The following is a 288,358-nucleotide window of genomic DNA, read 5'->3' on the forward strand; positions in this document are numbered from 1 at the left end:
TGAAAGAATGCAGTCAGTGTTTACATTGCCCACTGTGTTCTTGGCAGGACTACAGAGACAGCTGCCAAGCAGGGCTGCAGTGTGTGCTGGGCATCCCACTTTCTGACTGTACATTTGGACAGAGCATGAGGAGTGCAATCAGAGCAGATTTCAGCTCCTCAAAAGTGCCGAGGAAACACGCTACTTGAAGAAATCTTCAAGTAACATCAATTTTGTGGTGTTAGAAAGCCTACAATATTCAGTATTTTATAATTAAACTACTAAATAAATTAGTAACTTTTGCCACTGTTAATACACTACCTCCCAAAGTAGGGCATTTATTTACAGCAAGGCCAATTCTACCAGCAAGGGAACTTTCAGACTCCAGACGCTCCCACTGGTCAGGGCCTCTTTCTCAGGGTCCCAGAAAAGGACTTGGCATCAGCAGGCACAGGACTGCACTGTACTGCTCTGCCTTGTTCAGCCTTTAACAGAAGCCAACCTCATAAACTGCAGGTTCTGTATGGGTACAAAGTTGTCCCAGCAACCTTAATGCTAGAAGTGAATAGAAATTGCTACAGAAAGAAATGTAAAACATAAATTTTATTTTTATATATCTATCTATATAAATACAGCTTTAGCACAGAACATCTACTATAATGAGGTGTATTTATGGGGTATACTAAAGGAAGCAAATCCTTATTAAAGTATCTGGCCTAACCCTCACACCATTTAAATGAACTTTTGATGACTGACTACAATGAGAAATATTCTAGCTACCTAACCTGGAAAAAACAGATTCCTTAAGTCGATTTGGTTTCTGTGGACTCAGTATCACCTTTCTGAGTCTTGCTCAAGTTGATTCTGCAAATAATTAGCTAAACTCAACCAATTGCACATATTTCCCACAGTTAATAGTTTTGTTTTTTTAACTTTTCTATTGCTTTTTTTTTTTTTTTTAAATGGCTTCTTGCTGTTGCTGTATTGGGGCATGCAACACAGGTCAGAGAAGGTTCTCTTCTTGAGAGATTGGCACTTATACCCTCAGCCTGTGTTGCAAGTGCGCACATGAATCCTACGGCACTGTTACCAATGTTACTGCTTCTGATATCCCAGCTTCTTGGCCAACAGAGTGCCCTTTCATTTTAATTCTTCTTAAAGTGTTCCTACCACTGAATTATTATATTCCAACAAGTGCTTCTGTATGTATAATTTACATAGACATTATATCCTAAATTTCTACCCACATACACTTGACTCAGTGAATGTGAAATGTTTCTCTTGAATAAAAAGCATTTACAAGAGTATTAAAACAAATACTGAAAATTACTATTTTACATTTAGACCATAAAAATTTAAAGTTAATGCAGTGACATAAGACCTAAGAGATCAAATACATCATATGATTGTCATATATGCAGGTTGTGTTAATTGGTTATTGTTTTTTCTTTAATCAGAAAATAAAAGAGCTTACCTTTGTGAACTGAGATCACAGCTTACAGTCACTATATCTCAGCCTATCTTATACAAGTGATATGGCTACGGAGGTCCGAGGAGAACGAGAATAAAGTGAGATAAACGTGCTGAAAACTGCTTAAAAGTATTAACCTGAAATACACAGAGGGTCCAACACCAGTTTTAAAAATATATTAACGAGGTATTCCCAGCTCTTCAATTAATTATGGTGACTGATGCATGAATTTCAAACATTCACCCAATTTTTTTTTTTTAAAAGAAAAGGCTAATCCAAGCATGATCAGTATTTCATTCCCAAGGTTAACAATTTGAGATTATTACAAACAACATCAGGAGCTACATAAACCCAACCCCTTACTTCGCCATACTATGCACCAAACCTCATCGGCATGAGGTATGTTGGAAATCTATGGAACCATTATGGGCACAAGAGATGGGGCACTCCTGCAGCCTTAAGGGACACAGGTTGCCAGCCACACCTCTGGTGAAGCGCCGGCCCCCACCAAGAGATATGGCTTAGGGAGGACATCTGTCTCAGATAAATTATAATACTGCTAGCTGGACAGTCAAAAATGTAAGTGCTTGAATTATGTGCTACAAATGACTAAAAAGTGTCAAAGGATAGCATAGTTCACACACAGATTCTTAAGTTCTACATTAATTTGTAAACGCCCTGACCAGAGCTACACCAAAAGGATTACATCTAGATATTGCTACGTTTCCAAAAGGAGAGCTTTAAAACAGACATTGTGGCTTTGGACAAAGTATTGCTCTTCTTTAAAATTCTCAGTCATTGTTTTCAAAAAGGGTTAGAGTGGTGGATCTGAAAGCTGGAAAGCCTCAGGGGTCACATTGCTCTTAAGACCGAGATATAGAAATTGCCATTCAAGCCAGACAACCTGATGGTTCTAGAAGTCAGAGAAGAAATCTTGAGGGCCCAAGTGAATAATAAATGGTGCGACGCTCAGAGGCTGGCAATAGGGGCTGTCAATGAAAAAACCACCTACAGTGGAGAAAAGAGCAGAGAAGCAGAGCTTTATGTTAATTTCACACAATTGGACGAAGCTAAGAGCTTCATTTATATTTCTCTGCTCTTTCAGCTGTAAGTGGAATTTTCATTACAAAATGAAGGGTAGGAAGGGCAAAAGGTGGGAGGACACTTAATTCATTACAGATTTAAACAGCTGAACTTGCATGGTTACCACTTCTAACATAGGGTTGACAGCTCCATTGTTTTAAGTAAAGCAGAGAAATGTAAAAGTTTGCAGCAACTCGGCAGGTTTACAACATGGTTAGTAACTTCCAACAAACAACAAAATTAAGAAGAAAGGGGGAAGACTTGGTAGGAACCATTTGAAATGACGGCCATCATGTTGGAGAACAGCACAGCTCCCTCCTCCATCAGAGAGGGGGTGAGTTATGAAGCAGAGTCAGAGACTGCAAAAGTATTTTCTCAAGAGAAATCTCCAGAGAGATTCCAGCCTAGAGTCCAAATTTGATGATCAATTTCAAATAACAATACAACTGCAACTGCCAATTAATAGTGTTTCAAAAACAGAGGACCACTATAAATATTTAATTAATAAAAACTGGACACTAGCAGCCATGCTTTTTCTTCTCAGTGATGGCTCTGTTTCATCCATAGGTCAGCAAAACAAATCAACGAACATGAGAACTCCCAGCTGAGAGGGCCCTGCTCGATTATGTCTTGCCACTAACACACATGATGAGAAGGACAAGTTCAAGCTATTTCCAGCAAGTGACAAGGTTTTATTAAAGTATCACCCACCACTAGCAGAAACACAGAGTCAACAACAAATGATTGTGCACTATACATCTGAGCAGTGATGCTGCACTTGTGCCTCCATGCCCATCTTCTCCCCTTTGCTACCAAAGGAGCCTGACATGTAAGTTAGTAAAGACCACTTAAAGTGATGGGCACTGCTTGGTTTTGAAAAGGAATTGAACAGAGAAGTAGTTATTTCCTACTGAGTCATTTTTAAGACACGGTGACTTATACATATCTGCAGAGGACTACCTGAATGGGGGTGAATACCTTAATGAAACCATTACCTTCTAGTAACATCATCAGCTTTCCAAACAAGGTGAGAATGCAAGTGAAGACTTGGGTCTGCACCCTTCACAGAACAGCACAATGTTACTGACTCAGTTTCCACCAGTGTAACCAGGTGTCTGAAAAGTAAATGCTGACCCATGGCTGAAACCTGTCACTTTTCACAGCAGCACTCAACAAGAACTGGGACAATCGGAGAGCGAGTTTTTATGGGGATCCTGTTGCTGCTTTAGATTCTGATATCATTGAAGAGGAAAGGAGACCCTTCAAGGAATCCCAGGAAACTGCTAATCGTCTATCTTCATGAAAAAGTCAAGGAGTGAAAGAGTCTTACAGAGTGAAGAAGGCCACAAGAACAAAAGAGGGTGAGTGATTAATTTATTTTTTTTTAACTTGGAAATTCGTAAACTAAAGTAATCACAATCCTCCTTCCCCATCTTTGGGTGCTGCCATCATTTTAAAAAGCAATGCTGGGATAACAGAATGTAACCTTATCATGGGAATGCTCTTGTACAACTGGAGTACAAAGAGCTTACAAAGTAAGTAGACTGAGTCAGGCTAACAATCATCTCTGCTTTGTTTTAGCAGCTTGCTTACAAGTGAATGGGTTTCTAGGGCTAAGTTAATATTAGTTTGCAATTCCTTGAAATCTGATACCAAAACATATCAAAAATAATAAACTAACATTATTCAAACCCATATTTTATTGGCTTTAATTACACACTTCATTATTTACAAAGTTAAGGTTTAAATGAAAAGTTTCTACTGTATTTGGAAAAAAAAATAACTACAGCCCAAATTAAAGAGCCCTGGGGCAAGCACATCAATCAGCTACGACTCAGTGGCTGCATCAGGAACCAGGCAGTACTCTGTGTTACAACAAAGCAGTTTATTTGTGATCAGTGTTGAGACTCTATACATCCTTCACAAATTTAACTTGACATAATCTGATACTCTCTGAGAACGTCAACTTTGAGCTGCTAGACTTACTTCCCTACAACAAAGGGGCTGGTATAAATTATTTCCAGGAATGAGGTACCGTTTCACAGAACTGGTTTCTTTTTGTCTATTTTCAAGTTTTAGAGAACTGAATTTGCATTTGTTAAAATCAAAAAGTAGGAAAGATGTTCTTTACAAATAATTTTGATCAAGTATGTGTTCAAAGAAAGCAGGATAAAAAGGCTTTTTCTCTAACATTCTGCATTGTACTGTACTGTTGTTCAATAGGAATGAGCTTCTGTCATTTGCTAAAAGAATGAGTAGTGGGGAACAGGATATGTTGGGAATTTCATAACGGGTAACAGAACCATTCTCTTGGGCAAACCTACAGAGAAAAGAAACGGAGAGGACTCCAATAAAAATTTCAGGTTAAAAAAGTTCTTACAATAATTATCATTAACCATTTCCAGATTAGTCAGTCCATTTTATAAATACCATTTTGGAAGAGGCCCACAAATCCCTCACAAATCAATTGCTCTTCTATCTTATAAAAATGCCCGTATCACAGAATGACACTCAGAAATGACATCTGAGTGAGCAGGCACAAATTCTAAAGATCAAAATCAATGCTGGTGATTAACACTGTTGTCCTAAAGTGACTCTGGAAATGCATATGGCACATGACATATTAAGGAGAAATATGTCAAGATATAAGGCTTTCTGTGCGGGCCTCAACTTCCAGGAAAGACAGCTCCAACCAGAGCTACTGACCAGCTGTTTATTTTCTCATGGGCTACCACTAATGTTGACATGGCAAATCTGGAAAGATTAATATTGTTTTCTTAATTTGTAATTAATACGTTCTTGTGGCCTCACAAACTCCTGCACACTAAGAAGGATTTGAAATCTGCCCCTGTCTTTATACTGATGTTTAACCTAGGAGAAATCACAAAGCAGCAACAGCAGGTATTCAAGAGCACCAGATGATCAGAGGGAGATAACCCCACATGCAACAGCTTTACAAAGGCCAAAAGACATATTTACCTTACAGCCAAAATAAAGCATTGTTTTAGTAGATTTGCATCACAGTAACATTTAAAAACCAAATCTTTTATGTGAAAAATGGGGCATCAAATTACACCAGCTTTGGAAGTCAGTTATATGGCACATGAAAGAGAGGAGCCCACTGAGGCTCAGAGGCCACAGGGTGAAGAATGTTAAGAATGGACCAGGAAAGAAAAATTAAAAAGACTGAGGAAAAACATGGATGTAACTGAAGAGTCTAAAAATCAATTTTTTTTAAAGAAAAAGTCTTTAGCAACGCTTTACTATAATCATCGTATTATTATGTGACTGACACACAGACTCAGAGCAGAAGCTCACAAAAGGCATAGGCAGAGCGAGTAAGTCAAATGTGCTGTGTCTGGGTTAACGACTGACCCCATTCCGGAAGGATGAGGTGTTCGGGACATTCAAAAGATAGAGAAAGGGTAAACGTCAATGGTCAAACTGAAAACAATCCGACAGTCTGAATTCAGAAAGAACTGTAGGTCAAAACATATTCTTGGACTAGTCCCCAAATCCCATATCTGGGATTGCTGTAGTTCAGTATATGGGGAAGACTGAGCCATATGAATGTACTAGAGGAAACAACCAGGCAAAGTACTTAAGTCTAGGATCTGCACTTTGCCCAAACAAAACTTCCTACATGCGTTTGACCCATGCTAAACTATTCAAACTCTACACTTTGAATGTCTAAGGACCTATAATTGTCATCAAAACAAAAATGGTAAAGCTGATGTGTGAAGAGAAAAGGCACAAGGTGAAGGTCGGAGCTCAAGTAGAGGATTCATGCCATGAATAGCGATGCATGGAGGACCTTTGCTTTCCATGTGCATGCATGCCTGGTTTGGGGCTGTGTGGACACACACACACACACACACACACACACACACACTCACTCACTCACTCACTCATACACACTCTTTTGCTCTCTTCTCTCATTGACAAGCATCCTGTAGATGGTGGCTGATTCTGTAACATACAGCACCTGAGTTACAAAAGATGTCTAAGAGCATATCACTGACTCCAAACCTACTGCCTCCATTGCCACATAAACCTCATTCAAAAGTTATCCAAAGGGCCATTAGGGTTCATTCATATATCTGCTGCTATTTTTTTATTTTGAAAAGGAAAGAAGGGACAAGCCTAGGATTTTCTAGCATCAGCTACTGACTTCTGGAGAAGGAACAGTTAACATTGACAATAAACCCTATCCTCTCTGTGGGACCAATGACACCTATCCATTCCCAAAACAAAATGTATGGCAAAGACTAATGGGTACAAATTTGAAGTGATGGCTTCATTCTCTTGACTCAAATCACCCACATTCATAAAATTCCATACAGAAACTAACAATGTGGCCATGTAACTGGCAGGTGGTCAGGCTAAAAACTGGTGTGGCCCTTCAGTAGCCTTTGAATGGAGTATAGTTTTGCTATAAGAAGAATTACTTCGAATATTTAATTTCCATATGGTCAGAAACAGGCAATAAGAACAAGCAGTTCTCCAATCAGGCAAAGCAGAGAGAAGAGCAACTTCAACCAAACCAAGAACCACAAGGTTGTGGCATTTGAGGAAATTTAAGTTGGGTCACCAGAATGAGTAGATCTGAGATCCTCCGACTTGTTTATGGAAACCCCTGGTCACAAACTATGTTCTGGGTTGCTGTGACAGATGTGCTAAGAAGAGCAATCAGTAAGAAGGTGTACATACCATATGCAGGGGCAGCTGTGCTGTAACCATACGGTGTTCCATAACCTGGTGCAAAGAAGAAGAGAGCCATCAGTCCAGGCCTAACTGGAGCACCCCAGACTCTAGAAGGCCAGCAGCACCCCTACAGAGGAGTCCAGCTACTTCCTAGCTCTGCTCAGATACAGAAGCCTCACACTGTGATCTATAGAGATCTCCTTAACTTACCCTAACATCCTCCTCCTCCTCCTCTCTTGTTCTGTTCATTTCTGTTCTCTCTCCCCTCTCTCCCCTTTCTTTTGTTCCTCCCCTTCTCCTCTCTCCCACTCCCTCCATCTGCACTTCTATACTGTTCTCCAATTTATCTACTTGTCTGTATACTCCACTAAAGTGGCAGAGATCAAATTGTAGCTTTCTATCACCTAAACCTAGCAGAACAACATTTATTAACCAAAATAATACTTAGAACCACCGCAATTACCAATTTCTCAAAGATGGAACAAGGAACTTTCCATAGTTCCTTTCAGAAAAAAAGTGACAGAACATGCTGCAGCCTCAAATGCCACTAAAGAGCATGTTTGGGTCAGGTCATGAGCCCAGTGGCAAGGTCCACAACTTAACAGTATCTGAATGCCAAGCCCCAACTCAAAGTCTCGATGTAAAAGTTGGTAACTTGATACATTAGTGTCTCTTGCCTATGGAAAAAAAAATTGATCGTAGTAAGCAAAAAGTACTACTAAGAACACAACTGTTTCTGAACAAGTTAATTCTGGCATTAACTGCTCGCATATCCTTAAGCAAAGAGCACGTATTTTGCCATACTCCCATCTTTTAAGTGGGAAAATCCAAGCTTCTTTATGGTGTTGCTGTAAGGTTTAGATACACCATTTTAATAAAAACTGTAATTTCTCATCTTTCAGGAAAAAAAAATTCAAAAGCATATAAATAGGCAATGGTTTGGCCAAGTCCCAGGGGACACATTTTAATTGGTCTCTAACTATGACAAAGTCCCATCATGTTTGTGCACACTAGTAATCCCAGCACCACAGATGCTGAGGCAGGTCTAGGATTCATACAGTAAGGTTTCAGGGCATCCTGTCTTTAAATACAAAAAACAAAGCAGGCTGGGCATAGTGGCCCACACCTTTAATCTCAGAGTTGAAAGGCAGAGACAAGTTATAGAACTCTGTAAGTTCAAGTTCTATAACTTCGCAAGTTCCAGGCCAGCCAGGGCTAAAGAGAGACCCTGTCTTAAGGCACAACACAACATGAATGCTATATAAAGCCTTACTCGAATCTAGATTTTTTTTTCTATCATATCATATCAAGTCACAACTGTTCTAGAACTGCTTCTGCTTATGCTTATGCTGCTCAAAATGATTTATCCTTGAGACCAGCATCAAATATCAGCTCCCCAGGACTGATATCCCCTCTACTGTCCAACCCATGATGTTATAGCTTCCCAATATTGCACTATGCTCAATCAAACGTCTATTCCTGCCCCATCTGACCCTGAGTGCTAACTGGAGCAAAAGCCCTTTGCTCAGTTTTTATAAAGCACTAAAGTACATGCAGACAGGTGCCACATCACTCTGCAGTTAAAATAGGAACAGTACAGTCACCATACTCACTAACTGTAAATTTCAAGAGGACACAACACAGCTAAGATAAATATAAGGAAAAGCAAGAGTAGCCAAGGTCAAAATAAAAATAAACGGTTTTAAAAGTTTGTATTTTCATATTTCATAAATGTATTCCAGGAAATGAGTGCTAGCTCCATAAGCTACAATGTCAAAGGTTTTATTGAAAGAGTTGAAACTACAACTAGTTAAGTTGGCCAGTAATCAGGCCACCAGGATTCTAACCCTGACCTTTAACTAGCAAGATGGCTGAGTTACATGAAGACTCTCTGAGCATCCATGCTCCGCATAGCAGCTCAGTGGTCAGGGAAGTTAAAGTACATGTAAAAACACCTATGCCATCCCTGTGGACATAAGACACTCCACAAGTGACAGACACACATCAAGATCCAAGTTAACCTTAACCCTTTCTTGCCCCCACACACAAAAAACAACTGGCTTGTGTTGTTTTTACAAGCTTCAGGAGACAAGCCTTGTATAGAGGTCAAAGCAATGGCTTAAGACAGAAGAGCTGGCAGCCAGGAAACACACGCAGTCCCTCTCAGCATCACTGTACTAAACGCAGCTACATACCCTCGGGTAGGAAGCAAATGACATAAGATCTGGCAATGACAGACATTACCAGACTGAGACCCAAAAGAACATGCCATCAAAAAACAGACTTATCTCAATAAATACCCATTACTGAATAAGGCTAAGACTATTAATTTTCAATAAAGAAAGTGAGGCTCACAGAAAGGTATCTTAATGTTGGACACAAAATGAATCAAAGTACATGTCCGCAGTTCCTTTCACTCCTATTTTCGTAATCTTCATCCCATGAAATAGCACAACTGCTCCCCTAGTTCATCAAGCTAAAAACCTTGGCAGTACTCTCGAAACTTCACAATTCAGTCTAATTTACTCCACCTATGAACAATGTTGCTTCCTGTAGTCTGTTCACATCTTGTCACCCATCTACCCTCCCCGCATCTACTGGTTTCCATAGTCTATTGTACACATCTACAACAGCCTTCAAGCTTGTGCCATTATGCCCATGTCTGTCCTTGCATCCCCTCTTTACCCTACAGAATGAGTAATATTTACAAATAACATATAATTTTGCCCATCTCTCCTTAAAACCCTTGATGACTTTCCACTGTACTTAAGATTCTAAAACAAAATCCAAGCCATGGACTCCAGGACTGGGTAACTCATCAACTTTAACTCACATTTCCGCCCCACCCCAAGCTCTTCCCACTGTTATGGGATATTTGTACACTGTGTGAAAATGTATCACTGTGATTGGTGTAATAAAAAGCAATTTTAGCCTCACTAACCAGTAGTTTAAAGTACCCATTCAGAATTTAAGTCACATAGGAGAAGCCAAAACTGTACAAAACACTTTTTCAAGGCTCTCTGCATTTTAGGAAAATTTCCAGAAACTATGACAGCACACAAACTTCTGCCTGCAAACGAGCCTCACTTCTCTACACAGAAAGCCTACAACAGTATGGAGTTTCTGCACATGGAATTTGCTCTTCCATCCCAGCAGCCTGCTCACTCTCCACACTCCATTCCAGTGTCAATTCTTCAGGGAAGCCTTCGAGGACCCACTAGACTAGATCGAGATACTCTGTTACATTCTCACGACATGATGCCCATATCCTCCCGGACTCATCTGTTTTAAGTTTTGTTACTTGCTGACTTTTGTTACTTTCCTTCCCCACTATAAGCTCAACAACAGTAAAATCTGTGGTGTGTTACAAAGCAAGAGAACTCTGTAAGACATATCCCCTAGGGATGCAACCAGAGTAAACTTGTAATTCCAAAGCCACATCATTCATAAAAATTCCCAAATGGCAACAACATGCACAATAAAGTAATTCTAGGGAATTCTTAGGGACATTCCCTTTAAAAAAAGGGAAGAAAAAGAAAAAAAAGACAGGCCATAATATTCATACAAATTTCATCTTGGTCAACAAATACAAATGGCTTGTCAAGTGAAAATTTTCACTGCTTCATCATCACAAAGAATGTCACTTTAACAAGCCAGCTGGACATGTTAAAACAACATACAGATCTGAACAGAAGGCTGATAGTGGGCAGCTTTCTGGATCTCCCTCAAGCCATGTGGCTAAACTAAAAAGGCCAATAGCTTCGGGAATGTTAACACCTGCATCAAAGTCCTTACTACGCTGCTTGTTCCACCCAGACCTGGTTGCCCTGCCTGGAAACTAACTTCCACCCGAGGAAACACTGAGGAGTAAGAAGTGAAGTAACTTACATGGAAATACCTGCCACACACACACACACACACACACACACACACACACACACACACACACACACTCTCTCTCTCTCTCTCTCTCTCTCTCTCTCTCTCTCTCTCTCTCTCTCTCTCTCTCTCTCTCTCTCTCCTCTCCTCTCCCCACCACCTTGTGTTGTATTTCTTTGACTGTTCTCAAATACTGAACTTCATAAGTGCTAATTTAGCCAGGATACACCCCTATTAAGAAGCCCCATAGCAATTCTGGTAAACCAAGCATGACTGTGGTATCCACCACAGAATACACCCTGTTCTGCTGTCCAAGCACCATAGTTTGTAGAATAGCTTTTAGATTCCTCTATCAAAATATGTTCCTTCATCCAAAGTCATCCACGCTTATCTCTCTTCTCCCTCCAGAAAGGCTCTAGTTACTCAGCACATTCTTTTTTTTTCCTTTGGGGGGGGATACACACACACACACACACACACACACACACACACACACACACTCCTCTTACACATGTACAGTGTTTCCAGAGACCACAAACAACTTTGGAGAATGAGGAAATGCTGTTCTCCAGGCCTGGAATCAAAAAGGTGTTTGATCTTTAGCAAGTGGCACTAACCTGGAGCTATGTAGCCAGGAGCTGCTGTGGCCCCCACGAACGCTCCCCTTGTCAGAGTTCCTCTTCCTCTGCCCCGAACTGCCTGAACTGCTGCAGATACTGCCGTATTCACAACACCCTTTGCCTGTATTAACAACAATAATAATTTCATCATTGAAAGAATTGTCAGCCTCTCATTTGCTATGGAGCTTCAGGTGAGACAGTAAGCCATCTACAGGTAGAACTCCTCGGTGGACTATCTGCAAAACAGAAATGACATCTGTCTTAATGAGCTATTCTGAAGAACATGCTGAACATATGAAAATACTGAGTGACTATGTCTCACTGGGCGGTGGTGGGGGGAGGTTACCCAGGAAAAACCTTCTACACACAAATTTGGGTCAAATTACACCCAAAGTCATTAGAGACACCTGACACATTGGTTTAAAAACACTGAATTTTCCACCCAGAGGTAGAAAATATTCCAGCAATAAACTACCTTGAGTTAGCTGTGAACCTGAGTGGGGTTTAAAAAAAAAAAAAGAGAGAACAGTCTAAGACAGGCAGACCAAAGATGTCCCAGTCCCTTATCACTTCAGGAGGTCCTAGGCTTTCTTTGAGTTTGTTCCTTCTGCTTGTGTTTGCATGTACCAATCATTAAGTAAACACCACCTGAAACCTCCACCTGCTTCAAATGCCATGGAACACTGATGACATCCCATCATCTCTCTCAGGCAATCTCCACCATTAACTGTAAAATGAGGATGAGACCTACTTTGTTTTTCTTACATTAGAAGCAGCAGTGGGTATAAAACAGACATCAACACTAAAAGAAAAAAAATGACGAGACTCCTAAAATATCACCTTTTCCCAAATGAAACATTTCAGAAAAATCAAGCTGTGTCTAGTGTTAAATACTATATGCTTCTTTTTCAGTACAAAAATGCAATAAAAACTCAAACTAGACAGAAGGAGGGCAGGGGTGCACACAAAGTATCAGCTAGAAACTACTGGATCCCTCCTGTGGTAGAAGCCCACAGCAGGTAATGCCAGGGGCTTCCTTCAGAACCACACCTTAGCTCTAAGCAGCCATAAGAAACCTCCCAAATAGAATGGATATGTACACAGACAGCCATTTCTCTTTTGGCTGAAATTAGCCAAGCCATACACAAAACATTGATTCCTGGCTATCAAGCACACTGAACACATTAATTTTATGGTTTCTAAAAATGAATGGGTATTTTTCAAAAAAGACACAGTTGAGCTCAAAGTAATCATATTTGACTGTAGAGTGACTCCACACAGATCTAATTTATGTTACCACTAACTTCATTATCTAACTAATATTTTAACCCAGGCTAAAGATTAATTTTGTGTATGAGAGTGCTTCGTCTTTGCCCGTCTGTGTCTGTGTATACATCACATGCATGACTGGTACCTGTGGCGGTCAAAAGAGGGCAAGTCCCCTGGACCTGGAGCCACCAAGTGGATGCTGGGAACCAAACCCAAGTTGTCCTCAAGAACAAGTGCTCTCTTAACCACTGAGCCATTGCTCCAGACCCTGAATATAGGCTTTGTAAATACTAAAATTTACTGATCAAGGTGGCAATGATCTTTCTACATAATCTAGAAAAATAATTGATCCTGTTTTTACTAAAAGAATTGAGAAAACCTTATTTTGTACATTTATACCTCTATAATTTAAAGATTTTACTTAATATTAATTTTACTTTTGTTTTTTTCTCTGCTTATATTCTGAATCTTTAATTCTAAATAGTGTTTATCATAATTGATAAAACAAATTTAAGTGAATACAAAACAAATGTCCAGATGGATGAAACACGCAACAAAATGTCTCTGGCCTTTTGCCGCAGAAGCCCTGGTTTCAAAGGGCATCTATTCCTGCTCTCTGCTTCCTAACTGTGGGCATAATGAGTCACCCACCTCCTCCTCCTCCTCCTCCTCCTCCTCCTCCTCCTCCTCCTCCTCCTCCTCCTCCTCCTCCTCCTGTCATCATGCTTTCCCCACCCTAATGAAATATACCCCTGAAATTGTGTCAGTGTCACCTGAGAAGCCCTCACCTACCATTTCAGAATGTTTGTGGAGAAGATGCTACGCCTGAATAAAAAAAAGCCACCACTAACAGATGTCCCTCTGGCCCCTGAATTACTCAGCTACTAACTAGACAGCCTCAAATATCAATTCAAGAGACAAGACTCATCTTAACTAACCATGAATTAAAATCCCTTTTGTTTTTACTTTGTACCTATTTACAGACTCATTAGGCCCTAAGTTTCTTAAGACCATCATCAGGATCATTGCTGCATATGCAAGAGAGCACCCTCACCCTCCCTCCCTCAGACATCAGCAGACTGCCCTGGAAAACTTAGGCAGCCAATCCCACTGTATAACAGTTTCAAGTTAGATACCAAACCAAGGATAACACATTTTCTACTACCTGGTAGAATTACCTACTCTTCTTTTTTGAAGCAGGAGACCCCTAAAACTACTTACAACCAAGGAAAGTAGTATGTGCTCTAATGAAAGAACATATAGCATTGCTGAGTATAGAAAAGAAGATGGGGGACAGGGGACGGGGAGGGGGCACTGCTGCAAAGACAGCATAACATGCTCAACTGTTTCTATAGGACTCAGAAACTAAAGAAATCTCACAGGGTTCCCCAAATACTGGGTTAAACTCATCCACAGATGTGTAACACTGTTATCACTGTAAGTCTACATAGTTCAACCAGAAAATGTTTCTTTAAAAACAGGTACCTACCCTATACCATACAGGATGGCTGTGGATTGTGGAAACCATGCCAGCCCTGCTTATCTTATAACTGAGTTAGATGGTGGTGAACTGGGAGGAGCTCTACCACTGGGGAAAGGCCATTTGCCATGTGCCAGCAATCTTACGTAACTACAACTATTGTTAAGGCTGACACCATAGGAAAAAAGAGCTTGATAATGCCCTGTTCCTATCAGCCTGGATGTGCATCTGCTATAATCCTCAGAAAAAGCAAGAGAAAGTTTCTCACTGTCAGTCTCCTTCCACAATCCCTGCATTATCTCACCAGCTGGAAGTAGTTATGAAGGAAATAAACAGTGACATCTAAGAGAGAGTGGAGCTGAGTATGGTGGTGAGTGTCCATCCCAGCACTTATAAGGCTGAGGCAGAACGGTTGTAAATTAAAGACTGGCCTGAACTACAGAGTGACAACTAGTCTCAAAGAATCCAACCACCTACCCACAGCAAAGTTAAATGAAAGAAATAAATACAAGAAAGATTTAACAGTGGGGAACTGAAGGAACATGCAATCACTACCATGATTTTCTCAGTTGTCCTCTCTCTCTCTCTCTGTTTATCTTAAATTTCAGAGTACAGGACTGATAACATCCTGAGAAGCAAATGGAGACTAGTACCTAGGCAGCAATTTTCTCAGCACCAAATGGAGGCAGCCTATGCCCAGAATTAAAGCAGCAGCAGCAACTTCCCCGACACCTGGAACTCTGTTATGCCACAGCCCTCTGGCTTTCCTTCTTGTCTAGATAGCAAGTACAACCTAAGAGTACTGCTGTCCCTTGGAGCACATTTCTTAGATTGATTTTTTTTCCCTATGGATCCACATGGAAATTAAAGTTGTTTTTCCTATTTCATCATTTAAAAGGAAAAGAGGGACAAATTTGGGGTTTGGTTTGTTCGTTTTGAAACTCACTATGTACAACAGGCTGGCCCTGAACTCAAAGAGATCCATCTGCATATGCCTCCCGAGTACTGGGATTAAGGGCTATGGCACTGTGTCATATATATACATAATTACCACTTTTAATTAGCAAACAAAGTACAGTGTATGTACATTTTATACATACTTTGCTTTTCCTTAATCCTCCTCCCCTAACCCCCTTCTTCTCGCAGTGCCTTTGACAGGGAGCTTCATCTATTAATCATGTAACTACCTACAAGTTTCTTAATTTCTTCCTCTGTAAAACGTGATGGTGTTCTACCCTCCTATAATGGATTTACCATATGTAAAAGAATCTAAATATGTTTCACTGAAGTTCAAATTGTCTAAGCTCCTTTCATTAGTCTAAACATTTAACGTATTTGTTTCTATCACGTAATATATACTCAGACATTAGTGTCACCACCAGCACTCACTATGAGAAAGACAATGTATTTTATATTTTACTCACGTTCTCTCTTTTCCCTCAGAATTATGTAATTGACACATAAAATATGTTTTAAAAAAATGTCTTTGTGATACAAAAATGAAAGGATGGAAGAATCTCGTGCTAATACATGTAACCAAGGGGCCATCTTTCCCAAATACCTTATAAAGATCCTAGGCCTCCAGTGGCATTGCCATTCCCAAAGCAGTAGTCTATACAGACAACACAGTCATGTTTTATACTGCCCACAGAGGAGAGTCTCTCTCTGTCTCTCTCTCTCTGTATCTCCCCTCCCCCTCAAACAAATAAACAACAACTACCACCACACATAAGGGCAGGGTGATAACAAAGTGGATGAGTAGCTACAGACTGGGAGAGAGTAAGCTCCAGCAGGCAGGCAGGCAGTGACCTAAACTGGACAAATGTTCTTACCGCAAAGCCCAAATACCTCCATTCCTCACTGTACCAATAATGATTTCACTCTCCATAAAATTATGGGCAGAAACCAAAAAGCCCACTGAACAAAGAAGTAGTGTCTTGATGTGCATTACTTATAACCGATCCCAAAGAGAAAGCTGCCAAGACATTAAGAATAAACAATTTCACAAAGCTTAAGTAACACATAAGCAAATTTGAGGGCAGAAATCACAGGGTCATCTCAATAGATGCAAAAAAGGCTTTTTGACAAAGTTCAACATCTCTTCATGATTAAAAAAATAAAAAATAAAAATTCCACAAGAGGGCCAATGAAATGGCTTAGCAAGTAAGGGTAATTGCCACTGATCCTGATGAACTGAGTTATCCTCAAGCACACATAGTATAGAATAGAACCAATTCCTACAAGTTGTCCTAACTTCACATGCATGCCTTGACATGTATGCCTCCCTCCTGCAACAAATAAATGAACGTTTAAAAAAAGACATAGCTGACACTATACTAAATGTGAAAAAAAAATCATAAATGAGATGGGTGTCAATTTTTTCTATTGTTACTTAATATAGTGCTCAAAGTCCTACTTAGAGCAATCAGATAAGAAGTGGGGGGCAGAAAAGAAGTCAAATTATCCCATTTGCAAATGATAAGATCTTATGCTTAAAAGATCCTAAAGACTTCACACAAGAAAGTTAAATCTAATAAACACTTTCAACAAAGTGGCAGAATATAAAAATTAACTTTGATATATAAAAGTAACCAACTTGCCAAATTCATAACAGCTTCTAATCAAAATAACCAGGAATAAACCTAATGAGAGACCAACGATCTCTATAGTGAACTTTAAGACTGGAAGCATCATAATAGCTCATCTCAAATTACACTACAGAGCCACAGTAACAGCAACTAGCACAAACCAGCACACGGATCAAGGGAGTAAACTAGAAGATCTAGAAATAAGTCCACACAGCTACAGCCACTTATTGTTTGACAAAGGTGTCAAAATACACACTGGGGGCTGGAGAGATGGCTCAGAGGTTAAGAGCACTAGCTGCTCTTCCAGAGGACCTGAGTTCAATTCCCAGCACGCACATGGTGTGCTGTGGGATGTTCTGTATGGCAAATGTGTTGCTCTGATTGGTTAGTAAATAAAACACTGATTGGCCAGTAGTCAGGCAGGAGGAAGTATAGGCGGGATAAGGAGGAGAATAAAGCTGGGAGGTGGAAGGCTGAGTCAGAGACACTGCCAGCCGCTGCCATGACAAACAGCATGTGAAGATGCCGGTAAGCCACAAGCCACGTGGCAAGGTATAGATTTATAGAAATGGATTAATTTAAGATATAAGAACAATTAGCAAGAAGCCTGGTACAGCCATACAGTTTGTAAGCAATATAAGTCTCTGTGTTTACTTGGTTGGGTCTGAGCAGCTGTGGGACTGGCGAGTGAGAGAGATTTGTCCTGATTGTGGGCCAGGCAGGAAAACTCTAGCTACATGGTGGCTTACAACCATCTGTAATGAGATCTGGCTTTCTCTTCTGGCCTGCAGGGATACATGCAAACAGAACACTGTATACATAATAAATAAATAAATCTTTAAAAAATACAAACAAACAAACAAAAAACAAAACAAAACAAAACACCACACATTGGAAAAAAGACCACCTCATCCACAAAGACAAAGGATATCTACATGTAGAAGAAGGAAACTAAGGCCCAGTCTCTCACTCAGACCAAAAAACAAAAGTGCTAAGGGAAAACATATGAAGATCCAGGCACAGGCAAGGGCTTTCTGAAAGAATTCCAAAAGCACTGGAGATAAACTCAAGAACCGACAAAGGCAGTTGCTTCCACTACACAGCAAAGAAAACCACCATCAAATGACAGATACGACAGTCAGGAGCCAGGCAGTGGTGGCGCACACCTTTAATCCCAGTACTTGGGAGACAGAGGCAGGTGGATGGCTGTGAGTTTGAGGCCAGCCTGGTCTACAGAGCTAGTTCCAGGAAAAGCACCAAAGCTACACAGAGAAACCCTGTCTCAATATACCAACAACAACAACAACAACAAAAAAAAAAAAAAAAAAAAAAAAAAAAAAAAGACCAAAAACAAAAAGACAGTGTGCAGAATAATAGAGAAATCTTGGCCATCAGACAGGGAATTATCGATAATTTGTAAAGAACTCCAAAATCACTCAATAAATAGGCTAATGAATTGAATACAGCTCTCAGAGGAAAAATATAAATGGCCATAAATGTTTGAAATAATGTTCAATATATCCTTAAACATCAGAGAAAAACAAAGATAACTACACCAAGGTTCAATCTCACCCAAGTCAGAAGGCCTATTGTTGAGAAAACAGTGCTGGAAGTATAGATACATGGTGAAGTGTTTGCTTAGCATGTCCAAGGCCCTTATTAGATTCACTCACCTGTATGGCCCCACCACCCTAACAACATACATAGAAACTACAAAATCTAGCAAGGATGTACATTAAGGATCCTTATTCATGGGGTCTAGAGAAATGGCTCAGTGGTTGGGAGAACTGGTTGCTTTCCAGAGGACCCAGGTTCAATTCCCAGCATCTACGTGCCAGTTCACGACTGTCTTTAACTCCAGTTCCAGAGGATGCATAGCACCAGGCATACACATGGTGCACATATATGTGCATGCAGGAAAATATCCATAGACATAAAATAAGGATTTTTTTAAAAAGAAGAATCTTTATTCACTGCTGGTGGAAATGTAAATTTGATAACCACTATAAAAATCATACAAAGGTTCCTCAAAAAACTAAAAATAGAACTATAGTATAACACAGCTATACCACTCCTTTGAGTATACTCCCAAAGGATTCTAGGTCTACACTACAAAGATAATTGCATATCCATATCTATTGCTGTAATATCTACAATAGTCAAGATACAGAATCAGCCTAGAAGTCCATGAACAGATAAATGGATTAAGAAAATATGATGTGTGCGTGAGCACGCATGCACATGCACACACACACACACACACACACTAGAGAGACGAGAGAGAGAGAGAGAGAGAGAGAGAGAGAGAACTTTTATTTAGCTATAAAGAAGATGAAATTATGGTTATTTCCAGAAAAAATGGGTGGAAATAGAGATCATTATGTACAAAATAAGACCATTTGGGAGGAGAAAAGTACCAGCATTGGGTTAGAAGGGATTGGGACAGGGTAGAGGATAGTGGGTTGGGAGAACAAAGTACCATGACAAACATGTATAAAAATATCATAAGAAGCCATGCTGTGGTGGCACACGCCTTTAATCCCAGCACTCAGGAGGCAGAGGGAGGTGAATCCCTGAGTTCGAGGCCAGGGAAACTTCCAGGACAGCCAAGGATCACACAGAGAAACCCTGACTCGAAAAACCAAAAAAGAAAAGTCATAATGAAACCCCTTAGCTTACATGTCAATTAAAAATATGGTGAGGGTAGGGTAATGGCTCAGTGGTAAAGAGTGCTAACTGCTCTGACTTTGGTTCCCAGTATCTACTTCTGGTGCCTCACCACTGACTTGACCACCTGCAACTACAGTCAGCTTCAAGGGATCTCACACTCTAGTCTGGGCTTGTAGGCACCCTCACACATGTGACATACATTCAGAGACACAGATAAATATGTAGCGCTGGTTGGTTTGGAACTCCATATGTAGACCAGGCTGACCTGGAATTCACAGGGATCTATCTGCCTATCTTGATTCCCAAATGTGGGTTTAAAAAAAATAAGACTAAAGGAGACAGTAAAATGGCAAATAAGCAGGAAATTTAACTTAATATTACAATGGTTGCTTCACTCATACCTGAGGAATGATCTTCTTTTTCTTATTATTTGCTGCATTGGGTCCAGAAAACAGCTTCTCCAGGGCAGCTAGTGCTGCACTTGCCTTGGCCACTTTCTTGTTTGGACCTGCACCTCTAAATTTCTGTCCATCTACTTCTACCTGAAATTACAAAGAGCACTTTACAGTTATCTTAGACAACTCCTTGTACGTGGTTTTAATTCAAAGACATCATAGGGCTGGAGAAATAGTTCAATGGTTAAGAGCACTTGATGCTCTTACAGAGGACCTGGGTTCAATTCTTAGCACTCACATGTGGCTCACAACCATCTGTAACTCCAGTTTCAGGGGATGATACACATACATACATGCAAGCAAAACATTAGTACACATAAAGTAAAATAAACAAATCTAAAAAATGAAAAATTTTAAGAACAATCATAATACTGAAAGTCAAAAAGTGTTCTTAAAATAATAAAGCTAAAATGCTTTCTACTATCAGTTCAAGAATATGTCTGTGAGATGAAAAATAAGGTGGGTATGTATCTAGGTACACACCTCCATTACAAAGCGCTTGTCATGGCTTCCACCAGTCTCTGAGATGAGTTCATACTTGAGACCTCTCCTCTTTTCATTGAGCTCCATTACAGGGTTTTTGCCACTTGCTGTGAGGATAGGACCCTGAGTTCTTACCTAAGAGACAGGGAAGATAGAGGTTCAATCAAGACTTCAGAACACTGAATTTCTTTTTAATATAATTATGCTCAAAGTAAACTCATTAATTCTACTTGAAGACATTTAAGGGCTAAAATGAATCACCTTTGTCCCCTCATGGCAAAACATTATCAAAAGTGATGAAAGTGGTAATTACTGTAGTCATCTCAACAGCCTGCCTTTGAAGCAGTTCTGCCTTCATTGAAAAACCCAAGGCAACCTTGCTACTCACTCCACAGTAGTCCAGGGTCTGAACTGAACTGTTCATGTTCTGAGACTGTAGGTAACTAGCAAAGCAGATACAACAACCAGAATTTGCTTGATGCCTTGAGGTTCACCGTTTCCATCTTTAGATGTGCAAGAAATAACTCTCAATTTTGGATATGAGAGGCAAATGTTTCTATATGCCTCTCAGTCCCTCTAAATATATTTGAAGATACCTAATGTAAAAACAATAGGCTATAAACTATGGATTTTGAAGTTTAAAAATAACAATACAAGTAGTCATTCCCTGGTTTCATCACTGTAAAACTGTGTGTGTTGCAGAGCAGGTGCCTGCTGTGAAAACATGGGAGAATAGACCATACTCTGTTTTGTACTGCTGAGGTGAAATCTCCCTTTGAATTCATTCTCTACTCCAAGCAAGCTAGAACTCAATGCTTTTTGTTGTTTTGTTTTGGTTTGGTTTGTTTTTTTGTTTTTGTTTTTGTTTTTGTTTTTGAGACAGGTTTTCTCTGCATAGCTTTGGCTATACTGGAACTCACTCTGTAGACCAGGCTGGCCTTGAACTCAGAGATCTGCCTGCCTCAGCCTCCTGACTGCTAGGATAAAACGTGTGCGCCACCACTGCCCAGTGGAACTCGAGTTTTATATTCTCATTCCTTCCAAGAGCTGAGATTACAGCCAACTACTGCCACACCCATCCACAAAAAATTATTTTTAAAGGCAATCGGGACAGTTTTCTTAAAATTGACATGCACACCTGGCTTTAAAGGGATAAGTGCCAGACCAATCATGAGTAGGTATCAAGGGAAAAGGGAGAATTAGCAAGTCAAAGGCCAAAGGGAAGTATGGCAATATAGGGATGGGGATATATTACAGCCTTATTAGAAGGATGGGTCCAAACTACCAAACCCTTTTTATGCAAACAAATATGCTTTATCTCCCCCCCCACATACACACACCCCAGCACACACAAATCACCAATTTTGATCAATTAAACTTTATTAAATGAAGAAATAAGAGGTCTCTACTTGATTACCACAAAGTGTAAACAGTACCCACTACCAAAACTCGTGTAGCTGCTATGAGAGCAGCTCACATTGCTCTTTTCTTTCCTAATTCTCTCTGTAATCTAGTCACCTGGACTTCATAATTTATAGGCTCTTCCTTGTCCTGGTAAACATATCACTGTCAACAAAACAGTAAGTGGTCCTTTACTACCACCAGTAAAGGAGCAATCCTCTGCTAACAGACTCCCTACCTACCCTCTTCAGCAACTTAGGAGAACCTAGTGTCCTCCTCAGACTTTATGCTCCATCAGTGTTCTCCATACCAACCAGCACACTTGGCATTTCTCAGACATGTACTTGCAACTCCAGGTCATGACATCTTGTCTTCTTTCAGGCCAGAATACCTGCTTCCTCCTATTCCTGGGATGGCAAAAGTCCTCATGCAGAACTGTTCTTGCTGCAGCATTCTAAATTTGCATGGCTGTATGTGTATGTGCCAGGAACAACTACTTCTTCCTTTGAGATTTCACATTATTGCGTTTATCTGGAGCACCTACTATGAATCTATCTTTCTGCTTTCTGCAGTGGTGCATCTTCAGGTTCTGGACACTGTGTTTGAAGCACCTGAAGCTAAAGTTACTGACAGGGATTTACAGACTTGAGTCCTTAACAATTACTTATTCTTAAAACTAAGGGTAGGAAAGTTGATTTTGTTTTTGTTTTTTGTTTTTTTTTTTTTTAACGTTAGGATATTTTTTTTGGCTTTCCAAGTCTCCCCTGATTTGCAGGAGGTCTTTTTTTTTCTGCATGTCTGCTGTGTGTATGTGTTTCCTCATCCTCAATAAAATGCTTTCTTCCTTCAACTGCCTGCCATTCTATCTTTTGGGCTTGAAATTTCTTTGCTGCTATCTGCTGTCTACAGATTTTTCCTACCCACTTTTTACTCTTTTAACTGGCAGAGAAAATAAACTTAACCAAGACTCCTAGACAGTATCACTCTGGGGGCTCATCTCAGACTTCTGAAGTTGGTATCATTTTAAGACCTATCTTGGGATTTCTTTTGAGGACCAACTCATCAAGATGCTACCTCACACAACAAGCTCCAAAGATACATACCATCACCAAATAGCTTTCTTGTGCTCTGGATCATTGCCATCAGTTAAATTTTATCATAGTCCATTAGATGACCCCTCTTTTAAAACACTGTGACTGCTGCCCACATTGTCAACCCTTTGTCAGCTCGAAGAAGCTAAGAGGAGTTGTCCCCCTTAAACTCTCCCCACCAAGGAAGGGTAATGAGGACTAGGAGTTAGACTCCCTGTTAGGCAGACAGACAGGGAGAGGGGCCATGGCTAGGCAAGAGAGATGGCAAATTTTCAAGATGGCCAGCTTTTGACTTGAGACAAAAGCCTGGCAGCTTAAAACAAAGGCCTTGGTGGCTTTTGTCTCCCACCAGCAAGCCCCCTGTGATGGGCAGGCTCAAGTTCAAGACCTGCTCAGAACATGTCACACAACAGTCCTGGGCCAATCAACCATCTTGTCTTTCTTCTGACTAACCCTAAATTAGGGAAGGAAGACTCTATAGAGGCTTTAAAGTCCCTGGAGAAGAGACTGGGTTTCTCAGCTTTCTGAGTCCTCCCTCTGCTTTGCAGAGTCTTTTTCTCTGTGTGCTCTATGTCTGCTATGTATATGTGCTTCCTCACCCCCAATAAGCACCTTTCTTTAAAAAATAAAATAAAATAAAATAAAATAAATGTGAGTTTCTGCTATTATTCCAAAGCCTGTTCTTCAGAGAGAATTGTAGCTAGAGTTTTCCTCCCTGGCTAAGGTCAGGGCAAATCTCTCTCACTCGCCAGTCCCACAGCCACTCAGACCCAACCAAGTAAACACAGAGACTTATATTGGTTACAAACTGTATGGCCGTGGCAGGCTTCTTACTAACTGTTCTTATAGCTTAAATTAATCCATTTCTATTAATCTATACCTTGCCACATGGCTCGTGGCTTACCGGCATCTTCACATGCGGCTTGTCATGGTGGCGGCTGGCAGTGTCTCCCTCACCCAGCTTCCTGTTCTCTCAATTCTCCTCTCTGTTAGTCCCGCCTATACTTCCTGCCTGGCCACTGGCCAATCAGTGATTTATTTATTGACCAATCAGCAACACATTTAACATACAGACCATCCCACAGCAGAGAATGCAGCCAACAGGAGCTCCTCCCAATGCACTATAAATACTCAGTACTTAGATTCATTCCATTCTATTATCTGGGATCACTAGTTCAGTCTAGGACTGACTCCGATTCTGAAACACACAGTTGGCAGTCTGCGCCCTCCTGTAAGGATGCACAAATTAAATGGTGAACTTATGCATACCCTCATGTGCCCCAGCTTAGCATGCATGCACTTTAAAAAATCTGTTTCCTCTACTAGATCTTTTAGGTTTTTGTTCTTCAGTTAGTACCGATAGTCTTGATACATTATAATTATCTTCTATGGCCAGTAGGCTACTTGAATTGGGGTATATCTATTTTTTTTGCATAGGTATGTTGACAGATGCTTTTTGAGTTCATAAAAGAAAATTAAGATGTAAGCTATGTTGAAACATGGCTGCCTTCCTAAGTATATTCAGAAATAAATCTGGGCACAATTAAGGTAAAAGAGCCAGATGTTGTGGCAATACTCCTGTAATCCCAGCACTTGGAAGGTAGAAGCGAGTTCAGTGTCAACCTAGCTATACAGGGAGTTGGTGGAGGCCAGCCTGGACTACTAGAAGCCCAGTCTCAAAAATAAACAAAACAAGCAATCAGAGAGCTCCAGCTGTGGCTCAGTGGTAGAGTGCTTGCCTAATATCCACAAGGTTTAGATTGATACCCACTACCACTCAAACTATAGTAATATATTCCTCTATGAGACACCTGTTCTTTTCCACATCTCTAAGGTTTCCACAGCACTCGCACTACTTTATTCCAAGGAAGAAAAGAACACAAGTATACCTCTAAGGTACTGGAGGTCTCAGTTGTAGAATTTCCAGTATTATTGCTTGAGTTTGAAGACACTGTTTCATTTTTGCTTTCATTATCTGATTTTTCATCGGAGCTCATACATTCAATATCTGCATCAAAACCTGTTGGGTATCCCATTGCCTGTAAAACCTGTACAAATCCCATTAAAACACATTTATTCACTTACCAAAGATCAAAAAGGACAACTGAAATTCTGAGATTAAAAAGTCTTAGAATCTGTAACATTTAGTTTCCGGAAACACCTGTGAAGAACAAGATGGCACTACACCTGTGAATCCTCAATTCAGTCCATCCCACCTACCAGGGTAGCACTGCATGAAGACGGGAGAGCTGCCTCCGAGTACCAAGCTCAAAGATTCAAAAATGCAAGCCTAAAGTTACTGCTAGCTCATTTAATTTGGAGAACAATAAAGAAAAGATACAGCATGGTCAAGCTCAACCAATGGAAAAGGGGGAGAGGGACAGCAAAACAGCACTTAAAAAAGGAAATGAAATTAGAAAACAAAGAGACATTGAAATCTACTCCTATCACTCTCCTCTGTTCTACAACCTCTCCAACTGCAAAGCAGGAAGACTGGATCAGCTGACCTCCAAATTCTATGACAATCATTGAGGAATTGGCCAAGGAACAGAATCCAGAGTTGTTTTTGTTACTGCTTTGTCCTGTTTGTATTTGGCTGGTTTTGTTTTGTGTTTTACCTTCAAACTGGTTTACCAGTAGAGCCACAATTGCCAGCTGTGTTTCTTAGGCATCTCTCTTAAGGCTTCCTAGCTTTATGTCCTGGGGTTTCTCAGTTTTCTGAAACAAAGCTTTCACAATACTACCTTTGTGGACCTGTGTTGCAAGTATGTATGTGCATGCACATGTACAGCATCTTTGACCTCTCCTTCTAGATCACACTACTTTTACAGTAAACATGACAATGAATTCACTAGAATCTTATTGAGTTTCTTTCAAAGCAGGTTAATAGGAGTTACTGACTAAACCTTTTTTACTTTATTTTTAAATTAAAGAGAGTGATAAGGATCAAACCCAAGGCCTTGCCAGGCTACATACATGCTCACCACTAAGCTATTCTCTCAACCTTAATTAAAGCAATAAGCCCATGATATAGGAGTAGGGTCTAAAAGATCAGCTTTCAGTTGCTGGAATATATAAGCAATGTCCTATTTCTTCTTCATTGTACCAACTGTACTTAATAGGTGACTCAAAATGATGTTACAGTAACCAAGTTACTACAAAAAAAAAAAAATTCTTCGCAGAAAATGGCATCTCTATAAAAGATTTTACCAATATAGATAAAACAGTAATACTCCAAAAAAAGAGGGGGCTTAAGCTAAACTCTGTACAAAGTGAATTGGAAACTAACTCATCCAATTCCTATATGGAGAATCTGCATTCTTACCATAAATAAATTCCTTGTGTTTATTTGGCAATCAGGTCAAAAACCCCTTTTAAGATCTTAAGTTCTAAAAGTACTCAGACAGCACTAAGTATACTAACATCACTTGGCTAATCCATCAATATTTCATAAAGAAAACACCTGCTCCACTGAGTTCTGAAAATAATGCTCTCCCTGAGAAATTTCACCCTGGACAAGAGCCATCAATACAAAACTAACATTAATAATGCCCACCATAGGTCAAAGTTGAACTGACCAACAATAGGGCTTCTTTCCTCTAGTACAGAGGCACAGAGAGGGATGTGGCTTGGGATGCAGGCACTGGCCTAGGTTCAAATCTCAGCATCACGGGCTGGAGAGATGGCTCAGAGGTTAAGAGCACCGTCTGCTCTTCCAGAGGTCCTGAGTTCAATTCCCAGCACCCACATGGTGGCTCACAACCATCTGTAATGAGATCTGGCACCCTCTTACTGTGTACATAATAAATAAATAAAATCTTTAAAAAAAAAAAAAAAAAAAAAAATCTCAGCATCACATCAGGGGAGAGAATGTTTCTCAGTTTAACACAGACAACTAAAACCTCAATGCTAATCACTGAATACCACTTCCTGCTTTGCTCTTCTCGATTGTCCTAAGTCATTTATTTATTAGCCCAAGTAAAGACAGCAATACAATTCAGGACATTTACAAAGTTTATAAAAGTGATGTATTATCTCTTAAGGGACACAGTATCCACTTTCAAGATAATTAGATACCTAATAACTTGTTGTTGTTGTTGTTGTTGTTTGTTTGTTTGTTTGTTTTTCGAGACAGGGTTTCTCTGTGTAGCTTTGCACCTTTCCTGGAACTCACTCTGTAGCCCAGGTTGGCCTCGAACTTATAGAGATCCCCCTGCCTCTGCCTCCTGAGTGCTAGGATTAAAGGCATGTGCCACCACTGCCTGGCTCTAAAAACTATTTTTAAATAACAGGCTGGTGAGACGTTCAGCCCTTAAGAGCACTGGCTGATCTTGCAGAGGACCTGGGTTAAGTTTCCAACACCCAGGTGATGGTTCACAACCACCTGTAACTCCAGTTCCAGGAGACCCAGCACTTTTTTCTGACCACTACGGACACCAGCACACATACATACATGAAGGCAAAACACTTACACACATATAAAAATAAATCTTTAAAATAGCTAATAAAAGGTATCTGAAGTAGAGCTCTTGCCTGGCATACATGAAGCCCTTGTTTCAGTGTGGGTGGTGGTGTGGTGATGCAGACACACCAGGGTAGAGGCAGGGTTTGGCAGACAAGGGACAGGACTAGTAAGAAACTTCAAGTCATTCTCCATCACACACCTTCTCAGAGTACTAGAATGGGCTAAAGAAGTCAGAAGTGAAGAGTTCTCAGATCTCTACAATTGCTAAGATTCTTCTGGATCAAAGTCTAGCTACAAATCTCTCTACCTTTTTTTTTTTTTTTTTTTTAAATTTTGAGATAGTGTTTGTATGTATCCCTGGCTGTCCTGGAACTCACTCTGTAGACCAGGGTGGCCTTGAACTCACAGAGATCCACCTGCCTCTGCATCTCAAGTGCTGGGATTAAAGGCATACACCATCATACCCCAGCAGGACCACTTTTTAAATTAGGTTCCTTATTCTCAGTAGGCCAATTGCAGCAAGAATCCTGCTAGGTTACATTGGTTCTGTTCCTATCTTATCATTCACAGTATCTGACCAAATCCTATCATATCACACAATCTCATGTATGATGTCCAATTGCCTTGGCCTGCCTTCAGAATGCATCCTGCTAGTCAGGGGCTAGAAAGATGGTTCAATAGTGAAAACTGTTGCTGCACAATCATGAGAACCTGGGTTTGGATCACAGCACCCATGCAAAAGCAGGGCATCCTGTACATACCCGTAATCTCAGTTCCATGTGGGACAGAGACAAGAGGATGGGTGGGACTTGCTGGCTTCAAGCATAGTCCAGAATATGCAAACCCCAGGTTCAGGAATAGACTCTGCCTCAAAGGAATAAAGCAGAAAGTGATAAAGAAGGGCATCCAACGCACTCTTCTATGTTGGATGCCCACATACACGTGTACACATTTTACAATCACACACACACACACACACACACACACACACACACACAATTTTTTTTTTTTTATAGAAAACAAATTCTGCTGGTTCTGTTTAGTCAGAAATCATGCTTTACCCCTGATGTTTCTTTTCAGTAATTTCCCACCCATTCATCATTCTCTGATCCTTGGCAATAAACTATGGAGTGAGAATTCAGTCCAGTTACATACTAAGATGTTTTCCTCACTACTACCCATTGCAATATTTCCTGTGTAAAATCCATTTTCACCTACTTAATAAATGTCCTGGTCTACTTTCTTCAGCAGAACCAAACTTTGTTTCAAATTAATGTTAAGACAAAAATAAGCAAAACCAGTACATCAAAGAAAATCAGCTTAAGTATCTAGAAAACATAGTCAAACATATTAAACACATCAACTGAGCTTAAAATTCTCAAGATAATTCACTGAAACAAGGTAACTTGAAAGCAAGTTATGTATGTAACTGTGGCCCATTTTTCCTGGAAGACAGTTGAGTCTGATACAGGTTAAGACTAAGAAAGATGAGCTACCCTCAAAGACTAGGCACTGGAAGTAAAAAGCAAATACTCCATGGTTCTGTGCTCAAAAGAAACTAAGATTCATAGCTTCTGTAGGATGGAGATCTGGTCTCAGGTTCTCAGAACACCTAATGGATCTAAACACTTCTCTAAAAGGTTTTCATTCATCGCCTTTACTCAGGGCCATTTAGAGGAAGAATCAGGCAGATCTCTGAGTTCCAGGCTAGCCTGGTCTATAGAGTGAGTTCCAGGGCCAGCCAGGGCTACACAGAGAAGACCTGTCATTTAAAAAAAAAAAAAGTCTTCACTCCTTGTCCCCCATGTTGTCTTTTCTCCACACTAAAGCACAATTACTTTCATGACAGGAATATGTGAAATGTACCCTCTATCAGGGGCTCTCAGAAAAAAAGAGCTGCAGAAGGAGAGGGAAGTACAGCTGGGTAGCTAAGCCGACTATCGTGGCAGTGACAAATTTCTAGTCGATTTGTTGTACTTTGACTTGGAGTGATCTTTCTGAAGGTCCTGTCCAAGGATCTACCTTCAGAAGGGCAGCACTGCCTCTGACTCATCTGTAAATATGTGTACGACCTTCAGGGACTGCAATCTGGCAATGTATTCTGATATATAATAGGATTCCCAATACATTTTTTAATGAATTATTCATTAACTTTGGCCCAGTAATTCCATCTCTAGAATGTATCTTAGAGGATAATCAGACAAGGTCAAAAATATGAAAAGTAATAAACTAAGACATTCAAAACAAGTACTTTATGATAGCTTGATAAAAATAAATTTTTCAGCCATCAGTTAATATTAGAACAACCCTCAATAGAAAAATAACTATGTTTAGATGAGCAAAGCAACAGGGAACTACTTTATGTACATATTTATACACAACATGGAGGTCCACTGCTCTTAGAGCATTTTTTTTTTTTTTGAGAATTCTTAAGTTTCTATTTCCAAAACCTAATATAAAACCAAATTATTTGCCAAATCCCAAGTGAATTCTCAGGTACTAGCCGATATTCATATACAGAAACATTAAATGGAATAATAAAGATTTAAAAATGCCCTGCATCAATTCAGCTTGGGTCTTGCCACCCAATTAGTACAAATTCCATGATTACATCAAACAGCTAAACTTCCTTGAATTTTGGAATTGCAAGTTTAAGTAAAAATAAAGCTTGGGAAAAAATAAACACCTTCTGCACTTAACGTAAAACCTGTTGCTGTTATTTCTAACTGTTGGAATTAAGGATGTTTCATTCATTCTCTAAACTACAACAAACATATATGACCAAAAAAAAAAAGAAAAGAAAAGGAAAGCCAACTTTTGCAAAGCCAGGTATACAATAAAAACTACCCGAAAAGCTTGTATTGGCAAGATAGAGGATACAGGTACTTGTTGCCTCATCTGATGACCTGAGTTTCATCTGTGGATCTCTTAAGTTAAAAATAGAGAACAGACTCCCAAAAGTTGTCCTCTGAGAGTCATTCATGCCATCACACATGTACACCCTCCCCAACACACACACACACACACACACACACACACAATTAAACATTAAAACTTGAAAATCTTAGGAAGAACTCTGCCTCAACACAGAAAGCAAACTCTAGAATATAGCTATCCAGTACACAAACTAGTATAAGAATGGGGAGACCCAAAATGAACCACAGGCTACTTCTGACTACGTCTCCATATCACACTGCTGCATAATAATCATAAGCCAAACAAACAAATTATCCACAGAGGGGTATCCAAAGCTTCAAAGCTGATTTACTCTGATATTTCATCTCCTCTGAGTGGATCAGCAATCTAATTGAGTGGCCATTCAAAACAGTCAAATCTCAACTCTTCACATAGTTCAGATTTACTACTCAACTGCACATTCTACCCAAACTGCAATTAAAGACAAAAAAAAGAAAAAGGAGAGAAAGAGAAAAAGCATGAAAGTCATCTTCTGAAACACAAATTATAAAAAGGATGTTAACTCACTCCTCTGACCCAATGCCATTGGAATTATAACTGATGCTTCAGATGTGTGCTTATATACCCTTGGAATGTAAGAAAGCAAACTGAGAAACTCTAAGTCTACAAGTCCACCATGTTTACCAAAAGTTAGGTTAAAATAACCCATCGTGGTATAATATTGTTATCACTGCATCAAATGAAAATAGTATCTAATTCACTGTGTTAAAAAAATGAACTACAAATTGCTATGAGGCTATTAGCATACAGTAAAAGGAGACAATCCATTAAGGATTACTGGTATCCTATGTTGCAGAGATCTACCCAAGAAGAAATGCCCACCTGACCCTTAACAGACACAACTGTGACTCTCAAAAACCAACTGACTGTTCTTATGCCATAAACAGTTTACTCACTACAGAATTTAGCTTTAAATTTGCAGTTCATTCTCAGGGTACTCAGCACAGCTCATTTGCAATGGTTTGTTTTGGTTTGGTTGTCATCTTGACACAAACTTGGGTCATCTGGGAAAAGAGAACCTCTCAATTAAGAAACCCACCACCACCACCACCACTCCACCCCACCCCCCCACCCCGCCTTGAGGTTGGGGATTTAGCTCAGTGGTAGAGTGCAAGGCCCTGGGTTCGTTCCTCAGCACCAGGGGAAAAAAAAACAAAAAGAAAAAGAAAATGCCCCCATAAGATTGGCCTGTCTGCAAGTTTGTGGAGTATTTTTTTTTTAACTGATTGATGTGGGAGGGCCTAGCCCACTATGGGAGGCAATAAGAAAGCAGACAGAGAAAGTCACTGGGAGCAAACCAGTTAAGCAGAATTCCTCCATGGCTTACTTATGCTTCAATTCTTCTTTCCAGGTTCCTGCCCTGAATTCCCTACATGATGTATGTAAGATGTAAGCTGAAATAAACCTTTTCCTGCCCACACTGATTTTGATTATGGTCTTTATCACAGCAATAGAAAACAACTAAAGCAGTTATTAAACTCTTTTTTCAGTCTTAAGTCTTGGGTTCAATTTATAGTCTCATTTTAAATTTATAAACAAAGCAGAATGGACTGTCTGTTATTTTTTTTATCACTTTGTTACTATTTTTCTGTATAGTTCTAATCACTAGCACACTATACACTTTGCATATATGCATTATCTGTATCTCCATCCTATCCACACTAAACTCCATAAACTCCACTAAACTCCATAAACTCTTTCCTTAGCATCTAGCATACTGCTTGCTCTACTTTAACAATATTTTAGCAAATGTAATATCCATGAAAACAGACTAATTCTATTTTATACCATATACTCTTAAATGACAGAATAAAAATCAGTCTTCATTGTACATGCATGATCTGTGACATTTTGGCATTAGTCTACAATAAATCAAAGATTCATTATTTGGGGATTATCTATATGATTACTCAAAAATCTTCATTATTATTCTCTATAAAAATATCTCAAGAACAAAGCATCACTATGAACAATGCACTATATATAAATATTATCTTTGCCTCAAAAATGTGGCATACAATTTCTGTATTTTCTAAATTGCATACAATCAACACATGTCACAACAATAACAAATGTGATCCATAGGTGAAAGAAGTTTCTATGTCACTGTCCTTAAAGCCTTACAGATATAGGTAAGCACTTTATCTGAACAAAACAAAGGAAGCACTGGCAAGTAAAAGAATACTGTACCTTCACTGCTACATGAAGTTTTGCTGTTTTCTTGGATGGTCCTGAGGCTTCATATGTTGTGCCATCCACATCTACAGACATTGTGAAGACTGGGGCATGGACTGGGCCAGACTGTGACAAAAGCTTATATTGAAGCCCAGGCCTGATCTGGTTTAATCTCATTAGTGCATTCATAAGGTCTATTGCTTTACTGTCCAGAACTATGAAAGAAAGAGAAAATAGATTAGAAATTAACTAGAAAACCATTTGGCTTCAAACAATATATCTGTAGCTCCCATTAGCCACTATAAATTCCCCATGTGATGGTCTAGAAAGACAGAGCAGCAGCTAAGAACACTTGCTCTTGCAGAAGACCTGGGTTCAGTTCCCAGCATCCACACACATGGTGGTTCACCGCCACCTGTTAACTCCATTTCTAGGGTACCTGATGTCCTCTTCTGACTTCTGCAGGCACCAGGAATGCACATGGTGCAAATACATAAATGCAGGCAAAACATTCATTCATTATGTCTAATAAAATAAATATAAAGAATGTTTTTAAATTTCTCATGTGTTTACAAAAATGAGAATTTTAAAATACAAATTCTCTCCATGAGTAGTCTTTGAATTTCTTATACTAATAGGATGCTAAAAATAATGTCCCATTAATTTCTATTTGTCAGCATTGATGTCTTTTTTTTTAATTTTTTTTTAAGATTTATTTATTTATTATGTATACGAAAGAGGGTACCAGATCTCATTACAGATGGTTGTGAGCCACCATGTGGGTGCTGGGAATTGAACTCAGGACCTCTGGAAAAGCAGTCGGTGCTCTTAACCTCTGAGCCATCTCTCCAGCCCATTGATGTCCTAAGCAATGAAACTCAAAGTTCAATTACCAATTTTGTCAACTAAGGTCTATTCTTAAAATTCTAATTCAAGTCAATGAAACTCTTCATTTCTTATTTTCTGAAGCTATAAACCTTCTCTAGTTCCCACAATTAGAATAATGATTTACATACTTTTCCTTAAGTTTCGTTTCATCTTCTTATTGGGATCTTTATCATCCCCTAATCCATCTTCAAATGGCCTCTTTAGAGCTGAAGATCCAGCACCTACAAACAATTTTGAGATCTTCACTGTCAGTTAAAACAAGGATCCTTTGAATGTTTGAGTAGAAAAATCTCAAAAAGATCACACGAGTTTTTCACCGATCAATTAAAATGCCATAGTTATAATCTAGAATGTGAAATGATCTTTTGAAACCATTTATTATCATTTTTATAAATACTTATTCTACATTTATTCAGATATGTATATGTCTATGCTATGGTCTGGATGCTTCTATCCTCCTAAAATTCACATGCTCGCCGGGCAGTGGTGGCGCACGCCTTTAATCCCAGCACTCGGGAGGCAGAGCCAGGCGGATCTCTGTGAGTTCGAGGCCAGCCTGGTCTCCAAAGTGAGTTCCAGGAAAGGTGCAAAGCTACACAGAGAAACCCTGTCTTTAGAAAAAAAAAAGAAAGAAAGAAAGAAAAAAAAATTCACATGCTCAATCTTAATCCCCTATGCAAAGATGTTGAGGGAGGTTGTGTGTGAGGCACAACCCTAATGAACATTAGGGTTGTAAAATATGCCTGAAAGAGAGTGCCTCTTCCATAATAAGACATATAGCAGGTGCCATCTGTTAAGAATCAGAGGCAGGCACATCTGAGTTCAAGGCCAGCCTGGTCTACAGAGCAAGTTCCAGGACAGCCAGGGTTATACAGGAAAACCTTGTCTTTAAAAAAAAAGGAAAAAGGAAGAGGAGGAGAAGAGGAAGAAAATGAAAAGAAATAGACTATTACTAAGTGTTGGGCGGTGATAGCACATACCTTTGATCCCAGCACTCAGGAGACAGAGGCAGGCAGATCTCTCTAAGTCTGAGGCCAGCCTGGTCTACATAGTAAATTCCAGGACAACCGGGGCTATGTAGACCCTGTCTCAAAATACCAAAAAGAAAAAAGAAAAGGACCATTACCAGACAACCCAACATCAGGTCTCTTGGAGCACTGGCCTAAACTTCCAGCTTGCATAACTGTAATTATAAGTTTTCCAGTCTAAGGTACTTTATTGCACAGACCAAACAAGAATGGCATATATTCACATCTGTTATAAAACTGAACAAAAAGTCTATCATCTACGTGTCAGATGATTAAAAGTAGCTAGTTGTTGTAGAATATTATTTTAGAACGTGTTATAATTGTTTATTCTGTGGAACATTTGCTTAATGATGCAAAGATGTGTTTCATTCTTTTTGCTGCATTTGTTTAATTCTGTGAAGCTGTGTTATTGTGCTTGCCTAAAACACCTGATGGTGTAATAAAGAGCAAAAACAACCAACAACATTTGGCATACCAACGTGAGGCTCGAATATCCCTAGGGCCTGAGAAAGCTGAAAAAAGAAAAGAGAAGAGAAGAAAAGAGAAGAAAAGAGGCACGAGGCACTGATGTTCAGCCAGCAGCACTAAATAGAAACTAGAAACATCAAGCTAAGTAAAAACCACTTATGGCAACACAAGTACCTGCTTCCTTAGGCTAGGAAGATTGAATGCAGTTTTCAGTCACAAACCTCCAACCAGGCCACAAGCTTTAGGCTTGGCTCTCACAAACCTAGAAGCAGGCAGAGCAAGCCAAGAGAGCCACACTTAGCAGCCTAAAGGTGTAGCTTAGCAGTCTAAAATTTGCGAGTGTGGTCAAAAAAGGCTAAAAGATATGCAGGAAAGCAGGTTCAGATGGAAAAAAAAACTTTAAAAAGGTTACCATGTGTTTAAAAATGGCAAAGGCTTAAAAAAGAAAAGAAAAAGGGTATGAACAGTCATTGAAAGAAAGAATTTAAAAATAAAAAAGTCTTTAAAAAGAGAAGTAAATAAATAATAAAAAAAAGAGTAAGCCACATAGAGATGGGAAATACACAGGGAGTCTGAATCCTGTACAGTATTGTGTTGATTTTGAATGTTTTGATTGCTGACAAGCAAACAACAGCTGCTGAGAGACATGGGATTGAAAGAGGGACTGATGACATACACCAGCCTGGATATTTTAGGAATGCCTTAACTTTAAAATGGAAGTCAAAAATGCTTTGGAGAAGAGGTTTTGCTTTTGTTTCCATGGGAAACAAGACGCTGTGGATTCATTCCGGGTTAATATAGATCAGGTTTGTTCAGGGGACACCTCCTGAATCTTCACAGGTGATATCTATCAACAAAGGTTACTGCTGGTCTTCCCAGGACTTGGCCATTATCTCAAATCTTCTCTCTGGGACCCTAGAGATGTTTTGTCCACAGACAGCAGGAAGCAGTTTGGAGAACACAATGTCCACATTCCCAAGAGTGGGGTTATGGGAGGCAGTTGATTATTTGGTGGGTTATGGATGTTGGTTATCGTTTAGGGGAATATAGTATATTGATACAAAGTTATTTTTGTTACTGTATATATGTTTCCACTCTTGTTTAAGGTATTGCACCTATGCAGTTCCTTTAAAAATGTAAGGTAAAAAATTCTAGTTTTTGAAAGCTATTATTATGAACTATTTAGGATAATCAAGAAACACAGGTCAGTAGTTAAGTCATCTATAACAATAAAATTTTTAGATATGTTAGGTATGCTTTCAAGATCATACAGATATATTTTTTAGACAGATAAATGGTTTTCAAACACTTCAAAGACCTACACAATATGGTATTTAAAATGTTTTGTCAGCCTAAGGCTTTCTTCATGACAATGAGACACATCTGCTCCTGGAAGCACCAATTTACTTCAGAGAAGACGATGGGCATTGAAGAAACTCCTTATGGAGTTTGCTTTCACTGTGGCAAGGTTAACCACTGGGCAAAGAAACTGCTCTTGCCTTTAACTGCTGACAATGTGCTGTGCAGACTGGACATGCAGGACACAGAGGAAATCAACTGACGAACTTTGCCAATACAAGGCAGGACAGTCCTTTAAATTTCCTGCTTCACTGAAAAATTTGTCAGATGCTCTAGGCCTGTAGGCTGAAGATGGATGGCCCAACATTGCAGAGGAACTTTGAATGACTGTCCAGGCAGCCAACCGTCTCTGTTGTTAGATAATATTACATCTTTCTAGGTCTTTGATGGAGTTGAAGACTAGATAGTTATAGTTGCAGTTTTCCTTAGTTTTGATAGAAAGTTAAGTTAGGTGTAAAACTTTGGATTCACTAAGATAGAATAGATAGTGCATTATTTTCTCTGAATATGCTAACTACTAATGGACAGAATATTGTAAATTTGATTCTTTCCTGACAACTGTTTTTGTTGTGTACAGTTTTACTATGTTAAAGTTAAAACTTTTATATTCAGACAAAAAGGGGGAAATGTTGTAGAATATTATTTTAGGATGTATTAATTTGTTTATGCTGTGGAACATTTGTTTAATGATGCAAAGATGTGTTGCATTCTTTTATGTTGAATTTGTTTAACTCTGTGAAGCTGTGTTACTTTGCCTATCTAAAATACCTGATGGTATAATAAAGAGCTGAACAGCCCATAGTGAGGCAGGAGAAAGGATAGGCGGGGCTGGCAGGCCGAGAATAAATAGAAGAAATCGGGAAGAAAAAGAAGAAAGAGCAAGAGAACAAGGAGAGGAGGATGCTAGGGGCCAGCCACAGAGTAAGAGTGAAAAAAAAGATTAAGGAAGTAAGAAAAGGAAAAAGCCCAGAGGCAAAAGATAGATAGGATAATTTAAGTTAAGGAAAGCTGACTAGAAATAAGCCAAGTTAAAGCCGGGCATTTATAATTAAGAATAAGCCTCCGTGTGTGATTTATTTAGGAGCTGGGTGGCAGGCCCCCACAAAAGAGTAGAAAAAACAACCAACAATAGTTGGTTTAGAAGAACTGATCTACCTTTTCAAGTATTTCTAAATTGCTTCTATAAATTGTCAATATATTAAGATCTTATGCTTTTATAAATCTGATCATCGAATTATAAGTCTTTTGCAAGTTTTTTTTTTTTTTTTTTTTTTGGTTTTTCGAGACAGGGTTTCTCTGTGTAGCTTTGCGCCTTTCCTGGAACTCTCTTTGGAGACCAGGCTGGCCTCGAACTCACAGAGATCCGCCTGGCTCTGCCTCCCGAGTGCTGGGATTAAAGGCGTGCGCCACTACCGCCCGGCCTTTTGCAAGATTTTATTTACAGTTTTCCACAAGGCTTTTTACCCACTATCAACTTCCTACTTAATCAGAACACTGTGTAGTATTGCCTATTTGCATATACATTTTATGTGTCCTTAATTGCAGTTGGTGCAGGTCAAAGGTATTTTCTACTTGTCTTCTATTTTATAGAGTATTTTAACATGAGAGGTAGAAAGAACATAATGGAAAGAAACCTAAAGAAAATGATACTAATAAAAGTGCTTTGCTGCCCAAGGTTCAAAGGAGAAAAAGAGGAAAGGTCATCAGCCCGCCAAAGTACATTAATGAATTCTGTCTTCAACTTAAAAATTAGTTCATGGGACTTTTCCTAAGAAAAGCTATGCTCAAGATATTCATTCATGCCACAAAATTTCTAGATAATTCTAGGAAAAAATATGTAATAACAGTGAAATTCTGTATTTTCTCACTATCAAGATTTATTGTCCCTTGGCATAAACAGTTCAGCAATTGCTTGAGTCAATATTTTCCAGTCAGCTCAAACTTGATGTTCTCCAACAAGAAGCAATGTCTACCTAGCGTTGCTGTTTTGTTTGCATACAACTATAAGTATGTTAGTCTTCTAGAGTGAAATTTTTAAGAAATAGAAGCTTTAAAATAGGAACTATGTTTATTCAATCCTTTTCCCACTCATTATCCTACATTAAAAGCAGTTCCCTAACTAGAAAGTATAAGCTGGTTAAATACACGGATTTAAGTATGCCAGCTACATGGATAGAATTCTGTGGCTTCATTTTATCAGCCCTGCCATTGGAAAAGAACTCAAATACCTGGGGCTAATAAGGGAAAACATGGGCTTACATTTATAAAAAGCAAGTCATTATAACCTTTGTGGTCTGGTAATGAGATCACTTCTGAGGTCTGGTACCATCCTTAGTTCTTATGTGTAACAATTTTATCCTCAGAAGCACTCAAAGCTAGTACCCCTTATTGTTCCCATTATAAACTCATACATGCATCTATTCAATAACAAATATTTTCAGCATAATCTACATATAGGCAATTTTAAGTATTTAACATATAACAAGGACAAACAGTACCTCTATTCTCTGTTTGCTCAGTCACAAGGGTGGAGACTAATTACAACATGCCTTATTACAGTGAAGTAGGCACACACAGGAGTTTTCAGTACCTAGGACCCCAATTTGGTTTGGGTTATGTATACAGATTCACACACATGCATATTTTAATAGTGTACTTGGCAGCCTAATTCCTTAACCTGAACATAGTATGTGTACACATGCATCTCAAAACAATGCACTTAGAAATTTCAGAATGCCCTCACTCCACAAACTGAATTGGCAACATGTACTCCCAATCTCTGAACAGTAGTTGAAATTTCTTCACCCCTAGTAGCAATCAAATCTAGAATACAAAGTAGAAAAGAAGGAAAAGAAACCCAGGTCAAAGGCACAGAAAATACTTTCCAAAATAAATAGTAGTAAAAGAAAATTTCCGAAATTTAAGGGAAGGGATGCTATCACAGTACAAGAGGCATACAGAAAAACCAAACAAGATGGGGGCAGGATAAGAGACAAAATGATAAAAATACTAAATGTACAGAACAAAGAAAAGATATTAAAAGCTTCCAAAAAGAAAGACCAAGTCACATATAAAGGCAGACTCATCAGAATAACACCTAATTTTTCAATATAGACTTTGAAAGCAAGAAAGACCTGGTCTGACATTCTATACGTTTTTGAATGACCACAGCTGTCAGCTCAAACTACTATACCCAACAAAACTTTCAGTCATAACTGGAAGAGAAAGAAAAATATTCATGATAAAAACAAATTTGAGGAATTCATGTCTATTAAGCCAATTCAACAGAGGATACTATAAGAAATACTTTGGTCTAAAGAGAAGATTAAGCATACCCAAGAGAAGGAAGGAACAAAAAAACCCCAGAACAGTTAACCATAAGAGGTCTGAAAAAAAAAAAATCAACACAACCACAACAACAAAATAAAAAAAAAATTAATAAACACTGCTCAATAGTAACTCTAAATAGCAACAGTCTCAACTTTCCAGTAAAAACAGACTAACAGCAGGATTAGAAAACAGGATGAGTCTTTTTGTTGCCTACAAGAAACACATCTTCCTCATTAAAGACAGATACCACTTTAGGGTAAAAGGACAGAAAAAGATATTCCAAGCAAATTGAACTAATAAACAAACAGGCTATTCTAATACCCAGCAAAATAGATTTCAAACCAAAACAAGACAGGACAGGAAAAGGCAATTAACACTCATTAAAGGAAAAATTCACCAACAGCACATTACAATTCATTATAATTCTAATCATTTACGAAACAAACAAAGGGGCACACAATTTTGTAAAATAAACAATCTGAAACTCACAGGTTGATGCTAATACAGTGAAAGTGTACAACTCCAATAACCCACTCTTGCCGATAGGTTATCCGGACACAAACAGAGAAACTCTAAAGTTAAATGACATCATAAGTGAAATGAACCTAACAGAATATTCTATGCAAACACTAAAGAATTTACTTTCTTCTCAGCAGCCCATGGAACTTTTTCCAAAAATGACCACAATGTAAGTCTCAACAAATACAGGAAAACTAAATATCCTCCATCTTCTGGTCACAAGAGTGTAAAGCTGAATTCCAACAACAACAGAAATGGCATAAAGCAGACAAACTCATGGAAACAAGGTACTACATGAAAATTCGGTCAAGGGAGAAATCAAAAAGGAAATTTAAGCCAGGCAGCAGTGACACATGCCTTTAATCCCAGCACCTGGTAGATAAAGACAGTCAGATCTCCAAGTTCAAGGCCAGCCTGGTCTATAAAGCAAGTTCCAGGACAACCGTGGGGGTGTAAAACTTCTTAGAATTGAATCAAAATAAAAACACAACATAACAACATACCAAAATCCATGCAAAACAGTAAAGGCAGTCCTAATAGGAAGGTACTTGAATGCTTAAAAAAACAAAAACAAGAATAAACACCCAAAGAAAGTAGACAGGGCTGAAATTAATGAAATAGGAAAGAAAAACAACACAGAATCAATGATGTAAAGAGATGGTTCTTTGGGGAAAAAAAACTGAAAACAACAAAATTGACAAACCTTTAGTCAAATTAGCCAGAAGGAAGGATCTATTCCAAATTGGATCCAAATTTAGAGAAGAGGGCTGGAGAGACAGCTCAGGGGTTAAGAGCATTAGTTGCTGTTGCAAAGGACCTGGATTTGTTTCCCAGCACCCATATGGTGGCTCACAATCATCCATAATTTCAATTCCAAAGGATCCAATGCCCTCCTCTGGCCTCCATGAACACCAAGCACACACATGGCAGACAGATATAGCAGGCAAAGCACTCATACACAGCCAGGCGGTGGTGGCGCACGCCTTTAATCCCAGTACTCAGGAGACAGAACCAGGTGGATCTCTGTGAGTTCAAGGCCAGCCTGGTCTACAGAAAAAAGACCCAGGACAGGCACCAGAAACCTTGTTTGGGGGGGGGGGAGACCCACTCATACACATAAAATAATTTTTAATTGTAATTAGAAATGAAAGGGAGACATTACAACACAAAGTCAGTATTTCCAAAATCACAAAAGACTCAACAAAAGAAGAAAATGATAAGCCAGCACCTCTGATAAATACAGAGTATTTATACAGTAAAAGTTCTCGCCGGGCGGTGGTGGCCTTTAATCCCAGCACTCAAGAGGCAGAGGCAGGCGGATCTCTGTGAGTTCAAGGCCAGCCTGGTCTCCAAAGTGAGTTCTAGGAAAGGCGCAAAGCTACACAGAGAAACCCTGTCTCGGAAAAAAAAAAAAAGTTCTCTATAATATTTGCAAGCTGAATGCAGGCATATATGAAAAGATCATCAACCATGATTGAGTCAGCTTCATCCAAGAGATGTAGGTATATTTCAACATATGTAAATCAATAAACGGAATCCACCATATAAACAGACTAAAGGACAGAAACCACATGATTATCTCATCAGAGGCAGAAAAGGCCTTTACCAAAATCTAACATCCCTTCATGATAAAAGTCCTGAAGAGGCTAGGGTTACAAGGGACAAATCTCAATGTAATAAAGGCAATTTACAACAAATTCATAGCCAACATCATTCTAAACTAAAATCAGGAACAAGACAACTATTTCTACTGTCATTCAATATATATTGCTTATAGTCTTAGCTAGAGCAGTTAAACTGAAGATCAAGAAGATACAAATAGGAAAAGAAGAAGTCAAAGTAACGGTATTGGCAGACAGTATGATTTTAAACATAAAAGACCCTAAAGACGCCACCAAGAAATTTCTACAGCTCATAAATACATTCTGAAAACTGGCAGGATACAAAATTAACACACAAAACTCAGCAGCCTTCCTATATAGAAACACCAAACATACCAAGAGAGAAATAAAGAAAACAGCATTCATATAGCACACACACACAATCTCAGAATAACTATAAAACACATAAAATAAAAACTTTAAGACATTAAAAAAGAAATCACAGACGATCCTAGAAAATGGAAAAACCATTTCAAGAACTCCCTGAAACTAACCAGATTCACTAGGCCCCTCTCTGCCAGAGTAAGAAGAGCCCAGCTCAAAGAAGATTCTTGAACAAAAAGAGCTGCCTGGAAGAGGTTTAGACCAACTGAAACACCTAGAAAGACACTCTCCAACCTGTTGAGCTGCCTGAAAGCTGTGCAGTGTGCTCCAGGTTTTGTGAGCTGTCACCTGTGTGCAGGTGGGCATTGGTGATGCAGCTGCCTCTGAATCATTCCTGATCCTGTAAGTAACCCCTCACCCACAGTAACCCCAATAAAACTCATTGATTCACCAAGTTGGACTTTGGTGGTATCTTTGGTCTGTTTTGAGTTTCCTATCTGGGGTGAGAAGATGAATGTGTTTCATCTGCCCAGGAAACATTTTGTCACACAACAACAAGTACAGGCAGACAAGTACAAACAGAGGTGGCCGTGAATTTCCCAATACATTTTTCTCATCCCCTATACTTTTGTTTCTCTTTCTTTGTACAAATCACTTGCAAACTTCATAAAGTACATCACACTGACCAGTGACAGAGATAATGTCTCTTCTTAACTTATGGTTTATCTCCTCTTAGACCAGAAGCCTAAAGTATGGTTCTTAAGTCTATGCAGTAACAAAATCTAGCAACACAGGAAAATAAGCTGATCACTAATAAGAACAAACGAGATAGCAGGCTGATACCACTGATATTTTGGATAGAAGCCAATTAAGTTAAGAAACGCAGTAACTTGGATGACCAATGTTTAAGCTCCCTAAACAAGGTGCACACCACCATCAATGTTAACCCTCAACTCTAATTAAACAAAACAACAACAACAACAACAACAACAACAAAACCCCTTTCATACTCACCTTCTTTATCAGTAACCGACCAGGAATACTTCTGAAAAGGCTTACTAGATGGAAGGGGGTCCATCTCCAGCACTTTATAAATCTGGCCAAAGGCTGATAGTCTAAGTGCATGCTAAAGAATAAAACATTATATTTAATGAAATCTCAATAACCATTCTTGTTTATATGACATTTAACTCAAATGACATTCTTTACATACTGATGTTATTATACTGGTAGAATTCCCTAACTTAAACATACAAGAAATGTAGCCACACAGAACAATTCAGAAATGGAAATTATGGTATCTTTCTAAGCAATCAGTGATACACCAGTCTCATACCTGTGCACTTTGAGTGATTTCTTCTTTTTGCTGAGTGGTCATGTAGCTCAGAGCATCTGTTGGGTCTCTCTCACAAGGATCATGAAGGCCAGGACCCCCTTTGGCAAAGGCAAGGAAAAATAAAAATTTAGAAATGCGTTTAGAACCTAGCAAAGTAACAAAGAGAGAAGGGAAAAAACTGTAGAACTAAGTTAAAAGTCTGCTCATATAAGTAGAGTATTAAGGACAATCTGTCATTTGCAGTGTTAGCACCTAACTGTCATTTTTTTACGGGAAGTCACCTAATACCAAAATGAGCCTTACTCCAAGAATTTACAACAACATGATGAAACTTTAAATAGATTACATATTTAATTTTTCCAAATTTAATAACAGACTTGCAAACAAAATGAACTTCATACTTTTCACATAAGCATTTACATTTCCAGATTCAGACTTCTAGGTGAAGCAAATGCATAGCAGACACAGTATCTATTAGTACCCTTTATGTTAGTACATATAAAACACAAATTAGAACTATGGAAAAGCTTTACAGCACTCTTCCACACACAAACATTCGAGCTGCTAAAATTCCAAAGATCACAACTCCTATACATCATTTTCCTCTGCAGAGGACAAACATTTAGCATATGTTTAGATAAATTAACTAAAGTAAGATTTTTTTCTTATTCTTCTGCCTTGAGAGTTTGAAACCCTTACCAGGAAGTAGTATTCCAGATGCCAAACACTCCATTACTCGTCTCAAGGCCTCCCCAGCGCCCAAAGGTCTATTACAAGTACCTATAGACTTTTCACATATAAGCTCTAGTGGCTAGAAGATATTAAATTACAAATTAGTACATGCACCAAGTGTTAAAAGGATTCCAGTTAAATGTGAGCTGACATTTCTATTTAAGGGAAGCCAAAAAAGTGTAGACAATTTAATATTTAAGGTCCATTTAACTCTTCCCCCATGATTATCTACTCTAATCCAATCATTTCTTAAATCAAGTATTTTTAGATATATTCTGAAAATATTTGAGACAAAAACTTTATGGTTTTTAGATACAAAAAAATGAAGAAATTACAGTCATAATTCATTTAAGATTAACAAGTTTTGATATGAGCAATAGCTAATAAATAACCAAGGTAGCAACTGGTCTATCTAAATCCCACTTAAGTTAGGAAACACTCACATGATTTTAATCAATTTGCCCTTGCCTAAACAAACAAAATAATTCCAATATTCCTGTAGAAAATCCATTCCTCAATTGAAACACACTGATCACAGGTAAGTTTTTTTAAATGAATTCCAATTAGCAAATAATTTACTGGTTATCAAGCAAACCAAAAAATCAAGTTATGAGAAATAGCAAGTTATGGTTCAGAAAGGCAGGTTTTTAAGCACTCAACTATAAAAGTTGAGTTCCTTCAAATAGCCTTCTCCCAGAGCAACAATTATAATAAACAAAGAACCACACCTCTGATTAGATACACTGAAACTTATTAAATTACATAAATATTCATAATTGCTCATTATTTTATAAATGAATCTTTACAACTTTAAATTATTTTCATAAAATTGTAATTTATAGTCCTGACTGGATCAGGCATAATAACTTCCAAATTAAGTCAATGTTACAATATTATTACAATGCTATGTGTCTAATTAGTAATTAATATCAGGCAAACACTGCACTTAACCTAATTGCTATTATATACATTGCATTTAACCTAACATGTTGGATCTGTGTCTACATTTCATGAGAATTACAAAAGACACCAGTCTATCAGATAGTCTCCACAGAAATTTAACAACACACTGAGGGCAATGGACCAGCCAAGAAGGCTATCAGCAGCAGTGAGTGATTCATGAGTGATCAATAATCAATCCAGAGTTAAAGCAAAACAAGACTTACTTCTAAAAGGTATAAAACCTTTAGATTGGGAGAGTGTGTGTGTGTGTGTGTGTGTGTGTGTGTGTGTGTGTGTGTGTAGAAAGAGAAAAAGAGAGAGAGAGAGAAAGGGAGAGAGATGTACAATTTTTATATACATATATCAAGTCTAAAACACAAATGACAAGACAATAGAGACAAGTTATATGCATAAAAGAATTTATAAAATTGCATAATTAATTCTAGGGCAAAAAAAAGACAATGTATGCCTTAATTAACTCAGAAGACAGTCATTCTACAGTAACATCATTTCTAGAATTTCCTCTGCTATAGCTTCAGATTTGTTTTTAATCATATTTAAGTACTTACCCATCCTTTCAATGGTGCCCATGTAGGTACTCTGTTGCACAAATCACGCAGAATGCGGAGGACAATTACACATGACTTTAATCCATTTGCCCTTGCCTAAAACAAACAAAATGATTCCAATATCCCTATAAAAATCCATTCCTAATTTGAAACAAATTGATCATGGGTAAGTTTTTAAAAATGAATACCAATTAGCAAATGATTTACTGGTTATCAAGCACAAGTTATGAAAAATAGCAAGTTCAGAAAGGCAGGTTTTTAAGTAAAAGGAATATAATATAAAAATTCTTTTTGTAGACTCATGGCAACCCTATTCCAGGCACTATCTTAACTTTCAGCTTTTCCTTGTTTATATTTTACAAGCCACCATCATTACTATTCAGAATAGTAAGCCGAAAAGAATAACGTGATAACAAAACACCAAGACAGAGTTCAGTGGATAAAGTGCTTCCTATGCAAGCATGGAGGCTTGAGTTCAACTCTCAGAACCTATGTTTTAAAAGCCAGGTGTGGTGGCTTAGAATCTTACACTTAGAATCTCAGTGTTGGGTAAACAGCAGTGGAGGATGCCTGGGGCTTGCTGGCCAGTCAGCGTAGCCTACTTGGTGAGTTCTAGATCTCAGTGAGAGGCCCTTTTTCAAAAAAAGTAAGGTGGAATATTATTTTAAGGTGTTTTACCTTTTGTTTATGTTGCATTTGTTTAACTCTGTGAAGCTGTGTTACTGTGCCTGTCTAAAATACCTGATGGTCTAATAAAGAACTGAATGGCCAATAGCAAGGCAGGAGAAAGGATAGGCGGAGCTGGCAGGCAAAAAGAAGATATAGAAGGAGAAATCTGGGGAGAAGAAGTAACCAGAAAAGAAGAACTTCAGGGGCTAACCACCAAGCCACCTAGCTACACAGCCAGACAAGGAGTAAGAAGGAAAGAAAAGGTATACAGAAATAGAGAAAGGAAAAAGCACCGAGGCCAAAGATAGACAGGAATAATTTAAAGTTAAAAGCTGGTAAGAAACAAGCCAAGCTAAGGCTGAGCATTTGTAATTAAGTATAAGCCTCCGTGTATGGTTTATTTGGGAGCTGAGTGGTGAGCCCCCCAAAAAGAGCAAAAACAAACAACACATTTTGGAGCCCAACGTGGAGCTCAAATTTCCACAGGGCCTGAGAAAGCTTAAAGAAAAAGAAAAAAATACAGCTCCTTTTAAGAGTTTCTGCCAGACAGTTTCTGCCAGATACTAAGCCCTTGAGCAGCTAGTACATTAAGTAGGAACAAAAACTAAGTAAAAAACGCTTGCCACAGAGCAAGATTCAGCATTCTAGAACTCTAGGAAAGTAGAATGCAGTTCTCAGTTACAAACCTCCAACCAGGCTGTGAACTTTAGGCTTCACTTTCACAACCAGAGAAGCAGGCAGAGCCAGTTGAGAAGCACGCATGGATGGATCCAAGTGTAGGTTAGCAGTTTAAAGGTTTGCTCTCGTGGTTAAAAAAAGGCTAAAAGATATGCAGTAAAAGAAGTCCAGATGGAAAAAACCTCTTAAACAAGTTCCAGTGTCTTTTACAATGTGTGTAGGCTTAAGAAAGAAAGAATATGGGTATAAACAGTCATAAAAAGAAAGAGTTTTAAAATAAAGTCGTTAAATAGAGAGTAAAAGAAAAAAGCCATGCAAGATGGGAAATAGACAGGGAGTCTGGATCCTGTATGTTATTGTGTTGAGTTTGAATTTTTTGATTGTTGAGAAGCAAAGACAGGTGTTAAGAAACATGGGATTGTGAACTGGACTGCTAAATTGAACCAATCTAGATACTTTAGGAATGCCTTAAATAAAAAGAAGTCAAAAAATGTATTTGACAAATGGAAATCAAAAATGCTTTGATTTTGTTCCCATGGGAGACGAGAGGTTGGGGATTTCTTCAGGAATAATATTGATCAGGTGTGATCAAAGGAGACCCCCTGAATCTTGACAGGTGATAACTATCAGCAAAGGTTAATATTAGTCTTCCCAGGACTTGGCCATTATCTCAAACTTTCTCAGGGACCCCTAAAGAAGATGCCTTTGCCCACAGCCAGCAAGAAACAGTCTAGAGAAAACTATGTCCACATTCCCAAGAGCTGGGGGGGGTGGGGGGGTGTTTTGATTATTTGGTGGGTTATGGATGTTTGATATCATTTAGAAGAATATGGTATATTGATACAAATTTAAGTTTTGTTTTATATATATATATATATATATATTCTACTCTTGTTTAAAGGACTTTTGTATATTGATGTAAATTTAAGGTCATTTTTGTTATAACATACTGTATATATGTTCCTACTCTTGTTTAAAGGATTTTTGTATGCTGATACAAATTTAAGGTTATTTTTGTTACAACATATTGTATGCATGTTTCTATTTTTGTTTGAGGTATTGTGCCTATGCAGTTCATTTGGAAATACAGGGTAAAATTGTAGTTTTTGAAATTTACTATTATAAACTATATAGGATAATCAGGAACATGTTAGTGGTTAGTCAATTATAATAATCAAAATTATAAATATGTTAGGTATGCTTTCCAGATCATATAGATATATTTTAGATAAATAGATAGATAGATAGATAGATAGATAGATAGATAGATAGATAGATAGATATTCAAACCTTTCAAAGACCTACATTTAAAATGTTTTGTTAACTTAAGGCTTTTCATGACAGTGAGACACATCTGTTCCTGGTAGCACTAACTTACTTCAGAGATGATGGGCATCGAAGAAACTCCTTATGGAGTTTGCTTTCAATATGGCAAGGCTAGCGATTTGGGCAAGAAGCTGCTCTTGCCTGGATTGCTGGACAGTATGTTGTATAAACTGGACATGCCTGACCCACAGAAAAGTGACTGCTGAACTTTTCAAAACAAGGGTGATGGCCCTTCCAGAGTTCCTGCTTCACAGAAGACACTGCCAGACACAGAGGAAAGTGACTAATAAACTTTGCCAATATAGGTGGGACAGTCTTTCAAATTTCCTGCTTCATTGAAAAGTCTGCCAGATACTATGGACCTGTAGGCTGAAGATGGATGCTCTAATGTTGCAGAGAAACTTTGGGTGACTATCCCAGCAGTCATATTTCTCTGTCATTTCTAGGGTTTTTGGAAGTTGTTTGCAATGCACTTATTGTTTACTCAAATAATATTATATCCTTCTGGGGCTTTTGATGGAATTGAAGACTAGATACTTAAAAGTTGCAGTTTTTCTTAGATATGATAAAAAGTAAATTAAGTATAAAATTTTGGATTTACTAAGATAAGATAGATTATTGAATATTTTCTTAAATTTGCCAGACACAAATGAATTGGAATTCAGTACATTGTGAATGTAATCTTTACTTGATAATTTTTCTTATTGTATACAGTCTTACTATGTTAAAGTTAAAACCTTTCATTTTTGTTTAGAAATAAAAAAGGGCGGAATGTTGAGGAATACTATTTTAAAGTATGTTACTTTTGTTTATGTTGCATTCATTTAACTCTGTGAAGCTGTGTTACAGAGCCTGTCTGAAACAACTGACAGTCTAATGAAGAGCTGAACGGCCAACAGCAAGGCAGGAGAAAGGATAGGCAGGTCTGGCAGGCAGAGGGAAGATATAGAAGGAGAAATCTGGAGGGAAGAAGTAGCCAGAGAAGCAGGAGGACCCAAGAGCCAGTGACCCAGCTACACAACAAGCCTCAGAGTAAAAAACAAAGGAAGTATACAGAAATAGAAAAGGAAAAGCCCAGAGGCAAAAGATAGATGGGATAATTTAAGTTAAAAAAAGCTGGCTAGAAATAAGCCAAGCTAAGGCCAGGCATTTATAATTAAGAATAAGCCTCCATGTGTGATTTATTTGGGAGCTAGGTGGTAGGCCCCCCAAAAAGGGCAAAAACAAACAACAACACGGGTGGTTCCTGAGAAATGACACTGAGTTGACCTCTGGCCTACACATACACACGCTTGCATGTGCACACAGGTGCGCACACACACACACACACACACACACACACACACACACACACACACCACAATGGAAGCTATTCTAGGTACTTTATCCATAGGATCTAATTTATTCCCAATAATAACTCTATGAGCTACAAAGTATTTCCATTTGATATAACACACAGAAAAAAGTAGAAGGTTTTCCAAATAAAATCAAAACAGAACAGTAAGGAAATAACAAAATGCCAACCTGAAACCATTTGGCATGTCGAAGAGAAGCCAAGGCATTTAGGCATTTCTGCCTGTCCAGTAAGTCCGGAGGGTCTTTCATCATAACATTTTCTAGTAGTAAAATGGGATAAAGGAAAACAGATACAGTTTGAAAGGGGATTCTTAAGAAATTATCAATAACAACCAAAAGAAAGCAGCATTTGTTATAAGACTCCAAAAATTTTCATAACTTGTTTTTTTTTTGCTTTTTTAATTAAGTGCACATTATTTAAATAAACAATCATCAGATTCTGTGAAAAAGTACAAGGAAAACTAGAGGAATTCATTCAGCAAAAAAATCAGTGACCACTGCTTCTTATAATCAATCAGGGATCTTATTAATGAACATGTATACCATCATAGAAAAAAATAAATACATAGCACTTTTTCATTTGGCAAGCTACAAAGAAGGGCATCTGGGAATAATGGCAATAAAAACTTTTTTGTTTGTTTTTCATGAGAGGGTTTCTCAGTGTAGCTTTGGAACCTGTCCTGGAACTCACTCTGTCCTAGACCAGACTGGCCTCGAACTCACAGAGATCTGCCTTTCTCTGCCTCCCAAGTGCTGGGATTAAAGGTGTGTGCCACCACCACCCAGCAATTAAAAACTTTTTAATAGAAGAAAGTGTGATCACTGATCAGGGTCTAAAAAGTTGGACCTGTTATGTAATAGTAAAGTTGGATAAGTATACTGAAAGTATACTTTGTGTGACCAAAAAAAGAAATTATTTGCTTCTATATAATCCCAGTCACTAAAATAACTACCACTAGAAACTTGACTCCACTGATAAGAATCTCAAGAGTTACCTTGAAGTTCATTCAGTATTTCTTTTTGGAGCCAAATTTTTAAAACTACAAATATAAAATAAACAGAAATATATTTCATATTTATTGATCTCTTTTTCTTAAGGCAACTCATAGACTGCTACATAACCATGGTCATTTCGTTTGCCTTACATTTCACAATTGTTTGAGATGGTCAAAAGCAGCAAAACTGAAACATGGTAAACAATAAATCCACATACTTGAGATGTTACATGATACTAAGTCTAAGTTTCTATCACCATTCTAAGTATAGAGAAGCAGGTTTGTCAACTTTTCAAGTCTTGATGCATTATTTAAAAGCATAGTTCTACAAATAGATTCCTATAGAAGAATTGTCTAACCCTGAGTCAGATTCATCATTCTCTCTCTTTTTTTTTTTTTTTGTTTTGGTTTTTCAAGACAGAGTTTCTCTGTGTAGCATTGTGCCTTTCCTGGAACTCACTTGGTAGCCCAGGCTGGCCTCGAACTCACAGAGATCCGCCTGGCTCTGCCTCCCGAGTGCTGGGATTAAAGGCGTGCGCCACCACCGCCCGGCCATCATTCTCTCTTAAGAACGCTTTTAAATATGTGTCCTGCCAACATTTCTCAATATTCTCATAAGAGTAGATATGCAGTATACAGCATGGTCCAAGAGATGCAAATATCTTTAAATGGTGCACAAGAACATGGACACTTTTTGGATTCCTTAGTTATCAATGACTCTATAGTGGCAAATTTAGTGTTTATTCTACTAGCTAAAACATTTCTAAACCTGAAGGCATAATGCCCAACTAAAACCACAACTATAAAAGGAAGAACTGTGGGTTCCCTGTACTGCTGCAACACTAACCAATGAAGTGCTACACACTTACTTCCTGCCTACACAGCAGGTATCTGCATTGTTTCCTATTAATCACTGCCAACAAAAACACTAGGTCTCATTTCATTACTGATTTCTACTAACAAAAATCATAAGCTTCTAAAAGAATTAATTATCAATGTGGAGTTGTTTATAAACCCAAACAAATATGGTACTCACAGGTGATCTAGCTCCTGGACTTGTGTTTACAGGCACAAACTATACAACTGAGTCACTTTAATGTTTTATCATCAAATTGTTTAACTATAGTCAATACAAGCATCTGTGTAAAGCTCATACAGAAGATAAAATATTTCTAAATGAGTTATTAGAATACCTTTATTCTTCTATTTTGTTTTGTTTTTCGATACAGGGTTTCTGTGTGTAGCCCTGGGTGTCCTGGAACTCACTCTGCAGACCAGGCTGGCCTGTAACTCAGAGATCCACCTACCTCTGACTCCCAAGTGCTGGGATTAAAGGCATGAGCCACTACCACCTGGCAAATTATTAGAATCTCTTGAAAGGTAGATATGACAAAGGTTGACTGACTGCTATGGAACATAACCTAAATTGATTAAATTTTTTTGGTTACAACTTCAATTTTTAAATGAACAGTAAAGAGTGTTAAGTTTTATTCTACCTATCCTACTGAGTCAAAATGTCAGAAAGAGGGTGACAAAGGAAGAGGGGCATAGAAAGAAAGAGGGGATAGAGGTAAGATCTAAGAAGCCAGAACTCTTTGTTCATCTTGTCAAATGGCTAAAGATGGTAAGTACCTTATCCTAATTGTGACAGATATCTGCAATGGTGACAAGAGAAAGATATTTTTGATGACTTCTTTCATCTCAAAATCAGATTACTACTATAAACTCTTACTTTAAATAAAGTCAAAACATCATCTTGCTACAGACAGTCAACATTTGGAAACAACAGATTTTACTAAAAAAAGATGAAAAGGAAAAGCACTGAGAACTTGCAGCAGATTCCGCTCACATTGACATCAAAATGGCCATGTTTCTTCACGCTCTGAGAGTCAAAAGATCCAAAATGTTTTACTATTCATGAAGCTGGAAAGAGCAGAGGTGTAACAATACATTTTATTTTGAAAGATTTTTGTATTACGTGACACACAAGCATATGGTGTTACAGTGCTACTTATCAGCCCAGCTTGTCTATTTCCTTTCTATAGCTAATAATATAGTTTTACATATTTCCACTAATTTAAAAAAAAAACATTAATGTGGCAATCACAGAACTACTGCTGGGAAAATAATGACCCTCCTGATAGAACCTCAAGTTTAATATTTCAGGACCTTAATACAGTTGTGTGTGTGTGTGTTTCAACTTTATTAGGTAAGCAGAGATTTTACTTTTAAAAAATATATTTGTCATTAATTAATTAAAAACAGAAGGACTGCTGGGCTTGTGGTCTAAATACTTTTAATCCCAGCACCCTCAGAGACAGGTGGATGGTATCCAGATCAGCCTGGAATTCCAAGTCAGGGGTACATAAGAAAACCCTGTCTCCCAGCTCCCCCCAAAACAAACAAACAAACAAAAAACTAAATAAATAAAGTGCAGAACTATGATCCATTTCACTTGCTTTGTAGGAAACATAAGAAATAGTACAAAATGGACAAGTATTAACAAAAATGCCAAATGCAAAGAAAAATACTGCTTTTAAAATTGTTCTTTGTAGCCTGCTATTACCATGTATGTATGTGCACTGGAACAACATATGTGCATCAATGGAAGCACTGGAAAGAAAGCTGTCATTCATAAACCTGCTGGCCTGGTTGGAGGCTAGTTACATCAGTGACCAGAAGACACTGCTCTGCAGTGTTTTCACACAATTTTTCTCAGTGCCTTACATGCAGGCTATCTGCCCCATTAACAAAACACTAGCCTGTAGAGGAGGAACAGGGAAAGCCAGAAATGACTGTGGCTGTATTATGTGTCTAGACCCTGCTCTTGAAAAGTAAAATAATTGAGCTGGGGTAGCGTGGCAAGCCCCATGACAATCTGGACAAAGCCGAGCTCTCAGCTCATCCTGACAGAATTTTTTAGTATGTCTAAGGATATTCTTAAAATCTCCTTTCTCTCAATTCCTTAAAGCTTTCTGGAAAGACATTATGCTTGAACTATACTGTTCACGAAAAACATAAGGACAATATGAACAAACACATGTAGCAATAAGGTGGAACTGACCCTTTCCTAGTTGAATTATACCACCAATGCTATCTTTGTGACAGCAGAGCACCGGAAAGAAAATGACCATGTTTTCTCTGCACAGTACATATCTGGCACCTGGGGAAGGGAGGAAAATAAAGTGCAGCACAAGTATAGACTACAACAATCTAATGTCATGACCCTAGCAGGAAACATACCAGAGAACCTCTGCCAAAAAGAGTCAGAAATACACCCTGGCATCAACAAGTGAAAAAAAACTCACTTCTCTATCATGCTCTTGACTCTACTGAATACTAATGACAGGACTTTATTTTTCACTATCTGTTTGGTTTAAAACTGCAATGTAAACATAACTTTAAAAAATTTATCACCTCCCCCAATAGCAAATATATTTCTAGTTTAAAATAAGAAGCACCAAAGTTGAGGCTTTGTAATGGTCAGAAAGAAACAATCAGCTAAAGTGTCCATGCAGCAACCCCAGGAAGGAAGGGGAGAGAGGATTCCACACTGGACTCTGTCAGGATAGCTGGACAAAATATGTTACATTCCTGCTTATAACAGAGCAACAGCTACCTCCCTTTTAGGGCTACTGTGAGATTTTTTTTTCCTTAAATAAATCATATATGAGGATTATAACATGGTGGGCGTAACATCATTAACAGAAATACATCTTCAGTAAATATTATTTAAGCCATGCAAGATGCTGCTTATTGTTAACTTTTCCTTTTTTATACACTGGACTATATTTTCTCAGATAATATGGTGACTGAAAATTCCCTGTGAAGATTCATGTGTGGTACTCTCTGGTAATCTACCTCTGTATCAGGTATGATTCTAGGTGCTTAGGATAAAGGATAGGTATAGGAGGAGGTGGGAGAGGGGGAGATCTGCCATCCAAGGAACAGAGCTACACAATAATCCAGCTCAGAGTATACTGCATACTTACTAATACTGGATTTCAAGTGTGGTTTAAAGTTTAGCTATGTGGATGATCGTAGCAGGGGCAGTACACAGGTTTAGGCAGAAGGGTATCTGTGAGTTCAAGGCCAGCCTGGTGTATCAAGCTGATGTATTTAGTGAGTTCCAGGACAGACAGAGCTAGCAAGTCCTTGCCTCAAAAATAGAAGATAAATAGTTGGATAGGTAGGTAGCTAGGTAGGTAGATAGATAAATAGATAGATAGACAGACAGATAGATAGCTAAATGGATAGATAAATAAATGAATGAATGAATGAATGAATGAATGAATGTTCGGCTATGTTAAGATTCAACTGTCTAAACACAGCTGGTGTATTTATTGAGTTCCAGGGCAGACAGAGCTAGCAAGTTCTTGCCTCAAAAATAACTAAATAACAAAATAAATAACAAAATAAATAAATAAATAAATAAATAAATAAATAAATGGGTGGGGAGGGAGGGAGAGGGAGAGAGAGAGAGAGAGAGAGAGAGAGAGAGAGAGAGAGAGAGAGAGAGAGAGAGGGAGAGAGAATGAATGAATTAGTTTGGCTATATTAAGGTTCAACTGTCCGAACCTAGTATGACCAGGGCAGACGGAGCTAGCAAGTTCTTGACTCGAAAGAAAGAGAGAAAGAAAGAAAGAAAGAAAGAAAGAAAGAAAGAAAGAAAGAAAGAAAGAAAGAAAGAAAGAAAGAAAGAAAGAAAGAGGGAGGGAGGGAGGGAGGGAGGGAGGGAGGAAGGAAGGAAAGGAAGGAAGGAAGGAAGGAAGGAAGGAAGGAAGGAAGGAAGGAAGGAAGGAAGGAAGGGAAGGAAAGGAAAGGAAACAAAGATACATACATACATACATACATAGACAAATAGACAGACAGATAATTCGGCTATGTTAAGGTTCAACTGTCTGAACCTAGTGTGACCACATCACTCTGTTGAGACAGTTTGAGTAGGTAGTTTGAATGTTTAGTAAGCTGAGTAGTTTCTGTACTTCACTATTTAGAAGTTAGTTGCATACCCAACTGTATATGCAGTCTCTCACTGAACCCTGCAAACAAATTACTGTTTCTTTATTACCTTTATTTTGAAATTAAGAAGTGTGCCCCATGTCACACAACGCTAAAAGAATGAAAAACTGAACACACAGATGTTATATAGCAAGAGCTGTGCTTTTTCTCTTGTACCTTTGTTTTTTTAAAGGAAATACACAATACTAGGGAAATGGTCATTCCACCAGGCCTACTAGTATTGGAGTGGGCTAACACTGATAGCATAGAAGTCTTACTTGTGACAACATTTTTTTAAAAAGGATAATCTTTATTCACTCTTGACAACTTACAAAATAAATGGTGGTTTGAAGTGAATGGTTATCTATTTCTATACAGAAAATATTGTCTGTTCTCAACCTTCCTTTCCTCTCGTTTAGATTCTGTCAAAGTCATTTAGCAAGTTAAGAAAGGGGAGAAAAATAGATGACTTGTGTATAAACTGCAAACTGTGTATTTGGGAGTGGTAAAGCAAGTTAGAATACTATGACCAAATGTCTTGGGGTCACTGTTTAACTCTGAGAAAGAAAATGGACAGAAGGGAAGAGGACACTAACTTTCAGTGCCAGGTATCCCTGAAAACTCAATGTGCTTTGTGTTTCCAATCCTATGGAGATGGAAAGGGTTACATCAAGGCAAAGAGTAGTGTCTAGGTGAACAAACAGAACTGCATAATCCAGATTGCAGATGCTCAATTATATTGGATGCTCCAAGTTGCCCATGAATATAGACAAAAATATGACAAAGCCCAGATCATACAAAATATATCAAGTTGGTCAGCGGGGCTGGGATGTTAAGAACAGCAAAGCAAATCTTCCTGCCATTCAAAAAGAGAAGTAACATCTGTTAAACATCAGCTCCAAGCTCACCTAAGCTCACATATCAGCTAATGAGTCAGCACATGGAGGCCTTTAGATCCTCAGTAACTCAAAACACCTTCAACAAACACTGCGACTCTGTTTGACACAAATCCCATTCTATGATTAATAGTGCTCCAAAAAGGTATAATACACTAAGAGCCTGTTTTCAGCTTCTCTGAACCAAAATTAAGGTTGTTTTTTTTTTTTTTAAGGCAACAAGTTAAGCCTGAGGGAATCAACACTGACAGCTATACAAAAATCCTATGCGAGTACACAAAACCACAAGAGAAAAAGCTTTATATTTTCCTAAGACCTTCAAAGAGGCAACACAAGGAGCAGATCAAACAAACACCTCTCAAAAGAAAAATGTTTATAGCCAGGTGGTAGTGGCGCACACCTTTAGTCCCAGCACTGGGAAGGCAGAGGCAAGCAGATTTCTGTAAGTTGGAGGCCAACCTGGTCTACAGGGAAAGTTCTAGAACAACCAAGGCTACACAGAGAAATTCTGTCTCGAAACATCAAAAGAAAATTTAAAAAAAAAAAAATCTTTGAAAAATAATGTTTAGTATCACCTATAATTACAGCTCTACATAGAAATGGTTGGTTCTGTACGACAGGGTCAAGGAGAATACAGCTTACCAAAATTAATACATCTTGGCACACCAGAAACCAGAAATCCTAGATCTGATGTTAAAAAAAATTAAGCCATTTAAGAGACTGGTTCTTCCAAGGTGCTACAGACATGTTGCGTAAGGGGTAAAGTATGGGTATTAAACAATTATAGATTGGATGTATTTTTATTTAAATATGCCTCAAAAATGTATCTGATTTCTAAAAAATTTCTGATTTTAGTCGACCACTCAACCTAACCCACCCCTCACCCAAAAAAAAAAAAAAAAAAAAAAAAAATTTAAAAAGGTGACCATCTATTTTAGTTCCAGGATTCTATGATTCATGTCTGGGAACTAAAATTCAAAAATCTACTTCACAGTTAAGTGTGCCTTTTTTATACTAATCAACAGTTTGAAATAAACTACAAAACTGACCTATAATCCTTTTCACTTTAGTGGTATTTATGGTAAAGGGGTACACAATGAGATTTGTTGAAATCTGATAAATTGAAAATAGAAAATATCCTACTGGCCCATATATGCCATAGGGCCTCTAAATTGTTACAACAGAGTGGCCAGTTGGTCAAAGGTCCAACACAGGAAAAGTATCATGTGGCATGTTTCTTTGAACAGTACTAAGAGTACAAAAAAAGCTAACTTGACAAGATAAAAAAAAAAAAAAAGAAAGAAAGAAAGAAAATGAAGCTCACCACACATATTTCACTACTTTTCAAAGCTACCAACAGTTAAGGAATTTCTCATTCTACATTTATGACCGTGACAGTGTCATATAGTGATTTTTTTTAACATACATCTTATTCAAAATGTAACAGAGTAAAAAGCTTCTCAAAAATTTACTGAAGGCAGGTGGTTGGCCCAAGGCTTTAATCCCAGCACTGAGGCAGTAGAGGCAGGCAGATCTCTGTGAGTTTGAGGCCATCCAATTCCACATAGCAAGTTTCAAGCCAACCAAAGCTATGCAGTAAGCTCCTATCTCCAAAATAAAAATAATTTGCGTGTATATGTATGTGTGTATACATACACTCTCTGAAGATGAAAGATTATTGAGTAAAATATATTCACTAATTCTTTTTCATTATTCTATAAACCAAATCCACACACAAGTAACTAAAATTTTTAAGGGTATATAATTATTAGAAGTCAAACACAACATGCAAGTGAGTAATTTCAAAATAAGCAAGCAAATTTAAAAATAATTGTTTTAAACCACATTTAATCCTGAATCTGACCAGTAGGCCAGTATAATAGAACAGGTTAGCAGATACCAATAACTTGAAGTTACACTAAACAAGGGAAAGCAGTTCATCAAAATCTAAAAAAATGAAAGCAGAGTTAAAGCAACATGGTACACAGGTCTCTGAAACTGCAAAATATGCTATATAAAAACAAAACTTTAAAAATATCATGGGGTGGCATACACAAGCAAATAAAGTCTGTAACCTCCTAAATCTCAAGGATTAGTTAGCATAGTATGGAAAAGAGCTGTTAAATAAGCAAAACAAAACATAGATATGTATGTATGTGTATATATATATATACACACATGTACCTCCATCCTTCTTCTCCAATTCGTCCCTAATTAAAGGGGAAGTAAGTATCACCTTCAAGGTCAATGTGGGTTCTTTCGTGTTCCGAATTATAATAGAAGCTTCACTTATACATTGTTCCACTTGGTATTTCTCTTCTGTCAGTTTCTGAAAGTCACCAAGATATCAAAAACACTCAATCATATTAAAATCCCTAAAAGGGAAAACTTGTGCTAAGTTCATGAATATTACTAACTATTAGTATCACTAAGCCAAAGAGTAAATGAAATCCACAACTCTAACTAGTTCCTTACTTCAGGGATAACCTCTCTCAACTTAAGTAAATCCATTTTCCATCCCTCAAAAAAGGACCATAATGTCTACCATGCAGACAATTATGAAACAATATTTAAAACCATTTTTCTTCAATGTAAAATGTCACCAACAGCGTTACAAGAGTATAATTATTCTTGAAATGATTCCTGTAAACTATTATACAGCAGTAGATAGCTTGAAATGCTCTCCAAAATTATAGCACTACTTACAGAACAATTGAAACTACTTGCCAAGGACTTACGAAATAGAAGTAAATCAAGAAAGTATGAATGACTTATCTTCACATGAAAGAATGAATACAAACAGTTGCCTCGTATAATTACAATAGATCTCAGAAGTCATTCCACTGAGACTTATCATTATGAGATAATGCAAATGACATCCACAGGGAAATTTACATTGCTGCTTTTAACATACATGGAGATAAACATACAATCCTAGGGCTTTCATAAAATAATCCAAATCATATATTAAATATTATTGGACATTAAATTATAACTAAATAAATCCTACAAGTCATTTCTTAATGATCAAGTTTAATGTATATTAACGGACATAAAATGGACTGAAGGAAATAATACAAGGTGTGTTCTAAAAGAACTCCATCATTTACAAAAAATATAGTTTTAATATTAAGTACTTCCCAAAAAGTAAGAAAAAGAAAACTCATTACTCTAGTGTTGAACAGAAGAAGCCAAAGAAGGAAAAGCCCTCACTATGAATTAAAGAACCAGAAGTGAAATAAACACAGACAGACACACACACACACACACACACACACACACACACACACACACACACAGTTTACATTCATTATGCCAATGGGGGAAAAAAATCATTAAAGTTATCTATTAAAGGGCTGGAGAGATGAGTTGGTTATAGAGTGCTTACCACACAAGCACAAAGACTCAAGTCTGATCCCAGCACCCACATAAAACAATAGACAGGGCTGGAGAGATGGCTCAGTGGTTAACAGCACTTGCTGCTCTTGCAGAGGACCAGGGTTCAGCTCCCAGCACCCACATGGTGGCTCACAACCATCTGGAACTCCAGTTGCAGAGGACCTGATGCCCTCTTCTGGCTCCTTGGGCATCACATACATGGTGCACACAACACCAAATAAAAATAAGTAACAGGAACAGTGGCACCTGCCTAGAAACCCTGAACTGGGGAGGTGGGTACAGATGAATCCCTGGGGCTTTATAGCCAGCCATCCTGCCTATCCTAATTAGGGAGCCCCAGGTCACACACCAAGAGATTCTGTCTCAAAAACACAGTGAACAATACTTGAGGAAGAGGAACACACCAAACTGTTCTCTGATCTCCACATGCAAATGTGTGCGTGTACACACACACACACACACACACACACACACACACACAAAGATACCTACTCAACCTGGAGAGATGGTTCAGTTGTTAAGGGTTGGCTGCTCTTCCTAGGTTCAATTCCCAGCACCTACAAAACAACTCAGACCTGCCTGTAACTCCAGTTCCAGGAGACCTGACACCTTCCCACAGACATAAATGCAGCAAAGCACCAATGCACATAATTTTTTTTTTAATTTTAAAATATCTATTGGAAGTCAAACTAAAATTGTAAATTATAAGACATATCCAAAGTAAATAAACATAGGAGTTTGGACTAGACTGACTTCAAAGGTTACTGGGTTTGTCATCCTCTGCCTCCTTTGTTCAAAGAAGCTCTAAAATCACCCTGGAAAGGAGTATAGAGAGAAAAGGGTGTATTTCCACCTCAATTATATTAAGGTAGTAAATAACCAAACTGTTCCTAGAGTAGGTATTCAGAAAAGGTATGTAGTCTGTAAGAAAAGAAGGTCCTATCAGAGATTATTATTTCACACACTTTCACACACACAAACACACACACACACAACTAGTAGAGTAGTAGGACATTTGTGAAGGTCACACTAAAAATTATTTCCTGAGCCGGGCGGTGGTGGCGCACGCCTTTAATCCCAGCACTCGGGAGGCAGAGCCAGGCGGATCTCTATGAGTTCGAGGCCAGCTTGGGCTACCAAGTGAGTCCCAGGAAAGGCGCAAAGCTACACAGAGAAACCCTGTCTCGAAAAACCAAAAAAAAATATATATATATATATTTCCTGAAATATTACAATAATTATGTATGCTTAGAGAGAAATGTGAATACATTTGTATAACTTAAGATTACCACTTCCCAATGAAATGTACCTTCACCCAGATACAGAAAATTCATTGTTGGGAAGCTATAATGACTATATTAAATTAAAATACGTGTCTCATAATATCCACACCCTAAGTGTTCAAGCTTCTTTCACCTCTTCTAACATAACCCTTCAAAGATCTCAGAATATTTATGTCTTTTTAGTCCTCTCTTAGACTAGAAAGTACAAAGTTCCTAAAATTTGAGATGGTCTGCATAATCTATACTCTCTCTTGGGATTTGTCCTGAAGACTTACTAGATCAACAAAAACATTTTAAAACTGTGGTACCCAAAAGTAAAGATCCTCACTTGAGAAAGAAACAATGCAGAGTTCAACAAGTGCAACCTGCACAGAGAAAGCACTATTGTTTAGACTGGAACTGTATCTTCAAAGCTAAAGAAATGGGATAGACTTTCAGAGTAATAGTATAGCAGTGTACTCCTTTTTTCCAGCCTGGAATACCTGAGCATGAATACGACAAAACAAGCCTCACTAAGAGAGAACAGGAACCTAGCTGATACTTTAATCATTACTTTATTATAGACTCAAAAGTAACAGTGCTCATTACACTAAAGTAGAAACAGATAAATTCCTAAACAATAAAAACCTGGAACAAAGCCGGGCAGTGGTGGTGCACACCTTTAATCCCAGTACTTGGGAGGCAGAGCCAGGTGGATCTCTGTGAGTTCCAGGCCAGCCCGGGCTACAGAGTGAGTTCCAGGAAAGGTGCAAAGCTACATGGAGAAAACCCTGCCGGGGGGGGGGGGGGGGGGGGGGGACCTGAAACAAGAGGAATTTTATTACTATTCTGTTAACACAATGTATTGTCATGAGCCAGGTCTGGTAGCACACACTTTTAATCCTAGCACTGGAAAGATAGAAGCAAGTGAATATCTGTGAGTTCAAGGGCCAGCCTGGTTTACAGAGTTCTAGGTCATCTTGGTCTACACAAAGTACCAGGACAGTCAGGGCTACGTAGGAAGACCCTGCCTCTCCTCAAAAAAAACAAAAAACAAAAAACAAAAAAAAAAACACCTAAAAAGTGTTATTAGCCCCAAATATGTTACTAAACTTACCTTATCAAAACCCTTTTTCCTGTAATTCACTCAGCTTATCACTCTCCATCTTCAAATGTCACAATAGTTATAAAAGAAAGATGGAAAGAAGGGAGGGAGGCTGGAAGGCAGGAAGAAACTAAATACTTTTAACATTAAAAAAACACTGCTCTTGGCTAGAGAAATGGCTCAGTGGGTTCAGGTCTTCCAGAGGACCTGGGTTCAATTCCCAGCAACCATATGGCAGCTCACAACTGTCTGTAACTGCAAGATCTAACACCCTGACACAGACATACATGCAGGCAAATTATCAATGCAAATAAAAGTAAATAAATTATTAAAAGAAGAAAAACACTGTTCCACCAAAATTAAAAATAGAAAAGTCAAATATAGTCTTATTCAGGAAAGTATATTTTCAGACTTAAAACAGAATAAAATAGTATCCCAAAAGTTAATATAAGAGCTTTTAAAGTCAGAACTTGATCAACAGAGGCATAAAAAACAGTTTTGAATTTCAGTTACTATGTACATGTACAATATAGAGAAAGTGACCCAGTAATAAACTATAAACAAATTACGTAACTAGGGGGAAAGGTCCCTTTTACACAATAGAATATTACTCAACAAATATTAAGTTAAGTTATATCATTTGCAAGAACAAGGATGGAACCAGAAAGCATCATGTGGGCAAAATAAGACAGGGTCACAAAGACAAATAGTATGTGCAGTCTCTTATTTTTTAAAGTTTTATTTTCATTTAATGTATATGAATATTTTGCTTATGTGTATGTTAGTCCACCACATGTGCAGTGCCCATGAAAGCCAGTAGAGGACATCAGATACCCTGGATAGCTCTGAGTCACCTTTGTGAGGGTTGGGAACTGAACCTGTGTCCCGTGCAAAATAGCAAGTGCTTTTAACCACTGAGCTACTTCTCCAGACCCCTTCTTTATGTTTTCTTTCTTATGAGAATCTAGACTTTAAAAAGGGTAGCAAGACAGCTAGCTCTAGTGGCTAAAGACGCTTTGCTCCCAAAGCCTGATGACCTAAATTGCATCCTCAGAATCTACATTGTAGAGAGAACTAACTCTTGTATTTCCACAGCAAGCAAATAGTCAGGAGAAGCATTTGTTTGTTTGTTTGTCTGTTTGAAAACAAAGGGAAGACATTTGGGAAGGGGCAAGAAGAACAGCAAAAGGAGGAAACAAATAGGTGAATAGGATCAAAGTACATGGTCCATATGTATCAGAATCACCCAATAAAATCTAATATTTTGTACAATGAATATACACTAATTTTTCTATTTTTAATTTTTTTTAAACTTGCAAATTAAGCTGGGCAGTGGTGGCATACACCTTTAATCCCAGTACTCGAGAAGCAGAGGCAGATGGGTCTCTGTAGGTTTGAAGCCAGCCTGGTCTACAGAGTGAATTTCAGGACAGACAGGACTGTTTCACAGAGAAACCCTTGTGGTGATATTATGTTCCCCAATATATTGTGCACCCTAATAAGCTTAGCTGGGGTCAGAGAACAGAACAGCCACTAGACAGAGGCCAGAAAATGGTGGCACACACACCTTTAATCCTAGCATTCTAGAGGCAGAGATCCATCCGGATCTCTCTGAGTTCAAAGCCACACTAGAAATAGCCAGGCATGGTGACTCACGCCTTTAATCCAAGGAAGTGATGACGGGAAGCAGAAAGGTATATAAGGCATTAGGACCAGGAACTAGAGCCTGGTTAAGCTTGTAGGCTTTTAGTTCAGCTGACATTCATTCTGGATTGAGGACTCAGAGGCTTCCAGTGTGAGGAAACAGGATCGGCTGAGAAGTTAGCAAGGTGAGGTTAGCTGTGGCCTGTTTTGTCTCTCTGATCTTTCAGCGTTCACCCCAATACCTGGCTCCGGGTTTGTTTTATTAATAAGACCTTTTAAGATTCATGTTACAAACTCTGTCTCAAAAACCAAAAAAAACCTTTTTTTTTAAGGCATCTGCCTCGTTTAGAAGAAATACAAATTTAAAAAGAAACAAAAGAGGGCTAGAGAGATGTCTCAGTGGTTTAGAGCACTGGCTGTTCTTTCAGAAGACCCAGGCTCAGTTCCCAGCACCAACATGTCAGTTCACAACTGCTGTTAATTCCAGTTCCAGGGGAATCCAATGACGTCTTCTGAACACCCATACACATAGGGAAAACACTCATACATATAAAATAAAAATCTTTAATAATAAATTATTCTTCAAGAATGAATGAATGAAGCAAGCAAGCAAGCATGGACTGACAGGTGAGCCTTGACCAACTCAAAAGTTTAGACTTATGGGACGACATCTATTTCTGTGACACAGATATGAATACAGCCTAAATTACCAAGAAGCTACAGGTAACACATAACTGAAATGAAAGACAATCTCAACTTCCTAATCATTGTTGAACACATCTCTGGGACAGGTGGCAAAGTAGGTCTTAAGGTAGCCAGAACCCAAGAGCAGGCCAGCATTAGAACTTTCTAAACCCAACCCAATGTGAAAACAATTTGGAAACCACCAGGAATAGTGAGTGACTTTCCATAAACTTAACAAATGGGTGACTTTAAATCAACTAGTTCTTAGGACCTGCAAGAGGGTTCAACAGTCAAAGGCTACCAAAGCATGCTAACTTGATAGCCTGAGTTCAGTCCCCAGAATCCACACAAAGGCAGGAGGGAACTGGCCCCACAAATTTGTCCTCCAGCTTCACATATGTACATACATATGCACAAATACACACACGCACAAAACAATAATAAATTAAAATGTTTAACCAAATCTTCTACTTTTTAAACATTTTTAAAGATCTATTTATTTATTTATTTATTACTTATGCGGTGTTTTGCCTGCATGTACACCTACAAGCCAGAAGAGGGCACCAGATCTCATAATAGACGGTTGTGAGTCACCATGTAGGATGCTGGGAACTGAACTCAACACCTCTGGAAGAGCACTCAGTGCTCTTAACCTCTGAGACATCTCTCCAGCCTACAAATCTTCAAATCATTTTTAAATTCAAAATAACTTTTAAAGTATCATTATGAAATTATCTACAGTTGTTTGGACCCCGCACCCCCACCCCCAACCCCTACCTCTGGAGACAGGGTTCCTCTATGAATCCCTAACTGTCCTGGAAATCACTCTGTAGACCAGGTTGTCCTCAAACATACGAGATCAGCCTGCCTCCGCCTCCTGAGTGCTGGGATTAAAGGCATGTGCCACCACCACCCGGCTCCAAGAGTTTTATAATACTCAAAGACATACACAGTCTGGGGGTGGGGAGATGAAGAGTCTAAGCAAGACATGCCTGAAAGGTTTAAGACTGTATACTGGCCATGTGGTAGTGGCACACACCTTTAATTCCAGCACTTGGGAGGCAGAGGCAGGTGGATCTCTGTGAGTTCAAGGCCAGCCTGGGCTACAGAGTGAGTTCTAGGACAGCTAGGACTGTTACACAGAGATATCTTGTCTCAAAAAATCAAAAAAAGACTGTATATTAATGTCCTTATTTTGGTAAATATATCCTGAGTATAAGTCAACAGAAATGTGCTATAAATGTGAGTTCCTCACTGACCAAATCATGCTGGCATTCTTTTTTTATACCTATCTTTATACCTGACTTAACAATTCTTGTTAATAGTCATCAAGATCACTGTTTCTCAACCCTTTACAAATTCTCAAATGCAGTTAAAAAGTACTTACCTGAATCTGAATAGGAAGGTTATCTTTGACTGTATTTAGCAGGGTTTCCGTGGGTTTGTCTTTGCACATTAAAACCAGCTCCAAGTCCATATCATCTTTAATCAGCAAGCCTTTTGCAACCAAGCCAATCCTCATTACACCACACAATGTCCGGCCACCTTGATCCCTACAAATAAAAAGCCTGTATTATTATTTCTATAACCTATTTCCCAAGCTACTATTAATCACCACTTGGCTTCCTGAATACCTACATAAATAAACTATTATGTACACCCAGACATCCAAAAATCTACAAATTAAACCTCAGATTTAAGGCTCTCACATTTAAAGTTACTTTTCCCTAAAGACTGAACAAGGATCATATGTCACACTATAGGTATTTTAATTCATTATGACATCTCTTACTCAAGAATCCCAAGAATACTGAAACCCCTCCAACATTTTTTCAACTGCTGTTTTTTAAACTTCTGTAATTTTTAGCAATAAACTAAAGAACCTATGAGAAAGACTGGGAAAAAAAGCTCAGTGGGTGAAGTGCTTGCCATATAGCATGATGACCTGAAATCTAATCCCCAGCACCCACAAAAAAGCTGAGTGCAGGAACACTGGGGAAGCATGGAAGATATGGGAACATTCCCTGGCAGTTGGTGACTAGTGAGAGATATTTTAAAGAATGTAGGAGAAAGAGAGAGACAGAGGGAAAGAAAACCCAACATCAATCTGTGGCCCCAACACGTGAAGCATACACGCCATGTACTCACACATGCACATACACACACCACAACACTACCCCAACACACATTATAAATGAACTTATTTTTTTAAAGTAACATGTCAGTGCCTGAACTTAAACTCAGGAGAGCTGACCATAATACTCAAGCACTTTACATTCTGTGGTTGCTTCTCGAGGAAACAGTTACAATTAGAGATGGCAAGCAAGGCACCTGAAGGTTTGATTTGGTTAGACTAGAGGGGTGCAGTTTCAAAGCAAGGAATCATCAGTTAGTCAGAAATAAGTGAAGTTGAGAATGAAATGAAGTAGAGAGTATATTGTGGTGCAAAGTAGACAGGAAGTTAAAAATTAACTAGCTACTCGGTGCCTAAGACATAGGGGAGATTCAATAAACAAAGTACAAGTTGAGATGGAGATAAGTGCAAGCAACTGTTAGACTGTCAGTCATCTTGGATTGTTCCTTACTCTACTGTCTCACCCTCTCTGGCTCCCTAATGTGTACAGTCCCGTCTGCATAATCATCCTCAAAAATTTTGCCTTCAAACTAGTTTGTTCAAGTTCTCAACTAAACTATTTGAATAACTTCTTTCTTACCAGCCTTACCTCTAGCACCTTTGATCTATTCCATGCAGAATACTACATAACCTCCCAAAACCACTCTTTTGGATGACATCCCATGTATTTTCCTTCATGTCCCTCTGAACATTTAGACATTCAACACAGTAGCAGGCAGTCTAGAAGACTTCCTGGCTTCCTGGTTTGCATCTTGGCTCTATTACTGTGTGAGAGGGTGCTGCAAGCCGCAGGAAATCGTAATGGAATTCAGCTACTATCACAAAAGCTACTACTTGGAAAAGCGAAGGACTTCTCCAAAGGTCAAGCCATGGCTTAAGAAGTCTTGGTGATATTTTAGCTTTTTTTTTTTTTTTTTTTTGTGTGTGTGTGTGTGTGTGTGTGTGTGTGTGTGTGTATTAGCTGATTCCTAAAATAATTTTCTTGTGTGCTTCCAAAGAACTCCTAACAGTATATTTATCTAAAATGCCTATCAAGCATCCAAGGCCATACGAAACTACACCTGTCTCCTAGGTCAGGCGGACAGCTTTTATTTCTTATGCAATTTAGAGCGAGACCCTCCTTTCTTATACAACCTGACTAATAGACCCCTAACTTCTTACCTAACCACTTCTAGGAATATAGACTGAGCACATAGATCCCTTTTTTGATATACTAACTGGTCATCAGCACTCAGTTGACTTCCTCTTTTACTATTCCCATTTTGGATTGTAAAAAGAAAGCCTGGTAGTCACTGCCTGAGGAAAATTCTTACCTGCCTTTATGACCCCGTAGAATTCAAGCCTGGTGACCTTACTCAACCAGGGGATTGCTATTGCTTGGGTTTATAACTGAATTCCTGGGAGACTTAGGAGGAACGTGGAGAACTTAGAGACGGAGAACAGAGAGGGATAAGGAGGATTTGAACCAGAGAGAACGTATAGATGAGATGGAAGATGAGAAAGAGTACTAGCTGGGTAAGAACGAGATGAAAAGGACCTAGATGAGGCAGAATTAAGACGAGAGACTTAAGACAGAACTTACAGGGAGCAGTAGATATACATAGAGAGAAATCAGGCAAGAAAGGAGCTAGGCACGAGAACAGAACTGAAGCTGCATAAATAGGATGTTATGCCAGAGAAATTAAAGCAAGTGGACTATAGAGCTCGGTGTGCTGAGATTCTATTTCCCAAAAACAGTCTTCACTGTTCACAGTTTCTCTCCTGAGCCCCTGGGAAGTATTAATATTAAGGCTGGTCCCTCTAATATTATACAAGAAGAGGGGATGAATTAATTACACATACTTGACTTCTTTGAGCCTATTTCCTTCTCCATAAAACAAGACTAAACCTTCTCATATAGCAGTTCTCATAGAATTCAATCTAAGCAAGGAACTTTGTCAGAGGCTCAACATATATTAAAACCTCAGTAAATAATGTTTCTTAAATAGTCCCTATGGCTATTTCACATCTAAACCTTTGCTGAGATTTTTGCTTTTGCCTTCACTGTTACCAAAACCCTCCAGATCCTCTGAGCCATTTCCAAATACTACCTCCTTAATAAAGTTTTCCTTTTTTTTCCCCCTTGTCTCCCCCTACCCCTTTCTTTTAAGACAGGCTTTCTCTGTGTAGCCCTGGCTGGCCCTGTAGACCAGGCTAGCTTCAAACTCAGAAATCCACCTGCCTCTGCCTCCCAACTGCTAGGATTAAAGCTTTTTCTGATTACCAGAAACAACATTTTATCTCTCCCTCCTCTGTACTTTATCTAGAGGAAACTGAAGCACAGATACGAAGAAAAAATGGATGAGATATAGCTCAATGGTAGAGTATTTGCCTCGAATGCTCAAGTCCACTCCTAAGTAAGGAAACAGGAAGCAAGGGGAATCTGGAAGGCAGAAACTACTTTTGCCAACACACGCACACACACACACACACAGAGAGAGAGAGAGAGAGAGAGAGAGAGAGAGAGAGAGAGCGCACAGAGTAATCTTCAAGTAAAAATTCATTAATGTCTCTGAGTTAATTCTCTTCATGAGCAAATGTAAAATGGTGGAAATTTAATAAGCAAAATGTCAGCATAAAAAAGAGAAACAATAGTAACAGACTAGTTGGTTTATTGAAAGATAATATGAAAAATGATCTGGACTAGTAGGTAGCACACAGTAAATGTAAATAGCCATTGTTAGCTCACTTATTAAATTCTAAATTATAGTCATGACATGTTTGATCTTACATTCCACATGTAGAAGACAGCATGGTTGAGCAGAGAAATTAATCCCTAATTCAAAAGTCCTGAACTTAAATAATGAATTTGAATTTAACAGTTACTGGAAAACAAGCAAACTAACACAATAAATTAGTTAGAACTGAGAAAACAGTTCTAATGCTGCTAGTCATGTAAATTGTGAGACCTAGCGCCCCTGGAGTCAGACTGTAAAAAGGTAAACAAATAGATTCAAGGAAAATCACAAACAGCAGCTGTGCACAAGTGTCTGACACTAGACTGTGCTTTAAAAAGTTCTGCCCAGTCTCACTGATTTTCATGCTCTTTGTAACACTTATAGACCAGGAGCCCAAATATGGGTGTACATAGAACACAGCTCTAAACGTTTAAAGACATATCAACCCCTGATTCATAGAGTAAGAAACAGATCTACTCTGTGCTCCTTGAGTCCCACCAAGAAATCACAGGTAAGCACTCAAACTGGGGTTTTTCAACAAATGCAAAGACTTTACACAGACAAAAAGGAGTGTCCAAACATAAAGCTGTATTTTAAAGACTGAATGAAGTGTGGAGCACATATTCTTTTAAAAGCCTTTAATTAAAACATAGTAACTTCATCTAAATAAGCAAAACGTCTGAATGCTTTCTAAAACTATGTCAATCTCAAAAAAAAATTAGAAGATGCATTTAAAAGGTACAAACTTCCATGAAATATATACTCAAAAATAATAAACAGTAGGAAGAGGCATGTTATAAAATGTGTATAAAACCCTAACTTTTTCAAAATTTTGAAAAAGCAATATAAATGCTACAATTTAAATCTGGAAATCATTAATGACTTAACTTGCATAAGAACTATAACATATACAGAGAGCCAAGTTTAAGTATATAGGTCCCTAGTTAACCCAGTCATTGGAAAATATCATTAATTAACATGAGCCCCAAATTAAAGAATTACCATTTTAAAGCATCTTATTTGAGAAAAACTGGATTTGTTACAAGAACCTACAAACTGAGACACAATCCAAACTATACACATGTGTACAGTTACATGTAACAGCAGTTGCCATGCTCTTCAGCATGAAGCTCACTGCTTATCTTTGAAATGAAGAGGAAAGGCTGCACTATCTTTCAGTACAGACCATCCATTCACCAATTTTCTCCTACTCTTCCTTGTGTACTTACCACAGTGATGTAAACAGAACTGAAAGCTGGAGGGAAATTCTGAAGCCTTTACTTTCCAATTATATAAGCCAAGACTAAAGTAATGTTTTTAAACCTATAATTATGGTATAACCAATCAAATAAACTTCATTTTCCAGAGTAGGTAGAGACTTTCTCTAATCACAGTAACAGGGCTCAAAACAGTACCTCCAAACTGGCATGACATAGAATCTCATGATCTGACTGCAGGCAGCACTGTGGTTTCATCTTATGGATCGCTACTATTGCTACCTTACAACACTTCTTATGTAACTGTTAGAAGGCCAGGCTTCCATTAGTCCTTCCTTCTACACATATACAAAATGAACATTAACATTATGTAACAATGTGCAACAAAGATATTGATATGTTCTGTGAATTAACAAGGTAAAGATAGTTAATGCTGCTAGTATATTTTCCTATATTCTTCTAGACTATGATTTCAAAATGTCTGACACAAATGGTATTTTTTGCTTTGTTTTGTTTTGAGACAGGTTCTCACTATGTAGCCCTGGCTGTCCTGGAACTCACTGTGTAGACCAGGCTGGTTTCAAACTCACAGTGATCCAGCTGCCTCTGCCTCTAGAGTGCTGGGACTAAAGGCGTGCACTACCATGCCCAGCTAGAAATGGTAATTTTATTACTTTCTTGAAATAGAAAACATTACTATTTATTCTAGAACTTAAGAGGCTAAAACCTGTCATAACCTTCAAACATTGATGTCCTCTCAAAAGAGGTCCTGGAGGACCATCTTCTTTTCTCATCTACTCATGGGTTTCCTATAGAATGTAACTCAGAAAAAAAAGTTATGAAACATTGACTTCCTTGGTTATGTCACATATAACAAAATTCAAAGAACAGCACGCACATCACCAACTCAACAAGACCCACAATTTTTTCTGAGCAAAGCTTGATAAAAGCTATTCAACACTCACTTGGAATAGTTTTCCACAGCCTCTTCTTTCTTTACTTCTGTCTCCCCCTCAGTTTTTGTGCCTTTATTTGTTTCATCCAGCCAATCTGAGACATGTTTAAGAGCACATTCAACAGTAGACACCATATTTTGAACAGCTTCAAGTTCCTCCGGAGATGGATAGATTGTTGAATGTTTCACCATAACATGGCGATCGTCATTGGCAAAAGATCTAATAGATCTCTGTCAGAAGGGGGAGGGAAAAAAATTTAACAAAAGGAATGTCACTTTGAAAGAATAACAACATAAGTGTTTTAAGTCAACATAGCACCAACCACTGTAAAGCAGTTAATAAAATTATGCTTATGAATGGAAAGTAAAGTCCTATTTTATTAAACCATACCCAAAAATAGAAGTTATTTCACTCATGTGATGATAGGGTTTAAATCAGTCACACAAAGCATTGTACACACTATGTCTTTTGGCTGAACCTGTGCTTTCTGATTACCCCTACCAAAAAAAAAAAAAAAAAAAAATCAAGCCGTCATCCATCATCCATATCAAATACCACATGAGATTGTAGCCTCAAGAGTCTCTAGAAACTCTGTGGTGGTGGTGCTGCATGTCTTTAATCCCAGCACTCAGGAGACAGAGGCAGGCGGATCTCTGTGAGTTTGAGGCCAGCCTGGTCTACAGAGTGAGTTCCAGGTCAGCCAGGGCTACACAGAGAAACCCTGTCTCAGAGAAGGAAAAAAAATATCTAAAACTGAATGATGGTGATTCACACATGACACCTAGCCACCTCCCAAAGTGCTAGACATTCTCAGACCTTTAATTAAGACTGTATAATACAGTAACAAAAGAAGATACAAATTTATAATGTGAATATGGAAAACCCTGCGGTAATGCTTAGTATCTGACATCAAATCGTTGGTGCAAGCCTTTAAACAAGAAGCAATCCCAAATTTCATAATGGGGAAAATATGAATTCCAAAGCTATCAACTTCCCCAGCTAATTAACACATGTATTGAATTCACGATCAAAATCACGAAAGATTTATCCAATAAGCTCCAGATAAACATGTTTAAGTATTAAGATAATTAGATCAGAAGAACTATAAAATAAAACAGAAAAATGATTGTTCAAATCTTAAAACTCAGAAGCAGCAATAAAAAAGAAAAATGATTAATCAAATTAAAACACAAAATTTCTACATCAAACATCTACACTAAAATTTAAAAAATAAACTATAAAAGAAAGCTTTATATGTGTATATATATATATTATATATATGACATTAAGTCATAGGACTATAAAGACTACAAGTAAAGCAAAACTAAATTCTGTTAGAAGCAGATAATTCACAAGGAAGGCAACACAAGTCACACTGATTTTTCTGTATTTCACAAAAAAAAAAAAAAAAAAAAAACCCTAATAGGGAAAATCCCAAGTTAACATTTTTCCCCCACCATTCTGAAATATTATAGAATTTCTTCTCCATAAAAGCAAATTACCTGATTTTAGACCTTGGCAAAACTTTTTAAAAGCAAATTAACACTTAAAGAAATACTACCATACTTACTAAACAACATATTTCAAAATACACTAGTAATTATTATTTTATGCTTTTTCTCCTAACTTATGTCTTTTAAAACCTCTTACTTGAGGGAGAAAATTTACACAATATCCTCTAGAACTACAATATGAAGGGGAAAAACTCAGTAAATCCTACCCTAGGCACCAGCTGGTAAAGGCACCTGCAACTAAGTGTCTTGAGTTTGATCCATAGCACTCACATAGTAGAAGAAGAGACTCAATTTCTGTAAGCTGTCCTCTGACCTTCACATATATGCCATGGCATGTAAATTCACACACACACACACACACACACACACACACACACACACACACACAATACACAAAAATATAATTTAAAAATTTAAAGACCAGCCTTTAATCCCAGCACTCAAGAGGCAGAGCCAGGCGGATCCCTGTGAGTTCGAGGCCTGCCTGGTCTATAGAGCAAGTTCCAGGACAGGCTTCAAAGCTACACAGAGAATCTCTGTCTCGAAACAAACAAACAAAAAACAAAAAACAACAACAAAAAAAAAGTAAGACTAAGACACCAGAGATAATTATTTCATCTAACATCATGAATTCAAAGTCTGACCTCTCACAAAAACCAAGCTTCCTTGACATTCACTCTAACACTGCTTAGTATATTCAACAATTAATTCTATTATTTTAAAAGCATGTAAAAAAGGTACCTTTCGAGTTAAAACATTCATGTTTTAGAAACTCTTCCACAATTCATGTGTACAAGTTATTTAATTTTCATGAGAAAGAAATCTGGACTTCATGTAAAAGTCTATATAGAAATTATTTAAATTCAAGGTTACTGAGCTATAGTGATTTGTTAATGCCAGTTTTATTATAAAATACTATTTATAAACATTCCTACTCTTTGTATTTAGTGAGTTATGGCATACAGTAGCTTGGGCTCTAAAATGTGGTTTCTAATCATTTTTTTAAGATTTATTATTAATTTCATGTGTGTGGGTGCTTTGCCACACAGCATGTACGACTGTTCATCACACACATGCAATACCCAAAGAAGCCAGAAGAGGGCATTGGACCCTCCAGAACCAGAGTAAGAAATTGGTTGTCAGACACCATGTGCTTACTGAGAATCCAATCTAGGTTCACTGCAGGAAATGCTCTTAACCTCTGAGCCACCTCCCAGCTCCCTCTAATCTTTTCCAAAGATTAAAAAAAGTCTGACAACCTGAGTTTGATCCATGGGACCCACATAGAAGGGAGAGATCAACTTCTCTTAAGTTGTCCTCTGACCTTCATACACACACCATGTTAAAAAAGTATAGTAACCATATTTATCTGAGGCACTGAAACCAAGACAACTGTTCATTAACTACCTTTACTGTTAACATTTCCAATTTTACACTATATAATCTTTTACAACTAAAACATGAAAGAAATATCAGTCATCACTCACCATGGTTTCCTATGGTATTTTAGCTTCTTTTTCCGATCCTTCTCTCTCTTTCTTGTCGTCTTCACTAGACACTGTTTTGTGTAACAATACCTCCTCATATGCCTGAATCCCCTGACTGCTCAGTGTCAAATATGAGCAAAGATGTTTGAAAATTGTTCTCTGGATTACACCTGCAAGAAAAAAGAAAAACACCTTTTCAACTTGTCAACAATTAGTTTCAAATCTAAAAGTGGAGCCCATAAACATAATCCATGTTGATTTCAAAGAAACAAACTTTACTGACAAAATTTGCCTTATTTCTTTTATTATTTATTTACTTATGTTTATGTGTGTTTGTATCTCTGTGTTTATGTGGGTACTCAAGGAAGCCAGAAGATAATGTTGGATCCCTTGGAGCTGGAGTTAGAAGTAGTTCCAAGCCATGTGCTGTGGAATATTTAACTATGTAAAGATGTGTTACATTTGTTTATGTTGCAGAAGGTTACTTTAACTGTGTAAAGATGGTGTGTTACATTTGTTTCTGCTGCCTTTGTTACCGATGTAAAGATGTGTTGCATTTGTTTCACCTTGCCTTCATAAGGTACCTGATTGGTGTAATAAAAAGCTAAATGGCCAATAGCCAGGTAGAGAAAAGATAGGCAGGGCTGACAGGCACAGAGAATAAACAGGAGGAAAAAAACTAGGCTTGAAAAGAACAAAGAAGAAGAAAGAAAGGGATATGCCTGAGGCAAGAAGCCAGGCAGCCTCCAGCCAGGCAGCCTCCAGCCAGACACTAGAAGCAGTGAAAGTTAAGATATACAGAAGGAAGAAAGGTAAAAAGCCCTGAAGCAAAAAGTAGATAAAGAGAAACAAGTTAATTTAAGTTAAAAGACCTAGCCAGAAAGGAGCCTAAGCTAAGCAGAGCTTTCATAACTACTAAGTCACCATGTTGTGATTTGGGAGCTGGTTGGTGACCCCAAAAAAGCAAGCCTGGTACATACATAGATGCTAGAAATTGAACACAGGTCCTCTGGAAGAACACTACTTGTTCTTAACAACTATGTCATCTCTGGAGCCTCTCTTTTTTTTTTTTCCCTAAATAATTACATTATCTCAAACAAGTCTAAGGGATATATGGGCAGAAAAAAACAACCCTCCTGTTATTTACAGTGTGGTAACTGAATCCCTAGCCCTCCTTGACAAATGTATTTGCAAAGGCAGACAGACTCTCACTAAGGAGTCACTACCTAAAAAGGCAATACTGCTATAGGTGGTAACAATGCTTCAACTAACCAGATTTATAATAAAAAAAATTGATACTTTGTCAGACCTACATGAAAATTCAATGAGTAGAGCATCTTAATATTAACAATACCACTGATCCACCATGATACTTTCCCACTTAATACTGCCATTAGGCTGACAGTACATGTTGGCATAATGTTTATCCTTTTGGTCTTTTGTTTTTAGGACTAAAATTCAAAATACTATTCTGGCTCTGTGCCTTAACTCCTTAAAGAGACTGGGGGGGGGGGGGGACGAAACCATAAACTCAAGCATTCCCTTGACTTGTATATATTCATGCCCCAGACTTGAAACCCCACTAGAGTTTGGCTTCATTACTTCATTACTCCTGGATATCCACTCTCCACTCCCCTGGATTACCTGCCAGAAGCCTTAATAATCACTCTGCTACCTATGTTAGTTCATGAGGTTTTATTTTACTACAGGTAAGAAAAAAAAAAAGTTCTGAGTGTATGGGTAGAATATGCCCCAGCTACATAAACAATGGCTGGGTCAAGACAGATCCCAGGCTTTAACAATGCAGCTATCAGAATAAGAAAGCTACAGAAGATACAAAAGAAATAGCTTCCTCTTCATCTAAACAGTAGTCTTTAAGTTTGCTTCAAATATGAAAACCTTCTCAGTATTACTTTCAGTAATAGGTTCTTAATATTATTATAGTTGCTCTCTTAAAGAAAGACATTTAACACCACTTAATATTTACATGAAAACACAGCCCTAGAACTGAATTCAAATGGCACTCTGCTATGACCTACATTCATAACTATTCCTATCTATCAACCAACCTCCCTAACTGTTTCACAAAATCTCCCTGAAATAAAAGAAATTTTGACAGAAAGAGACACAGACACACACATGACAAGTTCAAATAAAAGTGTGATTACTGCACATATCATATGAAGAAGAGATTGCACAAGCAGAACTAAAACATTTCTTGGAAAGAGGTTATCTCAAAAATGTTCTTTTCACTAAATCTTTAACATCCATGTAAAATCCATGTAGTCTTCAGCACCTCCCATTCTCAACACTATCTTATTTTAAGGGAGTCAACCATTCATTATGTAGCTGTGAATCCAGTAGCTACAAAGATTGCTTTATGTTCAGTAAGAACTCAAAGTCCAGAGGCTGGAGAGATGGCTCACCAAGTAAAAGCTAGGTTCACAACCAAAAACATTATCAAGAACTAAAAGTCCATAAACTTTACTCTGTAAAAGGGTGAAGCTATTAAGCCAACAAAATTAAGGAAGAAGACTGAAAGCAAAAACAGCAAGAACAACATGACAAGAAAATTCTGATGTTTCAAAGGAACCCTGACTTGGTTAAGGTTTGCACAGAGAACAACTCCTCTACACACACAAGAACCTCTGACAACTTCATAGTGTAACAACATATACAGTAATTCATAATAAAAGTAGTGTCTACAGATCTGGGAAGTGGCTATAAATAAACTCATAAATCTCACTCAACTTCACACTGTTTACAAATGAATAGAATAAAAAATTAAGGTCGCACTACTAACCAGATATAAGGCATGTACATCATGTCTTACAGGCAGATCCAACATGGGTCACATGCAGCCAGTGACAGCTACAATTACAGTCCAACACACAATTATAAGCTTACTTAAAACATTAAATTTTTGTGAATTTTTTTCATAACTCAACTGTGTGGGTTTTTTTTTCCAAGCATGAACTTTGTAAATGACATCATTATGTCACAAAGTCAAAAGGTTGGGCATATTTGAAAGAATCTAAGTCACAGCCCAAGACTTTTGTCTCATTTTGTCAATCTAATTTTAAGAGGAAAAAAGGAGAAATGGGGTTAGGAGGGACAAGATGGCTTAGCAGATAAGGGCACTGGCTGTTCTTCCAAAGGATCTGGGTGCCCATAAAGCAGCTCATAACCATCTACAGCTCTAGTTCCAGGGGATCCAGTGCACTCTTCTGGCCTCCATGGGCACCACATATGATCACGATACATGCAAGCAAAACTAAGTAATTTTTTAAATATTTTAAGTCAAGTTATATTTAGTACAATCTAAGCAGCCAGGAAGAAATCATGAAATGTTTTTCAGAGTTTATCTTTTTTAAAAAATAGTCAATTTAGTGGTTAAAATTCTGGCCTTGAAACTAAAAAAGTAAAAAATAAACTGCAAGCCAGTGAAGTAGTACACTCCACTAACCCACTCAGCACTGAGGAGACAAAGAGGAGGCTGTGTGTGCAGGCATTCGTGTGTGTCCACATGCATGTGGAAGCAAGGGGACAAATGCCCTTCCTTCAGATACTGTCCATGTCCACATATTTTGTTGTTGTTTGTTTTGGGGGGCGGGGTTCCCCTCTTTTGAAATAGGGTCTTAGCCTGGAAATCACTGATTAAACTAGGCCGGCTGGCCAGTGAGTTCAATCTCTAGGACCCACAGAGTAAAAGAAGGAAAGCAATTCCCACAAGCTGTGCACACATGAACACGTGCACATAGACTAACAATCCGGGAATGGTGGCACACACCTTTAATCCCAGCCCTTGGGGAGGCAGAAGCCTGTGGATCTCTGAGTTGGAGGCCAGCCTGGTCTACAGAGAAAGCTACACAAACCCTGTCTCGAAAGCTCTTCTCACTGCCCCAGGATAATATTTAGTGATTCACTGGTGACAGAAATAGGGTTGAACATCTATCAATCTTTGAATTTTAATAACCACAAAAGTGGTTCTAAAAGTCTGGCCTATTACTTTATATTCCTTCCTGTCCTCTACAGATCTCATTTTCTTTCCTATTTTAGATAACTACTCTTCACCAGGCCAAGACCTACAGCCTAACCTGACTACCATTTTTTCACAGTTCCTCCTCCTTTTCAGACCCTCACTTTTATCTAATTTTACCTAATTCAAATTTTGCAATCTATCATTTGCAATTCACATCAGCAATTCCTTTCCTCGCCTGACAAAATAGCAGCCCTGGTTAAATCCAATCCTCTTGGCTCCAAGGCCAGTAACCTTGGGCAGCTGAAAACAGGAGAGGCACAAGTGTCAGCAGCAAGCTAATCTTTTTTATCAACAGCTTTAACCTTCAAAGACTCAACAAGGAAGAGCTCCCTCAAATAAAGGTGGTGCTACACCCTTGGGGGGCTTTAAAATGCTAAATCTGTGGCTAGAGAGACCCAAGTACTAAGCTTAAAGAGGAGGAATTCAGATCCCTGCACCTGCATCAGGCAGCTCACCCCCACCTGTAAGCTCCAGAGAACTCCAGGCCATCATCTTCTGGCCTCCACAGGCACACGCACACATGCATGTGCACAAAAACACACACCTTTTTTTTTTTTTTTTTAAAGAAAATGATGTTTCCTATTGTGATGTCCTGGCATTTGGAAAAACAAGATCCCTGGTGGTTACCAGCTTAACCTAAGGCTCTAGATGTGCTTCAGTGTTCAAGGACTGTCCCAGCTAAGAGGCAAATAAGAATCCTAATTAGAAAACCGAATTGTTCAACTTTTTCACTTTTTTATTACATTTTTATTTACTTCATGTAAAGGGGGAAAGGAAGGTGTGCATATGCCACAGGATACATGTGAAAGCCAAGAGTTGATTCTCTCCTTCTACTATGTGGGCCTTGTATAGCTCAACTTTCTCACTCTTGATTTCTTCACATCTTCTCTTGAACATGTAAACTTTTTTCCTACCTCCTCACGTTTGACAAGTCACCCTGCTTCCTATTTCATGCAATGTGCCCCTACACTAGTGCATTTTATACCATGTATTTTTCCTTCTTTCCTAGTATTGTGAATGAACCATCTCCACTCCTATATAATATAAACCTCTGAACTTCAACCCTACTAGTTCCTATCCCTTTGTGTCTACTCACAAGCTCCTGTCATCTATATCATAATTCCCTCCATTCTATTGGACCATCTTCTTCTATCAGCAGCCCCACATTATAGCTACACCCATCTTTAGAAAGAAACTTTCACAAGCCTTTGACCTCTTGCATGGCTATAACTACAAACACGTTTTTATGTTCCTCTTTTAAGGGCACAATTCTTTGGGCTTACACTTTTGGTTGACTTTTTTTTTTTTTTTTTTTTTTTTTTTCTTTTTCTCCTTCCATTTTCCTCTAAAATCCACCCCAGAGTACTTCTGAAAACAGGCCTGGTCACAACCTCCTAGAATCTACATACTGTAAATGCTGTAAATGATTTCATTCTCTTAGTTGACATTTCAGCAACAGGTGTTCCTTACTTGCTCCACTTTACTTCCCTTGGCTTCCATCCAAGACACCAGTCTCTCTATTCTCACCCAACTTTATAAATTACTGTATTTGGAGGGTCCAGGGATATAGAAATATAAAATTATAAACTTAAGGAATGGAAACTGACAGCCATCATTTTTGCTAACAAAAAAAAAAAAGGATTAACCTTTAACTGGGCCCCTCCATGTTTTACGATGGGCAGCCAAATGTTAGTTTTTTACTAAACCAAATGTTAGTTTTTTACTAAAGACTGCCCTTTTGCAGCCCTGAGATTAGCTATTCTCGATAACCCCCTCCCACTCACTACCACTCACTACCGAAACCAAAGTTCACTTTTAATGAGTTCCACGTAACAACCTGCCTTGCCTTGTTTCATATTCCCTGCTATGGGAACCCAGCTATGTCAGGAGAAGCTGCAGGTTTGGACAAACATCAATTAGCTGTGTAAAGAAAGACTGCAGGGATATACAAATACTGTTTAGCTAAAACCCCCTAAAACCTTGTTAATAAAAATATTATAAAAACCTAAAACAATTTGTCTCTAAAAGTTTAACTTCAAAACTGTAAAAATTCCTTTGTCTATGTCTCATGTTTACCCTTTACTATAAAGAGAGTCCCCCTCCAACTGCCACAGCCTCAGAATTCCAACATTGGCTGGGGTCTCAGCTAGCTGACAAGCTTTTGTACCCCACAGTGTTTTATTTTTTAATTTTATTATTTATTTTTCTAGAATAAAGTTTGCTTCTGGTTTAATAAACTTTGATAGTCTTTCCCCCTTTATTGCAAGACCCCAGCCCCAACACATTGTCTCCCTTTCTCTAAAACCTCTAAGTGTTGGAGTACCTCAGAACTCAGCAACTACACTCCTGTAGATGTTGTTAGTACACTACAGATTCCTAAATTTCTATCAACTCCCAAGTTCCAGACTCATTATAGAAACACAGAAACCTGGATGCGTAGTTTAATGTTTCAATCAACTATAAACATACACATAGCCCACTCCTCCAATCCCAACTACTCTTCCCTCCTCCCTCTTTTCTTCTTTCTCATCCCTCTACTCAAAATCTCCATCCCGCTAACTGCTCAGGCCAAACTCCTCTCTTCCATCAACAAATCCTTTCATCTTTAGCTTCTGGCTGTCTAAAATCTGATCAATCCTATCTTCCATAAGTCTGAACCAACAAAATCCTTCATCTGTACTATACTATTGGTTCCAACATGTCTTAAGTCCCTCCCATTATAGTATTTGTTCTCAGAAACAGCACAGAGTTGCTTTTTTTAAAATCTCAAATCTTTGCGTGTCTCAGTAAGCACTTGTTAATAATTAAGTATATAAATCTCCAATGATCTGATTCCCACTTCTTGGCCTCTTCTGTCACTATCTACACTCGCTGTTAGATCCACACCGGAATATCTGCTTAAGGTCCACACTCTGGAACTTCTAACTTGCTAGTAGTTTACCCTTCATATCCATGTAACTCCTTCCCCCATTGTTTCAAAAATGTGTTTCAGGAATGCATTCAAATGTCACATTATCACAAACCCAATTCCTTATCAGTCTACAGACAATAGAATACCCATCAAAACACACCTGCTATATTATTCTCAAACAGATGTATCATTGATACTTGAAAGCTTTACTGTTTACTTGTTTTCTATACCTATAACAGTTCCTGGTACAAAGGAAAAGTATTTTCTTATATGGCACTGCATTTAATGCCCACAACAGTCCTGAGAAGTAGTGAGAAAAAAAAGAACAAATGGTATAAATTTATTTTATAGCATGAAAGCACAGAGAGCCAAACATGTTTGATGACTTTTCTACAATCACAGTGTGGTACTGGCAGAACCATCCATGCAACCAGGGATTTAATTTTTGCACAGTAATCTGTAAAAGTTCAACTTGACATCTTTTCCTTTAAACCACGCCCAAGCATAGAACAGCAACTCAACTGTGTGAACCACAGCAGCTGTTGATTTTCTTCTCACTGAAAGGCTGGGATACAAGTCATCAGACTGTCTTTAGAATTTCCAGATCCTGTGAAAATTCTGACCAAAAGGAAAAAGGGGTGGGGTGGGGGTGTCAACAAACAGTTTAGTGTTTCCTGTCTCCTGCACCCAATGCAGCACACTTATCCCAGAAGGGTAAACCAACACCCTGGTAAACAAGCCGACAGAATTTAATTCTCAAAATTCTTCTGCTGGTGTTCTGCAGAACAGCATGACAAAGAAACTACCTGAAGATGGAATAAACACAAATATTTCTCTTAATTAGGCAGGTTGGCAAAAAATGACCTGAGAGCTGCAATCTAGCTCTCAATACCCAATAAGGTTAAAAACTAGCAATTTAAAAGAAAACAGAAGTTTTGTTTGCACTTTGGCAAAGTATTTTCGCCATCAAAATAAAGTTTAGGTTACACAAAATTACTGAGTATTACAAAATATATTAGACTCTTCAATAATCCAACTTAACTTCCAGCTCTTGCCAGCACTTACTCCCCTTTCCTGCATCCCTCATCAGGTTAGAAGCTGTTTATCTAGGTCAGAAAAGACAGGAACCTTTTTAGGACAGCTCAGTATCTCTGGCTCATGTGTCAGTATTATAGTTCAGCCCTTTCACAAACTCCCTCTAAAACGAATTCTGACATAAATCACAAGATTGGTATTGCTGATAATCTGCGAAAAGCCACAAGAAAAAAAAAACAAAGTATTAGACTTAGAACATTAACAGATTATGAGCAAAAGAAAAATGATAGGCTACATAATATAATTAACATGAAAGCAACAGATTTATGGTCAGATTTCATTCTAGTTACATCTGAGGACTGAGCTAGTCTGTTGTCAACAAAACCTAACTTCTCTGCGTGAGTCTCAGCTCCTTCATTTATACAATTACAGAGTGGAATGCTAAAATGGCTCAGCAAGTAAAGGTGTTCGCAGACAGCCTGACAACATGGATCCATCTCTGGAACGCATGGTGGAAGGACAGCAAAAACTCCTCAGAGCTGCCTGCTGACCTCCACAGACATGAGCTAACATGTACGCGCACACCCATAGACATATACACTGAAAGACCCTAGCCCTTCAGGCTTACACCCCAAGCCTCAGGAAAAGAGAAACTTCAAGCACCAGGAAATGAGAAACTAAAAACTAGTTCCAAGGGCCACCTGACTCAGCCACTACTCAATTACTCCTGTAACAACATAACAATGTAAAAAGATTTCTGTTAAGAGATGTGCTCAACTGTGACTGGGATAGTTTCAAGTGTTCCAGGAAGGACCACTGTGACCTTTGTGTAAACTACTCCATTCCCACCCTGATACCCGCCCCTCCCTTGAGGTTTCAGGAAGAATGTACCTGTTGACGTAGCTGTACCCCCTCTGTGATCACTCTGTGATCAGACCATGATCTTGTGAAACGAAATTGTATGGGAATTGTAATCTTAGGGCTTTTGTGGGTTTTTCCTTTAAAAGCCCCCATGGGGATGCAGTAAGATGCGACTCTTGCTCTTGGGAGCAGAGGAGCCCTTCTGTACAGAAGCCAATAAAAATCCTCATGCTGTTGCATCAACAGGACTGGAGTCTGGGTTCTTGGGGCGTCCACTTGAGACCCTAAACTTTGGGGTCCAACACATAATAAATAAATAAATGTCATTTTTTTAAGTTAGACTACACTCAGATTATTTTTCTTTTAATTTTTTGGTTTTTCGAGACAGGGTTTCTCTGTGTAGCTTTGCACCTTTCCTGGAACTCACTCTGTAGCCCAGGCCTGCCTCTGCCTCCCGAGTGCTGGGATTAAAGGCGTGTGCCACCACCGCCTGGCTCAGATTATTTTTTAGGTAGTTTGTTTAAACACAATCCTATAACAAATGACAACTCTCTAAGCACATCTAATAGGAACAGATTTAACTTATTCCTTAAAAGAATATGATTTTTCAACACAATCATAATTTTAAACATTTTACCAAAAAACTAAGAAACAGACAACAGAGGAAACCTGAACATTATTTCAGAACCTGAACATTTTGGAATTATTTCTAGAAAGTAAAAATGAATGGCTGGAGAGATGGCTCAGCGGTTAAGAGCACTGGCTGCTCTTCCAGAGGTCCTGAGTTCAACTCCCAGCAACCATATGACAGCTCACAACTGTCTTTAACTCCAGTTCTAGGGGATCTGACACCCACATGCAGGCAAAACACCAATGTACATAAAATAAAAACAAGTAGTAATTTAAAAAAAGTAAAAATAAATTCATATGTGTCTCTTTGGGGGGAGGTATTCATATCTTTTAGAGATACATACCAAAGTATTTTACATATGAAATTTTATGAAAATCTGAGATTTTTCTTGAAATTTTTTTCTTTAAAATAACTGAGTAGTAAAGTAAAATATACCCAAGACATACTGGCCCTAAGTTCTAAAATTGGATGATGGACGGGTTCCTCATACTTGGGGTTTGTTAGTTGCTTACAATATATATTAGGCTCTCTAGACATAGAAAAAATGTTCATGCCTTTTTTTTTTTTTTTTTCTTCAAGACAGGGTTTCTCCGTGTTGGTTTGGTGCCTGTCCTGGATCTCGCTCTGTAGACCAGAGTGGTGTTGAACTCACAAAGATCCACCTGGCTCTGCCTTCCGAGTGCTGGGATTAAAGGTGTGCGTCACCACTGCCTGACCTATATTCATGGTTTTTAACCCAAAGCCATAACCTCTGCTATGACACCAAGGTATAAATCTGTCCCAGCTGTTTTACAGACACCTGTTATGCTTTTTCTAAATGTGGATTTCAATACAATGGTAACGCTAATATCTCTAGAACTTTTACCTCCTTTGATAAACTAAAATTCATGTAAGCTTCAAGGAATCAAAGTCATAAGGCTTGGATTCACCTGTCAACAGGTCAAACAAAAAAGTTCCAAATATAAGGTTTTACTTAAAATTCCTGAATTTTAACTTCTGTCTCCTAGTCTGTATCTCAGCAGATTTCCACCTGGCTGACAGACACCATCCAGGGAATGCCTGCAAACTGCAAGCTGCTGAGTGATATGAACCAACCCAACCAATGTGACTGCTCCCTGTCCCTTCACCTGGATCAACTAATCACATGCTTCTGATAAATGCCCCATTGTCCAGCCTTTGACTAGCCTTTCAGCCTTCCTGGGCCCTGACAATTAATGCCCCAGTTCAGCTGGAAGTAGTTACAGAAGTTACATCATCCTTGTCCCCGTAACAGGCTGAAAAAGGCTAAGTCAAAAGAAAACTCCCTGATGTTGAGAACAAAATGGCTACTTATAGTCTATAATGCCAATTGATATACAAGAAAAAATGGGCTCAAATTTATCAACAGGTAGATACATTAACTAAAATGGTTCTACCACGATAGGACACTTGGCCTGCTTTATGCAAAACAAAAATATATCCATCACAGGACCGTGAGCCCTTATGCTTCTGCTAATTACTATTGGCTCTTACATCACTGATACAGTAACTAAATGGTAATTCCTATCTGGATACCATTAAGCTAATGGTTGTTAGGTCCAAATACAAACCAGTACCCATCATAGAGTCAACGATTTGACCCAGGATACAACTTCAGGGGTGAATGTTAGACCTGAACTTAACCTGTGAGCCCCACCTGCCTGAAGACCAGGTAACTTCCTGGGATTCTAGGAGTTGGAGTTCTTGAAAAAATAACAACAAAACCTCATGGGTACAGTGGCCTATGGAGTTTTGTCCATATAAGCCCTGCAAACAAGCATCTCAGGGCCACACAGCTGGAAATTTTCCAGATAGTGGTCCTGACCAAATTCCATCTTGGTCGGTATTTAAAATTTTGATAAAAGCTTGCTTAAATTTGGCCAAAATGGTGGAACTAGTTTTTCTGATGAATTTCAGGATTAACAGTTCTCTCTCCATGTGTGCATGAATGTTCTATTCAAAAGTTTTCAGCAGGGAGCACAGCTCAGTTAAACAGCTTGTCCATCACATACAAACAATCTGGCACCACAAAGGGAAAGAGAGAGGGGGTAAGATAGGGAGGGAGGTGGGAGAAGAAAGAGGAGGAGAGACTGAGGTGGGCAAAGCAAAAAAGGGGTGGGTGGGAAGAAGGGCTTTGTGATCAGAACTAAGATGAGCTATCTTGGGCCTGGCAAGGCAGATGGCACCTATCAAAAGGACATAGGATCAAGGCGGCAGAGGATGATAATGGTAACAGAACAAGTTTATGTTGTATCTTATCTTCCTCTCCTCTTAAAAATACACTGGACATATACTCTGTTTTAAATAGTGCAGTTTCTAACAGTATGTTTAAATCTTATGTGCCATTCAGAAGCTGTCTGAATTTATATGAAGAGAAGCTGACTGATGAAGAAACTACAAAAGGAGGCAACATATGATGACCACAACACATGGAAAAGGTCAACTGCAAATGAAGAAGCTAATGAAAAAGTTTACAGACACAGAACTTGGACTTAAAAATGAGAATCAGACTCTTAAGAACATTTCAGCATTTATTTAAAAAAGTAGCCAGAGTGAATAAATCATGAGGATGAAGAAATAATCTTCACCAAAATGCTTCTTGTCTGCTAAGTAAATGCTCTACCTCTAAACTATATCACCAGCCCCAGTCACTTGTTCATACTGGTTTTGCCAGTATAAAGGCCCCTAATTTTTAAAAGTGTCATATAGGAATAAAATATGGAATGTCAAGTATCAGTTGACACTGAGAAACAAAAAAAATAATCCCACCAGTCAACTTTCAAGACATCTCTAGCAAGTTCAGTTTTTCATATCCCTTATTTTCTCTAAGTACAATATATCTTTTTTAAGAGACTCCATCATGTGTGTATAACTTCATTAAGATCAAGTGAAGGCTGGGAAAGCATATCTGAAATAAAAAGCACCATATTTCAACAATAACTGACTATATACAAAGATATTTGTTTGCCAATCTATAAGAAACACAAAAAATACAAAAAAACAAATGGGAAAGCTTAATCATATTTAAAGGAATTCTTTTAAGTTGCCAGTTGAAACTCAACTAAAACAATAGTAATCAGAGGACAAAAAGACCTAGAGCAGTGGTTCTCAACCTGTGAGTCATGACAACCCCTTTGGGGGTTTTATGACCCTTACACAGGGGTCACATATCAGATATTTACATTATGATTCATAACAGTAGCAAAATTACAGTTATAAAGTAACAATGAAAATAATTTTATGGTTGAGGGTCACCACAATATGAGGAACTGTATTAAAGGGTCAAAGCTTTAGGAAGGTTGAAAACCACTGACCAACACCAAGTGTTGATTCTGTGGACTTACATTATATCCCACTGGAAGGCAAAATCTCTAATGAAATCATTCTCATCAATGCAAATCTACATGACTCCTAATAAACAGTTGCCAGATAAATGTTAAAGCACATTTCAAATTACAATTAGCAACTTGTTAGGTTATTTTCCCTAAAGGCATCTGATTTAATGCTGAACTCTCCAAACAGTAAAATAAATACATAAGTAGTGCCCACTCTTAAATTATTTTCCACTGTCCTTTACTGGCAATATCTAAAGACACTGGCACTTTAATATTGCAAGTCTATACTAGCTTCTCTGACACATCTTTGCATTTCAACTTAGTAAAATATTAATGAACCTTTGCCAGATGGTGGTGGTGCACACCTTTAATCCCAGCACTTGGGAGGCAGAGGCAGGTAGATCTCTGTGAGTTCAAGGCCAGCCTGTTCTACAGAGCAAGTTCCAGGACAGTCAGGGTTACACAGAGAAACTTGAAAAACCAAAAGAAAAAAAGATTAACGAACCTTCATTTAAATGCACTTCTTGCTTGTCAGTCCTGATGCTTCAATGGCTTTATACTATTTTCTGTGGCATAAAATTTTAACAGAGGAGGCAATTTTTATTCTTCATGCTTATGAAAGAAGCTTGGTTAGCATCCTCAGGTTGCAAATAATTTCCTGAAGAGGTTAAACAGTACCCTTAGATAACATTTCTAAATTCATCAACTAAAATAATTGCTGTATTTTTCCTATGTCATCTTTAGAGCCTCCTTCCATGATACATTGCTTCATCACAGATTCAATACTAACTTCTTCCCTCTCTTTTTACTATAGATTCTTAACATGGAATGTTTTCTTCATTGTTACTTACCTACAAAATGAATTAAATGAAATGTGAACTAGGAATAATATATAATATGCAATTTTAATTGTGATATGAACAGATCCTAAGTGAATCACATCATTATTTACAGTTAAAACAACTTCAACGGTGTTACATTCCCAATCAGGTACAAAGATATGAAAATAAAATCTGGTTAAAAATGTGTATCCCATATACATTCTGCTAGTGAGTAGAATTGTAATCCCCCGTTTTCTAGGCACTGGGATGAATATTAATAAGCACTTAACTACAATAACAATAATAGATTATGTATAAACATTTTAAATAATGTTTTCTGCATTCCTAGCATTATTGTACACACACTGCATATATTACTTCATTTAATCTTCACAAAACTTATGAGGGCTTTTAACTACATTTCACAGACCCAAACCTGGAGATTTTTAAAAGGATAGCTGGGGTTTAAAGAGATGACTCAGTGGTTTTAAGAGCACTAACTGTTCTTCCAGTAACCCTACCAGGGTTCAGTTCCTATAACCGTACCAGGCAGCTCACAATTACCTGTTGTTCCAGCTTTGGAGGATCCGGTGCCCTCTTCTGGCTCCACAGGCACCAGGGTATGAACAGAAAAACAAATGCACATAAATAAAACTAAAACTTAAAAAAAAACCACTAAATTACCCACAATAGCCAGGCATGGTGAAATACATCCACCAATAATCCCAATACTTCTGAGGCTGAGATAAGGTTGCTAGTTCTTGACTAGTCAAAACTCAAAAAATAAACAATAAAAAATAATTACCCACATAAAAGTAAGAAAGTGGCAAAGTTATAATTCAAAGTTCTGCTGGAGAATGCTCAGCAGTTGCTATGTTTGCAAAGGACCCAAGTTCATTTACCAGCACCCATGACAACTCCTCATAACTCCAACTCTCTGGGGGAATCCAATGCCCTCTTCTGGCCTCCATGAGCACCCACACATGTAGCAAATGCTCACACATACACTTATACAGACATTCACATAAATAAAAATAAATCTACTTGAAAATTTTAATTACATGTATGTGTGTAGAGGGGTATATACATGAATGCAAGTACCTGCAAAGGCCAGAGGGATCAGATCCCTTGGAAGCTGGAGTTACAGGTGGTATAAGCCAGCTAACATGGGTGCTAAGAACAAACTTAGATCCTCTGCAAGAGTAGTTCTTACTCTTAACAGCTGAGCAGAACGTCTCACAGCCCCCCTAAATAAATATTTTTTGTTAAACCAGGAGGTGGCAGACGCCTTTAACACCAGTGCTCAGGAGGGAGAGACAGGGTGGATCTCAAGGCCAGCCTGGTCTGCAGAGTGAGCTCCAGGACAGCCAGGGCTACTAAGAGAAACACTGTCTCAATATCAAAAAGTTCTGTTTATGTGCATAGCTATACCAGACTCTAACCTTCTAAATAGACACTATCACTCCATTTCCAAACAATTCTTGAAGAATTTCCTATTCCATAAACCATAAAGTAGAGATCCACAGTTCTTAAGAATTCAGATAAAAAAAACATTAAGAGTCAAGAAGCTGCTATGTATCTGAATAAATTCAAGTAATATTAAGGTTTTTTGTTTTGGGGTTTTTTTGTTTTTTGAAACAAGGTTTCTCTGTGTAGCTTAGGAGCCCTCCTAGAATTCATTTTGTAGACCAGGCTGCCCTCAAACTCACAGAGATCCTACTGCCTCTGCCTCCTGAGTGCTGGTATTAAAGACATGTGCCACCATACCTGGCTTCAAATAAATATTTTTAACATTATTACATATGGTGATATTTTATTGTGCTGAAATGTGATTTTATTTGTATGTTAATAATAAAAGTTGCCTGGAGATCAGAGGTCATAGCGAGGCACAAGCAGAGTCAGGCAGTGGTGGCACACGCCCTTAATCAAGTAACATGGCAGGCAGTCTCTGTGTGGTCAAGGACACAGCCAAGCATGGTAACACGAACCTTTAATCCCAGTACCAACCATAGAGACCTGGAGGTCTGTATAGACAGGCAGTGATGAGGAAGTCATGTGGTTGGGTTTAGAGCCAATGAGAAGGCAAAACAGAAAGGCAATAAAAACACAAGTGACACAGACAGAAACTCTCAGGGAAGCTACTGCTGGTAGTAAGCTAAAGCTAGGTGGCTCTTGCTCTGATCTCCTTGGCTTTAACTCTGTATTTGGCTCCATGTTTCTTATTTAATAAGACTGTTTAGAATTTCATCTAATAGTTAAACTTTTTGTTAAATACTGAATATATATATAATCAATTATAGAACTAAAAGAGGCTATAAATTGAGATTACTATATTTTATATATATAGTAAATTACTATATAATCTATACATTGTCAGAATTTTAAAGGGTAAATAATATCAACTAATATTCAAATAAAGTCAAAGATGTAGCTGGGCAATGGTGGCGCACGCCTTTAATCCCAGCACTTGGGAGGCAGAGGCAGGCAGATCTCTGTGAGTTCGAGGCCAGCCTAGGCTACAGAGTGAGTTTCAGGAAAGGTGCAAAGCTACATACACAGAGAAACCCTGTCTCGAAAAACCAAAAAAAAAAAGTCAAAGATGTAAAATTGTAATTTTTAGAAAAACAACATTGGGACTGGAGAGCTCAGAGGTTAAGAGCATTGGCTGTTCTTCAAGAGGTCCTGAGTGCAATTCTGAGCAACCACAAGGCAGCTCACAACCATCTATAATGATATCTGATGCCCCTATATATACAATGCAGAACGCTGTATAGATAATGAATAAAACAATCTAAAAAAAAAAGAAAAAACAACCTTAACACCAGGTGGTAGCACACGACTTTAATCCCAGCACTAAGAGGTAAAGGCAGGTGGATCTCTGAGTCCAAGGGCAACCTGGTTGAACAAAGTGAGTTCTAGGACAGCCAGGACAATTACACAGAGAAACCCTGTCTTGGGGGGGGGGGGGACCTTAAAAACTTCCAAACTGGAACACTCTGTCTGAGACCAACCAGGGCCCAGCTGCTGATCCTGCGAAACCCAACAACTTGGAGGTGTTGGTGAGACTACCCTGCTCGGCTGAAATCCACCCGGGAGAGGATTCAGAACCCTACAGTTTGAAGTCTGAGGAAACAAGATCAGCTGAGGAGTTGACGAATGAACAAAAGACTTAGTGGGATTAAGTGCTTTGAATAAATTAAATGACTGAATAAATGTATTCTCCAGATGAGATATCTCAGCTAGAGATATTAACTTATAAGCTAGGGTAAAACAGTATTTGAAGATGGTACTGGAAGACACAAAAGTCTAGATGAGGTCCTCAACAGGCTCTCAAGGTTTTAAAATGAAAGAAGTGAGAAATAAGGAAGGAAAAAGAAACTGATAAGGACTTGACAATAACATTAGGGGTAGGAAAGAAGACAGAAGGTAGACAACACAGCATCCTGAAATCCAAGAGTACTTAAGGAGGTATCAGAGTACTCAACCACCAACTGCTACTTTTACATCAAACCAAATGAAGACTGAAAACAGACTATAAATATAGGCATGCTGGTGCTACTCATGACCTTGTAAAGGGCATTTTAAGTTGAAAGGCAGAAAAAGCCTGATACAAACTGGCTTATGAACATGATGAAGAAAATCTCAAGTAGTCATACACTGCCATATTGCCAGTGGGACTATAAAATCACACGATCATTTTTTTGGAAATCAGCCTGCCAATTCTTCAAAACATCAAATATAATTACATGACTGAGCAGTGCTATTGCTAAGTATATACCCATAAGCATTTTTAAATACATTTTTAAAAAATGCCAGGCAGTGGATCTGAGTTCGAGGCCAGCCTGGTTTACAGAGTAAGTTCCTAGACAGCAGGGCTACACAGAGAAACCCTGTCTCAAAAATAAATACATAAATAGATATTTTTCTAATAGCCATAATATGGAAACAAATCTAATGTTCATTAACTAATGACCAAGTAAGCAAAATGTGGTGTATCCATATAATGGAGTATTACCTGGCCATAAAAAATAACAAAGGGTTAAATAACATGGTATAGTATGAATGAGCCTTGAAAACCACTATGGTTTGAATGTTAAATGTGTTAGAATAGAATTCCTAGCCACTCCCCAGCTACATGACCACACAAGCGCTGTCCAGGAGCCAGGCAAGATGCTTGGATCTTGTAACTTGTACGAAGCATGTAACATCTCAAGATGTCAGGATCATGTAACTTGTACGAAGCATGATCACACAATCTATGTGCATGTGCGGGGACACACACACACACACACACACACACACACACCTATAAAAGCGGGTTCATCTGTTCCCTCTCCTCTCTCTTCCTACACGGTCATTCCATAGGCCTATGCACACCCCTTCTGTTCCCTCCCCTTAATAAACTCTTCGTTGTGGGCTTCCTTGTGCCTCGTGGCTTCTCTTGTACAGTAAACAGCGCTGCTTAATAAATAACAAAATGTCCTTCATAAAATTATATCTGAATACTTGGTCCCCAGCTAGTGGCTCCGGTTGGGAAGGTTCTGGAAGCAAGTCTTAAGGTTTTATAGCCTGGTCTCACTTCTGTCCACTCTGCATGGATGCAATGAGACCTGCCAGCTATCTTCCCCACCATGATGGACTTCACTGCCATGGAACCATAAGCCAAAACTAATCCTTTCCCCTTTAGTACAACAAGAACATTAAACAAAAACATAATTAGGCAAAGAAACTAGACATAAAGACCATGTATTACATTATCTCACTTACACAAAATGTCCAGAACAGGTAAATCCTATAGATGTGGCAAGTAGATCAGTGATTTCCAGGGACTGGGGAGAAAACGACAGAAATTGTTCAGGGCTTTTTAAGAGATAATAAAAAATGTTCTAGAATCAGTGGAATGGATGTACAAGGACAGAATACATTAAAACATAGACTCATACCCTTGAATTTTATGTTATATCGTGTCTTAGTGTTCTGCTGTGAAGAGACACCATGACCACAGCAACTCTAAAAATGGAAAGCAATTAATTGGGGTTTGCTTATAGTTTCAGAGGTTTAGTCCATCATCCTCAGGGTGGGGAGCATGGTGGCATGCAGGCAGACATAGCAGCTGAGAGTTCTACAACCAGATCCTCAGGCAGCAAAAAGAGAGAAATCCTGGGCCTAGCTTGAGCTTTTGACACACTTGACATACCACAGTGACACACTTGCTCACAAGTAGCCTCTCAAGTATCACCACTCCCTAATGATCAAGCATTCAAATATATGAGACATTCAGTATTCAAACCACCACATATGGATTACATTTCAGTAAAAAATAGAATGATATCTGGCAGTTAAAATGAGGTCAATTGATTAAACATGAGTAAAATTACATTTATGTGTTTTAAAACAAAACCATGGTGATACAGGAAAGTTGAAGAAAGGGATTCCTACACCACTATCTTGAGTATTTGGAAGGAGATGATAACATGTAGTACATAAGAATTGGATTTAATAAAAGCACAAGTAGTTCTATGGTTAAGAATAAGGGCGGGGCTGGGCGGTGGTGGCGCACGCCTTTAATCCCAGCACTGGAAGGCAGAGGCAGGCGGATCTCTGTGAGTTCGAGGCCAGCCTGGTCTACAGAGCAAGATCCAGGAAAGGTGCAAAGCTACACAGAGAAACCCTGTCTCGAAAAAAAAAAAAAAAAAAAAAAGAATGAGGGCGGAAGTCACCCAAGTGCTGCCCAGGGCTCTCGGTACCACGTGGCCAAAAGCCACCAAGGGCCACTATAATGAACAAATATGTGATGGAGAGGTGAGAAAGGCAGATAAATGGAGCAGGGCATGCACTAGGGAGAGGCAGAATTGGAGACATGACAATGGTGACAGGTCAGAGGACTGAGGTCCACATGCTATCATTGCCCAGTAGGGTTGGCAGGATGGTGTACCACAGCCTGGAGCTTATGCAGATGCAGACACAGCCCCCTAACCTGCCTGCGGCCCAGTCTCAGGATTCCCCTGGCTCTGGTCAATGACGGAGGCCACAATTAAGGAAAGGCTCACTTTCTGGATTGGACCTCCTCAAATGACCACCATGGTCAATGACACCACCCAATGTCACATAGGTGTTGGTGGTCTATGCTGTTGCCCCAGGCCAAAATAAAGCCTGAGATCCTGCCTGATGCCTTGGTGACCTCCTCAGGCTTTGCTGCCTCAGAGAGCCATGCTGATGTGAGTGGCCTGTGGAGCCACCTGAGACCATGTTGAGGCTCATGATCCATGCAGCTGCTGAGATTCATGAGTGGGTCAGTGGTGGTGATACAGCCAAGGATCTTGCTTGATGTCTGTGGCCCATGTTACCGCAAAGCCTATACAGATGCCTATAATAGGGACTGTGTCCTGAAGCAATGTTAATGTCTGCTCAGGCCACCTAATGGCTCTCCTCAGCTGATGACTTCTGGCACAGATGCAGATGAAGACTCATCCGCCCTTGGGGGGCTGGCCACTAGGAATTTGACCATGCTCTGGTGAACATATGGATCACACAAAATGGACTTGTTGGGGGAGGTATTTTTTGGGGGAGAGGTCACAGGGGGAAAGGGGTGGACATGGGAAGATGAGGAGGTGAGCATGATCGGGCTCATGATGTGAGATTCCCAAATAATCAGTTAAAAAATTAATTAAAAAATAAGAATAATGAGGGCAAAAACTGCATAGGTACATAATGATTCATTGTCTTTAGAGAAGTAGGGAGTAAGGTTGGATGGAAGTGAAGGTGTTATTGGTTTAAAAAGAAAGAAAAACAAGTCCCTTGTGATGATGCATAGCTTTTCCTCATTGAAAAGAGAGGGGCAAGATGATCTTAAACTCAAGGTCAGGATGAGCTACACAATCTGGAATATATTTTTTTGTTTGGTTGGTTGGTTGGTTGTTTTGGTTTTTTTTGTTTTTGGTTTTTTGTGTTGTTTTGGTGCCTGTCCTGGATCTCGCTCTATAGATCAGGCTGGCCTCGATCTCACAGAGATCCACCTGACTCTGCCTCCCAAGTGCTGGCATTAAAGGTGTGCGCTACCGCCACCCAGCCAATCTGGACTATATTGTAAGATGGGAAGAAAAAGAATATTGCCGGGTGGTGGTGGTGCACACCTTTAACCCCAGCACTCGGGAGGTAGAGCCAGGCGGATCTCTATGAGTTCCAGGCCAGCCTGGTCAATAGAGCGAGATCCAGGACAGGCACCAAAACAACACAGAAAAACCCTGTCTCAAAAAAAACAAAAAAAAAGAAGGAAGGAAGAAGGAAGGAAGGAAGGAAGGAAGGAAGGAAGGAAGGAAGGAAGAGAATCTGTAACCTAACAACTATCTAGGAGATAGAGTGGACTAAGCATTGATTGCCTGGCAGCATTAAAAACCCAGAGTTTTTTAAGGTCAAGAATTTGAAGCCAGGTATCACTGGTGCACACCTTTAGTCCAAGCACTCGAGAGGCAGAGGCAGATAGATCTCTGAGTTGAGTTCCTGGACAGCCAAGACTACACAGAGAAGCCCTGTCTCAAAAAACAAACAATTTGAAAATATGGCTGTCTATGTGTGTACAATGAGATGTGTTTCCAACCATGTTCAGATGAACCAAGTACAAGTACAGAGTAGAAAAGTCAAAAGGTACTGGGAACCAAACCTGAGTCCTCCGAAAGAACAAGTGCTAATAACTGCTAAGCCACCTCTCCAGCCCTCTCCTAAATCTCTTATTTTTGGCTGATATTCATTCCAATTCAAAGTCAGAAGACCAGGAGATATCATCTTAAGCTTCCATCCACTCCCCACATCAAATAAAATACTAAATACTGCCGATTTAATGCCTAGACCAAGCTGACCTAGAGATCCACCTGCCTCTGCATCTGGAGTTCTGGGCCACCACGGCCAGCTCAAAATGATCTTTCTTGAGGAAACAAATCTGACTGTCACCTTCCTTGGCTAGGGTTCCCCATGAACTAACCCAATCTCTGTTTCTCTGACCTCTACCAAAGCTATGCTGCCAAATTTATCCTGCAAGTATAAGGATACAGTTACAGTCAAGTTACCTGAACACACCAGCCTCCTTCCTCTTTCACACTGCTGTACTTGATTTTCATCTTTCAAACACCCAATTCAGCTACCCATTTCTCCAGGAAGTTATTTGCCCCTACTCCAACCTAAACAGTGATTCATCTCCTTTATCTACTTCCCTTCTATGCTACTCTTCTTTTTCTTCGTCTTCCTACTCCTCTCCCTTCTCTTCTTCTTTTCTTTCTTTCCCAGACAGGGTTTTCTCTGGGTAGCCCTGGCTGTTCTCTGGGTAGCCCTGGCTGTGCTGGAACTCGCTCTGTAGACCAGGTTGGCCTTGAACTCAGAGATCCACTTGCCTCTGTCTCCCAAGTGCTGGGATCAAAGGCATGTGCACCAGCACCGGCTTCTTCTATGTTATTCCTATACCCTGGTTTTTTCTACAAAATTACCATACTTTTAGTTAGAAATGAAGCAGTTTTCAGTGTCTACCTATCTTACTTACAATAGCCCACACACAAAAAAAAAACCTGCTCTGGGAATGGTATCTTCTATCCTTCCCCAACACAAAGACACCTCAGCAAAACCACAAAAGCAAGCTTCCAGGATGAGATACATATTCCAAAATCCTGCCCTCAAGCATTACTGAAGAAGAACTGAGCCAATCAGAGTCTACCTCCCAGAAATATGGACATTAAAATAAAAAATGGGTATGTCTATGTGTGACTGAGAAATGTTAACACTAAAGTAAAGGCTGTGCGAGTAGTCACACATTTGTAGTAAGGAGAGAAAGTGGGTCCTCAAAAAGAACATAATAAACATATACAAGCAGAGTGATATGGTTTAAGGAAACACACTATTGGCTGGGCATAGTGGTGCATGCCTTTAATCCCAGCATCAGGAGGCAGAAGCAGGCAGATTCTATTAAGTTAGAGCCAGCCTGGTCTACAAAACAAATTCCAAACCCACCCGGGCTACACATAGAAATCCTGTCTTGAAAAACAAAAAATAAATAGTTAGTTAGATAGATAGATAGATAGATAGATAGATAGATAGATAGAGATAGGAAAACATGATCTTACAGGCCTTCTGACTACTGGTTCTAGACCTACCTAAGCCTCTCCAATTCCTGCCTTTGGTATCTTTAAGCAAGACCTATTATTTCTATTATTCACAACTAAAAGTTCTAAATAGTATTGTACTAAACTTTCTTTCCTATGTCTCTCTCCTACTTGCACCATGAAGGCAGTCAATACCTTATCAATGTTTCCATCTGCAGGACTAGCAGACCCTTAAAAACATCAGATGCTTAATTAATGACCAGCATTCATGACATATGTAAGAACTGTGCATTTTACATGTAAATTTTAGCAAAAATGTACAAATAAGTATTGTTCTTTAATTAAAAGAATGATGAGCACTTGTTCTTGCAGAGGACACAGGTTTAGTTCCTGAGACTCACATGGTTGTTTAAAACCATAGATAACTCCAGTTTCAGAGAATATACCACATTCTTTTAACCATCAGCAACAGGCACACATGTGATGCACAGATATATATATATATATATATATATATATATATATATATATATATATGGAGGCAAAACACTCATAGACATAAATCTAAAACAAAAAACAAGAATTCATCAAAAAAGATACTGATAGAAAATGTGAGGTAAATAAAAGGAAATATTAGCACTAGGATTGATGTTGTACCTACTGCATAACATTTATAATTATTTGAGTTTCCTGCATGTTTAAGATTTTTCATAACAAAATCAGGGAGAATTATAGCAGTAATACATTGCACTGACTTATTTATAGAAATAGTTTCTACACATACATGCACGCAGGCTAACAGATTATACATGTTGCCTTAGCCTTACAGTGGAAACTCAAAAGAAATTCAACTAGTATAATTAAGTTGCTTCCTTTCTTTGGGCAGTAGTTTTCAAAGTGCTGAGTCTATTTTTCTAGTTTACCTGCTTCTTTTAAGTGACAACCATAAGACAGGCATGGCTTAATCCCAGCACACAGGAGGCAGAGGTTGGATAAATCTTGGTAAGTTCAAGTGAGTTTGAGGCCAACTTGGGCTAAATAGCAAATTCCAAGTCAGCCAGGGCTACATAGTGAAGATATCTCAAACAAGTAAACAAAGAGAAAGACAACAGTGAAGTACAAAAATAAAGTACTTTCAATGTCATTCCTCTTTAAAACTAGTTTTTGGTTTTTTTGGTTTTTTTGGGTTTTTTTCAGAGCTGAGGACTGAATCCAGGGCCTTGCACTGGTAGGCAAGCGCTCTACCACTGAGCTAAATCCCCAACCCCTTAAAACTAGTTTTACAAAGAAAAATCCAAATCAGTTTTCTATTATCATAACCAGTCAACATCACAACAAAAAAAGAACTTGATGCTTTATGATAGTAACTTTCTTCACAAAGCAAATAGACATAACCAGAGACTTCTAAAACTGGTCAAAAGCCTAAAACAAGAACACTTCTCAAAAAAAAAAAAATAATAATAATAATAGTAATAATAAGCCTCTAGAGGGTGAAGATTCTTGGCAAAGATTGCCAAGTAACTTCTTTGTGACACTGCCCAAATCCCAGGCTCATGCTCTTCCCATCCTCATCTGCACTTTTTTTTTTTTTGGGGGGGGGGTATGTGTGAGTCATGTACACCACATGCAAAGGCCAGTGCAGGACATTGGGTGCCCTACTCTATCTCTGTCTTACTGCCTTCAGACAGGTTCTCTCACTGAACTGGAAGGTCAGCATGTCACCTAGGCTGACTGGCCACCAAGCTCTCAGGATGCACCTGCCTTCATCCCCCAAGTGCTGGCACACACATTCATGTCCACCTTTTTACATGAGACTGGGCGTTGGAGCCCAGGTCCTCATGCTTGCAGAGCAAAATACTCTTTGTCCAAAATACTCTTTGTCCATTAACCCATTTCCCTAGCCTGCCCTAGTATGTACTTAACATCTTCCTCCCCTTTTCTCAGGGGAGTAATATTACATGGATTACTTCATCTAGGCAGTGTTTTGCATCTGTTTAAGGGCTTAATTTTTATTTTTACTAGACATTCTTGTTATCAATACAGGTAAATACAGAAATCACATTATGGCCAGGATTCAAATGATGTGTCTTGTAACTAATTATAGCCGAGCTTTATTAAAATGACTTAAAGGTTATTTTAGGCAAATAAGGAGGCAATAACAGAATTTTCCATTCCTAGCCAATGGCAGGACAAAATTTACATGTAACTTTTCCTTAATCTAGTTTTTCCTTTTTATTCAATATGCATATGTTAAAATAACAGGCTACAGAAAGCTAAGTGTTATGGTTTGAAAGAAAATGGCCCCTATAGGAGGTGTGGCTTTGTTAGAGTAGGTGTGACCTTGTTGGAGGAAGTGTGTCACTGCAGAGAAAAGCTTTGAGGTCTCCTACGCACAAACTAAGCTCTGTGGCATACAATTGCTTCTGCTGCCTGTGGATCTAGATGTAGAACTAGAAATCTCAGCTCCTTCTCCAGCATCATGTCTGCCTACATGCCTGCCACAATGATAATGGACTAACCTCTGCAACTGTAAGCCACCACCCCAATTAAATGTTTTCCTTTCTAAGAGTTGCCATAGTCATGGTGTCTCTTCACAGCAATAAAAACCCTAAATAAGACACTGGGTAACTATATTCTTGCAAAATCATCCAAAGAATGCTAGCCTGAATGATACAGACCTCAATCAAGCTTCGGAGAATTTATGATATAAATTACTAAAAATTTATTGAAAACCTATCAAAAAGCAAAAATTAACTGCATCTTCAGTAGAGTACACTGTTACTCTAAAGATTATAGGTCATAAACCAGGTACAAAAAAAACAGTACTTGTGAATTTGGTTACAGCTCAGTAGCAGGGCCCTTGTCTAGCATGCACAAGGCCCTGAATTTGATCTTGGAGAACATATGGGCAGGGGGAAGGAATACGGTATTTGTCTGTCTGATCTATTCCCATTTATACCAAAACTAAAACTGTAAGGGATAGCTAAAGGGCATTTCATTGTAAAGAAAAATAAAATAAAATCATGATTCTACTAAAATTTAGCTACACTAAAGTCATCTTTTCTGAAATAAATTAAGGAAAAGAATCTCTAACAAGGGGCTAGAGAGATGACTCAGTGGTTAAGAGCACTGGCTGCTCTTCCAGGGGACCTGAGTTCAATTCCCAGCACCCATATGGCATGTGTAACTCCAGTACATGCAGGCAAAATACCAATGCACATAAAATAAAAATAAATAAATCTTTAAAAAAAAAAAAATCTCTAACAAGAGTCTCAAGAAAAGTAATCCAAAAATTTAAAAAGGAAAAAAAGAATAGGCCTGTGAAATTTGGTATGTTAAAATGGAAATATCCAGGCATGGTGGCACACATCTTTAATCCCAGCACTCAGGAGGCAGAGGCAGGTGGATCTCTTGAGTTCAGGGCCAGTTGTCTACATTGCATAGTAAATTCCAGGACAGCTATGGCTGCATAGTGAGGCACTGTCTCAAAAAGGAGTAGGGGATAGCCTGAAGTTTCCACACTATTTTCTCTCTCATTTATTTGTTTGTTTGTTTGTTTGTTTATTTAATTTATTATGTACACAGTGTTCTGCCTGAAGAGGGTGCCAGGTCTCATTACAGATGGTTGTAAGCCACCATGTGGGTGCTGAGAATTGAACTCAGGACCTCTGGAAGAGCAGCCAGTGCTTTTAGCAGCTGAGCCATCTCTCCAGCCCCCCCCCCCTTTTTTTTAAATATTTTATTTATTTATTGTCTATACAGTGTTCTGTCTGCAGGCCAGAAGAGGGCACCAGATCTCATTATTGATGGTTGTGAGCCACCATGTGGTTGCTGGGAATTGAACTCAGGACCACTGGAAGAGCAGCCAGTGCTCTTAACCTCTGAGCCATCTCTCCAGCCCCGGTGCTGATTTTGTTTTCTTTTTGGAGCTGAGGATCGAACCCAGGGCCTTGCGCTTGCTAGGCAAGCACTCTACCACTGAGCTAAATCCCCAACCCTGATTTTTTTTTAAGATTTATTTATTCATATATTTCATGTGTATGAGTGCTCTGTCTTCATGCACACCAGAAGGAATCTGATCCCATTACAGATGGTTGTGAGCCACCATGTGGTTGCTGGGAATTGAACTCAGGACCTCTAGAAGAGCAGCCAGTGCTCTTAACCTCTGAGCCATCTCTCCAGCTCCTATTTTCTCATTAATAATCCACCTATACAAATAATATTCTGCAATAGCCCACAGCTTCTAATACCTAACTCAAGTTACAAAAAACTCTGCAGCACCACTCACAACACTTTAATACTAAGGAAAATCTTGAATGTGGTGGTAAATGCCATTACTTAAGAACCCAGAAGGCTGAGCCAAGAAGATCACTAGTTCAAACCAACCTGGACTACATAGACACGGTCTCAAAAAAAAAAAAAAAATTAAAAAGCTGGACATGCTGGCACACAACTTTAATTGTGGCACTTGGGAGGCAGAGGCAGGTGCATCTCTGTGAGTTTAAAGCCAGCCTGATCTACACAGCCAAACCCTGTCTCCAATTTAAAAAAAAAAAAAAAAAAAAAGCAGAGTATGTCTTGGCTTCTTAGGCAAAGTTGAAACTATCCAGATAAACACCATATTTCACAAGAAATATACTAACTGTAAACCAGAACTTGAGAAGACCATCTAGAGTTCAAGGTCAGCCTGGGCTACACTGTGAGTTCCAGGTCATCTTGGGCAACAGTGTGAGACAGAAACTGTCTCGAACAAGAGAGACATTTACTAAAAAAAAGCATAACTGTTCTAATATAACTGTTCTAGTTTTATTTCCTAATTTATTTTTATAACTATTTCCTTTACTTAGTTTATGTGTCACTTTATCTCCTAGAAGCAAGGCTTTATTACAAAGTATTACTTCTAAGGAGTATAAGTATTTCATTAGCTGATATATCTAAAGAATTATATCAAAAAACAAAAAAGCAAAAAAAAAATTTTTTAAAAAGAATTATATCACTTATGAAGGAAACGATGACTATAAGGCAATGCAAATCCCTAAAATATTTCCTGAACCTTTAAAGTAAGATTATATATCATAGTAAATGTCAATAAACTAAGACACATTATTAATGATACAAAAGTAGTGACCATAGCAAGTATAAAAATTGTTGCACATAATTTTCTGGCGCAGGGAAGGAGGGGAACCAAAAAACACCAAAGATGTTGTAAGGATTATTCTAAAGCTCTGCAACTTCCCAGCTAGTTTTCTCCTTTCATATTTGAGTCTCAGTTCTCTCGTGTGCTGTAAGAATACTGCCACCTACTTATCTACTTACTTGACTGAAAGGATTGTGACAACAATCAAGAGTTGAATGTGTGCAACAATAACTTTACAAACTATACCAGAGTACTGTTCTAGCCTATCTACTGAAACTCAGCATTACAGACTGCTACCTCTCCACCAAAATCTATTCTCCATTACTTCCCAAGAGTTATAGCGGCAAAGAAACCTCTATCTACATTGAGATCCCATAACTGAAAATGCGCTAAGAAAAAGACACTTCAATTTCCCATCCCTTTGAGCTCAATAAGGCAATGACACTAAGTGCTCAGCAATGGAATTAGAAGGGATGCTGTGCAATGGTCACTTCACATGCTTAAAAGGAAATTTCTTGTCCCACATTTCCAGTAAGAAAAACCTTGGAGGAATGGACTGAAGATAGAATCCCCATTCACTTAGGTCCCGAAATGCCTTTATAAAGGAGAGCCATGTGCTAATGTAAAACACCTTCCCTGGACTACTATTCATTGAAATCTGGGAGTTTACTCACTATATTTTCCAGTCTATTTAATAAAACAGGCAACAAGTGTAAGAAGAATACAACTATAGAATCCCAAACAGAAGCGGGTTTCTTTTTTTTTTTTTTTTTTTTTTTTTTTTTTTTTGGTTTTTCGAGACAGGGTTTCTCTATGTAGCTTTGCGCCTTTCCTGGGACTCACTTGGTAGCCCAGGCTGGCCTCGAACTCACAGAGATCCGCCTGGCTCTGCCTCCCGAGTGCTGGGATTAAAGGCGTGCGCCACCACCGCCCGGCTTCAGAAGCGGGTTTCTAATGTCCTCATACAGGGACACATAAAATAAAAAATTCCCTTGATTATAGTTTCCCAAAAAGGCATTATTTGAGAAAAAATTAAATAAAGCATAGTGGTAAAAAAGTAAACAGGCTCTGAAGTCAGACAACTTAGGTTCAAATCCCTGCCTTGCTAACTGTGTAACTTTAGAAATGTAATCTCTATCACCTCTAAAGAGGAAGAAAAATAAAAGCAGTACTCACTGCTGCTATGTTTAAATTTTAAAAATAAAATTAGGTATTGCCATGATTTAAAGCTACTCAGCAGAATGCATGGTACCCAACATTCAGTAAATGTAAGGCTGTTCTTATTAAAATTATAAAGTCTACCATGATCCTGCACAATTTCACAAAGCTAATCGTGTATCAATGAAGCACTAAAATACTTCCAAAGATTCTCTGATGCAGGCTATTTGTACACTGTGTGAAGATGTGTCATTGTGACTGGTGTAATAAAAAGCAGAATGGCCAATAGCTAGGCAGAAGAGGTTAGGCAGGACTTCCAGGCATAGAGGAACTCAAGATTAGAATCTGGCACAGGAAGGAGACACCAGTGAAACACTGAGGAAGTCAGAGGTACATTAATGGAAAAGAGATTAAAAAAAAAAAATGTAGTAGAACATAGATTAATAGAATCTGTTAATTTAAGTTATAAGAGCAAGTTGGGAACAAGCCTAAGCTAAAGGCCAAGCTTTCATAATTAATAGTAAGTTTTGGTGTCATTATTGGGGAGCTGGTGGTCTCAAAAGAAAAGTCTGACCAGAAGGACTAATAACAATTCTCTTTGACCTAGTGTGATGTGACATGTTCTAGGAGATATACAAGTATATGAAGATTCCCCTACAGACAAACCAAAAGTCATCTATCCAATTGCCAGTAACAGAAGACAGCTACATAAAAGAAGCATAACCTAGGTTCTGGTTATTTAATAAAATCACCATAGCCACCAAGAGAATTGTACAAAAAAAAAAAATTTCAGTATTGACTGTATAGAACTGATAGAGCTGCTTTTCAAGAGAAAAAAAATATCCTAGCATTACACATATGCACATGATTTAAAAAAAAAAAAAAAAAAAGCCGGGCGGTGGTAGCGCACGCCTTTAATCCCAGCACTTGGGAGGCAGAGCCAGGTGAATCTTTGTGAGTTCGAGTCCAGCCTGGTCTACAAAGTGAGATCCAGGACAGGCTCCAAAGCTATACAGAGAAACCCTGTCTCAAAGAAGAAGAAAAAAAAAAAGAGGTGTGGGTGGGGGAGTGGTACATACTTTAATCCCAGCACTTTAGAGGCAGAGACAGGTGGATCTCTGAGTTGGAGGCAAGCCTGGTCTACAGAGTGAGTTTGGGACAGTCAGAGCTACACCAAAAAACCCTGTCTAGGGAGAAAAAAAAAAAAAAAAAAGCTGAAATCCAATTAATCTAAAGATGTAAAACTACCTGCTCAATAAACTTTCAGAAACTTATAGTCTCTAACAATAAATTTTAATGCATGAAATCAGAGCTTCATTAATTTACACATATACAACAGGAAAGCCACAGCAGACATTAAAGTCTGTCACAAAAACAACTCACTTTAGGGGGAAAAAAAAACACAACCACCACCATATACACACTCTGTCCTAGCTTGATTTCTTTTGCTGTAATAAAACAACTTACAATTCCAGGTTACAGTCCAGTGACTAGAGTCTGAAGCAAGCTAATCATACCACATGCACAGAAGAGAGGGAGAAATGAATGCACGTATGCTCACTTGCTTGCTTGGGCTCAGCCCAATTTCTCTACTGGAACAGTTCAGTAACCCCTTGCCTAGGGAATGGTGCCAATGGGCTGAGTCTTCTCACATCAATTAACTTAATCCACAAATATACCCACAGGCCAACCCAAGCAAGGTAGATGATCCCTCACTAAGATTCTTAGTGTCAAGTTGATAATTAAAACTGCCATACTCCACTCAGAGAACAAATGCCTTACCACCAACCCTGATAACCTAGAGTTTGATCCCCAAAAACACAAATAGTGAAGGAGAACCAACTGTCATAGGTTTTCCTCTGAAGGAACAAATAAACACCGCGCGCGCGCGCGCACACACACACACGTAAATAATGTGATTTATAAGTTAAAGTACCCCCAAAATAAATTCTACATATTATCATCTAAAAATCAGATACAAGTTCACTAAGTTCAGGCTTAAGATACTACAGGTTTCAGAATGAGACTCTTTAAATGTTAGTAAAAATTTCCCCAGCAGCTGGGCGGTGGTGGCACATACCTTAATCCCAGCACTCAGGAGGTAGAGGCAGGAGGATCTTTGTGAGTTTAAGACCAGAGTGAGTTCCAGGACAGGCTCCAAAGTTACACAGAGAAACCCTGTCACAAAAAAACAAAAAACAAAAAAACAAAACAAAAAAAATTCCCCAGCAGGGCTGGAGAGACTCTTCACCTGTTAAGAACACTGGCTGCAGGCCAGGAGTACACTCAGAGGCAGAATCTCTGTGAGTTCAAGGTAAGCCTATTCTACACAGCAAGTTCCAGGTGAGCCAGGGCTACATAGAGACCCTATCTCAAAGAGAGGAGGGAAGGAAAGGGAAGGGAGGGAAGGAAAAGGGAGGGAGGGGAGGGGAGGGAGAGAAGGAGGGAAGGTGGGAGGGAGGGAGAAGCAAGCAAGCACTGGCTGCTCTTCTAAAAGACCTACCTGGATCCAACTACCAGCACCCACATGGTGGTTCACAACCATCTATAACTCCATTCCAGGGGACTGAATCCTTATTCTGGCCCTCTTGTGCACCACACATCCAAGTGATGCATAGATATACATGCAGACCAAACACTCAACACACAAATTTTTTTTTATTTAAACAAAAGGCTAGCGTGGTAGCAGGCACCTGACCCCAGCACTGGAGAGGCAGAGGCAGGCATCTCTGAGTTCTGGGCCAGCCAAGAGACCTTGCCCTCAATAAATAAATAAATAAATAAATAAATATATGCATGCATGCATACATACATACATACTAAAGTTTCTGCAGCAGTGGCAGTCATATTTATGCTTTTCTGCCATAAACATTTTCTTAATATGGAGCCACTGTCATGTTTTTCCTGGGTTACACTTAATCTCACTGATACATAAGTATTCTGACTTGACTTGTATTTGTATCACAAACTTAGGCACAATAGCATACATCTTACATTTTATAATAGCATATGTCTTGGGAATGTGGCTTATAACTGAGATCAAAAACTCCTGAAGGGCAATGACATCTCTTTCTGGTACACCATTCTTTTAACAGGAGTAAAATAATAACACCTACATACCTAACAGTGAACTAGAAACCATGCACAAATTACTTTTTTAAAAAATCATAAATGTGATTATTAATTATCCAAATTATTAAATATTTTAATAAATTAGCCAATAGCCTTTTCAGGCACAAGACACACATATGGTTGAATATACATACATGCAGGCAAAACACTCATTTACCTGCAAATAAATCTTTTCTAAAAAGAAAGGCCAAGAAACCATCAAGGGACTCCAAGGAACATCTAAGGTCACTGAGCTAGTCCTGATTCAAACAAGATCTTCTGACCAAAGCCCATTTTATTTCCAGCTATTTCCATACTTTATTTTCCTGCTCAGATTTACTCTTCTCCTCTACTTGAGTCCTGCTTATTCTTCAAAACTGACACCTCACAAAAATCCTCTCCAATTCTTCTTTTGGACTTCTCTTTACACAAAAGTTCAATGAAAGTAAGGCCTATGTCCTTTACTCCAGTTGTCTACCCCAAATTCAGCAATATGCTAGACCCAGAGTTATATATACAACACTATATCATAATGCTTCTTTGTTTTGTTTTTTTAACTTTTTTTAAGATTTTATGTATAGGAATGTTTTGCCTGCATGTAATACATGTGCACCACATGCATGCCTGGTACCTGTGATCAGAAGAGGGTGTCAAGATTCCCTGGAATTAGAATTATCAATCCCAGTACTTGAGAGGCAGAGGCAGGCAAATCTCTGAGTTCAAGGTCAGGGCAGCCAGGGCTACACAGAGAAACACTGTCTTGGTGGGCAAGGATCCTAACTAGGAGCTGTGAAGGTGGATCAGTCAATGAAAGTGCCTGCCACACAGGCTTAAGGATCCAAGTTCAGCTCCCCAGCAGTCACATAAAAAAATCAAGAGTGATGGCACATTTCTATAATCCCCCACCTTGGAGGAGTGGAGGCAGCCAGTTTAGCTGAAACAACAAGTTCCAGATTCAGTAAGAGACTGTCCCGAAAAATAAGAACAATAAAGGAAGCCCCTTGACCTCCACACGTATGTACACACACACACACATACACACATACACACCCTAATTACTGTTTTCAAACCATGCCAAAATCTAAAGAGCCCTACATTTTCCTTACTATTATCAAATCAATGAATTGGGGGAGGAACAAACAGAAACTCCAGAGGATGTGACTTTATGAAGCAAGTATCACTAGCCTATTTTCTAACAAATCACTTTTTCACTCTCATTTGTTCTCCTCAATGCTGATCATTATCAATGCTGATCACAAAATTCCCTTCCATTTCCAGAAGGAACTTAAAATTTTGGTTTTCTATATCCTATCTTTCCATGACTTTTGCCACAACTACAGTAACTATCTTAACTGCTGGTGTAACAAAATATTATGACAAAAACAATTTATGGGAGAGGGGGTTTATTTGGGTCACAGTTCCAAAAGGGATACAGTCCATCACAGCAAGGAAGGCATGGCAGCAGGAGTGTGAGGCCTGCAAGAGAGTAGGGCATCAGCAGTTCAGAAGCAGAGAAAGAGCAGGAAACAAGGACAGACTTCATAAAACCTCAAGGCAAGCTGGGCAGTGGTGGCACACACATTTAATCCCAGCATTCTGGAGGCTGAAGCAGGCAGATCTCTGGGTTGGAGGCCAGCTTGGTCTACAGAGTGAATTCCAGGACAGCCAGGACTACACAGAGAAACTCTGTCTCAAAAAAAAAAAAACAAAAACAAAAAAAAAAACAAACAAACAAACCAGAAAAAACAAAAACAAAAAAAACCCAATAAATAAATAAAACCTCAAGGCCTGCCCCTAGTGGCATATTTCCTTCAGTAACACTCAACTTCCTAAAGGTTCCATAACTTCACAAACAGCACTATCAGCTAGGGACCAAGTGTCCAAACACATGAGTCTATATAGGGCCATTTCACATTCAAACCACAACAGGACATCACTAATCCATAAAATTTATTGGGCTCTGCTGCCTTTAACTCCACTGGAACATAAGGTCATTAACAGGAGGAACTATGTCTATCTTATTCACCACTGTATTCTAGTGCCTTGAACAATGTCTGTCCCATGACAGAACTCTTAAGGATACAAAGTGAATAATTGCTTCTACTTCCATTATTGTATTAATGCTCTTTATTGGAAGCTTTTAAAAGTTTAATGTTTTACTAACTATATATCAATACAATTTTAGCAATTTGGGTACTGTCTACAGAACTACTTCCTAACTTCATACCAATCTGTCAAAATCCAATGCCAAAGGGACCCACAGTAAAAATGTCAATTCTCTCCAAAATTATCTATAAATTTTTGGAAATTCCCAACATGTTTTTTATGTACATGGATGGATGGATGGATGGATGGATGGATGGATGAATGGATAGACAGACAGATAGACAGACAGATGGATAGACTATTAGAATAGCTAAAACAGTTTTGAAAAAGAACAAAATGGAACACTCCACCCCATTTAAGCACTATTGTATGGCTTTAGTAACAAAGATTACACAGTATTAAAAGTGACAAACATAAAGAGAACCCAGACACAGATACACAAAGCATACTGAAACAATTTTTTGCAAAAGTATAAAAGCAATTCAGTGGAGGAAGGATAGCTTTTTCAAAAAAATGAAGCTGAAGGAACTAGATATCTGTAAGACCAAAAAGAAACTTTAACCTATACCCCATACTTTATTTAAAAAAAAAAAAAAAACTCAAAATGCAGCATAGACTTAAAAGTAAAATTATAAACCTCTTTTTTTTCATTTTTAGGGAAAAAAAAAAACTCCTTAGAACACATAGCTAGTAGACTTTTTGTTTGGTTGAGGTTTTTTTGTTTTTCGAGACAGGGTTTCTCTGTGTAGCTTTGGTGCCTGTTGGAGCTCACTCTGTAGCCCAGGCTGGCCTGGAACTCACAGTGATCCGCCTGCCTCTGCCTCCCGAGTGCTGGGATTAAAGGCGTGTGCCACCACCATCAGGTGCTAGTAGACTTCTTTAACTTGAGAATCAAGACCCTGACAGGGAAGTCTCTCACAGATACCCTCATAGAGTTTATGGCCTGTGTTTAAGATCAAGAGACAAGCTACAGGCTGGGAGAAAATTCCAAACCTCAAACCTAATAGAGGATTTCTCACTAGAATATAGATTTTTTTTTTTAATTCTCAAAATGAAACAGTAAAAGAGGCAATCCAACTAGAAAATGAGTAAAACTGCTCTTTAAAAACTATCAATTTTTCTGTTAAAATGTTAATGGCAAGCAAATATGTGTGAAAATGTGAAAAGACTGGATCATTTGCACAGTGGTGGTGAACATATTTAAAAATACAACAAGATGGACGCCTTTAATCCCAGCACTCAGGAGGCAGAAGCAAATGAATCTCTGAGTTTGAGGTCAACTTAGTCTACAAAACAAGGACATCACAGAGAAACTGTCTTGAAAAACAAAAAACAGACTATATATATACATATATATATATATGTATATATATATATGTATATATATGCTATGTATAGATATATAGATATAGATATAGATATGCTTGTAAAGATACAGAAGTGCCTTACAGAACCAACAATACTTTCATCCAACAATTCAGCACCTGCACTAACATTTACTCCAGAGACATAGAAAATTACGACTATACAAAGGCATGTTCAAACAGCAACTTTATTCGTAATAGCCAAACTGGAAACAGCCCAAACGTTCTCCAACAGGTGAATGATTAAACAAATTGTGATACATATCTACCTACATGGAAAACTACTTAGCTACTAACACATCACACAACTTGGATGAATCTTAAGGGAATTACATCAAGTTAAAAAAAAAAAAAAAAAAAGGACAATCTTAAAAGCTGACATACTAAAGCAGTGGTTCTCAACCTTCCCAACACTGTGACCCTTTAATACAACTCTTCATGTTGTGGTGACCCCCCAACCATAGAATTATTTCATTGACAGTTCATAACTGTAATTTTGCTACAGTTATGAATCGTAATATGAATATGATATGCAGGATATTTGATATCTGATCCCTATGAAAGGCTTGTTTGACCAAAAAGATCAAGACCCACAGGTTGAGAAACAAAGGATTCCATTTATGTAACATTCTTGAAATGACATTACAAATATGGATTTATTATTTTTTACATAATAGCATGAGATGCTAATCTCAAAGTTAAAAGTTTTGCAAATTCTCTGAAACCAAATATTTCCCCTTTGAATGGCCTGATAAACTTCCAGAACACTGATTCTTAGCCTCAGATGCATATTGGGACTACTAAAACTCTAAGGACTTAGGCACCATATCAGACCAATTAAATTAGAATCACTTAAGAAAAAAACTTAAGCATCTGTGGTTTTTCAAACTCTCAGGTAATTCCAATCATGAGTGAGAGTGAGTAGACTCCAGAGCTGGAGAGTACACAATACTTTTTAAGCAAACCCTGAGCCAGATACTTAAAGTACTTGCCTTTATTGGTTACTTGAGAGGATGAGAAATGATGAGCTGGGCCCAGGAGGTCAGCCTACGCAATACTGGAGAGAGGTGGAGAGAGAGGAGAGAGAGAGAAGGCAGGGAGAATCTTCCATGGACATAAAAATGGAACTATTACTTTGGCTTATCAAAATCTTTCAAGTAGGAAGGATATTATACCCCATTTAATATTAACCTAAAATCAAAAAGACTTATGTTCTCACTAATCTGTGAATAATCTCACAAATTTAACAACCTACACACAAACCATTACAATAAAGTACAAAAGGAAGCATTTCAAGTACAGTGTTCTTTTCCATCTGCATGGGAAAAAAACAACAGTGGTAGCATGGAAAACAGGCCAGGAGGTAGTGGCACTCGCAGCACTTGGGAGGCAGAGACAGGTGGATCTCTGAGTTTGAAGCCAGCTTGGTCTACAGAGCAAGTTCCAGGACAGCCAGCACTAACGAAGGACACACTGTCTCAGGGGGAAAACAAAATTAAAAAGTGCACACCACTGAACAAACCTAAACAAACCACATACCATAACTTAATTCAACACATCCAGGGAGCAGTGGGTAAATAATGAAATCTCATGGATTCTACAAGGATTTTAACAAGCAACACAGACACATCCTCTTGCCTTTAACTGTGCTTGTGACTTTACTGGAAGTGTTTTTAATTTTTAAGTTTGTTTGTAATGGGGGGGATCTAATCATGCTACATAAATTATTGAGATTGTCAGCCCAGGAAATTTAAATAAATGCTATAACATAACAAAAATCTGACAGTTACATGTCGATTAAAATATTAAAGTGATAAGGTCATTTTTAAATGTGTGATCTTCTTACAAGTTCAGAAAAACCACAAATTATGGGGCTACAAACCACCAGTTTTTCTAAGGAAAATTGTAGCTTATAAAATATTGGCTGACTGCCAGTACAAATGAGTTTCTTCCTCAAGCTTTCTAAGCCACAATAGTCTTTCAACCATGACTATAACCATATTATTCAATCGAGAGGCAATGTTACTAGATGGCATAAGTAAGGCAATGCTTGGCTTAAAACCATCTGTAAAAGCCTACAAATGCATAATTTTTGAAAAGAGATCTCAAATTTTTTAATATTACTATTTTACCACAGTTTTATCAAGCAATTAAGTAATTAAGTGCTTCGATAACTTTTTTAAAATCAGTGTTAGGAGCCAATGAGATGGCTCACTAGATACATATACTGTCAGACATGACAACAAGTTCAATCACAGAGAACTACATAGTGGAAAGATAATCAACTACCAAAAGTTGTCCTCTGACTTCCACACATGTGCATGATCGATAGATAGATAGATAGATAGATAGACAGACAGACAGCTGTAAAGAAAATCAGCTTTGGAATCTAGGTATCAATTGGTATTTTTAAAAAGGAGTATAACCACCATCCAACATCTCCCAACATACAGATAACCCGTAAAAATTCCATTATAATCCAAATAGTTCCTTCAATGTACTGCCTAAGTGGAAAGATAAAAGATTACCCTAAAAACAGAGCAGAATAGGTTTAATTTCCAGCTCTACTTTTGTTGTTCTTTGTCTGAAGTTCCTTGGACCGCTAACCATTCCACACCTCAGTGTTGTCATTATTAAACAAAACTTTTGTTTGTTTTTGGTTTTTTTTCGAGACAAAGTTTCTCTTTGTAACTTTGGAGCCTTTCCTGGAACTCACTTTGTAGACCAGGCTGGCCTCAAACTCAGAGATCCACCTGCTTCTGCCTCCCGAGTGCTGGGATTAAAAGGCGTTCACTACCCACCTCCCGGCAAATAGAAACTTTTTGTCACTTCACGGTGAGATTATGATGCTTTAGAGATGCAATGTACATGAAGCAGGTAGCACAGTGCCTAAACATAGTAACAACATCCCACGGAGGCAAGAAAAGTTCCATTACTATGTTGAACAGAAAAATCAGACTACCCAAAACATTAAGAAGCCTTCATGTCTTGTATAAATAGTATATTAGAGGTAATACTGAGCCAGAAAATAACAGCTTCTATGTGTTTTCTAATGCCAGGCTGGGACTGGAGAGATGGCTCAGCGGTTAAAAACACTGGTTGTTCTTCCAGAGGTCCTGAATTCAACTCCCAGCAACCACATGGTGGCTCACAACCATCTGTAATGAGATCTGGCGCCCTCTTCTGACCTGCAGGCAGGCATACATGCAGGCAGAACACTGTACACATAATAAAAATAAATCTTCAGAGTGACTCTAATGCCAAGCTGTTTTTTAATTAACCTCCAAGATTGAAACATTCCATCCTGCAGGGAAGCTCTTTAAACAGGAAAAGTAAACAACTCAAAATAGCTTCACGAACTCCCTGAAACTGACCAGATTCACCAGGCCCCTCCCTTCCAGAGTAAGCAATAGAAGCTGAGAGACCCTCTCAGCCAAGGAATTTGGGGCTGCAAAGAAGACTCAGACCAGCGCAGCTGTCTAGGAATAGTAGAAAGTAGCTGAGCTGCCGGGAAGAGGTGTAGACCAGTCACATAGAAAGGACACTCTCCAGCCTGTTGAGCTGCCTGCAGGCTGTGCGGGGTGCTCCAGGTTCCCAGCTTTTGTGGGCTGTCACCTGTGCTCAGGTGGGCATTGGTGATGCGGCTGTCTGTGAGTCATTTCTGCTCCTGTAAGGGACCCCTCACCCACATTCCTGTAAGGGACCCCTCACCCACATTCCTGTAAGGGACCCCTCACCCACATTCCTGTAAGGGACCACAATAAACACTTACTGGTTCACCAAGCTGGACTTTGGTGGCATCTGTACTTTGGTCTTTTTTGGGATCCCCATCTGGGGTGAGTACACGTGTATGTGTGTCCCTTCAGGAAAAGTATTGTCACACAACATAGGCACTTTACAACATTTTTTAATCCTTTTAACAATTCAGTAAGGAAACATGTAAGCACAAGGTATCTTACAAAGCATTAGAACACAGTTTCTACAAAGGAAAATGTTAGCAAGGAGATGTTTATTCTGTGTATGTATTTCTTCCCACCAAAGAAAAATCTGAGTATTTTAATCCTACTATAATGAGAATATACATATATATTTGGTTTTTCAAGACAAAGTTTCTTCTTTGTGTAGTCCTGGCTGTCCTCAAACTCAGAGATCCACCTGCATCTGCCTCCCAAGTGCTGGGATTAAAGACATGTGCTACCACCGCCTGGCAGGACTATATATTTTAATATATACGTATTCATACCCACGTGATCTTCATCTTTCTCTCCCATATATAGAATATCAATGATATATGCTGAGTTAAGTTTTTGAAAAGGCAAAAAGAAAAAAAAAAAAACCTCTGAAAACACTAGAAATAAGACAAGTGTGGTGATGCATACCTTTAACCTCAGCACTCAGGATTCAGAGGCAGGAGGCCAGCCTGGTCTGCATAGTGAATTCCAAACCAGCCAAAGTAACATGGTGAGATCCTGTCTCAAAATAAGTTAATTTTTTAAAATATACTAGAAATAAACTATACAAATCTTTTTAAAAATAGAATAGCAATGACGGTACAAATGTAAATTACAACTTAACTTTGCAAGACTACTCTAATTCTATGAGTCTTCCTGTCTAATCTAACTAGTATCACAAGGTCACACAACAGAGAACACTGCAATAGTCATCTTCTCGAAATATTATATACCTTCTCCCACCAACTAAACTATAAACTGACGATAAGGAAATACTTTTTCATAATTCCTATCTCTAAGTAGTAATAATACAATATCTTATCTATAAAAAACATTCAAATATGTAATGGTCACGTCACATTTCAAAATTAAACTGTTCTGTGTATCAAGTAATAAGATGGTTTCTAAGATTAAGGCTTACATCCATTTCACAGTAACATCTAGATTATCTATTTATTATAGTAAATCTGGTCAATTTGTCTAAATCTGTGGTTTTCCAAGTATAGTCCAAGTACCCTTCGAAGGCCCTCAAAACCCTACCAGGGATCTTGGTAGGTCAATATTAATTTTCACAGTAGTATAAAGGGACTATGCCTTTTTATTTCTAATTCATGAGAATTTACCAGAAGCTATACAATGTGTGAATATGATTTATGATGAAATGTGTCACATTTAGGAGATAAATCTGAGCTGGAGAGATGGCTCAGCCATTAAAGGCTAGGCTCACAACCAAGACAGAAGTTAAACCTAATTCAGTGTGCCAGCATTTTCCAAAATAAGCACGCATGATTTTATAAAACTATGTATGGATGCTAGGCATGGTGCTGTAGGCCTATATTCCCAGCTACTCAGGAGACTAAAGCAGAAGTTCTTAATTTCAAGGGCTGCCTAAACTACAGAGTGAATTCAAGGCCAGCTTGGGTAATAGACTTTATCTCAAAATAAAAGGTCAAAAAACGACAGCTAGGGATATAGCTCAATGGTAGAAGAGTTACCTAGCATGCACATGGTCCTCGATCCAATCCCTAGTACCAAAAAAATATAAATAAAAAATAATTAAAATGCACCACAGGAGAATAGATTTTAATACACTCAAGTGTGAAAAAGTCACTGATCCACTCACTATTCATATCTGATTTCTGGTTCCTTTAAAAAACTAATGCCTGGGCTCAACTGTTACGATCACTAACTGCTCTTACAGAGCATGTCGGTTCAGTTCCCAGTACCCACATGGTGACTCACAAGTGCCTATAACTCCAGTTCCAGGGGATGCCCTCTTCTGGAATCTATAGACTTCTCTGCATGTACATGATTCTGATGGCTCACATACATACATATAATTTTTTTAAAATAAATCTTAAAAGCCTGTCAAATACTAGAATAGTATTTAAAATATTTAAAATCATCTGAAAAACTACCCTTTCCCAGCTACATATTTGTGTAAATTTTTCATCTTTACATACTTCACCCAGAACACAGTACAACAGACCACATTCAAGCAGTAGTTATCTTCTATTAAACTACATTAAATTAAAAATTAAAAAGCACCAGCTACTTTTCTCACTCAGTTTTCTTCTATCTTGGAAAATAACTATTAACATATCACCTGGGCTAACATAACATGTAAGTTTCACTGGCATTTTAAAATTAGTAAAAGAGGGGGCTAGAAAGAGCTCAGCAGCTAACAGTGTTTGCTACTGCTACCATGAGGACCTGAATTTAGATCCCAGCACCCACATCAAGAGGCTCACAACTGTAACTCCAGTTCTAGGGGATCCGACAGCCTCCACAGACATTTATGTGCATACATGCACTCCTGAGTGCATACACACACACACACAAATGTTTTTAATTATTCGTTTAATAAAATGAATATAATTTCCCATAAATAATTTCTGGATACCAATAATTAATAGCACATATAAATAAGAGATCTTTAAGATGCTCAAATTTTTAAGATAAAAGGGTCCTGAGTTGGTTTTTTAAAAAAAGTTGAATCCAGACATGGTGGTACATGAGGCAGTCAGAGCTCTGTGAGTTCAAGGCCAGCTTGATCTATACGGCAAATTCAAGGACAGCTAAATTGTGAAACCTTGTCTCAAAAAAAAAAAAAAATTAAATGAATATGTCAACACCATACAGGGCAGGTGATAAAAATTTTCAACTCATTTTGTAGTGAACAGTGTCCTCCTCCAATCAACCAAAAACTCAGATTTCCAGTGAAGGGCTTTGGCATAAAACAACCATTCTCATCGATTCCCATTTCATAAAGAATAATCACTTAGCCATATGACCTGTTTTAAGTAATCAAGAAAACAGTACAAAAGACCAGACAGCACTTACTGAGCTCTGAGCAATGCCTGGCATTGTGCTATACTTATATTATCTCTTAGTTCTCAGGACCCCCACAGAGAGCAGGAAATCGACTCAGCTTTACTTGCTAAAGGCCACACAGTTAATATGGACTTAAAATCAAGTCTGTATGACTCCAAAGTCCAGGGCTCTCTCTACTTTACTAGTTACCTTTATAGTATTCAACTTGAAATCAGTCCTTACTTACTTTCTATGTCCTTGAACAAGCCACAACTTCTCTGAACCAGCTTTCTCATCAACAAGAGGGTTATTCTAGTTGATCTCCAAATTCCTCTCCACAGCTAATATTCTTAGATTATGATTCATCTTAACTTCAACTCTACAGTTATATAGTAAAAAGGCCTTTGGTGTTTTTTTCTGGACTAAATAAATTATAAAAAAATTTAAAAATTAAAAAAAAAATCAAAGAACACCCAGGCGGTGGTGGCGCACGCCTTTGATCCCAGCACTCGGGAGGCAGAGCCAGGCAGATCTCTGTGAGTTTGAGGTCAGCCTGGGCTACGGAGTGAGATCCAGGACAGGCACCAAAACTACATGGAGAACCTCTGTCTTGAAAAACCAAAAAAAAAAAAAAAGAAAAAAAATTTTTACAAATAATAACAATAGAGTGCCAGGCAATGGTGGCACACACCTTTAATCCCAGTACTCAAGAGGCAGAGGCAGGTGGATCTCTTGTGAGTTCCAGGACTGCCTGGTCTATAGAGTAAGTTCCAACAGCCAGGGCTGTTACACAGAAAAACTCTGTCTCAAAACAACAACAACAAATAATAATAATAATAGAGTAATGAGTAAAATTAATAGGCTAGGATATAGCTTTCCATGCTTCATCATTAACCATCATTATAAAATAAATTAGCACCAAGTACATACTTTTCATTCACTCCAGACAACCAAACTTTCCTTCTTTTACATAATATTGGGTGTCCTTGGGTCTGGAGAGATGGCTCAGCAGTTAAGAGGACTGGCTGTTCCTCGTAGAGGACCAGAGTTCAATTCCCAGCAGTCATTATGGCAAATAACAACTGTCTGTAATTCCAGTTCCAGGGGACCTGACAACCTCTTCAGGCCTCCACATTCCACATGCACCAGGCACACATACAGTATGCATAAATACATGTAGGCAAAACATGAAATGAAAAAATTTCAAGAAAAAGAAAACAAACAATAAAAAAGGCTGGGCATCCTGATAGCCGACATAAGCACTGTTAGCATGATACAGTTTTCACCTAACTGAAGGACTGCTCTAACAGGCCAACACCTCATCATCAGCTTGTTTAACACCACCTATCCTTTGAAGTCAATGTACAACTATCAGTGTAGACTTGAAGACATTTGTCAAGAATTTGTGAGAAAAGGGTAAGCTGCAGGAAACTGTAAAACTGTCACATAACACTTCAATACACACGTAGGGAAGAAGACACCGTACAAGTGAAATTTTACTAGTTTATGCAATGTTGAGGTCTAAGCTAACAAAATTTAGGCTTCTGGCTCTAACATCTACATTCCAAACACAATTTATTATGTGCCAGATACTAAGTGGAGCCCTTTAAAAAGATCATCTTTATTCCTACTCTGCAGAGTTGTGAGATACAATACTCATTTTAAAAGATAAAAGATAGGAGGACAAATTAAAAAAGGGGAGGCAGGATGTGGTGGCGCAAGCCTTTAATCCCAGCACTTGGAAAGCAGACACGGGTGGATCTTGGAGTTTGAGGCCAGCCTGGTCTACAGAGTTCTAGAACAGCCAAGGAAACCAAAAATACCAAAAAAACAAACAATAGCCCGGCAGTGGTGGCGCATGCCTTTAATCCCAGCACTCGGGAGGCAGAGCCAGGCGGATCTCTGTGAGTTCGAGGCCAGCCTGGGCTACAGAGTGAGTTCCAAGACAGGCTCCAAAGCTACACAGAGAAACCCTGTCTCAAGAAAAAAAAAAAAAAAGAAAAAAAAAACCCAATATATTTGAGATAGGGTTTCTCTGTGAAGCTGTGACTGTCCTGGAACTTTGTAGACCAGGCCGGCCTGGAACTCAGAGATCTACCTGCCCCTGCTTCCTGAGTGCTGGGATTAAATGCATGTGCCACCAATGCCCGGCTGACATTCATCATTCTTTTTGTCTATTTGCTTATTTATTTAAGTAGGATATTTATTAGACAGTGTCTCATTGTGTATCCCTTGTTGGTCTACAACTTGCTACTTAGGTCATGCTAGCCGCCACCACCACCAACCGGCAAAATATATATATATATATATATATATATATATATATATATATATATATATATATATATATTTTAAATGCGAAAGATGAATGTCACACAGCTATTGTCAAAATAAAAATTTTTTTAACAAATCTGACCAACTTCAAACCTGTCTGTACTCTACATTTTTTTCTAGTTCCAAAGAAAATGGAACTTCTTCCTACATCAAATTAGAAAAATAGTGTGTAATATTTGAGCCAAGTTATAAGGGCATTTTAAATTTTTTAAATAAAAGGTTTAAAAGCAAAAAATCCATTTATGGCGATACCTACTGCTTGGATATGAGTAAAAGACACAAAAGTTACAGTCAAAAATCTATACTACTTTGGTTAACTATCAATACACTTGACAAACACATGACATTTGGCAGACTGTTGCTGCTGTAGCTCATATTGTTAATGCTAGCAAAATCCTTTTTAAAAAACTTCAATCAAGCCGGGCGTTGGTGGCGCACGCCTTTAATCCCAGCACTCGGGAGGCAGAGCCAGGCAGATCTCTGTGAGTTCGAGGCCAGCCTGGGCTACCAAGTGAGTTCCAGGAAAGGCGCAAAGCTACACAGAGAAACCCTGTCTCGAAAAAACAAAAAACAAAAAAAACAAAAAAAAAAAAAAAAACTTCAATCAGAGGTGGCTCTGTGGTTGAGAGCACTTGTTGCTCTTACAGAGGGTCCCAAATCCAATTCCACACACATGATGGTTCACAACCATCCATAACTCCAATTCTAGGGCATTCAACTCCTTCTAACCTCTGAAGGCACCATGCATGCACATGATATACAGATACATGTGACTCCAAGTGTCTGTGGAGGCACTATACAGTTATAGGCAGTTGTAAGCCATCCAACATAGGAGCTGGAGCTGAGCTCGGGTCCTCTGGAAAAGTAACAAGCACTAACTAGTAATTGCTGATCCATCTCTCTAGTCTGAGGACTCTTTTAAACAAATAATTGTTTGTGCTGGGCAGTGGTGGAGCACAACTCTAATACCAGCACTCAGGAGACAGAAAGCAGGAGGATCTCTGAGTTCAAGGCCAACCTGGTCTACAGAGCAATAGCCAAGGCTACACAGAGAAACCCATAGATGGACGGACAGACGGACGAATGGACAGACAGACAGATAAAATACTGTTTCTATTCTTCACAGGAACTAACTACAACTTTTTGAGGGCTAAGGGATAGCTCAGTTGGTAAAGCACCTACCTTTCAAAAGCAAAGCTCTGAGTTCCATCCCCAAAACTCACAGGAAAAAAATGCCAGGAATGCTGGCACTTGCTTGTCATCTGAGCACTATAGAGAGAACTAAGGTTAACTGGCCAGCCAGTCCTGCCTAATTGGTGAGCTTCAGTCCTATAAGGAAGGAAGTTGCTAGATCTCCTGAGGATGCTGCCTAAGGATGTCTATCCTCTAGCCTAATGGCATGTAAGTATGTATCTTAAAGTGGGAAACCAGTTTCAATATTTATAGTAAGTCTACTCAAGAAATCAGTTTATAAACTTAATGGGCTGGAGAGATGGCTTAGAGGTTAAGAGCACTGGCTGTTCTTCCAGAGGACCTGAGTTCAATTCCCAGCAACCACATGGCGGCTCATAACCATCAATAATGAGATCTGGTGCCCTCTTCTGGCCTGCAGGCCTACACACAGGCAGAACATTGTATACATAATAAATAAATAAATCTTTCAAAAAAAAAAACTTAAATATATTAAAGATTCACTAAAAAATAAATGGGGGGATGGAGAATTTCTTTTTTTTTTTTTTTCCGGGAGAGGGGGTTCAAGTCAGGGTTTCTCTGTGTAGCTTTGGAGCTTGTCCTGGAACTCACTCTGTAGCCCAGTCTGGCCTTGAACTCACAGGGATTTGCCTGCCTCTGCCTCCCATAGCTAGGATTAAAGGTGTACACCACAGGCGGCAGGGGGGATAGAGAATTTCTGCAAACAAACCTCAGAAGCTACACTGCAATCTTTATATTAATGTCTAGCTGTTTCCTATTTTATTTTCCCTCTTGGTCAGAGGGGTTCATTGGGCAGATAGATCATTTTACTGAGACACTACTTAATCCCCCATACAAGGCATCTCCTCCATTTTTAGTGAAAAGACACAACTTTCTGAGGCAAATCCGTATAAATTTGAACGCCAGAATTAAATGAATAAGGAATTACTGAAACTTAAGTTTTCTCCTCTGGGGAACCATTTAAAAATAAAGCTGGAGATGTACACAATGCATGTCTGCTATCAGCATTATCACGACTGCCTCCTCTATAAAGTTTTTTGCAAGTATAAAACATTAACTATTAAGCAGCAAATGGAGAACTTTCTTTACTCTTTAAAAGCATCAAACATGGGGGCTGGAGAGATGGCTCAGAGGTTAAGAGCACTGGCTGTTCTTCCAGGTTCTGAGTTCAATTCCCAGCAACCACATGGTGGCTCACAACCATCTGTAATGAGATCTGATGCCCTCTTCTGGCCATGCAGACACAGCGCTGTATACATAATAAATAAATTTAAAAAAAAAAAAAAAGCATCAAACATTAGCAAAGCACCTGAGGCGGGTAACCTCTAATATAAACTTGCAACAGTCACCTTTAATTTGCAAGATTTGTTTGTTGCTTGGTTTTCTTCCTTTCTTCTCTCTTTTTTTTTTTTTTTTTTTTAGGAACTCACTGAGTAGCTCTAGCTGGCCTGGACATGCTAAGCAGACCAAGCTGACCCTAAACTCACAGAGCTCCCCCTGCCTCTCTCTCCCATGTTCTGGAATTACAAGCATGTGCCATCACCCCCAGTTTTGTTTTTGGTTTTGGTTTTTTTTTTGGTTTTTCGAGACAGGGTTTCTCTGTGTAGCTTTGTGCCTTTCCTGGAACTCACTTGGTAGCCCAGGCTGGCCTCGAACTCACAGAGATCCGCCTGGCTCTGCCTCCTGAGTGCTGGGATTAAAGGCATGCGCCACCACCGCCCAGCCTTTGTTTTGTTTTTTTTTAATTCTAATGATTTAAATTACTTTTTTTTTGCCTCAATATGATAAAAATGTTTTCAAACTACGTAAGATAAAGATTGCTTGGCCTTGTGAATGTACTAATACCATTATGTGTTCATTTTAAATGATTTTTCAGGAAAAATTTATTGCTATTCAACATTATTGGTGCTAGTGGTGTAATCATTAAAGGTTTTCTATCCGAATTTCTAACTTTCTCTCCTTTTTTTTTTTTTTTTTTTTTTTGTAAGTAAAGGAAATAGATTCATTAAAGAAAGGGAAGTAACTCCTGGAAGTGGGAAAGGTTTCAAGGGAGGAATACTCCTTCTTGGGTGAATTCCTCCGTATTTCTAAACCAAAAGCCTGGATGGGTGGTGGCACACCCCTCTAATACCAGCACTCGAGAGGCTGAAGACGGGTTGGTCTACAGAGTGAGTTCCAGGACAGCCAGGGCTACACAGAGAAACCCTGTCTTGAAGAACAAAAACTGAAGCCTGAGGAAAGGTAAACCTGGAGCACACTTAACTGAAAGTCAAGAAATCCACTGCTTATGTTAGTCACATCTCTCTTGGGAAAGGCCTCGGGAGGATCATAAATTTCAGGCCAGCCCGGGCTACTTAAGTGAAACCCCAGGAAAGAAGAAAAGGGAAAAAAGCGAAGGGAGAAGGAGGAACAGAGAAGTGCAAATCTACCTCTTGCCGATTCCTACCACTAGCTTGGTATGTGACTCTGGAGTAGTATATTAACCTCTCTGGAACAAAGAAGGCTTTAAAAGTTCTCACAAAAAAAAAAGGCTTAGGAGAAATGAATCATTCGGTAAGCTCAAGGTCATCCTTAAAACAAACTCAATGATGTCTTTTCTATTTAAAAATGCATTAACTATAAATATAAGGTATCATTAGTAGCCTATAAATAAAAAGTGTATATATTAATCAACATTATTTTGCAAAAAAATTTCCTTGTTCTTATGAACATTTCCTACTACAAAGCTCAAAAGTACAGAAGTCTAAAAGCATCTTATTCTGTTCTTGAATGCACTTAGAACAGAAGCTAAATCCTTCTGGCACGTTTTAAGTATAGGTTGTTATAGAAATGTTTTGACAACTAACACCCTAACTACCATTAATTAGGTTAGATGGCCAATCCTCTCCCAGTGTGAGTCTATGTCTTAAGGGATTTTAAAAGGGGAGATGGCTCAGCACATAAAAGCATTGCCACCAAGCCTGAAGACCTGAGTTCCTGAGTTCCATCCCCCACCTACACTATGTCCTCTGGCCTCCACATGCATAAAAATGGTTAAGGGCACCCATACACATGGCCTCTTAATTTGAATAAGCATCACCTTCATTTTGACAAAGTAGTCAAGGTTACTAGTTGGGACTCTCATCATCTGACTTCAAAGAGGTAAGACAGACAATACTTAGATATGTACAGCCAGTGAAGCAGCAATAAAGGAAAGCTCAGAGTTTTATCAAGCCACTGAGAATATATGAACTGCTTTTACAGTTTGGAGCAACTTACTTACCAATACACAGTGAAACAAGTTGAGCCCCTGACTGCTCAGATGATTTAGCACAGCCTCCAAAATCAATTAGCTAGACTTGGAGATTTAGAAAAGGTAAAGGTTGGGAATCTGGTCAGAGAAATTCAGTTTAAGATGTCAATAAAGCACACAAGTGGGAAATAGCACGTTGGCAGTGGGCTACAGAAGTCCAGAGTTCCAAGATAAAGAAAAGTTGGGCATTTAAAACCATGAGATCAAGGTCTAGAGAGATGGCTCAATGGATGGTTAAGAGCACTCACTGGCTGCTCTTCCAGAAGACCCTTGTTCAATTCCAAAGCCTCATCTGACCTCTGCAGGCTTCTGCACACATGTGATTCTAATACATACACTTAGGAACACACACAAGTCTTTAAATATTCTAAATATTTTTCAAAAGAGAAATCAGATAGGAGCACCAAAGGAATGAAGAGGTTAAAGCAGAGACCCCCATGAGGTGGTCCAACAGAAAAAGGTAGGAGCAACGAATCAGGATGGAGGAGGGGCTGAGAAAAGGTCAAAGAGGTAGAGAAAAAAAAGCATGAAACAGAAAGTATTTCAAGAAGGCAAGCAAAGCATCCACCATGCCAAATGCTGCTACTGGGTAAAATAAAATTTAAACTTGCAGAGCTGGAGAGACAGCTCAGCAGTTAAGCGTGCTTGCTACTCTTAGTTGCTAGAAAGTGCTACACATTATTTTATTTATTTTGTTTCTTTTGTTTGTATTTTTTTTTTGAGAGCTTGCTACTCTTCCAGAGGCCCTGAGTGTGCTTCTCAGGCCTTAACTTATATTGTACTTAATTTTCCCTTTAAAAATAAACATGATAGGACTGGAGAAATGGCTCAGCAGTTAAAAGCACTGGCTACTCTTCTAGAGGTCCTGAGTTCAATTCCTAGCAACCACAAGGTGGCTCACAACCTGTAATGAAATCTGGCACCCTCTTCTGGCCCGCAGGCATACATGCAGACAGAACACCATATATATAATAAATCAATCTTAAAAAAAAAAAGTCGAAGCCGGGCAGTGGTGGCGCACGCCTTTAATCCCAGCACTCGGGAGGCAGAGGCAGGTGGATCTTTGTGAGTTCGAGGCCAGCCTGGTCTACAGAGCAAGATCCAGGAAAAGGTGCAAAGCTACACAGAGAAACCCTGTCTCAAAAAAACCAAAAAAAAAAAAAAGTAGAGTTTACACTTCATTAAAAAAAATAAACAGTCGGGCGGTGGTGGCGCACGCCTTTAATCCCAGCACTCGGGAGGCAGAGCCAGGAGGATCTCTGTGAGTTCGAGACCAGCCTGGGCTACCAAGTGAGTTCTAGGAGAGGCGCAAAGCTACACAGAGAAACCCTGTCTCGAAAAACCAATAAATAAATAAATAAATAAATAAATAAATAAATAAATAAATAAATAAATAAATAAATAAATAAAATAAACAAACAAACAAGATAGCCAGGCATAGTGGTGCACACCTTTTATCCCAGCACTTGAGAAACAGAGGCAGGAAGATCTTTGTGAGTTCAAGGCCAGCCTGATTTACATAGTGAATTTCAGGACAGTCAGAAGATCTTCATGGTAAGATCCTGTCCTTAACAAAACAACAAAGTAAAAATATTATATGATTCACAATATTTTTTTTATTTTTAGATTTTATTTTTATTTTATGTGCCTGAGTGTTTTGCCTACATGTATCTATGTTCCATATATGTGTGCCCAGTGCCTTCAGAATTCACAAAAGGACACTGGATGCCCCTGGGACTGGAGTTACACAGATGGTTGTGAACCACCATGTGGGTGCTGGGAACCAAACCTGGATCCTCGCCCTGCAGAACAGCAACTTCTCTTAACCAATGAGCTTTCTCTCCATCACAACAATTTTCTTATTTTTTTTTTCATCTCCATTCTAGTTGTAAACTAGAGGATGTATTCCAATTTTAAACATAAAATCTGTAACAAATATAGCTGATTCTAAATAACTCCATAGTTATCTAAAAGCTAGTGGATAAAACACCATTTTAAAGACCTCACTATTAATCCATGATATCTACTGGTCCATGCTAACCTTGGCATCCTAAGTTTATCCACAGCTCAAAAAACAACTGACAATGTATACACCAAGGGTCTATGCTTATTCTTCCCTGGCTTGCTAACATACATAAAAATTACACCATCTTTCCTTCTAGTTTACTAGCTTTGCTAACTAAAACTTAGTTATGAGAGTTGTTGAAAAGCTACCCAATATCTAAAACCTCAATAGGCTAAAATGTAGACTAAGCTGCACAAAAGCCAATATGTCAGTGCAATAACTGATGAGCTCAATCCTTCTAACTACAAACACATCTTTGAATGAACTCTCTAGTGGGGAATGGTAGCACACACTGGTCTGTAATGACAGCTTCTTGGGAAGCTGAGGTAGAGAATCCAAGTTCAAAGCCAGCTAGTCAGTCTATAAGTAACAAAACCCTGTTTCAAAAACAAAATCAAAAACTAGATGTGGTAGTTCATTCCTGTAATGCTAACAACTCAGGAGAGGCTGAGACAGGATAATTCAAGGTCATCCTGAGCTACACAGTGACCTCCAGGTCAGCTGGGGCTACCGAGTGAGACCCTGACTCATCACCAAAAAAAAAAGCACGGCCAGGGAGATTGTTCAACAGGTAAAGGCCCTTGCCTCCAGATGACCTGAGAGACGCAGACCCCACATGGTAGGAGGAGAGAAAAGACTTCCACAACTTGTCCTCTGACTTCTACATACACACACACACACACACACACACACACACACACACACACACAACAAACACACAAAATGTAACTTTTTAAAAAATTACTATCTCCATCTTAACTTTCAGAAACAAACCACTTACTGTAAGGTTACAGCCTAACTATACTAAAATATACTTTTTTTTCAGTGAGATAACTAAACATAACCAAAGTCACAGGCTATAATTCTGTTTGGTTGGCTGGTTGATTGGTTCATTAGTTTGTTGTTTTTGGTTTTTCGAGACAGGGTTTCTCTGTATAGTCCTGGCTGTCCTGGAACTTACTCTGTAGACCAGGCTGGCCTTGAACTCAGAGATTCCCCTGCCTCTGTCTCCCAAGTGCTGGGATTAAAGTTGCTCACCACCACCACTGGCAAATTCTCACTTTTCAAATGGAAATGAACCATGAAGTCACATCATACAACGCTGTGAATTTATTACTAATCTAATTAACCATACCCTTTCAAGTCATACTAAAGTTAACTTGAGAAAGCAGGTGTTTTATATTGTGTCATGTTAAAAAAGAACCTGAACATCAAATAACTAAGATTCAGAGCTTCTTCCCTCATGCAGCCACACACATGTTAAAAATATATATATATTTTGCAAAGCAGGTATTGCACTTCCTAAATACAAGGTACCTAAAGGACTTGTAGGGCAATAAGTAATTCAAATTAGGGATGAAAGTGACCAGTCAGATCATTCGGTCAAGCCACTATTCAATGTAAAAACTAAAAGCTAGATTAAAGAGTAACAGGCTTCAGTCATAAACCATTTAATAGTTATATCACCATTAATCTGACCTTATTAATCTATTTCAAGTGACATATAAATTTAATTTATACTTGTAAATAGTTTCCTAAAATTAGAGTATAAAGCTACTCATAGCTACCTGTCAGAAAGTTTTTCAATAGCTAAAATAATTTTGAAAAGCCAAATGAAAACAGAAGAGCAGTAAAATAGGTAACAAGTCCCAAACATGTCACATGAGACAGTAATCTACTAGGCAGATCAGAAGGTACAGTAAGACTATTATCAAAGACAAGTGTTGCCACAGTCAAGGCAAATTAATGTCTAATAAAGCAATTTGCTATTTACATGTTTGCAGTGTTGGTCCTGAGTACCATCTGGAGGTTCTTTATAACAAATAAACCAAGGACAATATTGAAAAAGGCTTTAAATTTTACAAATTGCTCCCCTTCAAACAGAGTATACATTGTCCATCAATGAAGCTGAAGCTGGAGAGACAGCTCAGCAGGTAAGATCACACACATACCACTCTGCAGATGACCCAAGTTCAGTTGCCAGCACTCTGTCACAACTAATCCAGCTCCAGTGGATCCAATGCCCTCCTCTGGACTTTACAGGCAACTGCATTTATATGCACAAACCTTACATACACTCAGACACACACACACACACACACACACACTTAAAAATAATAAAGAAAAATATTTTAATTTATTTATGTGCATTGGTGTTTTGCCTGCATGTATATGTCTGTGTGAGGATGTTAGCTACCTGGAACTAGAGTTACAGACGGTTGTGAGCTGCCATGTGGGTGCTGGGAAATGAATCTGGGTCCTCTGGAAGAGCTAGTGCTCTTAACTGCAGAGCCATCTCTCCAGCACCAGAAAAAAAAAAAAAAAAAAATTAAAATAAAAGGCTCTGAAGCTCGGCATGGTAGTGCATATCTTTGATCCCAGAACTCAGGAGGCAGAAGCAGGTAGATCTCTGAGTTTGAGGCCAGCTTGGTCTACAGAGCAAGTTCCAAGACAGCCAGAGTTATACAGAGAAAGTGTCACAAAAATGAAAAACCTTGCCGGGCAGTGGTGGTGGTGGTGGTGCATGCCTTTAATCCCAGCACTTGGGAGGCAGAGTCAGGCTGATCTCTGTGAGTCTACAGAGTGAGATCCAGGATAGGCACCAAAACTACACAAAGAAACCCTGTCTCAAAGGAAAAAAAAAAAAAGAAAGAAAGAAAAACCTCAATAAATCAGAATAAGTAAACTTTATGGCACTTGCAGAAGCAATAGTTCTGTTTTTCTGTTCTGAACACATTCTCAGTGTTCTGCAAAAAAGATATGAAAACATGTATGTACTACTCATGATTTAAGAAGTACTGCTTCACTGGGCGGTGGTGGCACACACCTTTAATCCGAGCACTCAGGAGGCCGAGGCAGGCAGATCTCTGTGAGTTCAAGGCCAGCCTGGGCTACAGAGTGAGTTCCAGGAAAGGCACAAAGCTACATTGAGAAACTCTGTTTCGAAGGGGAAGAAAAAAAAAAAAAGAGAAAGAAAGAAAAGGAAGTACTGCTTCTAGAAATCATGTTTAGAAATAATCTTGGGCTTACACTAGAACTCAATGTCTGCACAAGCTTCAGCTATGACAGAATTCAAATATATATCAAATTCAGTATATTCAATTGCAGAGGTAATGGAAGAAAGCACAAAGTAAAACAACAAGACAACAATGAATCAGAGACATCTTGGATATGCACACAATTATCACCTCCAAGTTCCTTACAACAAACTTATCTAATGACAAAATATCCCTCCCCCCCCCCTCTCTCTCTCTCTCCCCCCTTTTCTCTTCTCTCCTCTCCCCTCCCCTCTTCTCCCCTCCCCACCCCCGCCCCACCCCAGGGTCTCTCTACATAGCTCTGACTGCCCTAATATTTGACCAATCTAAAAGCCACAGAGGTAAAAGGAATAAAGGAACCTATCTCCATATTAACAAAAGTCTAGTCTTCCCAAGAGATTTAAACTTATCACATGTGCCTTATATCCCAGTACTCAGGAAGCAAAGGCTGGTGGATCGCTGTGAGATTGAGGCCAGCCAGGTCTATATATTAGGTTCAAAGACAGCCAAGGCTACATAGTGAGTCTTAGAGAAAAACAAACAAAAAGGACAAACTTGTTGCATATAAACACCTCAACACTCTTGGAAGGAAGATAAAGAGTCAAGTTTCTGGAAGAAAAATGAGCACAAAGAGATTAAGTGTCTCGTCCAGCCAGTCATCGGTGAAGATAAAACCAGAATTCAATTATTTAGCCTGCAAAGTCTAAATAACCTACCTTTCTTTAAAGTACCTACAAATTATTACAAGCTGTAGAATTTCACCCAATAATATGTTTCATCAAAATACTATTTCAGAATTATTTTGAGCAAGGAAATATTGCTTGCCCAAAAACTAATAAAATGAACAGGATGGACCTAAAACTTATTCATATGGTGTAGGTGTGCTGGCTCATGTCTGTAACCCAGCAGGCAGGACGGTGTTTCTTGCGTTTAAAGGCAGCCTAGGTGACACAGAGATTTCTATGGGTATCTTACTCACTATCTCCATAAAGGGGAGGGGACTAAGGGAAGGAGTAGTGACCACATTAAGAGATAATTTTCAAAGGTTACTCTAGTCATCTCATATCCTGCTGTTCAAATTCCCTGCCAAGGAGCAATGAAGGGACACACATGCTCCTTATAATTATATTCTATACATACATCAAATCCCAGCAAACACCAGGCAATGGAAGTGCGCGTCTTTAATCCTAGCACTCAGGAGGCAGGTGGGTCTCTGTTGAGTTCAAGGCCAGCCTGGTCTACAGAGTGAGTTCCAGGACAGGCTCCAAAGCTACGCAGAGAAACCCTGTCTCAAAAAAAAAAAAAAAAAAGTATACTAAAATACATTTCCCTTCAAAAATAAAATCCTTTAACAATGCCTTCTGAACATCTACTTCCTGCATAAACATTGCAAATCTGGATTTTAAAAATGATCAACTTTTTAACTACTTATAGTTAAAATTCAAGCTACTTAAAAATTGGTGCTCTACTCCTCTCTTGCTATATCTAGGCAAGATTCTGACTCCCACTTAAAACCAGTTACTTCAAAGTACAGTACCTACATGAAGATACTCCCCAAATGAAAACCAATCAAGCCAGGAAGTCCCCAAGTATCCAAAGCAGACCTTTTCTCTGAAATCATAGCAGTGCCATACTACATACTCCATGAAGTGCATGGAGTAGTAATTCAAGTTACTTCTATAACAAGATGAAATCTGCTTTTTAGCAAAATCTGACAAGACAGAAATTTCAACTGTCAAGAGAATTCATTTTCCATGATTCTAGGAAACAGTGCTTACTATAAAACAGTCTCAAAGCAGTTTGCTTAATTCTTCCAAATACACTCACTCACACTCTCTCTCTCTCTCTCTCTCTCTCTCTCTCTCTCTCTCTCTCTCTCTCTCTCACACACACACACACACACACACACACACACACACACACACACACACACACAGCTACAGAACACTAAAGGAAACAAGACACTGAAACGTCTGTGCTCAAATTCCTAAAGGTTAGTTCCCATATATCTGGCAGGCTGATGATGGCCTTTATGTCCACCCAACTCTAGAGATATCTTCCCTCATTAAAGCTAACATCACATATACCATCAAAGCAAGCCAAAATACCAAAGAACCAAAAGTCTCAAGCTAAAGTCTACTTTACTTGGGGGAAAAAAAGCTGACAATCTAACATCAGTTATTAACATTTTAAAGGTTAGAATCCAAAGGCTCCATTTCTGCCACTTTTAGAAGCTAGATGTACATTTTTGTCAGCCTAAAGTATGGGACTCAGGTGTTACATCATCCAATACCTGAATACTATCCCATTAACCAGGAAGTATCAACGTATCCCTTCCTCTCTCAGTGCTCTTGATGCTACTGACCTCTGGGATCTGCTCTCTTGCAGCTCCACAAAGACATCTGCCATGCACCTGCTGCTATCCCATTTACTTTACCTCATAATGCTGTATAGCTGTCTGTATGTCTACTCGTCAACAAAGCCAATCAAATACACACCACATACATCCCAACTTGACAGCAGGCATTCAGTTCTCCCTTAGTCCTTCCCATTCACTTTTCTGGAACTAAAAATCAGGTTTCATCATCTCTGTGATCCTAAAAGAATGAACTGTAAGATATGGTACACAACTGAATGTCCTCTATTTTCTGTTAAAATCAGTCTAGGATCCACATCCTCTGTCCATTGTCACAAATGTCTAGTCCCTCTAAGCCTCAAAGTAATCCTCTCTAGTTTTTTTCCTCCTACTCAACTTCTGCACTCTACCTTTTATTATCTCAGTGACCTAACAATTTTGGATCCTCTAATGTCTTAAAACTGTAAATATTCCAATATTTCCTCACACTTCTACACCTGAAATCTTCCAAACTCTTAGGTAACCTACTTCTGAACGCTCTCCAACAGTCATTTCCTGCCTTAAACATAAGCATCCTACATCCCTCACCACATCAACCCCATACAGCTGTCCCTTTCTAGTCAGACATGCATCCATACATCCCTACCAGGCCCTTCCTTCAGCATACGTTCTACTACAAAATACCCTTTCTTCCGCCGCTCTTCTCACTATCCCCTGCCTACTCCCTTCCCTTCTCCCTCTATATCGCACTCCAGACCTATCCCACCTTCTACTGATTTCCCTTCAAACACACCCCCTTCCATCTTCCTCCTCCTCCCCAACTTCTCTCCATACCTCCTGCCCTGGGAATATTTCCTTCCATATGTCCCACACCTCACCTACAACTCCATAAACAGCCCCCCCTTCCCTTATGCCCCACACACCTGTCCCTTTCCACGGTGCCAACCTCAAGGTTCCTCTTCTGCTGTTGCCCACCAGTGTTTCTCACACAAACACCCTCCATTTCACTTCTGCTACTACACACACCTCCTGCCTGGACACCTCTTTCCATCCAATCACCTAACCATTTCTCTCCGAAACCCCTCAAACTCAGTCCCTGTGCCAATCACCCCTCCCCCCATTAGCCCCAACCTCCTCTCCCATGAGTACAGGACAAACATCTGCCTTTCTCCTCTAGTTTGTCAATCCCTTCCATCTCCCTCCATTCCTCTGGGCCAGACACCCATCAAGGGACTCCTGGAGCCCTGGGCACACAGAGTGTAGACAGACAGACACACACACACACACACACACACACACACACACACACACACCCTCCTACCTGAACATTCTCAATTTCATCCGCCACCACTTGAGAGAACCTCCTCCCCAGACACTCCTTGCCCGCCACACTCCCCGCTATGGACCCCTCCTCCGCCATTTCCCTTCAGGCGGTCCGGTGGCCTTCCCACTCTCTGCCCGGTTCCCTGCCCCTTACATACAGCCCTAACCGGGGCATCTGCTCCTTCCATTTCAGCCTAGAGGTGCCCATCTTCTCCCTCCCTCCACCATCTCACTTGCCCCTGCCCGCCCCAAATCCCCCTTCACACACGTCTGAACCCCCAAACGGAACGTCCTCCTTTCCTCTCAAATCCAACCTAGGCCCCCAAGGGCCCCCAGGCCTGCCCTTGAGGCCCTGGTCACCGTGGGGCCGGGTCCCTCAACCCTCCCGTCTCCCTAAATCTGCCCACACCCTGTGCCCGCCCCCCGAGCCTCTCCCCGATTCCTGCCCGCAACGTCCTCCAGCACCTGCCCTGAGCCCAGAGCCCTCCCACCTTCCCCGAGCTCGCGCCCCGCACGCTGCCCACGCCCTCGGGAGACTCGGGGCCGGGACTCGCGACCCCGACCCCGAAAGCAAGCAGGGCGGCCGCAGTCCTGACACGGACCGGCCAGGCACCGCAGCGGCGGCCACAATGCCCAAGCCGCGGGGCCAGGATTGCGCCGCGCTCCTCGCCTCGGCAGCCGTCGCCGCCGCTGCTAAGGACGCACAACAAACAATGCGGGGCCCGGGCCGGCTCCGCCAACCGCCTCAACCGCCGCCTCAACCGCCGCCCGCCCGGGATGGCCCGCCGCGCAGGCGCCGGCCCCGCCGCAGCCTACCCGCGCCGCCGCGCTCCGCCCGCGTCCGCTCCCCGCTCCCGCTCCGCCGCCGCCGCCACCTCCTCCGCCCGCGTCTCCGGCTCCTCAGCACAGCGGCGGCGGCTGCGGCGGCTGCTGCCCTGGTGGCGCTCGCGGATCCGAGATCGGCTTCGGCGGCGACCGCGGCGGCGGCGGCGGCGAAGACCACGTGACGGCGCCGAGCACGCCCATTGGCCGAGCGGGGGGGGAGGGCCCGCGGCTGCTGGGGAACGGAAAGCCCGCCCCCTCGCCCTCCGCGCGCCCCCTGCACGCGCGCTCTGCCGCACCTGAGAGCTCCGGCCAGCGCCCGCCGCCGCCGCGCCGCCGCCTGCGCCAACTGCGCACCTGGGAGCGCGCAGGGCGCTCAGACCCGCGGCCGCCGCCTGCACCTGCGAGACCGCTTACGTAAACTGCGTCCCGCCCACCTCGCGGCGCCTGGTTCGGGCGGCGGCCGCACCTGAGCCCCGCTGCGCCCGCAACGTAAGCGCTGCTGAGCGGAGGCCAGCTGCTGGAGAGAGGGAAAGGCGCGGAAACTTCGTAACTGCGGAATCTGAGAGCAGCTTCCGGCCGCAACAACGAGCCGGTCTTCCCAGGCTCCACGCCCCGGTGCGGGACGCTTCCCCACCCTCAGCCTCTACGCAAACGGAGTAAGCGCCGCAATGCCTCCCCGGGTGGAGGAGGGGCAGGCTGTACCCTGGCTGAGTAAAAGACTCCAATCCGTCCTGGGCTCCTCTCCCACTTGGCGGTTGTATGACCTTGGCCAAGTTACAGAACCGCTCTGAGACTCAGTTTCCACTTCACAGAAACTAAAACAATAGTTCCAATTTAAGAGCCGTTGAGCAGATGGCATAAAACAATAGATATGAATTTTCCTGGCACATAGCAAGCACGAAACAGAAATCAAAATCGCCTCTCCTCTATCCTTAACGGCCTGGGAAATGTTTTCCCTCCTTAGGGTTATGGCAGACTAGCTGAAAACATACCCACTTTGTTTCAGCAGTGGTACTGGATACAACTATTGGCTGGCATCTTCTTGGTGGTAAGCATTCTGCCAGCCAGATCAGCCCCTACTATGTGTGTGCTGCGTGCTCCATACTGTGCAGGGAGCTAGAATGCCCTGGAGAATGAGCCAAGGTCTTTAGCCTAAAGCAAATTCCTGACAAAGAACTTGACCACTTAATGCAAGAAGACAGCAGTGGACTAACCTCCCACGCCAGTCTCCCTGATGGTACTCTTCTCATCTTGTTACAGTTCTAGACACAAATATTAACAGATACTCAGTGATAGGACATGTTTGCCTGGCACGGACAGGATCCAGGGTTGCATCCACAGCACCATCAAAAAATATAACCGCTATGCTTCATTCACAGAACAATGTGTCAATACTTAGTTGAAAAGCTTTAGCAGTATGGCCTTCAACTTCAGGGCATACACACTTCCCTTTGCCCCTCCTTTGGGCCAACTTGATCCTTAGGTAACTACAAAACTGTCCTTTCCAGAGTATGCGCAAGCCTGTAACAACCTCTGAGCTTCCTTAAGTCTGTGCGAGGCCACAGACCACTATGTATGAATGGCCTTCTGGAAAGCAGGTTGTTCAACCAGCTCAAAACATACTCCCTCTGGAGCTCCTTGGCTGCCCAGCTTGCACATCACCCTGTTCAACAAAGCATTGTTATGTCACTGAACTATAGTCTTCCCTGGATCGTAAGCACCTTAAGGAAAGTTCATCCCTCTGTCTGAGTAAGTTGGGGAAGAACACATGCACAGAGGATGAGCTCATTAAAGCTGGGTTTTGCAGTATAAAAGGAAGTCTGCCAAGGGAGAAGAAATGCTGCAGTGTAAAGATCCAGGTTCACTGCACACTAGCTGTGTGACCTTGGCAAATCTAGGTCTTAGTGCTCTCCTCTGTCAAATCACACATAATTCTGCATACCTCGGAACGCTGTTACAAAAAGTCAATGAGACTACATTTAAGGTATTTGGCCCTTAGAAATCCAACACTTAGAAATTGTATTACTTTTTTTAAAATAGGAAGAGTATATGGCATTAAAGATTCAGTAGTATCTCTTATTTTGATTTTTATTGGGCTTATAACTCCAAACATTCATAACAAAAATGAGCAAATGAGACTAGGCTAGATGGCTCAGCAGGTAAAAGTGTTTGCTGCCCAGCCTGACAAACCTGAGTTAAATCCCAGAAGCTACATGGTATAAGAAAAGAAGCCCACAAGTTATCCTCTAACCTACTTCCACAGAAATGCTGGCCACGTGTGCCTACACTAGTACATGACAGCACAAAAATAAAAAATAAAAACGTAAAAAATAAAGCAAGCAAGCAGGGCAGTGGTGGTGCACGCCTTTGATCTCAGCACTCAGAAGGCAGAGGCAGGTAGATCTCTGTGAGTTTGAGGCCAGCCTCGTCTACAAAGAAAGATCCAGCACAGCAAGAGCTGTTACGCTGTGAAACCCTGTCTCAAAATAAATAAATAGCTTTAAAAAACAAGCAAATGGCAAAAGGTAAGGAGAGCATAAAAGTATGAATGTGGGGCTGGAAAGATGTCTCAGCTGTTAAGAGCACTGGCTACTCTTCCAGAAGACCTGGGTTCAATCCCCAGCACCCAGATGGCAGCTCATAGCTGTCTGTACTCCTGTTCCAGTTGCCCTCATACAAACATACCTGCAGGCAAAACACCTATGTACATAAAATAAAAATAATTTATTTTTAAAAAAGAATTTTAAAAAGTTCCCATGTAAAAGATGTCATCCTCTGTCCCTGACTTCACTCCATCAATACTTGCAGAGAAAATTCTGTCGTGTCTCACATATACACGTCCAGAGAAAGATTTAAGTTGTAGCAGGTGTGGTGCTGCCCACTTGTGATCCTAATATTTGGAAGGCCAACAAGGAAGGATCAGAAACTCAAAGTGTGAAACACTGTGAAACTCTGTCTTGAGAAGCCAAAAATAAGGGGGTGAAGTGTGGCTCAGCTGTAGAAAGCTTGCCTAGCATGCACAAAGTCCTGGGTCCCATCCCCAGAACTACATAAATCAAGCCTATAATATTAGCAAATGGCAGGAAGAGGCAGGAGGATCAGGATTTCAACGTCAGCCTCAGGTATAGAGCAAGATCAAGAGACTGAAGCCAGCTGAGACCTGGGTTTTTATTCTTGTTATTATTATTATTATTATTATTATTTATACAGAAGAGGGTGCCAGGTTTCATTACAGATGGTTGTGAGCCACCATGTGGTTGCTGGGAATTGAACTCAGGACCTCTGGAAGAGCAGTCAGTGCTCTTAACCTCTGAGCCATCTCTCCAGCCCCCTTGTTCTTGTTCTTATTTTGTTGGGTTTTATGTTGTGTTTTTTTTTTTTTAAGGAAAAAGAAAATTACAAACAGCTCATGTATCTATAATCTGCATCTTAGATTTTCATAGAAAAAACATTAGAGCCGGGCGGTGGTGGCGCACGCCTTTGATCTCAGCACTCAGGAGGCAGAGCCAGGCAGATCTCTGTGAGTTCGAGGCCAGCCTGGGCTACAGAGTGAGTTCCAAGACAGGCTCCAAAGCTACACAGAGAAACCCTGTCTCAAAAAAAAAAAAAAAAAAGAAAGGAAAAGAAAAAAGAAAAAACATCAGAAAGAAACATCAATCACTTCTGGATTTGCCTGGAAAATAGAATTGGATGTGAGAGTAGAGGACTTTACTTCCACATTGCTTGAATTTTTAAGTATACATTTTAAAATTACATGTATGTATATATATATATATATATATATATGACTACGTGTGGATATGTGCACATGAGTGGAGGTACCCATAAAGACCAGACATGTCAGATCCCTTGGAGTTGGAATTATAAGCAGTTATGAGCCACCCAATGTGGGTGCTGGAAACCAAACTCAGGTCCTCTGCAAGAGCAGCACCTGCTCTTAAACACTGAGCATCTCTTTAGGCCCTGCTTTAAACTTTTGAAGAATACAAACACATATGTAATTCTTTAATAGTTTAAAGAATATCTGCACATCATAAAAACATGCATTTCAACCATAATTCTTTATTATTACTTTGAGGGTGACTAGGGGGTAGTTGTTTTTTATTTTGGTTTGATTTCATTGTTTGAGACAAAGTCTCATTATATAACCCAGGCTGACCTTGATCTGAAGATCCTCCTGTCTCAGGCTCCCAAATGCTGAGGTTACAGGTATGAGCCACAACTACTGGCTTAACATAAGTCAGTTTCCGAATACTTGGGATATTTTTATGGATTCTCATAAATTCCTTCTGTCTCCTTCCCTATTCCCAGTCACTAGTCTATTTTCTGTCTCATATATACATTTATGTGTGATACAATTTTTTCCCTGTGGTACCAGGAATTGAACTCAGAGCCTCATTCATACTAGGTAAGCATAATGAAATCAGGGCTGGAGATGTAGCTCAGTTGGTACAGTGCTTGCCTAGAATACATGAAGCCCCCAGCTCCATCTCAGTGCTACATAAACTAGCAGTGACAGTACATGCCTGTAATCCCAGGACTTGGAAGGCAGAGCAGAGGAATGAGAAGTTCAAGATCATCCTCAGTTATATAAAGAGTTCAAAACTAGTCTGGGCTAATAAGACACTGTCTCAGAATGTGAAACAAAGAAATCCACCATTTATAAAAAAAAGAACAAAAGCATTACCTGCTTATCCCATCCAGTGGTAATGGTCACTGTTAATATAACCATTCACTAAATTGGTCCAATCTTTTTCTGTGCATATAAATATATATTGTTGTTGCTTGAGTTAGGTTTTCACTCTGTAGCACAGGCTGGCCTCAAACTCATGGGTAATCCTCATGCCTCAGACTCCCAAGTGCATGAGCTACCATATCTGGCTTAATATATATCTTTTACAAAGTAAGATTATTGTATACTGTCTGAATTGACATTTTTCATTAGTACAAAGTGAATACACCGTTTTTATTGTTTTTTGGGGTTTGAAGGGTTTTGTTTGTTTGTTTGTTTGTTTGTTTGTTTCAAGACAGGGTTTCTCTGTGTAGCTTTGGAGCCTATCCTGGAACTGGCTCTGTAGATCAGGCTGGCCTCGAACTCACAGAGATCTGCCTGTCTCTGCCTCCAGAGTGCTGGAATTAAAGGCATGTGCCACCACAGCCTGACTTTTTATTGTTTTTGATACAGAGTCTCTCTATGTAATTCTAGCTGGCCTGAACTCACAGAGAACCACCTGCCTCTGCCTCCAAGTGCTGGGATGAGGGGCAGGTACTGCCACATCTGGCTGAATACATCTTTTTGTTTGTATGCTCTTCTTGTATTTTTCTGCATAATATTGTTTTTTTTCCTTTCTTTCTTTCTATTTTGTTTTTTGTTTTTGTTTGTTTGTTTGTTTTTGGTTTTTCAAGACAGAGTTTCTCTGTGTAGCCCTGGCTATCCTGGAACTCTCTCTGTAGACCAGACTAGCATCAAACTCAGACATCCACCTGCCTCTACCTCCCAAGTACTGGGATCAAAGGTATGCGCCACCACCAACTGGCTATAATGTTGTATTTTATGCATCATTTAATTAAAATACACTCCCTATAATGGGTATTACATACTTCCCAGTATTTCCATTATTATAAACAGTGGGGAGATAGTTGACATGGTAACATCTTAAAGCTTAGCCTATTTAGAAATCACATCTAACTTCAAAGGCCAGCATTGCCTGTTTCAGCCATTCTTAGTACAAACATTAACTGAGATCTTATATGTGGAAGTCCCTAGAGATTTAAAAAAAGAAAGAAAACAGTTATGCTGTCCCAGTACTCATTGATCTGACATAAATAAATAAATAAATAAATAAATAAATAAATAAATAAATAAATAAATAAATGGCTGTGTTTTTGAAAGGAGGAGTGGATGGACTCTGGTATAACTTCCAATACAGTGTTCTTGGTCCAAAAGACACTGAAAGATGACACTGTGGCCAAGGGAAGAAATATCCAGAGCAGTGCTGTCCATACAGTAGATGTGGCCATTTAAATTTAATGTATTTAAAAGTAAATATAACGTGGGGCTGTAAATACCTCAGTGGGTAGAGTGCTTGCATCACATACAGAAAGCTCTGGGTTCAATTTCCAGCACTGCATAAAGTCAAACAGTGTAGCCTATGCCTATAATCCCAGAACTTGGGGGGTGGAGGCAGAAGGATCAAAAGTTCAAAGTCATCCTTGGTTATATAGCAAGTTCCAGGCCAGCCTGGGCTACATGAGACCCTGTCAAAAAAAAAAGAGAGAGAGAGAGATAAAATTTAAAATAGAGAAACATTAGACACAGTTAAAGCTCTCCAGATCAGTCAGCACTGATCAAGAGCTCAATAACAACAAAGCAATAACAGTTACAGTCATACCTCACTTCCAAGCCCGTGTCCTGGCATCCCAAGTTGGTCTGGCCATCTCTCTTCTTCTTCCCCCACCACTCTGTCTTCCTTCTCTTCTTTTACAAAATCAGATACTGAACAACAGCCCGGTCTCTCTCTGGTGCCTGGTTGCCCCCCTTTCCTACTCCCTAAGGAACATCACTCCATAGCTTGTCCTTCTTTAATGTGGCCAGTCACTCTCTACTGGAAATTTTCCATTATTAAACAGTCCCTTCTATTGTTTTTTTTGTTTGTTTGGTTGGTTTTTTTGTTTTGTTTTGTTTTGTTTTTTAATGAAACAAGATCTCCAGGCTGTTCATGTGCATGCTACAGCTTGAGAAGCACTGGCCCAAATGCAACAAGGACAGACCAATCAAACGGAGCCTCCAATTCCCAGGTAGGATTGCTGTTGCTGATGAGATTCTCCAAAATGGTAAATAACCCTTGGTACAGTCCAGGAAAAAAAAAAAAAAAAGAGGGTATACTCTTCATTCACTTTGCATAGCATTTGCCTCCCTGGAATAGTAAATCATGCTGGAATGGACTTTGTTCATTTGAAAACTGGAGTGAGCTGTCACTCTTAGATAATTACGTAGTAAACTTTCCCCTACATAAGTATTCAAAAGTCATGCAGTGTTATGCACACACTGTACGACATCAAGCATCTTTGGTTTCCTCCTATCCCAATAAATGTTGCTGTACTACCCAGATTCAGCACAATATCTAGAAGCTACCCCCAAGAATCCAGAACTACAGGCTATCTATCATTCAGTGGCTACCTGTGACCTATTTGGATGTCTGCTATGCTTCTGTCAATTGTTCCTAACTGCTGAATCTTTCTCCTAAATCTAAACCCAAGTCAGTTTGTAGAACTTGTAGAAGTTACGTTAGCCACTGATCTTGAATAAGCCATAGACAGTAGGCCCTATGTGGACAGAATTTATTGTTCTCTCTTCTCTTCACATTCCCTTAGAGAAGTGTCCTGCATTATTCATATATTATCTGTTGGGTTACAAAAATTCCCATTACTTTTATGTTTAATTTTTTTTTTCAAGACAGGATCTTTCTGTGTAACCCTAGCTATCCTGGAACTCCCTCTGTAGACCAGGCTAGCCTCAAACTTAGAAAATGCCTGCCTCTGCCTTCCAAGTGCTGGGATTAAAGGCGTGCGCCACCACACCTGTCTGCATGCCCTTTCTTGGATGACAAATCTCAAACTGATTTCAGGAGAGAAGAATCTACAAGAATAAACCAGGGTCTTGGGATGAGGAAGCCTCTACGTCTTCCAGAATTTGTTCTAACATCTGGATACATCTATTAGAGCCGGGCATGGTGGTGCACACCTGTAATCCAAGCCCTTGGGAGGTTGAGGCAGGAGGATTGCCACAAATTCAAAGGTATCCTGGGCTACATACTGAGTTCAAGGTGAGCCTAAGATAAATCCCCAGATCCCCTGTAAAGTATTTCTAGAATTCAATTTTCAGTCTTCATTTTGGACCCAAGTGATTATCTAGACTCTAGATTCTAGAGTGACAGTCTAATGTTAAATAGTGAGTCTTGGCTGGGCAGTGGTGGCCTTTAATCCCAGCACTGGGGAGGCAGAGGCAGATGAATCTCTATGAGTTCAAGGCCAGCCAGGTCTACAAAGTGAGTTCCAGGACAATACCCAGAAGCTACACAGAGAAACCCTGACTCGAAAAACAAAACAAAACAAAAATAATAATAAAATTTTTTTTTTTAAAAAGCGAGTCTTATCTGGCTATGATTCTGTCCCTCATTCCCTTCATTTTTTTCTTTTCTTTTCTTTCTTTTTCTTTTTTAAAAAGTCTCACTGTGTAGCCCTGGCTAGCCTGGACTCCCTATGTAGACCAGACTGGCATCAAACTCACAGAGATCCATTTTTCTCTGCCTCCTGTGTAGTGGGACTAGGGGCATGTGCACTATATCCAGCATCTCCCCTTCCAGTATTGTCTAGATATCATTGGTTATAACACTTTGCACTTAATAGGTAAGAGCCAGCAAAGCTGCTAACCCTTGTAGAACAGCACAGTGGAATCTTCTGGACTAAAATACAAATAGTCAGACTTCAAAAGGGTTCCTGAGGAATGATGGATTTCTGGGCCCATTTCCTGAATGTCCCCTTGCATCTTACCTCAGTCCCATGACCACTCTGCAACAGTGTCCTCCCTTCAATAAGGACTTCTACAAAAAAAAGTGGTTGTGGGGTAGGAATGGGATGCAGTGCAGAATCACAAAGAGAATATTTGCTCTCATTGTAAGCCAGCTGGATGTGTAACTAACCCCGGCTGGTTTTAACTGTATGTTAGAGTATTGCCAAGAGACTTGGTTTTTTGTGTGTGTTTTAATTAAAATCAGCCTATTAAGCATTAGTTAGTTTGTTTGTTTTAGGTGTTTTCGAGACTGCGTTTCTCTGTGTAGTTTTGGTGCCTGTCCTGGAACTCAATCTGTAGACCAGGCTGACCTCGAACCCAGGAGGCTCTGCCTCCTGAGTGCTGGGATTAAAGGCGTGTGCCACCACCACCCGGCTTTGTTTGTTTTAAGGGAAGTTTTTCTTTCTGTTGGGAGAAACCCATAGTGTAGAAGAAAAAGAATTGGAAATGAGGTTTCTTTCAACGAAACATAAAAGGTAGCTTTGACTTTGAAATCACATAAATGGTTCATGCAAATATTTAAATCATTAAATCTTATAAATTTTAAATAATCACTAAGCCAAACACAGGCCCAAATATGAACATAACATTATGTGAGATTTGTAACATATCTACAAAGAAGAAGGCTCTACATGTCATTACACAGAACTGGACCATGCCCCTTTTGGAGCAACAGTTTATCCACCAACATAAGCAGGAAATAACATAAGCCAAGCCTGAACCTGGGATGTATAGCCACATTAGAAATCAAGGATGCACTCAAGAGCTGAACAAGGCCACTCTCAAAGGCATAAGGAATCAGTTTAAGGGAGCTGTCATCTGGCAAAGACCAGACAATGAGGTTTATGATAAAGAATATAACACCTAACAGAAGACTTTGACCAGGCTGTGGTGGTGCACACTTTTAATCCCAGCACTCAGGAGGCAGAGCCAGGAGGATCTCTGTGAGTTCAAGACCAGCCTGATCTACAAAGAGAGTTCCAGGACAGGCTCCGAAACCGAAAGCTATACAGAGAAACCCTGTCTCCAAAAACTAAAAAAAAAAACAAAAAACAAAACTTTGAATATGGACGAAGCCAGAAGTTCGAACTGGGTGTTTTTAAGGCTCCAACTTGTTATGTAAAAGTTTATTATTGCATTTAAGGGTTTGGGGTGAATGGCTCAGTGCTAGAGTCCTTACCTAGCAAGCAACAAGAGCTGGATTTCATCCACACATTGCAAAAAACAGCTTGTGGGGGTAGGGAGCTTAAGTATTTATGGGAGAAGAATCCTAATAATAACAATGGTCTTTTATTCAATGCCCTGTAGTTTACAGAGAGTTTTCCTGTACCTCATCCCATCACTGACTGTCTACAGATGTTCTTAGATTCTCTGAGAAACACAGCAGCCTCTTCATACAAACAAGGGCCGCAAGACTGGGCTTCTACACTGAGTGCCACTAAATAGGAAAGTTCTGTCTTGGAAATTTAACAAAACTGGAGAGGTTTGCTTTGCTTTGCTGGTTTATTGTGTGTCTGATCATGCAATATGAAGGTCAGAGGACAACTTTTTTGTGAATCAGTTCCCTTTCAACCACGTGGATCCTCAAACTCAGGTCGTCAGGCTTGACAATGAACACCTTTACCTACTGAGCCATTTTGCAAGTCCCTTAAAGTTTTCCTTTTAAAAGAAAAGAAAGTTAAATTGTTTTGTTGCTGTTGTTGTTTTGTTTTGTTTTGAAACAAGGTTTCTTTATGTAGTCCTGGCTATCCAGCTCTGTGGACCAGGCTGCCCTCAAACTCATAGAGATCTGCCTGCCTCTGCCTCAGGAGTGCTGGGATTAAAGGCATGTGACACCACTGCCCGGCTAAAAATTACATTTTGAGGGGCTGGAAAATGACTCAGGGGTTAAGAGCACTTGGTGTGCATGCAAAGGACCTAGGTTCAGGTCCTAGAACCCACATGACAGCTCACAACTGTAATTCCAGTTCCAGGGAATCTAATGCTTTCTTTTGGCCTCTGTGCATTCATATCCACACTCAACATAGAAATAAAAACAAGATAAATGTGTGTGTGTGTGTGTGTGTGTGTGTGTGTGTGTGTGTGTGAGAGAGAGAGAGAGAGAGAGAGAGAGAGAGAGAGAGAGAGAGAGAATGTGCTATGTTTTCAGTGAATACAGCTGAAATTGCATGACTTTTGCCTGACCCTTCCTGATATCTGGGGCTTCTCACAGCAATAAATATGGAAAGTCATAAAAAAAATGAACCTGGGACTGACCCAGCATCTCTTTTATGCTCAGGTGGTCTAAGCAGTCACCAGCTGGCCTAGATTCAAAAACTCAAATGGGGGACTGTAATGATGCCCAGGCAGGAAGGAGACAAGCCCCACAGACAGGCATAACAATTGAGATATGCGCTCTCTCTCTCTCTCTCTCTCTCTCTCTCTCTCTCTCTTTATATTACAGACTTTTTTAACATAAAAACAGGTTATAAAAGTCCAGGGTTATTTGAAACTGGAAAATATTTTCTCTGTAGAAAATAGTAAAAATGGTTGGGCAGTGGTGGCATACAGCTTTAATCCCAGCACTCGAGAGGCAGAGCCAGGTGGATCTCTGTGAGTTCGAGGTCAGTCTGGTCTATAGAGCGAGATCCAGAACAGGCACCAAAACAACACAGGGAAGCCCTATCTTGAAAAACTCAAAACAGAAAAAAAATAGTAAAAATTATAACATTTCCCAATAAGCCCTTTTAAGCCAAATAATAGCTAAATTATACATATAAATATTTATCAAATTCTGGGATACAGAAGAAACCTATCTTCATCTGTTCAGAAAGCTAGAGACATGCTTTTTCTCCATGACTTAATACGTTTTTTTCTCCAGAACAGGGTATGCTAGACAAGTGCTGAACCACTGAGCACTATGTACATCTCTCAAGTCCCTCCCTTTCTCTCCATCTCCTCTGGCATTGTCTTGGTCTACCCCTGAGAAAGCGTGCCCTCAGCTCCCCTCATTCTGATATTGGCTAATTGTTGTGCACTCCCTGGGAATTTTCCAGAAGACCAGATAGGCAAGATCAAACGAGCGACTCAGAAAGGTGAAGCCGCTCAGTGACTCTCTGCAACATTTAAGGGAAAACATTGCCAGGTCCTCTGGTCCTGCCAACTCCTGGACACTATGCTCCTTTGCAAAGCTCACTTCTTCAAAACAGGTCACAGAAATTGCCCTTGCTGAGTTCCAACGAGTTTGAGTTTCTTTAAAAATAGCTCGTTCTTCAAGTGCAAAAAATAACATCTGAGACATTTGTTTAAGTGTGAAACACACCTTTGTCATGACTCAGTACATGCTGAACGGAAGTTTATTAAACTTTCCAAAAGGAAAAAAAATCCTCTTGAACTAAGGAAGCCTGAGAGATGACAGCTTGGGAAACGGGAAGAAGGGACCAAGAAGAAAAGACACAGGTTCAGCGAATCTTCTCGTCTCTTAGGTGTTCACACGCTCTCCTTCCACCTCGGATAACCTTGTCCTCCAGGAAGCAGGGTGTGAATTGATCCTGCCTGGAGCCTCGTTCCAATGTCACTTCTGCGCAGCCTTCTCTGACTTCAGGCTCTTACTCATGTTCTCTCTCCTCAAAACACTCCTCCAAACATTTGTGTTTGGCACATTGTACTAGAATTGTCAGTTTACAGGTCTGCCTCCCAAACAGTCAGGGACACTAGGTGAGTTGTCTACGAACCCTTCTGCCTGGCACAGAGCAGGTGCTAGGGGAGCATGCTGATAAGAGATGGGTCTCCATGCTTTAAGCCTAGAAGTGACTGCATTCACCTGAGCTTGGCCTCCATTTACAGACAATGGGAGCTCTGTTCCCACTGCTACCTAAGGCGGGCTGCTACCCTGTCCCTGAGTCCAGGCCCATAATTCCTGCAGTTATCCATCCTCATCCTGTATCATTGGTAATTTTATCTATCCTTTTTTTCCTTTAGTATTTATTTATTAATTAAGAAGATTAAACCTAGGCAAGTACTCTACCACTAAGCTATATCTGTAATCCATAATTTTCTCTTTCTAGTAAATTATTTCTGCCAATGTACAAATACTCTCTTCTCCTTCCTTCCTTTTATTTTTTGAGACAGGGTCTCATGTATCCCAAACTGGCCTCCCTGTCTCCTGAGTGCTGGGATTACAGGAGTATGCTGCCATGCCCAGCTTATGTAATATTGGATTAAACCAATCACGCATGCTAGGCAAGTGCCCAACCAACTAACTGAGCTACATCCCCAACCCAAATCGTTCTGTTCTTTCTTTCTTTCTTTCTTTCTTTCTTTCTTTCTTTCTTTCTTTCTTTCTTTCTTTCTTTTTTGTTTGTTTTTGTTTTTTTGAGACAAGGTTTCTCTGTGTAGTTTTGGTGCCTGTCCTGGAACTCACTCTGTAGACCAGGCTGGCCTCGAACTCACAGAGATCCACCTGGCTCTGCCTCCCAAATGCTGGGATTAAAAGCATGCGCCACCACCGCCCGGCCATTCTGTGCTTTCTAAGCACAAATACTTACACAGACTCATTTCTCTGCAGTTACCTTATTCTCTCAATCTATTTTGCTCCATTTAATCATATGAATTCCATCCACATTGCCATTTTGAAATGGCCAGTTCTGTCTCTGCCTCAGTTTACCTGGCTCCTCAGCAGTATTCAATGCCATCAGTCTCACCTGTTCTCTTTTGGAAACTCTTACTTCCAGGACTCAATGCAACCCCTGCCCCCTCAGACTTTCCACCTTGCAGGCCACTCCTTAGCCTGGGCCAGATCTCCCGTCCCCACCTCTGCATATTGAAATAACCCAAGAGCAGGCTTAGGGGATTTTCCCCCCACTATCAAAGTCCTTTCTGAGTCGTCTATTTTGTCTATGACTTGATATAATTGTTGATTACACTCAAATTTCCTTTTTATTAAAAAATTTGTTTTGGCCGGGCAGTGGTGGCACACACCTTTAATCTCAGCACTTGGGAGGCAGAGGCCAATAGATCTCTGAGTTCAAGGCCAGCCTAGTCTACAAAATAAGTTCCAGGACAGGCAGGGCTATACAAAAAAAACCTGTCTTAAAAAAACAAATTATTTTATATGTATGAGTACTTTGCCTCTAAGTATGTCTGCACACCCTATGCATGCAACGCCTGCAGAGGCCAGTAGAGGACGTTAGAGCCTTTGAAACTGGAGTTAAGAGATGACTGTGAACTGCCATGTGGGTGCTAGGAACAGAACCCCAGCCTTGTGCTAGAGTAACAAGTGCTTTTAACCACTAAGCCACTCAGCTTTCTTTTTTAAATTTTATTTTATCATTTTAAATTGTGTGTGTGTGTGTGTGTGTGTGTGTGTGTGTGTGTGTGTGTAAATGTGAGCGCAGTGCCCACAGAGGCCAAGATCATCTAATCATCCTGGAGCTGGAATTAAAAGTGACTGTGAACTGCCCAGTGTGGATGCTGGGGATAGAATTCCCGTCCTCCACTATAGCAGTATTGTCTCTTTACTGCTAAGTCAGCTCTCTCCCCCAACACTCAAATTTCTGTCCACACACCCAACATAACTTCTGCTCCATGACCTGCTGCTTCCTGCTTTGGAGCACTAACAGGTATCTCACATTTACTATGTCCAAAGCCAAACTTGGGTACCCCTTTCTTACCTACCCTCTCTGCCACCACCTGAACCTCAGTAAAGAGCTCCACATTTCATCCAGGTGCTACGCCTTCATCTCGCCTAGTCTCACCTCTCCATACCACACACAGCAATTCAGGAAGTTTTGTTCCCTCTGCCCTCAGAGTACACCCAGAACCTGACCTTTGTTCACCACTTCCCCTACTACAAATGTTATCCAAGCAACAACCTCGTAATTGGTCCCCTGCTTTCAATCTGTATCATCCCAGCATCTAGAATGAACCTTTGAAACACAAGATCAAGGTCAGACTTGCACACACCTGCCACTGGCTCTCTGTACACTTGAAATAAAATTCAGACTCATTATTATGGTTTGCAAAGTCCACACACTCTGACTCCTGCCCTCCCACCTCATCATCTTTCACTTTCTCTCTCCCCTGTACCCTGACTACACATGACTCCTTGCTATTTCTCAAACAGAAGATGGCCTTTGAACTTCTTCTCTCTGCCCAGAACATTTTCCTTTCCACCTCCAAACATACTTGACTCTCTCCCTCCCTCACTCCATTCAGACTTCTGCTCTGCTTTTATTTATTCAGAGCCCTCCCTCCTTTGAATATAAATGCCACACCTGAAACAAACCTCTCTGGTCCCTTATGTGCTTCCTGTTCCTTCATAAGCAATTATGAATTGTACTTTATGTGATGCATTTATTTGCTTTTTATTGCGTGCTTCCACAAGCCCCTAGATCTGTTAGCCCCACAAAAGTCTTGTTCTATCGATGTCCATCCCAACTTTCTCCCCAGTGCCTAGAGGAGTGTCTGCTAGGCAGGACTATGTAATAGCCACCTGTTGAATGCATGACCTGACTGACTGGCTGAGTGAAGACAACAGAAGGAGACACAAGTGGCTATTTTATGACTGCTAACGTGTGGGCCTGAGGAGACCTTGCAGATTGTTACCTACCTTCATGGAACACTGCCCCGAGATGAGCCTGAAAAGTGATAGACCATTCAGAGAGAAACAGAGAACACACTATTCCAGATCCCAGCCAACCTGCCAGAGCTGGTTGAAGGAGCATAGGAAAGCCTCACAAAGAACTGCCCAGCCAACACACAAAATCCCCAGACACAATAAAGCATTGCGTTAAGCACCTAGGTTTGAGGGTTGTTTTGTTACATGGCAAAGACAACTGATACAACTTGGCCTCCACCCTAAGTTCTGCTTCTCCAATTTTACCAGCTTCAGTTCAACTCTGAAGAACACCAGAACAGTCATTCAAATGTGAACTTTCACTGGAGTAAGTACTTCATTCAGAGCTTTAGAAAAGATGATGTCATGCTTCCATTCTGTGGCTTACCATGCCCTCCGTGGCCAAATCTCTGCGGACATCCTTGGTCTCACCTCTGCACTCATTTGGCACCCTCTGAAAATTAGGCCCCATGCTAAGAGACACGGTTCTCAAACACTCTGTATCCGAATTACCCAGGGGAGCTTAAAAAATTCCAGCACTCAGGCTCCTCCCCCGGAGACTCAGATTTAATTGGCCTGAAATGGGACCCAGGCAGCAGCATTTTTAAAAAGCTCCCAAGTGGATGCTAATGTGTAGCCAGGGTTGGGAACCATTCAGCTAGAGATCCAAAAGTGTATTTCAAAACTCTGACCTTGCCATCAAGGAAATTCTAAGGCTTCAAGGAAGTATCAAATTATCCTCTGTGTCTTTTTAGCATTAAGTAAGCAATATCGTGTTCTAAGTTTTGGGAAATTGGTAATAGACTGTAGGAGAATGTTTCTTAATTATTTGAAACGGTAAATTATCAATATTTCATATCCTCAGTTTTAAGACTCATCCTTCTCATGTCCTTGATGTTTCTGGAGCAGGCTTTAATCTTATCACAAATGTGCACATCTAACATCTCTTACTTCCATAAAAAATGGTAGTGCTAGTGTAGACGAGCCTTATCACCAGCAGTGATCGCAACCAGGAAAGCATCTATGAGACACAGCTTTTTTTCTTCCTGTGTGCAAAGTGCTATGGCCTTTGTGATCCCTATCGATCTTCCCTCAGTCGGCAAGGTTGAGCTTTTAAACCTCATCATATATATAATAACTGCTATGGTTTACTGAGCATTTATCACCATTCTAGGGACTTTGAAAATATCTCATTTAAATCCCAGGACAACCCAAAATGTGCTCCATTTTTATATACAGAAGCTGAAGCCTGGAGATGTTGGGTAAGTGGCCCATGTCCACCCAGCTAGGCAGCTTGGGAGGAGGGTGCCATGCTTGCTTCTCCAAACAAAGTGCAGATCCCTTAATGTGGCATCTGCTGCCTTTTTCAAACTTTCCAAACCCGTAAAGCAAAGACCATATAAATCTAAAGCTTCTGGCAGAGAAAGCTGGAAACTGGGACCTCAGTCTCTGCGCACTCACTGTGGGAGCACAGCATCTCTGATACTCCCAGGAACCTCTGTGAGGGCATTTGCAGCAACATGGATGGATTTTGCTGCTAAGAACTCCTCATCTTGCTTCAGGATTTTCCTTGGGTATCATCTCTCATTCCTCTACATTTATAGTCTTAGAAAGATTGTCAATCAAGATCCCCCCATCCTCCCTTGTGAAGGAGTGGTCCAGAGACACTAACCAGGCCCTTCACACTCCATAAATATTTGAAACTTGGCTTTGGTTTGTTTGTTTGTTTGTTTGTTTTTTGAGACAGGATCTCATGCAGCCAAGGCTGACCTCAAACTCAATATGCAAGGATGACCTTAACTTCTGGTCCTTCTGCCTCGTCATTCATGTACTGGGATTGCAGGCATGTGCCATCATGCCTAGATTTATGCGGTGTTAGGAATCTAATCCAAGGCTGGGAGCATGCTAGGCAAGCATCTACCAGCTAAGCTACACCCCATCCATCAGGTCCTGTTTGTTTGTTTGTTTGTTTGTTTGTTTTTTGTCTGGTTGGGGTCTTTGGGAAAAGATCTCACTCACAGCTATCACAGGCTAATACGGAACTCACTGTTTTGAAACTATTGGCGTTCCTCCTGTCTCAGCCTCCCAAATGCTGGATTTGCAGACATGAGCCACCATGCCTAGCTTACATTCTTTGTTTTTTAAATTAATGAATTAATTAATTTGCCTTTGGGTAGATGTGTTTGTGTGTGTACATGTTCATGTGCATGCACATATTTCTTTGGATATGAGTACATGTATGTGCATGTATGTTAGGTATCTTTCTCCACCACCTTCTCCATTTCAATTTCTTTTGGGGGGTAGGTTTCGAGACAGGGTTTCTCTATGTAGCCCTGGCTGTCCCAGAACTCGCTCTGTAGACCAGGCTTGCCTTGAACTCAGAGAAATCTGCCTGCCTCTGCCTCCCAAGTGCTGGGATCAAAGGCATGTGCCACCACACCCAGCTCCACTTCAGTTTTTGATACAGGCCTCTCAATTAACCTGAAGCTGACTGATTCAGCTAGCTTTCGCTGGCTGGTGAGCCCCAGGGACCCTTCTAGCTCTGCTTCCCCAACACTGGGATGACAAGTGTGTCTCTATGCCCAGCTTTTTAACTGAGTGATGGTAAGCTCAGGTCTTCGTGCCTGCAGAGCAAGCACTTTATGGACTGAACAATCTCCCAGCCCCTTCTTTTCTTTATTGTAATAAACTATGTAAAGTAATTATCATTTTAATTATTTATAAACATATTATTCAGTGGCATCGAGAGGAAAGGTTTATTGTCTCAGTTTTGGAGGTCCTGGCTCAGAATCTAGCAGCCCCGCTGTTCTGAGATGGTAGTAAGGCCATATGCATCATGGTAGAGTATTTGACTACTTACATCATGAGCCAGGAACAAAGAGAAAGGAATAGTGGCCAGTCCCACAATCCTCATTCACAGGCATGTTCTCAGTGACCTAAGGACCTCCCACAAGGCTCCTCCTAAAGCTCCCAGCATCTTCCAGTAGCAAACCCACATCCCTATTCTATGCTTTTAATATGTGGGCATGTGAGGGACAGTTACCCAAACCACAGCAATACCTAAAACTTTTTTTTAAAAAGTCTCCAATATTAATTCTGTGCCAATTAAACAGAGACTCCCTCTTCTTCTCTCTCCTCTGCTCTTGGAAACTTCTATCATATTTTTTGTCTCTTCATCAAGTGGAGTCATATATTTCATTTACACTGGCTTATTTTCCCTTAACATAATGTTCTCTGGGCTCATTTGTGTTGAGGCATGTGTCAAACTCACATTCCATATTCCATGGCATGCATAGACCACATTTTGCATCTCCATTAATCTGTTGACAGATATTTGGGACTTTTTTACCTTTCAGCTCTTATAAATAATACTGCTGTGAATAATGGTTCATATTCCGCCTCTAATTCTTCTGGAGTCCCTGGGTCATGTGGTAGCTCCAGTTACCTTCTTGAATGTGTTGCCACAGCTGTTCTCAGTGGCCTTACCACATTGTATTTCTACCAGCATCAAGTAAGGGCTCAGTAGTCCCCACATCATCACTGCTATTTTCTATTTAAAAATTTTAAGCGCCGGGCGGTGGTGGCGCACGCCTTTAATCCCAGCACTCGGGAGGCAGAGCCAGGCGGATCTCTGTGAGTTCGAGGCCAGCCTGGGCTACCAAGTGAGTTCCAGGAAAGGCGCAAAGCTACACAGAGAAACCCTGTCTCGAAAAACAAAAAAAAAAAAAAAAAAAAAAAAAAAAAAAAAATTTTAAGCTGCACTTTTATTTATTTTATGTGTATGTGTTAGGGAGACATGTCACAGCACACATATGGAAGTCAGAAGAAAACTTTCAGGAGTCAGTTCTTTTCTTCCACCATGTAGGTCCCAGATTGTGGTAGTTTGGCTGTAATTGGCCCCCACAATCTCACAGGAAGTGGCATTATTAGGAGGTGTGGTCTTGTTGAAGTAGATATGGCCTTGGCGGAGGAAGTGTGTCACTGTGGAAGCAGGCTTTGAGGTCTCATATATGCTCAAGCTATGCCCAGCATCCCAGTTTACTTCCTGTTGCCTGAGGATCAAGATGTAGGACTCTCAGCTCCTTCTCCAGCACCATGTCTGCCTGCATGCCACCATGTCCCACCATGATGATAATGGACTAAACCTCTGAAAATGTAATTCACTCCAATTAAATGTTTTCCTTTCTAAGAGTTGCCATAGTCATGGTGTCTCTTCACAGCAATAAAAACCCTAACTAAGACAGAAGTATTGAATTCAAGTCATCAGGCTTCACATGGAGCAACTTTACACACTGAGCCATCTCACCAGCCCTATTTTCCATTTGTTAAATTTTTAAAAATTTATTTCATTTTACATGTGTATGAGTGAATATGTATATATGTGTATGTATGTGTATATATATATTTGTGTATATGTATATATTTGCCTGTATGTGTATGTACCACATGCATGCCTGATGCCCATGGAGGTCAGAAGAAAGCATTAGATCCTCTATAACTGGAGTCATGGATGGTTGTGGGACACCACATGGGTTCTGGGAACCAAACTGGGTCCTCTGCAAATGCAATAAATGCCCTTAACCCCTGAGCCATCTCCCCAGTGCCTGTTCCCCACCCCAGGACATACACAGCAGTGTCTCACTGTGGTTTCCACAACACTTCATTCGTTTATGATGGGATAATATTCTATTTTATGAACAGTCTACATTTTGTTCATCCATTCATTGATTGGGAGAGGCTTGGACTGCTCTTGCTGTGGGGCTGTTGTGAATAATAAATACTACAGAGAGATTTCAGCTCACGTTCTCATGTGGCCAGCACTGTTTATGTGTTTTCAGTTCCCCTGGGTGAACCCCTACAAGTGGCATTGCTAGGTCATATAGTAACTGCGTGACTGTCTTTTGAGGAACTACGTAAGGCTTTTTTTTTTTTTTTTTTTTTTTTTTGACGTGTGTGTGGGTTGAGACAGGGTTTCTCTTTGTAGTCTTGTCTGTCCTGGAACTCACTCTGTAGACCAGGATGCCCTTGAACTCACAGAGATCTGCCTGCCTCTGCGTCCCGCTGGGATAAAAGGCATGCAACACCACCACCCTGCAAGGGAGGCTATTCTTACCCTGGTATTAGAAATAAGGAAATGAGGCCCTGTGAAGTAGGTCTCTCAAAGCCACACAGCTGAGAAGTGTGGCTGGGTTTTGAGACTGCTCTGGCTCTCTTAGGGAACCAATAGCATATGCCACTATCCTCTCTGGGGATAGCGTTTCTTGTTCTAAAAGCAAGCACTATGCCTGGGAATGTAGCCCAGTTGGTAGAGTACTTGTCTAGCATTCATAAAGTCCTGGATTTGACCTCTAGTATTACACCAATCAAGCATGGTAGTACACATCTGATCCCCACACTTGAGAAGTAGAAAGAAAAGGATCAGAAGTTCAAGATTGTCCTCAGCTACATAGTCAGTTTGAGGCCAACCTAAGCTACATTAGACCCTGTCTCAAAAATAAATAAATAAATAAAAATAAACAAACATATAAATAATTACTAAAAGTGTGTAATTTATCTTAATTTTGCCACCTGATGAATAAATAACACCCTCAATCATCAATATAACATTTTCACCATTATCCACCTGCTATTATTAATACTGTGGTGGTCTGAATGAAAATGGCCCCCATAGACTCATAGCGTGTGGCACTATTAGGGGTATGGCCCTGTTGGAGTGGATGTGTCACTAGGGGTGGGCTTTGAGGTTTCAAAAGTTCAAGCCAGGTCTAGTGGCTCACTGTCTGTTCCTGCTGTGCTGTGGGATGTTTTTCTGTACACTGTGAATATGTGTTATTCCCATTGGCTAATAAATAAAGCTGTTTTGGCCTATGGCAAGAAAGATTACAGCCAGGTAGGAAATCCAAGAGAGAAGAAAGGCCAAGTGAGAGGGAGATGTGAGTGATCCAGTCACCCAAGTAGGAAGATGTGAAAGTACCAGTAAGCCATGAAGCCACGTGGCAAGACATAGATGAATAGGAATGGGTTGAATTAAGTTGAAAGAGCTAGCTAATATAAGCTAGAGTCATAGACCATACAGCTTATAATTAATATAAGCTTCTGTGTAATTATTTTATAAGCAGCTGGAAGACCTCAAGTGGGAGAAATTTGTCTGGACCTTAGGGCCTGGTGGGACCTAGATACTTTTGACAACAATTGGCACCTAACGTGGGGCACAAGTTTCCACCTAAAACCTGAGAAAATTTTAAAAGAGATTCTAAAATGGAGCTTAAAATAGCTTTCTAGTTCATGTCTCTCATTACTGGCCACAATACAGCGTTGTGTCCCCTGGTCACAGCGGGCTTCAGTGACAACATGGTGGGCTCCTGCAGTTTCTCACAGGCAGCAATACAAAGAGGCTTCTCCCAGCCACTGCTTGCAGGCTTGGGATCACAGACACGGGCTTAAAAATACAGGCATACTACTTAATACTGCTTCCAAAAACTGGAGAGATAAGCATGACTCCTTGGTACCTATGCCATGTTGAAAAGCCAATCAGGATGGAGCCAGCAGCTAGGGCTGCCACTTAGGTTCTAAACATGCTGCAGTTTAAAGCAATGGTCAGAAAATGATTACAGATAAACAATAAGAACAGATTCAGATTTTAAAAAAGCTCTAAATGGGTTACAATGTATTTAAAAATATGCATAGGTTTGGGAGAATAAAGAAAAGATATAGACAGTCATAAAAAATATAGTTTTAAAGTAATAAAATAAATCCATAGAAAGGGGAATAAAATAATACAAAGAAAATGAGCCACATGAGGATGAAAATGAACAGAAAGTCTAGATTATAAATGTTATTATGTTGTCTCAAATGTTTTTTAATTTTTATTTATTTTCATTTTATGTGCATTGGTGTTTTGCCTGCATGTATATCTGTGTGAGGGTGTTGGGTCCCCTGGAACTGGAGTCACAGGCAGTTGTGAGCTGCCATGTGGGTGCTGGGAACTGAACCCGGGTCCTCTGGAGGAGTACCAGTCCTCCCAACTGCCGAGCCATTTCTCCAGCCCCCAGTTGTCTCAAATTTTTGACTGCTATGAGATATTTGATTATAAAAGCTGCTGAATTAAACCAATCTACTTATTTTAAAATATCTTGACTCCAAAATTTAAGTCAAAAGGTATAGCACTTTGGGGATAGGTTATGTTTTTGTTTCCACAGGAAATGAGAGGCTATAGATTCATTCAAATTAAAAATGATCAAAAGAGACCCCCTGAAATCCTGACTACAGACATAAAAACATAAACCTGGAAGAACTGCAAGATGCATGATGTATACTTTACCTGTTCACACACATAAGAAATTATCTTTGGCTGACTTACATACAATGCACAGTCTGTACTTATATTAATGCAGACATGTATGTTACCTTTAAAAGTTTATGTATTTTCAGGACAAGGAAACCAGACACCAATGAAAACAAATGGCCTGAATGATCCAGCATCTCAAAATGCCTCTGTTGCAGTTTCCTCTGAGTTCTGCATCCAGAACAGGTTCAAGGCTGCTGGCTGAGATGATCTAGCTCTCAGACTACTCCAGTCAGGACTTGACCATAATCCTAAATTTTCTCAGGGTCCCCATAAGATTAACAGTGCCTCCAATCAGTGGGAAGTAGCCTAAAAAATTATGTCCACATTCCCCAAAAATGGATTATGGATGTTTGTCTTTGTTTAGGGGCTTGGTTACAAATTATTATTAGTCATAGTCAATCTCTCTCTAAAAGAAGAAAGGGGGATAGGATATAGAAATGATGAAAAAAAGGTAGATTATTAAATCTACTTTAATCCAAAAGACAACTATCAATCTTACGTATTTTGTATTGGTATGGATTTTGGTTTACTGATACAAATTTAAAGTTAATTTCTTTATACTATATGTATATTTCTACTCTTGTTTAAGATATTATGTTTATGCAATTCACTTAAAAATGTAATGTATAGTAAGAAATGCAAATTAATAGTCAAACTTATAGTCATGTTAGTTAGGTTTTACAGTTATACAGAGATATATTTCAAATAGATAGGTAATCTTCAAACATTTCAAAGACCTACAGAATATGGCATTTAAAATGTTTTAAGAACTTGACTTTTCAGGGCTGGAGAGATGGCTCAGTGGTTAAGAGTGCTGGCTGCTCTTACAGAGGTCCTGAGTTCAATTTCCAGCAACCACATAGTGGCTCACAACCATCTCTAGTGGAAACTGATGCCCTCTTCTGCTATAAAATTGTATATGCGCACTCATATACATAAAATAAATATATATATATATCTTTATTAAAAAATAACAGACTTTTTTGGACAGTGAGACATATCTGCTCCTGGCAGCACCAATTACTTCAAAGAGGATGATGGGCATTGAAAAACTTATATGGAGTTTGCTTTCTTTGTGGCAAAAATTAATCACTGGACAAAAAAAAAAAAATGCCCTTGCCTCAATTGCTTGACAGGATGCTGTATATACTGGACATGCAAGACCCATAGGAAGGTGACCACTGAACTTTGCCGAAACAAGGCAAGGTGGTCCTTCAGATTCCTACTTCACAGAGGAGACTGCCAGACATTCTGCAGGACACAGGGAGAAGAGACTGATGAACTTTGCCAATAGGCAAGATAATCCTTCAAAATTCCCTGCCTCACTAAAAAGTCTGATGATGGATGCCCCAGTGTTACAGAGGAACTTTGGATGACTGTCCAGGCAGCCAGATGTCTCTGTCATTTCTAGAATTTTGGAAGTTGCTTACAATACACTTCCTATTCGTTAGATAACATTATAAGACTAGTTATAATCATAGTTTTCCTTAATTATGATAAAAGATAAATTAGATATAAAACTTCAGACTCACAAAAATAGGATAGATGATAGAATATTTTCTTTAATTTTGCTAAATACTAATAGACTAAATATTATAACTGTAATTTTTGCTTGATAACTGTTTTGTTATATGTAATTTTACTATATTAAAATTAAAACCTTCCTTTTTTGATTAGACAGAAAAGGGGAAGCGCTGTGGGATGTCTTTCTGTACGCTGTGAATATGTGTTGTTCCTATTAGCTAATAAATAAAGCTGTTTTGGCCTATGGCAAGAAAGATTACAGCCAGGTAGGAAATCCAAGAGAGAAGAAAGGCCAAGTGAGAGGGAGACGTGAGTGATCCAGGCACCCAAGAAGGAAGATGTGAAAGTACCAGTAAGCCATGAAGCCATGTGGCAAGACATAGATGAATAGGAATGGGTTGAATTAAGTTGAAAGAGCTAGCTAATATAAGCTAGAGTCATAGACCATACAGCTTATAATTAATATAAGCTTCTGTGTAATTATTTTATAAGCAGCTGGAAGACCTCAAGTGGGAGAAATTTGTCTGGACCTCGGGGATAGCTGGGACTGAGAAACTTTCAACAACATTGCTCCCTATGGATCCAGATGTAAAACTCTCAATTACCTCTCCAGCACCATGTCTGCCTGCACGCTGCCATGCTTCCCGCCATGATAATAGACTGTCTTAGGGCTTCAGTTTGCTATGAATAGACACCATGACCATGATCACTCTTAGAAAGGAAAACATTTAATTGGAGTAGTTTACAGTTTCAGAGGTTTAGTCTATTATCATCATGGCAGGACATAGCAGTGTGCAGGTAGACATTATGCTGGAAAAGGAGCTGAGAGTCCTACATCTTGGTCTGCAGGCAATAGGGAGTGAACTATTTACTACACTGAGTGTAGCTTGAGCATAGGAGACCTCAAAGCCCACCCATACGGTGACACACTTCCTCCAACAAGGACATACATACTTCAACAAGGCAATACCTCCTAATAGTGCAACTCCTTATGAGGTTATGGGGGCTAATTCAAACTACCACATGGACTAAACCTCTGAACTGTAAGCCATCCCTAAACATTTTCCTTTATAAGAGTTGCCATGGTCGTGGTGTCTTTTCACAGAAATAAAACCCAAATGGAGACAAAAATCTACCAATTTTTCTGATATTTTACAGCCTCTAAATTTTAAAACTGGGCTAGGCTGGAGAGATTGTTCAGCAGTTAAGAGACCTCATTGATCTTCCAGAAGACCCAAGTTTGATTTGCAGACCCACATCAGACAGCTCACCAGCTCACAAACACCGGTAACTCCAGCTACAGAGGATCCGATGCCTCTGGCCTCTGTGGGCACCTGCACTTGCCTGCACATACCACCACCCCCACACACATCACAACACATACACATAATTTAAAAGTTTTTAAACATTTAAAAGGCATACATGCCGGGTGGTGGTGGCACACACCTTTAATCCCAGCACTCAAGAGGCACAGGCAGGCAGATCTCTGTGAGTTCAAGGCCAGCCTGTTCTACAAAGCTAGTTCCAGGACAGCTGGAGCTGTTACATAGAGGAAACCTTGTCTCAAAAAAAACAAAACAAAAAACCCCTAGAAGATCCAGTGAAGGCTTCGGAGTTAGTGTCCAGGTTTGTGTTTTGTTTTATTTCTAAGTTGACCAATGCAACCTCTCCAAGCCTCAGCTTGTGTGTGAAATAGAGACAATATTGGAAACATCTGACAGAATTATCACAAGATAGCACTGATTAGTTGTGTAAGAGATCAGCAAACATCAGTATAAATGAACTTGTGAAAACATTGTGACACACATTTTACAGATTAGGAAACAGAGGCTTAGTGTTGATGTGATTTAGTCATGGTTCTGCAGAGTTATCACAGGTAAGGCTTTTTCTTCTCTGCTCTGTCCATTGCACCTGTGGACCACTTAGACACCTGAAACTTCTCAGTCCTGTGAACCCTCAGTGTGCTCCTCTGGAGACCCCACTGATTCCCAACTTACACCCTCTTTTCTCCCACATCAAACGTGGGATATCTCTTCCCTTGGTCACTGCATTTGGCTGCAGTGTAAAAGCACGGGTTTACAGACTGCAACCCACAGCTCCAGGGAGACTAGCTAGCAGGGAGAACCCTAGGAAGGATGTATGGATGGCCCAGTGAAGGAGAAATAGAAAAGATCTATATGAGCAAACTGGGGGTGAGGGGGTTAATGGAGTGCAAGGGATGGGGGATGAGAACACAGGGGAACTGGAGGTTTGAACTAAAACAGGGACAGAGTGGGAGAGCAAGGAAAGAGATACCATGATAAATGAAGACATTATGGGAATAGGGAGAAACAGAGTGCTAGGGAGGTTCCCAGGGATCCACAAGGATGACCCCACCATAGACTACTGGCAATAGTGGGGAGGGTGCCTGAACTGGCCTACTCTGGTGATCAGATGGCTGAATACCCTAACTCTTGTATAATATTAGAGGGACCAGCCTTAATATTATACATCCCAGGGGCTCAGGAGAGAGAACTACTAATGGCAAGGGCTAGTTTCAGGAAATAGAATCTCAGCACACCATGCTCTATAGTCCACTTGCTTTAATTCCTCTGTCATAACATCCTTTATACACAGCTTCAGTTCTGTTCTCGTGCCTAGCTCCTTTCTTGCCTGATTTCTCTCTACACGTATCTAAGTTCTATCATAATACTCTCATCTTAATTCTGCCTCATCTAGGTCCTTTTCAGCTTGTTCTTACCCAGCTAGTACTTCCCCATCTGGCTCTTCCTCATCTTCCATCTCATTCCTCAGTACTCTCTTCCAGCGCTTCAATCTAGTTCTTCCCCATCTCAGTTTGTTCCTCTCAAGTTCTTACCTGTCTAGTTCTTCCATACTCTTTTCTCTTCTCCATCCCCCACGTGCCCTGGAAAGTCCTGGTATATATACACTTAGAAGCAATAATCCCTTAGCAGTGCAAAGCCAGGCTTCCAGGGTCAAATGGAGGGGTGATAAGAATCACATAGGGAGGCAGTAACTATTAATTATCATTTGCAACCCCAAAGGGAAGTGACCAATGGGGAAATGAATTAACTAAAGGCTAAATTCAGGTAATATCTAAGAAGAGGGCTCTTATGTGCTCAACTATAGTCTTAAACGTGATTAGTAGAAAATATTAAGAATCTATAAGTTGCTAGGTCAATGAGAGAAAGTAAAACTGTCTTCTTTTTTTCTGTGGCTCATATCTGTCCAAGCTATCTGCCGTTTTTCTGCAGGGTGGGGGAAAGTGTTCTCAATTGCTAGGCAACCTGTGTACAGCTAGATGCCTCTGGTGATAGTTAAAGGGAGGTCTGGAACTAGAGGTAAGGTTTGGGAAAGGAGGAAGTAAAGCTTAATTGGCACATCTGCCAGGCCTTCTCAAACAGGTAGCCTGGATGGTTAAGTCTGTTCTTAGAGAGTACAGAGGTATCTCTGATAAGGTACTTTCCTCCATCTGGGGATGGACCTGGCCAGATGTTGCCAATGATGATAATTACAGGGAGGCTTGAACTGGGGTTCTGGCTGAGCATAGCTGTCCGCGCAGGTTATCTAAATATTCCTAGAAGTGGTTAGGTAAGGAGTTAGAGGTCTATAAAGTTAGTAAGGCTGTAAGAAAGGAGGGTCCAAGCTAAACTGTATAAAGCTATTACCTAATGTCCACCTGACCTAGGCGGTGTCTCCTTGTGGAATTTATCTTAAATCAGGAGACTTGCATGTGGACTGTTATTACTGTTAGTCCTTGAAAGTGGCCAAGGGAGATACCTGATTCCAGAGAAAGCCTTTCCTGAGGCTGTTCTCCAAATACCTGGAATGTGTATGTCCAGAGAGTGATCAGTCCACACTGTTAGCCCTTCTCAGGGAAAAGTCAATTGGGAAAACTATGAAGACATACACATGACTTTCATAACTGAAGACAGCTGATATATAACAAGCCAAATAACACTAAAAACTCCTTGGTCTGGAGGAATTCCCTGATCCCTCCAGGTAGTGAATTTGCCATAACCAGCTGATATATTCCTGCGGCCTGCAGCACCTAACTACCATCATAGAGCCCTCATCCAGTGACTGATGGAAGCAGATATAGAGATCCACGGCCAGGTGCCAGGCCGAGCTCCAGAAGTCCAGTTGCTGAGAGAAAGGAGGGATTGTATGAGCAATGGACATTGAGACCATGATGGGAAAAAGACAACTAGCCAAACGAGTGGAGACACATGAACTGTGGACCAATCAATAGCTGAGGAGCCCCCATGGTACTGGACTAGGCCCACTGGATAGGCGAGACAGCTGTTTAGCTTGAACGGTTTGTGGGGCCCCCAGGCAGTGGGATTGAGACCCATCCCTAGTGCGTGAGCCGGCTTTTTGGAGCCTAGTGCCTATGGTGAGACACTTTGTGCAGCCTTGGTGCAGGGAGGAGGGGCTAGGACCTGCCTCAACTAAATGTGCCAGGCTCTGCTGACTCCCCATGGGAGACCTTGACTTAGAGGAGGTGGGAATGGAAGGTGAGTTGGGGAGGGGGAAGGCTGGGGGGGTGGGAAGAGGGAGGACAGGGGAATCTGTGGTTGGTATGTAAAATGAATAGAAAATCTCTTAATAATAATTTTTAAAAATTCATTAAAAAAAAGAGAATGGGCTTGGCATTCACAGTTCAATCTTGATGCATCACTGAGGTAAATGGCTTTATTCCTTGATTAATTTCTTCAAACCTCAACCAAGAGCAACTCTGCAGGTTTACTGAAGGTTTGCATGTAAGAAACCTGCTGCCAGGTGGTGGTGGCACACGACTTTAATCCCAGCACTCGGGAGGCAGAGCCAGGCGGATCTCTGTGAGTTCGAGGCCAGCCTGGGCTACCAAGTGAGTTCCAGGAAAGGCGCAAAGCTACACAGAGAAACCCTGTCTCAAAAACAAAAAGAAAGAAAAAGAAACCTGCTATGGGCACCTCATCTACCATACATGCTGAGTGGATGCTCATCCTTCCTTGGTCCTGTTAGCCGTAGAAGCTGGCAAGAAAAGGCCAAGGCTTCCACAGGGCAAAGCTCAAAGGTGCAGTCTAGTGGGCTGAAAAGCAGCTTGATAGCTGGAGTCAGAGCAAAGAGGACTCAGGGGTGGCAGAGATCAAAGGCTAAATTATGTAGATTATTCCTTTGTTCCTTGCAGTTTGCGCTTGCCTTGGTGCCTCCTGGGGCAGGAAGGGAGGCAAACTCACACCATAAGCACTCTAATGCACAAACACATACATATGCATTTGGGCACCACTCTAGATGAACATGAATGTACCCTGCTACACCACAAGCACAAATACACACCACCACGGGCATATATGCTTGTTAACATGTGTGCATGTACACTTTAAACACAAACTCATCTTTATGCACAGGCAGTCATTCAGAGGATCATATGCACACATACAAATGTAAGCATACAACAATACAGGTTTTGCAAGCACATATGCATGCACGTGTGCGTTCACAACCACAAACCCACACGAATGCGTACACAAACGCTTGTCCACATGTGCAAGCACACCCTTTTCAATCCTCAGCTCTAAATAGAAGCATAAGCCGCAGCATATGTGCCTCTCTATCGTTAGGAGACAGGAGGTTTCAGGAAGACAGTCTTGCAAAAGAATGCAGAGAGATTGGCAGGGGTTCCAGGCACTGCAGGGAAGATTAGATGGCATGGGGGGGGGGGGCAGGAAGTATGATGCTGTTTTAGGGAGAGAATACAACCCTGAGGCCATCAATCACCCACCCAAATCCACATTCACCAGAGGATTATACCAGCCCCTCTCCACTATGGCTAGTCAGCACCAAATAAGCTTCATTTGAAACAGTGAACACCTCTAACAGGTCAGGCCTCATTCTAAACCTGCTATGTAAACGAACTAGTTTAACCTTCACCAATTAAGCAGATAGCCAGTATTTTATGATTAATCTTTAGTCTGGTAAAACCCAAAGTGCCTACCCTCTTCAAAATGATGGGACACTCAGAAATTGACTTGACCTTCAACCTCTGAGTCAGTCCCTGAACTTTGTAGGTGCCACCCCAGATTCCCTGCTGACTGCCCCCCTTCTTTTTGACAGACTGCTGCTCTTTGCCTGTCTGTGACTTAGGGGTCCTTGCCCTCCAATCACAGGTTGTACCCCTCTGCACTCACTTACTCACTCATACTCATGGTTTACACTAGAGAAAGTTAAAAAGTGGTTGAGAGGCTGAGGGGTACAGATGGACAGGGGTCAAGTTCAAGACCTGCCTCACTGGGAAAGTACTTTGTCCTTTGGCTCTGTTGAAGTATAATTAATGGCTGACAAAGTGTACATGTACAGCACAGAGCAAAAATGGGTCCCACTGGGGAAGGGGAAAGAGAGAGGAGGCTATTTTAGGGAGAGGATACCCTCCAGCTCAGGCTCTGGCATAAGAAAAAGCAGCTTTCAAATGAGAAGCTCTTTTGTTTTAATTTTTAGATTTTCTTAGTTTACTTCATGTGTGTGAATGTTCTGCTTACATGCGTGTATGTGCACCAAGCCTATGCATGGTGAATCCCCAGGACTGGGACGGTTGATGTTCTGAGCCACCACATGGGTGCTGAGATTCGAACCCAGGTTATCTGCGAGAACAAGTGCTCTTAACCACTAGACTATCTCTCCAGCCCTACAAATGAGGAGGTTCTAATGGCAAAAGTGCAAAGTTAGGGAGTGGGGAGAGTTAGAAAGAGAGAACAGGCCATTCCCAGGAATAAGCTTAAGGTCAGTCTGCCCCGTGCCCAGCCTCTGGACTCAATGCAGTCCTCACAATCTGGGCCCCTCCCAGCCTCCTCTCCTGCTGGTCCCTGGGATGCAGGATAGGGAGCCATTCCCAATAGACCAAGAGAGCAGGACTCTGTGGTCCCGAAGCTTTCTGCAGCCCATTTCTGCTACAGACACTTTCTCCATGCTTGGAATCTCTAGCTAGCTTGCTCCCTTCTCCCTTCCTGACAGCCTCTGGCTAGCCTGCTCCACACTCAGAGCCTCTGGCTAGCCTGCTCCACACTCAGAGCCTCTGGCTAGCCTGCTCTCACTCAGAGCCTCTGGCTAGCCTGCTCTCACTCAGAGCCTCTGGCTAGCCTGTTCCACACTCAGAGCCTCTGGCTAGCCTGCTCCACACTCAGAGCCTCTGGCTAGCCTGCTCCACACTCAGAGCCTCTGGCTAGCCTGCTCCACACTCAGAGCCTCTGGCTAGCCAGTTGACTGAAGTTTTTCATCTCAATATTTTTTTGTTGTTGTTGTATTGTTTTGTTTTTCGAGACAGGGTTTTTCTGTGTAGTTTTTGGAGCCTGTCCTGGAACTCGCTTTGTAGACCAGGCTAGCCTCGAACTCACAAAGATCTGCCTGGCTCTTCAAATTTTTAATTATAATTTCTAGGCCAGTTTGACTTAAAACTTTTTAAAGGAACCAGACCAAATGTAAGTATCTATGCATATTTCAAAATTTAGCAAGATATTACTCACACTTCTACATTCATAAATAAAGTTTTATGGTATTCTTTTAAACAATTCTTTGCTGTTGTTTCCTTTGTTAGTTTTCTGATCCGCCCCTTGAAATCCCACCCTGTCCTGACATGAAAGCCTCATTCTAAGGAAAAACTCCTCCCCTTCCTCTCTCTTCTGCTTTTCTTCCCAAAAGGTGTGCACCCTGGACCTCCCCCACCCCCCGGTTCTCTCTTTCCTAGCTTTCTCTTCATCTCTCTATTATAACAAACTCTCCACATGGATGCAGCATCTGGGTTGTGAATTACTGGCCGCTGCCACCATGCCCATGTGTCATGCATCTGCCCAGCCTGCCACTGCATCTGCCCAGCATGTTTCCCTGCATGTGCGGGATACCCTCGGGTCCCCCTCCCCCTCCCCCTCCTGTGTGCAATAATTCATAACATCCTTACCCTTTAAAACACATGTTTTTAGTTTATTTTATGTGTTTGGGTGTTCTGCCTGCATGTCTGTCTATGCACCACTTGGGTGTCTAGCGCCCACGTAGGCTGGAAGAGGTCTCCAGATCCTTGAAACTGGAGTCACAGACTGTTGTGAACCACCATGTGGGTGCTAGAAAGTGGGCCCTCTGCAAGAGCAGCAAGTGCTCTTAGCTGCAGAGCCATCTCTAGCACCCTGTTGTTATTTTCTTTCAAGGCAGGGTGTCTCTGTGTAGCCCTGACTGGCTAACTCACCATGTAGACCAGGCTGGCCTCAAATTTGCACTGGATCATCCTGTCTCTGCCTCACTAGTGCTGCTCCTACAGGCATAGGCCATCATGCCCGCCTTAAGCAATTTTTTACTTCGGTATTTAAGGAAAAAAAAGTGCTGTGACAGGCTTTTCTCAGTCATACACCTGTAGACAATTCCTTAATTTCCTTAAGATAGCTGAAGAATAGAAACAGATCTTTAAATCCACTTTATTGATAAATTGCATAGTTTAAAGAGTTTTGACATCTAGCCAAAGAGCTCTTCAGAAAGACCAGACACAGTCAGCCTCAAATGTGCAGGCCACAGTGTCTCTCCCGCCACACTGCTGCCAGGACATACTGTTCACTAGCAGATCTCTTCTAAAGTTGATAGGCTAAAACAGAGCATCACAGTGCAGCTTTAGTTTACCTTTTAATAATTAATGAGTTTGCACTTCGCATGTTTATTAGTCATTTGGATAATTTCTACCTTCATGGATTTCTTTGCCCTTTCAACAAAACTTTAAAAAGAAGAAGAAGAAGAAGAAGAAGAAGAAGAAGAAGAAGAAGAAGAAGAAGAAGAAGAAGAAGAAGAAGGAAGACTTTAGTCTGTTGCTATGCTCTTTTTGCGGAACGTTTAGATTACACTATGAAGAAGAATCCAGCCACACTGGATCTTGGTGGATTTCGTTATAGATAGTGGAGGTTAGAGACAGGGATTACAGGGCAAGCTGGAAACAGAGATTGCAAGTATAGGAAACCAAACTAAGACCATGCTCGGTGTACCTCACAGACTGCCTTTATTTATGAAACAGCAGACTAGGGATGTGCCTGTTTATTTGTTCATTTGTTTTCTTTATTTTCTTATTGCATGTAGCCCAGGCTGGCCTTGAACTCAATATATAGCCAAGGATGACCTTTAATTCCTCACCCTCCCCCTGCCAGTGCTGGGGTTTCAGGCACGTGGACCACACCCAGTGTAGCCTCAGGATAGAGCACTTCCCCAGTGCTCTTTGGATTCTCAAAACCCATAAGCAAAAATAAATAAATGGATAGCAGTAATCTCCCTGTTATTAAATATTCTTTTATAAACATGATTTTTGTTGTTGATTTTGGTTTATCAAGACAAGGTTTCTCTGTGTTGTCCTGGCTGTCCTTGAACTCACTGTATAAACCAGGCTGGCCTTGAACTCAGAGATCCTCCTACCTCTGCCTCTTGAGTGCTGGGATTGAAGGTGTGCGCCACCGCTCACCATTGCCTGACTATAAACATGATTTTAACATACTTAATATTTTAAAAATAAAAATTTTATGTGAGTGTTTTGCCTGTATGTATGTATGTGAACCACGAACACATCTGGTGCAAATGAAGTTCAGAAGTGGGTGTCAAATGCCCTGGAACTGGAGTTACAGATGGTTGTGAGCCACCATGTGGATGCTGGGAACCGAACCTGGGTCCTCTGCTAAAGCAGTAAGTGCTCTTAAATTCTGAGTCATCTCTCCATCCCCCGTAAGAATATATTTAATAATTGCCCAAATTTGGACATTTAGTTCCCTTCTAATTTTTGCTCTCATTAGTAACAGAGTAATAAGCATTTTATCATCACTTTTTATTATTACCCTAGACATAAATTCCTAGGCTGGTACCTAGCAGAGAGTAAGAACCTGATAAACATTTGAGGTTACAGATCCAGATTGAACCGACACATTAAACATGCACACACTGACACAAAAGCCGTCACTAAAGAAGTACAAATTAGAACACAAAATTCCTCATCAGAATGTCTCCTAGGAATGGCTGGGTCAGAGCAGTTGGCTAGCTGCTAAGGTGTTTAATAAAGCCCCAGTTAATTAACAAGAGAAAGATTCCTCAGTGGTTTGCTTCACAGTAGAGGACAGCAAGAAGTGTGCTGGAGAGAGAGCCATACTTCATTGCAGACTTTTCAGAACCTTGGTAGTTAAGAGTCAGTGGGCGTCCAGCTGGCTCTGACCCTGGCTAGGCTACTGAAGGACAGCCAGAAATCCCAGGTGTGCGATCCCCAGCCCTCCACACACTTCAGAGCTGGGGACACATTGACGTTTTCTCTTTGGTGAGTAACTGTCTGCTTCCACCTAGCATTCCACCACTTGAGAGCCAACAGACACCAGTTCAAGCGTGCAAGAAAAAGGGTGTGAGAGGGAGTTGTCACCACACTGTTCAGGAAAAGAATAAGTGGATGATGCTTTAGCTAGCAAAAGAATCCAAGCCAACCTTACAAAGAATAAGGTGGCTGTTTGTTCTGAGATGAAAATAAAATCCTACATGAATTTCCATTTTTTAAAACAACACAGGATGTGAAGATGGCTCCGTGGGTAAAGCATTTGCTGCACAAGTGTGAGGATCTGAGTTAGGTGGAACTCCATGACCAACACCCAAAGCTATTCTCCGACTTCCACATATAAACTGTGGACCCATGTGTTCATATTCTCACACATGAACACACATGCACGTCAGCAACAAAATACTATAGGTTGGAGCTGAAGAGACCATTCTGTGGTTAAGGGTGCTTATTGTGTAATCATGAGGACTAAAGTTTGGATACCAGCATCCATGTAATAAACTTAGTAACTTGCACACACCTGTAACTCCTGTGCTCAGGAAGGTTAAGACAGGCTGAAGCCTAGCTGAGAAAACAAGAGCCTCAGGATCAGGAAGAGATCCTGTCTCAAAGAAATAGTGGAGAGTGATAGGAGGACATCTGACACTCTCTTCTAGCCTTTGCATGCATATGCACACTCACACAAATAAATAAATCTGTAAAAATTATATGGCTGGCCGGGCGGTGGTGGTGCATGCCTTTAATCCCAGCACTCGGGAGGCAGAGGCAGGCGGATCTCTGTGAGTTCGAGGCCAGCCTGGTCTACAGAGCGAGTTCCAGAATAGGCTCTAAAGCTACGCAGAGAAACCCTGTCTCAAAAAAACAAAAAATAAACCCCAAAAACCAAAAACTGATATGGCTGAATGTATGCACACATTTGTATGCATACACATGCACACGGTTGCACACACAGAGTTTATATGCACAAGGGAAGATCAGCTGCAGATACATCTGACCTCTGGGAAGAGAACTGTTGGGGGGTGAAGAAGTGATTTCACCTCTTGCCATCAGACCTGCAGGTTATCTCAATTTTTGTAAATATATACTAATTTTGTACTTACGGGGAAAATAAAGCCCTTTGTTTAGCTGGGTCCCCAACTACCTTTCCTTCATAAAGCTTCCTTTCTGCAAACCGTGTTTTCTTTCCAAACACATCACATCCATTATGTGGCTTGATTGCCACAATAGACCTGTAAAAGAGCCCCTTACTCTCACTCTCATCTCATGTGTCTGATTACTCAGGTTCCTGAATTCTCGTCTTTGTTAAATTCATAAAGGAAAACAAAACATAACCAATGATTACAAAAATACTAAAAAAATAGGTAACTCATATTTTGCCACTAACAGCATAAATCTGTACAAGCCTTCTGGGGAGCAATTTGACAATATATATCAACATCCTTTAGACTCTGCATACCCTTTATTCTAGTGACTCTTTTGCTAGAAATGTATCCCAAGGACATAATTAGGATGTGCACAGAGTTTCAGCCGCAAGGATAACCATTTGGAAGATGCTCATGATAGTGAAAAATTAGAAACCACTTAAATATCCAAGAATAGAAAATTACTTAAATAAATTATGTTCCATTCATATGAGAGTTACTATAAAGTCATTAAATAGTGGCAAAGAAGCTCATTTAATGATGAGAAGCACAGTTCATGATACATTCTAAAAAGTAGGTCACCTGCAGTTTGTATTACAGGAGTCCATTTTTGCTTAAAAAAAATGCAAGCGTCAGTAGCAGCATGCATAAAAAACAGGTGAAGTGAGCACTCAGGATGTGAGTGCTGTTTATTCTTGGGAGTGGGGCTGACAGAAGTTCTTACTCTTCCTCTTTTTCTTACTTGTGTTTCAGTATCTCCCCCTCCACACTAAATTCTTGCAATAAAAGTACATCTGTTGGAATAAGAAAAAGATGTGTATCAATATATTTAGCATGCCCTGGGTTTGTTTCCCAGTAACTCCTTCTAAATGTATGAGAGGGAGAGAAAGAGGGAGAGAGAGAGAGAGAGAGAGAGAGAGAGAGAGAGAGAGAGAGAGAGAGAGAGAGAGAGAGAACAAATTTTTAGAGTCAGCTCTCTCTTTCTACTTGGGTTCTGAGGCTCACATTTAGTTTCAGTCTCCAGGCCTATGCAGTGAACCATCTTGCCAGCCCTCCCCTCACCCCATATTAATTTTTAAAGCAAGATTCATCTCTTTCCCCTAAAGCAACTTTTGAGGTCCAACCTATATGCTTCCCTCTCTCTCCCAGACTGAGGGCCCTCTACAATGTACTCTGTCCATTCTGAGAAGCCAGCCCCTCCCAGAAGCCTGCCATGATCTGCATTGGCTTTAGGCTCCCTGACTTATAGCTCACAGTAAGCTTGCTGACGGTGGTCATGAGATTCTTGCTTCTAAAGTCTGTTCCTCTCCCAGGAAAGCTTATGGCATCTCCAAAGTGGCTGCTTGGTCTCTGGACCTTTAAATAGCTCTGGCTGCTTCCACAGCAGGTATTTGGGTTCGTGAAACCGCAGCAGCTCTTGGAGCCTCTCCCAGTGGCCTTCATGCAAAGCTCTCCTGCTTCATGATCTCAGTTCATACTTGGCTGGCTATTCCCTTGGCTCTGTCCCAAGATTTCTACCACCCCGTGGCTTGTCATGCCCCATCCACTTTGCGTTTATCTTTTGGTCATATCGATGCTCTGGGTCACAGCCAAGGTTTCTTTCAGGCCTTCAACCTTGTATTAATCAGTCATGTAAAGGTCAAGGCCGATGAAAACCATGGCTCTTGTGTATTACACACCAGCTGTATGCCGGACACATAGCATCAACATGCAATCCTTAGTCTGTAAGAGCAGTCATGACCACAGCTATCTTTTACTGCATCCTTTTGTTCCAGCCCCGATCACACTCCACTCTGCACCTTCACTCCCCAGAGGATCAAAAAGGTTCAGAGAGGTAAGGTAAGCTGTCCAAGATTGCAGAGCTAATGAAGAAGCAGGAGTCTCATTTCACACCAGCTCTTGCATGACCGCCGACTTCATGGCTCAACCACTACCCCCTGCTTCTCTCACAGCCATATACAGTATGAGAGGTGAGAAGAGTGAGCACCATCAAGATTACAGGGTTTAAGGTCATTTCACCTCAATGCAGAGGTGTCTAGAATCTTGGCCATGGACCCATGTGGTCCAGGCAGGAGAAGAGATGAGCAGGAACGTCATAAGGGGAAAATCTGAGTGAGCAAGGAATGAATCCCTCTAGGAAGGCAGACCTCCAGGTCTGTAGGAGAAGTACAGACTTTGAAGGATCTTTCCAGGGTCCCCTCTGTGCTAGAAATTTTAGCTACCCACCTGGGTCAGCACAGCCATGTCTAGATCATAACTGCCCCTGTTCCTTTGGCCTAAGACTCAAAGACCATGCCAGCCTGCATCTGCTGAGGTAGATAGGGGCAGGGCTGTCACTGTTCACTGTCTTGTCCTGGGCTGCCCCGGGCAGAGGGAATGGTACCTCTCCTCTCCAGAGATACAACAAAAACTCCACCTGCCTGAGGCAGCAAGGTGGACCTAGGCCGAGAGTTCTTAGCCAGGTCCGGGAACTGTCTCTAACCCGCCTTGGAACTTTGGGTGCAAATCTGCCTTCCTGATGCTGTCATGACTCCCCGGGGGCTGTGGAATACATGGCAAGGGAAACGGTTCGGAGAACTAGAGTCAAGAAAAGCTGGTGTGGTTGTTTTAGAAAACAGTCTAGCGGTTCCTCCAGAAGTTAAAATAGCAGCCCCATATAAACCAGCAACTGCACTTCTAGGCAGACATCCAAGAGGAGCAAAAGCATCTGCTCACCTGAATGTTCCTAACGGCACTGCTCACAACAGTCAAAAAGTGGAAATAACCCAATGCCCATCAACTGTCAAAGAGACGAAATGTGGTATGTCCACACAATAAAATATTACTCAGCCATAAAGAGGAAGGACTGACCTGTGCTACAAAAAGGATGAACCTTGAAAATGCTACACACAAAACCAGACACAAAAAGGTCACAGTCACATTTTATGATATGAAACATGCAGGCAAACCATAGAGACTTCTAGAAAGCAGAGCCATGGTTTTTTGAGCAGGAAGTTGGAGCAGTGAGTGCTGGTAGGTATAAGGTGTCTTTATTCTAGGGGGCCGGTGAGACGGCTCAGCAGGTAAGGGCATGTGCTGACAAGCCTGAGGCCGAAGTGTGATCTCTAGAACCCACATAGTAGAAAAAAAGAATTGGTTATCAGAAGTGGTCCTCCTACTTTCACAGGTACACTGTGTCCTGTACTTGTATGTACAAACACGCATACATGAGGTGCATACTTTCGTGCACACACAGAGATTTGCAAATGGTATTGACGGCTTTACAGCCTTGTCAATATGCTAAAACACTGAGTTGTTTAAGGAAGAATTGGATGACATTAAATTGTGCTTTGCTGTTTCCATGCTGGGGCCGAACCCCCAGGACCTCACATATACAAGCCAAGTGTTCTCCCTCTGAGCTACACCCTGGCCCTAAACTAAGTACGTAGCTGAGAATGTCCTTGAACTCCCGATCTTCTTTCTTCTAGCTCTGGAGCGCTGAGATTTGAGGCATGTGCCACCACTCTTTTTATTTGCTGCTGAAGATTGACTCAGGGCTCCATGCAATCTAGGCAAGCCACCTACCAACTAACCCAGCCTGGGAACGTTTTTAAAGAGACAAAGCCAGTGCACACTTGCTGCTCACTCCTCGGGGTTCTGTGTGTTGTCTCTTCTTGGGTGCCATCTTATTGACTCCCCACAACAGCCTGGGCGTTGTAGACGAGGAAACTGAGGCAGGAGGGTTAATCACTTGCCCAGAGTTGCACAGCTCAGGTGGTATTTGGAACAACCTTGACAGGAGGAAAGCCTCCTGCTCCTCCTCATCAGACCCGGGGTCTTCCTTCTTCCATCCCCGGACTCAGCTTTGGCTGATGGTTGCAGCCCTGTGCTGTCTTCACCCTCTTGCCTGGCTTGCAGAGACATTGGCTTTTCACAAAAGCGCAGCATCTGCGGTGAAATCTTCAGGCTGCCAGATGCTGCTTCATGCCCTCCCTGAGGTTGCCCAGACCAGACGAGGCAAGAACCACCTCAAATCGAGACAAAATGCATTTGTGGTTTTGAAGGAAAGTCGTTAGAGACAACACTGATGTCCAAGGCCAAGGTTGCTTCAATTTTGTTTACTTAAAGTAGAAAGAAGACAATGGGTGGTTCGGAGCCAGCCTGCAGGAAGGAGAGGGGTTTTGCTGTTCTGTTTTGTTTTTTTTCCACTGAGTACCCACTGCTAACCACAGGAGAGAGCAGGCGAGAGACAGAGGGGGGTACAGCGAGCATCTTGAAGGCAGACATAACGGGAGGAGATAGGAGGAGTGAGAATAGGTTTGGAGGCCAAGCTGGATGCAGGGCTGAAAGGAAGGATGGGAAGGCAGGAGGGGCTTGTGAGAAAGGGCCCTCCAGAGACTAGGGGTAGTCTAGGAGGAGCCCAGCATCCAGACGGGACTTAGTGAGCTCACAACAAACAGAGTAAGGCTAGGTCAAGACTCCTCCAACAGCCTCTTCCAGGGCCCCGACTCCAGGCTCACCCCTCCTCATTTCCCTTCACTTGAACCCAGTTTCTACTCCTCCAGTTCCTGAAAACACTTCCACAGCTCCCAGCGACTGGAGAAGAGGCAGGCACCCAGTAGAGTACTCCAGGCTTCGGAAGGTCAAGATGCTGGATGCTAGGCTGAACATTTTTTTCTGTCATGCTGGAGTATTGAACCTAGGACCTTGCACATGTTAGGCAAGCTCTTTACCACTGAGCTACATTCTCAGGACCAGAAACCAACCTTCCCTAAATGAACTCTGCCTTCCCCTATTTTAAATGTTCTCCTTTTCACAGATATGTGTTGACACTTCCTCAGATAGCACATTCTTTTTTTAAAATTGTATCTATTTTTAATCAACACAATTTTTTTTCTTTTTTTGAGAGAGGGTTTCTCTGTGTAGTTCTAGCTGTTCTGGAACTCATTCTGTAGACCACGCAGGCCTGAGAGATCCAACTGCCTGAGTGCTAGGATTAAAGGTGTGAGCCACCACACCTAGCCACCTCAGACATTTTATCATTTCTTTGTGTTGGGGACCTTTGAAATCCCTGCTACTTACAGTGACATTAAAATGGCCCACTGTGCTCTCTCTGTCAGCCATCATCACCCCCTGAACGTCACAAGTTCCTACTGCTTGGGACTGTTTTCCACAAATGTGAAGCCTAGAGCCTGGGGTGTAGATTGTCTGGTAGAGCGCAGGCCTAGCATGTGTGAGACCTTGCCATCTCCAGAACTGTGGAACCCTGAACATGGAACCTGATACTGGCCATGGACTGGACACCCATAATTGCCAGAAATGCCAATCAAGTAGTCAGAAGTGAGTACACACCAGGGTGCATTCAGGAGTGGCTATCACTCTACGGGGTTCCATTCCACTGAGGGAACAGTACTGTTTGGTATTTGTCTCCAGCTCCCCATCTTTGGCTGAAAGAAATTCTTGGGGGACTTTGTCCTGGTCCCAGGTCAGTCTGTCAGACAGCTGTGGCGTGAGCCACAGACGCTCACTGCAGCTTTAGAATAGGCAGAGTGGGCCCAGCAAGGCCGCAACAGTGGCCTCCAAGTTTATCTGAATGTGCTCTCTCCTCTCCCAGCCTCTCTTTTCCTCAGGTTTCTTCACTGGCAGTAAACTCCTACACATCCTGTGTGGCCCAGGGAAGATTCTCCTCTGCTAGGCTTCTTCAGACGGGAGCTGTCCCCTCCAGCTTCCACAGTATCCACCTCCCTTAATTTTGCACAAGAGCGCCCAGCTCTCTGGTCTGCTGTCCTCTTGAATGGTGATGGACTATGCTCTTGTCTGTCTGTTCCATGGCCTTCAGGGTCTCTGTCTGGCTCACTATGTCTCTAGCACCAGCAAATATATGCACCAGGAGTGGCTGCCCAGTGAACCACTGAATGAATAAGCAAAGATAAAATCAAATATTTATTGAGTGCTTACTGTGTGCCAGACTCAGCTCCAACCTCTTTACACATGACAGCTCTCCCTGTCCCTGTTTTTTATTTTGTTGCTGTTGTTTGTTTGTTGGTTTGCTTTGGTTTTTTAGACAAGGTCTTGCTCTGTAGCCCAGGCTGGCCCCAAACTGCTCTGTGTCCCAGGCTAGCCTCAAACTACTTTTGCTGCCTCTGCCTCTTGAGTGTTGGAATTACAGGTGTGTGACACAATGCCCTGAGGGATGGCTTCTTTAATCTGTATGGCAAGGCAAGTGCTTTGAGCACTGCCAAGATATGAAAGATGAAGCTAGACATGTGACACGCATTCTGATGTCTGAGAGGCAGAGGCATCAGGATTGGTTCAAGGTGGTGTTTGGTTACACGGTGAGTTGGAAGCTAGCCTGTGCTACAAGATACCCTGTCTCAAAAGAGCAGCAACAAAGTACTTTTTGAAAGAGCTACCTTCTGTTTTTATTTCTGTGTCTGTGTCTGTGTGTATATATGTGCCTTTGGAGGCCAGAAGAAGATGTCAAATCCCCTGTGGCTGGAATACAGCAACTGCAAACTTGGATCATCTGCAAGATCAGCAAGGCTTTTAAGTAAGTGCTGAGCGTCCCTCCAGCCTCTTGTTTGTTTGCTTCTCATTGGCCTGGAGCTTATCAACTATGCTGGGCTGGCCAGTGAGCTCCAGGGATCCTTCTGTCTCTGCCTCCCCAACACTGGGATTACAAGTGCATGCTAATATGCCTAGCTTTTTTTTTAAAAAAAAAAAAAAAGAAGAAGAAGAAGTGCACGTGGCACCTGTACGCCATGTGGTTGCATGTGGAGGCTAGAGGACAAATTGGAGGAGTTAGGGAAGGAACTCAGGTCTATGCTTGAGTTACAAGCATTTGGCTGACTGAGGTATCTGCCACCCTTGCCTCCAACCCCATCCAGCTTCTAAGCTGTTTCTTTCCCACAATGCCACTGTTCTTCACCTTACACTGAGCCCAGTGGCACAGGATGATTTGGGTGGACAGTCTACAAAGCCGATTACAGAGCCGAACTCGGGGTTCAAATGGTCTATGCTTTCTTCATTCTCAGTCTAGACAGGATGGACCTCACCAATCAGACCTCACTGTCCTCCTGGGAAGGGACAACCAAGAGTGACTACACATCAGACAAGTCTCATTTCGTTCTTGTCACAGCTTATGTGAGAAGGACCGTTATGCACTTGTGGAGATGGAAAAACTGAGGCCCAGATGGGTTAATAAACTCAACCAAAAAACACAGCAAGTCATTGGTGAGGCAGGATGGAGGGTTTAGGTTTGGCTTCTCAGGTCTCAAGTGTTAGGGTGCAGCAGGCAAACAAGAGAGCACAATGGAGTAAACCACAGGATTTACCAGGTTGGATTCACCTGCTGTGCTATTCACCTGCAGCCTGCTCATCTGGATGCACCTCACACCTCACCCAGGTACAGGCTGAGGGAACCACAACAGACAGCTCACCCCAGCCAGCCAGGCAAAGCCACAGTCACGAGAGGACCCCCTTGGCTTCCTATGGCTATTAGCAGCGGAGCAGGTAAGCCATTGTGCCTTCCAGAGCTGCACATTGGGCTCTGACAACTACTCCCCGCAGTTTAGGCACCAGCAAAGATGCATGGTGGCAGCTCAGGGGCCAGGCAAGGATTTTGTCATCCTCTGGAGTCCTGACAGAGCCATAAAATTGTATTTGGCCTGTGAGGAAAGACACATGTCTACCCTACCCTACCCCTCAGTATAGACAAACATTTGGCCAGAAGCTCAGGGAAGCTCATGAGTGATCAGACTTCGGATGTTGGAGTTGGCTCCCAAGGAGAGCTGGAGCCTCTTTATTCCATGAGGAAGTTTGGACTGAACAGATACTCCACCACGTAGCTGGGTGGGATGCACACAGCAAATGCAAAAGGTTTTTGAGAAAGTAAAGACCTGAGGCTACGATGCTTTTGCCTTTGCCACTGTTTTTCAAACATTCTTGCTCCTGTGGCATCACTGCGGGTCCTGGTCCTGCTGTGGTAAAAGTGTGATGAGTGCTGTGCCTAAAATAACAGTTTTAAGGAGGTGTGATGCACAGACCGTGCAGTTCACCCATCCAAAGGGCATGGCTTGGTGGATTTTAGTGAATTCTCGGAGTTGTTGTGATTCAGAACATTTTCAAAAATAAACTGTATCCATGAACAGTTGCTCTCAATTCCTTCTTTCTCCCATCCTCTGGCAACCACGGATCTATTTTCTGTCTTCCTGGACTTACCTATTTAGGACACTTTATACAAAGAGAATCATATAATGTGTGATTTATAGAACTCCATGCTCTGAAGTCCCAACCCAGACCATCAGAACACGACCTTCTTTGAAAATAAGGTCCTAGACGAAATGATAGTTTAAGATGAGGTCTCTAGGCTGAGCCATAGTCCATATGACTGATATTTGTACTCCAAGAGGAAAACTAGATACAGAGGCAGAAAGGGACAGCGTGTAAGACAAAGCAAGGAGCACCAGAGATTGACAGCAACTGAGAGAAGTGACGTAAGAAGTCTCAGCCTCAGAAGGAAGCAATCTGGCCAACACCTTCATCTTGAGTTCATAGCTTCTCAAACTGTGGGATAGTATACTTTGGTAGTTTAAGCCACCCAGTTTGTGGTGCTGCCCTGTGGCAGCCAGAGACACTAATAGACATGTTCTTCTTTCACTGAGCATGTTTTCAGAGTTTATCCATATTGGAACGTGAATCAGCACTGTCCTTTTGGTGGCTGAGTAATATTACACGATGTGGATATATTGCATTCATTTAGCCACGTAACAGTTAACCAACTTTTGAGCAGTATACAGTTTGGGGGGTTTTTATGAGATAATTGCCTCCATGCACATCCATGTAAAAGTTTTTATATGGACATGTTTACTGAGCTCCAAGACTTGACTAAAATTACCAGCTAGAACTTAAAAGAACTGACCCTTTCACTTAGATGTTTGATTTTAAATTCAGAGACCATTCAAGTAAAACACACACACACACACACACACACACACACACACACACACACACAGGCTCATGTACATCCATTCATATATTGTCAAATTATTGATTTAGAATCCCCATGGAAACAGACCTCTGGGCCTTTCTGTGAGGGAGATCCTAGATTAGGTTAGTTGAGGTCCCAGTGGCACCATCCCTTGGGCTGGGGTCCTGCTCTGAATGAAAAGGAGAAAGCAAGCTGAACACCATCGTTCATCTCTCTCCTGGATGCTGAAGTCACCATATGACCCAATAACTGCCTCATATTCTTGCCACCATGCCCTTTCTGTCATGGTGGACTATGCATTCAACAACTCCCTTCCTTCATTAAGTTGGTTTTATTAGGCATTTTGTCAGAGTAATAAGAAAAGTGATTAACACACGCATGTCATATCACCATAACAAATACTTCTTTGAGCCCATTGCCATTTCAAAATGTGGCGGTTCAACAGAGAGTCAAACAGAAGTCCTATGACACTGAGGGATAGAGATGAAATTTCCAAAGAATAGAGTAAGTCAAGACCTTGGTTTGAGTATTGAGGAATAAAACATTTAAAGGGGTACAAAGAGGTTAGCGAAGAGAAAATGACCGAGTCTGGGCCTTCTGAGTGTGCATACAGCTTCTATCAATTGCCACACAATTTCTGGAAAGAAATGGCCTTTACCAGAAGGATAGCACACAAGTTAAAGATGTACACACGAGGGAAGCACATTTGACATCTCTGTAGGGCTCTGCTGGTGCAAGACTCACCGCCTGGTTCCTCTGGAGGGCCTGGAAGCTTACATAAGCAAAACTGCTTAGATCAGGGCGAGCACAGGAAGATTCGATTTCACTGTGTCTGTGAGCGAGCAGGATCAGAAGCTATTCTGAGCAGCCACAGAGGAAAAGTGCCAGAAATCATAAATAAAGCAGTCAAACCCCGTCCAGCGGCTGGATCAAATGTGACATTCCAAAAGAATGTGTGAACGGGCATCTTTGAAGCCACTGAATTTTCAAAAAAAAAAAAAAAAAAAATGGGGGGGGGGCAGAAAACACCTTAGTGGCAGGCAACCGTGGGAACCGTAGGGTTGACCCCAGACGATGTGTTTAGGATGAGGCAAGAAGAATGCCAATTGGAAAGGTGTGGTTCTCAGCCGTCCGTTGAACAAATATTGATTCTGGACACCGTGCCTACCATTGGTACTCACTGTTCTTTGGCCCCTCGCCCTTCATTTTGTTCATCCTCCTGTTCCTTCCGTTCTTACTGCTCCCTGCGTGTGCCGTGCTCACTGCTGCTCTCCCGGCTGTGGTGACAACTTCCAGAGGGCAGAAGTCTGCTCTAGCTCATTCACCTCACTTCCACAGGACAGCCCCCCATCACCTGGTCACTTCCTTGCTTCTCCTTCAAACTCTTTCCATTCCATTGTCCAGAACTACTTAAAAGTTTTTGCCCAGGGGGCCTAGAAGATTCCATATACAGAGGTGCCCAGGCTCTTGAACAACACAGAGAGAGGCACTTCCAATGTCCTCTCCTTCAGGACACTTCCCTCTGCTCCAGGGGACTCCCCTCCTGGAGTGGCTTGCCCCTAAATTCAGCAGAGCTCACTCCATTAACAAACAGAAGCATGTTCGGTCCCCATGCTCCTACCATCAAGGTGGCTGGCTCTCCCCACCCATCCTGCCTCCGCAATGAGAGGATTCAAGCTTAGGTCCCCAGTAAGTCAGGTCTGCCCCGCAAAATGGCCAATGTGAAGTGTGGACAGTGCTCAGTCTACCTGCTGGCACATTGTGAGGAGTCAAACACGAGCAGTATCTTTTGTAGGGTGGGATGGCCTTGAATGCACTATGTAGCTGAAGATGACCGTGAACTTTTGATCTTCCTGCTCCCAACTCCTAAACACAGGTTCTGGGATTAGGTACTCTGGATTACAGGTGTGCACCTACATGTCTGGTTTAATCATACTCACCAGGCAGGTGGTGGTGGTGGTGGTGGTGGCGGCGGCGGCGGTGGCGGTGGCGGCGGCGGCGGCGGCGGCGGCGGCGGCGGCGGCGGCGCACGCCTTTAACCCCAGCACTCAGGAGGCAGAGGCAGGCAGATCTCTGTGAGTTCGAGGCCAGCCTGGGCTACAGAGTGAGTTCTAGGACAGGCTCCAAAGCCACACAGAGAAACTCTGTCTTGAAAAAATAAAAAACAAACAAACAAACAAAAAGGTGTGTCCCACCACGACTTGGTGAGTATAATGTTTTTAAGGTTTGTCTATACTGTAGTATACACCAGCACTTTGCTCTGTTTTTCAGTCAAATAATATTCCTTTGTATAGACATACCACATTTTGTATATCAGCGACCAACAATTAAGTTCTTTCTACATTTGATTATTACAAAAAATGCTTCTATGGACATACATGTACAAGTTTTTGTGTGGACACATTTCCACACTTCATGAGTAGAATTGCTGGATCATAGGGAAAATATGTCTAACTTTTGAGGAATTGCCAGTTTTCAAAAGTAATTGTTTCATCCTACATCTCACCAGCCATGTAGGAAGGTCTCAATTCCTCCACACCTTGTCAAAATTTGATATTGTCTGTCTTAGTTCAGCCATCCAAGTATGGGATATATATATATGAGATGGTAAACCAGGTGGTGGTGGCACATGCCTTTAATCCCAGCACTCGGGAGGCAAAGCCAGGTGGATCTATGTGAGTTCAAGGCCAGCCTGGTCTACAGAGCGAGATCCAGGGTAGGTACCAAAGCTACACAGAGAAACCCTGTCTCAAAAAACCAAGAGAGAGAGAGAGAGAGAGAGAGAGAGAGAGAGAGAGAGAGAGAGAGTAAATGGAAAGATAGTGGGTGAATGAATAGATGATGGATGGACAGATGGTAGATACAGAGATGGTGGATGACTAGATGGTCACTGGATGAGTGATGGACTGATGGTAGATGATGGATATAGTATGGCAGTAGGTACAGTTAATCCAACTAACATTTGTCTCTGCCTTTATGGAGCCCAGAATCAGACCTAATCCAGTGGTCATATTAATAGTGTATAGATAGTTCTGGTCCCTTGGTGATAGCTGATTGGACCAAAGGTAATTAAGGGACTCAAACGGAGTCTGTCAGATTGGATCCCTCAGGAATTCAGAAAGGTGACAGAGACATCAGTCTGGTTCTTCACCAAGTGATGACTTAGAGTCAAGTTTGCTTGAGGAAACAGAGGAAGGGAGGAAGAAAAGGAGAGAGGATGAAGGAAGAAAGGAAACATGGGAGCATGGGAAGAATGGAGGGAGCAAGGATGGTAAGGGGCTCCCTCTCCATGCCTTGTTTTAGTTGACCAGTCTTATCTTTCTTGTTGCTGTGATAAGAACAACTTAAGGAAGAGTGGGTTTATTTTAGCTCACGGTTCAAGGTGCAGTCCTCACGGTGGGGGCCACAGCGGCAGGAGCTCGAAGCAGCTGCTCACATCACACCCGCAGTCAGTCAAGACTGATGAATGCTTGTGCTCAGCTCACTTTCACATCTTTATAAAGTCCAAGGTCCCAACGTTTTCTTCTTGCTAAGCAGGCACTCTACCCACTGATCTACACCCCCAGACCCATCTCTCTTACTCTTGACTTCCTTGTCCTGGCTTCACTTCATGTCTCTTGGCTTCTGCCCTTGCAGAAACAGAGCCTCTGTTCTCTCTGAGGTTCATTCTCAAACCCTGAGAGAAGATGTGTCTGCCCAATTGGTCGCCATTACCCCTGTGGGACCCGGCTCTCAAGAGATGCTGCTCCTGTGGTGGCTCTCTTTACATCACAGCATACCTCGAGTCACTGTTCAAGAAGTGGGTCAGAAGGGCCAGACAGGCAGTTTCTGTCTAGTAGGAGCTGTGAGTGTGACAGCTCTTATAATAATCCATCACCTTCCAACATAGATGGAGAAGAACCAAATGAGGCTGTGGAGGCAGATTTGCCTTGAAAAGCACAGTGGGCTGCCATGGCACAGAAAATCGTTAATCGTTGATGGCATGAACAAAACCATTATTGGGTCAACTAGTGGAAGTTCTGCTTTTCTGGAACACAAGGGCCAAAGGCAATGGTCACTGAGTCTTAGATCCCCAAGTCTACATCAGAGTGGTTGTTAGGACACTCAGCCTTCCTCTGCTTTCTCCCAGGGGTGGGCCTTGCTTCTTCTGGATTTCTCTGAACCTCTTCCTTGATCTCACCAGAGCTGCTTTGGGCACTCAGGGTTCCTACCCACACACGCAAAGCTCAGACCAGATTGCCTTTAGGTTCCCATGGCACTTTCACCTTAGGGTTACTCTCTCTGGGGACACAGTGTGCCAAAGGGTGGGGAAGCAGCTTGATGCTCTTCTCAGTGCTGCCCACAAACCCCAGTTCACACATTCCAGGCCCACAGAGAAGACTCTTCCTCTGTCCCTGTTCAAATCAACTGTGAAGGCACAGGCCACAAGCCATACCAGAACCATGATCCCAAGGCCACACTGCACCAGCATGGTCACCAGGAGCCCACCTCTGAATGGGTAGTGGTTGAGAGGAGTCACTGGGAGCCTCACAGACACCTCCAGTGATGTCCTTGATGGGGAGAGTAGGGACCTGTGTGACCAGCTTTCCTTTTCCCTGTTACTTCTTGTGGGACCCCAGGATGGCCTTTCCCACAGTAATTCCATGGATTGGAACATGGAAAACTCAAATGATACTATGAAGAGTTGTGTACTGGGCTTAATCAGAATCAGGCCCTTCTGATATGTCTGATCCAGAAAGTATTAAAAAAAGGTCCGGGGAGATGGCTCAATGGCAGAGTCCATGCCATGCAAGCATCACACCTGAGTCTGGATGCCCAGAGCCCACATAAAAGCCCGGCACAGTAGTGGAAGATATCCAGAGTCCACCTCTGGCCTCCACAGACGCAAGCACTGGTAAGTGCTCTTACATACACACGTACATACACAACACACACACACACACACACACACACACACACACACACACACAACCATCCCTCAGAGCTCTGGCACAGGAGACAGTGCCTTGAGGGGTGCTACTCTCAGTGAGAGTCTGAGTTTCATCAGGGTTGGTTTGGTTGTAAAACAGAAATTCATGGAGTGGCATGGGTCACCATGCATGTTTTCCTTCTTTGATACTCACTCTCCATTGTTCTAGAGGCAGTATCCACTGCTTTTAGAGGCGTTCTTTACCTCTTAGTCTCAGTGGGTTAGTGCCCGAGTCCAGTCCCTGGAGCCAGGGATACGTATTCAGCAATAACAGCAGCAGCAAACCCAACTGAGCCTGGGTTTTTGTTTTTGATTTTATTTTTTATGCATGTGTGTGGGCATTCATGAGCCTGATTGTGTGTGTGCACTCGTGGAGACCAGAGGTGAACTTGGGTGTCATCTTCAGGAATGCCTCTCATTGGCCTGGAGCTCATTGGCTGACCAGCAAACTCCGGGGACCCTTCTGCCTCCACTTCCCTAGCATTTGGATTACAAATTTGTACCTCTCCATTTGGCATTGTGTGTTCTTGCGTGTGTGAGTACACGTTGGTCTGAATATGTGTGTGTGTGTGTGTGTGTGTGTGTGTGTGCTTACAGAGGCTGATGTTCTGTCCTCTCCTATCACTCTGCACTTAATTTGCTGAGGCAAAATCTCTCTCTGAACTGAACTTGCTACTTTGCCTGAACTAGTTAGTCAGCTTGTCCTTGTGACCCCATTTCTGAGTGACGTGGTTACAGTGAGCTGCCATGCCTCCCCAGCTTTTGCTCTTAAGTTCAAGGACAATTTTATTTTGAGGGGTTTTGAGGGCAAGGAAGCTATAAATCCTGGCAGCTGCCTGGAGGAGGAAGATGGAGAAGAGAAAGAAAGTAAGCCATGCCTTTTGTAGTGGAGATTGGCAAGAGGCCATGGCAGAATGAGAAGGACACTTCAGAGAGCAGCGGAAAGCGTGGGCAGCAGTGCCAAGTCATAGTCTGAGTTCAGATGGTACCTAATCCCAGGCTCCTGTGTCCCAGCGTAAGTGACTATCAGGGGCTGTGGTCAGGAGCAGACATTGAGACAGCTTATTGATCAAAGCACCCCAAAGGGTAGGAGTAGGCTAGTGAGCAGAGGAAAGAGCCCCACAAAGCCCCAGACAGCTGGTCTGTGAGTAACAAGGATCAGAACTCCAGTCCTTGTGCCATCGGCAAGCACTTTATCCAGTGAGCAATATTTCTAGCCCATGCTTGGTGTTCATGTGGGTTAAAGTGTGGGTCCTAGGGATAGAACCCAGGACCTCTTGCTTTCAAGTGGGGCACTCTACCAACAGAGCCATGCTCCCAGCTCTTGATCTGGGTTTCTGTTGATGATGATAAAATTCTTACCACTAAGTCCATTGTCTTCATCTTTTAAAAAAGTTGTATAGTGTGTGGGGTCTGAGGACAGCCTTGGGTGTTAGTCTTTACATTCCACCTTATTTGAGATGCCATCTGTGGTGGTTTGAATAAGGATGGGCCCATAGGTTCATATATTTGAATGCTTTGTCACCAAGGAGTGGAACTGTTTGAAAGGATTAGAAGGGTTAGCAGGTGTGGCCTTGTTGGAGGAAGCATGTCACTAGGGTGGGCTTTGAGGTTTCAAAAGCCCAAACCACACCCAGGTGCGCTCTCTCTCTCTCTCTCTCTCTCTCTCTCTCTCTCTGCTTGCAGATAGGAATGTAGCTCTCAGCTACTTCTCCAGCACTGTGTCTACCTGCATGCTGCCATGCTCCCTGCTGTGATGATAATGGAATAAACCTCTGAAACTGTAAGCCAGCCCCCAGTTAAATGCTTTATTTTGTAAGAGTTGCCTTGGTCATGGTGTCTCTTCAATAGAACAGTGACTAAGACACTATCCTTTGTTGCTTGCCACTGTGTATGCCAGGCTATCTGGCCCATGACCTCCCAAGTCTCTGTTTTCCATCTCACCAGAGGAGCACCAGGATTATTTACAGACATGTTCCACTATGTTGAGTTTCACAAAGCTTCTGGGTATCCAAACTGAGGTGCTCATGCTTCTTTGGGGAATCACTTTATCCTCTAAGCCGTCCCTCTAGCCTCACTATTTTTACTTCTGTCATCCCAGCTTGCAGATAAAGTTGAGGTTCAGAGAAGTTAGATAACTCTCCCCTGATCACACAGCTGATAAGACACAGGGTCAAGCTCACAGAACCAGTACATCGGGGCAAAGCCCTGGAGAATTTGCTTCTCAAGACAGAAAGGTGCAAAAAGGAAGATGAAGGAAAGAAACAGATGAAGGCTGGAGACCCATGGTGCCTGTGAAATAAAGGGACCTGTGAAAACTTCCCAGGGGTGGGTTGTCAAAGGAGCCTTTTCAAACAGGATAGCCCAAGGCTCCTTTGAAGTTGTGTGAATTTATCTCTTAAAAGCATCCCTATGGCTTGTCTAAGTCTCCCTCTGCTGCCTCGTGCACAAATACCTTTCACTGTGGATTTGGGGGCAGGCAGGAGAGGTGCTGGCTGAGTCCCAGGTCTCAGTCAGAGCTGGGGAAGAAGGAAACATCAGACCCAGGTCAGCAGCCAACCCAGACACTAAATGAATTTAACAGCTCCCATGCAAAGGGGAGGAGGGGTGTAAGAACACAAGCCACCCCAGAATCTCCAAAATACTGAGGAGAGCCTCGTCTTCTACAGCGGATGAAATGTAGATTTGAGCAGATACATTTGAACTGGTTGGGGAGGAAGGTCCAGCTGATAAATATAGGGAGGGTAAATTTTGGCTTAGGGACTCCCCCCGCCCCAACCTTACCCCTCTGAGAGTAACTCTACCTGGGGCTGGAATTTGAGGACTACAGGTGGGTGGGTTAATGACATTTGTAAGAAAGAGGTAAGGGAGGAGGGTCTCGGAATCTTTGGGACCAGAACATAAAGCCTCCTGTCAGAACTGGGTGTGAGGATAGTCAGATGAATTCTGGGGTCTGGATGTGACTCTGATCACCAGCTCTTTGCTGTCATAGGTGGGAAGGGTCCCAGGGCTTGCCTGGCTCTGTCTGCCGACAGGCCTCCGCCTCTAAGAGTAGGGGCCAGGGAGCCAGGAAGGGCTTGGCAGAAGACTAGGAGGAAGGGCGCCGAGCAGCTGGTAAACTGATGAGGAAAGGGCCGGAGCGGGAGGGCAGCCCAGGCCTCAGAGCCTGCAGAATGGCTCAGGCTGTGCCGAGCAGCCGCCAAGGCCAGGAGGAGGGGATAAAGGAAACAGGGAGGTTACCTTGGTCCGCTGCCCACTTGGGCAGTCTCAGAGGCACTTAAGTTCCCCACAGCAGCAGTCATTGCCAGAGGAGGGCCTGGTCTGGAGCAGGCCTGGATCTGAGGGCCGGGGGGCTCCTCAGCCAGTTCCCACTCTCACCCCTTTCCTCAGGTCAGCCTCTCCAAGGCTGGGAGTCCCCGAGGCCTCTCTTCTCTGTGCTCCATGTCTGCAGTCCCCAGATTACTTGCCTATTTTTCTCTACAGAGTCCCAGACCTGGAATCCTTTGCCTCTAGTGTATCTCTCATATTCAGAGGACTCCCCACTGAACTCCTTTCTGCAGCCCCTGATGTGGAGTGTATGTAGAGCAGTTTAAGACTTGTGCCCTGCTCCTCCACTCACCCTCCAGGAGAGGGTGGTCCTCTGGGCTCACAGCTTGCAGACATGTTCCCTAGAATTCTCAGGCACATGACCATGAACTGCTGCCACTCTGAGACTCTGCTTCCTTTACAGCCACATGGGTTCCATTCTGTTCTGCCTCCTTACGGTGCTGGGAGGTGGTGGTCAGGCCTGGGCACAGGCTTGCTACCCTGCCCCTTCCACCAGAGCAGCAAAGCTTCTGGCCCATTCACAGTGACGGCTTCTAAGAGTTAGGTTTAATATTGGAAGGAGAGGCCTCCACACACCTCACAACAACATCCAGAGGGCCTGGTGTGGAGCTGGGCCCCCAAACCGACCAACATCACGGTGACTCATGCTGCCCATGGGATGTACGTCTCGTAGCTATGGCTTTCTAGGTGAGGACACTTGGCAAGGCAGAGCCAGATCATTCCTCACACCACTCCACGTGGCCTCTTTCCATCTTACTTCTAGCAGTCACCGCCCTGCCGGTTGGTCCTATCGTGCTCTGTGTTCCTGTGGTAACAGTTTATGGAGTGGTTCCCCACATGACTTGGCTTCCATCTTCTTACAGCAGTCATCAAGTGGGCTCTGTCACCTCTCCACTAGCCAGCACTAGGGACCTCCGATGATACCTTCATCCACTATAAGACTTTCAGACACTTGTGATTATAAAGGCAATTGTTTTGCTTAAGGTTTGGTTGTTTTAAGCTTTGTGTGTAACACCACTCACACATCCACACGTACATGCACATGCACACATACCAGTCCTCTTGGATCAGATGGAAACCTCTTTCCCTTTGGGCACCTGCTCTGGCTTCCAGGCCTTAAGTTGGGCTATGATAGGTTCAGCTAAAGTCCTGGTGGACCAATGAAGGAAGTAGGTGGAAGCTTCCACAGGGCCTGACCAAGGATTGGATTCTCAGCCCTCCTTAGGTCACTGGGTTTCCTTTCTAGGCCAGCAATACCTTCCTTCCAGTTAACCCTCAGCTACGCCCTTCAAGAGAGGGACCCTGCAAGCCTGAAGATGTCAAACCCTTCTGCCCTCCAAAGCTGCTGCTCTCAAGCTCCGTGCCTCCTAGGAGCCAGGACCCAAGGAATCGTCACCAGCACTGCCTCACCAGCCCCCATCTGTTGGCTCTGGGGTAGATGGCTGCTCACAGCTGAATAGACGTCTTATCAGGGAATGAATGACAAATTAGCTCCTCTTGAGGTCACCTCTCACACCACCAAGAGCTCAGCAGCACCCTGGGCCCCTTTCCTCTATTTCTCAGCTAGGGGAAGAGGCTCACACTGTCATTGTCTGCAGAGGCCTGAGAGGAGTATTTCAGAGAATTTCTTTCTTTCTTTCTTTCTTTCTTTCTTTCTTTCTTTCTTTCTTTCTTTCTTTCTTTCTCCCCCCTGCCCCCCCTTCCCCGAGACAGGGTTTCTCTGTGTAGCTTTGCGCCTTTCCTGGAACTCACTTGGTAGCCCAGGCTGGCCTCGAACTCACAGAGATCCACTTGCCTCTGCCTCCTGAGTACTGGGGTTAAAGGCGTGCACCACCACCGCCCAGCTCAGAGAGTTAATTTCCTCTAAGTAATTTTCCAGGTTTCTCAGCCTTGCTGGTCAATCCCCCTAAACTAGTTTGACCTATCTTCCCCTGTGGGCAGAGTCTCTGTGTGATGGGCCCCCAGGCTGAAGCCTCCTATCAGTATATCCAAGGTATGATGTCTGCCTAGCCCAAGGCATCTTCCCAAACCCAGCTAAGAAACCCAGAAACTGCGCTGGGTTTGTAGCCCAATTGGTAAGGTGCCTTTCTAGCATTCACAAGATACGCGTTTAATCCCCAGCAATTTATCGACTGGGTGTGGTAGTGCACATCTGTAACATCAGCACTTGGGAGGTTGAGACAGGAGTCAAAGTCAGTCTGTCTCAAAAACAAAACAAATAAAAAAAATAGACAAACAAGGGGCTGGAGAGATGGCTCAGAGGTTAAGAGCACTGGCTGTTGTACCAGAGGTCCTGAGTTCAATTCCTAGCAACCACATGGTGGCTTACAACCATCTATAATGAGATCTGGTGCCCTCTTCTGGCCTGCAGGCATACATGCAGACAGAGCACTGTATATGTCATAACTAAATAAATCATTAAATAAAAGTAGACAAACAAAAAACAGACAGTGGGAGTCACCCTTGCCACTCTTTGCCACATCTTCTTGGTCACCTGATCCCTTGGTACCTAGACACGAGAATGCTCCTTGCTGATTTCTCTGCTCCAGTTCCTTCTCTGCACTTTCATAACAATGGGTTCAGTACCCTTCACATCCTCCAATGGCTCCCTATTACTGAGAGAAAGGCATACAGATCACTCCGCTCAAATTACAGGCTCCTGAGGCTGAGAAAATCAAATTGCTCAGTTGATAAACTGTGCCACATAGGCTTGAGAACCTAAATTTGATCCCTGAGTCCATGTAAGAAGCTGAGAATGGTGAAGTGTTTGTAATCCCAGCACCAGGGAGGCAGAGACAGGAGGGTCCCCAGGGCTTGCTTGACTAGTTTAACCACCCACACCAAACACACCTTTTTGAAAAACTCTAGGCTTCTAAGCACATTGGGAGACGTGGCCTCAGACTCAGTCTCCCCCGAGTCTGTACCCTAGGCCTCAGTTGACAATTACATGCCAGTCTTGGACCCCAGAGCACTATCCTGAGGGCTGTGAGCCTGAATCGGGGCTAAGTGGGAACGAGGGTGCTGTGGTAATTAGTAATGCCTGTTATGCACACAGGAGTGGCAGAGCTGCAAGGCCTTTGCTTCCCTGCTCTCATGGAGGGAACATTTCAAAACATCCACGTTCCTGCCAGGACTCTCCTCCTCATCGCTCAGGACTGGGACATTGAAATCCATGATCTAGGCTGTTATCACCACAAGCTCTACAGTCTTCCCTAAACTTGCTGTCAGATTGGCCCCAGTTGACAGCCATCAAACTGTCAAGACTGCACATTTTCCCACCCTTCTGCTGAGATTGAATGACCATGACTATGTTTGCCTGGCCTTGCACTGTGCTGCTGACAGAATCAACCTTTCACATTCAGACGTGTCTTGGTTTGCACTGTATACACTTCACCTGTAAACTCAGCATGGACTACACTGAGAGCCCTTGTGTCGTGCTTAGAGATCTCCCCAGTGCCCTTCCTGTATCTGGACCCACAGGGATTGCTGGAGTGGAATGATTCAAGCCGTTGGGAAGAAAGAGAGCAGACAGAAGGGTGAGGTAGGGTAGAATGCGGGTCTCTGTGTGTTCAGAGGAAGGATAACCAGAGCAGAGAAGGGACTCAGCTTTCCAGTGCTGCAGTTCATGTCTGCAGGGGAGGGACCATGACAGAGATACCCACAGGGGAGACAACTTCAGCAAGAAGGCCCAGACCCTGCCTGCCCATCGTGGGCTCTGGAAACTAAACTTAGAGCAACACAAAGGAAGTGGGCATTGAGGGGCTAAGGGAGGCCCAGGCTCAGCTGTCCCCACCCCTACCCAATCCCCTTGCAGTCTCAGAAGGGGTCTTCCTCAGGACCTCCTTTTCCAAAAAGTATAACCCTTCTAGAAGGTCTTCTCTGTCCCCCTCCGTATCATTCACCCTGGACAGACTGGCCGTTCCTGTTATATTGCCTCTAGTCTCTTCTCACAGCCCTGCTCTCAGATGGCTGTCCGTCCACCCAATGTCCACCCACCTCCATCCTCTGACTCTAACCCTAACCCTGACAGTAGGGATTTGAAGTCCCGCTGTTTACATAGGATGTGCGACCTTGGCCACATGTTCATGCCTCTCAGTGCCTCATCTGTAAAAACTGCCCTTGGCTGAATGACTGAGATGCCACCAGCAGCCACCTTGCTGTGTGTTAGGGGAGTAATGTATGAGGAGGTATGTGGAGGCTAGAATTGTCCCCAACTCACCATCATGTCTATTATTAGTACTCGGTTAGGATTTCCTCAAGAGCAGAAATCAGTCTTCTCATCACACCATGAGGAACCACGCAAAGGGCTGGGCACACAGTGAACAGTTACTGCACGAACATATCTTCATTCTCAATCATCTTGTTCCAAACAAGACCTGAGTCGAGGAGATGGCCTACATCATCAAAGCTTTGTTCCCAAGGGACTGACCTCTCTGTGGAGTGAATCTCCTGTCCATGTGGCCTCATGGCTCCCAGCCTCCCACAGTGTCTGTCTCTAGTGACAAGAAAAGCCTGAATCCATTGGAATGGAACTGAAACTCCCTTCAGGTGACTCCAGTGGCCAGTCCTGCCCTTGAGATTAGGTCCCCTGGCTTGGGAAGGCCTGGAGGGATTCAAGAACCATATATGAACTGAATTCTGGTTGTGGATTGGGACCCCAGGGATGTGTGCTCATGGCTATTCAGAGGTGCTCTGGGTGCTGGCTGTCCATCCTGCCCATGCCTCTGAGGGCAGGACAAGGGAGCCACATTTTAGTTAAACCATCTGTGCTCCCCATGCAAGCCCTGGGAGCCTTAATAATTGACGGTGTGGTCAGCAGCTGACCACTGACTTTCAAGGGTGGTGTGAATCAATCTGGTCCACATTTACTGCCCAGTCCCAGGAGGCCCAGAGGTCAGGGGTGAGGCACAGTGCTCCAATCACACAGTGACCCCTGAGAGTCAGTGGAATGGCTCATTCCTGCCATGCTCAGGAATATCTGCATTTTTTTAAATAGGATCTCATGTAGCCTAAGCTGGCTTCTGATTCACTATGCAGCCAATAAATGACTTTGAGCTTTTGATCCTCCTGCCTCCACCTACCAAGTGATGGGATTGCAGGCAAGTGTGACAAGGTTTATGCAGTGCTGGGGATCAAACCCCGGGCTTCTCTTATGCTAGACAAGCACTTTATCAAGTGAGGTACATTCCCAGCCCCTTCCTGTGCCTATGAGGAAGCTGGACTCGGTTCCTCATGGGGGACTGCACTATGTCAACATTATAAGTGTGTCCACAGTGGGCTGTGGGATGAAGAGTCTGACTTAAGGGTGTCTCTGGGACTGAGGTGTCCATGGGAGCTCTGAGAAAGTCCAGCAGTTGAACAATTGAGTCAGGAATGATAGAAAGTAGAAATTGGGGGACCCCAGCTCTAAGTGGTCCCTGAAGGCATGGGAAAAGATTAGTGTAGTCTAGGGTGGACAATGATTAAGGAACAGAAACAGGCAGTGGGAGGCCACCAGCTTCTCAGGGATGGACACAAGGAGGACACAAGATCCCAAGGACAAAGAAGGAGCTGCCTGAGGAACAGAGCTGGTCAAGACAGAACGGGGAGGGGAATCAGAGCTAAAGAGAGTCGATGGGCGGCCCCAGGAGGGCAGTTTAAGGATGGCTGCCGAGTGTGGTGGGAGAAGCTGATTTTCTTCCTGAGAGGCCTCTTGAGACGGGGATGTGATGGAGTGGATAACAGACTCCCACATGGACTTCCACAATGACATCCTGCATGAGGCCCTGGCCGTGATCAGGAGGACACTGGCTTTGACTGCTGGTACCACTGTGACAGGTCAGCCTCTTTTAGCCTAGTTCCTCCTGACTTCTCCAGTCTCAGCCACCACCTGCCTCTGGCTTCCCACTGCTGGAGTACAGAAACACCCACTTTGGATGCCACTTTCCACCCAGCCAGTGGCTGACACCTCCACAGAGAGCACTGTCTCTCCTCTGTGCCTGCGTGGTCTCTTGTGGTTTGCCCACGTCTGTACAGTCACCTCTTCCCGGATGCCAGCTACACCCACCTTGCACCCACCTCTGTGCCATCTCTGGGGGATTTGGGCTTAGGAGCCAGACAGACAGAGGAGCCACGAGTAACAGTGTTGCCTGAGGACAGGGCCACGGCTGGACCATGCAGCCAGCCCCCTCACTTACATTAGCTTCTTCTGCCTTGTGAAAGACAAGCCTGCCTCAGTCCCGAGTGTTCACCGGAGATAACACCTGCTCCATGTGGCTTAGGGAGAGGTCCCCTTAATTAGCTGGAGGAAGAGGGCCTGGAATAGCAGGGCTACTCCAGTGGGTTCCCCCACTTGAAAGGAGCTGAGAGGAGTTGGTGTCTAGAGGAAGGGAGAGAGAGGACGGGTTTATTCTCACACCAACAAGGGTGTCAGGAAGCAAGGCAGGAACATTGTCAGGGAAGCAGTCCTGGTCCACAGTCTGGAGACCAAGGTGATGCTTTCCTTTTGGGCAACCCAGACCCCTTTGCCATCAAGTGAAGCCTACAGATCCTTTCTCAGAATCATGCCTTTTAACTGCATAAAATCAAATGCATGGGATGGCAGAGAACAGCAGTTACATTGATTCTGTCCATGGTCCTCTTGACTTTGAATGTTGGAAGAATGTAAAAAGATAGGAAGGATATTTACTCAGAATCTCCCACAGGAAAGCAATGGGGACCTTGTAATTAGATAGAACAAAAGGCATAAGACCCATGTGGGGTTCAAGCTGGTAGAAAAGGGGTTCCTGGTGAGCCCCACTTGAGACCCACGGGGCAGCAAAGCCAGCTTGTGCAGGGCCTGCTGCCTGGGAGGGCTGGCTCCAGTGTCCCCGAGGGAGCCCTTTGGAAGGGAGTCAGGTGGCACCTGACAGGGAAACTGGAGAAACAGGCTTGACAGGGACCCAAAGTGCTAAGCCGGCCAAGGAGCCTGTGGGAGGCCAGTGCCTGCCAGCTGGTCCCTGAGGCCCCTGCTGGCATGACAGCCTCAAAGACGACACACAGTCCACCATTGTAACAGACTTTGAATGTCTGATGGGCCCTGGAGTCACTAAAGATTCAAGCCCTGGAGGGTGTGTACACTTGGCCACCCAGTCCCAACGTCTTAGTCCCTAAATCAGATGCTAGTCAACTGAGGTGGTAATTTTTCAATAGCTGATCTGTGTGTGTACACAATGGACCTCTGTGTGTATGCACATGTGTGTGCGAGTGTGTGCGTGTACATGTTCAGAACTGAACTCAGCCATTTATCTCTTCTACGTCATTCTGGTGGGACCTAAAGCCTGCAGCTGGATTTACTGACATGGACTTCTGGTGAAGAATGGGATGACAGGTTGTTCTAACCTTCAGCTAGGGACATTGGTTCCCTGGGTTTGCCACAGCCATGCAACCTCCTCTCCTGCCAGAGTGTGGGTCCCCACCCTATTGTGTCAACTCTGCCCCCTTGAGATCAAGCACAAAGACCTGGCTGGTGGTTCACCCATCTGTGTTCTCCTCCTGGGATCACAGCCAGGTCCACTTTGAGTATGGCTGGCAGATGGAACATGGACAAAGGTGACCTGGGTCATGCTAGGCTCATAGCCCCTACCACCTGCTACCACCATGCAGTCCTCCAGATCCTCCTATGGCCTGGACAGTTCTGTGGCTCTAGGGAGGTATGACCACAGAAAGGAAGTCTGCATCCAAGAAATGTGCTGGGTCACTCTTTGGAGGGGACAGCCACCGATCACCTGCTCATGATTCATTCCTGGTGCCACTGAGATAGAACTCTCTCCCAGCCGCTGGGGTGACAGTGGCCCCTTAGAAAACAGCTGCTCAACAGTGCATTCTGGACAAAACACCACCCAACCTAGTCAGTCTCAGGTTTTTTTGTTTTTGTTTTTGTGTTTTGTTTTTTTTTTTAAGCTACATGAAGAAGCTAGGCAAGGAGATGTCCAGAGAGTCTTATACCTGGGGCTATGTACAAACATGCATGAGCTGTACTCTGGAGGTTGTGTCTACAGGGACAGGTCTTTCTAGATACCATTTTGCACAAACACCCAAACAAGGAGGGTGGCCAGATCCTTGTTTTTGATGGTCATCAGTGGAACAAACATATATGCTACAGACCAATAAAATGCGCTGGCCAAGTCCACTGAAAAATATGCTTGCTTCTGTGTGTTTTATAGCTTCCTGGATAACCAAAAGTATGGCCTTCTGAGCCCATGCTCTGGAAAGCCGCTGTGCAATGCTTCTCCTACCCTATAGGCACAGCAGGGTGGAAGACTTGGCATTTGGTCCTTTGGAACCAAAGGCAGTCCTGCTGATAGCTTCCAGCTCAGTTGGGGCTGGTACAGGGAGAGCCGTGGGGGAGGGGAAAGCAGGGAAACCATGGAAGACGCTGCTTCCCAGACTCCCAGGACAGTTTCTCTTCTCATTCTAGAGACAGAATTGATATCGGGGAAGCTACAGGGACAGGCTGGGGTGTATTTTGCTCATATTCACTGCTGTAATTGCCACACAACACACTGGCTGGTCTCCCACCACAGACCACTGCCCAGCCCCAAATGGCTGAAAAACACCCTACTTAATCAGGACAGACTCTGCGTGACCACTGCTTCCTCGCTAGGTAGGTCATCTTTCCTCTCTGAGCTCCATGACTTCGGGAGAACAGTTTGGGATAGTAATAAGGAGACGAAGCCTGGCGCAAAGGAAGAGCCAGGAACTATTTGACTTGGTCTTGTCTCGCTCCACCCCCAGGCCCTGTTACAGTGCTTGACAGAGAGGCCCCCTGCAGGAAACTTGGGAGAGTCCTTTACCAAGCCTCCTCAGCTTCGTCCAGGCCTTGCCCAGGTCTTCAGCTCCTCTAATTACTTATTTAAAGACTATCGATTCTTGGGCCGCTGCTGGGAGGCCTGGCGGAATCGCATGTCTCGTAAATAGCAAGAGAGCCGTGGCCTAGCGACTGGAGCTGCAGCCTGACATAACCAGGCAGGGGGTTATTTTTCGCCCGGGATGCTTGTGAAATATTCATGCGCCAATTTAAATACCGACGATGTCAGAGCCGGAAAGGGCCGGTGAATCACATCAGCAGAGCCTGCCCTTGTCCATGAGGTGCAGCTGAGACCGTGGGGGAGGGAAGATGCCCAGATGGGGTAGGTGTAGGCTCAAGATGACAGACTCGGACAAAGCTGTGTAACCTAGAGAGGACCCCTAAGGGATTTTTCTGAGCCCTGAAAGAACAGACAGGAACTAGGAGGCTTAAGTGAGGTGGGCATCACATGGCACACAATAGGCCTACAAAACTGAACTGCCTGAGAGTCAGCATGTCTGTCTGTCTCATCCTGAGCTTCACCCTTTAAACATTTCATAGGCCTGTAAAGTTATGTGAGGTGACAGGTGAGGCAAGCGATGGCTGACAATGGTGTGTTTCCCTAGCACGTGGGATTTTTGTTTGTTTTGTTTTGAGCATGGTCTCTTGTAGCCCAAGCTCACTAAGCAGTCAAAGATGACCTTGAACATTTTTTGATCTTCCTGCCTCCACCTCCCAAGAGCTGGAATTACAAACCTATGCCACCATGCTCTACGGTCAGTTATGCAGTTCGGGGAGTCAAACCCAGGACTTCATGCACGCTACCCAAGCACCAGCTGAACTACATTCGCAGCCGACCAGCATGTGCTAACCTCTGCTCAGTGAAAACAGCTTAAACAGGCAAAACGCCCATGGTGAAAGGTGTCGTTACCTGAGGCCAGAGATGTGCTGGAAACTGACATTGGGTGTGGGGCCTTATCCTTTTTCAAATTTGTTGATGACCTTGGAATAAACTCCTGCTGTGGCTGAATTCAAGCCACCAGTATGGCATCAGTGATGCGGAGCTGAGAAGAGATGTGCACACCAGTGGACCTTACACATGTCTTACACATGTGGAAACAGGCACGGAGATTATCTGCCGATAACTGAATGAACAGGATGTTTAGAAAACCCCGAAGCTTCCTTCTAAATTACCTCCTTTTCCCAGGAAATGGTACTTTGTATAAGCCAGTGTTGGGCCACGTGTGTCCTCTACCCTAGCCCCGAACTTGTTCCAGAAGGTCACCAGAACGCCACCTGCCCTAAGGCTGGGACCTGTGCTGGGCAGATCCACAATATCTTACTGATTTCTCCCAGCCTCCCTGGCAAGTGAGGACTTAAACTGCCAATTTGAGAAGACAGCTCAGCTGGGGAGTTCCAGTGCTTCTAGAGTTGGGATTAAACCCAGATCTACGTGTCTGTCTAGAGTCCACTCCACTCAGGTACCTCTCCACCAAATGGCCTTCACCGGCCCATAGATAGATAGCTCAACCCATGTAGGGCTTTGTGTGGCCACCCACCAACATTCAGACATATCCACTTAAAACCCGGCCCTTTCTCTGCTTCACTGGTGGACATCCAACCATCTAGGATACCTCACAAAATAAATCTACAGCTCCCACACAAGACCACTTTGATCAGAATCTCTGGACAGAGGCGATGTCTTAGTGAACGGTGTTCACAGCTTTCCACAGGGCTCTGATGTACACCTGACTCTAGAGACTCCTTCTGTGCTCTAATAACTCTTGGTGGAATTTACCAGCTGCAAGGTTGTCAGACCAAGGGCAAAGAGTGGATCCTGAAGTAATAACCCCCATGTGACCCTTGTGAAGCTGAGGATGCGCAGGGTGTTCTTTCTAGGACCTGGAAACGTTATACACTGGCTGAAATCAGTGCAAATCAGTCGCTGTGTCCCCAAAGGGCCCTGCTGTTGGAAATGGAGGCAAAAGTGAGGAGGTTGGGGATTTATGAGGTAGATCCTCATCACTGGAAGCCCACCCTCAGAAGACATTAAGGTGGTTGTGGAAGGCTCTAAAGAGATCAGCAGCACTGGATGCTCTTACAAGGACCTTGTTCCATTCCCATACTGCATATGGTAGCTTACAACCCCAGGGCATCTGATGATGACCTCTTCTGGCCTCTCTGGGCACTAGGACACATGTGTAGACAAAACACTCATACACATTAATAAAATAAAATAAAATAAAAAACCAAAAACCAGAAAACAGAACACAAAGTCTTTACAGAAGCCCAAGTCAACCTTTCCCTGCTCTTGAGGCCCTTCCCGGTTGAGGTATGATTTCCCAACTCCTGCTGTCTGACTGATGGAGCCAAGAGGGCCCTCACCAGAGCTGAGCTATACCAATGCCAAATCCTCCAAGGCTGCCTGCCAAGTATGCCTGTTTTCTTTATAAAGTCAGGCTTCTCTTAGATACCTCCATGTCCCAGAACCAAGGCCACAGACATCAGAGGACACTGGCCAGCCACACGATGAAGCCATCACTCCCTCACTCCCTCATTCATTTGTTCCTTTACTACCTGTGCTGGTTTGAACAAGAACGGTCCCCATAGGCTCATACATTTGAATACTTAGTCACCAGGGAATGGAACTCTTTGAAAAGGTTAGAAGGATTAGGAGGCATGGACTTGGAGGAGGTGTGGCCTTGTTGAAGGAAATGTGTCACTAGGGGTGGGCTTGGAGGTTTAAAAGGCCCATGCCAGGCCTAGACACTCTCTCTCTCTCTCTCTCTCTCTCTCTCTCTCTCTCTCTCTCTCTCTCTCTCTCTCTCTGCCTATGGGTCAAGGATATAGAACTCCCCCAGTTACTCCTCCAGTGTCTGCCTGCATGCCACCATGCTCCCCACCGTGATGATAATGGGCTGAACCTCTGAAACTGTAAGCCAGCCCCCAGTTAAATGCTTTCTTCTCTAAGAGTTGCCTCAATTGTGATGACTCTTCACAGCAATAGAACAGTGACTAACACCGTGTGTCTGAGAGCTACAGTTGAAGGTAGCTGAAGGATGCTGTGGATGCAACCACCAGCAAAACTACAGCCCACCCCAGGGTATAGATTAGTGGTTTTGATGGTGGAACAGGCAGATGGTTCAGAGGACGGGCAGATACACAGCCACCAGGATGCTGAGTGGCTGTGGGGGGTTGCAGAGAGGAGCCAGAAGACACATGGGATTCAGGGATTAGAAGGGGCTGTGGACAAGACTGGGTAGGGATACAGAAGCTCTATGGATGCGGGCTTCTGGGGGGTCCACAGCATTTCTATCTAGTTCTTACATACTGGGGCAGCACATTGGGAAAGTTCAGCTTGGGGATCCGAATGACGGCTTATCAAGGATTCTCCTGTGCTATGTTTTGTGTCCACATACTGTAAGGATCCTGTCTCTGTTACATTTACTTGTTTATCGTGGGTGTGAGCAGTACAAGTAGAAGTCAGAGGACAACTGTTCAGAGCTGGCTTTCTCCTTGCACCATGTGGGACCTCGGGGCTGAACTGAGGACATCGGGCTTGACAGCAGCACATTTTAGATGACCCTCCTGACTGACTCCTAGGATCACACATTTGCATGCTTGCAGAGCTGGGGACTTCCTCCTTCTTCTCCCCGTTTTTTTGGGATGCTGGAAATTTAACCCATGGCTTTGCACACGCCAGACAAATGCTCTACCGCTGGGCTCTACTCCTAGCGCTCTCGCAAGCGTTTTTGAGGTAGAGGCCATTATTATGCCCGTTTACGACAGGGAAAATAGATGCTCAGAGAGGTAATGCAACTTGCCTGAAGAAACACTATGTCACAAAGGCAGGATTGGAAACTGGGTCTTGTTGATTGGAAAAGCTTTTCTTTTCTTTCTTTCTTTTTTAATGATTTATTTTTATTTTGTGTGCATCAGTGTTTTGTCTGCATGTGTGTCTGTGTGAGGGTGTCAGCTTCCTGGACTGGAGTTACAGACAGTTGTGAGCTGCCCTGTGGGTGCTAAGAATTGAACCCAGGTCCTCTGGAAGAACAGCCAGTGCTCCTAACTGCTGAGCCATCTCTCCAGCCCCTGAAGAGGCATTCTTTTTTTTTTTTTTTTTTTTTTTTTGAGACAGGGTTTCTCTGTGTAGTTTTGGTGCCTGTCCTGGATCTTGCTCTGTAGCCCAGGCTGGCCTCAAACTCACAGAGATCCATCTGGCTCTGCATCCCGAGTGCTGGGATTAAGGTGTGCGCCACCACTGCCCGGCAGGCATTCTTATTTAGGACACTGCAGAGTGTTTATCCCTTGTCAGAAGATGTCAGGCCTGGGGTTAGAGGAAGGGACAGAACTTGATTGTGCACCATGCTATCCAGTCACACAGGCATGAGGTGAGTGTTATCACCCCTTATTACCATTGAAGGACTCAGAGAAGGCCAGACTCTTGGCCAGGGTCATGGATGCGAAGGTGGCAGAGCTGAGGTTAGACCCAGGAGTGCCCCCTCCCTGGGCATTCTTTGCCCTCACAGTGCTTCAGAGGATGGTGCCCAAGTATGACCTTCAACTGCCCTTGGCATTTGTGCTTGGGGGTCTCCAGGGCAGCCCCATCCAACAGTCCAGACACTGCTTCCTCAGCCCAAGAAGGAAGTCTTTAAATGGTGTCAACGTCTTTGTCTTCATTTAGACAGCAGAGGGCAAAAACCATAGGGAGAAGGAAATGGTTGTTTCCTGTTGGCCTCACACAAGTTTGGCTGAGTCAAATGCAGGCCTCCCGGCTTTGGAACAGGATCAGCAAGCATCTGCAGGTGAGCCCGAAGTAACAGCAATGGTGGAGGGAATGTGCCTGGTTTTATGCTCTGGGGTCAGCTTCTCTTCCCACCCCGTCTTGCTTATTGCCCATGTTCACTTTTTGAAAGTATTACATTTGCCTGTGTTGTGTGCACATGTGTACTTGTGTACAGGGGCACACATGTGGAGGTCAGAGGACAACTTGCAGAAGTCAGTTCTTTTCCTTCCACCATTTGGGTTCCAGACATTGAGCTCAGATCATCAGGCCTGGCAGCAAGCACCTTTACCTGCTGAGCTGTGCTGCAGCTTTCTCTCCCTCCCCATTAAAAAAATAAAATAAAATTTTATATATATATATATATATAATCTCATATATCCCAGGCTGGCTTCCAACTCATTACGTAGCCCAGGATGACCTTGAATTTCTGAACTTCCTGCCTTTGCCTTCTAAGTGTTGGGATTACAGATGTGCACCACAATGCCTAGTTACGCAGTGCTGGGTACGGAGCCCAGGCTTTGTGTACACTATGCAAGCATTCTACCATGCTACATCCTAAGTCCCCTGCCCATGCTTGAAAGGCCACTTGTCTGACTTGTACAGCACTCAACAGTTTAGAAAGCACTTTGGAAAGGAACTCTGTGGTCCCAAAGTGATTTATGATTCTGAAGTGCTTTGGGGATTATAAAAAGCTAACCCACAAGCCTCCCCACTGCAGACATTGACAAAAGCCTTTGTAAGAATAACACAGTTAGTAGTTTAGCAAGTCCTGTACAGCCTAACGTGATTCCCTCTCAAGAGAGGTAGGTCTTCCAAGGCCTCAAGCCCTGCTTCCGTGGGCATGCTGGCTCTTCACAGTGGCTCCACAACCCTGTGAGTTGTTCTGAGTCTTATTTATGGACAAGGACATTAAGTCACAGTTGAGTGAAGCATTGCAGAGCTGGTCAGTGGAGGAGCTTGGGTCTGAGGCACCAACTTTTCGAGTTAAGGAAATGGTCAGGACAATGGCCCCTTCTGCCCTGCTCTCTGTGAGACTACACCCTGGTCTTCCTTTCCGGTCTCTGCTGAGTCATGGGGACAGGAATGACATGTCCCTGCTCCCTCTAACTCTGAGCTGAGATTGGGAGCTGGGTAGCAAGAAGAGCTGACTTGGGCACACACCTTGGCCCTGCTGCCTCTGCCAAGACCATACATGGCAGCCACTGTACTTCGCCTTCCCTCCTCCACTCTGCACAGAAGGCCACCTGCCATGCACACAGAGACCTCCCATGTCACTGTACACAGTGGGGCACAGCAGAGCAGGGTGTGGGGGTCTTGCTGATGACTCAATTCTGTCTTCTGAGGAGAGCCCTCTAGAAAGAGCACAGAGAAGTCACAAAGTCCATCCCTTGGGGTGCTATACAGATGGGGAAACTGAGGCTTAGGAAGGTGAGGGGCAGGGACTTGGATAGACAGGGACTAGAATTTCTCTCCATGCTCTTCCCATGGTCCAGCCTGGGGTCTGGCTTCTGATCCTACTCATTCATTCTATCAATCTGCCAATCAGTAACTGGGTGAGTGAGCAAATTAGTCAGTCAACAAACATTGCCTGAGTGTCCATTACCACCAGACCCTTGTCCTGCCTCTCAGGGACTTTACAGTTTAGACCTGTGCTGTTCAGTATGGTAGTCAATGGTCACATGTAGCCATTGAACACTTGACAGGTGACTAGCTTTTGAAGACTGTGTATAAAAAAGAAAGTAAGCCGGGCGGTGGTGGCGCACGCCTTTAATCCCAGCACTCGGGAGGCAGAGCCAGGCGGATCTCTGTGAGTTCGAGGCCAGCCTGGTCTCCAAAGCGAGTTCCAGGAAAGGCGCAAAGCTACACAGAGAAACCCTGTCTCGAAAAACCAAAAAAAAAAAAAAAAAAAAAAAAAAAAAAAAAAAAAAAAAGTAAGCTATGATAAGTTTTCTTTTTTCTTGATAACATAGACTGTGTACATATGGTGTTGTTATTACATTATGACATTGGAGACAGCCAGAAGAGATGGCTCAGCAGTTCAGAGTGCACACTGCTCTTAATGAGGACCCAAGTTTGCTTCCTAGCACCCATGTAGAGCTGCTCACAAACACCTGGAACTCTAGCTCTGGGGGATTTGACGCCCTCTTCTGGCCTCCACAGGCTCCTGCACTCACATGCACACATGCACACACATGCATATACACATATACAAATACATTCACATACATACAAATACACACATATACATAAATATCCATATACAAATATACACACATATATAAATACATGCACATACATATAAATATACACACATATGTGGTAATATTTTATTTGTGATGTAACAAATAAAACTTATCTGGGGATCAGAGGACAGAGTCAGCCACTAGATTAGACACAGAGGCCAGGCAGTGGTGGCACACACCCTTATTCCTATCACTCAGGAGGCAGAGATCCATCTGGATCTCTGTGAGTTCAAGGCCACACTGGGAACAGAGCCAGGCAATGGTGGCACACACCTTTAATCCCAGCACTTGAGATCTCATGTCTTTGCTTGGGAAGGACACACACCTGTAATCCCAGAAAGTGATGGCAGGAAGCAGAAAGGTATATAAGGAGCAGGAACTAGATGCTTTTAAGCAGTTCAAAGAGACTCTCAGGGGTGAGGACTCAGAGGATTTGTGGAAACAGGATCAGCTGAGGAGTTGGCGAGGTGAGGTTGGCTGTGGCTGCTCTGCTTCTCTGATCTTTCAGCTTTTACCCCAATATCTGGCTCCGGGTTTTTTATTAATAAGATCGTATAGCAATTCGTGATACACACATACATAAATACATACACATCCATACACAAATACACGCACACACACAATTTAAAAGACTTAAAAAAAAAAAAAAGAAAGAAAGAAATGTAGCTGGGCGGTGGTGGCACACGCCTTTAACCCCAGCACTGGGGAGGCAGAGGCAGGTGGATCTCTGTGAGTTCGAGGCCAGCCTGGTCTACAGAGTGATCTCCAGGACAGCCAGGGCTACACAGAGAAACCCTGTCTTGAAACATAAAAAAAAGAAAGAAAGAAAGAAAGAAAGAAAGAAAGAAAGAAAGAAAGAAAGAGAAAAAAGAAATGCATTTGGATATTGGGTTAAATAAAAATATCAAGATGAACTTCAGCTGCTTGTTTTTCTCTTCCAGTAAGTGGCTATAAAAAGGCAGAATTACAAGGCTTGGCTCAATCAGTCAGAGTGAACTTGAGTTCAGAACTCCCATGAAAACAAAGCTGGGGGTGGTGGAGGCCCTTGTGATTCCAGGGTGAAAGGTGAGAGGTGAATTCCTGAGGTTCACTGATCAGCCAGCCCAGCTTATGCTGAGAGTTCTAGGCCAATGAAAGACCCTGTCTCCAAAAGTAAATAAAAACAAGATGAAGAGCTGGAGAGATGGCTCAGTGGTTAAGAGCACTTGCTGCTCTTCCAGAGGACCTGATTGAGTTCCCAGCACCCAAATGGCAGCTCACAACCATCCGTAACTCCAGTTCTGAGGGATCCAGTATCCTCTTCTGACCTCCACAGGCACTAGGCACACACATGTGGTGTCCATACACATGTAGGCAAAACCCCCATACATATGAATAATAAAAATAAAAGCTGGGCATGGTAGTGGATGCCTGTAATCCCAGCACTGGGAAGGTAGAGGCAGGTAAATCTGTGAGTTCAATGCCAGCCTGATCTACAGAGTGAGTTCCAGGATAGCCAGGGCTGTTACACAGAGAAAAAAAAAACCCAATAATAATGATGATGATGGGGCTAGAGAGATGGCTCAGAGGTTAAGAGCACCAACTGCTCTTCTGGAGGACCTGAGTTCAATTCCCAGCAACCACATGGCAGCTCACACCTGTCTGTAACTCCAAGATCTGACACCCTCACACAGACACACATGCAGGCAAAACAAATAAATAAAAATAAATAAATTATTAAAAAAATAATGATGATGATGATGATGTGATAATGATGATGATAAAATTTAAAAGGTGAACCATGTCTGAAGCCCAGTATCTAAGGCTGTCCCTGTATCTCCTATGTGCACACACATGTTCACCCACGTTCCCTCCACAAACACACGTGTTCTTGTGTACATGTGCTCACACACACAAAGTTAGACTGACAGTTGTGGACCAGGCTCACACAGTTACCCACGGCAGTACTGGAGCCCAGAGAAAGCCTGAAAGTAGACAAAGCCCCACCTGCTGCCTTGTGTGGCCCCAGAGGCCCTTCCCTCGCTCTTCCTTCTCCATTTTCTTTCCTTCTATTTCCAGAGCTCAGGTGATATTTTGTTGTACTCTAATAAAGCTTGCCTGAAGACCAGAGGACAGAGTCAGCCACAGAGTTAAACACAGAGGTCAGGCAGTGGTGGCACACGCCTTTAATCCCAGTTCTTGGGAAGCACATACACCATTAACCCCAGCACTAGGAAGGTTGAGATAGGAAGTGAAATGGCTGGGCAGAGAAAGGCTTGTAGGGTGTGAGGACTCAGAAGCATTCAGTCTGAGGATTCCTGGAGATGGGATTGGCTGAGGAGGTGGCGAGGTGAGAAGTGGCTGTGGCTTGTTCCTTTGTCTCTCTGATCTTTCAGCATTTACCCAAATATCTGGCTCCAGGTTTTTATTATAAGACCATTTAGGATTTGTGCAACACAGAGCCCTAAGGCCAGATCTATCCCATCCCCTCCAGAATTGTCCCCAAGGTCACTCACCTGAGCTCATCCCCAAACCCTGTCCATTCATGAGGGGAGGTGCCAACTGGCCACCGCTAAGCATCCAAGCACTTGCCAGTCAAGCAGATCACCATGGTCCTGGTCCTGTTCCTAGCTTTTTTTTTTTTTTTTTTTGGAGACAGGGTTTCTCTGTGTAGTTTTGTGCCTTTCCTGGATCTCGCTCTGTAGACCAGGTTGGCCTCGAACTCACAAAAATCGGCCTGCCTCTGCCTCCCGAGTGCTGGGATTAAAGGCGTGCGCCACCACCGCCCGGCCCTGTTCCCAGCTTTAACCCACCACCTACAATATGGCCCAGACAAGTACACCTGCACCCCAGATCCTGCCAGGAAAGTACATGGAAGTAGGTTAATGGGAGGATCTGGCCAATGAATGATCCTAGACAGTCTTCTCTGAGGAGATGGGACTTGAGCTGAGGCCCTACCTCCTACACTTGAGGCCCTTGAGGCAGCAAGTGTAGGAGGTGGAGACAGATAGCTCAGGACAGTACCCAGGAACCTGAGAATTCCTCCGGGGTTACTTCTCTCCCAGCTCAGAAACCGCGGGGAATAGCATACCCACAAAGGAATGGTGAGTGCAGAGGCAAAGAGCACTCAGCCCTGTAGAGACCCCATGAGATGATCAGCAAGGGCATAGCTCAGATATCTGGGTCTACAGCGAAAGGTGGCCTCTGGTGGCGAGCAGAAGCCAGAAGACAGGAGCTTGAAGGTCGTGAGAAGAAATATGTTCTTCACATGGAAGGCGTTAGGGAGCCATAGGTGTGTGGGTTGGAGAATGCTTAGTCTCAAGCTCTCTCTGGTGTTGGACAAGGATTGAGAGTCAGGACATGAAGTTGGCTCTCTTTCCTCCTACAGTTGGCCCATGGAGGCCCTTGGCCTCTCCAGCTCCTCTGTTCCCTGGCTGTGTGACCAAGACCAGATGGCCTAGTTCTGTTTCCTCGTCTGTGAAATTGGCACAACAGGAGTGATTGATTGGGAGTGTGGGGGAACATGGTGATATCACACTTTCAAACACTCCGCACATAGTAGGTCTGCCAGTGGTCATTCCGTTGCTGCCCCTTCCTGAGAGCCCCTTCACGCCAGGCAGCAGGCAGCCAGCTCGAGGAGCGCGCTTCCGCACTGCGGAGTATTTATAGCCGTGTGCTGTCAGCCGTTGTTGTTTTCGGTTGCATATATATTTTTACATTCCCCACCGTCACACGTGGTTGAGAAGCAGCGGGGGTGGAGGGTGGGGCGGATGGATGCACAGAGCAGCAAGTGTAGGAGGTGGGACAGATGGCCCAGGACAATGCCCAGGGACCTGAGAACTCAGCCTGGGTTACTTCTCTCCAGCTCAGAAACCATCAATGGCTCCCCAGTGCCCTCCCTAGAGTTCAGACTCCTCTGTGGTTCCAGGCTCACACCAGCCTCCTCACCACCACCATGGCTGCATTCTCTTTGCTCCCTTGAAGGAAGTCATTTTCTTTTCTGAGCATTTAGGCTGCAGGGGGAAAGCCAGGTGGATTTAGCTCTACAAGTCACTGCTGAGTGACCCTGGGCATGTCCCTTGTCCTTTCTGAACCACAAGACCCCTACCTAATTCCAGCCCTGTAATTATGGTGGAGATTATATGTAAATTCACTCAGCTGCCAAGAAAGCCAGGCCCTGGGGCCTCTGCAACAGGTTGTTCCCTCTGCCTGGATCTCTATCCCAATTCCCACTCTACCTCCATGCAGGGAAGTCAGTCAGGGACCATTTCTCCAGGGAGCCTCCAGGCTCAGTTCTGCAGGCAGGTCACCATCCCTGTCCTGGAGAGCACTGGGAGAGCTTTTGGCCTGTCTGAGGACAGCTGCTCCCTCAATACCAAGTCTCAGGGACATGGGCATTGTCCCCCAGGTCTCCAGCAGTGAAACTGGTCCAGGAGGGGACTCAGCTTCTCTCAGATATACTCAGAGCCATGACTTCAGAGTGATGTCCATGCCATCCCTCCCCAGTTTCAGGCTCGTCACTTCTGAGCAATGCTCCACCCTGCTCGGTCTTGAAACTCTGAGCTCCCAGACTCCAGCTTCATCTGGTCCAGCCCCCGGTATCTGAGCTCCAGGGTCCTGCTCTCCTTCCTGCCTGAAGTCAGGTCCTCAGAGCTGTACTACCCTGGTCCTGACTGAATGCAGTGGGTGGGGCTGGCCAGCCAGGGCACTGTTACTAGGCAACAGCCTGGCAAAGAATCTGGAAGACTCCTTGAGAGGAGAGACAAAGGGGCTTTTGCCTGGGAGCTAGAGGTGAAGGGAGGTGGGTGGGAAGGGCAGTCTCTTTCCTCCCCCATCCCCTCACCTGTCACTCACTTGCCTCCACTAGGACTCATTTGTTAGTCCAGTGCGATCCTCATTTGTCCTCTGCCTGATGAGGTACAGATGCCCCTCTCACTGCTACAGCTCAGGTTCCCTGTCTGTGGCATGTGTGCTCCCGTCCACAGCATGTGTGTTCCATCCATGGCATGTGTGCACCTGTCCGTGGCATGTGTGCTCCTGTCTGTGGCATGTGTCTTCTCACCGCTACATCTCAGGTTCCCTGTCTGTGGCATATGTACTCCCGTCCATGGCATGTGTGTTTCATCCGTGGCATATGTATTCCCGTCCGTGGCATGTGTGCTCCTGTCCATGGCATGTGTGCTCCTGTCTGTGGCATGTGTCTTCTCACTGCTACATCTCAGGTTCCCTGTCTGTGACATGTGTACTCCCGTCTGTGGCATGTGTGCTCCTATCCGTGGCATGTATGTTCCATCCATGGCATATGTACTCCCGTCCGTGGCATGTGTGCTCCTGTCCATGGCATGTATGCACCTGTCCGTGGCATGTGTGCTCCTGTCTGTGGCATGTGTGTTCCATCCATGGCATATGTACTCCTGTCCGTGACATGTGTGCTCCTGTCCATGGCATGTGTGCTCCTGTCTGTGGCATATGTACTCCTGTCCGTGGCATGTGTGCTCCTGTCTGTGGCATGTGTCTTCTCACCGCTACAGCTCAGGTTCCCTGTCTGTGGCATATGTACTCCCGTCCATGGCATGTGTGTTCCATCCGTGGCATATGTACTCCTGTCCGTGGCATGTGTGCTCCATCCGTGGTATGTGTGCTCAGAGCCTGGCCTTGCTTTCATGGTGCTGACTTGTTTACAGTGCTTCCGTGGTATTTGTTCTGTGGGGACAGAGCCCATGAGCTCTTGGGCTGTCATGAGGGCCAAGCAAAATCTCAATGATCCTCAATCTGAGGATCCTGTCCCCATCCATTTCTAATCACTTTACAGGCCTGACAAGGGAGTAACCATGGGTGGGCTGAGGAACCTGGCACCATGAGTTCATGTTCTCATCTTCCTCTTAATGCTGCCTTCCCAGGCAATGGAACTAATGCCTAGCCTTGCTTTTACAGTCTGTATAATGGGGTTGAGCAGCAATGATTTCCATGGATGTGGCTCTCCTTCTAAGCACATGGTTGGCTAGAGACACAGGAACCATTGTTGTGACCAGTGTAGAGTGGGAACTGAGTCTTCCCAGGGCCATGAAATCCCATGCACCCACCCAGCCTCTCCCATTTTTCTCTTCTGCTCTGCTTCCTCGTCTGCCTGCTGTTCCCTCCTCCGCTGTCTGCTCCTGCTGTCGCTCCTCCGGAAATAACTGCATTCCTTATTTCTCCAGGAGGCTTCAGGCACCAGCTGGCTGGCTCCCAAGGAAGACTCTCCAGGGGCACACTTTCAAAGACCTCCCCACTTTCCCCTGCTCCAGCCACACACCCCTGGACCCCCAACTTCTTATAAAGGTCACATGAACTGCTTGCAGCTCCAGCGAGCCAGCTGGCTCCCTTGAGTACTATTCCCGTCTTCCTCAAAGCCTCCATCCCTAGAGGCCAAGCCCGTGGGCTGTCTCTGCACTGTTTTTGCCTACAGTGCCTTGGGGCCCAGAGAGCACCCCCAGGAGAGACAGGCTTTGTTATACTGAAGACATCCGGCTGCATCTCCCAGCACTTAGCACGCACTGCACTCATGTGGGCATGTTTGTTTAATAATTGGCTTCCTTGGTTGCCCCAATAGACTCTGCCTCCACAATCCCAAGCCATGGGTGGGCAGGTAGATGGGTGGATACGTGGATGTGGATGGATGGAGCATCTGGGAGAGGTGGTCTTTGTTCTTCTTCAGATATGGACAGAAGTTGGAAGAAAGAGTAGCAAGAGTTCTGGAAACAAGTAGGAGCCTCTTCCTAGGCCTGTTTCCACAGTAGTGTGGTGCTCACAGTGACCATGCTTGGTGGCCGCTAGCTCTTGCCTGAGCAACCCTGGGAAGAGTGGTCACTTGCCTGAGGGGAGGTTGGCCCCTTCTCCAGACTCAGGGATCACCTGCCACTCTTTTTAGACTCCACTGGTGCCCAGGTCCTGCTCAGGAGACTGCCAGTAGAGACCCACCACAGGCTGGACAACACAGACCTGCCCCGCCCCCCAGGCCTGGGCTTGGATGCTGTGGAGAAGAGCCCAGGATGACAGCTGACTGGCTAGTACTGAGGTGAAAGGTGAATTGTCTGCCTCTGACCACCACCTCCTCACTTGAAGATGTCCAGACAGAACCCCAGATGCTCTCTTGAGGGACAGCGGGGTCCCACACCAGTGTCTGAGACAGAGAGCAGCAGCTGTCACGATTTTCCAAACCACCCTGGGCTCCCATTGGGTGGTTCTCCCAGCTAAGGAGCCCACTAAGGTATTTCTGGAAAAGTCATCTGAGTGCCCCGAGGTCCTGAGACGGACTTCCTGGCTGTCTGTGGGTTTGTCTCCTCCTGTTCTGACTCAGCCAGGCCCCACCTTCTCTCCCTCCACTCACCAGCCCTGCTCTGGCTCCAGTGGCCTCAGTTTCCCACAGGAGGCCTAGGCTCTATCTGAACAGGAACAAGGCTCAGTCTGACAGGGATGAGAATCAGGCTCTGGCTTGGACTAAGAGAGGATCAGGGATCAGGCTCTACTTTGAACCAGGGTTGGGGATGTAGATCATGGCTCACTCTACCTGGGTGGAGAATCAGGTTCCACTTTGAACCAGGATTAGGGATCAATCTGGGATCAGGATTAGGGTTTAGTTTGGGTCAGGAGTAGGCACTGGTTATAGAGTGTAGATTCTGTGGCCTAGGCCCTCAGAGAGGGCCTGAAAGGAAAGGTGACATAGGCACACACTACAGGGGTCCTTGGAGGTGAGGGACCATGTTGTTGTTCCATATTGATTAGGCACTGGGTACCAGCTGTCCCCAGCAGAAGCCCAACCCCATGAGGCAGTGTCGGCCAACATTCCCAGCAGCTTCTCCCTAAAGACAGGCTCTGTTTCACTGTATTCCCACCATCCCTCCTGGGGCTCTGTCTCACATCTGGGTTTCAGGGACACTGGGCACTCTGACAGGATAGAACCCCAGTCCCCGATATCCAACATGGGGCCTGTCCAGACAGAGGAGAGAATAGAAGAACATGGAGTAGGCTGGCCACTCAGCTTCCCTCAGAAGCCCAGAGAGGGCAAGCCACCTGTCTGTGTTCACACAGCTGCAGATGGAAACCCCAACTGCACATTCTTAACAGCAGGCAATGAGCTTATTAGAAAGCAAAGGCCTGAGGGGAAGAAAGCCCCTCCCTCCTCCCTGTTCCCAGAGCAGGAGCTGGGTACAGGCACAGGGCCCTGGCACCCACCAACTTTAGGCTCTCCGGCCAGCCCACCAGGCATGGTGCCCAGGAGAGGGAGAGGCATGTTGCTGGCGGAAAACCCTTCTTGGGCAATGAGGCTCAGCCTGTGGTTTGCAGGCCTTACAATGTGAATAATTCATTTGCAACCAAGTCTGGGAATTAGAAACCCATCCTGAATGATTTATTTAACAGGGGGCCGCTGCTAGGGAGAGGGGAGGAGGGCTTTGAACTACAAAAGGAAGCACAAGTCTCCTAGCTGGATTTAAAGAGGCAGACAGGCCTGCCTTCCAACCCCAGCTCTGCCTCCTACCAGCTGGGTGATCGTGAATATGTGACTGGACTCTGTGCCTCCGTTTCAGTGGCTGTAAAATGGAGATCACAACAGAGTTATTGGAAAGACAGAGAGCACCTGCAATTATGTCTGGGTCATGTTTGTCAAGTGAATAAAGGAACACTTAGATATAACGATGGGACTCGACTTAAGTCAGTATGTATGTTGTGGCCTGCCCCATGCCAAGAGATTACAAACACTATCCCAAATTAGGAAAGAGACTCAGGAAGGAGCCAGGGCTCCATGCCTAATGGCCCTGATGGAAGCTAGGGCCATCTGAGGCAGGTAAAGGCTAGTGGACAGGCACCAAACTCCACAGCTGTCTTCTTCATCCAACTCCCCACTCTCCAAAAAACCACACCGTGGCCTCCACACTCAAGCTCTGACGGGGCCGGGATAGCCTGGCATTGAGCTGGGAGAGATGGCACTTCCTGCCTTTCTGAACTACCAGGCACTTGCTAAGAAGCAGCCCTGGGGCTTTCCATGGGGCTTGTGTCCTTGACCTTTGCACAGGAGGCCACTGTTCACTGTTGGGAACTCCCTGCCGGAGAGCCGAGGCAGGGGCTCAGACACCAGGCTTGTGACCCTGACTCAGCCAGGAGGGCTTGGGTGGCATCAGGTGGCACACCTGTATTCTGACTCAGTCTACATGAGGGGCAGGACATACTATGAGAAGGTAACTACATGTATGTGAGCATTTAGGTGTGGGGTGATTATGTGCATGTTTTGACATACATGTGTGTGAATGTGATTAGGTTTGCATGTATTTGGGCACTCTGGGTTCCGTGTGTGGATGACTAGAACAGCTGGCCAGGTCAGCCTGTCTGTGTAGTGAGTGTATGTGGTTTGTGGGATCTTGAATTACATGTGTACAGGAGTTGGTGTGCCTGAGTTTGGAGAGTATTTTCTGTGTGTGTCTGTGTATGTGTGGTGTGTGCAAGATGAGTGTGGTGCGATATTGGAGGTGTGTGTGTGTGTGTGCAGATGTGTGTGGTGTGCATGTGAAGGCATGTAGGCAGCCATGAATTGTGTAAAGAAGGGTCCTAGCAAATTTGACAGTCTAGTCTTCCAGTTCAGAACGCTACATGATGGGATGTGGTGCCAGCCCCTGCAGGCCTCAGGAGCAGTGCGCTTAGGTGGACCTGGTGCTGTGCGCTCAGTTCAGCTCAGGAGACCTGCCTGCAGGCCCGCCAGCACCTCTTTCCAGGTTAGTGAAATGTGGCTGGAATTATTTTCGCCTCACATTTGGACTTTCAGTCAGACTGAACAGGAACAGGTTTCCTATTTCAGTGTCTCCATTTGTTACTTGTTTTTTGTTTTCATAAAAAATTGAAAAGATTGTTCCGTTTAGATGCAAGCATAGATGTATCACTTTCCCCAAAGATTCCCTGCACTCTCTCCCTCTCCTCAGCTGGCCCCATCCTTGACCTCCACACCATCTCACAGAGGCTTTCTGAAGCCTCTTTTTCAGATCCAGGTGCCATCTGGATCCTGGAAAGGCGTCTCCTTCCCTCCCTCCAACTGCCTGTGAGCCACGATGTGCACTTTGTTTCAGCTACACCACTCTGGGTCCTCTTCCTGGACCTCTGTGGCCTCCTTTGCTTGAGGTCACCTCAGCCTGGGTTCTCTGTCCTCATGTCTGTCCCTCAGGCAAACTGCTTTAACTGTTTCCCATCCACCTGTCGGACAGGACGCACTGCATTCTAGCAATTCTCTGTCCATCGCTTGCCCCTGTAGGCCTGGGGGTGGGGGGGGGGGTGGGGGGGAGGAAGAAAAGACGGTTTGGCGGTGGCCCCGCACACAGGGACATTTCACACAGGGAGTGGGGGTGGACATAAAGCGCCGCAGAGACAGGGTTCAGAATCATCTCCTAAGAGTTTAGCCGGAGAAGCCAGCTTAGACTGCAGCTAGAAGCTGGGTTCCTGGATCGAGCTGAGCCCGAATCCTGTACTGAACCCAGACCTGAGACATTTAGCCATGACTCCAGATGGAGTCTGAGATTCACCAACCCGAGGTCTTTCCACCAGGCTGAGCTGGGAGAGTCAATATCTTCACTTTTCCAAGTGCTCTGTCCAGCTCCCAACGATCCCCACTCCCAGACTGAGAACACTGAGAGGTTGGGGCAGGATATAGAGGGTCTCTTGGGAAACGCTGCAGTCCCTTTCTCCCCCAACAGGAGCAGCGAGGCTGCTTGGATCTGACCCTGAGGCGACTTTGGTGAGTTACCCCGCGGCGAGCAGGTTAGAAAGGACAAGCAGTAAACTAGCCTGCAGCCCTCGACCTCTGCCTTCCTCTGTCCCCACTTCAGGAAGGTCAGACACCACAGGTAAATCCGCCTGCAGGAGAGCTAGAAGGCACCTTGGGGAGGAGTGCAGCCTGGTCCTGTCTTGGAGCGCCCTCTGGTGGCTCATCGGGGACCTGCAGTTTGTCCTTTATGTTGATCATGTCCCTCAAAGTCAAGGCGCCAGACCTCGCCCCTCCCGCCCCCACCCCCACCATCATGATTTACCTAGCTGAGGTCTTGGTTCTGCTCCTGCCTTCTCCATCTTCCCAGACCCCGCAGGCATTCAGCTGTTAGGTGTCCAGCCCTGTCTTAACTCAGACGTCTTCCAGTTTCTTTGTCCTACCCTGCAACGAATCTTCCATAATCATTCCTCAAGGAATTGACCACGTCATTTCCAGCTTTATGTTCTACCCTGGCTCCCCCAAACCCCCCAGGACCGAATTTAACTTCTTTGGCACCTTCAAACTCTGCACCAACAATCCCTCTCTTGACAAAATTCTTTTTGTTTGTTTGTTTTTTGTTTTTTGTTTTGTTTTGTTTTGTTTTGTTTTTGGTTTTTCGAGACAGGGTTTCTCTGTGTAGCTTTGCGCCTTTCCTGGATCTCTCTCTGTAGACCAGGCTGGCCTCGAACTCACAAAGATCCACCTGCCTCTGCCTCATTTTTTTGTTTTTTGTTTGTTTGTTTTTTCAAGACAGAGTTTCTGTATGCGTCCCTGGTTGCCCTGGAATTCACTTTGTAGACCAGGCTGGGCTTGAACTCACAGAGATCTGCCTGCCTCTGCCTTCCAAGTGCTGGGATTAAAAGCGTGCGCCACCACCGCCTGGCTCTTGGCCCCCCATTATCTTACTCTGCTCTCTGGCAATGCCGGTGGTCTCAGTCCTCCATCACTGACATTTGTCCAACTGGGATTTTAGCCTGCTGCAATCTGCTTCTTCACCTGGAAAACTTCTATTCATACTCCACGGTTCCAGTCCCCCTAGAGTTAGTCTCTGTTCTTGGGGCTCCATGGACTCTGAGTCAGTGCCTTCCTGCTCTGTCAGTATGTCTGTCCTGTTCACCAGATAAGAAAGTGCTCTGCAGAAGTGAGGACAGAATGATCTCTGGAGCCATGCAAGGCCAGCAGAGGCTCTGGCCAAGTCTGCGATGGGGATCTGAACTCTTCTTTGGGGTGGTGACTCCACAACCCAATCGTAAAACATCAGCAGGTGTCAGTAGTCAGTCGTGTGAGCTGGGGTGGGCACTCCTGGGAGCCACCCTGCCCTTCAGCTTTGTCACATTCACTGGTGGGGAAGGAGGAGAGGTGAGGGGTGTGAGGTGGGTCAGGGGACTGCAGGCACAGGGCAGCTTGGCTTTAGTACCATGGGCTGAGGAACTTGGCTTTGGCCGGAGAGTAACTAGGAGCTAAGAGGCAATAGACACAGTTTCCAGTTGGGTAAATCTCACTGACAGTTGGCATAGAACCCATTCCCTCAGCTTGTGCTATTTGGGAATTTTTGGAGTCTTTTTGCTTTGGTTTGTTTTTCAGCTGCGGATGACCTTGAATTTCTAATCCTCCTGCCTCCACCTCAGAAGTGCTGGGATCACAGGTGTGTACCACCACACCATTTATCCACTGGGAGTGGAAACCAGGGCTTCAAGCCTGCTGAGTAAACATTCTTCCAACCAAACTGCCAACATGGCCCTCAACTGGGTCTCTGATGATCGTGAGACCAGAGGTACCTCTGGCAGTTAGTGGGTCTTGGATTCAGGGTGATGTGTTTGTAGGACAGTAAACAGCTCAAGAGCTGGTCCACAGACCACCTAACTTGAGAATTTCCCAAGTGCCTTTCCTGTGGAGTACTATTTAAAAAAATAATTTAAAAAATTATCATGTTTATGGGTGTTTGCCTGCATCCATGTCTGTGCACCATGTGTGTGTGCTTGATGTCTGTGGAGACCGAGGAGGTCGTTGGATCCTCTAGAACTGGATTTCTAAATCTTTTGTTGTGAGCTGCCATGTGAGTGCTGGGAATTGAACCCAGGTCCTCTAGAAGAGCAGCCAGTGCTCGTAACTGCTGAGCCATCTCTCCAGCCCCTGGAATACTATTTTTGATGGACAGTGTTCAGAGCCCCAAGTGGCTTGCACAAGAATACAGAGTATTTTCCATAGTTATTACTACACATAGAGTGTGCTAGAAATACAACCACACAAAGTGAAGGAAGATGGCTCCTGTCCCTTTGGGGGCATACTGAATTGTTGTTATTTGGGGAAGTTATATACCTACCACAGAAACACTTAGGGATTTGAATTGAATTATCTCTTGGCATCAGAAGCTGCCGTCACACTCCAGGATTCTATGGAGAGGAGCAAGCTTATTCTTGCTTCCTATGTTCCTCAGTGTAACCAATAAATATGTATTTCCAGTTTGAAATACATGTGGCTTAAAGTTACTTTCTTCATTTTTAATTTAACCAGCACTTGTTTAGCAGTTTTAAACACCGTAGTCTTTAAACACAGCTAACTCGGAAGACAGTTCCCTAGTGACGGATTATTTATCTTTTTACCTGGAAGGAAGTTAATGGAGGTTCAGAGACGCCAAGTGACTCAGCCAAGGTCACAGATCTGAAAAGTGGGTAACTGGAGGTTTGAATTAGTCCTTTGGCCGATCTTATTTCCCTCTGAAGTGTCAGTTCTACTGAGTTAACCACTGGTATCCAGCTCTTGCTCTTTGCTGTGTCCCCAAGCTCCTTGGTCTCCTATGGCAACCCATCCTGTAGCTGGCTTTGTCCACTGCAGACCTCACAGGACCACTAGGTGTCGTGGCAGCTGCAGGATGAGAGGCGGGGTGGGCTGGGGCTGGGTGAACCCATGCCTGTCTGACGGCCTAGCTTCCCGTCACAGCCCACCCCCAACACCTGGGGACCTGCTATTTGACATTCCAGGTGCTGTCCAGATCCCTGGAGTGCAGCACAAGTGCCCTGTAAGGTCAGAGGAAATAACTCCAGGTCATTTGGGGGGTTCAGGTGCAGATCTGTTTAGCTGTGTGCCCCCCCCCCCATCCCCCAGAGTGGAACATGACTTCCCCAGGGGCTGGTGGGAGGAGTCCCAGGTCAAGTGAGAACTGGGATGGATGGGGTGGATGTCCCAGAAAACGAGGCGTGCCTCCAACCTTGGAGAGAAGGTTGCAGGGCAAGGGTGGGGGGGCTGCCCACCTGGGCTCACTCAGGGCTTCAGTCCTTTTCTGAGCTCTGGGGACTCGGGCACTTTGGGCTGGTGATGCATGGTGACTGCTGGGTCCTGATACCCTGTGATGTTCATTGCCCCATCTGCTGCTTCCCCAAGGACATCCCAGAGACCTAGTCGCTGCTTTGTCAGACACAGTAGAGTCCAGGGCCTTCAGGGCACAATTCACCCTCTGCCAGAGGCTCATTTCAAGAAGATCCTTTCTTTCTTTCTTTCCCTTCCTTCCTTCCTTCCTTCCTTCCTTCCTTCCTTCCTTCCTTCCTTCCTGTTTTTTCGAGACAGGGTTTCTCTGTGTAGTTTTTGGTGCCTGTCCTGGATCTCGCTCTGTAGACCAGGCTGGCCTCGAACTCACAGAGATCCTCCTGGCTCTGCCTCCCGAGTGCTGGGATTAAAGGCATGCGCCACCACCGACCGGCTCAAGAAGACCCTTTAAAAGGAGACTGCCCCACCGGGGTAGCAGGCCATGGAAGAAGGGTTGCTGTGTTACCTGGAGTTTTTTTGTTTGTTTGTTTGTTTGTTTTTTAAGAATTTGGGAACTCCTGGCTCCACCCAGTGCACACTATGTGACTGTGAGGTTAGACAAAGAGAAGGACTTTCCAGGAAGGGGGTGGGGGCAGCAGGGGAGCACTATTTTCTTCAGAGCTGCCACTGAGCGGAAAGGTCCATCGTGGACTTCAGGGACATTTTTAAAGTTGCAAACATCCGAGACAAAGATCAAGGGCAAATGGGGAGTCAGAAGAGGCTCCATTTGGCTGGTGAGGGTGTGGGAAAGGTAGCAGAGAGTCAGGGAAGCGCATGGTCCGGGGCTCAAGGCCTACTTACATTTTTCTCCTGAGAGCCACAAGGACAGGAGCCCGGGTGAGAGGAGGGGGAGGGGCCTGCTAGCTCAGGTGTGGAAGGAGCAGGTTAGGAAAGGGCGGGTGGGGGCACTTCTGAGCAGAGGCGGGGCGGGAGAACCAAGGCCTGAAGGGGTAGCTGAGCACTTGGGAGAAGCGGGAGATGCCCCGGGAATCCTGACCGCCCTTCTAGGCATTGGACTGCCTGGGAAGAGGCTTGTGCACTGAGACCCAGGGTCAGGCCCAGGGCCTTGTCTGGAGCTGAGGCCTCCAAAGGGGCTGGTGTCTGTAAGGGGGTGGTGGGTCAGACCCTCCGCGAGGATCCTACGGGGAGGAGCAGTGGGGGGCGGGGCGGAGGGGGACGGCAGGAGGAGGGGCCGGGCCTCTGTCCACCGCGTCAGTGCTGGTTGGAGGGACGAAGTGAAGGGGCGCGGAGCCCGCCGAGCAGAGGGTTCCCACCGGCAGCAGAGCCCGCTGCCATGGCGCTGGTTGGGCCTGTGATCTGGAGCTCCAGACGAGATGTCCACCTCCTGTTGCTGCTGCTGCTGCTGCTGCTGCTGCTGTTGCCGCCCTGGGTCCCGGCTGGTGAGTAACTGGGCCTGGGGGCTTTACCCCAGGCAAACACTGAAGGCCTGGCCTGAAAGACTGGTAGCCAAGCTAGAGGGAACCGTGTCCCGGGCCCCAGAATGTGTGGATCCTGAGGTTGGGGTGTTCTGGGACTCACTTGGAGCATTTGGAGTGTCCTGGCAACTTCATACTGAGGAGCCTATGCAAGCGGGGCCAGGAGGATCAGGGCTGATGTGATCTGCAGAAGCCCGTCTGGGAGCCCTGGTGTGTTTGGTGTGGTATAGTTGGGGAAAGCTGAGGATCTTGGTGTAAGGTGTCCCTTAGGAAAAGCGTGCCGGGTTAGGTGGAAGCGAGTGAGTTTTGGAGAAGTTTCAGAGAACCCAAGCAATTACCATAGAGTCTGCAGGAGTCATGCGTGGAGCTAGGGTGCAGGTGGCATGTAAAGTTGCTAGGTGGTGGCTTTTGGGGTTAGCCGGCCTATGGAAGTTCTGTCTGAGGGGACTGAGTGTAGAGAGTTGTGTCCTAGCCCAACTGGCTGTAAGCTGTCTCACACATTCAACTGGCTTTTCCTGGCAACTGGAGGTGTGGGTGGGGGCTGGGGGGCTGGATTAAAATAGAGGAGGGGAAGAGAACCATGATGGGGGTGCTTGCTCCCATCCCTCCCTTCTATGTGTCCTCTGTCTGCACTTGAGGGGCAATCCTTAGAGCTGTTCTGGGTCTTTGGGGTGGCTAGGGAATTGGGATCATGTGTGTGTCCCCTGCAGCCTATCTCTGGCATTCCTCAGCTAGGCTGGAAAGGCTCCCTGAAGCCAGCCCAGGCAGTCAATGCTCTTTTGCCTTTGTCCAAGTGCATTCAGCATTGAGCCTGGAATTCCTACTGGGGGGTCTGGAGGACACTTTGGTTTGGTCACTACAGTTACGAGGGCAGCAGGGAGGGCCTGGGTTCCCCTGCAGCTGGTGAACCCCACCTGTGGCATTCCCTCTGCCTGCCCACTAAGCCTTTACTGCTTCTTCCTCTGGGGCAGGAAGGAGAATGGGTATAGTGAGGGCCTCATTTTGTAGGGAGGAAACCAAATGAAGGTCAGAGAAGGAAGGGACCTAGAAGCTGGGTAACTGAAGCAAATGAGCATGGAGAAACCAGGCAACTCCAGGATGTCTGTACATTAATGGCAGGAGGTTCTGGGCTGTGCACTTTGGGTTTGTCCCACCTGTGCTACACAGATGCTCATGACAGCTGCAGAGATGTTTGGCATAGACTAGATACACACCACAACAGGACAGGTGTCCACAGGCACATGCCAGGTATCCCTGTGAACTCACTGGTAAACTTGCTGATCAACCTTGCATGTATTGCCATGTGCATAGCACATGCCTGCATACACCAGCAGACTGCACTGACATCCATGTGTTCACACAGGAGTGTTCATGCACGTGGACTTATAAAGTGGGCAAACAGTGTATTAGAAGTGCAAAAGGGAATACCATGTCCTGTGTATCCCCCTGCACTCCAATGGCCTCTCAGGGGCCACCATTTTCCCATGACTTCTGTGTGCAGAGCCCTTCTCCAGGGATCCCTGAAGCTGGAGCGGGGGTACTTACAAACACCAGTACCCAGGGTCAACTGAGGGAGTGGAGATGCCAGGGACTTTGTGACTTGAAAGCTAACTTCCATCCCAGAGAAGATGAAAGTTCTGGAGGCCCAGGACCAGACCTGATGCCCACTTCTGCCAGCCCTGAGCCGGGCCCCTCCATCCCAGCCACTCTGCAGCAGAGGACTGCTGGTTGCTATGGAGAGGATGAGGCATCTTGGAGTACAAAGGGACACGTTGGGTTGTTCCCACCCCCACCCCTTCCCTGAACACCCAGGGAGCACAGTTCACAAAGGGGAAGCCAGTCTTCCCCAAACCTGGCCCCTCCTCCAACTTGAGGGGTGGGGCATATAGGAGAGAAGCAGGGGTGCCACATACTTCCAACCAGTGAGGGGTCTGCTGGCTGCTGGGTGCTGGCCTCCAGCAAAGGTTTGCTGATGGGTCACACCACCCATTATGTGGAAAGCATTTAATCCTCCCAGCAGCCAGTGAACCTCGTTCTCTACCCTCTGTTTTCAGAACAGGTAAATGAAGCTCAGAGAAGGTCAACAACATGTCTAGGGTCCCAAGAGCAGTGTGTGTTTGGGCCGGGTCACGAGGAGGTGGTTCTTTAGCTGGTTGGTTACAGCTCTTTGTACCTCTGTTAGATGGGGCCCATCGTTCCTTCCAAGGGTCATTTCCAGATTGGATGCACTAATGCTGCCTGTCTGCAATATAGGGGATGAAAAAGGACCCCCAAACATCAAGGAAATTGTATTATTACTTTAAAATATATTTCATAATTATTATTTTTATTGTGTGTGTGTGTGTGTGTGTGTGTGTGTGTGTGTGTGTGTGCATGTTTATGAGTGCATGCTTGCGTGTGTGCAAACCCAAGTTTGGAAGTCAGAGGACAACTGTGGAGTTGGTTCTCTCCCTTCATCTTTACATGGCTTCTGAGGATCAAACTCAGGTCATCAGTCCTCCACAGCAAGTGCCTTTACCTGAACAGACATCTCACTAGCCCTCAAGGGGATTTCAGATGGAAGCACATTAATAGTTACCAGAGAAACTGTCCACAGCAGCCAGTACAAGTGGCAAGTCTGAACCATCCCAGCTTGTGTTCTCACTCAGAGCCTGAGACCAGGGACTAGCAACTCCAGTATGTGCCGGTGCTGGGCACTGCATCCAAATACCTATGCTCACCACAACTGTTACTAAATTATGCCTTTTGGCTTCGGGGTGAACATCTCTGAAAAAATGTATCCAAGCTTCCCTGTCTCCTGGGGTATCTTTGCCTTTTCCTGATGAGTGGGTGTTTAGTGTCAGTGACCCCTTACTGCACTGTACCCCTTGAGGTGGCAGTTTTATGTGAACTTGACACAAGCTGGAGTCATCAGAGGAGGGAACCTCAATTGAGAAGATGCCTCCATGAGATTGGGCTGTAGGCGAGCCTGTAGGGCATTTTCTTAGTTAATAATGGTCAAATGGTTAATGAGCCCAGCTCATTGTGGGTGTGGTCACCCCTGGGCTGGTGGTCCCAGGGTCTACAAGAAAGCAATCTGAGCAAGCCATAAAGAACAGGCCGGTAAGCAGAACCCCTCCATGGCCTCCACATCAGCTCCTGACTCCAGGTTCCTGCTTTATTTGAGTTCCTGTCCTGACTTCCTTCAGTGATGATTTGGATGTGTGAGCCCTTTCCTTCTCAGCTTGCTTTGGTCATGGTGTTTCAGGGCAGTGATAGCAGCCCTGACTAGGACAGGCCCAGAAAAAGGAAGTGAACTCAGGTAGAGTAGGAGTTCCTAAGGCCGGCTGAGGACTGGCACAGTGGCATGCCAACTGCTCTGGCTCAGGGTAGGCAGGATGCTGCTGTGGGGCTGCAACCCAGGGCTTTTGCATATGCTAGACAAGTGCTGTACTACGGAGCCACACACCGTTCCCCAGACTTCTAGAGACTCCTCTGGTGAGGGGAGGAGGGGCTGGGGCCATGTTAGGTTCACAGTACTTGGGCGTGCAATTTCACAAGCTTCTGCATCTGCAGGTTTTCAGGCTCTTGATGATGGGAAGCAGTTAGTTTTCTTAACAGTCCCTTTTTTCTACCTAGAACCAAATATACTAAGATGGCAAAAGATGCCTGGCCCTAGAACTCAACGCTCACGCTGGCGGCTGCCAACAATGATTGCATACGTTTCCCTCATGCTCTTCTCAGGGTAGGGCAGGGCGCAGGTCGGAGGAAAGGGCCGGCATCCCGTGTCTGTGTCTGTTAATCTCTCCTCTGCCAGGTCAGCCCAGGCAGTCTGAGAGGTCAGGAGGGATTTGTAAAGATAAGCACTGGCCCCTTGTTGCCCTGGCGACAGACTCCGCCCCTCTAGCGAGGCCCTAGGGAGAGCCGTTCCCCTCCCCTGCTCAATCGACCCTCTGGGCTTACTGTGGGCCGATCGGGGCCACCCTGGAGTGCGGTAGGACTGGAAGTGATGAGTCTCTGGGTTATAAAAAAGGCAGATAAAACTGTTGACACCACAGGTATCTCGGCAGTGAATGAAGGTCCCGCCTGCCGCTCGGTCTCTGCTTCATTTCTAGTTTTCTAACTGTGGGGCTGGGCTCTGCCTTTCGGGGAGTTCTCAGAGTAGCAGTCGGCCGCAGGAGGACCCACAGAGGAGCAAAGCTCCTTCCCCTGATCCTGTGGCCACTAACAGACGGCTCCGAGCTAGGGACTAAGCTCTAGCTTGGGGTGAGGGGGTGAGGACCTGTGCCCCATGGGATGACAGTGGGAGCTGTTGGCAAGGGCCCAGTGGCAGGCGCTTCATAAGAGGCCTTATAACCACTCTCCTCTGGGGCCTTTTGGGCCAATGGTCCCTAGCCGTCATGGCCACTGCCTTTCAAGGGAGCTCACTGGGTGTCCAGGCTCCACAACACTGAATCTGTCTGCTGCTCCAAAACATGCTTCTTCCTAAAGGTGTTCCATCCACTTCCTACCTGACCATCTTCCCATCACCCTTCCAATCAGCTTCTTTCCCTCATAGCGTATCTGTGCTGGGGCACCCCACTGACTTTCCCAGTCTGTCCAGTCACAGGAGCAGAAGCAGAAGGCCACCCACTGCCTGTAAGCCCCTCACAGTAGCCCAGGCTCCCCCTTTGCCCAGCCCAAATGTTCAGCCTTGGCAGAGGCCTGGGAATGGATGCCTGGGCTGGGACAGCTGTGAGCAGAGGGGCCCCTTAGCCAGAAAGCATCTCAGACTCCAGAACCTGGGCTCTGGTGGATGCTAGGCCCCAGTGTGCAAGGAAGAACCCTGGCCACGTGAGGAGGCACTGCCCAGCTGTGTCTCCCTGGGTCCACTGTCCCCATGGCTTGCTGTCCTCCATCTTGGGCTGAGGAGCATGGGGATTTGGCCAGCAGCCGCCCTGCCCCATGGAATGTGGATGACGCCTGACCGGCTGCCAACCTTATCTGAGGGAGGGGGAGTCTTCTTGGAGTGGGGGAGGGGAAGGCGCGGGGCCTGGTGCTGCTCACTGCTCAGGTCTGGTTAGTGTCTGCATGACAACCTGGGGGGAGGGTAGGTCCTGGAACTCCAGGTGGGGGTAGAAGGGCTCTTGTCCCTCACATTTGTATCTGGCACCTGAGGCTTTGAATCCTTCTGCCACCCAAAAGGAGGAGGGCATTTACCTAAGTTCTCATAGCTCATGGTTCTGAGTTGGGGTTTGGACCTGTTAGTAACAAGGCTTTTGGGCTGGGATGAAGTGAAGGAACAAGGCTCTCTGAACTTGGCTTCTAAATCAACACAGGATGCTCCAAGGCATAGACCCTGGTCAGGTATCCAGTGAGTAGGTCAAGGTCATTATACCTGCTCTGTCTTGGGTACTTTCGCCAGGCATTTGCTTGTGGGGGATGAAGTGAGTGCTAGGGATCCTCTAGAAGTCCCAGGCCAAGAGGCAGGAAGGCGGGACCAAGCGTGGGTAGGGGTGAGAGAGGCAGAGGCAGGCCCTGCCTTTGAAGTCCATTCCTTCTCTGAGGCTGAGGTCGGACATCTCAGGTTTCAGTCAGGAATGGAGTTACCAGACCCCCAGCCGGGGCTTGGGGGGATAGAAGCTGCCCCTTCCTTTGTCTCCTCCATCCCACTTCAGGCTGCTGAGAGGACACAGGCCTGCAGAATGGAAAGGCCTGGCGAGCTACTCCCTGGTGCAGTGGGACCAACCTGGCATCGAGGTCTGTTCCTTGTGAACTTACTGTGTGATGTCAGCAAGTCTTTACTTCCTTGAGCTCTTCTACTACATGTCTGTAAAGTGAACAAAGGACAGTCGGAGCTTCCTCGGGGTACTGCAGGAGTGACCAGAAAGCAGCTTGGGTACTATCTGTTATGTGATGCTATCACATAGGAGCCGCTCATTCTATCCTGTCCCTGCTCTCTACAACTAAAACCTGCCTGGGCCTGGGGGTGTAGCTCAGTCTGAAGAGTGGTTGTCTTTCACCAAGGAAGCCCTGGGTTTGACTCCCCAGCACTCCATCAACCTGGAGTGGTAATATATGCCTATAATCCCAGCATTTGGGAGGTGGGAGGGAGGATCTGGAGTTTAAGGTCATCCTTGGAGACATAGCAAGTTCCAGGCTGGATTGGACTCCAGAAGAGTGCTTCTAAAAACAAACACAAAATAAGTAAATAAAACCTCAGTCGCAGGTGTAGGTATCTGCATTCCTGATCAGCTTGTAGATGTGCACACAGGCTCTTAAACATGAACAGAATTGTGTTACCTTTAGGTTTGCTGCTACCACTGGGGAAAGTGTGCATTATGCAGAACCTGCCACATTGCCAAATTATTTTCTTTTTCTACAGGGTTGGTTCCTTCAGAGATTCCAAGTGCCTGTGCCTCAGACCCGTGTGGCGCTGGAACCGAGTGCCAGGCTACAGAAAGTGGTAGCTATACCTGTGAGCCTGTAGAGCTTGGGGGCTGTGCTTCTCAGCCATGCCACCATGGTGCACTGTGTGTGCCCCAGGGCCCAGACCCTAACAGCTTCCGCTGCTACTGTGTGCCTGGCTTCCAGGGTCCCTATTGTGAGCTGGACATCGATGAGTGTGCGTCCCGGCCCTGCCACCATGGGGCCACCTGCCGCAACCTGGCAGATCACTACGAGTGCCACTGCCCCCTGGGCTATGCAGGTAATGGGACAAGTCACCTTGGAGGGCTGGACCGTGGAGTCCATAAGCTACTCACAGTGTGAGCATCTCTATTTGGCTTTGGCTCAAGTCTAGAGATGCCTTAGGCAGCTTTGGTACCCACTCTTGGGCTGACTGCTAAACTGATGTTTCTTGGGCTAACCTAGCAGGTAGGATTGGTTGGGCTAACCTGGCCGGTGGGATCTGTGTGTGTATGTTTGGTTGTTGGTATGGAGCCTGGCACATATAAGGTAACTGACAAATATCACTTTTGTCCCTGCCACAGAACTGAGTTTGGTCCCAGTTGGAAGGTGGGAATGACCCTCAGGTAACCCTGGCAGGGCATACCTGCCTGGTTTGGCTTTCATGGCGATGCCCAGATGGTATCTCTAGTATTTCTTCAGTCTAAACCTGTGTCAAGCTGTCATGTAGATAGACCCTGTGGGACTCACCTGATGGACCCTGGTATGGCTCAGGATGTGTGGCTCTAGGCATCCTGAATCGGGACACTTTTTTGTCTGTGATAAGGATGTGTCCCTAGCCATCCTTGTTGCCGAGAGTAGATTAATGTAGACACAGGTGCCCAGGAACATGGCTGGCATGGATGAGGGAACACCTCCCTGGTCTCTTCCTCCCCTCACTGCTGCTTTCTGGAGCTGCTGACATCAGGAGGGAGGGTACGGCTGGGAACAGGTCCTCAAAGGATATTTAATTTAGTGCAGTCTGGAGTCCGCAGTGTAGACACTGGGGTTTCCGTCAGTCCTGAATTTAGACACTGTGCTCAAACTGTGGGTAAATGGTATAGACTGGGAACCAAGTTCCAGGAAGGACATAGAGGGGTGAGATGGTACACTGGGTCCCTGTCTCTTTCCCTCTCAGTGTCTGTAAATTTGTGCAAGTGAGACTGTGGGTCCCAACTATCTGCATGTGTGCAGTCGCTCTAAGGGCCCTGTGAGCACCTGCTGGTGTCATGTCTGTGCATGCTTCTTTGGGAATCATGTGCGGGTGTCAGCAGGTATGTGAGCACAGCATGTGCAGGATGCCAGCGAAGATGATGTGAGCAGGGAGCTTTGTGTGACTCACTTCTCTCCTCCTCCTGCACAGAGCAGGATGGGGGAGTTGGGATTCCAGGCAGCCTGGGCCTGGCTCTCCCTGGCACAGAGGCTGGGAGTGGGGCTAGAGGGTCATGGGAAGGAGGAGTCCTGAGACTTGCTGGCTGGGGAGTAGGAGGACTCCAGCTGGAGGCAGCTGGCTCCTTAGCCCCCATGACAAAACCTACTTAGGTGGCTGGAGAAAAAAAAAGGCCATAGAAATCTACACTGATAGTGTATGTCTTGTAAACCCCACACCTGGAGATTCTCTACTTTCTTCCATCTCTACTCCTATCTGGGAGGGCCAGTTTGTACTTAGGGTTCCCCAGAGGCATGGGAATTCCTGGGTGGAACCAGGGACTTCCAGTTTTAAAGCCAAAGCAGGATAGGAGTTACTGACCCTACTCCAGGGTGTCCTGTCTGGGGTGTCCCTTCCTTACACCCTTCTGAAAGCCACCAGTGAGTCTTCTGAACACACTGCTGTGTTGGTTATCCTTCTCATTGCTGTGGTTAAATACTTGACAAGAAGCAACTACAGGAAGGAAGGGTACACTCTGGCTCTTGTGGGGATGCTGTCCATCATGATGTGGAAGGCATGGCAGAAGCAGCATGAGCCATCTGGTCATACCGTATCACCGGATGCTGGCGCTTAGCTTGCTTTCTTTGATTTTTTTGTTTTTATTCAAACCAGGATCCTAGCCTTTCTTCCTCAGTTGAACCCTCCTGTAAACTCCTTACAGATACAGCCAGAGGTGTGTCTCCCAGGTGATTCTAAGTCTGGTCAAGGTGACCACAAAGATTGACTGTTATTACTGCTACCAACAACTTACATTTTTTAAGATTTAATTTTTATCTATGTATATCATGTGTATGGGATGCTAGAAGAGGGATTGGAGTGAGGGAATGCTACGAATACTACCTGAGCATCCTCATGAAAGCCCGACCAGGCAGGCCTGCTCTTTTAGGTCAAGTGTGGGTGCTGGGAACAGAACTCTGGACCTCTGGAAGGGCAGGGAGTGCTCTTTACGACTGAGCCCACAGCCTGACCAGTCTGTAGGAGCAGGAGGTCTGATAAGCACTGGATGCTCTTGTGCCTCCACTTCTTCCCCTCTCCCCAGGGCATTGTGCCTCTGCCTCAAGAGAGGTGCCACCCAACTGTCATCCACCTGCCCTATCTCAGTCTTCAAAAAGCTGTTTCTGAAGAAGTCTCCCTCCCCACCCTCGCTCCCAGCACCCCAGAACAGACTCTGGCTCCTGTACTCAAAGGATCCAATTCTCTCTCTTCTTGAGGTCACCATTATTTAAACACCAGCCGTTTCTGGGCCTACCCTGCTGTGTGAGGCCGCCAGGGCAAGAAGGGGGTCCTCTTGTGTCTACCCAGCAGCACCTCCTCTGAATGAGCGAGCCACCGGGCGTCCGGGTAACTGGAGCAGATTGGGACTGCTGGCTAGGCCCCTATTCGCCCCTCTAGATGTGGTTCCCGTGTCTCCCGCCCCTGTCCAGGCGTGACCTGCGAGGCCGAGGTAGATGAGTGCTCGTCAGCGCCCTGCCTGCACGGAGGCTCGTGCCTGGATGGCGTGGGCTCCTACCGCTGCGTGTGTGCGCCGGGTTATGCAGGCGCTAGCTGCCAGCTGGACGTGGACGAGTGCCAGAGCCAGCCGTGCGCGCATGGGGCCGTGTGCCACGACCTGGTCAACGGGTGAGTCCTCGGCGGGGTGACCTGGCTGCAGGGAGGGTGGTTGCGAGATGGACACGCGCTCAGCTCCTGCCCCACCCACGCCAGTTTCCGGTGCGACTGCGCGGACACTGGCTACGAAGGTGCGCACTGCGAGCAGGAGGTGCTGGAGTGCTCGTCAGCGCCCTGTGCGCACAACGCGTCCTGCCTCGATGGCCTCCGGAGCTTCCGCTGCCTCTGCTGGCCAGGTGTGTGCGCGCCTGCGCTTCTCTCCGCCCCCCCCCCCCGCCCCCGTTCTCTCGTGTGTGTGTGTGTGTGTGTGTGTGTGTGTGTGTGTGTGTGTGTGTGTGTGTGTGTGTGTATGTGTGTTGGCCAATGCGGTGGGGCAGGTATGAAGCCGTGTGCACGCGTGAGTACAGTTTGGGCCCTGCACGTGTAACCTACATGCATGAATCTCAGTTCCCTGATCTGCAGACAGGGCTGCTAACAGCACCTGCCCTTTGGATTGTAGAGAACAGTGACAGCACGCCTGGCACACAGGAAGGGTGTCTGAGTGTTAGTACATAGTATTCGCAGCAGTTGGTAGCCGGCCATCACTGCCCATGCTGGTCCTCTGACAGTATCCGCATCCTGAGCTTCTGTCCCTGTCCCGACCTGGCTTGGCTTGGGTCATCGAAGGGAGGTGCCTGGGCACTTTGCGATTCCTGATGTCTTCATATACGCCCCAGGCTTCAGCGGAGAGCGGTGCGAAGTGGATGAGGATGAGTGTGCATCGGATCCCTGTCATAATGGCGGCCTGTGCTTGCAGCGCTCCAACCCAGCCTTGTATGGGGGTGTCCAGGCCACTTTCCCAGGAGCCTTCAGCTTCAGTCACGCTGCTGGCTTCCTTTGCACCTGTCCTCTGGGCTTTGCTGGTGAGTTAACCTCTTGGAGAAGCACTCAGCCAGGGTCCAGACCCCCAAGGATGTATCCAGCCTTGCCCATGGCCTGGTCCTGCCAGGTGCCACCCTGCCTGAGTCCACACTCCTCTCTTTCTCTCTGGGTCTCAGTCTCCCCAGTTTTAAAATGGACTCTTGGTTTTTGTCTGCCTCTGGGGGTGCAGGCAGCAGCTACACCTGATCCTTTTATAGGGGATGACTGCAGTGTGGATGTGGACGAGTGTGCCTCAGGACCATGCCTCAATGGTGGCAGCTGCCAGGACCTGCCCAATGGTTTCCAGTGCTACTGCCAGGATGGATACACAGGTGCACAGGTGGGGTGGGCCTGGCGTGGAGGTGAGGCTGGGTGATATGATCCCTTCTGGCTGAATGAATTGATATATACAAGAAATGAGGCTGGAGGTGGGTGTGGTGGCACAGGTGACAGCTGGGGTGTGTGTGCTGACCTGGAACCCTGGCTTTGTAAGTGGAAGGGGAGGGACTGGTCAGTTTGAATATAGTCAGGAGGGAAGCATGGAGTGGGTGGTATCAAGGTTGCAAGATGATCTCTTGCCCTGGGGAATGTTGGCTGATGGTTGATTGGTTGGTTGGTGATTTCAGCCCTGTAGATACTGAATGTCTGTGGAGCCAGGGCCAGCCTGGGAGACCAGGGACTAAGCCAAGAGAGGAGCCTGGACTGGAGTCATTTTGGGGGTTCATATACAGCTGTGTGGTGGCTGAGGCTGCAGGCTTTCTGGGAGGAACAGCAGAGTGATGACCAGGACGATGGCCCCCGAACCCTGCTATCAAATCAAAGCGGGCAGAGCCTCAGCCAAACCAGAAGAGAGGCAGAACTGTGCACAGGTGCATGCCTTCTGAAGGACATGCTTTGTCTCTTGGGATCTGTGCCTGCCGTCAGTGGCTGGGTGTGAAAGCTCTCATTGCAAACACAGGGCTACCCATGGACCCAGGAACTGCACACAGACTTCCCCTCTCTCATGTCCCTGCCCCCACTGGAATGTGGGCAGCACTCCCCCACAGGCCAGCATTCCTGCCTAGCACCCAACATGAGCTCCATTCCCTGCAGGTCCCTGGAGGCAGATTTCTTTGCTTGGGGAAGGGGCTGGAGATACATTCCCTCCCTTCTATCTTGACCACTCAAAAAATATTAGAGCTTGCTAGGCATGGTGGTGCATGCTTTTAACCCCAGCACTCAGGAGGCAGAGGCAGGCAGATCTCTGTGAGTTCAAGGCCAGCCTAGTCTACAAAGCGAGTTTCAGGACAGCCAGAGCTACAGAGAGAAACTCTATCTCCAAAACCCAAAAACAAACAAACAAACAAACAAAAAAGGTATTAGAGCTCAATGCCCCACATTGGGTGCCCCATGCCCTGTCCACTGTTCCCATTAACTGAGTCCCTCTCTCCCACCCACATCCTCCCCCAGTGGCCCACTCCTCCATAGTCTCACAAGGTAGGGTTTACCATCCCCATCTCACAGATATAGCAATGAAGCCTGGAGGGGTGTCACAGAGTCTGTGGGATCCCAGCTCCTTGCAGTGAGACAATCAGTAGGTAGCAGAGAGGAGATCTCTGAGTTCAGACCCTAGCTCTGGTCAGGGAGGTCCATTTGCATTCCTGAGTTGTCTGGAATGAGGTAGGCAGGCCCTGGGAGCTCCCTTCTTAAGCCTTGGTGCATCTGTAGGTGACTGTGGGTCCTGGGCCTCTTTCTGGGGAGCCTGTACTGTGTGCCTGGTGACTGTGAGGGGGAAGCTGTAGCTGTGTGGGCTGACTGATCCTGGCTGACTCCTCTGGGCCTGGGTCTCTCCAGATGAGGTGTGGGGGTGAAGATGGCCTTGGCTTGTGCTGTGGAGGCTCTGGCTAACTGGGGTTGCACGTAGGCCTTTTGGTCTTGGAGGAGAAGAGGGGGTGGCACCTTCTCAGGTAACAGAAGGACCCTTGGGCAGACCCTAGGGCAGAGGGACTGAGGAGTGGGCCCTGGGGAGTGCTCAGTGTGCTCCAGCTCTATCATTCACTGTGGCTGGTCCATGTCTATAAAGGCTATACCAAGTCCTTTCACTGGGTACCAAGGACAGATTCAGGCTTCAGAGGGGAATAGCTAAGTAAACAGATATTCTCAACGCAGGGCTCTAGCGAGTTGTGTCTGAGTGATGGAGTGGTGGATAAGTTTGGGTCAGGTGTGAAGGAAAGCTCTGGGCCCTCTGAGGGCTTTGTAGGATGAGAAGGAGTTTGAAAATAGTAAGGGAAGTTGAGGCAGGACTTTTTAGAAAATACTTAGAGTAATAGCAAGTTTAAGGATTCCAGGGGGCAAGGTTGAGGCGAGAGAGCCTGGTAGGGCCTAGCCTATGACAGTCTTGAATATCAAGGTGAGTGGCTGGGCCATATGCCGCAAAGGAGTATGACCAGATGACACCTTGGAAAGAGACCTCTGGTTACTTTGGAGATGGGTAGGGAGGAACTTCTAAAGGCAGCTGACCTGGAGGCTGCCAGATCAGCTCAAAAAGCTGGCAAGGGAAGAGGCACGGGGTGGAAGGTAGAGTCAGGGGGTCAAACCCACAGGGCATGGAGACTTATCAGATGTAGCCAGGGAAGGGGACCCTGGGGAATGTGGTTTATAGGGGCCAAGGGTCAGCATCACCAAGAGGCATGTGAGTTCTGGTCGGAGGCTCTGGATCTGGCCTGGTGTACTGACACTTGGCTGATCTCTCCCCTTTAGGCCTGACATGTCAGGAAGATGTGGATGAGTGCCAGTCAGAACCATGCCTGCATGGTGGGACCTGTAGTGACGTTGTAGCAGGCTATATCTGCCAGTGCCCTGAGGCCTGGGGTGGGCAGGACTGTTCTGTCCAGCTCACAGGCTGCCAGGACCACACCTGCCCATTGGCTGCCACCTGCATCCCCACCTTCAAGTCTGGGCTCCACGGTTATGCCTGCCGCTGCCCACCTGGGACCTACGGGCCTTTCTGTGGCCAGAACACCACCTTCTCGGTCATATCTGGAAGTTCTGTGTGGGGATTGGTGCCAGCTGGTGACTCTCTGGGTCTGTTACTGACATTTCGTACCACACTGTTTGCTGGGGCCCTGGCCACTCTCAAGGACACTCAGGTCAGCTTGGAGCTGGTACTGATGAGGGCCACACTCCAAGCCACACTCTGGAGACACGGTACCGCTGTGCTTGTCCTTACCCTGCCGGACCTAGCCTTAAATGACGGCCACTGGCACCAGGTGGAGGTGGCACTCCGCCTTGGAGCCCTGCAGCTTCGGCTCTGGCATGAGGGCTGCCCTGGCCAGCTCTGTGTGGTCTCTAGTCCTGTGGCTACAAGTCCCACAGCCTCAGTGGCCTCTGGGCCTCCTGGGCCCTACTCTATCCATTTGGGTGGCTGGGCCTTTGCAGGCTGCTTCCAGGATGTGCATGTGGAAGGGCACCTTCTGCTGCCTGAGGAACTCAATGGAAATGTGCTGCTGGGTTGCAAGCGCAGGGAACCATGCCAACCTCTGCCCTGTGCCCATGGAGGGGCCTGCGTGGACCTGTGGACTCACTTCCGCTGCGACTGCCCAAGGCCTTACCATGGGCCCACATGCACTGACGGTGAGGGTCAGCAGGTGGGGAGGTAGCATCAGTGCTGGGCCCTTAACCTGCCAGCCTCACCCCAGTACTGTCTCTCCCTGCAGAGATTCCTGCTGCCACCTTTGGCCTGGGCGGCACCATGAGCTCAGTCTCCTTCCTGCTCCATCAGCTGCTAGGCCCAAACCTCACTGTGTCCTTTTTTCTGCGCACTCGGGAGCCTGCTGGTCTGCTGCTCCAGTTTGTCAATGATTCAGTGGCTAGCCTAACTGTGTCCCTGAGTGAGGGCCAGATCCGGACTGAGGTGCCGGGTCACCCAGCTGCGATCCTCCCTGGGCGCTGGGATGACGGACTCCGCCACTTGGTGATGCTCAGCTTTGGTCCTGAGCAGCTGCAGGACCTGGGCCAGCAGCTGTATGTGGGTGGGAAGCTCTACCTCGATGACACCCAGCCCTGGGGTGGGCCCTTCCGGGGCTGTCTCCAGGACCTGCAACTCAACGGCTTCCACCTCCCCTTCTTCTCTTCACCAACGGAGAACTTAAGTTGGCCCAGTGAACTGGATGTTGGTCAGTCCTCTAGCCTCACCCAGGGCTGTGTCTCTGAGGACATGTGCAATGTGAGTGCTTGGGAGGAGGTCCTTAGCTAGAATCAGTGCTATGACATAGGACAAACTGAGGCTCAGACAGTCATGTGACCTCTCACAATCCTGTCATTAGAGTGGTAGACAATACCCACTTCCTCCCTGTCCGGTTCTTTCCAGTGGTCCCGTGACCCCATTTGTGCCAGTCTGAGAAGACGACAGAGGAGGGCCTCAGCCTTTCTGTAGTTGGTGCTTGTGGGAAAAGGCAGCGAGGGTTTGAGCAGAGAGAGCATCCGCTGAATAACCCAGTGCGAGCTAGGCTAGCCTCTTTCCTGCCTGGGCCCTCAGACCAAGTGGCTTCACCTCTCTGGGTCTAGTTTCCCATCTGTAATGTAGCAAATGGGCCTTACATGCCAGAGCCGAAGCTGCAGGGCTCCAAGGCAGAGTGCCACCTCCACCTGGTGCCAGTGGCCGTCATTTAAGGCTAGGTCTGGCAGGGTAAGGCCCCAAATCTGTAGTGATGACAAGTTCCCCTCAACTTTGTGGTGAGGTGGTCAGGGGGGTGAGATGCTACTTTCCTGATTGCTCATCGGTATCCTGACTCTTCCATAGCCCCATCCCTGTTCCAATGGTGGAACTTGCCACGTCACCTGGAACGACTTCTACTGCACCTGCTCTGACAACTTCACAGGGCCCACCTGTGCCCAGCAGCTATGGTGCCCCAGCCGGCCTTGCCTCCCACCTGCCACCTGTGAGGAGGTTCCCGGCGGCTTTGTATGTGAGTTTGGGTGCAGGACACTGAAGTTGGTTAGATTCCTTAGGGTTTATGGGACGTTGGGCTGTGGACCAGGAGTGCCAACAACCCCAGTGTGGCGGGCCACTGCATTCTGAGGGACAGAGAGGGGTTTCCAAAGCAACTTCAAGGAAGCCAGAGGAGAGGAACATTAGGAAGTGGGGTGGCATGTATGAGGTTTTGAGGTTCTTTTTTTTTTTTTTTTTTTTTTAAAGATTTATTTCTTTATTATGTATACAATGCTCTGCCTGCATGTATCCCTACACACCAGAAGAGGGCACCAGATCTCATTATAGATGGTTGTGAGCCACCATGTGGTTGCTGGGAATTGAACTCAGGACCTCTGGAAGAGCAGTCAGTGCTCTTAACCTCTGAGCCATCTCACCAGCCCCTTGAGGTTCTTAAGGATAGCAGAAACACAAGATTAGGAAGATGCTGTAGAAGATGGATTGAGAAGTTGGTAGGGATTTGAAGTCCCACATTGCTCAGGCTAGCCTTGAAATCACTATATAGCAAAGAGTGATCTTGAACTTGTGATTGTAGTGCCTCAACTTCCCTAGTTTAGGGACATCAGGTGTGGGTCCCCACACCCAATTTGTGGGGTGCCAGGGATGGAACCCAGGGCTCCTACATGCTAGGCACTGTACCAACTGAGCTACATTGCCAGACTCACCGAGGGTTGTAAAGGGGAGAGAGATGTGACTGGACATGCACCTGAATGCAGTGAAGAGTGCGCCTCCTTCAAGGGGGAGGGGAGCAGGCTGGACTTTGGAGGAGTTAATATTGTTGCTGTGTCCCAGGCTTTCAGGGTAGTAGGTGTTGTGGGTCCCCTTAGGATTGATTGCCCTGGAACTGATTCCCTCCAGATGGAGAATGCGTAAGGGGTAGAAAATGGACTGCACGCCTGGGGGCTGGGTGGTGTGTGGACAAGGTGGCAGGTCATTTCCCAGTGGCTCTAACTTCTGTAGGTGTGGCCGAGACTACGTTCCGAGAGGGCCCTCCTGCTGTGTTCAGCGGCCACAACGTGTCCTGGGCGCAGGCGCTGAGCGTACTCACCCTGGCCTTCCGCACTCGCGACCCCGAGGCTGGGCTGCTGCGCGCCGCGGAGGGCGCCCACTCGGGTATCTGGCTGGCGCTGCACAACGGCTCGCTGGCAGTGGATGTGGCGGGCTCGGTGCTGCCCGCGCCCGGGCCACTCGTGGCTGACGGAGCCTGGCACCACGTGCGTCTGGCCCGGGAGCTCCCACAAGCCACCGCCTCACGCTGGCTGCTGTGGCTGGACGGCGCGGCGACGCCCGTGGCTTTGCAGGGCCTGGGCGGCGACCTGGGCTTCCTGCAGGGCCCAGACGCCGTGCGCGTGCTGCTGGCTGAGAACTTCACAGGCTGCCTGGGCCGCGTGGCTCTCGGTGGCCTCCCGTTACCCTCTGCGCCTCCGCGACCGGGTGCGATCCCCGGAGCCCGCGAGCACTTCGTGGCCTGGCCTGGGTCACCAGCCATGCGCCTCGGATGCCGTGGTGCGCCCGTGTGCGCGTCCTCTCCCTGCCTGCACGGCGGTGCCTGCCGCGACCTCTTTGATGTCTTCGCCTGTGCCTGCGGCCCGGCCTGGGAGGGACCCCGCTGCGAGGCCCGCGCCGACCCTTGTCGCTCGTCGCCATGTGTCCGGGGCCAATGCCACGCGCGCCCCGAAGGCCGCTTCGAGTGCCGCTGCCCTCCAGGCTTCGCGGGTCCGCGCTGCAGGTGCCAGTGGCAGGGGACAGAGGGATTAGGAGGGATGAGTTCTCCTTAGCCTCTGTTTGATGCTCAAAAAGATGATACACAGGTTAAAATACAGGCTAAATTTGAATTCAGAAAAAAACATTGTGGTTTGAGGAGAGTTGGGGCATGATTTGGGGGCTTTGAAGCAAGTTGCCCTTAATGATACCCCGCCTCCCCCGCCATAGCCTTTGCAACTCTCCCCATTTCCTCCTGGGTCTAGAGCTGTCTAACCCTCTCAAGAAGTTTAGGAACTGTTTTGTCCTGCCCTGCCCTTTAATTTCAGCACGTATCAAGGGCCTCAGCTCTTGTGGCATGGGAAAGGAGCAGAACCACAGCCCTGTGTTCCTCTGCTTCCGTCAGGGGGAGGGCTGTAGAGGGTGGGCCTGTATTCCGCAGATGAGAGCACTGTGGCCAGCTCCCAGCACCCTACCTCCACCTAGCCTTGCGCTTTCTCTGCAGGGTGCCTGTTCTGCCTCAGGGCTGTAGCCTCAACGCCACCTGCAAGGATGGCGCCCCTTGTGAGGGTGGACCTCTAGGCACCAACTGCAGCTGCCGGGAAGGCCTTGTTGGCCTGAGGTGGGTCTGGGGACCAGGGTCCTGGAAGGTTGACTGGGAGGTTGCCCCTGGATTTCCCAGCCTGGGCAAGGGAAATGGGGTCTTTCTTGTCTTGGTTCTTCTGGGACTTCCAAGACCACTGCCTCTTAGATGTCAGCAGGACAGTGGTTGTCTAGCCAGTTCTTCCTTCTTCCTTCCTTCCTTCCTTCCTTCTTCCTTCCTTCCTTCCTTCCTTCCTTCCTCCTTCCTTCCTTCCTTCCTTCCTTCTTCCTTCCTTTCTTCCTTCCTTCTTCCTTCTTCCTTCCTTCCTTCCTTCCTTCTTCCTTCCTTCCTTCCTTCCTTCCTTCCTTCCTTCCTTTTTTTCTTTTCTTTTTTTCTTTTTTTGGACAGGGATTCTTTGTGTAGTCCTGACTGTCCTGGAACTCACTCTGTAGACCAGGCTGGTTTTGAACTCAGAGATTCACCTGTCTCTGCCTCCCAAGTGCTGGGATTAAAGGCGTGCGCCACCACCCCCCAGCCCACCTAGTTTCTTAAAGCCCTTTGGTCCTCAGTGGACATGGCCAAAATTTAACTTCTGGGCCTCCGAGAGGTGCAGCTGGCATCCCTCCCTGCCATGTGCTCTTCCTCACGTTCATGGAGTAGGAACCCTTCTCAGTCATGAACATTGGGCCCAAGGGGAGTGGGTAGGTGACGGAAATCATCTTCAGCTCTGGTCACGTGGCAGAACTCAGCCATGCTGGGACAGTGGCTGGATAGGCTTTGATGCTTGGGTGGAGGGGGTGGGGTGGGGAAACTGGGGAATGGGAGGCAGCTGTCAGGGTGGAGGTGGCTTTCTCAGCCTCTGTCTCTTCCAGGTGTCTGAGTCCTGACCTACCCTGTGAAGCCAACCCTTGCTTGAATGGAGGCACCTGCCGGGCAGTCAGTGGCATATCAGAATGTACTTGCAATGCAGGATTCTCTGGCCAGTTCTGTGAAGTGGTGGTGAGTAGTACCTAGGGGTGGGCTGCCAGGCCTATTTGGACCTTAGCAAGAGTCAGTGGACAGGAAGGGTATGGTCTTTGTGGACTTGGCACTGGACGAGCTTTGCTGAGGGTGGGGGGGACCCCCTGAAGGATGTATTTTCACTTCAGGGAGAGCTTGGGGAGCCCACCAGCCATTAGGCACAGTCTGGGCACAGGTGGTGTCTAGGGTAGTGGCAGTGGGGGCAGGCTGGGATCTGGGACTGGCTTCTGAGCCCACAGGATCATGGGGCTTATAGTCTCCTTGAGTTCCAAGCAGTTTCTGAAGCAGATCCAGCACTGCAGGTATCCCTGCCCCAAGAAGTCCCAGCTGACGGAGCACTGGACCTGTGGGGACCAGCACCAAGCCTTGGAGAGGCTCTGAGACCACTGTAGGTGCTGATAAACGGTTTTCTGGAAAGGCAGTCCGGGAGTGCCTTGATCCCTGTAGGCTCCCAGAAGGCTGGTTGTAAGCCAGGAGTCCCTTTTGCTTCTGGGAAGTGTTCCTTTCAAGTTGAACTTTTACAGGCTTTGCTTCCCCACCTACCCACTATATACCACCCCCCCACCCGCCCAGGGAAAGGAGATGGCTTTACAGCTCCTGCTGAAGTGATAGAGAGGGGGAAGGTGTGAACTTTATAGTTTTGGGGCTCCCTTCTCCAGGCCTGAATGCTGGGGGTGGGGATGCAGGTGACAGTAGGCTGAGAAACCTCAGGGGGAGACGGTGAGTCTGGATTGCGGTGATTCTGATTCCAGGACTTAAGAGCTCTAGGTATGAGGAATCTTTGATGGGTCACTGTGGGACTGGAGATGGGGAATGCTGCCCTCACCCCCAAACCAGGCTCAAGTCTGCCAGGGACAGGCTGTCAGAGCAACCCCTTGCAAGCAGGCAGACAATCGTGAAGTCTCTCATCAGTGGGCTCTGCTTTCTGCTCCTGTTTTACTTCAGCTGACTGTTGTTGAATTTTGTGACACCCCCTAACTCCCACAAGCACTCCTGGAATGTCTACTGTCTACCCTCCTAGCCAGGGCTAGGCAGCACCCCTAGGTTGGCCTGGACAGGTGGCTTCCTGGCTCCTGCCTGCACACCCAGGGGCTGCCTCTCTCACCGACTCTGGGGAGCCTACTTCTCTGAGTCTTCTTGTCTCTCATCTCTCGCAGAAAAGCCTGCCTCTGCCCCTGCCATTCCCGCTGCTGGAGGTAGCAGTGCCTGCGGCCTGTGTCTGCCTCCTCCTCATCCTCCTGGGCCTCCTCTCAGGGATCCTGGCTGCGAGAAAGCGCCGCCAGTCTGAGGGCACCTACAGCCCAAGTCAGCAGGAGGTGGCAGGGGCTCGTCTGGAGATGGACAGTGTCCTCAAGGTGCCACCAGAGGAAAGACTTATCTAGGCTGGTCTGGCTGCTGGTGCCATGCCCTAAAGGTCCTACAGGATCACTGCAGAACCTCTACCTGGAGGCTGGAGAAGACTATTTCCAGAGCTAGGACACCCACAGGATGTGCCACCATGGTTGGCAACCCTTGCCCCTGTCCATCATGGAGTCAGAAAACGGGGAACAACTCAGGGAAGCAGAGGAGGCTGTGGGAGTATGAATGTCTCTGACCTGCTGGGCTGTGAATAGGAGGGTACATGTGGGTACCCATGGTATGACTGACAGGTGCATGTATGTGTATATCGTTCTGTCTGTTTGGGGGAGAGAGAAGACATGAGAAGAGAGTGGAGGGAGGGAGGGAGGGAGGGAGGAAAAGAGAGGGAGAGGGAGGGAGAGAGAGAGAGGGAGGGAGAGAGAGAGAGAGAGAGAGAGAGAGAGAGAGAGAGAGAGAGAGAGAGAATGAATGAATGTGGGATGTGTTGCACATTGTACTGTGTTGACAGGGTGTGTGGGCATGCCCTGAGAGTCTACGTGACTGTAGTGTGGCAAGTGATTTCACAGGGGAAGTGGCTGCTTCATGGCTGGGGACAACCTGGATGCCTCTGAGACAGGGGAAGCCCAAGGCTGCACGTTCTCTAGCACTGGACAGGCCAGAGCTTGCCCAAGCTCCTAGACTTTGGTCTTGACATCTTGTCCAACCTCCAAGGACAGCCTCTGTCCCAGAGAAGCTGGGGAATAGGGAGGCTTCTTGGCTTCCAGAACAAAAGCCCTTTTGGGCAGATCTGATGGACAGTGCCATGGCTAATACCCCCGTGTCTGTAGGGCAGGCCTGCGGGAATCAAGGAACAGCTGTCCTTGGCTGTCCTGCCTGCTGTGGGCATCTGCAGGCATGGAGCAACCTTTCTGCCCACCTCACAGGGCTATTCTGAGGATCCGAGAGACAAACAGGCAGAAACTCCAGAAGCTGTTTAAACTCCATCTGATGGAAAAGACTAGCTGCCCTTTTGAGTACTGGAAAGTGCCTCACCTGCCTACAACCGAAGGGGCTTCCTGGAACCCTCGCCAGGCCAGAGGGCAGAATGGAGATGCTGTTCTGTCCCTGCAGCTCTGCGGTTCTGCAGCACAGGCTGACCTATTGCCTGCAGTTCCATTGTCTGTGTATGGCTGTTAACTGAGGGAAAGCATGCCAAGGAAGGCCTCAATTGTGTGCCCACTAGTGCTCGGCAGATGCACATCAGCAGCTACTGCACTGGTGCTCAGGCTGCAGGATTACATCCTGTGGCTACACACTCAAGTGCACTTGACTTCTGACCCCACCCCCAGAGGGCACTGGCCTGCAGATCCAGCCTCCTTCGGACTTCCCAGAGCCTTCTGTCATCCTTGCTGACCAGGCCAGTGCCTCCTAACTGGGGGCTCCATGTGCAAATGCCAGGAGACTTTTACACAGGAAGCTGGATGTCTCAGGTTTCAGTCACCTCCAGAAGGCACAGACTTGGAGGCACTGGGGTTCAGTAGAAGCTTTGATGAGACCCTGGATGTTGAGAGGCCTGCTTGGTCCTTACCCTGTAGCGGTGGGACCAACTTGCCCCTAGCTGTCTTGGTGTCCCTTGGAAGAGGGGAGGGGAAATGGGTGAACTGTTCCAGTTGCCAGATCCTAAGATGTTTCCTGCAGGACGCCAACAACGAGACATTCCAGTATCACCAGTGTGGGCTGCACAGTATCCACTTGCGGGTAGAGGCTATTCTTGTGGAGGTCTGGGGGAAGGGTGGAACTTGCTCCTTCCTGTAGTCCTTCCCACCTGCCCATCCCCAGTTCCCTCCCTGGCAGGAAAGGGGCAAGCCGCTGGTGATGGCCAAGTGCCTGCTCAGGCTTCCCTCACTTGAAGGACTCAGGACCACAGCCTTCTCCCCAACTGAACACACAGTTCATCACTGGGTTCTCAAATTCTACCCAGTGAATGGACAGATTAAGTGAATGTGTGCACCAGTCCCTAGTGGACCGACCGTAGGTGTGTGTGGCTTCCCATGCTGCTTGACACCTTGTCACTGCGCTGGCCCACTGGGGTGGGACTTGGAATTTTCTGGGATGGAAGAAGTGGAACTAAGACCTGTCCAGGAACACAAATGCCAGGAGGGTCCCCATGACTCAGCTCCCCAGCAGCTGAGCCCCCCCCCCCCCAACAGAGCCCTGAGGAGTGGTGCATTTCAGGCCTAGGCCTCAGGGACCCATGAGCAACCTCTTAGACAGAGAGGGTTCCCTAGAATGACAGGGGCCTCCAATGACCCTACCCCCTTGTTCCCGTTAGAAACCCTGGGGTAGGCTGTCTGACCATTCACACATAGGAAATGAGAAATCAGGTCAAATGTGCACAATTTCCTGCATGTCTCTGAAGGATGTTTTCTTAAAGGTTTATTGAAAGGAATCAATTTTTAAGATTCATCAAATCAATAAGGTAAGAAGGAAAAGCAAGATCAAAGAAACAATAACAAAACATTTCATTATAACTTTGGTGACTTGGCCTCAGGAATTTCTGCACTAGCGAGAAGCTGGAGATGGCAGGGAAGGCTGGCTTCTAGGCCCCCACTTTCCCCAGGATTAGAGGCCATATTTATTCACTCCATGGGGAATCTGGGGGGCCCTAAGGCCCCACCTCATCCTGACCTAGGAGCCCAAACAGCTGTGCCTCCCCCTTTGTGGCAGGAAGCTTGTCCTCTGAGTTGGAATCTGGGTCACTGGTGCCCAGCTCTGCCCATAAAGCTCCAAGTGGCAGGAGGCTGAGCCTGAGCTTTGACAGACATGAGAGCCCAGAGGACGGGGGTGGCAGTGAGCTGAAGGCTACCAACACTCAGATTTGTGGGTTCCTCCTATAAATCGGAGTTGCTGGTGTTGCCAAGCCCTGTAAGGGCCGGCTGGAGCTGGGTTTGGGGCTTGGGTCCCCAGACCCTCACCCCAGGAACAACTCAGGTTTGGTGGTTAGGAAAGAGTATATTGCTAGACAAGTTTGGAGACACCCATCAAAGAGAAATGCCAGCCCAGGAGTGGTCACTTCAGCCCCCCCAAACACCTGTGTTCCCCAACGCTGTGCTCGCATGGGTGTTACTAACATGGGCCCTGTGGGGCACGGCCTGGCAGAGGAGGAGAGCTGGGCTTGAGAGAGGCCTTGAGCTTCCTGGCTCCTCTTGGGCTACTGGAGGGACGGCGGTGGGACACGGGTGGCCCAGGTGACCTCTAGTGCAAACCTTATACAGGGTGTCAAGGAGAGTGGCAGGCGGCTCTCTTGGGATGGTACCATTCCCAGGACCAGACCTCAGAGATGGGCTGTGGAGGAGAGGGGGCACAGAGTCCCTTTGCCCCAGTGGAACCTGGTCAGAAATGGGACATAGGGAGGCACAGTACTGGATGGTGGCACAGGCCTGCTCACTCGAAGGTCTCCCACTGCCTGCGGAGCTGCTCCACAGAGGTGGGGGCTGGGGCTGAGCTCGGGCTCACATCTTGCTTGGTTTTTCGTAGCAAATCCTCAAAGGGGTCTCTGGCCTGTGCAGGAGCAGAGGGCTGCAGGGCTGGCTCTAGACCCTGGGGAGCTCTAGGAGGCAGCAGTGGGGGTTCACCAGGCCTCAGGGCCAGCCCCTGCTTGGCCTCAGCAGCCCTAGCACTTGAGCGGGCCAGAGGCAATGTTCGGATCCTGGAGGGGGCAACAGCTGGGGGGCCAAGTGGCTGCAGGGGACTAGTGTGGGCACCCATGGGGATCTGGCCAAAGAGGTTGGGCATGGAGAGGGCAGACAGGTTGGGCTGAGACCTGTGAGGGGCATAGAAGCCAGAACCAGACAATAGGATGCTAGGTGCATATGCCGGCCTCAGGGACGCTGGAGGGGTCCCAAAAGGTCTGGCTGGTGTGGAGCCCAGGGGCGTGGTAGGCAGTGCTACTGGCACAGATGGGACAAAGGGATTGAGGGGTGGTTGTGCAAAAGGGGTGGGTGTCGCTGTGCGGGGGAGGCTGAGCTGGGCGGTGAATGGGGCAGCCACACTGGGAGTGGCAGGATGTGGTGGGATGGTGCTACCCGACCAGGCTGTGTTAAGTGGGTCCAGGAGGGCAAGCAGGGCATCACTGCCTGTGCCTGCAGCTCCCGGGGCTGGGCTGAGTGGCTGCAGAAGTTCTGTGGGGCCTTGAGGGACAGCACTGGGGAGCAGCCCTGGCAGTAGGGCTGGGCTCAGGGCAGCTTGTCTTTGCCAGTCTGTCTGAAGCTGCTCGGAAGAGAAGTCACCAAGTGGGCCGCCAGCAGCCTGCAGCTTGGCTGTGCGGGCAGTGGGTGGTGGAGGTACGATGCCCAGCTCAGGAGTCTTCCTGCCTTGTGGCCGGGGAATGGTGATACTGCCTGGAGTTTGGGTGGGAGCTTCCTCCTTGATGCTGGGGCTCAGGATGCCATCCTGGTTCTGGGGTTTGTGAGGCAGGGCTGGGGAAGTACCAAACAGAGCTGAGGGCTTCTCAGGGGAGGTGGTGGAAGGCTTGCTGGGGATGGCCATGTCGTCCTGACCCAGACTCCAGAGCTTAGTGTATGGATGAGCAAGCTTCAAAGCTGCAGCCATGCTAAGGCCCCTCTCGCTTCTGCACAGGTCCAGCCTCTGTGGGGAAGGAGGGAGGGAGTGATGACCACAGGCTGGCCCAGGCAACAGCAGAAAGTACATGCCCATTCCCAACCCTTCCTGCATGCCAGGCACATGGCTCCTGGGACCAGGAGGAGTTGCAGGTACCCAGGACACCTGCAGAGACCCAGGCCTATCTGGACTCCAAGTTCAGACCTGTCCCACAAAGGGAATCCAGAGGAATCTCTTGTCTTTTTACAAAGGCCTCTGCTTGACAAATAGTTTCAGGAAAATGTCTCCATCTGTGGGACACCTAACAATGGCTTGGGCATTTTTGCTGTTTAGAGATTGTGGTATCTTTCATCACCCTCAAAATGGCTAGTGTGGCTCCAGGCCTGGTTGAAGGCACACAGACCAGAAGAAAGGAGACTGGGTTTGAGTCCTGACTCTGCCTGCCACTTGTGGGCCATTTGACCTGGGCAAGTCACTTCGCTAGACTTATGTGGCTTCATTCCCAGCAGGTGGGAAAATCTGTGGACCCCAGAGAGGGGAGGTGACTGATGGTCACACAGAGAACCAATCTAGAGCCCAGTTTGATCCAAGGAGCCCTGTAGCAGCAGCCCGACCTCTGAGATAAGAACAGAGGCAGGCAGACACCCCCTGCCCTGCTAGCATCATCCCCCTTGATAGCTGGTGGCATAATGAGCTTCTTGTGATGGGGTGGGGTTGGAGTATTGACTTAAGACAGGGTAAGGAGTATGGGCGGTGGAGTGGTGTTTCCCTGACCCCTTCCACTGTGACTCAAAGGACCTACCTTAGGAGCAGGAGGTACCCCACCAGCTACTGCGCTCTACCCCCACCATACCTGGTAGTCGAAGCTCCCTGGCTGTTCCCGAAAGTCTTTGGGGGCCCGGAGGTCCTCCAAGCTCTTGGCTTGGCCCAGTGGCTGCAGTGGTGCCTCCATGTCTAGGCTGCTGAAGACATCTTCTAGAAGGTCAATACTGGCAGCTCGGTCAGGTGGGGCAGGGACAGGTCCCCAGGGCTCCCGCACTAACTGCTCTGGACTCTCATTCTCGTCGCCTTCTGCGCTGTCTGATTCTTTCAACGTCCGGTATGGCTGTGGCCTGGGAGGAGACAAAGCCAGCTGGATTTTCCTCCAAGCAATCTATGAGAGGAGCAAATGGCCCTAGCCCCTGACCACGTCCAGGTCCAAGGACCAATGTTTTGCCATTCTTTGGGGGTTGGACTGGGTCTTGGTGCATGCTTGGTGCCCTGGGCAGGATGCTGTGGCTCTCACTTGCTCTGGGGAGACCCTGAAGTGCCCCAGGGCACAAGGTCTTTGTATGTAACACATACAAACCAGGTAGGACTGGAGGGGCATTTGCAGGTGGGCACATGTATTCCTTTGTCCCATCTGCTTCCTGTATGTATAGTGACCAATCTTCCTCAGAGCCAGGTCCAGAGCATGGCTAGCCAGAAGCCCTGGTTCCATCTCTTGCCATGGGAACCTGGGCGAGTCACTTGACCTTGTGAACCTCAGCTGAGTGTTGGTGTGGTTCCATGAACAAGTACAGAGGGTATGCAGAGGCCGGTGACAATCACCCATGGCTGCCACCTGTGCTCTATGCGTTCTGTGTATCCGCAGACCATAACCTTGTGGGTGAGCGGGGTGTAACAGCTGGTTCCTTTTGCTTTCCCACTGAGCCTCCAGGCACCACGGATCTGTTGGGAGGCAGTGCCTGCCCTGCCCTCCAGTGAGGTTAGCTGGTGCAGTGCCTCCCCTTCTAGGGTCAGGCTGGCTATGCACATGGTGCTGGTGAAGCGGTGGAGGGCTCCATCTGCTGGTTATATGCAGGCTGACACCTAAGGCCCACTGAAAGATTACAAGGGAGGCAGTCCCAGCGCCATCCCAGGGACTTAAACCCTACTTTATAGTTGAGGAAGCTGAAGCTCAGAGAAGTTTAGTAACTCACTCTGTGCTTCACAGCACCTAGTAAGGGGTAGAATGGGAGCCAAGTTCAAAAGTCTCCACAGTCCTTCCAAAGTCTGACCAAGAGCCTTTCATCTAGTGTGAGCACAATGCAAGGGAGGAGGAGGAGGAGTCCTACTTCCCAAACACGAGGGAATAGCTGTTTTAACCCTTTGTGTTGTGAATTAGAATGGAACAGCTCCCTTGTAAACACACAGGAGGCCCTGAACTGGCTCTAGGCCCAGGATAAAGAAGGGAATTTTAACCACTGCTTAAATAAGGAAACACTGGGCTGCCTATGTCTCAGCGCCTGCGCTTGTCCAACATGTAAGGACCTGGGTTCCATTCCAGCACCATGAAAGGGAGCAAAAGCATCAGTCAATCATTTAATTCGGAGGCTCTAGACAGTTGTCACAAGGGAGGGAGAGGGACCCAAGCAGGCGGCTTTTCCTGACTTGAGGCCGACTCAGATGAGCATGTATTCTTTCAATAGCTTTCTCTGTTCTAACTAGTAATAGTTACATCAGCGGATACATTAGATCTGTGATCGCACAGACATTACTGCTGTGGAAAAGCTGATTCTTCAAACATTGAAAAGGACCAAAAAGTCGGTGGTGGCACACGCCTTTAATCCCAGCACTCGGGAGGCAGAGCCAGGCGGATCTCTGTGAGTTCGAGGCCAGCCTGGGCTACCAAGTGAGTTCTAGGAAAGGCGCAAAGCTACACAGAGAAACCCTGTCTCAAAAAACAAAACAAAACAAAAAAGATGAAAGACAGTAATCTATTTGCCAGTTGTAGTGGCACACGCTGGTAGGATTTGCTGAAGGAGGCAGAGGCAGGAGGATCACGAGTTCGAGGCCAGCCTGGGCTACACATTTTAAAAAAAAAAAAAAAAAGAAAGAAAAGGACCAAAGAGCAAGAATGAATATACTGCAGAGGTGTGTGTGCAGCTCAGGTATCTTGGACTAAGGGGTGGGGGTACTGCCATCATCCCAGTGATCTGGCAGCACGGAAGGAACTCGCGCGCGTGCGCATGCATGGCATGCATGCATGCATGCATGCAACCTTGGACTCAGAAGGTCCGGGATGAAGCCACAGGGAGAAGACCTGATGTTGGGCACTTGAGGTTAGAGAACAGAGGGGTGGGAAAGTCTGGGGGTGGAGGTGGAGGGAGACAAGGCCCTGGATGTGAAGGGCCAGCAGCTAGCACTGTGGTAGGTTGTAGGCACATCCTGAGGCTCCTAGGAAGAACATTTTTAAGGTGAGCTTTCTTTTCCTTTTAAAAAATTGTTGTTTGTAATTTGTATGCGGCTTAGGTTATAACATAATTAAGATATTAATCTTAAGAAACCCAGGCAGACCATAACATGTAAACACACATACCACACACACATTTTTTTTTCTGAGACAGGGTCTTGTATTCAGCTCAGACTGGCCTGGAACTTGCTATGCACCTCAGGCTAGCCTCAGACTCATGGTCCTTCTACCTTAGCTGCAGGTGTGCATCACCACGTGTGGCTGGCATGCTGGCATTAACATGCGTTTCATGTAACTCAAGTTGGCTTTTGCCTGACATCTGCCTTCCTGTCTCCACAGCTTTCTACGGTGCACTGAGAAATGGATGACCGCAGTCAGGCTTACTGTGGCCCCCAGTTCCATTAAACACATGGTTTCCCCTTGTAAGGAAAGGGGCTGGTGCTTCCGTCTCACCTGTCACTTTTGTTGTCACAGCCTTGTGGGGCTGGCACAACAGGAGCCTGAGACAAGGCCTGTAGAGAGGCACACACCCTGCAAATTGGCACCCAGGAACTTTTCTCCCCATGGCAGCAAGCAGCTCCAGCTCCCCCCCGGCCTCCCCCTCCCCCTGCCCCATACTCCCCCCTGCACCCAAAGAGTCACCAGGCTGAGCCCAAGGAACTGGAAGGAGGAAGAGAGACCATTCAAAGGGAGCAGAGAAGAAAAAGCTTTCAGTGAAGCCGGTGCTCGTGGCCTCTTCCCGTCGGCATTCCTCATCAGAGGAGTCTTCAGAGAGAAAGACAGCATAGTGTCGGAAGGGCTTTACCAGGCTGGACAAGAGAGAAGAGAAGAGGCAGTCAGGGCACGGCGAGGGCACAGGATGGAAAGAAGCCCCAGGGCACCCACTGGGGTATGGAGGCCGGCTCCAAGCAGAGAGGAGGCTGGGTTTGCCATGTGCGTCAAGAGCCTGGAAATCTCATCCAGGCTTGTCTGACCCGATTACCCACTTCCAGTAAGTTAACCCTAAATGAACCATGACTCAGGCCCAGAGACACCTACTGCTCTCAGGGTGTTGCTGGCTGAATGCTCCCTTCCCATCACATGTAATGCCAAAGAAGAGAATTTTAAACCATGACACAATTGCTATTTTTATGATTGTCCTCCCCAAATCTGTAGACTCCATCTCTACAGAGTCAATCAGCTGTGAGTTGAAAATGTTTAGGTGGCTGCTGGGCGGTGGTGGCGCACGCCTTTAATCCCAGCACTCGGGAAGCAGAGCCAGGTGGATCTCTGTGAGTTTTAGGCCAGCATAGTCTACAGAGCAAGATCTAGGACAGGCCCCAAAACTACACGGAGAAACCCTGTCTTGAAAAACCAAACCAAACCGAATCAGACCAAACAAAACCAAAACCAAACCAAACAACAACAACAACAACAAACAAAAAACAAAAAAAGAAAGAAAGAAAAGAAAAGAAAAGTTTAGGTGGTGGTGGCGCACACCTTTAACCCCAGCACTCAGGAGGCAGAGGCAGGCGGATCTCTGTGAGTTTTAGGCCAGTCTGGTCTACAGAGTGAGTCCCAGGACAGCCAAGGCAACACAGAAAAACCTTGTCTTGCAAAACAAAACAACCAACCAACCAACCAAAGAAAATGTTTGGGAAAACTTGCATCTGTACTGAGCATGTGCAGTCCATTCCCATCATTATGTTATTCCCCCAATTCAGCTCAACAGCTATCTATATAGCATGTACACTAGATTAGCTATAAAACGTAACCTAGAGGTAATCTAAATTATATAGGAGAGTGTGTGGGGTTCTCTGCAAACATCATACCATTTCACAGAACAGGCATGAACACCCTGGATTTCAGCATCTGGGACTGGTCCCCTGAGGATACTGTAGCCCCTCAGCTGCTTGTGGACAACTGCACGAGAGAAAGACTGGAGAAGTGCTTAGATTCCAGTAACGGCAGGATTATGGGATTGTGGGTGACTCCACTTCCTGCTTCCTTTTCTTTCTCTGTAGCATGCATATCTCTATTCAATAATAGGGGAAAAGTTAAGGAACCAGTGAGTTACATGGAAGCAAGCCCTGAGAAGACACGTTTCTGATGAGCTGCCCTCTCTGGAGTCTGTCTTGCATGCTTCTTCAGAGAGTCTTTTTCATCTGTGATATGGAAATTAAATATTCATTGTTATAAAAAATATATCTCCCTTGTCAGCCACCTGCACTCTAGCTCTATAAACAAACACACACAGCCCAGAGAGTCCACACCTGGCCCCTAGCAATTATGTACAGACCAGCAGTGCCCATGAGAGGCCATAGGCTCAGGAGAGGACAGCCCAAACTATGGCGGGTTCGAATCCTGGCCCACCATGGATGCTGTCGCAGCTAACTCTGCCTATCAGCAGCTGGGCTTACTGTGAAGATCCCCAAGAGGCAACAGTGAAGGTTTGGGGAGACGGAGGAGACACAGGCTCTCAGGAGGGCTATGCTCTCACAGCAGCCTTTCTGCACTTTCTAGGCTGGAATTCCTTTTAGGGTTTATTTAGGGGAGGGCCCTGGGGTGGCCAGTGCTGTGGTCCCCATTGCTAGAGCTAACCTGTTATTACTCAAAGTGGCTCCAGAGCCACCCACAAGCTCAGCACTTCACCTGTGCATCCTCGCTTCCCCTTGTCCCTACAGGCTGGCCATTAGTTTTGTCCTCAGACTTCAGTGGAGGTTGTGGCTTCCTGGGGAAGCTACTAGCCCAGGCTCATGCACTAGGAGGTGGCAGGGCTACCTAGGAGGAGACCCCTCAGCTCTTCTACAGCTGGAGAAGGACTAGGGGCAGAAGGCGCTCACCTGGCACCAGGTCCCTGTTGCTTTCCCAGTCAAGGAGGCTGAGTAGAAGAGGGAGGAGAAATACTCAGATGCTGGGGTAACCTGCTTGCTCTATTATCCTGCTCTCTCTATTGCCCCACTCTCTCTCTATTGCCCCCCCTCGATTGCCCCTGCTCTCTCTATTGCCCCACTCTCTCTATTGCCCCCCTCTATTGCCCCACTCTCTCTCTATTGCCCCACTCTCTATTGCCCCCCTCTCTTGCCCCCACTCTCTATTGCCCCTGCTCTCTCTCTATTGCCCCTGCTCTCTCTCTATTGCCCCTGCTCTCTCTCTATTGCCCCCTCTCTCTCTATTGCCCCTGCTCTCTATTGCCCCACTCTCTATTGTCCCCACTCCCTCTCTATTGCCCCTGCCCCCTCTCTATTGCCCCTGCTCTCTCTCTATTGCCCCACTCTCTCTCTACTGCCCCTGCTCTCTAGCATGCGTGGCTTCCAGCTGGTGCGAGGCAGCAAGCCCCGCATTTTCACTCCACTCTGGGCAGCTTGAGGTGAGTGCTGGGTATTGGTGGGTTGCAGGATCAAGCCCTGAGGTCCCTTCCCACCACTGCCCCACTTCAGCTGCAGAGAACTATCTCAAGCTGACATCCTTTGTCACTCAGCTTTTGTGCCTGTCTATCCCCAGCACAGACTGTTCTTTCATCTTGAAGACCTGACCCAAATGTCATCCCTAGGATGTCCCTAAATGTCATCCCAAATGTTCCCAACTCTCCCTGGCTGTGGGTCTTGGTGCATCATAATTCCCAGCTATTCTGCAGTTCTGTTCCTGACTGAGCTCGAGGTCAGGGTTCTGGCCCCCGTTAGTGGTTGAAAGGATGAGAGCTGGCATGCTTGGGATCCCCTCCTCCTCCTCCTCCTCCTCCTCCTTCTGGAACACCTAATCCTTCACATAGACCTTTCCATTACTTTAGAGCTCTGACAGATGTGCCCTTCTTTGGATCCCTCCCTGCCCTCTGAGATGCTTACACATGGAGTCTACAGGACTCAGGGCAGAAACCTCAAGATAGGGTTCAGGTTAACGCCACAGCACTGGGAGAGCCCTGGGGTGCTGTGATGTCCATGCTGGAGGTAACCTGTTACCTGAAGTGGCTCTGAGCACGGCAACCTAGCATGCAGAACCAGAACACAAGCTTTATGGAGTCCATCTGTCTAGCCATCTCCCGATTTGTCTGAGCACCTGTCTAGCCAAGGGCCACTTCCTGCCTGTGCATAAGCAGATCTAGTGCTGGCTAGGCACTGGGGATTACTGAGGAAGGACAGAGAAGTGAGCAAATAACCATGCCAGGAAGCAACTCGGGGGTCCTGGCTCAGGCTGCCCTGAGACTGTGGACAGACACAAGACAACATAAACCCTTACCCGGGTCACATAGAACTAAGTGCTTGGTGACCCTCAGATGCACTGTGAATGTCTGACAATCATGTAAAGCGTGGGCCTCTTCCCTGGCACAGATCACATGGTGGCTGACCGCCACTAAGTCTGTCACATCCAAAGAGAGCCGAGAGCCTTTGTCCTGGGCAGGTCTGTGGTGCCATTAAAGTCCTGCAGTGCAGGGCTCTGACACCCAGGGCCTCCCACAAACTACGAATGCAGGAGAGGGAGCCCTACTTCGACCAGCTGGCTCTGTATGCCAGGCCGGCTTGGGTGCTCAGAGCACACCATTGCTTCTTGAGTGACAGGGCACTGGTGTGAACTGTGCCAAGTGATTTGGTCAATTAGAGCTTTGTCATGTCCAGGCCACATGGATGGTGTTAACTCATCAAAAAACTCACATGCTGTCTGTAGTTTCTTACTAATTCTTCATGACAAAGAGGCCAAAGCTCAGAGAGGGCGAGTCTCTTGCCTGGGGTCACAGAGCAGCTAAAGGTGGGGCTGGAATGGCATCTGGATTTGCCTGTCTCTAAACACCACAGGGTCCTGCCACCTGTTTCCTGAAACAATGAACTGAGAGGTAGGGGGTTTCCCCTTCCACTTTTAATGAAAGGTGAGGTTTCAAAATAAACTTATTTAAATTCAGGGCTCATGCTCTCCCATGAAAGATACAGTCAGATATTTGTCAGGGATAAAGGATGAACCATCGAAAACGTCCAGGCTTAAATTTTTTATTAGCTTAAGGCAGAATATAAAAAAATGTACCTCTTCCCTCATTAACCCAATTCAGCTACTACCCTGCAGTCTGCCCCCCACCATTTGCCTGGATTTTATTACACACAAAGGGGCTGTCTGGGCAAAGGCAGGCCTGGCTGAACTTGGCTACCCAGGAAAGACTGTGATGTCATGGCACGAGAGAAAGGCTCTGTCCATCACGGCTTGGACCTATCATCCCCTGCTGCCCCTGCCCCGTCCACCACCCTGCAGTGCAGTTCCCATGTGGATGACTCCTGAGCCCTTTCTAATGTTTGGTTTAACGTGTCGCTGGTTAGCGCGTGTGTGTGACAGTGGTGACAGGCGAGGCTGTTCCTTTTTAAATACCATGTCAGAGACACGGCGTCAGGAAGCCGGGATGTGCTCCGTGCTCTCTGCTGCTCCAGGATCGCGCTGGCTTATTTTTTAATGAGGAAGATCTACATCTCGAGTTTTTTTATGTGTCACATTGCATGGACAAATCAGCCGCACGTCACGCTGGCCCGAAATGAAGTGCTGACAAATGTAGATGTTTCAAATTTAATTGACATTTAAATGCACTTGAGATAAAGATGGGAGGAAATCAGCCAGGCCTTGGTCTCCTGAGGTAATGAAGGGACACCGTGATCATTTTAGAAGAATCATTTCACTCTAGCACAAAGGGTCTTCACTTTGTAAATGGCCTGGCTACTTTTGTCCCTTGCTGACACAGCCCTGGTGGGGTAACATGTGTAGACAGGCACCAGAGAAGGCCAGCTTGTGCACTTTCTATCTCCTTTCCCTTTTTTTCTGGACACCTTGGCAAAGTCACTTTACCTTCTTGGACCTTGAGTTCTCTGCAAATGGAGATGCTGCTGCCTTCCCGAAGGTCTGAGCAGAGAAGTAAAATATTCACCAAGGGCTTTGCATGGTGCCTAGCAAGTACTGACTCCTCAAATCCCTAGCTGCTGTCCAATGCCCCTTCACAGGGTGATGCCAGGCACCTGTATCCTGGTCAGGGATGAAGAGGTGGTTGCTACCTTCCAAGTGAGTGGTTCTCTGTTGGCTCTATCTCAGCACTTGGGTGTCATCCAGCCAGCCTTAGAGTTTCCACATCTTTCCAACCCCAAGAAAAAGGGCCAGTCCCCGACCACGGGTTTGACAATGGCTAAAAACGCAGAAGGGGCTCTGACAGTAAGGTGGGGTACCTCTGGGAGCTGGCCTGGAGCTGTTGCCAAAGAGCCAAAGGAAGGGCTGTTGTGCTGAGGGGCAACTGAAGGCTGACATAGGAACTAGCTGCACAGGGGGGGGGCCTCTGTACAGTTACATGAATATCTGCTGAGGAATGAGGGTCATTGCCATCCGCAGCCACCATCAGAACAAGAGGTATTCTGCTGTCTACTCCCTTGGAGACTGGCTCTGCCAGGCGTCAGTGGGGGTCAGGGATACCCTTGGTTCATAGATCTTGGCTGAGGCTCCCTGGACAATGGTATGGACTCCATACTATCATCCCGAGCAGAGCAAGTGTGGCTTGATGGCCAGAGGTACCTCTGAAAAGCAGCGAGGACAAGGTGTTCGGAAAGGGTGGACCTGGGAGGGAGGGCCTCAGAACAGCGTAAGGACTGATGGCTTGGGAAGGCTGAGCTGCTGGCTGGCCAGGAGTTGGGCCACCATCAGGAGCAGGAAGGTGGCCAGTCTCTCTCTTGGGCTTGCTGGGCCGTTTCTTTCCAGTCTCCACTACTGTACCCACATAGTTCTTCTTCAACCTGTGTAGCTGTCCCTTCTTTCAGCAGAATTCTTTAATGCCCATATTGTAGGCCCAGACTTGTGGTCCAAGCATGGCCTGAGAAGTCCTTGCCAAGTTACCAGGTAGATATACACAAGAAGACATTGTCACTCTCTGGGCTCTGTGCTGAAGGGAAGGTGGAGATGGGCAGAATCTGGAAGACATTGTGTGGACTCAGTCCTTCACCCTCAGGATAGTTGCTGCCTGCCTGAAGGCCACAGCGGCAGTGGCAGGAGAAGGAGCAGTGCTCATGGCAGTTCTAGGTATGGGACTAGACTCAGGGCAAGTTGTTCCACTTGCTAGAGGCCTGGTCCTTTGTGTTTGAGAGGGGCTCACACTGTCCTGGCTGGGCTCAGGGAGGTAAGCCAAGACTCGTGAGGGCCTGGGGATACAAGCTACTAAGTTGGGCTAACATGGAATGTGTAAGAGGCTGGGGTCTCAGGTAAGCTGGTAATGTCTTTAGAGGTGACTGAAAGGGTAACTCCTAGGGCTTTCCAGAGGGAATAAACTCCCTGTGGTGACAGCGCATGAGAACTGTCCTCCCTGGGTGTGGGGAGACGGTATGGATGGGTAAGTGCAGCTTTCCTTGACTGTTGTGGGACCTTTGCACTCAGTCATGTGAAGAGACACTGAAGCAAACAAAGGCCATTGCTGTCACCAGTCACCATCAGCCCGAGAGGGTGTTCTGTTGTCAGTGGGGGTAGAGACACCCCCAGTTTGGACAGTCTTGGATGAGGGCTCCTGTTGTCAGTGGGGGTAGAGACACCCCCAGTTTGGACAGTCTTGGATGAGGGCTCCTGTTGTCAGTGGGGGTAGAGACACCCCCAGTTTGGATAGTCTTGGATGAGGGCTCCTGTTGGTTCCTGCTTTTCCAGTCCTGGCTCCGGCTCCTTATCTGGCTTCCAGCTTCTCTTTGTCTCTACCACCCAGAATCCACTGGGGAGGATAGGGAGTCAGGCCAGGGGCCTCTTGCTCTGCTAATTGGGTCTGTGACCTTCTGTGAAGGTGTTTGTACTTCTGGTTGCTCAGGCAGTGGGTATTGGCAGCCTTCCAGGGGGTAGCACCAAGACAGCTGCCCCTGCCCCCTGGGGCCCAGGCCCAGCTGGCATCCTGGAGACTTGCTCCTGGGCTGGCAGTAGCTCATAGCTCTTCCAGGGTCAGAGAAGGCAAGGTGCAAGCAGTCATACTCCATGTGAGGTAGACAGCTTCACGGTCACATTCCACACACAGCTGGTGTACAGTAGGTGCCTGGGAGGGGTTTTTGGTTGTTTGTTGATACCTGCTTGATCTCCAGGGCTAGTGGACTATGAACAACAGTATCTGCCTTTACTGATTCCTGTGGTCCTCCATTTAGGAAACACCTTTGAGCAGAAGATTGGATAAGCACTGGTTTGGGAGTCAAAGTCAAAGCTGAAGAATATGCAACTCTTGCCCTGGAGAAGCTCAGAGTGTGTGTGTGTGTGTGTGTGTGTGTGTGTGTGTGTGTGTGTATGTGTGTGTGTATGTGTGTGTGTGTGTGTCCATGTCCACATGCACACTTCCATAAACACGTGCCTGTGAGTGAGAATGGGATATCCAGAAGAATTTTAACAGTGCAGGTTCATATAGGGGCCTGGGGCATGGGAAGGAAAGTGTGTGGTCCTGGGAGAACATCAGGGTGTTAGAGGATTGAGACTGGCAGTTGCTGAAGAGGTGAGGGGTGACGGAATGCCACATGTCCCCTAATTTAGGATGCAACTGTGGCTCTCCTGGATACTTTCAGATATGGTGTTACAAGGAGGTGGTAGAGAAGCCTTGGAGCCTCAGAGGTGGTGGGCGGGGATGCCACCTTGGGGAAGTCCACTTGTACACCAGGCCTCTGTCCAAATGAGTGACTCTATCCTTGGGGTAGCTCTGGGCTGTGTAGGAGGGAAAAGGCTTGGCTGTTTTGATCCAGCACCAAGAATGTGAGGCATGTTCTTAGTGCTACAGCAGCTTGTCTTCTGCCAGTGAAGGGGAGTAACCAGACAAGAGGAAGTGCTAAGTGTTCTGAGATGTGGACTTTGGGCACGGTCCTCAGCAAATGCTTCTGGCAATGGCTTTTGATCTCTTTTCATCTTCTGGGGCCTTGGTGCAGGGGCCACGGAGTACACTTGAGACAAATGCAGTCACACATGGCTGCCCTTGGCAGTGTGGGCTCCACTCCGTGCAGACTGTCGATCCAGCCAGTGCACCTGCAGCTTGCCCCATTTGGAGAATTCCCAGTGCTGCTGGCTGCCCAGGGGCTGGGGGTGCAGTTCTGGCAGGAGGAAAGGCAGTGTGGCTTCTGTTTGTTGAGTCATGCAGGACAGATATCTTCCTACAGCACTGACAGGTGCACTGGCTTGGGCATCAGGAGGTAGAGCTGAAGCCCATCTCTGTCACCAACTAGCTGCGTCACCAAGGGCAGGGCCAGATCCTTCAACTTTGAGCCATTTCTGTAGGACAAAGCTCATGTCCCCCATCTCCCAACTTCTCATGAGGATGCAATGAAATGTCACATGTAAAGTGCCTTGCACACGATTCTCAGTGAATTGTAGTGTTGGATTCATTTCTTACAGTGATACAGAATGAGAGAAAGCTCAGTGAGCAGGGGTATTACCCTGGCATTTTTCATATGAATGAAACCTTGGGAACAAACTCTAAAGGTATAGTATTGGGACAGAGTTAAGACCAGCCCCCTCCCCCACTGTAGTCACAAATGATAGAAGTTATCAAGACATAAGTGACAAGTCCATACAGTTGGATATCACAGACCGAGAAATTCCAAAAATATAACTAGGCAAAGCCTGGAGGGGACTCTACACAAATATATTTGGTTTTTTGAGACAGGGTTTCTCTGTGTAGCCCTGGGTGCCCTGGAACTTGCTCTGTAGACCAGGCTGGCCTGGAACTCGGAGATATACCTGCCTCTGTCTCCTGAGTGCTAGGATTAAAGGTCTGTGCCACCAATATCCAGCTACCACAAATACTTATGTGTAGTTGAATCAAAGTAGTGTGAGTCATAGTGAACTTTTCCCTTTCCTGGTCTCTAAGCTGTCTCTAAGGCTATTGCATTATTCTGACAAAATTTCTTACAAAGACAGATTTCATGTATCTGGTGGGAGTGGTGGCTAAATCTGGGCTCTTATTTAGCACAAAGGAACTTAAATGATAGGTTACTGCCAGCAGAATCTGTATGTAGAGACAAGCCACACAGTCCAGAGAGCTCGGAGGGCAGGTGATCAGGGCAGAGCCCCTCATGTTCACCACCATCTGCAAGTTCCTATCCTTAGGACTCAGAAGGTGGCCCTACTGCTGCACCATGAAGAGGAACCAGGGGCATACATAGGTGACATCCCTCTATACTCAGCCACTCAGTGAGGGCTGCTGCCCTGGTCCCACTGCAGCCTCCTCATGGGGAACCTGAGGGGCACCTGGAGGTCATTGTGCTCACTGGGCTCTTGGCTCAGTCTCAGGGTGGGGTCCAGTGGGTGTGTGTGATGCTGATCACAATACTCCCAGAGCTGTCCATGGACTTTGGCTGAGAAGCAAGTTGGATGGGGGATTCCCCAACACCTGGCAAGCTGGGTGGAAATACCTTGGGGCTTGACAATCAGGCATGCTCTGGCTGGAAACTGAGGCCACCTCTAACAAGGGGAGGTGTGACCCCTTTTGCACTCACTGTAGAGGTTGAGGAGCTGCTGAGGCATAATCAGGTTTTGGATAACAAGGCTGGATGGTGGGGAAGCTTCCGTCATGAGCCTGGAGGTCCTACCAGTCATGGCCCTCGGACTTTGGCTTTACTATAAAGCTGCAGCCTGAGCCTCCCTTCTCAGGCTTAAGAACCTGGAACAGCACTACCTACCCACTATGGTCCTAAAGGGTGTGGTATTCAGTTAATGGTGCTTCTTCCTCCTTCCCCAAGTGGAAATGCTCAGGCTCCTGTGAAGATGGTTCTGTGACAGAAGATCTGAGGAGACCCATTTCCCAACTCCAGGTTCTAAGGAACCTGGGAAGAGGGCTGGCAGGCTGGGCAAGTTGTTTTGGGACACAAAACTGTCTTTGGGCAAAGCCAGATTACAAAGGGCCCACATAGGTCCTATGCTAAGGAGGGTAGCAGTGTGCAATGGTGAGGATGAGGAGGCAGAACTTAACTGGCCCTGCTACCTTCCAACTGTGGGCTCCTGCCCAAGGGGAGAGTGCTAGCACACAGGATAGATCTGGGGCCCCAGTTGAATGTCTTGCTGACTAGCATCTAAAGGAGGCCTCTCCTGCTTTGAATAATAGGAGGAGCTAATGCTTCTTAGAAAAAACAATGGAGGAGGAGCTAATGCTTCTTAGAGAGAAAGAGCAGCTAATTACATTGTTTTTCATTTTTGAGTGTGTCTGTGTAGAGTCTGTGTGCATGTATATGTGTAGGTGTGCACACATGTGTGGAAGCCAGAAGCTGCATTGCTCTCTACCTTATTGTCTTGAGATGGTCTCTCACTGAACCCACAGCTCACTGTTGGGTAGACTGGTTGACCAGTATGCTCTGTCCTCATAGTGCTACAGTTACGGATGTGCTCTACCACATCCAGCTTTTACATGGGTGCTGGGGATCCAAACTCAGTCCTAATAGTGACTGAGTCATCTATCTCCCCAGCCCTTAACCTCATGCTAATCAGTGACTGGTGACTGGGAAACAGACTGTTTCCCTGAACATCTCCTGAAGTGCTTATCCAAATGCCAAGAAATGACCTTAAGGGGCTAGGAAACCTTAATTCACGAAGGAAATTTCATTTTGGGTAAATGTAAGTCAATAAATGAGTCACCATGGGAACTCCCTCTGAAGGCCGCTTAGCATGTGCCTGGTAGGTTTTCAAAGATGTCTGATGAAAGGACGGACATGAATGAACAGATGGAGCAATGGACAGAGGCATGTCAGCAGGAAAGGAAGAAACGGACTTCAGCCGAGACCGCCGGCTGCTGCTGGATCGGATCTCAAAGTGCTCAGTTCTTAAGCGGCTCCATCATGCTAAACAGAGGTAACTACTGAATGTGCTGCTGATCTGAGGGCCAGGCAGGAAGAGGGGTCACCCTGCAGTGAGGGCTGAGCAGACAGGAAGAGGAGTCACCCCTGAACTGAGGGCTGAGCAGACAGGAAGAGGAGTCACCCCTGAACTGAGGGCCAGGCAGGCAGGAAGAGGGGTCACCCTGCAGTGAGGGCCAGGCAGGCAGGAAGAAGGAGTCACCCTCTCCCCACAACCGAAGGTCTCCAGGATCCCAGTGCACTTATATCCCAGCAGAGACCAAGAACCAGGATTCAAAAAAAAAAGAATGGACAACGGGTCCTGAGTCCACGTGTGCCACTGGGACCACCCTCAACAAAGACCCACTGGACGCTGGCTCCTGCCTGCTGGCTCCTCTTCCCAACTCTCCCAACACAAAGCCGACAGACTGGTGGCGCTGTTTTCCTTCTCTTCTAGAACAATATTTTATGAGGAATCTGTTTTATTAAAATATTTTCCGCTGGATGCTTCCTGTGTTTCAAGAAGTTGGTCCTGCCAGCTGGAGCTGGTGACAGTTGAGAGAAACACATCCAAGTGCTGTTGTGACATGGCATTTGGAAGTGGAGGAGCATGGCGGGGGTAGGGGGATGGCAGCATGGAAGAGATGCAGGGAAACACCCGGGTGGCACCAGAAATGTCACTGGCATGATGGGAGCCCAGCCTCCCCTCTTCCTCATTAAGACAATGTGAAAAGAAACCCTAGGAATGACGTTTTAGGCTCTCCCTGCTACCTCCTGGCCATCTTGAGCTGTGCTGAGGGTTGCTCATGGACTAGTCTTTTAATTCCTGTCACTGTTGTTCGCCAGCCCCTGAACCAGCCCCCACACTCTTGTCCAGTTCATCTCAACCTGATGCTTTCTGGAAAGAAATCTAAGACAGGCACATTACATGAAAATGCTGGGTGATACCAACAAGGCTAAGGCAATTACCAGAAGAGCCACCTTCTCAACACAATCGGCTCTCTGCACACACTAAAACAGGAACAGCATAAATAAATGTGCTTGGCAAGTCCAATCTCTAATCAGGACACAAAGTTGGGAATGTGTTTCTGTAGGATATGGACTGCTGCTGGTCTGGTGAGAGAGAGAGGGAGAGAGAGAGGGAGAGAGAGGGAGGGAGAGAGAGAGAGAGAGAGAGAGAGAGAGAGAGAGAGAGAGAGAGAGAGAGAGAATGAGAATGAATGTGTGCGCGCGGTGCAAGGACATCGTTTATAACTCAATATCTACAGGTCCATGGCCTCTATCCCAGGACACTGTGTAAAAGGCTGATCAGCTACAAGAGGTGGCTAATTCCATCCTCCTCAAGAGAAATCTTTAGGGCAAGGGGAAAACCAGAGCCACGCAGCATTCTCACCACAAGGGGGCAGTCATAATCCATGGCAAGGGAGATGTCCCTCAGTATTCCGACCATGCCAATGTGCAGAACCCAAGTTAAACCTGCCCCAACTTCAGGTGTCCCCTCTTCAAAATCTCACATATTCAAGCATCTCCAGAAACACATATATGCATACTCTCCCCCCTCTCTCTCTCTCTCTCTCTCTCTCTCTCTCTCTCTCTCTCTCTCTCTTCCCCACTCTTGTGTTCTCTGGGTAACAAAGACCATTCAAGCTGGTTCTATAATAAAGCAGAGGATCACGGGAGAACTGAAGTGCACCTAGGCTAGACCACAGCCTGACATTTTGGAATCTTTTCTCTATTTTGGCACCAGTTCTTTGTAAAGTGGGGTACACAAAGGATAGTGTTTTGTGTGTTTTTTTTTTTGTTTGTTTGTTTTTTGTTTTCCTCAGCCCTCAAACAACCCTAGGCCAAGATGGATTCCTGAACATTCTAAAGATACCCCAGGAAGCTGTTGAATAGTTGCCCAGGTGTCTGGACAGAGCCCAAGGACTATGTACACTGGGACAGGAGAAACAGCATTGCCTTCTCCAGCTTTTGACCCTGTAGGTTCAGTCACCCCATCTACCCAACAGCCGCAGGATGTGACCAAAGCTGGTGCTAGGCTGGGTCCTGGGGTGCCGTGGGGAGCTGCAGGTCAGAGGGGACATTGAAGCCAAGTCCTAGTAGCACAGGTGCTATAGCCCAGGAGAGACCAAGGGTAAGGATGTCTTGTGTATAGCAAACTCAAATGATGCAGACTTCGAACCCCACTGGGCCTAAAAAGACGGTGGCCTTGCTAAGCAGGCAACCTCTTTGGCAAGGTAGCTTATTCTAACCTGTGGACTCTACAACTTCAGTATGAGAGGCCTGGACCTTTGGAGTGTGACTGAGTGCCCTTTGGGCCTCACCAATCAAACATAGTCCAGGTTCTCTGTTGTGGGGGCCTCTTGATAATGTGACAACAGAGGCTCAGACTCTGACACCAAGGACCAAGCTCTGTCCCCTGTTTGGTCTCCTTGTGAAACACCTGCTCAAGGTTTCAAGGGGCCTCCAAGAGGAGGCTGGGACTGCATGCCTGGTCACCACCGGTTTCTTGGGGACAGAAAGGAGGTGGCAACAGTACTCACTGCTCAGGGCTTGAGACAGATGTCCTCCGGCCTTCCACAGTGATGTTGCTCTTCGGTCTCTTGACAACATGCGGACGAGGCGGTCGTACCTAAGGATGAGCATGGGGAAATCCCCAAGAAGGAGTGATTTGGAAAGGCTTCACAAGTCCATTGTGAACATCTGGGTAGTCAGCCCCAAAAGGCTTGGTTAGAGGTTCTACCGGTCTGGGCTTTCAGAGTCCTGCTTATCACTGAAACACCACCATTTAACAGACAGCATATGGATCTGTTACCTGGAATTTAACGTGAAAGGCTTTCCTCACCCACAGACCCACTGGCTTCTCACAGGGCTGAGTGAGGTGTGAACTACATGGGAGGTGGACCCCACAAAGCCCTTGTAAGTGTGTGGAACAAAGGGGTCCCACCCAGGCCTGTTTTGGGGGTGAACATATTCAATATAATTTTGCAGCCAAATTATAGGGTACTTATTTTCTTCTCTAACGAGAAGAGGGAAGCAAGTGACAGCTCCAGAGAGTGCCCAGCTAAACCAACCTGCTTCCCAGGGCACCCCACGTCTGTCTTCCAGCAGGGCTCAACTGGAGGCTTTACAAAGCACAGCTTAGGGTGTCAGTGGTGCAGGAGGGCAGCAGACACTGTAGATGGGTCATTCTGAGCTGCCACCTCTGAAAACCAAGATGAAGCCTCAGAGGAGACATGCCTCCTTCTTTGACCCATTAGAGCCTGTGATGGATGTTAGGCCATGAATTTCTAGGTACTCTTAGGATGCGTCTCATTTGGTCCAATCATCATTATGTAGCTTTATGTGTGGTACTCTGACCACTTCCTCCAATGTCGAAAGGTTTGGGAAGAGAGGTGAGAATGCCCCTCTGTGGCTCTTATTGCTCATGAAGACTAGCCAACATTGCAGCAGGCACAGGGGGCTTGCATTCCCTGCAACTGCAATGATACAGCAGCTGAGCTCTGCTAACAGATGGGAAGGAGAGTGCACACACTCCATTACCTACTGCCCTTTCCCCACCCTCCGCAACTGGTGGGTAGGTAACAGCACAATGGTGAGGAACAAGATTACAGAAGGTGGCTGCATACAAGACCAGTCTTGACGGAGTTTCAAGGAGCCCTCAGGCCTGCACACGTCTGACCAAACCAAAGAGTTTCCTGTGGAGCGGCCAGTCTGAGCTCAGCCTCATTTGGCAAATCAGAGATGTGGTAAAGGCCAAGAACATTCCACAAAACATGCCGTCTTCTTCCACGGGGCTATTGTTAAGACTCAACCACAGGGTGTGGGGAACAGCTGGTGTGGACATGGTAAAGAGCAGGGGGCTCCAGAAATGCTTGTCTGCTTCTTTGTGATCTAGATGCCCCCTATTATCAATAGCAAAAGGAAGAAGGGAGGGAGGTGCAGGTACGAAGATAGACTGCAGATCGTCTTAATCCTTTCAGGCATCCTGTGAGGTGCCTGGTACATAGTGGAGCCTCAGAAAGATTTGTAGACAGGCCAACATTACTGTCTGGAATCTAACAGCGGTAAATACTATTGTGGTTGTCATTGCTATTAGAATGGTGCCTGCTACCCAACAGACATTTGGTCAACATTTGCTGAATAAATGGATGGCTGTATCTGCCTCCATTCTCATATGGAGCTGGTTTTCCCAGCAAGACCCCTTGGATCCCTGAGACTATGCCTGTAAAGGAGGAGAGCGCAGCTGGGTGGAAGAGGTCTTTTGCCTTTGCCAGGGACCTGGGGATTGCACTCAGAAAGGTCAGACATTATGGCCTGTCGGCTTGTCCTGCACAGGGCTGCTCCTTGCTACAATGAAGACAGGTTAAGAATGTGAACTTGCTACTGAAATGGAGGGATTAAGTTTGTGGCAACTTCAACTGAACTTGCAACGTGGTGAAACATGGGGAAAAAGAACAACAGAGCTAATTAGACGAGCTGAGCTGTCAGAGTGCTGCTGAATGGCTCAGCGCCAACAAACAAAAGGAATGGGTTGGCAATCAGCAGGATCGATGGAGGAGACTGCTTCATTAGGGATGATAAAACAGACAGAGGAGGGAGAGGAGCGGGAGGGGTGGGGTGGGGTGGGGTGGGGTGGGAGGGTGGGGGGTGGGGGGTGCATGAGGGAGGGTGGGAAAGACACAACGGACCAGAGACAGTCACCCCCATGGTTACAGACCCACCCAGAGTCACACATACCTCACTGGTGTAGGATTATCATTACAGACACTCAAATGCACCAGGGCCAGGAGACTATAGTGTGTATAGTCTCACAAACAGATATCCACAAAGGCATGCACAAGAGGTGAACACACACACCCACACACATACACACACCCACACACACACCATACCACACCACACCATGCAGTGGCAGGCCACAACCAGGCCTAGATACACAGATACACACAGGTAATGGTTTAATCAAGGCTGAATCAAAAGACAATGCAGATAACCCCAGTGTGTTTCAACAGTACCATCCCTCTTTTGGGGGTGCTTAGGAAGGGTGATGGCTGGGTGGAGGGAAAAAGCGCTCTCATACACAACAGGGGCTGGCTCACCATTGCTAGGATCTCAACAGTGCCAGGGGAGAGAATGCTAAACAGGGCTTTCCAGCTCTGTTCAGGGGACTGGAGGGGAAAGTTGGGAAGCCAGCCAATTCCCCACTGGATTCAAAACCTGAGAAATCTAAGTCGGCAGGGTTAAGTGTGTATTGAATACAAAAGCACCAAGTACATTTGATTTTAATGGTGAGCAAGAAATAATAAATAAAGAGCTTATAAAGTGCTTCACATGTGGGTCCACAGCAGCCTGCCTCTCCCTGGTGGCTCCAGCCACTGTCCTTCATCTAGGAGACACTAGCATGATTTTCTTTTGCTCTTTCCTTCCCCTTATTAAGAAGACACCTCAGATCCTCTGGTCACAGCTGAGCTCTAGCCACAGCCGCCGAGTTCCAGGATCCCTGTTGTTAAGGCTGAGCGCCTACCACCGCATGGCCTCGCCACACTGGCCACCAGCTTAGCCAGATGTCTACAGCCAGGTGACCTAGCAAATCCTGACATGGAATCATGTCAGGCTGTCATTTCTGTGGCCCTTAGGAGTTCTATGCCCCAGGTCTCTCTAGTTCCTTCCCACCAAGTGTGGACTGGTGTCCACTGGACAGGCTGACATGAATGAACAACAGTCTTTGTGGACTGGGGATGCTGGGCCCCAGGCAACATCTTCTAGCCTCCTAAACCGTCTCTCAGTGGCTCTGCTTGCAGAGGAGGGAGAACCCTAAGAACATGGCCAGTCAATCACCTCTTGCCCTGCCTAGGGGCAGAGGCAGCTGCTACCCAGTCTTCTTTTGGGATAACATTTGCTTGCTCAAGTTCTCAGATGCCTGGACACCCCACAATCTACCCAAGTCCCCACACTGGTAGGACCAGGGTCCACTAGAGCTGTCTCTAATACTTGAGTTTTTCTCAGAGAGCTACCATGCCTTGACCCTCTTTGACCAGTTGGCTGTCCGGAGCCCAGGCCTCTAAGGCTGCCCCCCCCCCCAACTCCCCATCTGTGGCTGCTAAAAGCTGTCTGTTGAGAACTAGAGAAGGAGGTCTGGTCTCAAAGGCCAGCACAGTCTCTTACTATCTCTGTGGTCTTGGCTACAAACTAGGGAAATGACATCTGCCTTCTGTGGGCTGGAGCAAGGGCAGATGAGACAATATGGAGCATCCAGCTCAGTCCTACGCACATTCAAAGGTATTTACAGTTCCTACCTCTTATCCCTGCCATGACAGAACTTTGCCCCAGAGACCTCACAGGAAACCCATCTGGCCAGTGCTCAGTTTTGTTTTTTTCCCAGCTGAAGTCTCTGCCCCAGGACTGCTGAGCTCATCTCATTTCCACAGAGACAGAGGCCCAGGGAACCGGGGACACCAGGACTGTTGAGTTCTACAGTCTGGTGATCCTTGGTAAGGGTTAAGCTACTAAACATCTTCTCTAAAATGGGTGACCACAATGCTTAGCATACAGAGTACTGTGATGCTCAGCCGGGATGAGGTCCCCAAAATGGTTTGGTGGCTTTAAAATCCTAGGCAAACAATGGTTTTTAATAAAATGTTAGGAAGAGGAAAAGCAGCTACTGTGTGCCCGGTTCTGTTCTGGATGCCCTCCAAAAATCCTCTGTGTTCATTTCTACAGAAGACCACCATGAATGAGGGCCTGGTATAAAAGAGGAGGGCAGGCCGGAGAGCTTTGGTCCTTGCCCAAATATACATCCTCAGCATTCGGGCCCAGTTCTGATAATCCCAAACCCATATTGCTAAGGTTTGTACTGAAACATTTGCTGTACTATACAAGATTTGACCCGGATATACTTCTGGGTCAAATCTGGGTCCCCCAGAGCATGCCATTTTGATGTTTGTCCCTTCCTTCTGATGATGGGGGTAGAAAATTCCAGGCCTTGGCAGCTGTGCCGACTGGGATGTGGGCGAATCACATTTTCATAGGGTCACAGAATGGGTCCATCACCTCACATGGCTGGAATGGTAGATTCCCAACTTACATCTCTCTTCTCTACCTCAAACCTCTAACTTCTGCACTCAGTGGGGAAGAAAGAAACAGAAGCACAGGATGTTGACATCCACCCAGGCAGTAGCTACCCAGTGGATGCTGGGTGAGTACACCATGGATTCCAACAGACATCTGGTTTAGCCTTGTCCCTGCAAAGGATGGTCTTTGTGCCTTCATCAGATGGATCTGGAGGGATGCACCAGGAAAGGCTGGTACACTAGTTTTTCAGGAGCTCTGACTACAACTGACCCTATGCTTGGGCATGGTGACCTTGGACAATAGACTGGAGACCTTTCCCTTGGGAAGTGGCCCCATCAAACCATCCTAGCAGGTTTCTCACACTGAGAAAGCTACATCCAGGAGGGGAAGGTCTGTGCACACGGGAAAAGCAGCACGCGGATGCTCAGCACTGATGCTGCAAGTCAAACTAAGGCTCTGCCATGTCAGTCAAGCACTCTGTCCCCGGCACATCTCCAGCCCTTGGCATTTCTCTTTAAAATGTGGGCCTTTCTCCATGTCCTACTCTGTTCACAGTGGTTGACTGGTTAGGACTGTACATTGCTGTTCTACAAACCCTTCCTCAGTACTTTTTGTGGGCAGGTATCTCTTTTTGTGAAGCCTAGCAGGGGACAGCACCTGTCTCTATCTATGTGGGCACTATGTTTTCAGCCCTTGGGAAGGTACAGCAAATGTTTCCCAACCAAGACCTGGGGGGAATAAGACCCCTGCTGTCAGATTGTGGCTTCCTCTGTGAGGAAGAGGCATTTGCAGTGAGCCATTAGAGCTCAGTGGCTAGAAATACAGCTCTCTCTGGGAGATTCACTTAAATGATGTGAAGCTGCACACAGCAGCTTGGCTACCCATGGCTACAGCCTGCAAGTCACTGAACTGATTCAGAAAAAGGAGAGAGAAGCCCAGAAAAATGCAAGTTCTGGCCCATGCCACGCAGCGAGGGAAGCTGAGAACCCATTTCCCAGTCTCCTTGTGCCAGGCAGAGAGTCCATACTCTAGGTTTAGTGAGGCCAGGGGAGAGGGACAGGCAGTGTTAGATGGGGAGGGTACACCACCGGCTACTCACGGGCCTTGAACGTTGGATCTTGGGAGGCGGCAGCCGAGTGGGATGGAGTCTTTGTAGCTGCATTAAAGTGGAAACTTAAAACATCAGTTCACATTGAGATAGCTCCATGCAGCTCTACACATGGCCTGGGAAAAAGCCTCAAGGCACCCATGTTAGAGCCTGGAGCCAACCGGGTACTCTTCTGCTCCTGACCCACACTGTCTCAGGCTTCCCTCTGCAGACCTTTTAGTTCTGGCCTCCTCTCTGGCCTGGATCGTCACAATTGTCTCTCAGTAGAATCCCTGATCTGCTCTTCATTTTCTACTCAGGTCAAGGGGGACTTTATAAACTGCAGTACGGCATCACACACACCACACCACACACACTTTAAAAATCGTCAGTGGCTGCTCCGGTCCTAAGCTGGCATGCCTACATTTTGCTAGTAGCACCATGTAGATCTTTCCCAAAGTTTACTCATGCCCAATCTGGGAAAACTCCCAAGTGGCACTGGGCTCTTATTCACTTCCTATTTGCCTCTCAAAGAACAGTGACTGCCCCAATTCTGATCATCCTGGCAAATGTGGTCTTGTCCTTCAAGGTCCTGCGCAGGTCAAATGCTGTCTCCAGGGCTGTAAGTGCTCAGGGCCTCTGCTGACATGTGACTGGCTTATGGTGGAGTATCTGGCCCATTACCCTCATGCTCTCATTTGAAACAGTCTATTCCTTTGCTGTGCCTGCAGTAGGTTGAATGGGACTTGGGGAGGGAGGAACCTGCTTACTAAACGTCTGGTGAACAAATACACTTTGAAGAACATCTTGGCTTTTGCAGTTAATGATGTGGATCAATAGAGGGTCAACTTTTCAGCTTTCCTCATGAAACTTTATCTCTAAAGCCAGACTTTGTCCTCTCAACAGCCCGATGACATATCTTGAACACGAGTAGGACAAGGGGCGGGCAGAGCAAGGGCCAGAAAAGATCTGTACAAGTTCAAGACTGCAGACTCCCAGGAAGCCCTGCAGGCTTCTAGTTGGCTCTTACCCATTCAGTCACTTAGTTCACAAAGATATACCAACATTTGATAATGGCTATGCCAGCAATGGCCAGCACAGAAGCCAATGTCCATATGTGTTGGGTCCAAATTAAGATGTGCTCAAAGTGTGAATACACACTAGATTTCAGTGACTTAGGAAAGAACGTAAAACATCTCATTACTAATCTTTATACTGATTTCATGTTAAAATGGTAATATTTTTAGAACGTTGGGTACAATATGTTATTAAAATCAACCCCACTTGTTCCTTTTACTTTTTACATGCTTTTCTCAGAATTCCCCATGTGATTCAAATGTGTGGCTCACATTACATTTTTTCCTCAGCAAGTGCTGACGTGGGCCTCACTTGGCGTGGCCTCTGAACTGGACCCCTAGAAGGCAGAGCCTATGTCACAGGCATCCCTGGAGCCTAAGGGCCTGAGGGTCTTGGTGGAGGCAGCACTCAAGAGAGCAGGTATGAGTGGAAATGAACCGTGGCTTCCCAGATCCTCTATCATTAGCGGGGCACGAGGGCTAAGCTGCCTGGTAGTTGGGTAGTTGGCTGCTCATTGGAAGTTGGGGATGTTGCCCAGAGAGATGGGCAGGGCTACTACGCTTCTTCCTCTTCATGGCCTACAGGGAAGATGTAGGGCAGAATGGGACAGAGTGCCTAAGTCACTCCTGAGGAAGAAGAGGATGGGGAGGTGCATGCCCCCCTCAGGCCACATCCCCTGCTTCTTTCATGCCTGGATTTCTACTGCTGCATAACCATCTTGTCTTGTCCCACTGTCCTCACTGCATGTCATCTTTGGCCTACATTATTTCCATCCTTGTTGGTGGTAGAGTGCTCGTCAGGTGGCCCCTGGGATAAACCCCAGCTGCCCACTTTTCTCCAGGTTTCTCCATGCTATGACATAACCAGTCCAAGTTTCCCTGTTCCCATATAAGCACCATGGGCAACAGCATCTCCCTACAGGGTTTAGTGAGATATTGTATCCCCGCCTGTGGGTACCAGCAGCTGCCACCAGCAGCAGGTTTCCTCACTTTCAGTCTCTCTGTCTCCCAACCCATCTTCTGCACCTAAAGAAATAAACAGTAAAAAGCACGCCCAATCGTGCCACTTGCTGCTTACGTCACCTCAGTGGAAGGGATCTCTCAAACTGGCCCCGGGAGATGTACTGCCTAGAGCAGAGCTGGGTGCTCCAGCCGTGAGTCTGGGGATGCTGCGGACTGTCCGGGTCCTTCTGGAGACTCGCCGTCTTTGTCAGCACACTCAACACCACCAAACAATCTCAAACTATGAGTGTCTTTAACAAAATTGTATCCTAAATTCTTTAGAACAGACTTTCCTTCCTTGCAACACTCTCAGATATCCTGGGAAGTGTCAGGCTGTAGTGTTTCATTTGCCCCTACATCCAACACATAAGCCTTCACCACCAGCGTATTCCTCACTGTCATGGGTGCTCAGTGAGTGATATTGGCTTAAGGTTCCTACCACATGTAGCCCAGGATGACCTTAAATTTGCTCTATAGTTGAGGATGAGCATGTCCTTGTCTGGTCCTCCTCCTGTCTCTAGAGCCTCGACACCTGGTTTTCTGCAGTGCTGAGGACTGGGCTCCCCATCCAGTGACAAGGGTATTAGTTCTACAGGTTCCTGTAAATACCTTATTTTGCTGTGACTGTCATGAACCTGTGTTGGTTCTTTTACAACTGAACTTATAAAGGGGCAAGGCAGCAGCTTGGTGGCCACACTTAGCCCAGAAGCTGGCAGGACTAAAGCCAAGAAGGGATCATGTGAGTACAGATGTCCTGACATGACCAGACAGGTAAAAACAAAGCCCAACGTAAGCAACCAAGAACAGGATCCCTACTGCCCCTCTGACATCAGAAGTTCTCCCTGCAGGCAACCATCGTTGAGAACAGAGATCCAGGTGAGTTTGCACATGAGAGGCAGTTGTACACACTAATCTAAAGCACATAGCTGTGGGAACACGGGCCAGGGCCACCTTTCCAGGGTGGCTGCTAGGAGGAAAACGGAACGCTCTCAGAGGTGTGCATTTAAGTCCCCTGGGAGAGGGAGAAAGAAGGGGGTGGCAGCACCAATTATCAGGGCACTCTGCCAGCAGTGTGTGAGGCCCTGGGGACCTGTGCAGAAGCAGGCAGGCACCTGGAAGAGTGACAGGACTGATCACAGTGCTGAGCAGTCTTCCTTTGGTTTTGAATACTAGAACGTTTGATTTATGGGTGCCTCCTGATCTCCCACAGAGGTCAGACTCCACCCAGGTTAGCTTGGTGACTTTGGGGAACCTTGGGCTTCAGTGTCCTCATCTATGAGCACCGTCAAGATAGGGCAGGAGGAAGCTTCTACTCCTGGGGGACAAAGTGGCAGGGATGCTGGGCTATGGTGGCTGTAGTTGCCCAAATAAACCAGGACAGATGCCCTGGGGACAAAGATGGGCATGTGGGAGGGGGGTGAGAATAGCCTGTAGTTCAGGTGGAAAGAGGGGATGAAGAAAAGCAGGAAAAGACAAATGCAGGAAAACACACTGTTTTCCAGAGGAAAGCCTCAGTGGGACTAGAAACCTCGGATTGAGGTTAGAAGAGCTGTGGTTCAAAGAGCCTACAGAGCTGGGCAAGGTTAGTGACAGTCATCACCGTGAACCGGGGGCTCCCTGAACCTCCTGCTCCACTGACTGTGGCCCCCTGTAAGCAGCTTAGGGGACAGAGCCACAGCAGGGCCTGCTTACAAGGAACAGAAGTGAGAAGCAGAGACCCACTAAGTGCCCCCACTGGTATGGAACATGGTGCTGAGGCACAATGGGCTCTGGCTTCTGAATTTCAAGTTCACATTCTCATGGTTCACAATTGCAGGTGAGAAAGATTGTACCACGGAGCAGAGCAGGGCTAGGCAGGGCAGAGCAATCACATCATATGTGCACCTTAGGACCCCAGTGATGGACATGCAGTTACACAGCCTTTGGGGGTCATTGGCTAAGAGTTCTATTAATGGTGCACTTGGCACTTCCTGAGTGGCAGGAAGGGTGGGGGGCTGAAGGTCCAGAAGGTCAGTGCAGCACACCTGCCTTGCTGAAGGCTGCATAGGGAAGGGCTCTTCTCCTGGATGCTGATGGAACAGCCATGCAGGGCTAAGGCCTGGGGCCTCATGGAACAACAAGACAGTACGTCCTCTTCAGCAGTGTATAATCTAGTGAGGTCTGACTTCCATCGGGTGGGGGGGGGGATGTCTTTGTGGGCTAAGCCTTTGGGTTGGGAGGGGAGGACTCTCACCTCACAGCTCTTCTGCTTTTGGGCAAGTTCAGAACTAGCTCTGTGCATAGGTGTGTGTTAGGTCTCAGCTAACCCCCCTGGAGCTGCAAACAACTCCTTTGTCAGAACACAGTTGTGGACACTCCTAGAGCACAGCTGGAACCAGGGGGACTCAGGATGGGGTCCTGAGGATGAGACAAGGCCACTCAATTGCATATTCGTGTCATAATCTCAGGTCTTTCAGAAAAAAATCCTGGGGACACAAGGACCTTGGCTTTCCAAGATGTGTGCTTCAATCAGGTTTTGCTGAAGGACATTGTACTTCAGGCATCTCTTTTATTTATATGTTTTCCTTCAAAGAATTTCTACCTTGTTTCTACCTTTTGAGCCCCCTGGTTCTTAGTAAAGCAAGTTACAGGTTTAGCTCCAGTGTGGAGAGAGGAAACCAAAGTCCAGAGAGGTTACATTACTGATATGAGGCCACACAGCACAACAACTAAGGCAGGCACTCAGTCCACTGATTGATTCTTGTCCAACTGGGTTTCCCAGGTCATCCAGAACCCCCTTGTCCCATCTGTGTTAGGGATGTGTGCTTTAGGAGAAAACACAGACAAGAAGGTGACCAATATCTTTCCCTTTGTTTCCAAGAAAGGGAGGTGATTCATCAGAGAGTGGAGTCTACACTGTACCAGATGCAGGGATTCATGGGTGAACAGGACTAGAGTAGAGCAGTCAGTCACAAGGCAGGGGGAACACAGGGGTGCCACAGTCAGTGTAAGGGCAGAGGGGGCATTCTTCTACCAGATGTGGGTGGTAGAGAGTTTGGGTGCATGGTACAGGGAGCCACAGTGCTCCAGGAGCAGTAGAGTGAGGCTGAATATATAGATGGGCAGCTTTGACTTGGAGGTGCTGATGGAGTCAGAGACAAGAGGCCTTGAAAGCTGGACTAAGAAGGGTGGTTTTTCTTCTAATCTAACAGGAGGGATGCAGTCAGGAACACAAGAAACCATAACATTCTTGGAGCTTAAAATGGACAGGAAGCCAGGAAGATGATAAGATGCTCCTCTTTAGGCATGAAGGTCTGCCCAACTTCCAGCCCTGGGACCACTGGAAGAAGTGAACACAAGAAGGGGAAGGCCTGAGAGTGTGATTGGCACAGAGGTCCCAGAGTACAGCAGGACTCCATGGCCTTTGTCAGCCTTGGCCTGGCCCTGGGTATTTCTCTGCCAGCTGTGTGGGGCCAGATAAGTATTCATTGTTTGTGAAACCCACATTTAAAAGGACAGCATCTGATTTGCAGTTAATTTGTTGATGCAGCAAAACATATTGTTTCTAAAAGGTCACGGGGGAAGTGGCATTGGAATATCAACTTAATTACCTGGGCAGCACGGATGAGTGGGCATCCTGCATATGGCTGTGGTGTGGAAAATGTTCATCTGCTGGCACTGACTTGAGGGGGGGGCAGATAGCTTAGTGTACATCCCGACATGTCTGGGGAGTGTGTTAAATGCATCCTGGATGTCTGGGGAGCAGTATGTGTTGCGGGCATTGCCTGTCCACCTGGCACATTTGCTATCTCAGAGAGCCTTCTACAAGGAGTGAGGGCTCCTGCCTTGGGTCACACAGGTGAGGGGAGTGGAGGCCTTGCCCAGGGACACACAGAACAGGAGAAGACAGGCCTGCAGAAGAGGGTCACCATCTCAAGACAATTACTAGCTGCTGGGGATGGTGGTGGTGGTTCTATGGTGTCTACATTGGGGTAGGGGTCTATTTAGGAATGAATATGAAGTCCCTCCATCCTTAATGGATGACCATCCTTAGACTAACCCTTCAATGTCCTCATGAGGTAAAAGTCACATTTCACTGTGGAGAAAACAGGGCCACAAAAGGAGATGAAATGTTAGTTAGGAGGTGGGGTAGTCCCTGAGGTCCAAGAGGATAAATGCTTGATGAACTCAAGGGGGGTGCATGCCAAGCCTGGGTGTGCTAGCAAGCAGGGGGGAGAAGCAACATTCCTGGAAGGACAGCTGGGAGGAAGCTCTGAGCTCTGGACCCAGAAAAGGTGGGTGTGACCAGTGGGGAAGTTGCCTGAGAGAACTGGTCTCCTAGGCTGGTCCCAAAGGGACCTCAATCATTTCAGTGCGATTTGTGATCTGCATCGTTCCTTTCCCACCAGACCTCATCTGGCTCCAAAGAAGGGGCTGAGGGGAAGCTAGATGGTACCTGGGTTTCTCAGTTTGTCCTGGGAATGTGCTGGGAACAGAGTGGGTGTGAAAGAATTCACAATTACACTCTGTTGCTGTTTAACGAGGGAAGAGTTCACCTGGTTAATTTTCCTGGCTAGTATTCACATCAATACTCTGACCTGTGTGTGAAGTGGACCCTGTTGGGAGGGGAAGACAAAGCTTTCTATGGCTTTACAAAGGGCCTCTGGGCCAGGAGCAAGGCTCTGCTACTCTTTGGGACTGGAAATGTGCTATTATGCAAGGTATGGAAATAAAAGAGGGCTTCTTTTGATATGCCTCCAAAAGGGAGTGTATTGAAGTGATATTTTTATGGAGTGTTTCCTTTGAAATGCCCAACCAGCTTCTCTGAGGCATGGCTCTCTTCTGTCCCCCGACTCCTGTCATTATTTCCAGTTCTCTTTGCCCAGCCACAACTGAGCTAATCCTGCTTGCTGGGGAGGATCAAATGCATGTCTCTGCTTCATAGTTTCAGCCAGGCCAGCTGGAGCATACCAGGCCCTGGTGATGTGTTCTAGGTTTGAGTGGCTCAGCAGGGCAGGAGAATGAAGCAGGAGAGATCCTTGGTCCCAAAGCATTTGCAGAGGTAACAAGCTCTTGTCTGGTGGATATTCTTGCAAAAATGCTGAACAGGAGGGACCCTGACCTCATGGCTGAGGGTGGAGCGGCCATCTGCTTGCTCAGAGTCCACTCACACAAAATGATAGGAAGGGATTCACCTTGGAGAAGGGAGGTAGGGGGTGTGGGGCACTGTACTCCAGAGCCCCTTTGAGGGTTAGAGGTACCCAGAACATGCCAGTGGTGCTGATGAGCCTGGGATGAAGGCTCTGCCAGGGTCCTACTTTCCAGATAGGGAAACAGAAGTCTCTTACCTTCCATCCCAGCATACAGGAACACACTTGGGACGTGCTAAAGCCTCTGGCTGGCTGTTGCCTAGAGGGTGGTTTTCATATGCCCCAAAGCTTGCTGTCCTGAGGTGCCACCTGTGTGGGGGCTGAGAGGGTGTCCCAGGACTGAAGGCAGTTCTGAAGGAAAAGTGCAGCACCTGTGCAGGGCAAGTGGTCTCCAGAGAGGACCCGGGGCTTGCTGCCATACCCTGCCTTCCACACCTGCATGCTGCGCTGAAAGCCTCTCAGGCCGCCCTGAATAGCCGCACACTCTTTCCAATGTTGACAGGAGTAGTATTTTGTAGTGGTGCTGGTTAATTTGTAGTGGCATTTGTGGTCTGAAGCCTTGTCAAGATTCCTGATTACTTCCCGTGCAAGGAGCTCGGCTGACGGGGAAGTTCACATGCTGAACAAAAGCAGCCAGGCAGCTGGGAGGGAAGGCTGCTCTGTGGCTGGGTGACCCAGCCAGCTTGGGGGACAGCAGCAGGGGAGGGAGGAGGGCCAGACATGGGTCGGGGGAGGGGAGCCCTTTGTTTTCAGTTGGTGCAGGTGCAGGGCCTGAATAGGTGGCATCCCATTCGCTGTTGGAGGTCGGGTACCAGATGCGGCTGGTGGCTGGGCAGGGGCAGGGGGCTCTGCTGACTGTACCATTCTTTGCCTAAACAGAAGCAGGAGGCAGGTGCCCTGCTGCTCCCTCCACTTGATGGCCATCTGGGATCCCATCAAGGGTGCCTGGGCGACATTGTCCAGGGGTCTCACTGGTGGTGAGGTGAGAAGGAAGACCTCCAGATGTTCTCTGATACCAACAGGGGCTGTGTGCTCTTAGCACACGCCGTGTACCAGCCTGTGCTAGGAGCTTGGTAGACAACTGGTCTCAATATTGCTACAGAGAAGGTGATACTGCCTTAAAAGGGAGAAACAGTGAGGCAGTGTGGCTCAGTGACTCCTCACAGCTAACAGGTGGCACAGACACAATGAAGCCCAGGTGTGGCCCTGAGTGCACACACTTTCCATGACACCCAACACACACAGAGCAGTGGAAAGCAGATGGTGACATATGCTGCTGGAGCCCAGGGCACTGCTCCCCCTCCATGATGCTGTTCCCTGATACTCTGGAGCTCTCTGTACCGTGAAGTCTGCTCTGACCCCACGGGAAGGTCTGCTGAGAAGCTGCCTGCATTCCTCTAGGCCTGAGCCCTGCTTGGTGAGAGTTTGCACAGTACATTAAGGGCCAGGGCCAGCTCAGCAAAAGTAAGACTCATTTATCATCTCTGGAATGGTGTCCACTCCAAACAGTACAGCAGTAGGAAATGAAAATAAAAGCTTCCTCCTGATTTTGCAGTGGTAAAGACAGGAATACTCCATAACCTCTCACTTCCCAGCCCAAGAGAACATCCCTGCGCTTAGCAAGCTGTCAAGACCCAAGCCTTGCCCCCACGGCCTCACCTCTTAGCCCATCACAAGTAGCCTTCTTTTGCTATCCCTCAAAGCACCCGCTCCATCTTTCACGTGCCTCTGTCCTCCCAACACACCCTGGTCCTATACCAGCCCTCACTCTCACCTACCTGATGGAGTCTTGCTACCCCTCAAGGCTGTTTTACCTTTCCTGAGTGCTCTCCACTCTCCCCACTCCAAAGAGTGGGGTGTCTTGTCTCCTTTCCTCCCTAAGAGGGAAGTCGTGTGTGTGTGTGTGTGTGTGTGTGTGTGTGTGTTATCCCCATCACTCAGGTTACTTTGTCCTCAACACTAGTAGTAACACTCCTGGCTTGCTTCTGATCAGATACCCTAACCTTCCAGGCTGTGCTCAGGGCTAGTCCCCAAAGCAAGAGCCCCCCCTCCCCTTTTGTGGAATGCAGACATTGAAGCATTAGGAAGCTTAGATGTGAAATATCCCAAATTTCTCCAGTGTGTCTGTTAAAGAAAGATAGTTGGGTTGCTAGACAGAGAAGTTTTTTTTTTGTTTGTTTTTTTTTTTCTTTTCCCTTCTCCAGGAACAAATGGATGGAGAAACTTGGTTTAAAATTCCTGGACCCTGGAATACATTCCTATCTGTGTCAAAGTCTACTATCCAGCGCCTCGGCAGAGTTTAAAATCCTAGCTAATAGGTTAACAACTGTTTTTCTTCAGCTTCAAATGAAGAATATCAGAAGGCTGGGGGAATATGCAGCTTTCCAATTTGTACGGACTGCACACAGCTCCCTGCAATGTGTGTTTGACAGGACTGACATTTTGTACCGCTGTGAGATGGGAAAACGTGTGACATTTTTATTCATGGTGGCGTACGCCCTTGTAATGATCAGCTCTGGTCGATGTGCTTACCGCAGCAGCCCCTGAGCCCTCGGAGAACAAACAGGAACCCGAGGTGCCAGCAGTTCGACTGCCTTATTAAACACCGCCAGGATCCTAACGAAGACCAACTGCTGGAAAATCTCACTGTCAAATCCTCAAGGACACTGTCAGCGCACAGCTAACTGCATATATTTTTCATTTAAAATACTGAAATCCAGCATTGTGCCATTACAACCACGGGGAGGGGTGCCCACTCCAGTGGCCATTCTGTTAGCTACTTCTTCTGAGCTCCAGATGTTGGAGCCAGATGCCCAGTGGGGTTCACAGCTCAGAGTGGGGTGGCAGAGATGGACACAGACTCTGTGAAAACCCAGCCCTGTCTTCACGGTGGGGATTCACAGTTATAGTGTTCTGGGAAGAGTCACTCAGGACGTCAACTCACTGGCTCCCTTTGCAAGCCAAAGCGAATCTGCATAATTAGAAAATCCTTGGCCCAGTCAGCCATCTTCCTGGAGGTGCAACCCATTACATCCTGCAACTTGGTGCTAATCAGCCTTCTGCTTGGCGGCAGACCTCAAGACATCTGCAGGAACACACGGCCACAGTAGGTATTATACCTTGGCAGAGAGGCTGTGTGTCAGGGTACCCACCTGCAATCTCACCAGTTGCCTCAAACCAAAGGCCTCAAGGTCACCAGGCAGGAGGACCCTCCTTCCCTGCAGTGGTCATTTCTAATGCTGATGCATGCTGACAGATGGAAGCCAGTCACCTGGCAACTCCTTGCAGCTCCTGCAACTGTTAAACTAGGTGATTTGGTTATGGCTGTACACTAATGTACTGGTACATTTATTTTGTAAATATGCATTATTTATACAGTATCCCTATTTCCAGACTCCAGCACCTGATGCTACTTATTTATGGGATCCTTGGCGTTAAAGACCCAACAAGCTACCCTGTGCAGTTCCTACGGGTTTGCAAAAATGGCCAGTGGTTGGCTTGAAATAACCCACGTTCTTGATCCAGCAGCACGGGCTTACATTTTTAAAGGCATGCCTATAAAGTTAGTTTAGCAGATGGTGAAGAGCTGGCCATCCAAGGAGGGACTATAACAGTCCATAGCCTAGGATGGCAGGAGGAAGCCATGGGGAGTTGGATGAAAAGGGACATGACTGGGAGAACAAACAGGGCTTTAAGAACAGGAAAGCTACACCCATTTCATTGAAGGAGGCCTTGTAGCTTTCAGTTGGGCCTCTGCCCTGAGCTGCAGAGGAGGTACTCAGTAACTGCACAGCCTAGTGGATACTCCTCATCACAGGCTGTGCTGCAAGCCTCAGCCGAGGGTGTTGAGGAGAAATGCAGCCAGTGTCTAGATTTGTGTCACTCTACCTCAAGCTCCAATAGCTCCCATGGAAGGCACTTAGCTGCCTGCTGTACTCTGGCCTGTGAGTCTCCTCATCTTCACTCATATAATCAGCATCCTTGCGTGAGCTCCCCAAGCTCTCACCTCAAATACAAGTGATATTGTTAGCGGTCTTTGTAACTTACGTCTGCCCCTGCTGTCCAGGTCCCAGTAGCCAATCCTCTGAATACAACCTGTTCCTGGCTCCAAGCCACTCAAGAGGGTGCCATTTAAGCTCCCCCAAGGTTTGGGCACTGCCCAGCTCTTACCTGCTGGCCTCTGGTGCCCATGTTGGCCCCTATTTCCCTGAAGTCTCATTCTCCTGTCTGGATTGCTCACCCCCACTCTGGCTCTGTTCAGTCCATGGTGAGTATTATGGGGAGTCTTTCCAGATCCAGTGGGAACATTCCCTCCTTTAAGATGCCTACTCTGTTCTCCATGCCCTGCACTTGTGCTCATCAGTATTTCCTCTCTGTAGTGTTTGTGGACTGCCTCTCTCAGGCACTGAGTTCCAGGGAGGCAGGAAACACCTCATTCTCTGTGACCCAGAGGCCTTGACCCTGTCATGCCTCAAATGCATCAGATGAGTGAAGGAGTGAGTTTCGTGAGGTCCAGAAAGAGTCAGTGTTGTGTTGGCAGGAAGACTAAGGCCTCAGACTCACTGCTCATATGACAGGAGTGATGTGTGCAGGAGACTGGCATGCAGTCTTGGATATAGGAAACTGCTGGTACCCCCATCTCTGCCAGGTGGGGGAGAGGACATGAGAACACCAGAGTCTCTGCTGAGCACATTGCCAGGCACCTGGTGGGCATTCAGAAATCCTCTGCATCACAGCAACTGGTGCTGAGACAAAGTAATGTCCCAAGTCAAGGCAGCAGGTGCGAGTCTGAGGCAGGAGAGGGAGAAACGCAGCAAAGTGACCTTGACCTAGAGAGTCAACTATGCCTGGGGAAGCAGGTGGAGTTGAAGAGGGCGTGGGGAAAGGTGAGGAGAGCCCAGACTCTAGCACTGGATGGGTAGGCCTAATTTTGTACCCTTGCCTTGCCATTTACTGTATAACCTTGATCAGGTTGCTTGACCTCGCTAGGAAAAACACTTGCATCCACTGTGCAGGGCTGTTGAAAAGGTTATGTGCCATCAGGCTTGGAGAGGCGTGCTCCAGCTCAGCACTGGAACTTTCTCAGTGCATTTCACCCCTTCTCACCTACATCTCTTGGTTGGTTCTGTGACTCAATTCTCAAGGCCATGGGCAGGTTAATAATTTTCCTGGTCTGGAGGCAGTGCCCAGATCAGGGATGAATGGGGGATATGTGATAGGCACACACTGTGGCCACTGGGCTAACTTCCTGTCTAACCAAGGATACTGAATCGACTCTCTCATAGTTTATGTTTTATTTCCTTTTCCCTACTGGTATAAACTTCCCACCTCTGGCCCTGAGGATTCTAATCTGAGAAAATGCCTCCTTTGATCTCACTGAATTAGACTTCCCACTCCTGTCCTGGTTTTAATACCTCTTTGGCAGGGAGCTGGACTTGGAGCAGCTCCGACATAGACCCTTTAAGAATGATGTTTTAAAGTCCTGGTCAGTGTCTTGGCAAAGGCACTCTATTGTCACCCTGCTGAGTGGGGACAGGCTTGAGGACATGGGAACTGGGCACCAAAGGAAAACTGCTCCTGTTCTTGGCTCCTGCTCTACCGAACAGATAGGACTTGCTCAAGGCACAAGGTTGGTAGGCCTGCAGCTCCTTTTTCTCACCCACTTCCACGTCACCCCCCAAATTTCCACGGGGAGCTTGTCTGTGCCAGACCCTTTGAGGTGCCAGGGATAGCCATGAAACCAACACCATCCCTTACTGAGTTACTACCAGGAAGCCACTGGCAAGGATAGAGCTGGCTCAGAATGGCCAGGAAGCACCACGGACAGCTTGGTAGAGTGAAGGTGCTTGGGAAGGGCTGTGGGGCGCTGTTGGGTATAGCAGAGGAAAGGTGTTCCTGGTGGCAGAGATGGTAGGAGCTGATTCATATTGGGGTTCTGACCTGGAGCCGATGTTCATAAAGAGCTGATAAATAAATGAATACAAGGTCTCCAGGGCTAGAGAGAAGGAAGGATTCAGCCCAGTGTAGGGTGAGGTTGACAGAGTCTTACAGGGCAGGCAGGAACTGGCCAGAAGTGCAGTGTGGCTGGGCCTTAAAGTCTGGTATGCTATTCTGATTATACAGGGAATCCAGGGTGGGGTTGGGGAGCACAAGCTCGAGGGCTTATGTTAGTACCTGCAATGTTTTGTAACGTCCCCTGGGATGTAGAGGGGCAGTGGATTGACACCTTGGTTGAACTAGGGAGCGGCAGGTTTTAGAAGTCCAAGGGCAGAGTAAGACACTCTAAAAAGAAACAAGTTAGGCATAGACATCAGGAGGACTGGAGAGAGTTAGTGGCTAAGGGTGCTTACTGCTCTTGCTGAGGAACCAGGTTTGGTTCCTAGCACCCACAAGGCAGCTCACAACTGCCTACAACTCAAGTTTCAGAGGATTCAACACCCTCCTCTGACCTCTGTGGGCTCCTGTATGCACATGGTGCACACACGCGCACACACACACACACACACACACACACACACACACACACAACTAAAAGAAAGTGATATTAGGAGATGTTGGAGCAAACAGAGTGCTGGAAGTGGCATGTATGTCAGCCCCAGGGCTCTCCATCAGGGGATATCAGAAGGTCAGCACCTTGGAAGGGCACCATCTATGGGAAGGGAGGACCAAAAACAGTTCCCAGGCACAAAGCCCACTCAGAGTTTCAATCAGTCAGACTGTTCAAATTTTATTCCTTCGTAGTTTTAGTTGGGTTTTTCTGGAGGTCACACCTTGGGCTAATACAACAGTTTAAAAGGCAAGAGTTCTCCATTGTAAGCATTGGAGAAAACAAGTGGTGAGTACTTAGGACAGGGGCGGGGAGTCTAGGACTTCACATGAAGTTACTGCCCATCCTAGAATGGCCTAAACAGCAGCTAAGTATAGTTTCCCCAGCTTGGAGGCTTCCCCATGTATCTAAGTCACCGCTGGAAGAAGCTGCCCCACTGGTGTTAGGTTAAAGAATCTTGTCTAGAGTGAGAGGGTTATTGAACACTGCACTCAGGTTGTAGTGACATGCTCAAGTTGACTCTGAGGAAGTGATGGGTCCCCCATGGATTAGGTAGGGAGATAAGGCTGAGACCAAAACCGTTGCAGTTTAAGTAGCTACAGGACTGGGGGCTCTGTGAAGTAAGGGACCGAATTTACTGCCATGCCTGCTTTCACAGATGTGGCACAGAGGAGCCATCAATGGTACTTTCTGATCCATAGCCTAGGTTCTTGGCTTTTTCCCTCACTCCTGGCTGCGGACTGCTGCTGACCCTGCCACTGTCCATCCCAAGAAGCATGCCCACTCCTTTCACCTGGGACACCCAGTCCTAACCTCCCTGGCACACACTGTGTTTCTTTTTTGAGACAAGAGTTTTTCTGTACAGTCCTGGCTGTCCTGGAACTCACTCTGTAGACCAGGCTGGCCTCAAATTCAGGGATCCACCTGCCTCTGCCTCCCGAGTGCTGGGTTTAAAGCCGTGCGTCATCAGCGCCCCCCCCCCCCCTTTTAAATTTGGTGTTCTACTTGATGTCTACCTTTGACTCTCTGCATCATAGGCTCCCTCAGCTCTGGCTATGAACTCTTCTCTGGAACAGAACAAGAGGCAAGAACAATTTCCTACTGGGCGTCCTGCACATTATTAGTTTGATCTTGTCCTCCTCTCAGCCTCCTAGCTCCCTGACAGGAGCTACCCCTAATTCATCTCTTAGGTGTGTGCATCCATGGGATTTATCCTCAGCATGCAGGGGACCCTCCATCATGATAACTGCCTAGGAGATGGGCACAGAATCCAAGCTGGTTCAGTCAGTCAAGGTCATACCTTGTATGAAAGTTACTTCTTTTCATGCTGATCTTATACCTAGAAGGGTGTGGTCAGCAGTGGTAAGTCAGCTTGCCACTGCATAGGGAGAGCCTCTTGAGAATGGTACTTGAAAAAGTGGGGAAAGGCCTGGCTAAGTTGATCTGATACCAGAATTGGACCATAATCACAGCAGATATGGGTAAACAATTTCTTTTTGGATTTTATATCTCTTGTGAGTTCATATATCCCAACTAATATAAATTCCTAATATATGTCCTTCCTTGGTCTTCAGAGCTGGACTGGCACCTGACCTGGCCAATGCCAACCAACTTGTACATATATCCAGACAGCTCTCCCTCTCACACACCAGGAAAGTACCCAGCATGCTTTTGTGATTAATGGTGGATTTGGCTTATGGTGTCTCTACCAGGTGCAGGATACCAGTATACTTGTCTTGGCACCAATTGAAGCACAGAAATGTTAAGGAGGGTCTGAGGTCTGGAAGGTAACCAGAAACAAAACTTTATTGTGGTCCAACATCCTGAGATCCTGGGCCACTGGCCCAGCTTCTACACCGGATTAACAGTATGTACCCAGGAAGACACATTCTCAGCAAAGCTGGGGAAGATCCAAGCTTTAGGCCATCATATGGCCTGAAATGAACTCTGACTTCTCCTCTGAGATGCACAGAGTTGGACAAGTCCTCATTATCTCCATGCCTGTCCTGTTCTTAGTAAGAGGGATAAACCCTGAGACCCTCTCCCCAACAAGATGGCCTGGTGGATCACATGGCAGCTGAAGCTGGAACAGAGGCCTCAGCTCAGCATGGCACCTGGGAGGTAGTGAGAAACTCAGTGCTACTGTTCTCCCTCAGCTGCTCTTGGACCAGCCAGGTGCCCAGTGTGTAAGACAGGTGCAACCTGATGCCCTAGCACACAGGTCCCAGGAGGAGGGTGGTGTTGGGGGAGATGGACTGTCACCTTGACCTTCTGTATCCATCCTTCACCTGTACACATTCCAGAATACACTAGGAGCTCTGCCCACACTGCTGAGCTCTCTACTACCTCTAGCTCCGGAAATGAGAGGAGTGCTTCTTCTCAAGGAGGCAACACTGCATGCTGCAACAGAAATCTACTGACTTTCCACCCCAGCCTCCGAGTTTCCATAATCTGAGTTCTCTTTATTATTATGATTGATTGACTGACTCATTAGAGCATGTATGTGTACTGCATGTACATGCATGTGTGTAGGTGTGTACACCTGCCTGTGCATATGTGGAGGCCAGAGGTCAATGTCTGGCATCTTTCTCAATTACTGTCCACCTTGTTTTTTTTGAGACAAGGTCTCTCAGTGAATGTGGAATTGGGAGTTTTGGCTAGACTGGCTGGCCAGGAAGTCCATAGGGTCCACATGAATGGGCCCCACCCAGCCTTGGGCTTACAGACACACACATGCCTCACTAGCTTTTTTTTTTTTTAAAGATTTATTTATTTATTTATTACATATACAGCATGTATGACTGCATGCCAGAAGAGGGCACCAGATCTCATTACAGATGGTTGTGAGCCACCATGTGGTTGCTGGGAATCGAACTCAGGACCTCTGGAAGAACAGTCAGTGCTCTTAACCTCTGAGCCATCTCTCCAGCCCCTCACTAGCTTTTTTACAAGGGTATTGGTGATCAAAGTTGGGTCGTTGCATTTGCATGGCCAGCACTTAAGTGACTGAGCTACCCCCAACTTCCAAATATGTAGTTTTTGAGACAGTCTTCCTATGCGGCCTAGACTGGCTTCCAATGTGTGGCAACCTTTCTACCCTGGTGTCCCAAGTGCTGGGACTGCAGGCCTGGTATCTGCAGTTTGTATTCCACGTAACTCAGAGATGAGGGCCTCTCCCTCTGACAGCTCCCCCCTTCCCCTCTCACATAGGTCCATGTGGCCTTGGGGTGCAGAGGAAGGGTGTCTCAGTCCTCTGACTTGTCCCCTACATCCTCCACAGGGCATTTACAATTGACCTTAGGCCTCATAAAGACACAAACAGTACAATGCAACAGGATCCAAGGTCTTACCATTCAAAGCTGCCTCAACTTGGAAACAAATCTCTGTTTATGGAAAGGGAATTTGCAAATAGTTTTTGAGCACTATTGGAATATTCATTGTTTCTTCAAATGAACAGAATTTTAAGTATAGCAACTTAAAATGAAACCAAATAACTTGCTGTACACATCAGGGAGAAGCCAAACAATAATAGTCAATTAATTACAACCCAATTTAAACATCTACAGCAATAATAAAAGCTTTGTATGTTTACAGACTGCTAGCTCCATGCCAGGCCCTACTGAAGACTGTGGACTTTTGAGAGGCTCATGTTCTCACGGGGAATGATCACAAGGCTATGTGAGAGAATGATGTGTGCAGAGTCCTGGGGTAGAGTACAGAAATAACCACCTCTTCCTACAGGAGCCAGGAGGCTTACAAAGGGACCTGCTCTGGGTTTGAACACACAGAGGTGAAGGACCTCCTGGGTCAGGTCAAGGGGGAAGCTATCTTTAAGGGGAGACTAGGAGCAGGGTAGTGAAATGGCTGTCTGCAAGGCCATGTGGATATTGCAACAGGAGTGTCGATCAGGAGACACAGTGTACTTGATCATTTGGCCTGTTATCAAGGCTGTGAGAGAGGTGATGGAGAGGAGGGGACTGAGCAATGCTCAGGGCTGGTGTGTCAATCAGGTTCCGAGGTGGGAGATGAGGATTCAGAAGGAGTCTGGCAAGGAGTCTATGTTCGAATTGGGTGTCTGTGTTTGAGGTATCAGGAGAACATGGGACACCTCTGGAGGTATGTGTGAGGAACGGCTCAATTGCAGGGAATGATGTGTGACTTCTAATGGGCAGAAGGAACTTCTCAGGACATTCGGAGCCAAGGGTGTTGGGGGCATTTGCTGGCTGAGTAGTGTTTTCAGCTCAGCATGAGACCGGCACTAAAGGACAGGCTCATGCTTCTGGCCATAATCCTAGAGCTGGTCTTGGGAGTCCAAATCTCTGTCACAGTTCACGAGATAGCTACCATGGTGCTTGATGGAATTCTGGTTTAAACAGTTTTTAAAACATGGTTATTAAGGGCTGGGCATAGTGGTCCATGATTTTGATCCCAGGCAGAGGCAGAAGGATCTCAGTGAGTTCAAGGCCAGCCTGGTCTATCTAGCAAGCAAGCTCCAGGACAGCCAGGGCTACATAGAGAGACCTTGTCTCAAAAAAACAAAACAAAACAAAACAAAATTTAAATTATTTTATATGTATGGGTATTTGGTTTGCATGTATGTCTACGCACCATGTATATGCCCATGGAGGCCAGAAATGGGAGTTGGATCCTCTGGAACTGGAGGTACAGACTGTTGTGAGCCTCCATGTGGGTGCTGGGAATTGAACTCAGGTCCTTTAGAAAAGCAGCCAGTGCTTTTAATCATTGAGCCATCACTCTAGCTCCTAAATAGCTTTTTAAACTTTACACTGCAATAGCTCAGAATCCTTTGTTCAAATGGAAGGGGAAGAGAGGTACATTTCAAGATGTAGTTTTTGGAATCTGTACATTGGAAAACAAGCAATTACTCAGTTCACAGATCAATGAATTGTGGAAACATGAAGCAAGTCTGGAAGATCTGAGAACTGGTCCTCCCACTTCTTTCTCAATGAGCCTTGGCAGCCTGCACTCAGGGCTAGCAGCAAGCATCCCTGGGCTCTAGCATCTGTCTAGTTCTCTAGCAGAGAGGGAGGGAGGGCTGCACATAGCTAAGAGCAGAGGTGCTGCTGGTTCAAGAGCAGACATGAGCACAGCCACACTGGCTTCCTTGCCAGCTGATGGTCACGACTCAGCATAGATCTCCAAAGTACCCAGTGGCTGGGCCTTTCGACTAGATGCATGCAAAAGTTTCTATAGGAGGTGTGTGTGTGGGGTGCCACCTCTGCTGACTCCTGTCATAGCATGGTGGTGTCCCTGTGGGTGTTCCCACTCTGCTGGGGGGACCCTGCTTCCTCTCCCCTTCTAAAGCCAGGGACAGGAAGGATTCCCATTCCCCATCCCAGAAAGCCTGTCTTCTCACCCCTGCCTTGGGAGAAGAACTTCTCTGGGGGTCTGGGAAGGGAATGGACATGCCCCACCCTCCCTTCCAGGCTGATAGCTCCTTCTTGCTAGTGCTTTTGGACAGCTCTGCCACTGTCTACTTATCCTGTGAGAAGTAACTTAGTTCTTTAAACTCTGAAGCAATGTTTTAGTAACCATTTAGCCTCAGGACTTACATAACATTCTCCTTTTACTCTTTCTTTTTATTTTTTATCTTTGTTTTCAAGACAGGGTTTCTCCATGTAGCTCTGGCTGTCCTGGAACTCGCTCTGTAGACCAGGCTGGCCTCAAACTCACAGAGATCCATCTGCTTCCTGAGTGCTGGGATTAAAGGTGCGCCACCACCACCCAGCTCTTTATTTCTTTTGAGTCAGCATCCCATGTAGCTCAGGCTGGACTTGAACTCCAGTTCTTCTCACCTCTATCCCCTCTCAAGTGCTGGGATTACAGGGGTGCAACATCTTGCCTAGCTTTAGTCTCTATTTAAAAGGTTTGCATTTTAGGGGCTGGCAAGATGGTTCAGTGTATAAATGTGTTGCTGCCTAGCCTGATGACTTGTTTGATCTCCGGGACTCACATGGTGGAAGGAGAGAACTGATTTTTGCAAGTAGTCTGCTGACCTACCCACCTACACACACGTTCTCTCTTTTTCTATTCATTATAGGCCCGTCTCTATCATTATGTCCTATAAGGGTGGAGGCTGGTTGCTTTTATGTAAATAGAGACATAGTCCCAGCCTTGAAGAGGACAGTGGATAAGAAACTATCTTTTCTCCCTGACAGTAGCCATTCTTGCTACTGAGCTCCTCTCTTGCCAGCTGCTGCACCACTGCTGAGGGTTTGCACAGGGCATCCTGCTGTCATCCTGCAGGGTGTCCTGCCCAGGCTTTAACAGTTCTGGTTTTCACAGGCCAGCTAAGTGAACTTTTTGCTGTTCTATTTTGTTTCACCTTATTTATTTTTGAGATAATGTCATATGTATCCCAGACTGGCTTCAAACTTGTGCTGTTCCTGCCTCAGCTTCCCAAGACCCAAGATTATAGACATGCATTATAACGCCTAGCTCAGCTAAAAGGACTTGAAAAAAATCCACAGCACTGTGAGCCCAGGGTGAGGATATTTAGGAGGTTAGCAGGTACGATCTGGCTGGGTTTGAGTCTGACTGTCTGGAGTGCCCACACTGGGGATGTGGCCTGGGCAGGTTCTTTCAGGTATTTGATCAGATATTTCAGCTCTTGATCCACAAAACAAGGCCAATGGTCCCTTCCTTCATGTAAGATATTGTGAGGTCTGTTCCTCTGCCCCTAAGAAGTGCATTGACATTCTCTAACATTACAGACATTTAGAAACACAAGCTGGTCTAGGATGTTCAATCTGTGATTTTACAGATACCATGAATGAGGCTACAGTCTGGATGCACACCAGGTTCAAACTGTTTAGACAACACCACCAAGTAAATAAAATACAAAAGAACATAGCAAACATTTGAAAACTGGAAGAAAGCAACCTTAAACTCAGGCTGGCCAGGAGGAACTGTGCTCCTGTGACCAATGGTCCATCAGAGAAGGCCCTAAGGAAGGACTGAAGGACAACCCACCAAGGGCCAAAGCTGGAAAGAGTTAAAAAAAGGGGCAAGTCTGTGGTTTCTCTGCCTCCCACCCCCACCCCAGCTAATCTGTCACCTAATGAAGAAGGGGCTGGCATAAGTGAGCTAGCTGGCAGTTCACTTACAGCAAACTGATTAAGAATGTTCAACCAACAGCAGACTGTAGACCTTTCCAGAGAAAATAAATAGAGTGTAGACTGTATGCAAATGTGTTTGTCACTTTGACAGCACGTCTCAATTAAGGCATCTCGCGGCTGTGGGTAGGCTCTGTGGCTGCAGCTGGAAGGGAGAGCCTGCTGCATGGCTGATACTAGGGGCTTGACCTTAATCCGCATGCATGCATTAAAAAAAAATCCTGCCTTCCTGTGTACTTGCATAATGCTGGCAGCCACGTGAGGGAAGTGACAAACGGGGAAAGCCACTTTCATCCTCTCCAGTTTGCAGACCTGTGAAGGCACAGACAGCTCTTATTTCAACAGTTTGGGGTGGCTCTTTTAATTGTTTATCCCCCTCCCGTGTGAGCACACACACTCTTATTCTGCATTTAGCCGAGAATGACATTAAAGCCTCTCTCTATTTCTTGCTGAAATGGGAAGAAGGTCTCTCTATTTCCAATAGGGCCTCTTTTTTTGTGTGTTTTGAAAATGGAATGTTTAACACCATGAAATCCCTCTCCCCGCCCCCTCTTTCTCTGTAATGGGCTTCCAACTCCAGCGAGGGCTCCTTTCATGGGCAGGTTCACATGTGCAGGAATGAGGACAAAGGAAAGCAGGAAGCTGACTCTGGAATGCCAGGTTGGTGACAACCAGGGCTGTGCCTTCAGCAAACATGGCTAGGAACTGCGGTGAGGATTGCTCCAACAGGGCCTGAGCCCCAGAGAAGGCAGGTCTTCAGGGTACAGACAGCAGAGAATACAAGGAGTTAGTGCTTCTGCTTTACAGTACATGTCAGTTTCCAGAATAGCCCTTCTAAGTGTAAAATTAGAAAAGTGGCAGATTTCCCCAATTAATGAGGTATGGACATACTACCCGAAAAGACGATTAGAATAGAATGATTTTCATGCTTCAGCCAGCCAGTGCTTTATAATGACCCACAGCAACAGTCTTGCTACTTCTCTTTTTCCTTTTACACTTTTATTTGTTTACTTTTTGTATGTGTGTTTGCTTACACATGTGGGGTATATGCATGCAATGGCCCACATGTGGAGGTCAGAGGACAAATTGGGAGAAAGAGTTGGTTTTCTCCTACCATGCAGTGGCTGGGGACTGAACTCTAACTGTCAGGTTTGGCTGCAGGTGTCTTTACCTGCTGAGCCATCTTGAGGGTCTGGTTCTCTTTATTTTTAAATAGCTCAATGCCTGATACATACTAAGCACTTGATAAATGTCCCTCAAAACAAGAAAAGTTTTAAACGTAGGACTCTGGGCTCTTTCTGAGGTGGAATAGCAATCCTACTTCCAGTAAATAAAACTCACATAGATTAGCTTTATCATACCTCATCTAGGCAATGGCTAAAGGATCAGGTGATTTAAGCTCAGTAGTACAAAAGCACTGGCTGAGCAAGTACTCAGTCCTTGGTTAGAGCCACAGCACCAGAAAATCAACCAAAAGACCAAACAACAACAATAATAAATGTTGCGAACTCTTGTTACAACCATACCTTGCTAACTGAGCCACGTTCCAGATACCAAATCAAACCAAAAGCACCAAACTAAACCACACACAGCACACATAACATGTTTAAATTTGATCATTAGAGTGGTTGTTTGAAGGGAGGTAGGGAAGGGTACATTATCTTTTTAGTTGAAAATACAACCACAGGTAGGAAACGTATGAAAATTTCAATTTCTGTAAAGAGTGTATCACTTAAAAGGAAAGAAATAAAATCAAATGAATAGACAATTTTTTAAGCGCTCAGATCCTTGCAAGCTGTTGGGTACTGAGTTGGATCTCTAGACCCATAGCAAGGGTGTTTACTCTGGGAAGCTCAACTCCCAATATTGATTTTCAGGAAGT

The 288,358-nt window shown here is 44.5% G+C and overlaps 3 protein-coding genes and 1 long non-coding RNA gene across 17 annotated transcripts in view; 2 read left to right on the forward strand and 2 right to left on the reverse strand.

The window, feature by feature from the left end:
* Window positions 1–277: 277 nt before the first annotated feature.
* Strbp (spermatid perinuclear RNA binding protein) lies at window positions 278–135,128 on the reverse strand. Of its 9 annotated transcripts, XR_009378712.1 has the most exons (19): window positions 133,802–133,947; window positions 74,986–75,155; window positions 71,994–72,214; window positions 66,348–66,513; window positions 59,051–59,195; window positions 50,143–50,234; window positions 45,946–46,041; window positions 44,402–44,513; window positions 43,703–43,800; window positions 43,381–43,492; window positions 33,806–33,898; window positions 32,805–33,004; window positions 25,063–25,221; window positions 20,682–20,816; window positions 20,145–20,285; window positions 11,734–11,857; window positions 7,244–7,288; window positions 1,454–1,587; window positions 278–554 (listed from the first exon to the last, which is right to left on the reverse strand). XR_009378712.1 is itself a non-coding variant. In XM_059260203.1 (18 exons), exons 2-18 carry the CDS (start codon window positions 74,986–74,988, stop codon window positions 1,583–1,585), a joined length of 1,947 nt encoding a protein of 648 aa, XP_059116186.1. In that variant the 5' UTR covers window positions 74,989–75,155; window positions 133,802–133,947; the 3' UTR covers window positions 913–1,582. The 9 variants fall into 9 exon arrangements, 8 of the variants coding, with proteins under 8 accessions (XP_059116186.1, XP_059116184.1, XP_059116180.1 ...); XM_059260203.1 differs by lacking the exon at window positions 278–554 and having other exon boundaries at window positions 913–1,587; XM_059260201.1 differs by lacking the exons at window positions 278–554; window positions 1,454–1,587; window positions 133,802–133,947 and adding exons at window positions 4,400–4,853; window positions 135,025–135,128.
* On the forward strand, window positions 134,198–143,875 carry LOC131908985 (uncharacterized). Its single transcript, XR_009378713.1, has 3 exons — window positions 134,198–134,466; window positions 140,515–140,608; window positions 143,691–143,875. It is a non-coding gene; the product is annotated as an uncharacterized LOC131908985 (long non-coding RNA).
* A 77,892-nt stretch (window positions 143,876–221,767) lies between these two features.
* On the forward strand, window positions 221,768–238,205 carry Crb2 (crumbs cell polarity complex component 2). Its single transcript, XM_059260206.1, has 13 exons — window positions 221,768–221,919; window positions 224,226–224,549; window positions 227,141–227,336; window positions 227,421–227,560; window positions 228,041–228,226; window positions 228,443–228,556; window positions 230,964–231,836; window positions 231,920–232,428; window positions 233,005–233,170; window positions 234,154–234,922; window positions 235,400–235,516; window positions 236,350–236,476; window positions 237,655–238,205. Exons 1-13 carry the CDS (start codon window positions 221,871–221,873, stop codon window positions 237,877–237,879), a joined length of 3,795 nt encoding a protein of 1,264 aa, XP_059116189.1. The 5' UTR covers window positions 221,768–221,870; the 3' UTR covers window positions 237,880–238,205.
* Window positions 238,206–240,794: 2,589 nt separating this feature from the next.
* Window positions 240,795–288,358, reverse strand: part of Dennd1a (DENN domain containing 1A) — a 502,935-nt gene continuing 455,371 nt past the window's right edge. For 3 of the 6 annotated variants that reach the window (XM_059260209.1, XM_059260211.1, XM_059260208.1), the window contains 5 exons: window positions 265,599–265,655; window positions 259,969–260,057; window positions 246,350–246,478; window positions 243,309–243,567; window positions 240,795–242,482 (listed from right to left, as the gene is read on the reverse strand). In XM_059260209.1, the coding sequence (XP_059116192.1) occupies window positions 241,280–242,482; window positions 243,309–243,567; window positions 246,350–246,478; window positions 259,969–260,057; window positions 265,599–265,655 (1,737 nt within the window). In that variant the 3' untranslated portion in view covers window positions 240,795–241,279. The remainder of the gene's footprint in view (window positions 242,483–243,308; window positions 243,568–246,349; window positions 246,479–259,968; window positions 260,058–265,598; window positions 265,656–288,358) is intronic. The other 3 variants (XM_059260210.1, XM_059260212.1, XM_059260213.1) reach the window with 3 other exon arrangements.

This window comes from Peromyscus eremicus, chromosome 4 (genome assembly GCF_949786415.1).
Source record: "Peromyscus eremicus chromosome 4, PerEre_H2_v1, whole genome shotgun sequence".
Lineage (NCBI taxonomy): Eukaryota > Metazoa > Chordata > Mammalia > Rodentia > Cricetidae > Peromyscus > Peromyscus eremicus.

Excerpts from the sequence above, each read along its gene's own strand:
- Strbp (XM_059260201.1), bottom strand. Across the intron at positions 33,899-43,380 it reads GTCGGTTACTGATAAAGAAG|GTGCTGGATCTTCAGCTCTA; the intron begins GTGAGTATGAAA and ends AATTGTTTGTAG. Across the intron at positions 11,858-20,144 it reads AAAAGAAGATCATTCCTCAG|GCAAAGGGTGTTGTGAATAC; the intron begins GTATGAGTGAAG and ends TTGTTAATACAG.
- Crb2 (XM_059260206.1), top strand. The coding sequence starts at position 221,871 with ATGAGTCTCTGGGTTATAAAAAAGGCAGATAAAACTGTTGACACCACA. Across the intron at positions 231,837-231,919 it reads TGGGCCCACATGCACTGACG|AGATTCCTGCTGCCACCTTT; the intron begins GTGAGGGTCAGC and ends CTCTCCCTGCAG. Across the intron at positions 235,517-236,349 it reads GAAGGCCTTGTTGGCCTGAG|GTGTCTGAGTCCTGACCTAC; the intron begins GTGGGTCTGGGG and ends TGTCTCTTCCAG.